Source organism: Ciconia boyciana, chromosome 1 (genome assembly GCF_034638445.1).
Source record: "Ciconia boyciana chromosome 1, ASM3463844v1, whole genome shotgun sequence".
Classification (NCBI taxonomy): Eukaryota; Metazoa; Chordata; class Aves; order Ciconiiformes; family Ciconiidae; genus Ciconia; species Ciconia boyciana.
The window spans coordinates 66,189,860-66,478,217 of NC_132934.1; the positions used below are offsets into that span (position 1 = coordinate 66,189,860).

At 40.0% G+C, this 288,358-nt stretch overlaps 4 protein-coding genes across 8 annotated transcripts; 3 read left to right on the forward strand and 1 right to left on the reverse strand.

Annotated features, from left to right (window-relative positions):
- Positions 1 to 38,557: 38,557 nt before the first annotated feature.
- On the forward strand, positions 38,558 to 82,738 carry MTPN (myotrophin). Its single transcript, XM_072872288.1, has 4 exons — positions 38,558 to 38,937; positions 64,001 to 64,114; positions 65,288 to 65,371; positions 79,468 to 82,738. Exons 1-4 carry the CDS (start codon positions 38,866 to 38,868, stop codon positions 79,552 to 79,554), a joined length of 357 nt encoding a protein of 118 aa, XP_072728389.1. The 5' UTR covers positions 38,558 to 38,865; the 3' UTR covers positions 79,555 to 82,738.
- Positions 82,739 to 98,150: 15,412 nt separating this feature from the next.
- FAM180A (family with sequence similarity 180 member A) lies at positions 98,151 to 198,054 on the forward strand. Of its 5 annotated transcripts, XM_072849700.1 has the most exons (9): positions 98,151 to 98,344; positions 99,661 to 99,755; positions 102,903 to 103,006; positions 103,985 to 104,350; positions 106,041 to 106,172; positions 110,583 to 110,741; positions 111,144 to 111,244; positions 195,411 to 195,511; positions 196,532 to 198,054. In XM_072849700.1, exons 7-9 carry the CDS (start codon positions 111,214 to 111,216, stop codon positions 196,871 to 196,873), a joined length of 474 nt encoding a protein of 157 aa, XP_072705801.1. In that variant the 5' UTR covers positions 98,151 to 98,344; positions 99,661 to 99,755; positions 102,903 to 103,006; positions 103,985 to 104,350; positions 106,041 to 106,172; positions 110,583 to 110,741; positions 111,144 to 111,213; the 3' UTR covers positions 196,874 to 198,054. The 5 variants fall into 5 exon arrangements, with proteins under 5 accessions (XP_072705801.1, XP_072705811.1, XP_072705821.1 ...); XM_072849710.1 differs by lacking the exon at positions 110,583 to 110,741; XM_072849720.1 differs by lacking the exons at positions 98,151 to 98,344; positions 99,661 to 99,755 and adding an exon at positions 99,942 to 100,046.
- A 3,614-nt stretch (positions 198,055 to 201,668) lies between these two features.
- On the forward strand, positions 201,669 to 228,025 carry SLC13A4 (solute carrier family 13 member 4). Its single transcript, XM_072849741.1, has 16 exons — positions 201,669 to 201,767; positions 207,874 to 208,002; positions 210,642 to 210,778; positions 211,333 to 211,514; positions 212,257 to 212,311; positions 213,977 to 214,016; positions 214,670 to 214,747; positions 216,253 to 216,443; positions 217,728 to 217,847; positions 220,707 to 220,808; positions 221,948 to 222,049; positions 223,178 to 223,275; positions 224,485 to 224,615; positions 225,442 to 225,603; positions 227,111 to 227,248; positions 227,888 to 228,025. The coding sequence occupies exons 1-16, from the start codon at positions 201,669 to 201,671 to the stop codon at positions 228,023 to 228,025; spliced, it is 1,902 nt and encodes a 633-aa protein (XP_072705842.1).
- Positions 228,026 to 237,531: 9,506 nt separating this feature from the next.
- STMP1 (short transmembrane mitochondrial protein 1) lies at positions 237,532 to 244,245 on the reverse strand. Its single transcript, XM_072872303.1, has 3 exons — positions 244,039 to 244,245; positions 240,409 to 240,462; positions 237,532 to 237,995 (listed from the first exon to the last, which is right to left on the reverse strand). The coding sequence occupies exons 1-3, from the start codon at positions 244,051 to 244,053 to the stop codon at positions 237,915 to 237,917; spliced, it is 150 nt and encodes a 49-aa protein (XP_072728404.1). The 5' UTR covers positions 244,054 to 244,245; the 3' UTR covers positions 237,532 to 237,914.
- Between the last annotated feature and the right edge of the window lie 44,113 nt (positions 244,246 to 288,358).

The window sequence follows — 288,358 nt, forward strand, 5'->3', positions numbered from 1 at the left end:
ACTCTGCATAAATATTTATGCCAGGAAAGATGAGTGCAAGATGTTTTCCAAATTGGTTATATCTGTTCCTGTTCAGTGAAAAGATGATACAGGTTACATAGTCATGGTAAATTGAAATCACTGCCTTTAAAATTAACTTTTGAATTCTTCATTTATTCAAGCTGGCAAGAAATCAATCCCTAATAATTTTTCAGTTATTTTTCCCAAAGCTCATATTTCTCCTTTTATCTAAATCTCCAATTTGGCTTCCTGATAACTAGCAAGTTGTGACAAATAAGTTAAAGCATGGTGCTCTTCATGTACAATATGTCTGAAAAAGGTACTCATAATCTCTTGGGTTATATATTTTAGAATCTCAATTTAAATGCAGATTTTTAAGTCCCCAGTTAAGCATCCATGAGGGATGTCTCTCGCTTGATTAAAATACCAATAGTGAAAATATTTTGGATTTAATATTTTCTTCCACAGAGTGAACATAGTTAATAGGGACTCCCAAAGAGGATAAAGTTTAATGGATGATTTTTTTTCAGGGAATTTTCAGGTAATGCAGTAATTCTCCAAGTAGGCTTATTTCAATATAACAGAATTCCAATGTACTTACTCGCAAAGGAGTTAATACATTTCAGCTAATGCCTGAGTCATTTTTCCTTTTGTAATCTGAATTAATATTTACCTGTACAATACCTCTTAACCAACAAGAGTTCCTGCTCGAGATGAAAAGCCCAAAATTGCAATTTGCCATATTTCACCTTGACTATGTTTCATGCAGCCCTGGAGCTAAAGAAGGTGTTTGTATTGACTACGTTGAGACATATTATTTGGCTGGCTAAGATTAAATGCTAGTCTTTATAGGCCTACTCTACAACTGATTGGGAATGGTAGCCTCTTTCAGAGCAGGAATCAATTTTAGGAAGCTTAGGCAGACCAGCCAGGTAACTTAACTGGATAAGATGGGTTCCTCTGACACTTAAGACAGCATCTTCCAGGCATGCCTTTGCTGCATCGAATGCATGTATATATTCCAAATTATATCGAATGACTCCCATAAGGAAAGTAAGCGCTTAACTATTTGCAGATTTGGAGTTTTGAATTTTAAAAAATCCTCAAAAAATGTTTAATAGAAACTGGAGTTAAATACAGCTTCATTTTGGAAAGCTGTATAACAGTTATGAGATCCCAAGGAAAGACTCTACAGCAAGACTGAAAATTTATCACTGTTAAGTCTTGTTTTAGTAATTGTATTACTCTCTAAAACAACCTTGAAATCAAATGCCTTTCATACAGTGAATTGACTGAGCTGATCTACAGAGCATGGAAAGAAGCCAAGATAATGTGGATTTTATTTATTTTATCTTTAAAGTCTAATGAAGGGACACACTAAAAATAACAAAAATCAGTCTTTTAGTACATGTTTCTCTGCAGCCATCATAAGTGGGCTGATAGGAAGCAGAGGGCTTTTGCATGATGACCTGAGCATGTCAGAAGCTATACAGATGTGTCTTGGAATAGTAAGGCTTCCTTCCCTTTCCATTTGGCTGTGCTCAGTCTCAGACTAGCCCACCGAAGGACTGCTGCCCTTGTACAGTTACAGGAACAAGGAGCAGCAGTGATGGACACAGATCACCGTGCAAAGCCAATTATTCAGACAACATGAATTTGCTCCTGGCCCCAGAGAAACAAATTTAAGGCAAGATAGGAGAAATGACTGCTGGCAGACATGGACGCATAACGATGTATGAGGAAATATCACTCAGCATAATGATCAAAAAGGCATGTCAGCAGCCAAATGTTCCTCTAGTCTTCCTGAGGCCGGAGCATTTGAGTGAGGAGGCTGAAGGAGACAATGAGACACTGAGATGCTTACAAAGAGCTCCTCTTGAATTTGATGTTTGGCTCCACTAGTCCCCTTAACATATTGCATTTGCTTAGTGCAGTTCCCTAGTTCTTTTTTTGTCTTCAGTGGATGTTGTTTAAATGCTATTGGTTTAGAAAGAATACAAACCTTCCAACATCATTAACTTTGTCAAACACAGTTCCAGGGAACTCCAGACCATAGCAATGAATATGACATGCAGTCTTATCTTAGTCCTTTTGAGAATGAGTCGTGTATCCATCCTGGACTCTACCTCAAATGACTCATCAGCAATGGAAGTCCTCATTGACATTAATCGTAGGATGCCCAGACCATCTTTCCTCTGTCTCTCACTGTCACTAACTCTATTTCAGCCCATCTGGGGCAGCTATCTAATACATTTAACCTCTTGCATCTGTGGTAGTGAATATTTTTTGTTTTATTTTTTTAACCCCACTGATGATGATGATCAGTAATGTCATAAATGTCGCAACAGTCAGGGCCATATCCAGCCATCCTATCTCAGTTTATATTTTCCTACTTAAATATTTCTTGATATAGCAAGCACTTTTTTCAAAAGTATTCTGGAATTTGTTTTTTTCCTCTTATATGGTGATTTATTTCTCTGTACAACTGTCAGGCTTATCCTTTCATGTGCCCACATTATTTAATTGCTAGGCTTGTTAGAAGTATTTTTCCTTGTAAGGTCTAGTCCATTTTTCAAAATTGCTTTCAACTTCCAGATTCAACCTGATATTGTTGTAATAGTTTGCCTAAAAAATAACCTCTAGCATTCTCCTACACATCAGCTCCTGGCACAAAACTAAGAACTCAACTAAAAGAATGTTGTCTGTCTTCACTTCTAACCTTATCTAAACCCCACTCTCAAATGTCTCACAGTTCAGCCTCAGTATCATACTACTTGAGAGTAATATGCTGTTACAAGGATGGCTTGTGTGGGAAGCAACATCAGCCTTGTTTAATCTTGTTTGCTGTAGTGTGAGCGAGTCCCCAGGAGGTGCCAAGCATGTCTGGATTCCACTGCAGTCACCGACAAATGCAGGTGCCCTGCAGTTACTCTGATTTTTAGGATCTGATTCTGCTGTAGCATTAATGTTTCCTTTCCTTGAGACTGGGGAAAGGATGTTTCCAGATCCTGCCCTAAGATTTCGTGCCTGCTCAGGTGTTTGCCTGTGATTTTTCATTCCTATTACCGTTAATCTTTTCTTTCTCTATTTTCCAACTTCATCTGAAACATGTAATGATTTTAATTGAAATCACCAGGTACAGAGGATTTGGATGATTAGAAAGTCTTCATGATGCAGTACCTTAATCTTCTTTGAAAACAGCAGTTGGGGCTCCATGCAACTATGAAATTGCAAAAAACAAAGGAGGAACGAGGAGTTTAATCACACTGCAGAGAATTAATTCAGTGCAGTATGTTGTGTTTAAACTGTAATAATACAAACATATAAAAGTGAAGATCTTTTTTTTTTTCCCTCAGTTGTGTCAATTCTATTAGGTTTTCTTTATCAATAATTGTGGGTTGGGGTAGGGGGATATTATTCTGAGACTAACAAGAGTCTCCACCTTGTTCTTAGCCCAGAAACTCCATGGGAACCAGCTGACATACACTGCTGTGTGGCTTATGTTTGTGTAGACATAGACAATCAAAAAGAGTAAATCTGACCAGATCATGCTCTGAACTCTTTGAAAGCCCTTTTTGTATTGTCTTCAGGGTGGAAGACTGTATAGCAGAATGAATTCTCCAGATGCTGGGGAAAAAAAATCAGCAATACTGTATTGATACTGCTTACAGGTCTTTCCACTGAATGCTACTCATCTTGCTAAACCTTTGGAGTGGTCAGCAAGGCCAGGTAAACAACCATCACTAGTTACAGAAAAGGCAGAAAAATAACTCAACACCTCAACTCCTTTTTACATCCAGACCCTGAATCACTCAATACTTTTGAGCAATTTTTAAACAGTTTCATCTCTGCTCTTATGAGACTAAGGGATGATTTTATTGAGGCTACTTTTATGTGCAACATCCTCTTTTCAACTACAAGCTTCAAGCTCTTCTACCTGCCTAAGGTCCACTGAAGTCCTGCTGACTGAAATGGCTTAAAGAATTGGCTGAGAAGGTAGCCCTTTCTCATTTTCTTTATTGTGACTTTCCTAATATTTTCTATTTCTGTAGCACTCAAGTTCTGACACAAACTACGAGATGTGTATGTATCTTCTGTGTGGTTTCTGGTATTCCAATGTTACTTTACTCTGTCCTGTCACTTGAGCTACTGGAGCTTGCTGCCAAGGGCAAAGATAAAACGTATGGCAAACACTGTTCCCAGAAGCCTTCTAGATTTTCCAGACAGCCTGCCAAGCACAGCGGCTTGTGTAAACTGACTTTGTACTGGATTCTAACTGCAATAAAAACTTCAAGTTTCAAAACTCCCTGGAAAGTGGGACTGTAATGATTCTCTGAATGCTCCTTTCCAAGACTTTTTAAAACAAAAGCCAAGACCTTCATATAATCACAAAAGCCATCTTCATTTTCAGTAAGTCACAAGCCCATCATTTGTCCTTGCCTCAGAAAACGCTGAAAGTGTGGGTCCTAATGGTGCAAAAAAGAGGACCACAAATGTACTCAAGAAATATTTACTTATTAGAAAAACTCCAGGAGCATGGATACCTTTAGCTACTTTAATCTTCTACAAATTTTAATCATTCAGGCTGTAAACACAAGATTTCACCTTCTGGTGCCTTTTACATCAGTTGCTCCATCATTGTGCAATGAGAAGGTGACCCAGCTGGAATTCAGGAGAGCTAGTGTTATTTTTTTCCCTGATATATCCATGGTGTCTGAGCAAGCCATTTAGTTTTACTTGCAGAAGGATGTAAGCATCTGAATTTGGCATAACTGCTTCTGTTAGTACTCCTTTCCAACATAAGGATTTTAAAAAGCCTCTTCAGCTGTCACCTAAATCAGGAATTATCTAAATTGTTATGCTTTTTACCAGCAAACATCCGAGGTATCTGAACAGCTTTTTATATCCTACATGCTTATTGCTCTTCCCTTGGTTTTTGAAGTGGTCAAGTGCCCAAAATCATAGCCGTGCCCATGTACTGGATTGGCCCTCAACACACACAAACAACAGGTGGCAGCAGGGAGATGTGCTCTCCTCCTCAACAGCCTCCCTTCCACCTTCCTTGGGATGTAAGGGATTGCTCTGCTGCTCCTAGAGAAGGGTCTGGTCTGATCTGTGAATAGTCCACATGTTCCAGGCCATCAGCTATCAGATGACCTGAGGCTGGTCCTTATCCCTCTTGAAAATGTTCCAGACAGAAGAATATTTGAGCATTTGCTGGCATTTGAAAGCAAGCCAATGACCCTGTAGCCGGTTAAGAGATCCTCAAGTGTAGCTACAAGAGAGCTGTGCGAAGGGACCCTGTGAAAGCATTGAGGCATTACTCAGTAGCATGTTAATGTTCTAATGGTCAAAAAGGCAAGCATCATGAATTTGAATTGACTTGGATTTAGTTTGGGATGGAAAAAGAAAAATTGCTGAAACTACTTGGATGTCTGGGGAATTTGCCAGGAACTCAGAGGCCTCGGTTTCAGTCTATTTTCCAATATGTCCCTAATTAAATCCCTTGTTACATCAAGGACTGAGACCTATGTTTCAGAAACGCTAGACCCTTTTGACTCTCTTCCACACAGTTGTCCTATCTTGTTTTCCAAAACCCTGAAGAAGATTTAGGACTTCCATGGAAAGCAGAAGTTTTTCTGCATTGCAACACATGCTATAACTTTGATAATAAGAGTATCTACTCAAAGAGTGGCTACTATGCACAGAACAGTTGAAGCAGGAAGGGATCTACTGAGATCATCCAGTCTAACCCCACTATTCCAGCCAGGTCACCTACAGCATGCTGCCTGGGGTCATGTCCAGTCAGATTTTTAATGTCTCCACAGATGAGATTCCCCATCCTCTCTGGGAAGCCTGTTCCAGTATTTGACCACCCTCACGGTAAAAACACATTTGCTTGTGTTCAGATTGAATTTCCCAGTTTTTAATTTGTGTCTATTGCCTCTTGTTCTGTCACCGGCTACTACAGAGAAGAGTCTGGCTGCCTCATCTTCATTTCCTCCCATTAGATATTTATACACGCTGATAAGATCCTCCCCTGAACCTTCTTTTCTCCAGGTTATTGCTAGGTTAATGCTTGGTCTGCTGAGCTACCAGGGAAAAATCTGTTTCTGGTTGTACTTCATTTTCTGAGGAGTTTGGGTACTCCTCTGAATCCCAGAAAAACTCCTTAAATGTTTCATAAGCAGGCTTAAAGAAAACTACTAGCCTCAGCAGTTTTTGTTAGCCTATGAAACTCTCCAAGCGCTTTGCTGGCACTTTGAATCTTGTTCTTGGTCAGCTCTTCTTTGAGACAAACTTGCAACTGAAATGGCATATGGAGTCTAATAAACCTCTGTGTGTGTGTATCCTTATTTATATACCCATGATCATCCTGATAGCAAAAGGCTCATAATTTCATTGAAAAAAAATGTAATTACATTTTCTAAGTATTCCATGAACTAAACAAAAACCAAAAGATGTTTGCTATAAATATTTTATCTGTCTCTACATGGTTGAGAAACCAGAAATAGTAAGAAGTGCTGAAAGAAGGATATTCTGTTTTAGTTTAAGCATCAATATATGCTGGAATGCTACCCAACAGATGGCAGATAGCTAGAAACACAGCAAATAAAATGTACTGTAGAGTTTTCTAAATTGGTGGCAAAATCAATCACAGTAAGCACAGAATTTGATCCTGCATTTAAAATGGGAATTGGTGTCGCCCACACATACAGTGTCACGGTCCGCTGGATCGCCTATCGCTTGATCCAGAACCACCAACATGCTCTCACTGACTTCAGTTAGCTCTGGGAATAAACAATTCTGTTGAGCGGTCCAGAAGTTAAATAATCACAAAATATCATCTGTAACTGGTGAAACAGAGAACATGAAAACCTGTTCAAAAAGTAAAAAGGGATTGCAATAGCTTTGTCCATAGTGGGCACATTTGCTACTGGAAAGTTGGGAAAAAAGTTCTTCAACTATAGTAAACTGACTTCCACTCTCAGTTATTGAATATAATTTTGAAGTAATTGGACTGGAGCCATGCTTTTGTTATCCGTGTGTCTGATACCAGAATCTCACCAATTTTGTTTACAGGTGGGCTGCAATTGTGGTGTCTATTAGAGGTGTGGCATGGTCTCTACTATTGCTCATTGAGTCAATAAAATACACGGTTTAAGGTTTTACTCTCCAGGTACCTTACATGGTCTGAGACACTGCAAATGAATACTTAGTTAAAGCCAGGATTATATTTATTCCTCAGGAAAACTGTGATTGAATTCCATTACAATTATAACCTCAGTGTCAGCATGGGTGTAACTCATGAGAGACCTTCATTGTGTTTGAGGGTGTAGTCTCTAGGAACTGACACTGAAAAGGTTAAGTGACTAAGCATAGAGTGAATAGAAGGGCAGGTAGCAGAGATAAAAGGGATAATTGAGTGTCCTTATATTTTATTTTATTTAACCAGCAGGAAAAACTGCAAATGAAGCAGCTGTGCTGTGAAGTAAACAGAAGCTGGGGAGCAGCAGAGAAGGAAATAAAATGGACATGGATCAAAATATTTTGTTTTCATAAAAGAGAAGCTGTCGTTGTTTTATCCTGGTGTCGAGCCTTTCACACAGAACATCTACGTATTTCATTTCCAAACTTTTTTTTGGACATAAAAGCCCCAAATATTCCAACAGCATCAAACCAAAAAATTACAACATTACTAGAGTGTACAATTTCGGAGAAGAGGAGGTTCCAATTGAAATGTCAGCAAAACTGACAGCTTTTAAACACATTTCAACAACAAACAAAGAAGAAAATCAGTTCCAGTATACCCACTAGCTGTAGAAGATAAACGCAAAAAAATCCTGCCAATCTAAAGTTTAGTCTAAGTCTTCATCTGTAAAGGATATTTATTAACACCAAGTGTTTAGAACAAGAGCAAAGAAACTCAAAACATCTGAAGCTTTTCTAGTTTTTGGCAAGGTGAAAAAAGAGTATATACAACTGCTCTTGAGTTTTATATTTAAATCCTTAAAACTGAGCGGAAAGTGTTGCTACGTGTGTTCTCCAGGAGGCAGTAACATGATTTGATGCTCAGTTATCTCTTCCCATTATGTGTCTTGCCTGGTAGCTGTAGTTCACAAGAGCCTCTAGACTTGTGGAACTATGATCCAGATTTTTAAAGACGTTTCCACATCTAACACTCAAGGAATTGGAATGAGGCATCTAAAAGCCTTTGAAATTCATCCTGTATCCTTTCACGCATACATAGCCCAGGCTCACATTATAAGCCAGTGCTCCATTATGGCTAGATTATGTTCAAGTTTTGCCTATGAAAAAGCCTCACGTACGTCAACATAATCCTATAGCATTCCTCAAAAATGCAAGCATTGAATTTGTACTTATTATATGTTAGAAACATCTCATCTTATACTGATCTAGCAAAGGTGGGAGGAGGAGCTGCTTATGTGTGTCAGAGCAACAAGACACCCGCCTCTGCATAGATTCCTCCAAGGATTTGTAGACTACAATCCAAGGAGTTGGATTTCCAACTGTATTGCTTTCCCTTCTCACAAATCCTGCCTGCATAGAAAGTGGGAGAAGTGTGGCTTACCTCCTGAAAGCAAGAGCAAAGCTCCCCATCCTTCAAATAGGCTGGCAGGTTTTAGTTTTTCTCTCCAGGACACAGACACTGGCAGCTGAGGGCTGTGTGAGCATGGGGCCAGCAGGAAGAGCCCCGAAGGTTGAATCTCCTTCATGTGGCTGAGCAACCTTGACCTTCGTAAATGCTAACTAACAGGGAAAACTTTAACAGGAATAATTTAACGGCTGTTCTGGAATAGGATGATAATTATAAAATTAAATAGGTAAAATGGAAAAGTACTGATTTTCCCCTTCTCAGTGCCCCCTTCTCAGCCTTCGTTCCCTGGCAGCACTCAACACAATGCCTGAAAACCCCTTCAAAACAAAGGATTTCCCAGTGAGATCATGGCCCAGTGGTAGCAGTGAACATCACCATCAAATTAGTTGTTTATATAATAGATAAAAAGAGAGTTAGGTTACAGGAGAAATGGTGTTTGGTGTGGCCCCTGGGGCAAAGGGAAGCAGTGTACGGCCCCAGCTGCCCGTGCTGCAGCTGAGGATGGAGCAGCGGCTTCACTCATCACTTGCCGGGATGCTTAATCACACTTGCCAAGTCACCGCTGTCTACTGGAGCTTAAAACCGCAGTGAGTCTTTAATATAACAAGTAGGTTAACACATGTGCGAAGCTGTTAGAGAAGGAGAAAGTGCTGTTGGTCTTTTTCAATACCCAAGTCCAACTGGTTTGAATTTCAGCCCAGACCTAACAAAGTTCTGGTTATCCTTTTACTTGAGCAGAAGAGAAGGAGGAACCCAGTCTGAGGCCATGGTTAATAGCAAAGTTGTGGTCTTTGTTTCCTTCCATAGGCTGGCCTATACATGCCATATTCTGGGTATTGCTTCCCTGCGCCCACATCCTTTTGGATGATCCTTTACACTCTCACTCCCTTGCTCCTCTTTTTCTCCCTTCTTTTTCCATCCCATTTTTCTGCCTTCTATCCCCGTCCCTACGTACCACATGCTAACTGCTCTATTGCTACCCTCTGATATACACTTGCCTTTTCTCCAGCATGGCCAAGAAACTATCTCCACTGACTGACTAATACAGGAGTGCTCCACTCACTGCTCCTCATCACAAGAGCTGTCAGAGTGTGAAAAATATATACAAGTTGAATAGGGAGAGCAATGATTCTTCTCCTAGCCCACCAAGAAAATAATTCAGCTGAGTTTGTGTTCTGCATTTCTTTAATTATGGCAAAACATGAATTATTCCAGTCCCTGTTCTCAGCAAGGCCCAGGTGTGTGGAAAGGGATGGTATTGTAAGAAAATCCAGCATTAGGAAAGGATGAGATGCATCCAGTCATGACTGTAATTGAAGCATAGCTCAAGTTGAATATGTGTTTAAGGGCTTTCGTAGAATTTGGGACTGAGACATGGTGGTGGATGCATTAAATATGTGCTTTGGTATAAACTCTTCATAGAGATAAGATCCTCTTTTAATTAAGTGTAGCTAATTAAAGTAAACAGCAGATTTCAGGCTGCAGAGTTTATCTCATTTGCTGCACTGAGGCAAAAACAACCAAAGCCTTGTCGCACTAAGACTGTATGGCAATGTAAAGATCCCAGGTTAGCTGCTCCAACATTTTCAAACATATTCATAATTTGATCTCTGTGTGTACCTAACAGGGGTCAGGTTTGGAGAGAAATGGGAGTATGTCAGAGTGGAGGACAGGAAAGAGGCGTAGTCTATTTCTCTGTAAGGGGCAGACAGTGAGCATTAAACAAAGGGGAAATCAATTCTATTACAAAATGGCTTGTGACATTTCCTTTTCCTGTGGGAAATGAAAAAGTGATAAACGCTGTAGTACTGGTAAAAATTGTTTCACCTACTAAACCATGTATTATTTCGTCAGAGAATCAGACATTTCTCTTAATCTGATGTTACAACAAAATTTGTTTTGGCTAGAAAGAAAAAGAAAAAGAGAGAATGAGAAAAGCATTGGCAGAAAATAAGCACAAGGCTCCAAAACCACATATAACCATTCTCCTACTTTTTCAAATCTTCCCAATATTAGGGGACATTTTAAACATGCTGCTATCAGGACATTAGGATATGGAAATAGAAGGTAAGCAGTAGTAAGACTTCTAATGAACGGTAGTCTAGCACTTCTGGGAAGAGTCTTGCTTGCTTCATTGCCCTCCGCTGCTGCTCCATGGGCTATAGCTTGAGAACTGCTCTGCAGCAGCAGCTATGACCTGAGAAAGCTGTGAAGGGACAGGAGAGCATATGGGACTTAAATGATGTTGTTGCCTCCTCCCCATTCCTTCCCACACTCCTTACTGTGCCCCATGGCCGCCTATATTTGTCCTCACGCAGTTTGTCCTTTGCCTCAGCCTTCAAATATTTCCCCCATGACAGAAAGGACTGAGGTGGGAGCTGTGGGCAGCCTGGGGAGGTTGTAAAGAGCAGGTGGAGAAAAGCTCCAAGGAGAGAAGCATGGTCTGAAAGTGCTAAAGATGCTCACCTCAGCCCTGCCTTAATTGAAGTAATGACTGAGGTGTTTAATGCCTCCACCCCAGTTCCGGACGTGTAAAATGTGCATAATAAATGCTCCTCAACTTGCTGAGATGTTACACAGCTAAATCCATGAAGGAATGTAAAGACCTAAGTTAATGGAGTGAGGCCATCATAAAAATGCCCCAAGGAAATGACTAATTCTGTTTACATTGGAGGAAGGGAGGGGAGAGCTCAAAGTATCCCACCAGGCCACAAATTACAAAAAGTAAAAACTGAATTAGTATTAGGTCCAGTCACTGAATAAGCAATTTTTTTCTTCTTTAGGGTTTCCCATGGAAACAAATCTTACTGCAAGTACCAAAATTGATAAAGCCTTGTTTCTTCTGAATTTATGTCTCCTGTTTGATTGACTTTTTAACTGAATTATAGCAGCATTTTCTTTTATCTCCATATATAACTGGATTATGAAGCTGAGGTAAACTGTTTTCCCTTCTCTCCCCCCTCCAACTGTCCTCCAGCAAAGTAGGAACAAAAGAAACCATCTCTTTTGTCTACTCAAGCATCACAAGTATTAGGCTAAAGTAATCTATTTCCCCTACATTATCTCCCACTACCTGCATGCATATAAGCAGTGATAGCCAAGGGAATGGAAACTTATGCAGGACAAAGTTACAAGTGTTTCTAAGTAAATGTTTCTTATCCTCTACTGCCCATTCTTCAGCAAATCTAGCAGAACAGAATTGCTTTTGAAACCTCTATATCTGGAAACTGATTGAAATTCCCCACTGGATATGGAAGTTTTTAGGAGGTGATATCACACCCTGGTAGAGTGATTTCCTAAGCTTCTTTTCCATCTAAATTAGCATAAAAATAGCGAGTGATTACATAAGAAGGCATGAAGTAATAATGCATGTACACAAAGAAAAGAAAAAACCCTACATTGGGTTTTCTTTGGCTTTTGAGTCTTTGAAGTCTCTGCAACCTTAGTATTTAGTTAACACAATTTTGAATATCTCTATCTCTTTCTCTCTAAACATATTTAGAATATATTTAATAATGTTTTGTTTAAGTATATATACTTATTATATACACACATATATATATGCAAGGCAAGGCAGTCATTTATATATTTACACACATGCAGTTACACACCACTGGACTATAATATTTGATTTTATTATTATTTATGCAACTAGACTAATTGCTCTTCAAAAACTATTAATTCCCAGCTATGATCTATAAAATTTATTCAGGAAAAACTGCAGTGCAAAAAAAGAAGCTTAAGCTTTACTACTGTTGCCTGCTCTAACAGAAGGCCTGTTAATTGCAAAATGGGGATTCCACTATTAAGATTTCAATAATCGTCATATCACAGGGAAAGTAAGTAATAAATCTTCTTTGTAAAAGCAGCTTAAGTGACAATTGTTCATCTTTACATATAGAAAAGATATCTGCCTGACATGACGTACTGTGTTATTGCAGTTAAAAAGCCTTCCGCACAAAGCTTTTTTTTTAAGCCTGTGAAGAAAACACGAGCAGATGACTATAATGATCAACATTCATTATTTAAGTAAGTGGTTTAGGTGCAAGCTGCACTGCTCAGACATTTACAAAGATAAAACTGTCCTTGTCCCAGAGAATATACAATTATCAGTCTTAACTGAAATTGATGAAAAGGCTCCGACGGATATTGCACCGGGATGCATGAGCAGGAGAGGGCAGAACTGGGCTTGAAGCTGCATGCAGGTATCACAATATGCAGCAGCAATTTAAGATTGTAAAAGTAGAACGGGACAAAAGCAGGACTTTTTACGGCTTACTAACCTGGACTGTCTTCTTTCCCGTTTAGCTGGCTGGTGATTTTTTTCTTCCCCCACTGAAGTGATCAAACAAAAGACTCTTTCCAAATGTTTGAAGCAAAAGCCAAGGAAACAAAAGGATAAAATCACAAAACTGCCAGGGGAGCTTACATGTAGATGCCTAAATTTAAACACTTTTTGCTACTTATGGAGCAATGTAGGTAGAATCCTATGCACCACGGAAGTCCCATTCAAGTTCTTTTCTGAGGGCTTCAGTGTAATTAACACACACAGGCGTTTTGCTTAACTTTTCCTACAGGTAAATTTTCTCAATAGTGATATAAGGGTGAACTTATTCATTAAATACTCAGCAATCCTCTTCTATCTGTGAAATGTTTATATTCCTTTCAGGGTTCAGGCATAGGAAAGGGGGGAAAGGTTAAAAAAACAAACACAATGAGCTAAATTTCTACAGGCTACCTACTGAATGCAATGCAGAATTTGTCCTGATGGCTTGTAACTATTTCTAATATTTCCAATAAGAAGGTTAATTTAAAATTTTAGGTTATCTTTTAATCTTAATACATCATGGAAAAATATCATGTAAGTCAGAACAGTGCTTACAATCGTAAATGACAGCTTTTAAAATCTTATAGTGGATCAGTGAGTACTAATATATATATATATTTTTAATTTGTGGCAGATTTGTACTATTTTTGATGACACGCATCCAAATTAATACTAAAATAAGATTATGTAGTTGAAATAACAAAACCAGTAAATTTTAAGAGCCATTTCTTTCAGTACAATGTAATTCTGGCTGCACTGTGGGTTCTGGGAACAAACACAAACCTGTAAACCAGACCAGCTCCAAACTGGGAGGATAGGCAGGTGTCTCAAAGTCTCTGCCATCCCTCTTTCCACTTGTGCTTCTAAGTGAGAAGTGCTGACAGACTTCTTCAGTACAATTTCTTACAGCCCTACTCCAGTATAGGCATTGGTTATCCTAAATCACATATTTATTTTTAGGCTTCAGTTAAACTCATCTTTCCTATTTTAACCAAACATGTAATGGGATTTAAGCTTGCATTTAAAGTAAACCATATGTTTGTTTTGTCCAAATGTATTGTTTAAGAAAGACTATTAATTCCTAGGAAAATGGAAGAGCTTTTATTCATTCAACAGAAATTAGATTAAGACCCTGGAGACCAGATCCAGAGAGGTGTTTAGGCACCAAAAGAATAGATTAGAAGAGAAGAGAAGAGAAGAGAAGAGAAGAGAAGAGAAGAGAAGAGAAGAGAAGAGAAGAGAAGAGAAGAGAAGAGAAGAGGAGTCGAGCACCCATAACTTTTCATGGGTCTAGGCCTTTAGAGTCTGACTTAATGTCTGCTTCAAAATGAAATTCACCAAACTGAATATCTTATCATTGCTAAATCAACATTTTGGGGATATTTGCTATGCTTTTTAAGATTACTTGCAGGTAAACCAAAGGTGATAAGACTGAATGTTAAACTCATTCTTTAATTTACCTCATTTTTATATTTTTTTACTGTTTGCTTCTAAACACAATGGAAAAGTATCTTTAACAAAGCAGACACATCCGTCTTCCATTATTGTATTTAAAGCTTTTCCTTGCAGCTACTAGGATAAAGAGTTAAAATGAGTTTCTGGCTGCTGTTTTTCATTACCGTTTTATTGGAAATTACCACTGTGTGCACCGTTACTTATACATGTCTGTCTTTTCTGCCATAGAAATAGTACTCAAGAACGTATTGTCCCCAAGAAAGAAGAAAAAGAGAAGAAAAATTCTGCAGATTAATACATGGCAGCATTTCTGACGCTGAAGCTAAAGGGATGCTGTTCCATTGATTAGGCCACAAAACTGATTTACCTTTAAAGATGTTTCATATTATAGCTTTTTACTTCCAGACTCCCAAACGTGGTTCTTTTGAATATCAGTCTTCATTGACAAATGTTTATGACAAAGCAATAACAAATGAGGCAGGGAACAGCTCCAAGGGGTACACTTATTGCTGTCTTCTCAGAACACCCAAAGGCACTCTTAAGACCTGCTTCATTGTCTTTGCCGACAGTAAACAGAGCCTAACTCCTACTGCAAGCCTAACTCCTAACTGCAAGCCTAACTCCTAACTCCTACTGCAAGCCTAACTCCCTACTGCAGTTGAAAAACATCTTCCAGAGCACTCAGGACCCATATTTAAAGCCATGATTGTTGGTTTAGTGCAGCTTGTGGAAACATAAAATCCTGCCAAACATTTCTGGTCAGGTCACCCATGAGGTAACCGTTTGCATGGGAAGTTACTGGAGGCTCCTGGGACCATTTTAAAAATAGGGTAGATTTAGCCAAATAATTTGTGAGGACCAATAAGAGCAGAAAAGATATTCAAAGGCATGAATGACAACTGTATATCTCACTCCCATTTACTTTCTGTTGAAATTAGGCATATAAATGACATCTGAGGCTTTGAAAAGCTCCACTTGCTAATTTTAAAGCACAGGATGGTAGCATGTTGTAATAAACTAGAAAGCGTGTCATTCTGAACAAAAGACATCTTGGACTACTAATCTGCTGCAGGCTCATCAAAGAAAAATGTCATTAGAAATGCATTCATTAACTTAGTGCATACATTTAATTCCGTTGTGGTGTAAAAGCTGTGGTTTCTGCTGATTTTTAAAAAGAATCAGAAATACATTCCCTAAAACCATAGAAAAAATATTACACAGGACACTTCATGTGCATAAAAGCATAAAGGGGCATAATTTACAGCTGCTATATAAGACATCTGGGCATTTTAAAGAGTTGCTACAACAGGCTATTGCATTTTAGGACACAGAAAAGATTTTCCCCATGATCACAGGCTTGCTTACCTTACGTCTTTATCCCTATAAAGCAGGGGCAACTTGTGCTAACCATTGTAAAGCCATCTGTGAGGGTTAGCGTATTACATCAAAATGTGTTCTCTCTGCATAATCTGATGTGTGCTGGGAGAATTACGAGACAGCATGATGAATTAGGCCCACCTATTTTAAGAACTGGAATACATGTACTCATGGAAACCTTCAAATGAAGCTAAAATGGCAGTTGGGATCCTGCTTATCTTGACACTTACAAACCTGTACTTCACTTGTTTTAAAAAGGAAGACAGCTGTAAAAGTTGAAGTTCTATAGATAGTACTACTGAAGGCAAAAATTAAGCTCCAAAGAACAACAGAGCTGAGAGTACAATCTGGAACATGGCTCTTAACTTGAACGTGTTGTGCTTAGTTTTCAGGATATTATATGTCAGGAGAATTACTGTGACATTACATAGACATGACTTGATTTTCTTTGGCTCCATGGAAAAAAGTGAGGATAAGTATAGTTGCTTTTGTGCTGAATTTTCTAGCAGTTGTGTTAAATCAAACTGCTGAAGCCATGTCTCTGAAGCCCTGCACAAAAGCATGGTCTTGAAAAGACACGGCATACGGGCCTTCCCACCTGCTCTTGCATTTCTGCAGCCAGTAGGAAAATGCAGGTTTTGTATGCACCCTGGGAACACACTTCTTTCTGATGGAGTCCTGTATGTTGGTTTGAGAGATTCGCAAGTGGTCGGATGACACATCAATAGTGCAGAACTCCGAAAGAACTTGACAAAATAGAGTGACAGCGTAGAAAAATGTTTCGCAGGAGTGTAGATACATATTTTGCAACAAATGTAAGGCAATGAACCTAGGAAAGGAATAAACTGAACCATGGTTACAGGGTACCAAACTCAGAACTGCCAGACATAGTTCACCAAAAAGATCCCCGAAACAGCTTTCTGAGAGCATCAATTCAATATGCAGCAGCTGTCAACAAATCAAAAAAATGTTTGACATAATTTGGAAAGTCACTTAGAACAAAACAAAGGACATTATTTTATTGCTGTTTAAAACCTTTGTTTGCCCACATCTTCAGTCCTGTGTGAGGTTCTGGTCCCTACAACTCAAGAAGGATGTAGTAGAGTTAGAGAAGGTACAGAGGAGGGAAGCTAACATGATTATGGTGATGGAGCCGCTACTTTATAAGAAGACACTAAAAAGTCTGGAAGTCTTCAATTTGGAGAAGTAAAGGATGATGGAAGGTAAGATAAAGATTTACAAAATAATCAAAGCAGTGGATAAAGTGAATGAAGAACTGTTATTCACCATACCACAACACAAGAGCTAGAGGATACCCATTGAAACTATTAGGAAATCAATTTAAAATAGATAAAAGAATGTAATTCTTAACATAAAGAGTAATGAACCTCTGGAATTTATCATCAAAGGAAGTTGTGGATGTAGTGTATCAGCAGGTTCAAAAATGGTTAGACAAAGTCATGGATAACAGGTTCATAAACAGATACCTCTAACAACCCTAGTACCATAATCCTGGATGTGTGGAGTATAAGGGGAATGTACTGAAGACAGCGCCAAGACTGACACACACTCTCTAAACAACATCTCCTAGTGCTGCTGTCTGAGACACAACGCTGGGCTTGACAGACCATCGGTCTGACTCAGTAGGACATTTCTCACATCCTTATAGTCTCATATATGGAACTTCTGGATAATAATATAGGACTACTTATATGCGGTCATAGCACAAATATTGCAGGTTACAGTAGGAATATCACCCAGGTGGTTAGTCACTGTATACTTACAGTGAGGTATCACTGTGCCTTACAGGAACTTACTGATTAAAAACTGATTTGGGATTTTGGGAATGCATGCAGAAAAGCTACACAACATATCTAGAGGAGACAGGAGACACAGCACACTCTCCAGTGAGAACGTGGCAGGCAGGCTGTTAGCTTCAAGCATCGTAGCTCCAACAGATTGCAATCACTCTCCTAACAAAGTCGGCAAGCTGCAGATCAAAAGAACTGTAACGTGGTTTAAAGCACTTCTGAAGAAGGGAAGAAAGGTCAATTACCAGAATTGCCACCAGGCTGACAGGCAGAGTCTGTGGAGGGAGCCTAAGGATATTCAGCCTTCTTGGATGCAGGAAATGTTAAGACTCGGGAAAAAGAGCAAGTATACACATATTTGGGGCTTACTGGTTTTGTGATACACTTTTCTTGAAAACATTTTATTCTAAGTAAATATTATATGGCTTTTAGGAGAGAGCTTGATCACTGTACAAGTTATTGTTATTGCCCCAGATGAGTGCCAGGATCTCTGCTTCCCAAGAAACTCACAGCATGTACTGGGGAGTGAAGGCTAGGTCTGGTCTGAGGGTAGGAGATAAACATGATCTCATGCAGAACCAGGCGACTGTGAAAAGCCAGAGACTGTAGGGTAGGGAAGGCTGTGCCATTTCTGAATTGAAGGTGGCTAAGAGTGCTTTTCAGCTGGCACTGCTGACAGCTACACTTTGAATATAAGGCCTGATGCGTGCTACTAAGTTATTAACTTTACCCACAACTCTGACTGTTAAAAGGACCAGCTTGTGCTAGCATTAGTTTCTACCCATGAGGACAGCAGACAATATAGGTATGACAGCGGGTAAGACAGAGGAATAGACACCCTTTTTACACATGGAGAAGACAAACGTGGGATGGTAAGAGACTTGTCTAAAATAGCACAGGTCTCTCAGGCAGAACTAGGGACTGAGCCCTAGATTTCTGAATCCTTATTTGAACCCTCAAGCCCAGGACCTCTTTCCTGTTAACAGTAATACTGTCATATTAGGCAGGCACATACCCAGCTGGACAAGTTAATACATTGCGTTAGAATGACTCTATAATCAATCATCTGCAAGTGAGCATCTGGCATAATAATGCTCTTGCTTTCCTTTCCTTCTGCTCTTTTTCTTGTTTCCCTAGCTGGTGATTTCTTCCTTTTGTAGAAAAGCTTCATCATTCTATCTCCAAGGATTAGCTGACACAGAAAACTGTAACAGGAGCTTGCTAGCACGATGATGGAATATCTTTTTACACAAAAAGCTTTTAATAAGCTAGCATCTTTCCATGCCTTCCTCAGCTGTCACACGTATGCAGCCTCTTTATGTTACCACAAGAACTGAATAAATGACTGAAAGAGAAGTATCCACTGATGTTCATTTATAGTTTTAATGAAATGCACTTCAGTAATGTTTGTGCCTCTTCTTGGTTTTGTGTTGCAGAAGGACTTCAGTCAGCCAGTTTACTGGCATCAATGACTGGGGGGAAAAAAAAAGAGAGAGGCTGACAGACAGAAAAGATATCTTCAAAGCAGGACAATTAAATACAACCTACCAGGCAGGTGGATATGATACCCAGAAACTCAAATCAGCCTTCTCTCAACAATTGTCTCACTCATCCCTCCAGTAATTTTCCTACCCATATAATTTCTCTTCACATTTCTTTCATGTTTTCTTTATATATATACATCAATATTCACTTTCAGTCTATTTATTTTAAAAAGGTAGGTGATGGAGGAGGAATTGTGGGGGAGAAATCCCAAAGCTCTAGGCCCCCGCTGACTGTCCCCATCACATTTAGAATGAGACAATGGAGGCAAAAGAGCATCCCAAAGAGTCAGAAAACACAAAAATGTCTGACTTATGTGGCCAATTACAACACAGTCTGTATTTAAAGCGTTTCTATCAATCACAAGCTTGAAAGAGAAAAATTCAAAAATGCACTCATCAAACCGAAAAAATGGGTACATGTAAGGAAGCTACAATTTGCTCATGGATGTTTCCTGATCGAAGAAAGATGCCAAACTCATCAGATAAATTGTTTGCTGTGAATTATTCACTTGGGTCTAAATTGCTACTCTTTCAGGCAAATACAATGGAAACCTATGACTCCTTGTCATCAGATTTGTTCTTCGGGAGCTGCATCACATTCACTGTTCTTAGCAAAAAGGGCTTTGTATGACAGTTAGTAATATAACAGTAACAAAAAGATTTTGTTACCTTTTCCTCCTGTTTTTAAATTACCTTCCTCCATATTCATATTACAACTTTACCTTTCACATACAGACCCTGATTCAGCAGAAGATTTCAACTTGCTTGCCTGTAGTTAAGCAAAGCTGAAGAAAGATCTTAAAATAACAGAAGAAAGAATGTATGGTTAAGGATGCGTTTATTTCCCCTGCTAAAATGGCACTTTGAGATGTTTTCTAGCTGGCCTGAACTTTACATTCCAAAGGCAAATATTTTTGTCAGTTAATCTAAGCACAGCCAACGTCTGACAAAGACCCCGTTATTGCCGTCCTTTAAGCTGCAGTAACTTATCAGCCCACTAGAGCGCAGTCCTTTCTCCTTGTATAAAAATATTTGGCATTGCGTAAAGAAATGGTCAAGTAAGTAGCCTTCAAAGAAACATTGTAAGCAAGCAAAACAAAAGACTAGAGAAAATAACCTTACTATTGGAAGAAAATGTAGAGAAGCAGTAAAAAAATTATATAAAACGTCTACAATACATTCACTCGAAAAACTTAGGTCCAAAATTTGAACCTTCTTTTCCTCTTGGCCCACCCAGAAACAAATGGCTTATTGTTTTCAGTTTAAGAAGTCTGGCATCCTCTCCTGCCTGTTATGTATGAATACACCCACACAAGGCAGTTTTTTTCCCCTCCCAGCTCACTCTATTACGATGAATAATGAACTTATATTTCATTGCCATATCCTTGCCAATCTCCTTCAGCACTTTTGGAAAGGGATTATTTAAGTTGCAGAGTGCTTAGAATGGTACTTATATTTTTATTTTGTCCTGCTTCAGTCCTTTGTCTTGAGATGGATGATTCAAACATAAAGCAGGTACCATAAAGCAGTGTACAGCTGATGCACTATAAATCTGCACATCTAACTGTGATTAATAGAGATAGATGTTTTAGCCAGTGACTGTAAAAGGGCTGTTGGTGAAAAGGGAGGAAGAAAAAGAGATCCAAGAAATCATAGTGAAGAATGAATTGTGCTGACAAAAGCTGCAATATATATATATAGGTAAAAATGTTAATTATCTGCATAAGATAAATGGTGGCGCCTTAGAGAATGCCGTTTGCCATAGTGAAAAACAGGACAGTCCTTTCTTAACAGGTAGCAAGAGCACAGTGTGCCTTTGGCTGAAACAGAAGTACAGAAAGTGCCTGAAAGCATTGCTTTTTTGGACTGTTTCCCCAGATAAGTATCTTACTTTTCCCAGCACTCTGTCTCCTGACAGGGAGTAGGCTGAAGGAGTAACAGCATTTAGGGAGCAGGAGTGCTCTCTTACAAATAAATTGACAGGTGCAAGTCTCTGGATACATCAAGATGTAACTAGGGTCATATCCTACACATGGAATCTTCTCAGGCTGTTTCATCCCAAGATGCATGAAAGTTGCATTGATATATGGGCCTTCGGTTCTGGTCATACGGCATGAGTCTGCAGCTGCTGGACTCAACGGGAAAGTCCTCACTAGGTAGGGTGAGGAAGAATCCCATGGAGAGACTGTCCTTTAGCTGGCTTGCCCTTTCTCAGCTCAGCGCTGGCCCTGCAAGACCTTGTCATCTCTAGTATGAACCCTCTGCGGTAGCTGGTTCTCTAACAAATATAAATATAAAGACTGAAAAACCTTCACTGAATCACTCTATAATATCAGGTGCAACAAACTCTGCTGCTGAGCTAATGATCCAATACAAAGGAACATTTCTTATCTAAGTAAAAAGGATTACTATTTTTAAAAACTCTGAAGTATATCATGTAATAAGCAAGTCTGCAAGCATGTAAGTTTATCTTTTGTTTGAGAAATTCAGCTCAAGATAAAACTAAATGTCATGGATCACTTCAAATTTAAGAAAAAATGAATTAGGGTGGTTTTTAAAGGTCTGAAGAAGGGGCTTAAAGGAGTGACCTCCACATGCCAGTGAAGAAAGTACTGGACTATTTTAATGATTATCTGCACAGAGGAAAATGAAACAGTTCCTGCCTCTCACATGTCCTCTCACGTATATCCATGCAGTGAAAAAGAGAGAACTATCAGTACCCCAGAGCACTAAAGTATTCCTTCAGAAAGTTACCAAATACCATTTCAGCAAAGCATGTAATGGTAACTTAGAGAAGCTACCATGAAACTAGATAACCTTTCAAATCCATTTATCAAAGTAGTTACATTTCTCATTTCAAGGCAAACAGCAGATAATAAATATAGATCAAAGGAAGCTAGTCAGTATATAAAACATTGTATTAAATGAAAAATTTATTCACAAAATAGCATTATATATTTTATAGCCTCTTCACAGCTCTTCTTATTTATAAACTGAGCTTTGTTTTCTACGTTGAACTTTAACAGCTATCATGTCACATAGCTATAACCCTTGGGGAAAAAATCCTCACAGATTAAAGATCTACAGAGGCTAGAGATGGTTCCAATGACAGTCCAGAAGCGAGACATGAATCCTTTCAGATTCTGAGGACATCTAAAATGAGATCCCAGTTTGGCAGCACAAACAAATGCTTTTGTTAAGCAAATTCATGCTAGAAACCAGGTTCGGTAAACCCCTTCAGCCATTCTGCTGCTAAGCACACGCAGACCTCTCAGATTTCTTTTTCTGAGGCACAAGAGAGAGCGCTGCCTCTTCCCATTAGGCGAGAGGCATTTCTGATGCTTCAGGTCATGCATCTGGGAAAAGCCCCAGCTCTGGGCTGTGGCTGCAGATTGTGCCACTCACCAGGACAATGTCACATGCCAGGTCCGACCGGTAACCAGATCCTTGGCAGCAACACGGTGTCTCTGTTTCTTCTCCATTTTATGACCTCAGCCCATGACCTCATAGGCCTCTTTTTCACAGTTGCCCTTGGGAGGGGTATCGGGTTGATATATCAAAGACAAGCCTTATCAATACGAGAGTCATAAGCCCTTGCTGCGGGGAGGAGTGAAGGAGGAGCCAGATGAACGCAGCTCATGCTGAGTGGCCGGGACTTGACAGATGTGTAGATGTACTCATCACTCCTGCTCTTGGGACAAAATAAACGGTGGTGTCGATAGCCCTTCATACCCACCCTGCATGTCAATCCTTTGCAATCCACAAGAAGTGACAGTGACAACACAAGGTGTCATTTTCATCTTCTCCAGCTAGTTTTAGTGAATCTGGTCCCTTCATGCACAACAGTCCTCTTTTTGAACCTGACAGCAAATATGTATTTTTCTAGAGAGTAGAAGTCTGCCTTTTAATAAAAATTTGCCCATTATTGTGGATTTCATAATGTACCTTGTCACTGCTGGCTATTTGATCTCCTTCCATTCCTATAGTAAGAACTGAAATGTTACCTTGAAATTGTGGAAACTGAAGGAGGGATATTGCATCCCCTAACAGCTTGGGGATGTTCGACTGTCAAATTTGCACACAGTTTATTTGATAACCTAGCATTATTTTAATAGACTTTTTAAATGTCAGATGTCACTTTTTCACTTAATTTTTCAGGATAATTAACTCCTTGGACATGAGTATATTACAGAGAAAATTTTAAATGTTCTATCCATTCCAAAGCTTATGCCTGAAATCTTTTTAAAGCTTATTTGTAATGCATGGAGTGAAATCCTAGCTTCTGATCTGGAAATAACATATAGGAAAACTGTATACAAAACTGCATGAAAATTCTATACCTTATCAGATCTAAAGGGCTTAATGCAAATGCATCATTTCTACAGATCCCGGCACTGTCTCCTGCATCTGAAAGGCTCAGTCAGGAAAGTATGTTTCAGATGCAGTTTACATAGAAAATACTAATAAAGCCAAGCCAGGCAACAGGACAAAATGTGTATTTATATGTGAAGTAAATGAAAATTTGCTTACTGGAATGCCAGGAGAAAAACAGGGCAAGAAATGAAAATCCTTTGGGGTTAGTTACTCAGTCCTTGTGCTACCAAAAGTCTGCATAAAGCAATGTTAACCTGTCTGTGGTCCCTGCAGAGGGATGCAAGTTAGAAACGAAGGTACGGCACCGAGAGATTCAACCTACTTTTTCCCCCTCTTCTGTATCGCTCCTGACCAAGAAACTGCTGCGTGTTTAGGAGTCAGGGATCCATATGGCAGCTAACCTGAGTAGGCGCAAGCCTGTGCCGTGCTGTGCTTCATGTCCAGCATGGCCCTCAGGCCTGTGTTGTGCTGCACAAGGTCCTTGGCCCCAAGGTAACCTCGGCCAGATCATTGCAACCATGGAGCCTGCAGGCAGATCCCGCTTGGTACTGGTGCTGGCACCACCTGCCTGGCCTTGCCTTTATCTAAAAGTGCAGCAAGAAGTTTTCATGAGAACATCCTGTAGGAACAGAGTTGTTTTCTTGTAAGGAAATTATACATTAGCTCAAATGACCAAAAGGGAGGGCTTCTCTCCACGGACAGGAGAGAAGCTCTGTGCAGCATGCCATGGGAAAATCAATCCAGGCTCCATCCGATGCTGCATGAACATAGTGTGCCCATCATCTGAAGGGACATAACATTTACTTGCATCTATAGTCTTCTTATTATTCTGTCTTACTAAAGCAGTTCTCTTATTAAGCCATTTGTTGTTGGGTCTTTCTTACTAAGGTCCAGACAGTACCCTGCACCACCCCTCTCTCTCTTCACCTCCTCATCCCACCCCAGTGCAGAACAGCTTCCAGCTGAACTCAGTCTAATATAATCTCATTTAAAAAGGTACAAAATCACTATGCCACTGCCCCAAAATATCTCCAAGCTTTCCTCCCAATGATGGCTCCTCCAAAATTAAAACTCTAAGACTGCATCAAGGGTGGGTATATGAGCTAACCACTGCCTCCATCCACTCTGACAAGAAGGCAATACTGACTCTATCTATTTGAAGAAGGTACAGGCAGTTTACTGGCAGGTTACCAGCACAAACCTTCCATCTGCATTCCATTACAGGTGCTGCGCTGACATCTATAAATTAACTCTTTCTGTTTCCTTCAGTTGGAATCAATCCATTAAGGACAGCAGTGAAAAATATATGACTCCCAAATAAAGTGTCCTGGACCTTTTTAGATACATAATGAATCCCAGGCAGGGAATAACATGTTTTATTTGAAGTTCACTAGTAAAATAAGCAATCATTTCAAAACATCTGTGCAGATTAAATCCAGCACAATCTACAGCACCATCAAACCCAATTGTTTGGATACCCATCTCTGCTAGCAAGGCTAAAACTAAGTTTATCCTTTTCCTGTATCTAATTCTTTTTCTCAGAGGAGCTGTGAATGGTGATTGTAATTAAGGCTGCGTGCCCATCATCCCAATTCCTCTTAATTTTGCTAAATTTTAGCCACGGGTTAATAATGGTAAAGTGGACAATAATCAGTTTGGTACCTCCTAATTTAGAAGTGCTTGACCTTGCAGTCTTAATCTACTTCCATTAATAACGATCTTGAGCGGGCAAAGCCTGCTTATCATGGTCAAAACTCTGCACAGATACTATATACTTAAATTACATAATTACCTGATTCAGAAAATCTTGACAAAATGTGTTTAAAATTACTAGTCCAAGGCTATAAAAGTAGGTAATATCAAAACCACCAATGGATTACGGAAGTTTCTTACCTCCAATCTCATGATTAATCCACTAATACTGTTTATTAAATAGAGTTTTAATTCGGTTTCTGTTCTCTTGATATTCTATAATACTGACTTGAAATATGAGTTAGTGTTCTTATTTTTATGTCAGATGGTCACAGATTAAAATTCCCCTAACCATAAGCAAATGGAACAGTTACTTGCTGATGGTATTGTGGAATATTACACAGGACTTCCAGTTCTGCTCCAAAACTACAGTTTTCTAAGTTAATGCTTCATATACCTTCATAGCTGGTTCATCAGCCACACAAGGTGCAATAACAGCAAATTTAATTTAAAATTTAATCTTAAAGCAGTAGTTAGGTACAACAGTGACAGGCTCTAGAGAAAAGAAAAAAAAAAATCTGTTTACTGTTACTCAGAGTACATTCCCACACTTTCTCCTATTTGCTCTTGCCACTTGCAGAGAAAACCTCATTCCCCTCTCAAGTGTTCAGACATTGGTGCACTGAAATTTTTTTAGCCAGTCTGGTGGGTCTTTTAACCAGAAACCCCTTCTCAAATACAGGAAGGCTTCTCCTACCAATTTTAGTATCTGTAATACAGACAGGAAACATTAATATCAGGCTAAAAAAAATCTGTAATGTCAACATTTTGAAGCAGAACTGCTTATGTTAAAATCATTAAGAAGAGAAATTGGCATATGCACTGACATTAAACATTCTAAAGCCACATTCATTCTTCTAGGAGAAAAGCTATATATAGAGGATCATTTTTTAGAAGTAGATGCACATTTAACAGCAAGATTGTTTTTCTATTACCATAGTAAATGTAGCCAAAAAGATTCTGGATGGAAAACTGCAGCAGCATCTGGGAATTTGTGGGACTGATATGCTGAGACACAAGTCACTGGAACAGCAGTGTGAATACATGCCTATGCATTTATCAGGTACCTGTTGGTTATTTCCATGTCTGTGCTGGTGATTATGAATTATTTATGCTTCATCCATAGTTGGTTATAGCAATTCTTAAGTAAGCAGACAGTTATGAAATACTTAAATGTACAGAATAGGAACATGGCTAATGCACAAAGAAAAAACAGGTTTTGGGACATCAGACTGATTTTGCACCCACTGAAACAGGATTACAGCATACAGAAATCTGCATGCAGATTCAGCATACAGAAACATGTAAACACACATACATATTTGCATAATCTACATGTACCTGCATGCATATTGGCATGCTGCATAATTACCTACAAAGAGGCAAGGTATATAACTACAATGATGTCTTCATTTGATTTTACAAGCAATACAGACAACCTTTGAGTATATAGGCACCGGTATATGATGAATACGTACAGAACAATGCACTGAGAGTACACACACCCTTAGATCTAGAAGACATCATTGCTGCTTTATAACATCAGGTCAGGATAGCACCTCTTTTGTGCCCTACCTCTTTACCACTGGTAGATGAAGTCTACCTAAATTAATGAAAAACTTATCCATAGATCTCAAAGCACTTTATAAAGATGGCTAGGTATTACTTTGGCTCACAGGTGTGTAGAAGAGATGCCTAAACTCATGCAGTGAGCTTAAAGTCTTTAACCACACGCAACTAATCATGCTATCCTTCATGCAACAACCCTAACTGAGATCTGGTCCTGGAATCCCATTTAGTTTCTCTTTGTGTTGCACCCTCTTAAAACTGAGGTAGTCTTAAATCTCTGCTCACCCCCTTCCTGACTGCCAAACGTAAGAAGTGAATTTAGTCACTCCGTATGCAGGAGACTCAATTCACGACCATAACCACTAGAGGTCAGGCAGGATATAATTCATGGACACAAAGAGACGGGAGATTTTCCTAAGAGTGCCTTTAGCAGGAGAAATGAGGGACCAGAGTGACACTTACATAAGAAGATTTAGATATTCGCTACTTTTCATGACAGAAAGCAAAACTGTGCTCTTGAAAACTGATATATTCAAGACAGATCACATGCACTGGTATGAAGGTAATGGTAAAGAAATCATTTTATTAGACAGAAAACAGGTGTGCAGTTAAATATGGACTCTCTACATAAATAGAAGTTGGTCACAGTAAACATCTCACTCAGCAAGTGTTCAAATCTACCCAAAGTTTTCTTGTTTACTGGATCTTCAGTTGCCACCTGAAGCAGTTTTTCCACATTGCTTTCATTGTACAAAGGTGTGTTTGGGGAGAAGAATATGAAGTAGAAAAACACTACAATACTGTATTTTTCTTGGCTGAATGAGAAATGCAGTCCCAGCCTTGGAATCCATGCAGAATATCATACTGAAATATTCAAAATACTTCAGTAGCTACTTCCCTGAATCACCCACTCAGTTGTCACCGTTTTGGTGAGCTCCTCAGGGACATCTATTCCTTCGGTTCCTTCATTCCATAGATGAGTTAAGCTCAGTGGGTGCACAGATGACCACTTCTTGTCACAAACCCAGTAGCACCGCTCAGTGGGAGAGCCAACCTGCAGCTGCCAGGGCCTCCTCTGCCTCACGGGCTTTTCCTGTCCACAAAAGTGCTACTTCTGATCAAAATGCCTCTCTCGTCCAATATACATGCTCATATTCACTTGCAGCCTATATAGGGCTATAAGCTCAAAGGTTAGGTAGCAATTTGTACTTCACAGAGTATATTTTAGAGAACTTCCTCAAACAATCATGGTTTTTTTTCCCCATATACCACTTCCCTACCTCATGCACTCACCATCCTGTGATTTGTAGCTGAGTGCTCTGATGGCACTTCTATATTTCTTGGAAGCTCATTTTCTTGGAAACATTTAAAGTAATTCCACCAACCCTGACATTAAAGTAGGCTCTGTTATCCAAAACCAGGCTACAGTGGCTTTGGTTAGCTTACTCACTTGCAAATAGCTATGTTTTATCAGATACCATACCCAGAGTGAACAGAAGAAATGATGGAAAATTTGGTAACATTTACTAAGCTTCACATCTAACTGTATCTCCTACATTCCTAATTTGCTATAGATCTGTAAATCTATACTTAGAGATGTCTGTCTCTGATAGCTCTGTCAAAAACAGCACATCCATCAGGAACATAATTTTATTCAGGTTAGCCAAAATCTGTATAGGTACTTGCCATCTACTGGACTGTGAGACAGTTAAGTACGTAAGTCCTTAGTGGTATTAGGCAAAAAGATATACAGTAAATTCAGAACCACTTGCCACAATATGAAAGGAAATAAAAAAGGGAAGACATGCATAATGTGTTACTAATTAAAAGAGAATCTGCGAATCTTTTAATACTTGTTGATTTCTGATAAACCTATTCCTCCTGCAACAGCTAATGTCACCTTTAACAGATACTAAAAAGTAAGTCCTGCATCTTCTATGCAGCTGCTTCAATGTCAGAATTGGCCTCACACAAAGTGGGGAAAACTGGGAACTGGGAACCCTTCTGTTCTGGATTTTTATCTGAACAGATAAACAAAAATTGTCTAATTGCTACCTGTAACGGTGCAAACTTCATTCTGCAACTGTGGCTCATACTGACTTGCTTATTTATAGTAGGAGTGATCTACCTCTGATCACTATGAATAGGGACTACAGAAGTAAACTGAAAGGTGGTACAAAAGTCTGTTCTGGTTCCTGTGTCCCTATACTTTTTACATATGTGACATTGCTGTTTTAATAAGTCTATATTATATGCATAGACAAATACCCATGTATCCTTCAGTTTCCTTAGATTCCTCCAAAAAAACAGAGAGGGCCAAGCGCTTATCAGTTTCCATGGAGAGGAACAAGGAAATATAAAGACACAGGAAAAGTCACTGTTTCTCCTTTGTTTTTATTTCCACCTCCACTGCAAAGCCCTGAATTTCATGTCACACAGCAGTTAGAAATTGGAGAGTAACACCTGGTGGATGGAGAGAGAAATAAATGTCACAGCTCTGTGCACAGGACAGTACAGGTTTTATTATTAGCATGTACACAATGTAATCTACAGTTGCATTTCAAATGGGATTTGTGAGAAAACACTCCCAGTACTCATTAAGATGCTATTAGTGATTCTGCAAGTTAATAAAGACCATATCAGAAACAGAGGACAGATATGGAGTGACGCATACACAGTACGTGGTCACTATGTCTCGATTTATCCAGATAGGCTGTATTGACACGCTGCTTCTATATTCCACCCCCTTTGGCAGAAACAGAGTATGTGTCTTCACAAGAATAGTGACAGAGCTCCTGAGCATATTGACTGAATGGAGCGAAGCATGGATAACAAGTGGCTATGCAAACTCATGGTGGATGAGCACAAAGCTTTATAAATAGCTGTAGCTGCAGAAATACTCTGGGCATAGGACTCTCTCTCTCCTTTTCTGTGTTGAGACTTTATAATCTCATTAATCTGCTAAGAAATTAAACAACAGTGTTCATTAGCACATGCAGGGTTAATTAAAAGTATAAATAAACTGTATGTGGCAGAATCAGGAGGGGCTACAGTACAGTCTTTTCCATTATTGAGGGTAATGCAGACACTTTGGGAGGCACTGGATAGCATGGTGCAGAGGCACCTGAGCTGGTTCCACTGTTCCAGCAAAGCATCCCCTAGGATGAGAAAGAGCAATGCAGATGTTTATGTGTATAGTGTAGATGGGTAATGGAAGAGTTACAGTCTGTTAACAGTACTGATGGCTGTGTACTATGTCACTGTACCTATCATCACAAACATTAGCAGCTATGTTCGTGAAGTGCAACATATACAGGACATAAGCAATCTGACAGAATACACTGAGCATACTTAGCTGTCCTGTTGAGACCACTGTAAGGGTCCTGCAGTATTCCCACACACTATGTTGGAATAATGCATGTTACAGGTTTGCAAGGGCCTTCAGTAACTGCACTATTAAAGTGAAAGATACCATTTTAAGCTGTTTTTTAGGATGTCATTTATTCCTCCCACCCCCTGCTAAGACCGTGGGAGAATACAGCAAAAACATACCTTTGGGAGGATGGAAGGGGCAGCATTGCAACACAACACTGCTCCAGACTGTACTGTACTGGAGATCCTCACCAAATTGGGAGCAAAATGTCTCATAATCCGTACAATCCATGTAACAAGAACAGATATAGACCCACTCAAGGAAGCTATTCCCTTTTGCAAAAGAAGGAGAAGCTAGCCCAAACTGTTACATAAATAGATTATGGTAAGAGCATTACCGCAGTTCTGCCTCTATTAATATGAAGGGATAGTCCGTGTATTAAATCGCAAATGGACAAGAGAAAAATATGAAAAGAGAGAAATAAAGAGTGAAAAGGACAAAGCTAAAAATAAAAGTTGTTGCTTTAAACTAAGGAAAAGGTTGATGATTAAAACTGAACACCAAGTCACACTGGTATCTGAAAAACACCAAAAAGATATCTCAAGCACAGCATTTTTAGTTGATATATCCTGTCCGCATTTTTACAAGAAAGACACAACTGGAGATATGATTGCAATATAAATGATGTAAGAATATGGAAAATTATTGTGAAAGAAGAATATTTTTATTAGTGTAGAAAACCAAACTTTTTCAGTGCTGTACCAGGAACAAGTATCTGCAGTGCGGCTCAGGCCTTTCTTACATCCGTTTCCAAACATATTTATTTTTTCACACAGTCTGCAAAAGCAACATATGTTCCATTTTTGTGAAGAAATCTGCCTTTCAACAAAGTATCCTAATTCTTTTTTTTTTAATTCTGCTCCAAAGACTAGTAGTAACCATCATAACTGATTCCTCACACTTACCTATCCTGCATCTTGGCATATGGTTGTCAGGAACAAGCCCATCAACCATATATTTATAATATTTTTTCAGTGATATAGCATCCTTCATCTGAGATTCTCAAGGCTCTTCACAATTGTAGAAAATTATTGGATTATGGACGGGAAAATGAACACATAGGAAATGATGGTTTGGACAACAGTGTCTCCCTGTGGCACCGTGACTGTTACTCTTACTGCTTGCTGCTTGTTAAACATCACTAGTGAAAACTTCAAAACCCAAGAAAAAAAAAGGAAGTTATTGTCCTTGCCCTTTGATTTATAAGCAGAGACTCCTTTTATTAAACACATTACAATATAGAAAATATTCCTCAAAATATTAGAGTGTTTAAATCAGCACAAGTATACATAACGGGATGAATTTTGCTATATTATATCGAAGGTCTTTGGTTTATCCTCTGATGCTCACAGGACAACCAGTGTACCAGCAAACAATCTGTGTAAAGCCAGGACCATGCTGGTCTGAAATGATACATCTCAGGGTGCAACCAAAGGTCCAGATTTTATTATGGTACTGAATGGAACATTAACATACATGCTTTATCAGTGTTTTCAAATGTTCAATCAATAAATTCCCTGTGTACAATCTGTATGATTAATCTGGACATTCTAAACTTGAAAACTGTGGGTTTGAATAAAGAAGATTTATTCCATACTTCATAACTGCAAGCTATGTACTTCCTAGAACAATTATAGCTTAGAGTAAACACACAGACTATATAACTGTAAAATCTGTGTACAGTACTCAGGCAGTTGCATTTGCTTCTGCTGCTCACAGCTAGATCCATAAATACGGTTGCATAAAACATTCAAAGGGCAGAAATACAGCGTCTTTCAGCTTTTTTATGTGGGTAATATAAATGCTCATGTTTAAGTTTCATTTTGTAACTTGAGATGCTGAACTAAGGTTGTTCATTTTGTGATTTGGGTTGAAAGTGGAAGGTTTCAGACAGTGCTTAAAGCACTAAAAAAATGATGAGACTGTTCCAAAATGAACAAGATTTGGAAGCCAGCAGTCAGTGTCTCTCCTGGTTGCAAAATCTTGCCACCATGAAAAAAGGGGGGCCCAGGAAATTCTCAGCTTAATAAAGGTAAGGAAACCCTAATACATGCTGAAGTACACAGTCCGTGAGTGGAGAATTGCAGATCTAACAAGCTAAAGCTCCAGAGGCAGCTTTCTCTGCTGTGTAGAAACTCAATGGGTTCAGTAGCAGCTTTGTAGGTTTTTCAGACAGAGCTGTTTCCTACTAAAAGCAGACCTATGACTACTGTCCAAATAAAAAACTGGAAGATTGCACACAACTGTCTGCTATCTCAAGGCACTGATCTGGATGGAAATGCAAATGGCATCAAAGAAAGGTTTAAGTTTAAAATGCTTTATTCTGGCTTATCTTGAAAGTTTTAAACATTGTTTTGTTTGTTTGTTCTACTTCTGGTATTACCCAACCTCTCCAGTTGTTCATTCACCCAACGTATAAGTTAAACCAACTTACACTCACTTTCCAAACTGTAACTTTCACACAGACACCTTCTCTGAATTAGGACAAAAATGCATGAGAAGATGTCATTTTTTTTCTCAAAGGCTGTCCTTTCTAAAAAAGGCAGAATTTTGCTACCTGCAATTCTTCTCTACAGAGCCAAGCAATTTCACTTTTCTAACTTTTTCTAAAATACTAGAATTTCACCTACAGTTTTAGAATTTAGAATTAACTCCATGCAGCTGAGCAAGTTCATAATAATTTATTTTCATTTAACTAGAAAATCACATTGGTATCACTTTTAGTAGTCAGTTGTTTATTGCTTTAACAACAAGTACTGTGAGAAAAATGATGTTGCTTATGTTTCCTCTTTGTTAGTATCAGTCCCTAATGCACCCAACTCTCATTTGCTTACTAGCCAAAGATTTCACCTCTGTCAGCACTGCAAAGCCCATACTGTTGTGAAAAAGCAAACTGCAACCTATTCAGACTCTTGCACCATCAGCAAAGCTTTGGGCTAAGTTCTCCTGATTGTGATACTCAGCTATACTGAACAGTCCCTTGCTTTGGAGCAGAGGCTATGTGGTCACTCATGCCAGCATGAGCTCTCCGGTGTTTAACCCTTCATTGCAATAGCTCACTTGAAAGCAATTTCAGCCTTCAAAGGAATAATCAGTAATGAGTGATTGATCCTTTCTAGTCATCACTTGTGAGGCCGCAGATGGAGTACTGCTTCCAGTTTTGGGCTCCCCAGAGTAAAAAAGATATTGACATACTGGAGTGAGTCCATCAGAGGATGACGAAGATGATAAGCTGACTTAAGCACATGACATATGACAAAAAGCTAAAAGAAATTGGCTTGTTCAGCCCTGAGATGACAAGGTTAAGGTGGGGGGAGAGGGGGGAGTTACTGCCATCTTCAACTACCTCATGAGAATATAGAGAGAAGACAGAGCCAAACTCTTCTTGAAGAGGTAGGTATAGGATAAGAGGTAACAAATATAAAGTTATAACAGGGAAACTTTGATTAGATATAAGGCTTTTTTGTTTGTTTGTTTTGTGAAAGCAGTCAAACATCAGAACAAGTTGCCAGGGAAAGTTGTGGTTTTGTCACACTTTGACAAACTTCAGAACTTGACTGGAAAAGGCCCTGAGCAACCTCATCTAAGTTAGCCCTGCTTTGACAGGGATTAGATCAGATGACCTCCAGAGGTTCCTTCCAAGCTAAATTCTTCTGTGTTTGTTTCTATAATTTTATTATTTTAATTTAGAGAAATAACTGAGATTATCAAGAGATAATATCTTGAACTTCCATTTCCTATGAACTGCTCCTGAAAAGAGAAATAAGGTTGTAGAAAAAAGGTATCTTCTCTCTGGTGAAGGCACAAAGATTTTAGTTTGTTTTAGTCATGGAGACAGTAATAATGACTTATACCCATACTCTTGTAAATAAAAAAAGAGAAGGTACAGCACTTAAATGTGAAATGAATGAAGAAAACTATAAAAACACAGTGGCATCTACAGAGGATACTGGAAGAGAGAAGGCCTACAGCCAAAAGGAGATTTGTACTCTGTGTCAATAAATAAGCCCAGCCTGGTTATTTGTGGGTCAAACCTCCAAACCATTATTTACCACCTGATCTTGCTGAGAGTATTTGCCAACACTGATACACTCCTTGCTTCAGTTTTCAGAGCCAGCCCCTTGCTTAGCAATTGCTAAACCGACTGCTCAATCGTGTTTACTAAATAGCGTCCAAGGAAAAGGCAGTTCCACTCCATGGGAAGATGCATTTCCACAGCATGTCGCCCTTCCTCACTACCAAAGGCTGGCACTCAAGTTACTGCATTACTTTCCAAGGTCCAGCCTCATTGGGATTCATGAACAAGTACCAAAAAATTGGAGCTATATGCCTGACTGCTTCCCCTGCTATTTCAAGTACCACAACAAATACAGTTCACATTGTTGGGTTTCCCTTGTCTGCAAGCCTTGCTTGACCTCGGGAGAGAAAAAATAACTCTTTATTTCCTTTTCCTTTCCACTCCCTCTTCCTTCAGACACTTCATATCACAGACTGGCAAAGCAAAACCTGGCCATATATATATATATATATACACATTATTTACTTTTCAAATAATTACATATATTTTCTAAAGGTTAGGAAGAAATTTATTTGCAGTAATGTCAGCAAATACGAAACTATTTCACCAAAGATTCACACAGCTAAAGAAAGAACTCAGGGAGACAGGAGATACTTGTCTTTCATACCTTGTACAATAAGGTTTGAGATGCATGGACCAAAATCCAAAACTTTTTTGGCTAAGATGAAGTAAAACTGTTGCTGGATTCAAAAAGTAAGGGGAAGATATTAGCGTTTCTTCTCTGGTAATCTCCACAGCAGACAAACTGCAACAAATAGTATAAATATGACCAACTAATAAACAGAAAGTCGATCAATTGTCCAATTTTCACCTGTCATTCCTAGAACTCTTGTGTCAGTTCCATAACTTTATCTAGTCTGCTGTTAACTTTATTATTTTCTCCTCATTAGAATGCGTTCTATATGATGATATTTTATATTACTGCTTGGCTATTGTTGCTGAACTAACAGCTGTTATGTATGAATTGTTTGGTGTTACACAAAGGGAATATAGTAAATATGAGATCAAGCACACATTTTTAAATAAAACCTGCAAGGGTACCAGTATGTATTCAACTCTCTTGGGTTTTTATGTTGTTCTTTTTTTTTAATTTGGATAGCTAAATTCATTGGATTGTCTTGTATTCTAGACTATTTGTGTACTGCATTTATAAAGCATATGCATTATATAATAGTAACGTATAACTGAATACAACAAGGAATTACGATTTCTTCGTTGAAACAGATAAATGCAAAACTACATTTATATGCAAAAGTATATGGGAAAATATATGAAGATATATGAAAAAATAATGATGTTTATTATATTCCATAAGTGAGATTCACTTACAGAAGTGAAGCTCTGGTCAGCAGAGCAGGATGAGTCTATGGGACACTTTAGCAGTTATGTAGGCCTTCAAAACAGGGCTTAATCAGTAAGCAGATAGATGAATTTCACCTCAACAGGAACAACGAGGCTAGAGAAGGCACAGTTCCTTGATCTGGCAGTCTTCCTACACCTTAACTCATTATCACTTCCTGTCTCCTCCAGCCATTCAATGCATCTCGTGCTTCTCAAATTTTCTGGAGGATGCAGAATAGAAATAACCAGCTTTTAATCAGAAAATGAAGTACAGATTCATAGAGAACATACAAAGATATGCTATGCTGATGAGGATAATGTTTGTTCTTGCTTGTAATACATTTGGCTTATATCTCTATCAAAATACAAATGGCACTTTGTTTAGGGGTGTCCTTTACACTATAACTCTTCTGGAGCATGACTTGCATGTTGTGTTGAAACTTCTGCTGATGAGACTAAAATACTATTTTGACGTAGGGAATGTCATCAAGTAAATGCTTATATCTGAGAAGCTAACGTAAATTCTACGGCTAACAGTTATGACTCTCTCTCAACAATGAACTAATTCTCCGACCAGTGGACTTGCAGCTGGCCTAGAGCTTTGGCTAGTACGGTTCAAGACAGTACAAAGAAGACATCCTTTGCACAAACAGAATGTGATTCCACTACCGCTTACAAGACAGACAAGATAAGTAGAGAGATGCGTAAAAGCGGTTCCTAGTTTAAGGATTATAATCAAACCCAGGTCTCACAGACTTTCTATGTTTAGTACTGCATTTCTTTGCAAATAACTGTAACTTTATAGTGCTTTCAAGAGAAAAAATTCTAAGAAATTCCTTTGCTAAATGCATATTCACTGCATTTCTTTCACTTTTTTTCCTGATTAATATGTCTAAGAACCAAAGTTCTTACATGCACATAGGCTTCCAGGAGTTGGAATTAAACTCGAAAAAAGTAAAAGAAAGAGGGCTAAGGCAGCTCATGCAGCTTTTAAGGCATATCTGACAGCATCCCAGAGTTAGAAAATGGTATCAGGTATGGGGTTTTATTTCTGGATGAGTGCCTGAGAGATCCAGTATTAGTCACTAAGTAGACAAAAGCCGTTTAGAATTTAGGCCTGAAGCTAACCAATGAGTGTACCTCTAGAAAAGGCATGTATCAGGTAGAAGGGGAGAAATGTCCAACTAAACCATGTGCTTTAGGTAACAGAACTTGTAGAGAAAGAGGAAAGTGTGAAAATTTTTCTGCTTCAGTGATGAGATAGCAGTAAGGATAACATAGGCAAATTGTTGGTAAAATTGAAAGATCAGATTCACAGGCTAGTGAGTACAAATATGACAACAGAAGTGTTCAGCAACGTTTTAAAAAATGTGGTGACAACTTGGCTCCTTGATGCATATTCAAATATCTAAGTAAGCATCCAGAATTTTAAATATGTTTTCACCAGACTTATTAACTCAGGATTCCTAAAAAAGGAAGAAATTGGGTTTAGCATATTAAAAAAATGCAAACTTGCTTACCATTTCTGCAGACTGCAAAATTAAGCACTGAAAAATTCGTATTTATGCATGTACTGGGAGCATTTACAAAACAATGCAAGGGCGCTTGACAATTTGTCTTTCACAGTTTTTTGTTTTCTTTTTCTTTAATGACATTAGGAAAAGGAACAAGGACAAAGCCATGTGTTCCAAACTTGTCAGTTTATAAGTTAAATTAATCCAACTTGAAAGTTTATAGATTTTTATTTCCTTGCAAGTAACATTCTAGCTATTTCAATTGAACACATTTAATCCCTGACAAGAATCTGCAAAGCCCTACATATGTAACATTTCTGTGGTTCAGAAATACAAAGAAAACACGGAAAAATCACGAGCCGTACAGCACCACCTCCTTGCTACTCCCCCCCCCTTACAAATTTTCTTCGGCCGTATGGTGGAGTGCCCCCTCCTTCTCATTAATAAGAGCATTGCTGCCCTTAAACAGTATCTGTACCTTTTCATACTGTTGCTAGACTGGGTACAGTGACAGCAGAGCAGCTCTAGCTCCAAGGGTGTTCAGGATGGTGCTTGCCAGAGGGGGTTAGGAAGAGCGGCTGCCTGTTAGCAGTCAAGCATGATTCACCCAACAGGCTGCATGTTCCGTACGCAAAATGTGGTTTCAAAAAACAGATGTAACCACCAAGTGCCAACATATTAATTAATTACCACATACTTCCTTTTATGTCTCCCCGCTCATGTTTTGGAAGCATTATGATAATTATTCACAGCATGTTTAGTGCCTCGGGTTTTGCAGAACAGCTATGTAGACACTTAGTTCCTCAGTGGGAACAGATACTTAAACACTCAATTCCTCAGCCGGTTTGGAGGCAGGAGCCACCGGCCCGCCGCCCCCCCGGAGCCCAGCGCGGCCTGCTGCGCTCCCGGCATGCCGCAGCGTCCCGGGCAGAGACGCAACGCCCTCCGCAGGGTCCCGGCCACAGGGTGAGGTAAGTGTAGGGTTGCCCAGGGCTGAGTTTCACAGGGCTCACCTCCCAGCCCGCGGCAGGCTCAGCAGCCCCGCCGGCGAGCTGGCCAGACGGCTGGCAGGTCCCGGCGCAGGCCGCTGCACCATGGCAACCGCCGGGCAACCGGGGGGCGGGGCCGCCGGCGGGGCGAGGCCGCGGGAACTTAGAGCGCATGCGCCGCTCCGCTTTCCCCCTCCTCCCGCGGTATCTCCGGGAACAGAGGGACGCTTACGATAGGCGCATGCGCAAAGTGGGTTCGGCGGTAGTCTGCGCACTGCGCATGCGCCCCTCGCCCCCCCTTGCCCGCGTGGGTGTTTCGGTGGGGTGGGCAGGGGACCGCGGGGGGCGGGGGAGGGGAGCTGAATGGAAACCGGAAGCGGAAGCGCCGCGCGCAAGTAAACCGCTTTTCCCTTCAGTCAGGCGGCTTCTCCCGTGCTTCCCTCTGCCCGCGTGCCCGGCCTCGCTCCGCGGCGCAGAGCCCCAACCGCCCTAACTGCCGCCGGCCTGCGGCCCCGCCCCGCCCAACCGTCCGCCCGCCCGCCCGGCAGCGAACGAACGAGCGAGCGAGCGGCCGCCAGCCGGAGGAGGGGCTCCTGCCCTCCGCGCCGCCGCCCTCGCTCCGTGGAGGTGCTGCCGGCCCCTCGCCGCCTCGCCCGCCCGCGTCTCTGCTAGGCGGCCGCGATGTCTGACAAGGAATTCATGTGGGCCCTCAAAAATGGAGACTTGGATGAGGTGAAGGACTATGTGGCCAAGGTAGGAGTTGGCGGCAGCGGCCTGGGGTGGGCGAGGCGGCGCTGTGGGCTGAGGAGGGAGGGATGTGGTCGGAGCCCTCAGGGCCCTCTGTTCGGGGGTCGGCCGGGTGGGGCTGGGGAGGTGGCAGTAACCGCGACCTGCCTGGGGACAGACTCTTTGGGAACTTCCCGCGGTGGTGAGGGTCCAGGCGGTAGGGCGCGCTTCCCTTCCCCTCCCCCTCCTCGCGGCCCTCTCGGTTCCTGTGCGTCCTCCTTTTCTCACCCGCCGCCCTGCTCCCCTCCTGTCCCCCAGTCGACCCTCGTGCATGCAGCTGAGGTTATTATATGTCAATACGTGAAACTTTCTGGATTGACAGCCAATATCCTAGTCCTGCCTCGCTGATCTTATGTGTATATGCATATGCGTGGCCTCAGTTTGGTTATCCTTCCTCCCTGTGCCTCAGGGCTCATCCTTAATAGGGTGATGCTAAGCTACCGGGTATGTTGAGGCTTAATTCATTAGCCTTCTGTGAAGTGTTTTGATATCTAGTTAGGGCGAGTGCTACAGGAACAGTAGATGCCTGCGTAATGGGTGCAAAGTCTTCAGGTACATTGTAGTATTTGGAGGCTGGATTCTGTCCTCATTTGCCTTCAGCTGTCAGTGAGGTTTGTGGGAAAAGTGCATGTACATAAGGACAAGATTCTGCTTCGGTGAATCCTTAGGGTTCAGGAGTATTGTCTAGAAACTGTTACATCAGAGCAGAGGTTTACATGTAATTTAGCTATAATTACTTAGATGTCTGAACAAGTTAGTGATTGTCTTTGGAAGCTTGACACATGCTGACATACCTTGCTGTGATGCCTTAAGTTCTTCCTACTCTAGTTGTCAACTTTGGTTGAAAGTTACCCAAACTTGTCGTGCTCTTGGCAAAAAGAAATGTGTGCAAGTACTTCCAGCTGCTTTAGTACAAAGTCCAACAGCTTAGCTTGAATAGTCTTCTCTGACAGTTTCAGCTAAGCTACTGGACTTTGTGTCAAAGTGGCTGTGCGCTCACATGCTCTGCTCTGTCTGTAAAGTACTAGAGGAAATAACTGGGAATAATATAATTATCCCACTTCAGGTGTTTGTTAATGGTCGTGTATCTATGTCTATGTAATAAAGTTGGATACTATGTTGATGTGTCTTATTTCTTCTCAGCTTTGGGAGCCTCCAGAGTGTTTCAGCAGCAGATCTGGATTCTTGCTACAGCTTTTACAGGAATTCCATATATATCTAGAGAACTCACTGCACACTAGTGATTAATGGATCCTTGTGTATCTATTGCTGAGGCAAAAACTTTGGCAGTAATCATCTTGAGTCAGTTTATATCTACAAGACCACTGCAGTACTAATTACAAAGCTTTTTTTAATATTCCCATTCTTCCTGCCTGGCACTGCAACTCATGTAGCAAATGGATTTATGTGATCACTCTTCATCCGCTTCAGCGCAAAGTCAAATACTTAGTTCCATCTGCTGCTGAAAGAGGCTTGAGCCAGCCTGGATGATGCTATAGTAAAGAGGCTGAAGGGCATCATTTAACTGCACTGAGGTAGAAATCCTTAAAAGAGAGATACTGTCTGTGGTTAGATGATTACAGTAAAAGAAGCCTACAATCTTTGAACAATCTTACATTTTAGAACTGCTTCTAATGTAGAAGGTGAATAAACTATGGGAATTTTCTACTTATTTGTGACCTAATCTTGTTTATTCTTTTCCCCCACTTACAAATATGCTTTCTATCATCAGCTGTTAAGCATCCTACTTGCCAGTTACACAAGAAGTCTAATGTTTTCTTTTCAGTCCATTATGTTTTCTTGGCAGGTTGTGGGCTAGTAAACTCTTAGCCTGGTTTCCCGTGGAAACAAAACTTATATGAGCAAGTTTTGACCGACCCTCTTCCTTCCTAATGGTTTGTTAATTTTTAGGCTATTTTTTGGTAAGTTTTACAGGGGTACAGATACTGGTAGTTAGATACAGGGGTAGATACTGGTAGGTTTTGTGAAACTAAGTGAAGTAGAGCGAGGTACCTTCAGGGAATAAAAGACTACAAGAATGAGCTTATGTTTTACTGCACAACAGGAAATGTGCATTGAGGAAGGGCAAGAGAACTCTATAAATTCTCTGACTGTAGGAGAAGCCTCAGCTGGAACTTCACATTCTTGGTTCCTAGATTAGTGAAATATGTGAGGGCAAATAATGCTTTGATAGTTACAGTTCTCAGAAAAGTATCTTTTTCCATGCTGCATTTTCTCTTTTGGCTGTCTTCCTTATCAGTTATATGATTTCTGCTCCCGGATGCTTTCTTGTTCTAAGTATGATTTAATGTTCAGGAATTTTACTTATATAAACTTTGCAGTAGTAGAAATTTCCTCTCCCTGTAATGTGGGAGGCAGTCTTATATATCTTACAGTCTGCATCTTCATAAAATTCTTTCTTGTCTGTCTTCCTCAAACTTTTGATATCCAACTTCTCATTTGTTTTGTTTCTTGTTCTAGTCTTGTTTCTTCATTAGTTGGTGGAAACAATACAGCTTTTAACTATAGTCTTGCAGTTTTGCTGCCAATTACAACATAAAGGGTTTGACCTCTGATTTTTGTTTCATATCTGAATGGCAGGGCTTGAAATGCTAACTAGATGACCCTGGGCACTTTAAATATTATAGTATAAATGGATGTCATCAGTGAGGCTATAAGAGTTGAACTTTGATAATCAGTCATGGCTTTTTTCCACTTGTGTGTAATAAGCTGTGGAGGGTGCTGTCTTTGGAGCCATTAGTATCTCTTTTTTTTTATCTCAGATTTGGTTAGTAGGTACCAAGAGGAAGGTAGCTTGATGGTGCTCAGACTTTGATTCAAACAGCAGGTGAAACTTAAAATATAATGTGAAAACCTTTCTTTTCAATGACATGGTTTATCTTCTTCAAGTAGAGAAAGTTTCTGCCACTTCAACAGTTCTTGGACAAAGAAGGGATACAGAGGCAGGAGGAAGAGATTCCATTTGCATTTTATGTATTTCTGTGTAAAGAGATCTTGCATTCTCCTAAAGATACTTTCTTCAGAAAGAATCTTTCACAGAAACAGTTGTTCTGAGAGGTGGCAGTGAAACAGACAAATGCCAAAAGATACTGCTTTGTTGCTTAGCAAAAGAGATCTTAGTGCTGCCTTTGGAAGACATTGTTGGCTTCTACTTGATAAAAATGTGAAATATTATTTGTATAGTTTGAATAGTCCTGTAAGACTTTTCTTTTTTGTCAGAAACATCTTATTAGTCTTTACATTTCTCGACCTGTAATCGTGTTAACTTTTTCTTTATGGTAAATGTTAATTTCTACTGAAATACTGTAGTTAGTGTGTTATGCTAGCAGTTAAGTGTGGTGTCATCTATTTTTATGATGACTAGATTAAAAAGTAGTTTTTACTGTTTGCTTCTTTGATGTCTTCCTTTTGAATATAGCCAGCATATGTTGGCTTCAGAGGCGTCTTCGCAGGGATTGAAGGAATTCTGCACTCTTCCTACGTACATCCACTCAAATTTTTAAAATTCCCCAAGAAAGCAGAAGCTTTCATGGGAACAGATGAATCAAATGTGCAGCTAAATGGGTGAGGAGGACCCACGCAGATTAGAGAAATTTGCTTCCCTCAAGGGAGGGAACAGGGGGTTAAAAAGTGCTAGTTAGAAGAAGAGCAGGGTATATTAAGCCTGCAGAACTTCTTAATGTGAATGGTGTTTGCTCTTTTTCTTTTTCTTTATCCTCCTTCTCCAGTGGAATGAGATAAGCTGTACAATTGCCTAAAGACTTCTCTATCAACATGTACATGTAGTGTTTCCAATCAGCAGTAGATTTCTCAGGCTAAGTATAATTCCTCTTCAGTCACTAGGCAAAAGGTTTTTGGCAAGATAAACTTGGATTTGTAAGAAAGAGGTTACAATAAATGTTTGTTCTAAAGTAATTTAATCTCCCATAGCTTAACTGAGAATTCCTCACTTCATGGGCTGCTGTAATCCCCTACATCGTTGCTTCCTAAACTTACCGCTGCTTACAGTTATGTTTGGTAAATCAACTAACCTAATACTATGAAAAGATAGGACAGTCAACCAAACTGGAAGTACCAGATTTTTACTGCTGAGAGGACTGGGAGGTTAAAGTGATGGTAGGCTGTGAAATGAATGTTTTTAGAAAGTTTGTACATGCTATGCTTGCCTAGCAGGCATTTCTGGTGTGGAGTCTTGTTTTTTAAATAACAAACCAAACAACCAAAACAAACAAAACCAAATCCATAGAGGACCTTCAATAACTCAGCTAGAAAACAGTAACTACCTATGCATCCTTCACAAAATTGTGATACTACAAGCAGTCTTGCAGTTCTTTGGGGTACAGTGATGTTTGAATATATGTCTTGAGAAATGTGGAAAACTTGACTACTGCAAAACTAACTGGAGAGACTAAAAAACATTTTTTAGAAATAGCTTTTTGAAAAAGAGGTAGCAGTCAGGGCTATAGTTAAGGTCTAAGTGTTGTGAAAAAGAGAAGAGACTTATATAAGTCTGCGAGAAGAATGATTAGAATGGAGAAATAAATAGCTCTTAACTTCTGAGGGGTAACCTTTATCCTTTTGAGTGTCCATTGAAATTACTTCTACTCCTTCAGGAGCAAACTAAATGAAAACAAACACTTAAATGGTCATTATATATGGGTGGATTACTTGAGTTACAGATTAACTATACCATGGATACATTGAAATTCACCTTGTCTCACTAAGTTGAATGCTGAAGTGCACTTCATTATTGTGGCTACGTTGATATCTGGATTGCTTCTGGTTTGGAAACAGTTTTCTTGCTCTTAAGTGACAGGGACCCTGAAAGCCTTGCTGGATTACAGTGCAGTGTAAGTATACCTCAGTAGTTTGTCCAGGAACATACCAGGGCTAGCACTGACCTGGGAGCTGCTGGACTGAGTTTATCCCCTGTGGAGCCTCTTGGATATCTCTGTATTGTAACTCTTCAGTGTTATGCCAATACTTGTACTATGTGGGTTTTTCTTTATCTGGAGTATTCTGGGCCTTCTGTTATTTTCCTCTTGATTACTGTAGAGTGTGCTGAAGTGTGAGTGCTAAAGATACAGTTTTGTTTTACTGCTTAGTTCTACTTAAACTTGTCGTTCAATTTACACTTTGTATATTTGAACATGATGACCTAAACCTTTCTTTTCTGAAACAACACAGTTGCTTGCTACTGTAACCTGCTGTTAGCAGGTTCCATATTCATGGTAGAGTTACTTTTAACTAAAATGCCATGAATGTACTAGAAAAACTTTCAGAAGAACACAGCATGGCTGCTACTTTTTAGTAGTGGGTATGATGAGATGTATGAGTTTGATGAAAAACACCTTTTCAGATGGCTAATTCATTTCCCCAGTCTGATCTGAAAGAGTCTGAGGACACGTGGTGAAGAATTGCTCACAAATATTAATAGTTTGTGCATCAGTTCTTTAAGTAGTTTATAGGAACAGCATGGAGTAACAAACTTGCCTGTAAACCTGGTATTGTGGTGGAATGTATGATGCGCTGACTGAATGAACATCCCAGAATTTTCAAATCTGTCCTTTTTGTGAAGGTACAGATATAACTGATTCTGAAGCCATTTTCATCTGAAATGTAAGTGGAGTTGTCGTGGTTTAGCCCCAGCCAGCAACTAAGCACCATGCAGCCGCTCGCTCCCCCCCGGTGGGACGGGGGGAGAGAATTGGAAGAGCAAAAGTAAGAAAATTCGAGGGTTGAGATAAAGACAGTTTAATAGGTAAAGCAAAAGCTGTGCACGCAAGCAAAGCAAGGAATTCATTCACCACTTCCCATGGGCAGGCAGGTATTCAGCCATCTCCAGGAAAGCAGGGCTCCGTCACATGTAACAGTTACTTTGGAAGACAAACACCATCACTCCGAATGTCCCCCCTTCCTTCTTCCCCAGCTTTATATACTGAGCATGACGTCATGTGGTATGGAATAGCCCTTTGGTCAGTTTGGATCAACTCTCTTGGCTGTGTCCCCTCCCAGCTTCTTGCGCACCTGGCAGAGCACGGGAAGCTGAAAAGTCCTTGACTGGTGCAGCAACAACTAAAACATCTCTGTATTATCAACACTGTTTTCAGCACAAGTCCAAAACATAGCCCCATACCAGCCACTATAAAGAAAATTAACTCTATCTCAGCTGAAACCAGGACAGGAGTTCATGATAAGACTGATCACTAATCTGGAACTGCTAAATGTAGTATCTTTCTGAGATGTTGATGTCAGGCTTATGATCATTTTGTTCATTCAGTTGGCTTCTGTGCTCTGAAACTCTTGGTGGCTTTAAGAGATTGTGTCACATACACATGTTTAACTTTTTTATGCTTAAATAAAAAAATTAAGTACTTCCTTATTTGTTTCTGTTTGGGCTGTTCTATTTATGCTGACTTGTCCTGTGTCTAATTGGTGTTTGCTGCAAAAAGTAGAGAGAGAGTCATCAAAATCAGATTTTAATAAGCCATTGAATTTAAATTTTTGTTACTGAAAGCTTTACTAATGTACTCCATTCCCTGACCCGAAAGAGAATTTTATCTCTGCTGTGACTATATCCTGTTTTGTCCAAGTTTGTGGTCTTTAGCATATGCGTTACTAAGTATGACAGTACAAAGCTAGGAAAAGGTTATGAATAACAAGCAGAGAGTTCAGTGGTGTGAGGAAAATATTTACTTCTAGTACTGCTCCTTTTCTTCCCACCTGCCTTATTCTAACCTCAGTCTTCCCTCTTGTATTGGTTTTATCTTTACTAAATCCTTGTTTTTCAAGCCTAGCTCATGTCTTCCAATTCAATTAGTTAATTTTGATTTCAGCAGGAGGGCATATGGAAGATGAGCTAAGCTTTCTAAAAGTCCAAGAGAACAGTTCTGCAGTCGTTTGTGTTGTGTCTCCATTTGGAATAATATGTGGAACGTTGTGTTAGTTGTGAAGGTTATGCATTGGATGTTGAATTGGGTTCCATGGAATTGGTGAGTCATGAAGGCCACATAAGTAAAAATAATGAATGGATCTTGCAGCAGTGTCAAAATGCATAAATAAGGAATCCCCTGGACAGGTCACAATAGACCAAACAACTTCTGTATGCTTATTCTGAAGGAGCATATGCTTATCAGGACTTGAAGGTCAAATATTCTACCCAAGTTTAAGCAGAACATAGTGGACTCAGAAACACAGGATTCTCAAGTCCAAGAATTTTTATGAGACTGAAAGGCACTTTAAAGGTGTGAATGAAAGGTCAGAAGAGAAAATTTAGGAAAGATACAGAAAGCCAGGGGATGTATAGAATTGTATTGCTTAAGTCACATTCATTTTTTTATATGCATCCCCAGTTGAGTGTTCTTAGCAGGCTTTTTTATGGCTTTGTGTTTATGCTTGTTTGAACTTCTGAATATGCATCCAGACAAAAGTGTGAACAGAATTACTTCTTTGTACCTAATTTGCACACTTCTGAAGTTGAAGGTTTGTATTAAGTTATTCATAATTTTTCTTCCCCCCCCTACAGCACAATCTCCACCTTGAATGGTGTATTTACCAGCCAATACAATTCTGTGGAAAGGGGCAGTTGTCATTTGTGTAGACAGATCTCCTATTACTAGGACAAAAGCATTAGCTGGAATTAATAAGTGCCAATAACTGACCAGTCAGTTATACAACAGTTGTTTTTCTTACAAGTTGCAGTTTCAGCAGTTTTGAACAATTAGATGTTTTTCTGCTTTAGCTCGTTATGAGGAGGGGTAGGTACAAATTAGCACAGCTCATATTAAAAAGACTTTGAAATCTTTATTGGACACTGGATATGCTATTGGCTCTTTTTACTGCAAGTTGATGCTAAAGCCTATGTTGATCGCAACTACCAATGGCAAATTCTGCAATCATATGCCAGAGATGGGGAGGGAAACAATAGTTTCCGTTAAATGTTTAAGGGACTAGTATCTGTCTTGCTCTCTCACGCAGTGAAGATCTGCAGTGCTCTGACTTGGAAAGCAATCAGTATTAATAAGTCCTATTGAACACGCTACAGTTCCTGTCTTAATTCTCAGTTTGACTGGAATGTACTTGTGGGTTTTGGTTTTTTTGGTGTGTTGTGGTTTGTTTTTTTAATAAAGAAAAGGACAGCAAATAACTTGACGTTGTCCTGAAAGCAGTTGAAAACCTCATGAGGGAGAGTAGGAACGGCAAGAGAAATATGGTCTTGTAAACTCACAGTGCATATGCATATGGCTTTGAAGTAGCTTGGGGGACTTGAGGTTTGGTGCTTTTTAGCACTTTGCCCGTTTTTACAGTCCTTATTAGTCTTTTGTATGCAGTGTAATTCTGTAGTTCAGTACAGATACATAATATGCCAAAGGTTATTGCATTTCTCCAAAGAAAGAATTTTTGTAACTTTCTTACTGCAACAAAAATTAGAGTATGGTCTAGATTTTGTCTTTGCTTATATACATTGCTGCCTTCCTCACCGGTTACAGGCCAAAAGGGAAATGGTGAAATCATTTTACTTAGCCTTCAGCTACACTTTGAAAATCAAATAGAGTAATTGCGTGCAGTGGCTAATAAGCTGAACAGACCAAAACATCACTAGAAAGGTATTCGGGAGATTTGCCTGTCATACTTCCAGTTCAAAGAATATTCTAAATTGTATGTAATTATGGAGTCAGTTTATAAAATTGAATTGTGTGCTCAAAGTTTTTATGAGCTATGATCAATTCTTGATAATTGAAAGACTGATACTTTCTTGCCCCAAACTGCAGTAATTTATGAACTTGCTTTTTAACACAATTGTGGCCTATAAATTAGTGATTAGCTTCAAGGAGGAAAGATGAGCTGGAAGGCCATTGGAGACAAAAGATAGAGAGCTGTCCATAGAACAGTTACCATCAGCATATCTCTTCTAAACTGATTTGTTAATGATGCTATGAATGCAAATACCGAGGGAATAAATGTTTAAAAAGGATTTTTATATTTGTTCAAAACCACTTCCAGTACTTGATTCAGGTAATGCAATTGGGAGGAAGAGGTTTCAAGTCCTTATATAAAAAAGACGGGTCAGGAGAGTCTCTGTGAGGTCTGCATTTCTGTGTATGCCCTGTATAATAAATTCCACAGAATCTTTTGTATTCAAGTGAGGCATTTGAGAGAAACTTTATTTCTTGGATTGCTAACTTCTCAATAACTTCAATAATAGTATTAACTCTTCCTTGGCTAAAGGGATGGATATTTAGCATGGTTTAAAAAACTTGAATTTGGCCTGTAATAGAGCATTAATTATCTGTTACTTAAATTTATCTTGGAGATAGTAACTCAACAGTAAATACACTTGATTTTAAAGTACTTTCCTTTAATTAGAGTATAACACGAAATAGTCTTCAGTTCTTGTGACAAATTAGTAGACTGCACTTACCAAAGCATTTTTAACAGTAATTCCTGGTGAAATCTGGAAAAAATAGCTTAACTTTTGTAGATGGATTATTTCAATTATAAAAGTGCAATATCAATTTTGGTAAGTTTCAATGGAAGTATTACAGTGAAGCTGAATACTCCAAGTGTATATAATTGGTTTACAGAGCCATTCTGTGGATGTTAATGCATATGTTTTTTTAAGTATATACTGCTTAGAAGGCAGCATTTGTTTTATTGATTTAAAAATAGCTTTTCTGATCAAGTTTTTTACTTCTGTGTTTTGTTTTTGCATGATTCCAATCAACAGCTGCTTCAGCATGTCAACAAAAATCTGTGTTAAGGCACAACCTTCTAGAACTCATACTGCTTTTGATATTTAATATTTCTTTATGCATTGCTGTATGAAGAAAATGTAAACTCAATGTGCACAGAAAAATAATGCCTGTTAATCTTATATGAAAACTTATTTAGAAGCTAAGCTTCATTGCTTTGGGTTTGACAGAACACTTGATCTTGCCTTGGATATATCTTTTGTTCAGATTCTAGAGAAGTAAGTCATGCTTATGATGGTAAGCCCCAATTATAACATTTAAATTCAGTATTTTTTTTAAACTGTAGCAGTAATTTTTGGAAGATATACTCATCTTCCTGTTTATCCTCTTATATCTTCTTGATGGAGTACAACCTTAACTCTGAGAACTCATTTATTATTGTGTGGGGTTTTTTATTATTGTTAGTTTTTAGATCATGCACAGAAGTCAAAATATCAAGCTGGCATCTGTTGAAACTGAAACCCGATAGCTGGTGCCTAATGTGCTCCTAGAATGAAAACAGTCACTTCCTGTGCATTCTTTGGACAATGTGTACTGAGGATTTTAGTACAGATGTTGATGTTGGGTCTCTTACAGTAACTGAAAATGCTTTAATTCAGAGCTAGCAACTAAGTGCAGATTGGGTAGTAATGGCTTTTATTCTTTGCTCAGCTGGTTAACTTTTGCAGCAATGATCTAATGATGGAAATAGCCTGAATCCTATTATTAAACCTTTGGATTGCTTTATCCTTGAACTTAATATTTTACTCTAATACGAACTTAGTGGCACCAAGGAAGTGAAGCATGGTACAGTGTATTTTTGTCTGTCTAAACTTGCTTTCAGAATTCCATGACTAGATGATCTGACCTATTAAGCTTGAGTTTGTGTGAAACCACACGAACAGATGTTTTGTAGATTTTTCTGTTTTGATAGTGTCATCTGTTGTCAGTCTGCTGATGGTATAGTACTGAATTACTGAGACCTCATCTGATTTCTGGTTGAAGTATGGTTGATGTTTGCTGTTTAGCAATCATCTGGCACCCATGTGGGCTGGAATATTTTCTGCTTAGTATACCCTTAAAGTGGGTATTGTCCAAACCAGATCAAAATGCAGCAGTGTTAAAATATGGAGTCTGGCCAATCATTTCCGGAGGAAAAAACCTTTTACACCATCTCAGTGTTCCCTATGAAAATGGACACTGCGCTGTGTTCAATGGATACAGTACTTAACACATCTCTTTAGAGTGAACATTACTTTTATGTCAAGTTAAGGTATACAGTCATTAGATCTGGCTGTGATTCCTTAAGAATTAGTGGTTAAATGGTTTTATTTTTAGTTGTGCCCCCTGTGCAGTGTCTGATAGACAAGCCCTGGTGCTATAACTAAAACATTTTAACTTTAACTCCAAATTCTAACTATTCTTCTAAGCAGAGGTACCTTAGAAAGTGTGTCTGATCATCAGCTGTTTCAGTTCATGATCTAGAATATTTAGCACACTAACATTCATCAATTAAAGTAGTACTCTGGACAGAGTCTCCTGTTAGAAGTAATAATACCTTTGTCTGCCACAGCTTATTCTGTCAGAACTAGTTGCTGCCATTACTCTGAGCTGTTGCCTAAGGCGAGTGCTTTTGGGCAAAACTTTTAAATAGGAATTCATAAGAGCTAAGAGAAGCTGCAAAACTGGTCCCTTCATTCCTGTTTCATCACTTGCTAATGCAAATAGTGAGTGGATTCCACTATTTCTCACTCAAGTCTTAGGGGCAGACTAAGGTTTTGGGGGGGAGAACAACTGTTTTCAATAATGTGCATATTTGACACATCTCTGAAGCTGGGATTGTAGCACAAGTTTCTAGAAGCTGTAGGTAGGGAACATAGGTTTGTCACTGTTCTACGGAACAACTCGTGTATCAGGTTTGTCTCTTAAAAATGCTGATACAACAACTGAAGCACAGATGGCTCAGTAGTTCAGTTTATTTAGCAGTTGTTTCTGGAATCGTATTCTTTTGACTGAGACAAAGGACTTTAGATTGCATTTGATTATGGTGGATAAGCTAGATACTTGTTTACCACTAACAAAACCCAAAAAGTATGCTTGTTAAATACCTTTTTGTTGGCTTAAGCCAAAATGAAAAGCTTTTATAAGCACTCCTATATTTAAAGTACTTTAAATACCATATCAAGACAGGCAAAATCCAGCATCAGGTTCATAATTAATTTTCTTAATTTGTGTAGACCAAGTATTGGTGTTATCATTAGTAGTTGAGGCTTCTATCGAAGTAGAGAATTGCAAAGTAGATACCCATTTTAAACACACATGGACATCTACATCTGTCTGCTCTGCTTGTAGAACTTGCTGCAAAATGTCAACTGGAAAGACTCACGCTGTCATCACAACAGATACCTCTTCGTGATGAATCGGTGAGGGTCTTTTAGTGGGGAATGTTATGCTGAAATTGAGTAGCCTTTTTTCAGCTTTTTAAATACTGAAGCTCAGATGGATGTGGCAAGCAAAACTAATAGCAAAGACTAGATATGGATCCAGAACAGCAATGAAAACTTGCTACTGATGTCTGCAGCCTCTTCCACAGAGATTTAACTTTCTGTATTCAAGAAGTTCCCTTCTCAACATCTGTTAACTTGATTTGCTTTTTGTTCATCATCTATAGGATTTCTTGTGGATATTTTTGCTATTTCTGTTTGTTTCAGTAAGATGCGATAAGAGGAAGGTGTAAAGACAGCTTGTCCCAAATATTCCCCAAAGCATACAGGGTAGAAGGAAGGCAGGTGGGATAAAATTCCTTGTTGCTCCAGGTTATGAAATTTAGAAGGTGGGGAATAAAAAACCCAGCAGTGTCAAAAAGGTGTCAGTAAATATCTCTTACCATGAACACAAAAATAATCAGTAGAAAGGTTTAGCTAATGCAGTTGCTCTCAGCTGTTAAACAAAAACCAAAACTTCTAGATCTTCTGAAATTCTCTTAAGTGGAAAGTAGTTATCCCATACAATAAATCTAGGTAATGTGCTTCTGTTCAGTTGTCCACAAACAACTGTGGTCCACTTGGGCTGCAGTTGGAAAACTGCTGGAATGGTCAGAATTTGCTGAACCACTGAGCAACAGCAGCAGTAGTCTCTCTGTGGCAAGCTGAATGAGATAGGGTTACGTTAATTTATTTAGTGGACTGAAAGTAAGTAATTTTTTAAAATATAGAGTATTTAAATGAAAATGTGGATCCTACACAAATTTTTTGCAGTTGCCATGGGAAACTGCCTACTTGCAGTTACAATGACTTGATTTCTCAGCTTTGGCAGGAACTTACTGCTGGTTTTTAACTGAAGAAATCTGCTTCAAAATCATAAACAATTCACAAGTTACAACACCTAATCTTTGTCCTTCCCTTTCTGCTCTTTGGACTTAACCCAACCTTTGAGTTATTAGTTACTTCACCGTGTTCTACTCTTGATTTTTAGGTTGAATGTTGACCAGGGGCAACAGGGTCATTTTTCTTGTGAATCAGAAGATAGAGACAAGAAAACTTGAGACTCAATAATCTTGCTGAGCAGAATATATAGAAAACTGTTGCTTCTCCTTAGGCCTCCTGCATTTTTTGAGTAGTTTTTCAATGTATCAGGTTGAGTGGAAATGTGGAATTTATCTTTCATCTGCTCTGCCCAATTCTTAGTTCTGCAATCCCTGAAGTGTCATATGTCAAGAGTTTTTTTTCCTCTTACAGAAAAAAAAATGTACAAAAGTTTAAATAATACCCTGCACTGACTTGTGTTACGAGCTGGACATTTGAATTGTTCTTGTTTCTAATTAATAAAAATGGACAGGAATGTGAAAATGGCATGTTAGTCTAGGGTTATGATGAAATACCCAGAAGCTTACAAAAATGGTTTACTTGTCTGAAGTACTAGACTAGTGGTTCAGTTACTTTCAGGTTTGTATTAAGACAGCTGATGTGAGGGTATGTCTACTGTAGCAATTTAAAACTGAGTCAGTTTCAGTAATGGATGCAGATATTTAACCTTTCTGCTCTACCCAGCAGAAACTGCTTCAGGCTAGTGCTCCATTTCAGTTACCATGACAAAATTTCTAGAGAAAATTGTATAAGCAGCTTGGAAGAAGTGATTAATTTATTGTCCCTGCTACTTGAATTTGTTTTGAGTAGCGTTAATTTTAACACTTGAAAACTAGAAAAGTTTTTTACGAAAAGCCATTAGGCCTCACTTACTGAATTAATTTTAAGTGTGTTTCTATCAGTAATCTCCAAGGACCTGTGAAAGTGCTAGTATGGGTTTTGGTTGGCTAAATCAGTTTATATCTTGGCAGGAGTGAAAACTACTTCTTCAAAGTCAATGCTGCTTTTTAGACCCTGAGACTGTTCTATAGTGGGGACAAACTCAGTTGAACTACACCACCACTTCAAAAAAACTGGAATGTTGTGGGGTCATTGAACTGGAGGCCTAAAGTGCAAACCAGGTGAATATTTTTACATAGTGAGCTCTGTTAAGAACTGGTGTTCTATAATGCTGTCAGATTTCTTCAACATATTTTACAGAAATACATATATTGGAACAAAAGACACCTACAAATCCAACTTCGAGTTAAGGTTAGCAGCATGTGAATCAGCTCTTTGGCAGTCATAAGGTGAGAACTAGGGTTACAGAATGGAATACATATGGAACCGCTGCAGAGGCAGTCTGAGGAGGATGAAAGAACTCTCCATCAGGTCATATGAGGAATCTGGGCTCTCTGCACGTAAGCCCAAGGAATGTTTCAGTAGTGAGAAAATTTTGACAGTAAGAAAACTGAGGTAGTAGCACTTGACTTTTTGGTGGTAAACCTCAGCTTAGTTTTTTGTGCTGGCAAAAGTAAAAAATGAGAGCTTTTTTGTGTTTGAACTCATAGCATTAAATTTTAGTTCTTCTTGAGTCACTTTAAAGAAAGTTAATTGAAAACCAGGGTATTTGAGGCTCCAGTTCTGTGTTTAAGCAACTGATTGGTGGAAGAAGAATTCAGGGGAGGCAAGCTATAAAATTTTGTTTCTATGATGGAAGATCAGATTGCCTTTTATTGGTGTTATTTGAATATAGATGAAATGATACTGCGGCCTGTCTAAAGTAAAGAAAGTTAAGATTCTTCAGGGGCCTTTCTTTGCATTCTGGGACTCACTCATGACAGCAGGAGAAATGTTCAGTTGAGAGAGTGTTCTTCAAGGCTGTTATTTGGACATAAAACTTACATCCCTGATCACATACTTTGAGGAATCTGTAACCTATACACAGAGTTACACAGAAGGTGAAAGCAAAACAGTCCACTGGAAGGAATGTAGAAACATTGCACAAGTGTGCAGGGGTGGAGGTATGACAGCCGAAGTTCAGTTGAAGTTGTAACTAGCAAGGAATCTCAAGGGCAGTAGAAGGGGCTAGTGTACTGATAATGAAAGGCAGGCAAAGGAAGAAAGGGAAGAATGTTCCTGATGAATCTGAGAAAGCGAATATCACACTCATATTCGAGAATGGTGAGAATGAAGATCTGGGGAAGTCTAGGTAGGTCAGCTTATCCTCAGTCTCTGGGAAGGCTATGGAGCAAATCCTCCTCCTCCTAGAACCCATTTGACAATGTCAGGATACAGTGAGAGACCAAGTCGAAGTTTGTGGTACATGGACTGGGTAAGTGGACTGTAAAGTTGGTGGAAAATTGGCTGGGCTGTTGGACTTGAAAGGTTGTGATTGGCAACATCGCTTCTAAGTGGTTACCAGTGGCATCTATGAGGGGTTGGTATTGGTAGTATTGTTTAATATTTTTATTGGTGACCTAGACAATGGGATGTCTTTACCAGTCAGGACAATGGGATAGAAAGAAGTAAACCCATGCACCTGTACAAGCGGGAGACTAATTGGCTAGGTAGGAGGTTTTTAGAAAAGGACTTCAGGGTCCTGGTGAACATCAAGCTGCAGATGAGTCTGTAGTGTGGCCTTGCATTATTGAAGGCCAGCAGCATACTGGGCTCTATTAGCAAGAAAACAGCAAGCAGGAAATAAAATTTTTCTGTTCTTACCAGTTCTGAGGCTGCATATGCATACTGTGTCCAGTTCTGGGCTTCCTAGTACAAGAAAGGCATTGACATACTGGAACGTGTTCAGAGTCAAGAGTTTGGGGGCCATCAGGATTGCTGAGGACATGCAAGGAGATGCTGTTAGAATTGTGGTGGTTTGTTTTTTTGTTTGGTTGGTTGGTTTTTTTTCCCTGAAGGAGAGAAGATAAAGGGAAGACTTTATTTTTGTCTTTCTGTACCAAGAGCAGGATATAGAGAAGTCTGCTTAGAGGTGCACAGTGAAACTGCAAGAGGCGACAATTCCCGTTGGAATGTGAGAAATTCCAGTTAGGTATAAGAGAGAAGTATTTCACTGAGAGGATGATCATGCCCCAAGAAGAGAGTTCGTGGAATCCTCCATCCTTGGAGGTGTGTGGAACTGGGCTGGGAAATGTCCTCAGCAGCCTGATCCGATTGGACCTACTTCAAGCAGATGTTGGACTAGATAACCTCCAGAGTTCCCTTTCAGCCTTAAATAGTCTGTGATTCCATGAGTCAGTAGACTTACAAGTTTGTAGAATTAAACTGTCCTTATATTTTTAGATTATTAGTCAGGTCTCAGGAAGCGTGGTACCTGAGTTTTCCCTCATTACCACCAGTGTCTATGACCCATGGATTAGTTATGTAAAAACATCATCTTATGTTTTTACTGTTACAGCAAGTAGAAAATAAGGGTAGGAGTTTTTGTTTGACTTACAATATTCTTAAGCTCACAATTATTTTAGAAATTGTAGAATGATTGACCTTGAAGAATAATAAAAGTATGTAGAAAATAGGATTTTTTCAGTTGTTTCTGCTGTATTGTTTTTAAGGATTCTCAATCAAGGTGTTTAGATCTGCAGTGCTAGAGAGGTAACTTTTGGATTAGATGAGCCCCAGAGCTGACATGTGACAGCAGTAAACAGTTGAAAAGTTTATGAACATACAACTGAAACAAATAGAGGTTAAGCAGTGGCTTAACTTTGGCTCAAATACTTAAAATACAACCATTTTAAGAATAAAGTAGAATTACAAAGATAGCAAAATGTGTTTTTATCTTCATAGTACTTATGTTGTTTGGGGTTTTGTTTTTTGTGGTTTTCTTAAAAGTCTTTCCAGAGATGGATGAATCTGGAAAATGTTGTACTGGAGAATGATTGAAGGGGTGTGAGCTGACTCAAACTTTGAGAAAAGGAAGGAGAGTATTAGGGGAAGATTTAATACACATTAATTCCTCCATACTCCCCACATCCCATTGTGGAAGTGCAGGATTGTCTGCCAAACCCTGTTTGAGTATATGGCTAATAATTTTTTTCAAGGTGTGGTTTGTCCAAGCTTGCTCTCCCTTCAGAAGACTAAGGAATACATTGCTCTTAAGTGATTTCAAAGCTCAGGTTATCTATGTTCCACTTAAAAACATAAAACTTACACCTAACTAATTGCCTGAAAGAGTAAAAACTAAAAATGAGTTAGATTGGAAGGAAAGATTTCATTCAGTGGATACCGATATAGTTTCAATTACAGCAAAATATGTCTTCAGATTGTATCCAACAGCATAAATTACAGTTTACTTCTGCCAGTTTCATTTTACAAAGTTAAAATTAAATCGGGATGTCTGACCATGGTATTTGCAATCAGAGGGGGATCTCTGGATTCAGAATATCACAATGTAAGAAAGATTTTACATTTCAGTTACACCTCCATCATTGCTATTGGGTGTATCAAAGCTTACCTAGCTATCTACTAGGAATTTTTTTTTAAAAGACATCTTCTGAGGATGAACATAGAAAGCAGATGCTACACTGAATTTCACCTGTTTGTTTTCAAATGTTTCTTCTGGCATAGAATCCCAGGGAGGATTTTTTTTTTTGTTACATCATGCACTTTAAAGTGAAGAATGTTGCTAACATTGCATAAAGGAATATTACACATGCGATCCTTCTGGTATAAAGACCATGCACTGTGATGTGACAAAGAAACAAAAAGGTACAATACCTAAATTTTACTTTTCTCTTTCATCTGCACATATTTGACTATTGTTCCTATACCTGAGGAATATAAATGCTCAAAACCTGAGATGCTCCTGTTTTCTTCAAGTTGAATTCTTAACATCTTTTGCTATAGATCTGTGCAAGGAGATTGGTTGGAAATACTTATGATGAACTATCTCACTTAATCTCTTTCTTGAATTTTTAAAAACAAATACAACCAGTGTGAACAAAGGCCTGTGGGGAAGATAGTAAAATATGAAGTGTTTGGAAATAGTATTCTCAATATGCAGTAAGATATTCCAAATATCTCATCCATAGGACTTAAACTATTCTTTATAGAAAGAGGATTTTTCACTCTTCCTCTTTCCCACTCAGACAACAACAATCAAGTTATTGGTATACTTAAAATGTCAGAGTTATCTAATACTCTATAAGAATGGCCATCCTTTGTATGTGAAGAGATGGAAGTAATGCAACAGACTGTACAGTGAGTTCATCTTTTTCCAGAATAATGGAGACAGGAATTACCCAGTAGCGTAGCTCCTGTAGGGTGCTTCCCTGCGTTCTAAGGACATCTGGCTGCATGGAATCTGCTTTCCTCATTAAAACTGGAATGAAAGGAGTTCATGAAATGGGGAGATGAAGTTATTTCTGCATGACAGGATAGGTACAGATGGGGATATGTAGCTTTTTCTAAATCTGAAAGAGCATTTTAATGCCACCAGTATTACAGATACTGCTCTACTAATACAGTTAACCTATGCAACAGGATTTAATGAGGTCACAATTTTCAGTTTCTATTCCTGTGGTAGAACTGCAGTGTAAATCCTAGTTACTTATTTCTGGTGTGTTCAGGTGCCAAGTGGTGAATCAGATGAAGAAACAGATTCAGCTGGAAAGAAGAAAATGATCAAGTTTAATTCTCAGACTGTTTAGTTCCCTCATTGGATTCATTGTTCAGCCACTAATTCTGATGCAGGGGTGGGTATCAAACTCTGGCTAGGAGTAGTGATACTGTAACTGCTACACAGGAGAAAATCGGTGCTAACTGATGGGTGAGCTGTGACTTTAATAGCAAGGCAGTAATGTCCTAGAGCAACACTACTGGCAAATCACAGTGCCCAAGTGAATAGCTGACTCAGATTTGGTTTCAGTTGGTTTGCCACTGCAAAGTAAGCCTGTGATTGAAGCACATGGATTATGCTGTAGGGATGCTAGAGTGGTACTAGATGAATTTAGTTTAGCTCATTTGTCTTTAAGTGTTGATGCTTTTGAAACTGGCAGGAACTGGAAAAGGAGGGAGTTAGCAGGTAAAGCTAGACCAAGGGAGGCACGGAATACAGGCTGTGTAATAGACAGAAAAGGCAGGGGGCTGTTCAAGGACAGTGTCAGTTTGGTGTAGTTAAATAATCTGCCTGGAAAATAATGAGTTTTAGAACTTGTAATTTATGACTAAACTTGTTCATTCAACATTTTCAATGAGCTGATGTCATAATGTGCATTAGGGACAAAGTCAGTGAAATCTGATTCATTCTTTTAACTAGGGCTGCAAAAGAATAAGGAATTAAATTTGGTAGGACTTATTCAAGGCAGCTGTTAAGGTGCAGATCCTTCCAGATTACTCTGGGACATCTAGCAGACTTCACAGGAGGGCAGCTTGGCTGTCAGGGAACCCCTCTCTGAGCTCAGATACAAAGAGGGGGAACATGAAAAGTGGAATTGGGGGTGGGTACCCAGGAATAATGTAGGCCCTTTTCCAGGGTGTGCAGGGATGGAACTAACAAAGCCAAAGCTTGACTGCAGTTAAACTGGAAAAGGACATGAGACACAACCAGGGTTTTTGTGTAGGTATATTGGCAAGAAAAGGTAGAGCAAGGAAAATGTGTGTGATAGAGGGTTGTGGAAGAATTAAGTTCAGGAGTAACTAATTTTGATAGTACTCAAGACATTAGTTTGAACAGATCTTTTTATGGATTGAATTGCTCGATTACAGAAAGTGGGTGATAGGTGCATTTGGAGGAAGCTGTAATGAACCCTACTATTAGTTATTTAAAAAGCAGAGAAAACTCTTGAAAGTATTTAGAACTGAGCTTCAAGTTTTTATTTTCCTGTCCTTCAGTGAAAAGTTGATAGCCAGCTTTCAACTGAAGCTGATACTTTAAGTCCTTTTAAATTAATATTCTGCTGTTATCCATGTATGTGAGTTTTCTAAGTAGGACATAAGATCAACGTGTTATAAAAATCTTCTTCCATGCTGTCTTGTTTAGTAATTGGAGATTCACAGAGAGGCTTTTCTTTACCTGTAATCAGATTTTAATAGAGGGGATTAAAGCAGATGCCTGCTAACTGCTGGTTCTGATGTTTCATGTGTTGAACCGGTTTTTAATGTTATTGCACAGCTCGTGCTCTAGGTCTTTGATCTGCAAAGGAAAACATTACTGATGTGGTTTATGCCAGACTTAGCCTTAAGTGTCTGACTAAGTAAACTCAATGTATTCTGGAAGGTCATTAAAGAGGTGATCATGTCTTTCCTTTTGCAAGGGCAAATTGTTTGCTGAGGCTTTGCACAAACATTTGCACAATTGTTAGTGAATTTGTAGGTCCACTCTAGAAAGTGAAAATAAACAGTCCTCTTTCTGGAGAGGTGTGGCCTTTGACTGAAGGTGTATTTTATTTTGAAGTTGATATGATTCTTTGATTCTGACTTATGTCTCCTTCAAAGTACCCTCATAACTATTAACCTTGTTGCTGCTCTGTTAAGACTCTAGAAGATGGCAAAAGTCCCATAAAACTTCCTGGGAGAATTGTTCTGTCACTTTTTTTCTAAGATACATAAGATTTTTTTGTTCCTGTGGGCGTAGAGGAAAAGTCATGCTGCTCTTTGGCAGTTCATGTGGGTTCTGACCATATAATTGTGTGGAGTATGGTCTTTTTTTAAAGAAAACCTTTAGGAGCTATTTAGTACAGTCTTAGTTTCAGCCTGCCAAAATAATGGTTACTTTGCTGTCTCAGAGGTCAGTATTGAGAATAGTCACCTCGTAAGATTGCTGATACCCAAGTTTATAACGTTCAGTATGTCGTCTTTGGCCAGTATTACTCAAACACAGTAATTTCAGAAAACTTTACATAGAGAACTCTTACAGGGCTTGAGAGACCACTTTGTCTCATTCTGTTGACATAATTGGCCACACCTTCACCAGAGCTGCCTTTATTTATTTATTTATGAGAGGGGGGCCTCAAATCTTGACCTCATGCTTAGATTTTCTTTTATTGTTTGAAGATGTGAATCAGCATTTGGAGCTTGTTGCTATAGCTACAACATACAATTTATTTGCTAATGTGAATCCTTGAATTCTCTAGTGTATTCTCTAGTCATTCACTTTTTAGATGCCATCATATAGAGAAGATGCATTTCCTATACAAAATGTGATCTGCCATGGCTGGCCAGTCTGTCAAAACTGAGAACCCAGCTGCCCATGTAAGGCAGCATCTCTCCCTGGCTTCACTGAATAGCATACTTCAAGTGGAAGAGCAAGAGAATCCAACTTGGAGTGCTCATCCAGTGAATACAAAAGTAAACACCCACAGGATTGTGTATCCTAAGCTTAAAGGAGAACAGCAGCTTGTTTAGATAATCTTTGACAACCTTATCTAGGATGTTAGATGTGTTTCACATCAATGTCTAGCCGAGTAAAAGGTTTTTTGTTGCAGCTGTGGTAACTAGTGTCTTTGGCACCAGTGTACTACCAATTTGGATCATGAAAGTTCAAGCAGTCTTCTGACTTTCCCATTTTATAGGTGATTTTATGTGCAACTTGTATCTTGGAGACTTAATTAAGCACATAAATGGCAGCTGATGTAGATAAAGATTGAAACTTTATATCTTTAATTGAAGTTCTATTACAAGTCGATATTTCCATGCCTAAAGGCACCTTCTCTTTGCAAAAGCATAACTGTAAGGATATTCTTGGAGTTTTATAACAGCTCATCTTTAATCTGAATAATTTGTGGTAGGGGTAAGGTTTAGGGGGTTTTTAGTCGACCTATAACATTTCCACTGAAACTGTTTAGTCTTCCAGCATGAAACTCTTTCTGAAAAAGAATTAATTTCTTGTTTCCATGGATACAGATAGAGCTCTAGACAAGTGGTCTCCAAACCTTTTTGATCGTGCACCCCCTCAGTAAAAAACGGTTGAACATGCACCACCCATATCTGTACATTTATTTATAAATTATATACATGTACTACTGTACTAATCTATTACATTCTAAAACATACCCAAAAATGGAAATTAAAGATGAGATAAAGATTAAATAAACACTATTTTTACAGTGCAAAAAATATTTTCTCACACCTCGATGGATTGTCTTGCACAGGTCTCCAGGTTTTCACACCCTGCTTTGGAGACCACTGCTCTTCCTATGGGGAGATGCCCCAGGCAATATAAATAGGAGATCTAAAGACCAGAGAGAAATTATCTATGAAGAGTCCTGCAAGTTTTCTGACATACATGTGTTAGAGACTGCATTTAAAGCAGGTGCTTGTGCCAGAGTTTGATCCCTGTATATGAAATGCCTTGATTTGTCTTCCCTTCCTACTTCTATATGTCTTGGACTGAGAGTAGGAAAGGCCAAATGAAGTTTTATAACATTCAGTGGTCTGTTTTACACTGGCTTTTCACACCCATGAAACAACTGGATATTTGACTTTGTTTATTGCAGAGCCTAGGAGTACCTGCTTTTTTAATTTTTGTAACTTACTGGATATCTTTGTTCTGTTAATTTGGACTAAAATGTTCTGAAGTTTGACTTTGAATGCTGTTGATATATTTTTCTCTGTGCTAGTATTCAAATCCACATAGTCTGTGTTTGGGACATCTTTGTTTGCAGACTTTTTGCTAGGTAGTCCCCTATAAACAAGCGTTCATCGTCTTTAAGGGAAATTTAGAAAACTTGGTGTTTGGGTGTTGTGGTTTTTTTTCCTTCCAAAAGTTCATTGTCCAGCGGGAATTTATTCCACAATCAGCTTAGGAGGGAGCAGGGGGATCTGTGGTATATTCTTTAAAAAGGAAAAAAAATCCTATAGTGTAAGCCAATGAGCCAAATAATATTTATAAGCTTAAGGAGGGGGAGCTTTGTTGGACTGTCCTGATCTTAAGACATGATGATTCTAAATTTCTTTTTGAATGTGAACTTTGTAGCTTTACTGTGTAGCTTTACTGTGTGCCAGGAGTTATCTTGCTTGTCCTTCTCCCTTACCCCCTTATTTACCATGTCTTAGCATGTGTCAGACATTACAGGAGTTTTTAGAGCCTGTTTTGGGGTCATGATTTTGTGGCTTTTACATGGTAGGCTTCCTAAACTTATGCATCCCAATCCTTATGTATCTGCAAACATCATGTGTTATTTAAATGCCAGTTGTTTTAAAATTGACGGGAAGTGGCAAGGTGCGAATAAGAATATGGGTAGAGCTTAACTTCCTAGATAGGCTAAGTATATGCTGCTTCCTTATCCACTTTTCAGACTAGTGTGGCTACTTGTATGCTGGTAGTGTACTGTGATCTGGATGATTTTTTTTTACTGGAACACAGTTGTTAACATATCCCTACCAATGTTTTGTACTGAAATTCAGCAAAAAGAGAAGTTACATCACAATACTGTTTACCAGTAAAGTTGCTGCAGATAGAGTTAGACCTTCAGTTAGTCATATTGGAATTTTACATTATAAACTATTGTACAGTGTTGATAGTCCACATAGCTAAAGCTGTGGTGGACTTTGTTTAGAAGTACAATTTGATGCTGTTCTGAAAATAGTAGATAAAAGTAAAGCTATGTTTTTCCTGATGTCCAACATGCTTCAGAAGCCATAGCCATATTTCAGGGTCAGTAACAGCAGTTGCAGAGGTTTTTTCATTGTGCTACTTGCTGCTACTTCATGCTACTTTGGAGCCAGAACCTTCAATGATGTAAGAACCAGGTCCTGACCTCTGAGACCACAGAATGTACAGTGTTTTAGTTAAACAGCTGAAGTTAAACACTGTTGTGTTGCTTTGACCTTCAGCAGGGTATATTATGAGAAGAATTGTATATTGTATTGATAGGAGAATTCTGAGGTTGTCTTGTTATTTGGCTGGTAGCATAAAACTCTGATAATATAAAACATCGAATGCAGAATAAGATTTCCTTCTGACAATCTCCTGTTCTTAGAAGGGAGGTAATGTCTGGAAGATACATGTCAAGCCCTCTATTCTGTGAACTTTCTAGAGATTTGGGGCAGGAGTGAGGGAACTGCAGGGGGTCAGTAGAGAAGTATGATGAATTGGTGCTGCAGCTGAAATTCTTTTGATTGTTTTTCTGTGGAGATGCAGGACGTGAGGTATGATGCTAAATTTAGCCACTCCCTAAAATACTAACATTACTTGCACATACAAACCCGAAGTCACTTACCACATAGCTTGTCAGTATGGGGTTTCCAGTAACTTCTTGTCATTACTGAAGTGCAGCAAATCAGTTTATCCTTAGTTGCGCAACCCAAGGTGAAGAAACAAAGCTGATTAGGCACTCACTAAATTAAATTTTGTTTATGCCTTAAGAGATGTCTCAATCCACTAGTATGAGTGACATTAGAATACAACTTCCTGTGTCCTGATTTGGTTGACTGTCTTCAGACTTTTATGTGTCATGTAGAATTGTCAGGTGCTATTTATAAAACAGAATGGACAGTTTCATAATTGGGTTTTATGTATGGTCTGTGCTCACTTGTTAGTAGTTATGATGCTGACTTATTTCTGTGCATCTGGTCTCTCAGTGTGGAAACTTCAATATGTGTAGAAGCAGGTAAAGTAACTTAGCCAGATAACTAGGATCCCAGTTGAGAGGGGGGGAGGAGAAGCAAAATGAGCCAGTGTGAGCATTTTTTACAAGCTCTTATGATTTTTTTTTTAATCACATGAGTTACCTAGTGTACTTGGGTACTCACTACACTTGAGATGCAGTGTGGAAGGAGGGACCAAGGTTGTCTTAGTCTTAAATGCATAGATGAGGGAAAGGAAATGAGCAACTTAAGTAATTGCCCAAGGAGAATGAAAGTTAAATATTTGGATGGAACATTCTTGAGCATATTTGAAGGTGTTGGATTTTTTTCAAGCTCTTCTTGGTGTATTAGCTCTAAAAATTTGCTTATTAGGTTATGTTTACATTGAAGGGTGAAGATGTCAACCGGACACTTGAAGGTGGAAGGAAGCCTCTTCATTATGCAGCAGACTGTGGACAGCTTGAGATTCTGGAATTTCTGCTATTGAAAGGAGCTGATATTAACGTATGTACATCAATTTGCAAACAGATGTTAGTGTGTTAGGGTCTTTCCCTCCCCTCCATACATAAAGGATTGGTATAAGTGCCTAAATGGTTACTGAAAGACTTAGATCAAACTAAACAATTTGATGCATTTAAAAATATTTGAGAGGTGGTCTAGAGGTTAGAAGCTTAAAATTAGGTTTATTAAATGCTTTTATTCTTTTTGAACACACTAGGAAAAGTTGTTTGTAGCTATAAAAAGTTAAATTTAATTTGACCATGATTAGAAAAATAAATCCAGTAATCTCATCTAAAGAAAGTTTGCATGAAATACATATTACTTTTGTTGGAAGGGACTTCAGAAGACAGTGCAAAGCATCCTTGGCTAGGGCAGGATCAACTCTGTTTACATTGGCGTGCTTCTCTTTTTTTTTTTTGGAGACATTCTTACTTGTACAAACTTAGTCATTTTTCTGTAGCTTGAAATGCATGGCTTTTTGTCGTGAAAAGACTTGGCTGGGCTGTACTGGCACTTCAAAATAGTGTAATTCTCCATAAAGTGAAGTTTCTAAATACTTCAACCATACACCCCAAATGCTGTGCTTTAGAATACTTGTCTGAAAGTTAATGTACAACACACCTTAGCTTTAGTTCTTAACAAAGTGGCTTGGATTTTTTCCTTGATGTCTGGAAAGATTATCTCTTCCTCAGGAGCTCTACCTGGAGAGGAGAAAAAATGGAGGAAAAAGTAAGAACACTTCAGTTGCTCCATTTCTTATTCTTTCCAGGACTATAGTTTAGAGAAGAGAAGACAGCCCAAACAGTGTTTCAGCCAAAACGGGTTTCTGAAGTCAGGCTGGCTGAGAAATGGGAGAATTAGGAGTACTGTTTTTAAATTGGGCAAAATTTATCAGCTGAAACCCTGCAATTTCTATCATTGGCCTAAAAAAATAGACAAACTTTGGGATACCTAGAAGTCTTATGGAAGAAATATCTTGCTGTTACCTGACCGTTTTTAAACAATGACTTTTCCTTTTAAAAAGGAGAGTAAAAAATTGTGAGGGAATGCATTTCTGGATGATAATCTTAACTTTTAAATTTTGTTTTGTCAACAGTAGAGTGAAGGTAAGGATTTAAGTGAAACCTCTTAATGCTGTGTGAAATTGTGCTTCAATAACTGTGTCTCAATTTACAGGCTCCAGACAAACATAATATCACACCACTCCTATCAGCAGTGTATGAGGGCCATGTTTCCTGTGTGAAATTGCTTCTGTCAAAGGTGAGATACAAATGTTTAGAACAAGTTATCCATTAGCAAAGTGCATTATTACAATTTTTTTTTCCAATAAGATTATGATGCTCCAGATAAGCTCAGAACATCAAACAAATGCTGTTTATGTTGCTAAACCAGAGAGGGTACTCTGATTATGGATAGTCGAAGGAGAAAGTTCCAGGACTTTTGCAATGTAGTAAAAGTAATAGTGACCACTAAGAGTATTGTGAGCTCCAGCTAGAGAGCAATTAACAGCAAATCAGGCAAGAAAAATATTGCATTTCTTCAGCAGACAGGGAGGAGTGGGATTTAGCTTTGGCAGCTGCTTAAGTGTTTCATGTGATGGAATCTCCACTGTGAAGTTGCTCAGAGGTGTGGTTTCCCTCTGCTTTTGCCAGATGACTGAAAACCCATCTGGGTTGGCAGAGTGAAGGGAAGTAAAAGTAGGAAGACAAGCTTTCTCTGTTATAGAGTTTGTAAATTTTGTCCTGGGGAGAATAAGCTTAATCTGTTCTGCCTTTAATTAATATTACAAAGGTGATTCATTTTACAAAGCAGTAGTTAGTTCAAGCAATGTTTTGTATCTGTTTATATGTGTTCCTTCTTGTTACACCTCACTCTGAAAAGAGGGGGTTAACAGTGCATTTTCAGTGTATATATGAACCCACTTAAATAATTTGGCCAAAGGATTTCATGGTGTGTAATGTTTTCATATGCCACTTCCAAGGTAAAATGGTTTTCCTTAACTGCCTTAATGCTGCATGAATTCCACTTTTCTTCACTTCTCTGGTCCTGTCTAATGTTAGTTATGCCTTTCTGTGAAGAAATGCTGTGGCTGTTAATTTAGGATTCAAATGGTGCATCAGACTTGCTTAAATTTGTTGTGAGGACTGATCCTTCATTTAGGATCATTATATATATCTTACAAAAAAAAGGTATCCTTTATCTCATGTTGTATTTCTTTCCGCTTCTGTTTTGAAGTGTTTTGCATTCTAAATACGTTGCTCATATAATAAATAAGATGTCTCAAAACTTGAGTTCACAGATTGTCTGGCAACTAGTAAGGGTTGTGCATTCATTGTAGTCTCTGTCAGTGAGGGCATTAAGGTCTTTCCTGAACCAGTTATTTTTCATGCAGCTTGTGAGAATGTGTTGAACTCTATATTTGGTACAATTTGAATGGAATTGGTTAATTTCAACAGCCATAAAGATGAGGCAATCTTACAAAGATGTGCAGAATGTTATAAGAAAGGACTAGGAGATGAGGTTAAAGTGTTACTGCAACTGGATAGTTTGGGAAAGCTCGTATTATTTTCAGATTTCTTCATGCAGAGCTAAATGTTGTACTGCATCTGCTTGCTTCCATTCACATGGGCTAGCTGATGAAATATTTATGAACTGGAACTTTGCTCATCAGCTCATTTTGTTTGAGGCAGATCTTATATTAAGAAGTTGTTCTTTCTTTTAATATAGTTATCTTATGACCCTTGTTTGAACATCTGTTGTCACGCCTTGTTTGTAACATAGCCTGATTTCATATATTCTTTGATAGCAGATGCCTAGGAGATCAGGTAGTTCAACCCTTATTGAAAGCTCTAAAAATTACTGACTGTTTGACTGTTTAATGTTCTTCCTAGTTACTTTTGGAGTGGGGTGTATCTTATTGTTACTCCAAATGCAGGACAAATATTGAATGTCTGATGTTAGTGTATGTAAATAGTGGAACTGCAAATGATGGACCAATATATTTAAGATTTTTCTTCAAAGCTGTTCTTTGTTGCTTTTGTAAATACTACACTTCTACTTACTGCTAAGAAGCTTCATTACTTTACATGTACCTACTTTCAACTGCCTTCATTTACCCTGTTAGCTGATCTCTTACATATGTGGCCTCTATCATAGAATAGCCTATCAGCTGTTGGACTAGAAGTCAGTAACCTCCTTAACATTTTTAAACAGGAAAACAAAAATAATGATTTTTTTTTGTACTTTCACAAATTTTGAGAACTGACGAACAGTGATGCATATCTACTTAATCTGTTTGCATACCACAAATATAAAAAAGTTAGCAGTTTGATCAAGTTAAAATTATGTAAGGAATAAGAGATTGTTCCTCTTTACCTGCTAAGATTAGATTTAATATAAATAATTCTGTGTTGGATGCAGTTGCTGATTTGGAAATTTAATTGTTTTAAGCTAATGTTCTGTACTGCCTTCTACAGTATATGAATTGTGGGGATGTTTGTGAACCTTTCATGTGAGACTTTTGAGCTATTAAGAGGAGGAGGGGTGTTCCAAGAAATCTTTCAGACATCAATCAGACATAAAATGCAAAAAATGTACCTTAATAAAAGTACCAAATATGAAAAAGGTTAGCTTAGTCAAGGTGACTTCCAGGGTTTTTGTAAATCTTTGTGTTACTGTAGAAGATTCATTCATCTGATGGAAGTAAGGTGATGACTCGTTCATGTAGTGTGACCGCAGAGCATTCTTTAAACAATCTTCCACTGAAAGCAGTAGAAGCATTAAAAGTATTCGGGCATAATTCATTTTTGGAGCATAATAAATACATATAAATAGTAGAGATACTGAATCAAGATTCTAAGCTCTTAAACTGACTAGAATGATTAGAGTGGCCCGTTGATCTTAAGCTGCAGTAGCCTGGGCTGCTGCAGACCTGTGCTTTCTGTTGTTGATACTGGTGATCATGCAGTTGCAAAGTGAAACACAGTCAGCTTCTTCTAAGCTCATATTAGAAACAGTTTACACTCATAAGGGCTTAACTTGAAAAGTACTGGGGGACCTATGCTGGCTCTTATCAGTTCAGTCTCTACAAAAGTTTTTAATGTACATGTCACATGACTAACACAGTTTTCTGGACATGATACTAATAGTTGAAGCCATTATACCAACTGTTGTCCCTTAAAAAGCAGCCATTTGTTTTATGGAATTTCAAGTAACTGTCAACAAGGCTTTCCTATGACAAAGCACAGTTTGTTACTCTTGTTATTCCTCAGAAAGGACTGTTTTGGGGTTTGTAGCTAGTGCTTATCACATGAAAGTTGAATGCTGTGATGACACTGTGTCTAAAATACAAATGACTTTTTGGAATAGTGAAGGCTGGTGATTTATCTGGGAATCACTGGCAGCCTGTATACAGCTGAACTGACAGAATCATTTAGGTTGGAAAAGACCCTTAAGATCATCAAGTCCAACCATAAACCTAACACTATCAAGTCCACCACTAAACCATGTCCCGAAGCACCACGCCTACATGTCTTCTAAATACTTCCAGGGATGGTGACTCAGCCGCTTCCCTGGGCAGACGGTTCCAATGCTTGACAACCCTTTCAGTGAAGAAATTTTTCCTAATATCCAATCTAAACCTTCCCTGGCGCAATTTGAGGCCATTTCCTCTCGTCCTATCGCTTGTTACTTGGGAGAAGAGACCGACCCCCACCTCACTACAACCTCCTTTCAGGTAGTTGTAGAGAGTGATAAGGTCTCCCCTGAGCCTCTTTGTCTCCAGGCTAAACAACCCCAGTTCCCTCAGCTGCTCCTCATAGACTTGTGCTCTAGACCCTTCACCAGCTTTGTTGCTCTTCTTTGGATGTGGTCCAGCACCTGTGGTGGCTTTACACAGATCTGCATTTGAAATGTGGTGGAATATTTAAGGTCATAAAAAGAAAGAGTTGAGGATTAAGATTTTTTTAATCACATAGTTATGACATCTTGGCTACAAAGCTTTTAATAATCCATTGAAATCTAGCTGATCCACTGGATGTGATGTGTCAAACTTTGTCTTCATATACATGATCTTTTACTGGTAAGTTGTGGGAAAATTTCCAAGGTTAGCATAGGGTGCTAGGATGACTTGAAATAGTTCTAATTCTGTTCCTTATCACCCTTTTCAGCATAAGAGTTCAGAATGGATCCTGTAAAGACAAGTTAAAAAATAGTTCTTTCGCTGGTCTGGAGATAAGATGTTCCTTTTCTCCTCAGAAGCTCAGGTATTAATTATAAAGGTGATGGACCAATTTGTTTTTTTCTTATATTAAGGCAAGAATTGTTATGCTAACTATATGCATTTATTGGACACATAGGTAACACTGTTATTTTCCTTTCTTATGGAAAACGTAACTGTTACATTACATTTGGAGTGACTACAGGAGGAACAAAACTATAGATGTTGCTCTTAGTCCTAAACTACTAGCTCTTTGTCCTTTTGACGATAAGCTGAGAAGTGGTAGAAAGCCAATTCTAATGTTCAAGTAGTGCTCTCAGCCATTCTTGCTATAGCCCCAACCAGCTAACCAGTTCTTGTTTGCTGGGGTTAGCAATGCGTCAGAATCAAATGGTTTCACAGCTTCTGAGAAAGCAGGCTTCCTCTGGGAACTGTCCACATGTGAAGTTTTATGTGAAGGCAGTGGAGGGAGAGAGATGTTTCAAATTCTCAAGAGCTCCCTGAAGCACCGATTTGGTTTGACAGTACCAGAGCAGGGTGATACCTTGGACAAGCCCTCTGTCTCAGAAGCAGAACTTTCTACTTTATTCTGCCGTATTTGTAGGAATATGTTGAGGAAAAGCATAGATAATTTGGGTTGGACTACATCTAACATGCAGATTAAATAATTTTTTAAAAGTCTGGAAGGGGCTCCAAGAGGTTATCTTCAAGTCATTTTTAAGAATGCCACTGTTGTAGTAGATGACTGACACTGTTGTAGTAGATGACTGACACTGTTGTAGTAGATGACTGACACATTTTTGAAGACCTTCTATCAGCCAGCTTCAATGTCTGCCATTCCTTAATATATTAAACTTTCAAGTCGTAGTATCACCATTGTTATGGAAGCTGTGGCTGGGTTTGGTCAGCTTCTGAATAAAATTACTGTTGGTGGGAGAGTTGTGTTGCATTGCATACACTATATCTAAATCTTGTGGCTCTCAGGGGCTGGAATGTATATAAAATAATATAAATATGCTCCTTTCTGAGAATCTGAAAGATCTTATTAGCAACTTTAGCTCTTAACTTGAATAACTTTGTTTTGGGCATTCATAACTGTAGGGAGATATAATTTAACATGCTGCTTTCTGAAGAAACAAAGTGGAAAAGTGTGGTATGTGATCTATAAATGGCCCTTTCCTTGGGCAATTTGAAATATTCTAGTGTTAAAGCAGTTTTTGAGGCTGTAGGACAAAACATTCAATGGTATAAGGAGTGTCTACACTATCACCAGTCCCCTAAAATGGATTTTGTATGGCAGCATTTGGAAATGGGTGAGGAATCTATCAAGACCTTAAAAAAACCACCTCATCAGTAGCCTTGTCAGGATTGATATGGGTCTGTGGAGACTGGAGACTGCTAATTAAGCAGGCATTGCCACTGGATGCTTTGTAACATACACCCAACATGGAGTCACATTTAAATCTGCCCAGCCAGATACTTGAGTTGTCTTCAGAAGTTTCATTTGTGGTGTTTTGCAGCAGTTTTAATCACATAAGAGTGAAGGATTACTTGTACGCAGTCTTTCTTGCCATACTGTCCCATCAGTGAGTGAGATGAGCACGCTGTCTACCAACATTAGGCTGCAGTCCCATGTTATAGCTAAGCCAATGTGAAGGCTAGTTGCCTGCAGAACAGGTGGTGCTGTTCAGTCTTTTAATACTCTTACCTGCATATTCCTACTGCTTCCTTGCAATAGGCCTGGCATTTACCCTGTTCATTTGTCCCTATGGCCAGTTAATTTTCTGTAGTTAGTTTCGTGCCAACTGAGGCCTCCAAATTAAAGTTCTGTTGCAGATTTAGTTCCTTGTATTAGTTTATGGAATTGGAGGAACACTGGTGCCAAATCAAGAGACAGAACTGAGGTATCTTCAGTTTCACTTCAGCTGCTGCCTTGGGAATTTTTTCAGTGCTTTTGCAGTGTGACCTACCTGTTCCAGAATGTGGTCTCCTGGGTTCGATTACAGTCTTTGTAGCAGTACAATAGAACTTAGTTTCTCCATTTTGCTGCTCACCTAGTCTCTGTGTTGTTCCTTTGTAAACGGCAGATGGTATTTGCTTGTTGCCATGTACTAAATGCTTGCTCAGCTGTCTCTGTGGCACTGTTTTTGTAGGGGATGGATGAATTTGAGATGAAATTTGAGAATGAGACATGGAACAGATAGGAAGGATGAAGCTGAAGTCCCTTTAGCCCTGTAGTGTCCCTTATACCCACACTTGCCTTATACTATTAATTGCAAAGGCACAAGTGGTCTGTTTCTCTCCATTACCATACTTCATGTTTATTCTTGAAGAACTATGGGGAAAATATTTTTGCAAGCCTATTTGTCATCATCCTTTTGAAAGCCTGGTTCAATTTTATTAGTTTTGATAAGCTAAAGAAACACCAGCTATTGTAATTTGACAGCAGGTACCTGGGATATTGTGATATCTGAAGGATTAATGCATCCTTACAACTTTTTTTCTAAGAAAACAAAAATAGTCAAAACTAAAGATTATCTAGTCCTTTCATAACTTTTGCCACAGATGTATTCTTTTTTTGTTGTTGTTTCTGTGCAAGTCTATATTCCTTAGCTGTGCAGTATAAGAACTGTGGAAATTTACATTTGGCTAGAAGCTTATGTTGGGAGGCCTCTGTCTGGAAGTACTTGATCACAGGAAAGCATGTTGTTTGCATACACAGTTTCATTGCCTGGGAAATGTTTTTGTAATTAAATGTATGCATTTTTTAAGAAAAGAAAGCTTCTCATTGCTTCATTTTAGCAATGAAAATTTAAAAATACTAAAAATCTTTATGAAGAAATAGGCTAGGCAAAATCCGAATACCAATTTGGGTTAATAACAATGGTTTTGACCTCTGTATGGAAAGTAACATTCAGCTATAACTATAGGTGGGATGAGACTTTAAGGAGGTGTGAAGTGAAATAGATGCTTGAAAAAGGAGCTCTAGCTGCATGCTGAATGTGAAGGGGTTTCACTGGTAGAATTAAGAAAGTCTAGAATATTATGCCTGCCAAAACAGAGTATACCATGCTGCTACCTCTCTTGTGCATTTTCAGGGAACTGGAACTGATTACTTCTGGATAAGTTTAGATTTCATAGATCTTATTTACTGCCTCTTCCCTCCCACCACCCCCCTAAGAATGTATTAAATTCTGTCTTGAGTCAACCATGGCTCCAAATTATGACATAGTTAACATTTTCTAAACTACCTGGTGATCCTGTAGCATTTGGGTACATATTGAAACTGGAGCAATATTAAAACTGGAGCAAAATGAAAACTGCAGAAGAGATCCTTCCTTAATCTTGTGTGTGTTATAACACTTATTCTAGCTTTTCAAATTGCTGTCTCTAGAGGCGTATTAAGAGCTCCCTAAACCAAGTGATTTAGCTCTAAGTTTCTTCTTAGAATCCCTGCAAGTGTTTAAAGTGTGATCTTCTGCAAAAGGCAGGTAAGACCATAACATTTGGTTTGACCTTGGAAAGTACATTCATCAAAAATGGTGAATTAAGTACTGTGAAGAATCATTTGATGGAATTTCCTGGTGTGTTTTACAGGAAGTATTTGAAATGTGATTTTTCATATTCATTAGTGGTTGCAAATGAGTACTCCAGCAGGTTTAAGTAGTAATTTTGCAGCTTCAGAAAGCAAACAGCTCTATAATGCTGTTTTTACTCTTTGGTAAATCCTTTGTTCAGTATTTAAGTTGTTGTTTTAGGTTTAGTTTTTCGGGGTTTTTAGTGTTTTAGGTTTAGTTTTTTGGGTTTTTTCCCAAGTTTTGACCTATTGTAATGGTTGCATGAATTTAACCCCCAGTATTTTGGTTTTATGTGTTCTTTTTCTATTCATGAAGCATAGCAAAACACACTTTGAATTATGGTTTTATGATTGAACTACTTTGAACTGTAGCTTCACGTTACCATGATTTGTGTTGGTATTCAAGTTGAGACATTTCTTCCAATATGAAAAACCAAACGTAACCAACATACAGTTATTTTGCATAAATAAAACATGCATTGTTTAAAACAAAATGAAATAGTTACGACTTTGCTCTCATAATTACAATGCATATATAGGATTATTGATAAACACCTAACATAACTTAAGGGTAGATATATTATACTTTTCCAAAGGTAGTTTCTCAAAAGGGCCATTATTACACGCTTGCTTCTGAAGTTAGAATTTCAGTGAGGACTTCCCGATGCCTTGCTCAGATGTTTTAATTTTGGAATCAGCAATGCTCAGTTTGGTTTATTACACTTAAAAAGAAAGAAACTTATTGAAGAAAAATAGAACTATGCAGTAGTTCCATTGTACTATGTACCATAAATGGAACTACTACTACTAAATGGAACTATGCACTAGTTCCCCCATCTTATAAGAAACTTAGATGCCGTTTGAAAACTTCAAAAGTTGAGATTACAAATGACTGAGTGTTTTCAAGCACTGCTGTTGTACTAATCATAGTCATCAGCCATAATCAATTACTACCATGATTTTGACAGATTGGATTCATTGAATGGTTTTCACCATAGCACAGTTGTGGTGATCTCTGATGGTTCAGGCCTGCCCAATATCAACTAAAACAAAACATTGATAATGTGGTAAATTAAACTTAAAGAGCAAAACCAAAGTTTTCATTGGCGTGTTTAAAATACTCATAGTGTCACTCCTTCCAAACCTATAGGCATTAAAGCTCCAATGTTGTCCTGTGGGGAGCAGGGAGTTGTATTCAGTGATCCTTATGGGTCCCTTCCAACTTGAGTTATTCTGTGATCCTGTGAAATTGCCCATACGTTATAAAACTGTAAAACTTACTTAACTAGGAAAAAAAAAAGTGAGGTTTTATACTTGAAACTTTTCTGTACATTAGGAAAGACTTTACCTTCCATTTGGGCACAAGACTTTAACGTTTAGATTAACAAACAGCTGCTACATGTATGCTAGATCAGCCTCCAAAAAACTCAGTTAGCCTACTGTTACCAGTAGGTAATAATACAGCATCATATTAATCCTCAAAAATTGAAAGATCCAAAGTACTGAAATACACAGTGGGTGAAGATGGTTTTTACTGCCCTCAACAAGGGATGGGTGAATTTACTAAAGTAGAATGAATTCAATCTTAAGGTGTTATGGCTACCAGAAGTAGCATAAACCTCTAGGTCAGAGTTGAGACATGCTTTTCTAATAAACACCTTTTTTGTCAGGCTAGAGATCAGAATACTGTATCCTTAAAACATATCTCTTGAAGAATTCATTTTGCATATTCCTACAGAACTTCCCTTTTTTATAATGCTTCCTTTTTAAACTACCAAGCCTTACTTATACAGTATATAGCCTAGAAATACTTTTGGGAAATCTTAGTATATCTCTCAAGTTTATGAAAATGTGTGGAATATCATACTGTAGACATCCTGAAGAATAGACCTATGGAGGTTTGCAGAGTGACACCTAAAACTGCTCTATCAGCATCTGAGTTTCAGTTGAAAATGTTGTTTTGATCTGACTTACTGTAATACATGAAAGCAATTAGCTTTAGTCTACAGAGTCCTTCCTGCTTAAAGTTCAAAGGTAGGGCTGCTTGTCTTACTACTACATTAACAGTAGTTAATTCTTTTTATTAATCTTAAAATATTTTTCCAGGAATTTGAGGCATATTAAAATAGCCTTTTTAATTTTAAACAGTAGTTTGCTGCATGTTGTGACTTCAAAGTGAAGCAGAAATGTCATATCTTATGTTCATTTTTTCACTTCTGCCTTTTCAGTATTATTACAAATGTTAAATGACATAATAATATTGAAAGATATTCTACTATTAGGGAGGAAGTGAATTTTTAGTAGCTTTTGACGAAGTCAGAACTGACTTGTCTTCCAAAATACCATGTTTTTATTTTGCTCCTGTTATGTACCAGCCTTCTACAAAACAAAATAACAGATAAAGTAATGAGTACTAAGAACTGGACTGAAACAACATCAGTCGCTGTATTTCAGTTTGCTTTTAGTTTTTTCAGGGACAGTGGATTTGAGGGATACCTATTTGAAAAGCAGATAGATAAAATTCAAATTGTTCCATGTTTTTCTTTAAGAATCTTATATTTTATTTTGTAGTGTAAAAAAAATTTTTTTAGTGTAGGAGAAACCAATATTATGTTACAGTAGACAATTAAACAGTTTTGAATGCTTCTAATGGAGGATGAGGTTTGTGAAAGATGTGACAAATATCCATTTGTTCATCTTTCAAAGTAGTTCTGCTTTTTGTAAAATATCTAATGCAATTTGATCTCTGCTTTCTACTAAAAATGTGTTATAAGAAATATCTTATTGAGTTAGGCAATTTAGCACCTTTTTTCTCCTCTCAGAAGGGATACCTTTTGGGAAGAGTTGTGAGTTTGACCACTTATGCTCACTTACTCCCCTCATTCATAGTTGTTGTATTGGTGATTTTAGAGATACACGCATCTATTCCCTTTAAGAAGTGTTTATAGATTTGTTGTCCATGAATTCATCCATATCCTTTTTGAACAAGCTGACATCTGCCTCCATAACTTCATCTGGCAACTTGTTCTGGAAGTTTGCGGCTTACTGTGTAAACCAATCTTCTACCAGCTTCATTAAGTACCCCAGTTCCAGTTTCACAGGGTTTGGTGACAGCTCTGCATTGCCTTTATCTGTTGCCTTCATGTTTTTTGTTTTGTTGTTTTTCCCTGAACTGCAACTGTGCTATTGTGTTGCCCTCAGAGCATCTTTAACATTTGTGCTTTGCCTAGTGGCTAAAGAGGGCAAATGTACTTGTTTGTTATTACCCTGCCAAAGAAAGAGAGTTTATGTATATTTGTGTGTGTGTATTTGTTGTGGCTAAACACCACACAGCTGTTTGCTCGCTGCCCCCCAGTGGGATGGGGGAGAGAATCAGAAAAAAGGTAAAACTCGTGGGTTGAAAGACAATTTAATAGGACAGAAAAGGAAGGGAAAATAATAAGAATGATAAGAGGATAACAAAACAAGTGATGCACAATACAATTGCTCACCACCCACTGACCAATGCCCAGCCAGTTCCTGAGCAGTGGCCCTGTCCCCCCGGCTAACCTCCCCAGTTTTTTGTTCAGCATGACGTCATATGGTATGGAATATCCCTTTGGCCAGTTGGGGTCAGCTGTCCTGGCTGTGTCCCCTCCCAGCTTCTTGTGCACCTCCAGCCTCCTTGCTGGCAGAGCAGTGTGACAAGCTGAAAAGTCCTTGACTCTGTGTAAGCACTGTTTAGCAACAACTAAAACATCAGTGTGTTATCAACACTATTCTCATCCTAAATCCAAAACAGTATTATACCAGCTACTAGGAAGAAAATTAACTCTATCCCATCCAAAACCAGGACAGTATTTTAAGAAAAGAACATAACACAAACATAAAATGTTAATAGCTTTTACTCTGGGGAAGTAGAGAATACTGTGGAATCACTTCACTTTTATGTACTTTTCATTAAACTTGCTTCCAGGCAGCGTTGTACTTCTGAAAATTAAAGTCCTCTTGACCTGAACTTTATTTCCTTCTCGTTCTATCGAATGCAGGCAGGAATCTTTCTGCCTAGCTAAGGGGCCATTTTCCTAATTTATTAACACTGAGTTTAATAAATGGTGTCCTCCTTAGGCAGTCGTGACCCTCTTATCCTACATTCAGTGAAGCTGGTTTAGAAACTCAGGTCTTGCGAGTCTAACTTTTCTCAAGTACAAATGTGCATGGAGGTGGAAAGCAGTCCTATGTCTAAAGTGAAAGTTCTCTTCATACTTTGAAAGTTGCTTCAGTTAACAGTTATCTTTTATACTCTAAATGCTGATACATTGCTAGAGAGTTTTATAAGTTAAGGTTCTTTAAACTATGATTCAAGATGAATACTGGTAGGTCAGTTACTGCATAGTTCCATTTTTCTTCGAGCCCAAGATCCTTCAGGTTTTCTGAGCTTAACATCAAAGAACAGCTTTGAAGCCATTTTGATTTCCACATGGATGCTAATCTGAGAGTGCATCTGAGCAGTAGAAATAATCAACACCTGCAAAAGAAGTCTTTCTCCTCCCAGAACTACTAAGATAATAACTGTCAAATACCTATTAAATCTCTCAGGGTTTTTAGGGGAAAAATAAATGTTTCACAAGCAATGGGTTTCAGTGGTTTCAGCCTAAGTGTAGGTTTGCAATGACCAACTAATCATTTCTTGGGAACAGACCAATTCGGCTCACCTTCATGCCCAACAGAACAGTAATACTACAGCATAGTGCATATTGTTTGGGCCAAGGATGTTACATAGTGGCAGGAGAGAGGTAAATGTTATGATTGCTCCTGTCACTGGAGTGAATGTATTGCATATGCACAAAATGTATGCCTGTATTCTGCTACCTGAAAGGTACTAGAGAAGGTGAGCTGCCTGGAAGGAATTATTGCAATTTTAAGTATCCCTCTCTGAATTCTTTACTGGAGTTCTCAAGACAATTTTATTTTCCCAGGCTCTTTCCTTGATAGCAGAAGCCTGTCTCCCTGCCCCAGAGCTGACTGCCACCAAACAAAACAGTCTGTTCAGCTCATGTCTTGCACTGAGGGTCTCTAGGGGCTGCAAGGAAGATGAACGGCTGCAACAGGATCAGTTTGGCCAGTGGACTACAGGATGAGCACTAGTGCCTTAAAAACCACCGTAAAGCCATCTTTTTTAGAATGGCACATTGAATATTTACAAGTAAAGAGAGTAGAGGTTTCAAAGATGGAAATATTCTATGTTATGAAAAGTAGTATTGGCAGCAAATCATAGTAATGTCAGATCTGGTTTATTAGATTGATAGTTAGAATGGGAAGTTTAGTGGGCTGAGAGTTGTCTTGGGAACAGATGTGGTATTATGTATGGAAGATTAGTGAGGTTTTATGTGTATAATCTTTTATCAGTAAAGCAACTCTTGAAATTCTAGGTCTATTATGTTCTTAGAAATCTATTGGGTGTCCTTTACTATTAATCTGTGCACTTCCTTCCTTGTAATGTAATTGAGAAGAGATTCATACTTATTCAATGGAGAGTTTGTACGTAAAACTAAAGACAAACCTCTGCAGTACATGCTCTTGCCACCCACAGTGTTTTTCCTGTCACTTGATTCAGCAAATACACGTATTTTAAAGGGAGATGTGCATATCTTCTCAAGAGGAGGTGTTCTGGAATCTAACTTATTTTCTGGAAACATCTCTCTTGATCTCTGTAGTCAGTCTTGTGTTCTCTAAGAAATTTTATCCCTTTATTTGACTACCCTATTTACAATTTAGTCTGGTTTTTCACTTTTATGTGTATGACTACACAGTGCTCACCACAAACGTGACTAGTTAATCACTCTTTGCTTCTCTTTTGCTCTCCTTCCATAATTCTGGTGCTAAGGCTGTGTTTGTGCTTACCATTCTGCAGTTTATCTAGCTGGTGCCTTTCTGTTATCCTCTATCCTCCTGTTGTTTCCCTATTCTGTTTTGTTGCCTTTCAGGTGTAGGCATAGCTTATTCAAAACAAACTTGATCAGTTTTGGACTTGGAATGATTTGGGCTTTTTTTCTATGTAGCAAGAGGGATTTTTTCAAAATGGGAGAGAGAAGCACAGTCCTAGATGCATATAGGCTTTTATGATATAGAAAGAAAATAGTATGATTTCTTAGTAAGTAAGCTCTTCCAGAGTTTACCTGTTTAATTTGGCATGTGAAAAAGCTTGCTGCACCATAGATTTTATAGAATTGTGTAATACTGAATGCTTGTATTTATATGAGTAGTTGCTGGAAATAAGCAAATCCTTCTATTTCTATCCAAGATTAATTGATAATTTGTTGGTCTTGCAGTTTGCTATGTGACAAAGGTTATGTGACTTTTTTCTACTTCTAAAGTAAATTTTGAAATTTAGATTAGCTCTATGATGAATAGTTTTGTGCATAAATCTTGCCTGTTTGGCTTCTAAATGAAAACAATGCACTGCACTAAAAAGATGTATGTAATCAATATAATTATCCAAGGTAAGTAACTTTTGTGACACACTTAATATTAATACAGCCTGGCTTTATGAATTGACAATCCTTCTCAATGTCGTTACAGGGTGCTGATAAGACTGTGAAAGGCCCAGATGGACTAACTGCCTTTGAAGCCACTGACAACCAGGCAATCAAAACTCTTCTTCAGTGACGGATGGACTGATATCTTAAATGTCTCTCCTGTGGCCTCACACTGCTGCCTGTCTGTCACTCTTTGCATCTTCCAGCTTCTTCAGCTAAATACTTTGGGGGGAGGGAAATTCTTTATGAATCAGACTAGTTAGGGGCTTATATTGAAGATAATCTGTTTGGAGAGGGTTGAAAACTATTATGAACAGTGTCCCTCTAGGACTTCTTTTCAGTGCACAATCTCTTCCCATTTCTAGTGAAAATGGAAGAAGGAAGACAGACCATGATCTTGAATTTTTTGGCTTGTAAACCTCCTAGGTTAGTACTAAGATTTTTGTTGAAAGATTCCTTTAGATGGAAGTACTGTGCTATGTACCTGAAACTAATTGTGAAGGAGACAATAGTCCCATGCTATTAGTGTCTGCCATAATCTGAAGTGTAGTAACGTAGATGGCTGGGTTGCTTTTTCTCTCTCTCTCTCAGTGGGTAGCTTTATTCTTCTGCCTAAAGCTTACGTTGCAGTTTTGAGGACTTTTGATACTAGTTATTGGAGCTGTTCTTTATATTGACTAATTGGATGTCACACTAATGTTTTTCTGTCTCTTGAGTAAACCAGGAAAGATCAGTTGAGGCATGGTGGTGTTACACTCCAGAATATCTGCCAAGGTACTTTTGGATGCTTGAATCTGAGCTTTTTCTTGCCCATGTTTGTTCTAGTCCAGGACAGATGTTTTAAGCAATTGTTTTTGAGAGAGTTCAGAATGTCACTGTAGTTATTTCCAAAAGGATTGTAAGATGAAATTTCTTTACTCACCATGTCAGCATAAAATTTATAGACATGTGGGAAAGCTACAGGCTGTTTGGTGTGCAAGGATAATCAAGTTAAATGTGGAAAACGAACAGTAATTATTTAGACATTCCTATCAGGTGAATATTGTTGCTAAACTTTTCTGGTAAACTTTTAAAATACATGTAAGCTTTCTAAGTTCAGGTGTTAGGAACAGGAAGACATACAAGTAGAAGTCTTAACTTGCTCTAACTACTGGAGGAAAAAAAAACACTTTTAAATGTGCATATCTTTGAATTGGTGTTTCATTGTTGGCTGAATGAACCTCTTAAATTTCATTAAGGCATGGGGCTTGTTCTGAAAGTTCCCGGTGCAACCATAACACATTAACCATTGACTTTTAGATAAGATTTACTATACCAGTAAGTATGACAGTACTATGATAGCCTTGATAATTCATGGGAAGGTATTTAATTATGTTGTAGGGATTCCCATCACATCTTATGGTCCTCAGGAATGTCTGAGCTTCTGGCTTTCATCTTGAAAATTTTCATTAGACTGCTGATTCACCCAAAACTGAATAACAGGTTTTATAACAGAAAAGTGTGTACCACAAACTATACATCTTCCTCTTTTTTTGAATACAGATTTCAAACTTTCTGATAACATACACAATACAGAAAACAAATGTATATAATGTCTCATGCTGAATTCTTAAAACAAAAGTAGCCAATATTATTTTGATAACACTGTTGAAATTGAGAGGATATGTAGAAGTAGTCTGGTGACTACCACTCATATTTAATGGAGACTTAGTTTTACTTGAATCATGTTGCATATTATGATTGAATGTCTCAGCTATAAAAAGCCTTGCATTTAGACTGTAAAAGAAGGGCAGAAACTGATTTATACGTACACATCCCATAAGAAAAGCAATGGAGAAAACAATCAACTCTGGCCGTAAACTGTACAGTGCAATTAGTCTTTGCTTCTTGGAGATGGGTGGCAAGGAAGAGCAGAAGGGTTGGAAATCAGTGATAAATCAATTCGTGAGCTGCTGATAAAAGAACAAGCATGTTTGGTGAACAGTGCTTTTAATGACTATTTAAAGAGAACTCTTTAATCTTATCTCTGATTAGTGCTGGATCGTCATGTCATTGTAATAGTGTGAACACGAACTATAGGTTTAACTCTTTATTTAGCTATGAAAGTAACCATCTTTGGCATAAATTTGCCTCCATATTATGCTATTAAATACTTAGCTATTAAAATACTAGTCTAGAAAACTGCAATCTGTTTTTATGTGGAAAACTTGATTGTTCAAGTTTTTTGTATTGATTAGTGTCAAGTTGTCTGGCCATAGTGCTTTTGATTTTGTTGGGGTTTTTTCTCTATTCTTTCCTGCCCTTTCCTTCAACTCTCATTTAAGTGAGCATTATCATAGTAAAGAAACATCATCTTTGTACTAACTCTTCTGGTGATTCACTGAGGCAGTTTTGCCTCCCTTTTTCTACAATTATGTGAACACCTTATTTTTTCTTACTTGAGGGGAAAAAAAACGCAAACAAAATTCACCGAGACAAGTGTTAATTTGGCTGTAATATGTACCCAAGCTGCCTTTCAAGATAGTTAAAAGATGGCATTTAATGTTTGGCTCATAAAGAAGAAATACTTTTTTGCTTTTTGCACTACATAAGAGGTGATTGATCATTTTGCCCAGGATTTTAAAAAAAAGTAATAATAAAAGCTTATGCTTTGGTAATTGTCTAGAAACTGGGCTTGTTCATTTGTTCCCTATTTGTTAGCTATATTGTGGAAAAAATAATGGGTGGCTGCCTGTATCTTTGAGTAGGTCCTAACTAGAGGAAAATACCAAACTGTAAATTATTTTACATTCTATAAACAGCATTGAAATACTTTGTCAGACTGGAATCGTATATACTTGGAAATCCACTCTGTTCTTAGACCTTTTCCTTTGAAATTTGTGCTGAATAAATTATAACCTTAAGTATATTTTGGATTTTGTACCCTCTGCTCCTTTTTCTTAAGGGGGAGCAAATAGGAAAAGGAGTACGATAATTAAATGGAACTTTATCCTTGAACATAACATTGAATTATTTGTAGAACAGGCTGGTAAGAACGGAGTGTCCTAGGTCAAGCAATTGCAGTGTTGCATGCAAAATTTCAAAATGAACTTGTCTTAATTATATTTTGTAAATGGATAAACAATCATCTTTCTACGCAGTGATGGAAGAAAATTATGCTCTGCATTTTGATATTTGACTTTCTCTTTTCACCATTGTTAACTTTTGACACAGTTGGGTTCGTTATCATGGTTCATAGACATCAGAATGCTAAATGATACTGTATTTTTAAGTTTGTGTTGCAAGAATGAATGGAATAAACTTGAATCGTGCGATATGAGAATGTGGAGTTTTATTTCCCTTTCTGCTCCTGTGTTTTCTTAATTTCTGGCTACAATTTTTTATTTGCCTGGACGGCATCTATGCTCCAGCTCACATGTACAGTGATTAAAATCTTCAGATACTTAGACTTAAATGTGGAATGGAAGCTGCTTTGAGAACTAAATATATAAAGTTGCTTTTGTTTTGGTTTTTTTAATTGCATCAATTTAAGAGGTTTTGATTAATTCTCTGGTCTTGTAGTCTGCATTTCCTGCTTAAATGGTAATGCATAATGTTGAAGATCTCTTATTCATGTTAAATTCTAAGAGACAGTTTGTAGATAGAGGGATGTTCCTCCTATTACCTGTGAAGACTAAAGCCATTTATTCTCTTCTTTACTTCCTCAAAGAAACTGAAACAGTTACTTACAGAAAGCACAGCTGAAGTATAAATAAAATATGTATTCATTATTTCTGTTGCATATTTATGGTGACTTTGCCAGAACTTCCTATTATAACTTTGTCAGTAGAGATGTAGATCCAATTGCTTGAATTGTTTGATTGATTTTAAAATATACACTTTTAAAGAAAGAGTACAGGAAGGTGTTGTGTTAAAGTGGGAAAAACTATAAATCTAGAAAAAATATTTCAAAAGAAACTTAATTTGTCTGTTTTTCTATGCTAAACTTTGAAAACAGGGACTTTTAATGCTGTATGCACAACCTTTCAGTCAAATATTGGAAAAAAGAGGGACATGTTCATCATTAATACTAAAGCAGTTCAAACAGTGTGATGGGTAGTGGCAATTGATGTGTGTGCTTCAGTTCCTGTGTTCATCTTACTGGTTTTTTGTTTGCTTTTTAATGGACAGCTTTTCTGTAGGAGTAAATACTAGCTAAGGTTCAGAACGCAGATTTCTTTCACATTCCTCAGTGTCTGGCTAACCAAATTCACTTATACATGTAAATACTTTTCCTAATATTTGTTTATGGCTGATCTTTTGGAACAAATGGATTTCTCAGCTCCCTTCCAAAAGGAAGCTGACCCAGGAAAGCATTTTTTTCAATTGGATCACTTGATTGTTTCTCTGTTTTGAGAAAAGTATATTCTCAAAGCTCTCCTCAAAATATTTTTGTTCTACTTATCTGACATCTTGGAACAGCTTTCAACTAAGTTATGCCATAAACTTACTAGATGTGTTGTTTGGAAAGCACTTTGTTTCATGTAGTGCCTTGAAAGGCTTCAAAAGTCCATAGTGTTTGCCTTCTCAGGAAGAGAATGAGCGTTTTTCTTAGGAGCAGCGCTCCTTTCTCCCTGCCTTAGAAATCACAACAATGTTTCTAATAATTTTAAACTAAGAAAAGTTGCATTTAGATACTATTGCTTGCTATTGTGATCTAATGTTAACTCGGAGAGCCTTCCTTCAAATAGAAGTAGTCCTGGAATCTCTTGATTCTTCACTCTTCAAATTGCATTTGGAAAGCACCTGTGTGCACATCTCCATTCTCCTGTGTCCTAAATGTCACTCTTCTCAGGAATACCGCAGGCTGCTACAGAATAGAGGATTCTTCTGTACTTTTCAGTGAGTTCCTGTTTTCCGCAAATATACCTTCATTTTGCAACATTTCAAAGTTATGAATAGAGGCTGGCCTTTTCATGCACTGAGGTTCATCTCATGGCCATTAAAGTCGAGAGGCAGGTCAGTGTGCCAAACCCACAATAGACTGCCTGTCTCAATTTGTCTATCAAACTTACAATTCATTAAAGGAAAATTTTTTAGTTGTCTCAAGCTGAGCATAAATTTGAAGGATCCAAAACTCAGTCTCAAATAATTTCTTGACCTACAATAAACTCAGGTTTGGTGCAAATATAAAATTATTTACCTTTGAAATGTTCCTTTGTATGTGTTTCTTACCATTTTCCTCTAACCAAAAGTAATTCCTCAGTGCATTCAGAAGAAACTTCAGTTTGTTCACCAAAGTTTTTCTTTCAAAATAAAAGAAACCATTTTCTGGTTTGGATCAATGTTTAACTATTTTGGCTCAAAAGTGTTTGGAGGTGGGAAGTCTTGAAAAGTATGTAGCTTTTCATGGAAATGAAGTTATACTTCCTCTTTCTTTTTGGAATACACTTTTAATTAAATGTAGCCTTTTATTTAAAGAGTGGCAGCATATTGTGACAAAAATCCAACCACCCATTTCTTTTTTTATTTATTTTCAGTGGAAAACCAACAGATATGTTCCAGGTTGACAGAAAATGCCTTCCCCTCCCCCACTTCCAATGTATCAGTGCAGTCACCAAACCAGATCAGTATTTGCATGTCCCTATGCAATGATTCAACTTGGTTTCTGGTTAGAGTGGTGATATCCCTGGGAGAACTGCATGATGCCCTATACTTTTGTAGTGTCTCCTAATTCACTATAGCGCAGGGCAGATGTAGAAGTTTAATTAGGACTAAGATAAAGACAAGTGTCTGAATGGGGTGGTTATTAGCTAATTCAGTTTCTGCAATGCAGAAGACTTCCCGGTATCAATCTCTTGGCATGCAGAAAGTGAGGATAGCTGCCATTGTTAAGGACTGTTAAATGGTAATTTGTCATTATACTTTGAGCTCTATGGCCATCGTAACATGGTAGCCTTCTAGAAGGAGCAAATAAATTCTAATGTTAGGTTCCAAAAGTCTTTCACAAAGTTTATTCTTGTTACTTGTATGTATTTTATTTTGGTTTTTTTTGTCTTGCCATCTACTTTAGTAAGCTTCCTAAAACATTTTAGTTTTCTTTCATTGCCCCTTTGCATAAAGCAAAGCTGTAACTTGACCTTTTAAGCATAAATGTTTCTTTCATTATTTTTAAATGAAAAATGTAGCCAATGTTTGTGTGTTCTTATCTATTATATAAGAACAGTTGTGCTGAAGGATACTTCCTAACGATATTTTTGACAAATTGCTATGAAAACCTAGTCCTACACCTGATACCAATATCTATATGTAGGCAAATACTGAACAGTAGGCATAAATAGAATATGGGAGGAAATGTTTGTGGCATTGGATGAGATGTCGTTAGAACTGGGATCAATACAACAGCAATAGATTTGTTTTGTGACCGTGCACAAATCTCTCTGTATTTTGCTTCTCAATAGGAAAACTTAATTTCTTTCCTTCTTTTTTTGTGCACTTAGCCTGTAAGCTGATTGAAGGATTATCTCTCAGGACCTGACACACCTTAAAGGTTTCTTTTGTGTATTTTGCAGTCAGTGTCAATAACCTTCTGAAAAGTACAGAAGAGCTTATTTAGAGAGAGAGATGAAACAGATGGGAAGCACACCAATTTCTAGTGTCAGAGGTTTAAAATGTAAGAACAAAACCCAAGCTTATAAATTAATGAAATTTCTAAAGATAGCTATAAATTAAATATTTACAAAGCCATATTAAACAATAACTTGAAAGAAAAAAGACCTAGCCTACAGCAATAAAGCTGCATAACCTGTATACTTAATAAGGAGGCGCTTCTGAGGCTGTGTTCTCACTATAAACATCTGGATATATATTGCCCATTCTCTCTTGTCTGTTTAAAATAAATAAATAAATTGGCACTTACTTAGCAGATGGTTGCTTTGGGGAAAAGAGGATTCCCTCATTCCCAATTTGCAAAGCTCAGAGGCTGGGTTTGAAGGTTTTTCTTTTTACTGTCAGAGGTGAGATTTAGAGAGATGTACAGAGAGTGAAATGTACTGTAAATTAATGTCAAAATTTCCCTGAGTGGTTTCTAAAGATCACGTTCTGTCAACTGCATTTGTTCTCCACATGCCAGAGCTGACCTGTGACACGTGTTCCCCTTCGCTCATCTTTATCTGCCCTTCCTGAATGTACAGCTTTCAAAAGCTGTACTTTACCCTATCACAGCTTTCTCTTTTTAATAGGTGCCTAGAAAGCAGGCAGAGAACTTGTTTATAGATGTTACTAGAAAATAGTCCATCTAAAGCTGTCTGTCATCTATAACAGGAAAGGAGGAATTAAAATCACAGGAGGAAAGACTGAAGAGAAATTAACTAAATTAAAGACTTTTTCCATCCTATCTCCTTGCTACTACAGGCTTGTTCTCCACTTTAAATATTATGGTAGTATATCCTATTTCTTTTTTTTATCAAATGCTTTATCTCCTTACTGCTTTTCTTCACATCAGGTGTACACTGAGTAGTTGTAGGATTGGAATAATATGACTTACTTTCTCCTTGTTTTTTTCCTGAAAGCTACTGGAAGATAAAGTGGTTGTCTACAGTAATATCAGTGATACAGTAATATCAGTGGTGCCACAGAGATCCAATGGTGCCTTGCTTGATCCTTGAAATAATGTGGATGTAACACAAATGGTTTAACCTGCACATTGTTTGAGTTCTTGATGCCCTTTTGACTGCTTCTCTCATAATGCTACAGGTCGGTAGGAAGAATGTAAATGATTTTTTTTGTTTCAATCTTTGGAGCAAGATAATTTTCTTAAACCTGCAAGGTACTTAATTTACATACTGCAGTGTTGATGGTTAATACATCATACTGCTGGTAGAAATAGAAGACATGATGTGTGTTGTGGTCCTACTGCTTTTTACAGTGTAGTTGGCCTTGCGACTCCAATTTTCTTGTTAGTTGTGATACAGCATATTTCAAAATATACCTGGGCAAATGCACCCCTCCAAGATTAGACATTGTAATAGTAGGATGAGTTGGCAACAGCCATCTTATTTTTAATTAACTAGACAAAACAGTATGGTAAAGATCAGGTTTTAAAAGACCAGCTGTAATGCAGAAGGGTAAAAAGATAGACTTAGAAGCTAGAGAGGAGCTGGAGTAGACTTTGCAGTATTTTAGAATTTTGCACCAACAAACAAGGAAGGCAAGTGAAGGATATAAAAATAAGATCCCATAGTGACTGAGTAGTTTTTCATGGACCATTTTCTGTTTTGAGCTCATTTCTTCACAGTTACCATTGGAGACAAAACACTTCAATAACAATTGAAGGCAAGTTCATAAACGTCTGAGCTTCAGACTGGGGGGTGGAGGGCAATTGTTGTTGAGGTGATAAGGCAAAGAAAGGTATTACATTCAGTTTTTGTGTGCAACAAACCAGCCTGTTTTCCCAAGCATTTGGTATTTTAATGAATAAGATTTGTGTGTGTGTGTTTGAGATATAATCCATAATCCTAATGACTGAACCTTGTTGGCTTTTCTTATCATTAATATTTGACTTATAATGTTCTGTAACACTTTTGTGTGTTCATGCTGAAGATGTTGTTTATTGCCTTCTTGCTCTGAAATAATAGATGCAGCATGGTCTGTGAATTTTCAAATTTTTTTTTTTCAGTAAAGCTTAGGTGTCCGTTGCTCCTCAGCCATTTGGACTGAGAAATGCTGCTCTATTGAACTGAGTTTTGCTGTGAAGCAAAGGCCCATGTCAGTGCAGAGCTGCCTGCTGCATGCACAAGCATTTTCACGGCAGAGAGCAGCTGCGACACATTGTGGACTTCCAAATGCATTTTTCCCACTGGTGGCTGTGAAAACCCATCAATAATTTCATGACCATCTAGGCAGAAAACTTATCACCTTTTAAAAAAGGTTTCAACCAGATTGTTGTTCTTTTCATGTAGTGACAACTCACCAGAGTGAGGAAATGATGACTTGAAAGTAGTAACCTGAGCTTGACGTGTCTAGTGTAAACCTTCTACAGAAGAAAGTGTATTCTGCTGAATCCTTTCCCAAGGAAATGTTCAAACCATTGCCAGGTAGTAGCTATATGCACCTACTTATTGGTCATGTTGTCTCATCCATTTACTGAGGATTTAGAATATTTGTTCAAATGTTCTGTGTTCTGCTGTTAAAAAGCTGATGACTGAAACCAGCAGGTAAAGCTGCCTTTATCATTCTTGCCAGCAGTCATATTAAGAAAAGCAATTATACTTGCTGTGGATGCATGACTGAGAGGGTAGCAAGTTTCTTTTTAAGTTTTATTTAGTGTAAGAACAGCAGTCATAAAGGCTAATAGCTAGTAAGGGAATTGACCTATTAAGGTGTTTGACTAAATAAAAATATAAAGCTTGTCTTACAGAGGTTTTGAAATTGCACTGGATTTATTTTTTGACAGGTTAATAGTAAGAAACATTGTCGCTTTTTAACGTGTTATTGGCAGTTAAGGTTTTTTCAGGCTTTCTTTTGTCATAATGAGAAATTCAGTCAGCTTTTTCCTTGTGTTCACAAATTCATCTACCTATAATGGTAGATTAATTAATTAGTCTGTCTCTCAGTTCTCTGTTTTAAAGCTGGGATGTATGCTTTGTATGCTCCTTGGTTAAAATAGAATTTTCCCCCCTTGTAGCCTGGGGGAAAATTCTGTATATGTAAATAGGCAGAGTAACATCTAGCATAGAAGAGGATTTTTTTTTTTCAAGTTTTGCTTTCTTTTCAGAAAGAGAGAGGGTAGTTTATCTTACTCATGGACCATTGATGACCAGGTAATAAGAGATAGGAATTTCCCTGATCCCTGGACTTTGATACAATTTTGTGATTAAAAATTGATAACTTCATCAGTATATCTTTGGCAGGGTTAAAACAAAAAGAACTGATTAAATTTTTCTGCCAGTTGAGTTCTACATAAATGGATCACATCAGACATCTTTATCACAACTGATACCTAATGTGTAAGAATTTCTTCTTGAGAATTGAAGAATTCAGGGCAATTTGTCCCAAACACTTCCTCTGTCATGAGGATTTAAATGAATGTACTTGGCTTTGAGTGGCAGCTGATAAGCAGGTATGGAAATAACCATGGGAATCTTCCACTTCCTTTGCAAAGGCCTGACTAGAAGTACTCCAGGAAAATGTGGAAAAAAACCAAAAACAAACAACCCAAACAAAAGGCAAAAACCCCATAAACTACAAACAAACAAAAAATGAACAGCAAAAATGAGCTCTATGTTCCTGTTCCTGAGAGAGTTGGGAGATTAATGTCTTGTCCACCAAGCTGAGAATTGCATCTTACTCAACTTCTTATCTGTGTTTTGATACAATAGCATATAGAAGGTCTCGTTGTCTCCATACCTACTAGTACTGGTAGCATCTTAAAACTGGTTTCCCCAAAGTTACGTGACTACACCAGAGAAACATGAGATATTAGGCCTCAAAGGTTTGTGTATTAGTAATCTGCTCTCTCTTTTCCACAGTGTCTTCAGGCAAATGTTTCCACATGGCATCGTTTCAATACATAGCCAGGACAAGTGTCTAAAGGAGGCCAGGTCTTCTCAAAAACTTTGATCTTTTCTATTCTGCTTCTGTGAGATGTAGTGCTTCCCTTTCTTCAGAAAATATTAGGGGAAAATATTAGGGAGAGTGTTAAATAGTTCCACTGTTTTCATCTGCGGTGTTTAGCTTTTGTAAATCTAAAGTTGAGCTTTGAGTGTTGTTCCTGCAACACGTTATTTTTGCAGTAAAGGAATTGGGCTGATACAACATAGCTAAGAAGTATATAGGGGAAAAAAAATAATTTTGTTGATTTTTGGTGCTCCAACATATAAATAAGCTAAGTCCCCAGAAAATCTGTGCATCCTTCAGTTTCATGGTTATTTAGCAAGTCACTCCTTGTAAACATTGGGTTTGACCTTGCCAATTATAACTTCCCTGTGGAAAGAGATGTAGGAAATATGTAGGAAAAAGTAGGAAATATGAGTTTAAGCACTGTTAACTTGTATAGTACAGCTGCCCAGGATATTGCTACCAAGTGGAAGAATTCTGAATTTGTCCTGCTTGCATGCCAAGAAATGGTATTTGGCTGCAAAATAAAATGTGGTTAAATAGTGGACCCAGTGGCAGGGAGGAATTTTCAACAAACACAAGACAAGAAGCTGAAGAAGCATGCAGGATCTTATACAATGCCTGTGGCTATACTGCCAAAGTAGCCACGCTTTGTAGCTGGTGGTTAGACTAAATATCACTTTTTAATGACTTGTGACTCTTGTCACTGAGAGTAAATATCCTTCTAGAACTAAGGGTTGTACTGGGACTGCAGTCATTCAGCTGTATTCATTGTACCTGCTAATCAAGGAAGAAAAATGTAGGGTTGAATGAAAGTGAGTCCCACTCAGACGAGTGAGAACTAGGAACACAGAAATGAACATGGTCATCCTGGCTTGGGGAAAGGGTCCAAACAATTTTTTTCTCTTTGATTATGAATTGTTGAATTTCGGAGGAAATGACATTAGAAAGTGACAGCTGCAGAGATCTCTAAAGGTAATATGTAAGAGGGGCAAAGCAGGAAATTTTTAGTGTTATTAGGGAACATAGAAAGTTATTAGACAACATAAAGAAAGAGCAAAAATAATGCAAAGTATGCATCGCAACAACACTTGGAAAAAAAAAACAGAATGGCAAAACATAGCTAGCATTCTTATCCATGATTCTTACAGCAAAGCTATCTTTATGGCCAGGACAACAGGAAGAGATTTTATTCTTGCAATGTATTTGCTAATAAACTTCAGGTTTACACAGCGCAATAGTTTGTGCTCCATAGGGCATTAGCTCAGTATAGTAAGACAAGAGTTGAAAAAGGTTTGGGGTTTTTTTAATGCTGTAATTTGGGAGAGAGCAAAAGAAATAAGTCTAAACTTGAGGATATTAATTAGAACCTATTTTCAAATGAATGAATTATGCTTTTTCATTTAGTTTTCATTTTATTTTAGTTGCGATTTTAAATACATGAAAGCTGAATAAGTGAATGTTGCAGCTTTGAAGTTCTTTGGCTCAATATTTGCTTTCTAAATGGTGCTGCTATTTAATCTCGAACTGTAAAACCACTATATTCTGCAGGGTTGAAATAGCATTGTGAAATATAGTGTTGCAAAAAGCACAGGAAAGCAGCTGTAATGTTTATTCCTGAAATAGACAAATACAGCTGCCCTTCTAAAATGCGAAAGTGTGTTTAAAATTGGCAGTATATAAGCTAACAACAATTACCAAGCACTACTTTCCACAGGCTTTCTACACTTTCATGTTCTCTTTCTTCTCATTGGGAATAACCAAGTTCCATTTACTTATTTATAGCTGGTTGGAAGTTGTGAAACTTTCTTCTGTTTTGATGTAGACTCCTTATACAGGAAAGTTTGAGAACCAATCACCCAATCCAGTAATCCTTAATACAGAAATAACAAAGACAAATGTATATTTCAACAGAATAAACAAGCACTAAACTCTTTCCATTTTGTAATAAGCAATCCCAATAGAGGTTGGGAAGTACAAATCTATTTGGCTGAAGGTTAGCTAATCCAGTGTGACAAAGCTTTGGGTTCTCCTGCTAAGGTCCTGTCCTTGAGGCAGCTCCCCATCTTCTAGCTAGCAGATGCAGGAGTGCCTGTGTAGGTTGGCTGCAAATTACTTCCATTTTTCACAGCTGTCACCTTTAGGTTTGCTTTAAGCACTGTTAAACACCTTTTTAGTATATAATCTTGCAGGCCTTGGTTGATGAGCTTCTGTGAACTACAGCAGAGGAGGAAGAAAATCTCTGTTCAAAAGGGAAATGCATTGGGGTCAGGTGTAAAGGATCCTTATGCAACTGGTATGAGATACAGTGGTGTAAGCTGTCATGGCTTTTACAAGTGTGTTGCTGTCATTGCAGCAGTAGTGAGACACAGGTATCCAGAGTACAGAAAGACACAGTGGACAGCCAGTAGATTATTGCTGTTCATTGCTTTCCCCTGCTGAGAAGGAGGATATTCCAAATGATTAAGTGGCTGTCTCCAGATGCAGGAGAGCTGATTTCCTTATGTGACAGATTTTGTTTGATCTTCAGACAAATCATTTATGCTGAAGTTTGATGGAACAGTTAAAGTAGCAAATGCTGCTGAAAAGGCAGATTTTTTTTCCCCCTGTCTTGGGCTGAGCCCTGGCCTCTTTCTTCCGTAATGCTCACCTGCTCCTGAAGAGAGCTGAAACAGCAGAAAACGTAGCCTAACAGCAATAACAAAAATATGATAAGCCTGAGACAATATTTTAGCTGTTCTTAGTGAGAAGAAGCAAATTTTTCTTTCCTAATTTACAGCAGTGACAAAAATTGTTCATAGCTATTTGTGGATTCATTGCATCTGGCATATTCCCCAGGCTTGCTAGGTCTTTCCAAAGTTTCTTGTAATCCTCACTAGCCACAAGAATCTAGAATAATCAAGGGGATACAGTCACCTTGCTGTTCACCTTCCCTTTCAGTTCATTAATATGTGGGTTGAATGTCCTCGGTCCACTCCTAAGGCTGGTCCCTAGGTCACTCTAGTATTAACCTCTGTCAACAGTGAGAAATAGCTACTTATGTCTAATTCTTTCTCGCTCGCGTTTTAAACTGTGCCATGACTTTTCCCCGTGCTGGTTGCCAGATTTCTTTAATAGCTTCTTGTGAAGGAGGTTGTAAAAAGACTTTGGAAAGTTTAAACATTTTCTATCTGGAAGTTTCTCTACTTAAAATAAATTGGATATTATGGGGGGGTGGGAAGGGGGGGGCAATAGAGAAGAAACAATATGGGCAATATTTTTAGAAAGCATAGTACCTTAACAATCAGTAATTATCTTGTAACTTTACAGTCCTTCAGGGCTCTGGACTCTAACTTCAAAGGAAACAGAGGAAGCAAGCATCCCAAACACGTAAACAGACAGGCAATTAAAACCCAGCCAGAAGTTCTATTTTTCCCCAAAGTCCTTGTGAAGCATCCTACTCTATAAACTGCTCTTTGCAAGGGTAAACAGATGCTTAGGAGAGTAATCAATTCCTTTTCTGAATGAATTAATCGATTCCCTGCCCATGCCTCTTGTAAAAAACCAACAAATTACCAGTTACTGTTAAGGCAACTTCAATACATGACTTCATCTCCATCTAAACTAGGTTTGGACAGATTGTTAATAATGCAGGCCCAGGAATGGAGTGAACTTGCATCTCTGCAATATTTTTCAGAAATCCATTGCAACTGAAAATCCAAGGTTTGCCAGCAGCCTGACAGTTCAAACAGCCTGTGACAAGCCATCAGACTGTCTTGTATTTCAATTATTTATCATCATTCTGTGAATATACTAGACAGTCCTTTAGAATTTGAACAAACATGTTGAATGATGTGTAATCTTTGCTAGAGTTCACCACTACAATGATAGTATGGGCAAACAGCTGAAAAATATAATTAGTAATGCCTGGTTCTTATGCACCATTTTGCATGTAGGAGGTTTTACAGAGGAAGCAGACACTTTGAGATAAAAGCATCGTGGTCAAGGACAGAAATAGAAGAAAAATTCACGTCTCCAAATTCTCAGTCTGAAGCTCCACTGGAGCTTGCTGCTACCAAATCTGTTTATGCATTATGGTGGAGTTCAGAAGCCCCAGCCAAAGACTGGCATCTCTTTTCTTCTATGGTACAATGCAGACAGGTAAAAAGGCTATAGCAAGCTAATGTTTTACATCTACTGCTACTTCAGATAGCTCTGAGAGATCAAAAGTCTTGAATTTCAGTAAGATAAACTCTGAACATTCTTCACATAAACAGAGGAGAGCAGTAAGAATGATCAAAGGTCCAGAAAACAGATGCAATAACAGACCTCCCAATATGTAAAACACTCTTGCAAAGAGGAAGGAAGCTATCTTTCTCAGTGACTGTGGTGGGCAAGATAAAATGAATATAAACTATAGTGAGGACTGTGACATCAAGAAATAGTTAGGTTCTGAAACTGATTTCTGAGGAAGTCTATGGAGTCACTATCACTAATTGCTTTTAAAAACAGTTATGAGGGAATTTTTTGTGTCAGAAATTTCTCATGTAAGCCTCCGGGACAAGGTGAGGTCTAGATCTCATTTTCCAAACTCCTCCTAGGCTTGCCATTTTGGAAGTTTCATCTACTCGAGGGGTGTATATATATTTAATATAGAGAAGTATATCTAAAAAAAGTATTAAAATACATGTCTAACAAAAAATGCATACAAGGAATACATATTTATGCAATTTATATGGCTGTAAACATTTTTAGTCATATTGAGAATGATTAGTTAGATTGTCTTTCTGGGCGATTTAAAGGATGAATTCGGACTTGGTGTCCTCTGAAACTGAGTCATTCAGCATACTTCATAGGTGTTTTCATCAGATATTGTGCTTATTGAAGGCAACCTCTCTGTACAGCTTATTGAAAAATAATGGACTTTGGTAAGAAAAATAACAAAGGCTTGAAATTTTGAAAAGAAAATTCTAAAAAAACTTGGGTTTTTGTTTTTTTCCAAGGACACATCACCTGCAACTCTTTGTATTGATCCTAACAATGACTACTCTGCAGAATCCTACTGAGTCCCTGTGACAGCTCAGTCTATGAAAAAGAGATTGCAAACAGCCTGAAAAATATATAAAAAAAAAATGGCTCTGAAAGCCATGTTGGATGTTGAACAGTGTCAAAATCACAAAGCTGTTCAATCTATCAAAGTCCAGTTCTGATGCCTTACATAGACACAGGCTACATGCTGGTGTAATTAATTCAGTTAAAAGTGTAATACTTTTTTTCCTTTTTATTTGTGTTCACACTAGCTGTATTAGTACGCTCGTGTGAAAATAGCTTATAGCAGTACAGTTTATTTCCATTTTCACTTAGAAAGGATGTCTGCCATCACTAGCCCCTTTTCACTAGTTTCATATTTAACTGTATCCACAGTACTAAGGTTGTGCTTCTGTTATTATACAGGTCTAGGCTACTTTTTTTTTAATAGATTTTAATTTCCTTCATGATGTAGCATTGCTGATTAATGGATCTTTATTCCCAGGAAGATGGCATTTATACAAAACAAACTGCTCGCCAACTGGCTTTAGAGATTTCCCCCATTCATTTTGGTTAATGGAAATTATGAAAATTCTGCAGCTTCTTAATGAGAGATTCCTCTGCAGACTACCACTTCTGGTGATGCTTCACAGCTGTATATGACTTCAGCAGATACAAATAAGATATATCAAGAAAAGTGTGTTTACAGGCCCCATTAATTTGAAATAACATGGCCTGGGGTATTGTAGTATCTCTTGATAAACACATTTGGGTTGTAATAGACTTTTTCCTCTCTGCTATGAGGCTATTGTTCCCTGACTTCCAAAGAATATCATTTCAGGATAATTTACGTTCTATTATTCATTTGTGCTTAAGGTACAAATCCAATAATGGTATTGTCTTTTTATTTGTAACAAATAATGAGCAAATAAAAGAAAAACATCATGGTCCGCATGCAAACTTTACATTTTTCAAATGTGAAACCAGATGATAATTTTAGCTGCAGGACATGTCTACATTACCCGGACTACTAGTGTGCTATACTGGAAAAATGCTGCAAAAGTGAATACAGCTACAGTAGGAAAGCTATCCTTTGTATCAGTCCAGCCATCACCCTGAGCAAAAAAAAAACCCACGCAAAACCAGCAAAAGATCTGATACAGTAAGATTTACTTCATCATCTTCGATAGACAAATATGTCCATTAGAGATCACATCCCTCCTGGTTGCAAAGCTGCATCTCCATCAGCTTGCAGTTTGAAGTTTCTCATGGAGGTTGGACTAGATCTCCTGAGGTCCCTTAGGCCTATAGGATAACTCAGATTATATGTTGCATTTTGAGGGAGTGCTAACATTTCATCCATTTATAGTTTGAATTCATACACACAAAATAAATAATTTGTAAGATTCTTCCTGATTATCCTAGTTTTTCTTCATGTGTTGTAGGATGCTATACTTTCCTTTCAGGTCTTCAAGTTAAATGCAGGCTATAATCAGATGATTAGAGAACAATCCTACTGTTACACCTGAGAAAGCAGTTCCTAAATGGGCTACAGTGGTGCAAATCATGCTCAGTCAAACATATGCTTCCAGTTTTAATCCAGGTTGTCCATCTTACAGGTGAAACAATTGCAAAAATTACTTTAAATAGCACTTTGCAACTGTAAGTGGCCAGGACACCAGTGTAGTTTGCTTTTATAGCTCAGCCACTGAACAGGGCTTTGGCAAACCACAGTGGCTTGACTGCTTGCAGTCACTTGCCTAATTCTGCAGAGTGACCAGAGATTTGTCTAAGGGGTTATACAATTTCTTTTCAAACATTATGTTCCAAGACCCACATAAAAATGCAAGAGGAGGTGAAAAGGCAGAGGCAGAAGAGGCTTGCAAAATCATCTATTTTCCATGATGCATGGAAAGATGCATGTGGCCACTCTATTTCAGTGTTAGTCATCCAGGTAGTCCCAGGAGAAGAGCAAACGTACAGTGTACACATTTTGGAGACTGGGGCTGCAAATTATTTGCTGAGGTATTAGTGCTGGGAATTAAACCCAGTAACTCCAGAGGAACTCTAGGCAGCATGGGGAGCGAACAGGAGTAACTAGATGTCTGCAAGTAGTTGCAGAGCTATGATCTCACTGGGATCGCAGGGACGTGCTGCAATGGATGCGTACTAGCTTTTTAGGAAGGACAGACCAGCATGGTGAGATGGGGAGTTGCGTTTTCTGCGAGAGAGCAGTGGGAATGCATGCAGCTATAACATAGGATGGGTGATGAGCCAGTCAAGAGCTTATTGGTCAGGATTAGAGGTTAACATGGGCAATGTTGTGGTTGGTGTCTGCTGCAGCCCATCTGATCAGGAAGAAGTAGGTGAGGCCTTCTTCAGGCAACTGGAAGAAACCTTATGATCGAGACCCTGGTCCTCATCTTCAACCACCCCAATGTCTGCTGGAGGGACAAGACAGTGGGGTACAAGCGATCCAGGAGGTTTCTGAATATTTCGTTTCTTAAATAATAAGACAATATAAAAACCTGAAGAGTAATCCTGGTTACAAATAAATATCATATCCTGAAGGGGCTCCAATATGAATAAGCACATCAACCATAAAAATGGCTTCCTTGAGCTATTCCTACATTATTAGGGAGAAAAAGATGAGTTGTGAACAATCAGAAAGGTAATTTCTTCTGTACTTGCAACAAAATATCATTAAGAATTGACATTATTGCACTGCAAGCAAATCCACACCTTTTCTTTTATACTTACTAGGTTTTTGTGAAGTTACAAAAGAGAAATACAAATAATTACAGCTCTAGGAATGCCTGGAAACATGATAAAGCTTTGACTCTGCAAGACTTTTAACTGTACTTAATTTTAAGCATCTTCTCACCTTGCTTGTCAACTGATAACACATGAAACACTTGTTTCAACACATAACAGCATCATTTCTGTAACATATTCCTTCCTAGAATAATGATCTTCTGTGCTGTACTTGCCTGTGACAACTATAATCTCTTGATGTGATAAAATGCAGCTTTTTAGTGTACATGTTCCATGCCATGCATGATACACAGTGAATGATCCGAATCATCTAGCTGTCAGTGTCATTTTTATTACAGATTTCTTCATTCTGAGGCTGTCAAAGGAGATGAGGATCAATGGAGAGACAGAAAAAAAGGAGAGGAAAAGAGAAAAATGGGGAACCCATTTCCCATAACCTGGGAAAAATGGTTATGAGACCCTAGATACACACATACATTCTTCAGTGACCTGAGAGCATTTTGGCCTTCAACAGCAGACTTGTCAGTCAGCGGCTGATCTGTGTAAGAGAATGTTTTTTCCAGTACTCTTAGTTTGGTATCTTGAGAAGTTATTTCATCATTTATTGAATCGTTCCATATATCCTCATAATACGTAGTTAATGCTGTGATATTAAATGTCTGATGGCTCTGAAGTGAAAGTTCTCTCTTTCAGTTATTATGACATATGCCCTTTTCATTTTTTGAGATCCCTCTTAAAAACACACAGAGAAAATCTCAAAGGTACCATAGGTACCTTGTTTATCCCAACCTAGGTTTTTTGCTTCCTGTTAGCTTGGACGCATTTAGTTTGCTTTTGCAGAAGGCCTCTGTGGGGACATTAAAAGACGTCAAATAAGACTGAAACTGAAGAAGGGACCTCCTGTACCTCAAGGGCAAAAAGTTCACTTGGTTAACAGGCTTTAGGGGAAGGTAAATTGTCCTACCTGCTGAAATGGACATTTTTGATATAACTAAGATTAAAAGAAACAAGTGGGGAGGGGGGAAGGCAAGAGGAAACCGTAGAATACCTCAAAGCTTTAGGATTTCTTGCTTTTAAAAAGATACAGTATTGAAAAAGCCGTTGTTGTTGTTGTTATTATTGTCATTATTTCCCTAGAACATATTATGTTCTGTTAATTATTTTTACTCCTGTAGGTAAAAGAAGTCTGGATTACTTCCCAAAGTGTCTGAGAGATCTTACACCCATGGTCACCAAAATAAGGAAAACAAAAACTGACTTTAAGATTTTACTTTATTTCTACAACTCTCTTAGCTGTGTGAAAAACTACATAAGCTCTATTAATAATTTACATTTAAAACAACTCATATTTTGATCTGGAGAGGAATCTCTATATTTGCAGTGCCAGCTATTTTTCTATGTAAGGTGGATCTTGGGTTGTCTTTTCATGAAGTTTCACCACTGCCATGGTTTTGAGTAGGATATCTGACAATGAGTAAACTTTGTTAGGTTTGGATATTTCATTTGAGTAAGGTTCGCAAAAGCTGAATCTGATTTTAATCTTCATCTGAACTTACTGAGAGCAGCGTTGCTTGGTAAGCTTCGGTTTCCAGGTATTTTTGGCTTGGCTAGAAATAGTGTAGCTTATTTTGTATGTATTTCAGTACTTCTTATTTCAGCTAACTCTAGAAACAAGCAGCGCAGGAGCAAACAGCTATGCCAAAAAACGTTACTTAAAAATTAACCAGCTTAATTTTGCTGTCTCCTTGCTTTGCTTTTTGGAATAGTGGATAAAGCTCCTTTTGAGTGCAGCCATTGTCACCAGTTACAATATTAAATGTTTGTGAATGACTTAAAAGCCAGTTTCAAAACATTTTAGGTAACCTGGCTGTTCCTTTCCATGGGTCAGTCATGCCTAGGAGCTTCAGGACGCATCATGAAACACTGAAATGGAAGGAGGCAGAACTTTCTAAGGTAAAACCTTAAAATAGTCTTGTTCAGGGCTCCAATAATTCTGCTGCTTTCCCTGTCCCAAATTGCCTAGTCCTGCTCCCTTCTCTGGTCAGACATTGGTGCTTGTGTGACAGATCGGGGAGAAGACTATAAAGCTGCTGAGCATCTGAGCCCATGAAAACTCTTGACTTTTTGGGGAGGATGCCAGGCAACACCGTTGGCCAAGACACCAGGGCTGTTGCAAAGGAGTGAGTTGGACTGTGTGACTCTGAGTGACAGCTCCAAAATGGATCATGTGAAGCCTCCATGCAGGTGTGAAATGAATTATTTAAGTACTATTATTAAAATGGTTGCAGGCTATAATTGGATTCAGCAAACAGGTAGGACATTTAGATACTCAATCAGAGACCCTAAACATAGCACTAAAGAACATTGTTAAAGCACTCAAAAATTAGGAAAGATAAGGATTAAAGTGCAACTTGAATTCAGCTTCCTATTGTATTATTTTGTAGTTTTGCCTAAAATAATCAGTTTGGAGCACCTGGAGAACTAACAGCTCTCTAACACCAAGTCCTGTACTAGGTCAGACAACCACAGCTGCATGATCTAGTTCAGGGTTGGGTTTTTTTACTTTTTATGTTTTTAATCTCATTTTATTTTGCAACAAACTCTTACTTGCAAAGAGTGCCTTAGTCTTAGGAAAGGCCTTCCCTTGAACAACATTTTGAATTACATCATTTATTTCTCTAGTGAAGATTTCAGGCAAGTGGAGCACTTTTCTCTTCAAAGACACAGACCCTCTGGCAGCATCCCAGCTCTGCAGCAGCTCTTTCCGGTCACAGGTTCCACACTTTTCATGGCTCTGTGGGTGACAGTATGTGCCATATCCCAAGTGAATCAGTGATGATGAGGGAAAGCAAGAGGGTGCTTTGCTACACACTTTGCATTTGACGTTTGGAAGGTCTGTGGCTGGGGAGCTAATGTACTGGCTGCTGGAGAGCTTTAGTCATTTCATTGTGACTTACAGACCAGGAAAGTGAATCCCATTAAAGACCTGACCTGCAAATGAATACAAATCTTGTCTCTCATTATGAACGACATCTGTGAAATGCAGCTTTGCTTCCTAGCAGGAGAAGAAACACTCTAGCTCAATACTAATTCAGCAGCCCCATCCTGTCCTGTGACGCACAGCGATCAATTGCTTGTTCTTCTGCTGTGGATGTAACACATCTTCCTCGAGCAGGGAAACACTTTAGTCTAATGTGTGGATTTAATTTTCCCATCATTCTTTCTGCTCTATAGAATATGTGCCTGAGCTATGGCAAAGAAATTTAAATTTTTCCAGGGGGCTTTGGCTAGGAGGAATGATTGAGAAGTGGACAGCTGTAAAGAGCTCATAGCATTAATTGCTTCATGTCCTTCTGATGTTCTGTGACATGTAAGAATTATTTCCATGTTATGAAGTCAGGGGCTGGGTGCCACATGAAAACCCCTTTTTCTCCTGATTCAGAATCTACCTCTGGTGGTGCTGGAAGATTTTATGCACTGGCTGGTATTAGTGGGGATTAGATCAGCCTATGACTGCCCCTTTTCCTGCAGGATAGCTGGTTCCTCCCTAATATGGATTTGGTAAATTATGAGTCACATTTGCCTGTTACTCTTTCTGGAGAAGGCTTTGGTGTTTTTTAGAGAATGCCAGACAAGAATTTCTCTTCCATGTAAGTAAAAAACTCAGTGATTTGGCTGGATAGGACCGTTTAAAGGAAAGAGAAAAATAGAGGTCAGTTAAGAAGCATAGAAAAGCACAGTTCTACAGGTTGTCTTTTATGAAGACCAGCAAGAGCTAGCTTCTAAACTTAAGTTTCAGTATTATTCAGTAGAGAGTTTGCACAGGCTTGCAGAGGGCAGCTTGACTTTCTGAAAGCCTGTGAAAATTATCTTACATAGGGGAGTGGTGCCTTTTAAGAGAAAAAAAATGCCCTCAGCCTTAGAAGTGAAGCGTGCAGGTGGGGTTTCCTTTGTGGTCACATATCTCGTTCCCTTGATCTAAAAATAACAAGTGACAGCAGATTTTGTTGTAGTTGCCAACTTATTCTCAAGTTCAGGCAATTTGCTTGTGCTTCAGAAGGGATGGGACACCTTGAACTGGATCACCTGGCATCTGTCTTGCAAACACATTCTCCCTCAGGGCTGGAAAGCTGGGCAGAAACTGAAAGCAAGGGTTAATTAGGAAAGAAAGGATAATTATCTGGGTTTTCCTTTTTTTTTCTGTTGCAACCTTCACTGACCTATAGCTACTGTTAGTTCATTTCCCATTCTGCACTAATACCTCTGTGCATTTCAAATGGCTTTGCCCATTGTGTCCCTGCTTAAATAAAACCCTGGGGATTCTTCAGCCTTTGAAGAAAATTACAAAAGCCTTTGCATATTGTGCAGTTACCTCTCCCTTTGTTTTCCTAAAAAATGGATTCAGCACCTCGCTGGCAGGACACCAGAATTAGCATGTCAATATCACAACATCTCTCTGTGGGAGTAATGTTGTGTATGTAACATCTTGGTCCAAGGTTATACATTTATAGGCGAAACCACATTAAAATGAGTTGTTTGCACTATTACCTTCAGGGGATGTTAACAGTGAGTAGGTTGGTCATTCCTGTCCCGACTGCAGAATCTGTTACAGGCATTAAAACAATTGTGATTTAGGTCGAGAGGTTTTAGAAGAGCCAACCTCATTGCCTCTCCAACGCTCATAGCCACTGCTGCTGGTCCCCAGAGTCCTTTCACGTGAGACACCCTCTTCTGCACCATTAGCATTACCTGGAAACTGATATCCTTCTTCCAGCTTGGCTTTAAGCAGTGGAGCCCTAGCAACGTCATCCTCATTTTTCAGCATTTGCATCTTCACTAATGAGTGCTTTTCCTGGCATATACACAGCGTGTAGATAGCAAACCCCTTCTAAGAAAAAAAGTGTGTGTGTGTGTGTGTGTATATATATAGATATATATATGTAACTTAAAAAACACGCCATTCTGGGAAATATCCTAGGGCAATGATATGACATTGATATAATGGTGTTTTTGAAGGTTAAATGTTCTAATTAAAGCCTGTCTCTAGTTCTGAATCAGCTGACTTGCACTAGAAGTCAGAAATGTGTCTGTATTTTTCAGCTTGCATACCGGAAAAAAAATTAAGAACACTATTTTTGAAAGCTCTGATCCTGTTTATACATCTACGTATACTGCCAGAGTAGATAACGCTCTTCTGATAAGAGGTAGGTGAAACCAAACAACCAGTACAATAGAGACCAGCAACACCCAGAATCTGGTGAAAGAACAGTTTGCACCAAGCAGCCCCCCGTCTCTAAGCTCTCCATCTCTAACCTCTAAGCCACAACTCTGCAGGGAGATCAGTACAAGCCTGGGAATTCCTACGTTTGTAGCATTGCTGCAGAATAAAACCATGGACTAAATGAAAACACCTTACCTTCCATTTCTCTTTGACATTGTTAAATTAAATATCATAACAAGACTATCTCTTAGCAGGATTGTACTCCGCCCCTTCTCAGCTGATGTAGAAGCATTAGCTCTGTCTCTTTTTGACCTAGTTGGAAATTTGTATGTCCCAGATCTTATTTTTTTTCCTTTCTTAATGAACTCAGTTGATTTTAGAAAACATTTTACCTATCCCTTCAAACCATACCTTTCAGAAAATATTAGCAATACTGATGACACTGCCATTTTTGTTGCTGATGAACCAACTAAAGGGAGTTTGGGTTGTGCATGCCTAACTCTGAACAGCATGGTTCTCTCCTTTGTTTGCACAAGAGAATAGAAGCAGCTTGAGTGAGCTTGTAGCTGGATCGGGCTGCATATTTGGCCCGGTCACCTCTCCTCCTTGTGCCTCAGTTTCTTCATCTGTAAACTGGGAATAATGATACTAACCTCCTCTTCACAGTGCCTTAAAGAAAAGAATTACAGAGAGCTACTGAGCTCGCCAGGCCTGTACAAGAAGTCTGGGCACCTAGTTCTAAGGTCTGCTCTGGGAGCATCACAAAGTTACTTTTTGGTACCCCAGACATATTTTTTGGGCCTAGATCTGCATGTCCTCAGAAGATCTTAATACCTCATCCACTTCAGTTGATGTTGATCTGCTTGTTCATCCTTCTTCCTTCCTTCCCTGCTAAGAACTTGTGAAGATGAAAGTTCATTTATCCCTAAACATGTTTTCTCCTCTGCTTTGGTATTAACAGCTTCAGAGGATCCTCAGCCTCAGCAACATCCCACTGCCACAGCTGCTGGACTTGCTGCTGCTGCTGCTAAAGGAAACCAGAACTTTCAAACCAACATACACACTGACTTAGTTACAGTAGCTCCTGGGGGCTGTCGTGGAGGCAGGGGGCCCCCGACTGTTGCTAGACATGGCTCATGAGCAGAATGAGAATGTGGGTGTCCCAGCGCCTGAAAGTTTAGAGCCTGACCAGGCAAATCAAATCACATGATGCATGAAGTATGCCAGCAGCCATCTCCTGATAGCAGAGAGAGACATAGCAAAATAAAGTGATTTGCCAAGGACAGAGCTGGGAGTTATATTGTTGTACCTCCCGGGGCAGAGCTGGGTATGTACAGACACAAGATGATGTATGCTTTTCTGGGTGAACAGACGCTTTGGATTTTGCGGTGTTTTTATTCCTCCCCTCACCTCTCCCTTTCAGTCTCTTTGCCTCCTTCATTCTTTCTTTCTCTTTATTTTTTTCAGGACTGCTCTTCATATCTCTATATTTGATTATGTTCTCCAGGGATTACTGCTTTTTCCTTGCTAAACACCTGCTGCTTTTTTGTGAATAAGTGGAGGACAAAAATGCAGCAAGGCAGAAACGGAGGGAAGCCAGGCCCCAGAGAGCTACAGCTGAGTGCCCGAGGAGGGCTCTGGCGAGTGCATGCCTCAGCTCCTGGCTTTGCTCTGCTGCTTTCACTCTGCTTTTGTCACCCTCTCTCTCTCTCTCCAGTCAAGTCACCAGGTGAAATCTGGCACCGGCCGACCCTCAGTTACCTCACAGAAGTGCTTGCAGGCTGCTGGTGCCAATCCCTCTTTTCTCCAGTAATAATGGATTCCCTCTGATATAGTCTGCCTTTGCTGTAATTTTGGTCTTGCCAGCATAACTTGGCACTGCTAGTAGCTGGAAACAAAAGCTACTTGTTCACGTCTTTATGTCTCCTCTCTGTGTCTGCTGCTGTTTACAATTCCACCTGCTCTCCCCCGTCTTGCGGGAATCTGATCATTTTGTCAGCTCTCCTGCCCCGTGTCCCAGAGGCTGCACCTTTACAGGGAGAGAAGGAGCTCTGAGGAGGGATATGCAGCCTGGGGGTTTGGACAATGGTATTGAGTAATTTATCAACAGCAGTATCCCTGCTGGAAACAAGTCATCAGCAATAAGAAAAGTGCATGATCTTCCCCCCTGAACTCCAGAGCAGAAGTAGGGCCCAGCACTGAATGCTAATGGCTTTGTGTAGGGCTCGTTGTCCTCTGTGTTTGTTCTGAAGTACAAGAAGAAATCTGCTTCCACAGGAAAGCATTTTCAGCAAGGTCCATAGAGGTGTTTGTACAGTCCCACAAAGGGTCTATGTAACTCCTTCAGCATTTTGGAGCTATTGAGGGTTTCTACCAAAAGGACTCCAGCCTAAAAACATCTCCATGCACAAGAAGGCAGCTGGTGCAGTCTTGTTGCACTGTGCAGTATTAGTGCTTGCTCTTGCTGCAGCCAGACATTCTTTGCTGTTGCAGGACTGAGGACCACAGCACTCATGTTTGTGAACCACATCTCTGAGCCTGCATTTGAGTCACAGCTGTCCAGGTTTCCATTTTAGTCACACAAGAAAAAGAAAATTTTGTTAAAACTTTGTTCCTGCAAAGGGTGTGGGGGCAAGAGCCTGCTCCTATCCTTTTGCTAGAAGTGCATTTCTGCAGAATACTGCTGCTGATAAACTGCCACGATTGTTCTCTTACCCCATGCAATTCCTCTCCCATAAATCCCATACAGGTGTGTCAGTCTCCCACTCCAATACAGCATAAGGTACGTATAGCACAGATGTCCAGAGACCTTTCCTATAAGATGAGTCCTATGCTTTAATGGATACATTGGCTTTCTTTTCCATACCACTTGATATTAAAAGTCTTTCTATTGATTCCCCAAGTCTCTAATAGACTGGACTTGAGCTGTCTCATAGACTTGCGCTGCTTTGATGACCAAAGCCAGCCTTGTTGACTAGAAGACAGAACAACAATTATTTTTTTTCTTCATTTTTCAGAGAGAGACGTGCGTGGGACTGCAAGTCTTCAAAGCCTATGGTCTGTGGTCCAAGAGCTAAAAACAGTCACAAACTTCTCCACCATCTGGATGAAAAATTACAGCTCAACTTGCTACGGTTTCTTCTTCAACTGTAAGAAAAATAGTCACTTTTAATAGGGTTTATCTATTTAAATTTTTCTCTGCTTGTAACAGGGAAGAAGCTAAAAAACCACAGTGGGGTCACAGATTTAGACTAGCTACCAGATTTACAGTCCTGAGAAATGTTCACATAACTGAGTGATGTATCACTCAAACATGTAAATAAGTTTTCCATGGGGAGCTCTCAGACTCTGCCTCAGAGGAAGAGTTTTGCTTAAATAAGCATGGAACAGCTTTGTTGTTGCAACTTTATGGAGCTTGTCCCTTCAGGCTGCTAGTCCCAAAAGCTATGCAAGTCCTGGCCAGGCTCGCTGATGAGCTAGCAAATGTGTTCAGCTACAGACACTACCTTGCTAGCCCTGCCAGCACTCCTCTCCCAGTTCTGTTAGAAGCTGGTGCTGCTGCCCTTTACTAATAGTAGAGCAGTTGTATTTTTTCAGGGAAGGGACATAGGACATCTGGGTCATCCACAGTGAGGATGATTCTCAAATGCATTTTTTGTGGAACTAAATTATAATAATTCAGCTTTTGGCTTGCTTTGAAGTTAGTGCAGTCATGCTATGACAGTTGTGGTTCCTTTTCTTACCAAAAATACAATGCAAGTTGTCCCTTAAAATGGCAATTCCTGCTTCTCTGCAGCAGCCCCCTTCCTTACAGAGAACAGTGGCATTGTTTTGCCGTTATTTTTGATAACTCTTCCACCTATCCCAATTTCTTTAAAACAGGGATTTCGAGATCTTCTGTGCCAGCAACAAGAACTAGATTCAAGGGTAGAATTCAAAATTATAGATAAATTATTTTCAGAATAAATTATATTCAGAATATTTTAGAAGCAGATTCAGCTCAAGAGATCCAGAGAAAATAGTCAGGAAATACTAGTCTTGTATGGAACAAAAAGGAGGAGGCATAAGAACAGCAGACAAGATAGAAGCAGAAGAGAGGGAAGATATACTGGATGAAATCAGGATATAAAAGCTTATAAATGTCTCTATTTTAATGTACAAAAAATACCAAGTCCTCAAATATGACACTTTCCCGGCAATGACCACATTGTTAAGAAGTTTGCCTTTTGGGGCAAAAGGGGTGGATATGCTCAGTGGCATTATTCCAGCCTTATGCTTGAGATCTCTTCTAGGCACATTTCAAGCAAGTGCTATTACAAGCCACACATAGGCACACACACAAAACAGCTAAGAAAATAGAAGTAGGCGTTTATTTCAGACAATGAAAACAGAACAAGTTTTGCATGCAGATGGCCTTCTTTGAAATCTGGCTCTTTCAACACATGTCAGCATGGCTATATATCTTTCTGAGTTACTGTGACAAGAGCTGAGAATGGATGGATAGCTGTTTTACTGCAGTTTTTGATAGCAATTTTCAGAGATGAGGACTGTTTTGGAAACACAAGTTTTAGAGTCTACTTTCAGAAGGTGCTTGAGATTAGCAAGTAACTTTAGCTACTCCGATATCTCCTTCAAAGATGATAGAGTTTGAAGGAAAATCAGTCATAAAGGAGAACTGAATTTGGTTTCTTATCACATTGTGCTTGTTTAGGGAGGGCTTTTTCAGAGGTTTGTCAGAGCCAACTTCGTAGCATGCATTTCAACGAGAAAGGGCTGTGATCAAAGGAATAAACATACTCCTGAGTGCGATACATCTGCGCTGGCATAGCATGTGGCCTCTTGCATTGGTTGGAAAGAAAAAGGATCAGCAGGCAATAAAACAGGCAAACTGTTTTTGATTGTCCATATACTAATTATTTGCTTTTTAACTTTTTTTTTTCTTCTAATATTTTGGTCCCCATGTTGGCTTGCTAGTGTCCTAGGTTTACTTTCTGATCTCAGTCATTAGTCTCCCTGCCCCAGTGGGAAGTCAATTCATTCAGCCAATGTGGTAAATGTTGTGTGGCTGCTTTCACAGAAGAATTATAATGACTGCTGTTAGTATTAATCACTGTATTCTTGAATTAGTTTTGTAAGGCACTGTCTGGAGAAAGAAGAACCATATTCACATGACAAACTGCCATAACTCTAGCGACATCCAAAGAGAGGGGCTGCTTAGCTTAGCACTGACTGGGGTCTCTTATTTCATTTAAGAATACATTTATCTTCCTTCTGACATTCACGTCTGCTTTATACTAAGTAAAATTATTATTTCTGTCAAACTTGGGTCACATCCACTGAATCCAGTGGTAAATGAGGGAGTGAAACTATAAAAGATGTGTTCCTTAAACACTGCTAAGACAGGAAAAGTTAGTGTGTCCATCAGCAGTTATTATCTTTCTCTTGTGCTATTCACTAGTGGTACAGGAACTTCCCCAGGCCTCACTCTTTTGATAATTTCATTGTGTTGTAACTCCTTATGGTAGATAACTACGGAACAGTATTTCTGGGAAAGCAAGGTCGGTAGGGAGAGGCAGCATCTTTCACTAGCCTTGCTGATATATTTGGCAAAATCAGATGTGCTCTCAGGTTCTGAGACCCTGCAGGTGACTCTGTGCTTGAAAATGTTTTATATCTGCTCTGGTGAATGATGCTCCAAGATGCTCTGCTCTGCTCCAAGCCTCACTTTCTCTGGCCATCACAGCTACAACACCACTGCTATTAAAAAACACACAGAGGATCATTCTTTCCCTCCAGGCTTCCATAGGCCAGAAAAATGATTTTTGTATGTCCCTTAAGATGTTGGGAGGGAAGAAGCAATGTTTTATATATCAGTGGGCAACACTTTCTCTCCAGCTGTTGTCTGGTGTTGTCCTCTGAGCAGTCCAATCCCTCCTGCTTCACAGCAGTTGTGATATCTCAGTGCTGAAGTTGGGCACTGAATCTTCCCACTCACTTCTGGATACAGCCCCCATGCAACCCACCATCAGACCAACAGCTTCTGCTCTGTTTAGACCAACAATTCAGGCACACATTTCATAACCATCCACTTCTGGTATCAGCTTTTATAGACATATAAAATAGCTTTCCTTCCCCCGACATCCATATGCTGAACTGCCAGATTACACAGATGCCCTTTTTTAAAGTTCTAATTTGCAAAGTCTCATTAAATGAAGAATTAACTGCAAACTGAGAATTGAATCACTTATCTGTCTTAAGCAATGCTATGCTGCTACACAAACTGTTTTCTAGGGCTTTCACAAGTCATTTTAAGGCTGGGTTTACCCTAGGCAGTGCCTGGTTGTGAATCTGCGAATCCTTGACCCAAAATTCACTTTTCAGTTACATGGAACTAAATGCCCAAATGGACTTTCAGAGGAATCTTTGTGCTTAACTTCTGCACCTTTGATTGTATACCTTACATACTGAAGAGAAACAGAAGAAAGGAGAGAAAACAGAGGCTGGAGAAAGGCCCAAGGTCAAACAGAAGGTGGGAGCCAAGGCAGAGCTGCCCTGTCTCAGCTCTGGCCATGTGCACCAGGTGCTGGTAGGGAGCTGCCTCCCTCCCTCATATTTTCTAACAGCGATTTACCGTGGCTTCGCAAGCTGGCTGCCTGTGCTTCTGCAGGGTGAGGATATTTGAAAAGGAGAATAGAGGATTGTGTGTTTTTCTCACTATAAGCTAGAAGAATAGAGTTTGTGCTTGGATTTGTATTTATTCATGACAATTTTTCCAGGATGATGTAATATATTAAATACAAATATTTATACTAATGCACTTCCATAGTTCCCCTTAGACCAGGGAGATGAAGAATGTTTAACAAATCTGTTAGCTGGCTATGGCTGTTATTTTTCTCTAAGGGCTACCACAGTGAATTGTAATGTTCATTTAAATACCAGCAGCTTCCCATCTAAGACAGGCTGGCATTCTGACTTCACTGACCTCCTGTTCGCACAAAAATCAATTGGTGTATATAGGCCTTGCTATATTTGCACTTAACCTAGATACAGCTATGCTGCTGGAAGAGAAGTGTGACACAGCTTAAAATGTTTTTGGCCAGTGCTATGCCAAGCTATATCAGCAAGCATATACATATAGCTTCTTGATGTTTTGATCAGTATGGTTATAGCTATTCTACAGCAAAGAAACGGTACAAAAATCACACACAAGCACAAAGTTACCAAAGCCAATATTTGTAATGTGGGCCAAATTTGATTGACTTTAAAATGTGTTAATTAATAACAGACAAGCTAGCACATCTGCTAAATGTTTCATTTTTCTTTAGCAAGTAAGCAATCAAAAATCTCAGTCTTGGATATGTTCCCATTTCTTGTGCTTCATTAGCTGCCCTGTGTGTGGACCCTGTGAGTTTTACAGTCTATCACAGTAACAGTAATGCAGGATGGCTTATTCTTAGAAACATGAGTTTGTGTGAGCAGAGACTCTTTATTTCTTGGGGTTTCTTCAGTTTTAACATTCAAGTTTGTGCTGTTTTTTGCTGCATTTGTATGTCCTGAAGAAAAAAAAGGTAACATCTGTGAACGACACATTCTTTTGCTGACCTTGTCTTCATCGCAAGTTGAGGAGCTTTTTGACTGATTGGCCACCGTATTTCCATGTTTGGATTTGACACATCAAGTTAGGGCAGAGACATAGCCCAGATCAAGACTGTCTCCAGGTAGAGTCATCTGTTTTCAGGCTGTAAGATTTCAAAAGTGAAAATGGATTCATCTCTGAATACTCTTTGGATGCCATTTTGTGGTAGCTTTATAAAAGTGTGACTCAGAGCATGTAATTAATCCCTAAAGCATTTCATTCTTTGACAAGTTTTGCAATAAGTGGGACTTTGCAATAATGAAATCATTTTATTTCCAAAATGGCAGAACGAGTTCAGCTGTAACATTTCTGCTGGGGCTATAGCAACATGTTTATTTCTGTGCTGAGGAAAGAAATCCAATAAAGATGGATGTGTTCCACTTTAAAGCAAGGAAAGAATTGTGAGATCCAAGAATATCTGTGCATATATATAAAGTTTATTATAGACTCCTGTAGTTAAATTTCTTCATGATTTGTTAAACAGGGAGAAGAGCTGGAAGATCTATTACCTTAATGATTACTTAATGAGAGAAGACTACTGAGGTTCTGGGACAATGTTCACAGAATTATCTACACTGCTTGAAGGTAACTATCCATATTGCTTTTAAAGTCTGATTCATTGAATATAAGAATGTCAGTGCAGCATCAGAATAAAGATTAATTTAGGTAATTTGCTGTCCAGGGCCAGTAGCAGATGCTTAAAAATGAGCACCAGCTTATGGTTTCATAATACAGCTTGAGCCAAGATAACAGCTCGCTACTGCCAAGAGGGAAAGGTCCTGCTCTTTCTTTCGGCTTCTGCCCCCCCAGCTCCTGGATTCATAAACCCCAGCTTGCCTGTGTATTTCTGGTGCTTATCTAGACACACACTAAACCAATTCACTGAAATGGCAGAAAAGTCACTTAAATAATAATAAAAATAAGTGCTTTTGTCTTTGGTGAGTTGAGCTGGCTTGCCTTATGATCAGTCAGGTCACAGAGCCTGACGGAGGGGTCACGCACTTGGGATCAGTGGATGTGGGAGGAAAGAGCAGGGAAGGCTGGACAGGAGGCGGAATGAAGGAAAGAACTAAGAAGCGGGGGTAGGAGGGAGTGAGGCCTCCCAGTTGTGTCAGCAGTGAGACATTTATTTGGCTAAACCATCTATTTCTGCCTGTTTGACACCTACTGGAAAATCCAGCTGATCTTCCCAGAGAAGCATTTACAGTGGGTGGAAGAGCTCTTTCCTGAATGGAAATAACTAATTTACAATTTATCAACAAGTCTGTACAGAGTTGTGGGGTTAGGGATTTTTTTTTCCACATGTGCATTACTTTACACTCATTGTCCTTGAGTTTCATTGGCCATTTTATGCTCGGTCATTAAACATCATGCAATGTAGGCCACACTAGATCTTAGTATCCAGAAATTGTTGTATCCTCTGAAAACTTTGTCACGTCATTTTTTAGCCTTTTTCATGTTATGTATTTATATGTTGAAGAATACAGATCCCAGCACTGAACCGAGGAGGATCATGACAACTGCCTTTCCACTGTGAAAACTGAGTGTACATAGTTCAGTGCTCTCTTTCCTACCTTGTAAGCAGTTATTAGTCCTTGAGGGAATCTTTCCTTCCAAACTGAGAGGGCTGAAGGGCTTTTGATAAGGAGCACTGTTGCTACCTTTTTTGGAAGGTGACAAACTGACCACTTGAGCATTGATTCTGTCCATATGATGGATGACTTCCCTGAACAAAAGTCATGTTGATATATGTATCATATTTACTATTCTTTGTCTTCTTTGTTTCTATCATTGCTTCTTATGGAGGTTAGGAATTTTTTCTGTGATTTTCACCAGAGGCAGGGAGCCCTTGTGAAAGATTGGTGCCATACTGCCACCTTTCATTCCTCTAGCACTTAGTCCGTGCTAAGCTATAGATCACACGTCATGGCACTTCCATAGCCGAGGTGCTTTAAACTCTTGAATAAATATCATCTGTTCTGGGTAGTTTTTCACCGTTTGGTTTCTCAATTTTTTCCAAGTCATCCAGTATTGATTCGTTAAGTTGAGGCAGTTCTTTCTGGTGAAGAATGTCTCCATCGCAGGAAATTCATGGACACTTTTAGGGCCATTAGATACTTCTGAAAATCTCTGAGGTTCTTTTGTCGCTTAGTAATATGTCCAATCACAAACATTAAATAAATAGTCGCTGTAGTAGGCAAAATAACCCCCTGTGAATGCTGATAGGCAGCGGATAATTGTGTGTGTCTGCGTGTTGCGGGTGAATGTCTGAACATCCCAGCTGGAGGAAGATCTTGGAAATGGGGGAGATCAATAGAGGCAAATGCCAGGGGATGCCCAGGAACCTTGGCTGGTAATACTGCAGAGTGACAGCTGCAAGCAGCCGCACAGCAGGAACGAGCCCGACTTGCAGCCTGGCCTTCCCAGGCCAGGAGGGATGTCCCATCTGAGGACAGAAGTGAAGACCTAGGGAAGATAGCAGTGGTGGGCCAGCAAGTGAGCGTATGAAATAATTGGGTAGGGTAAAAGATGTAATCTCGTTTGTTCTTAAATAGAAGCCAGTATCCTGATCCGCTATGGATTGTTGTTTGCTCTGTCTCACCCATGACAGGCATGAGTCAGGACCACTATATATTTTCTTTTTTTTTTCATTTATTCTATAACAGTAAGTTGAGGCTTCTTTTTGTCCTTTATGTTTTGAGTCTTGAAATGCGCTTTGATAATGTTTTCAACTGTTGCTTCTCAATTAGTAATATAATAAATCTACTATTATTTTTGTGAAAGGTTGTATGTTCCCCTATTTACCTAATTCCCATATCTGGAGAATAAGTGAAAAGCTTCATTGTTATTCATCTTGCCATAAAAGTTGAAGAACTGTCAACACTGGACAAAGAATACAGCTATATACGCAATCAGATCTGGCGCTATTATTATTTAAGCTGAAAGTGATTTTCTGGGGTAAGAGTACATTTAATTGATCTTCATTTTAAATTCATTATGTTTTATTCTGTGCAGTTAACTGTCAACTTGTAAGCCAAACTTATGTTTACTCTATTGCAAAACTAATCTTTAGAAAAACTGTACTGCTTTTTCCTGACCTGAAATATCTAACACAATATAGATAGAAGTTTAATACAGTGACCTGTTTTTTTATTAACATTTCACTTTGTGGAATGGGTATAGGAGATAGTTCATGATCTTTTTCAAGTGCTGCCCATTAGATTACCTACTCAATAATTTTTTTTACAGTGCCTCTGAAATTTGGACCCCAAATACTTATTTAGATACACAACGAGGCTACATGACATAGAAAAGTGATGAACATTTACCAGCTTCTCTTGCCTTTCAGCCTTTTTTCTGTAACTCAAAACCCTTTTCTTGTACTTTAACAGACAGGCAATCTTTTGTTTTACCCAGGCCTGAAAGCAGGACAGGAACTATTTCATTACTACCTCTAACCTAAGTCAGGTGCTGTCAGTGCTCAGCTATCCAGCTATTCAGCATGCCAATGAAGGTAGGTTACATTCCCTAGACAGCTGGCTTCAGGCTAAGGAGTCTTGTACCCCAGAAGCCTTCACTTTGAGGTGTTGCTCCTAAGGCTGATAGGCACCTGACTTTCTTCTTAGATTAATGGTGAGTACCCAGAGTCCTTGGCAGCCTCAGAGCATTAGTTATTTTGTTTTGATAAAGCTAACTGGAATGACGCTTTGAATTGTTAATTGCCAGCATTTTGCTTTTTTTTTCTTGGAACATTTTTTGGGTTTGTCTCCTACTGACCTACAGAAACTGCCTACTCACTTGTTTATCTCTTAGTTTTCTTCCAGTCAGGAACATAATGAATAGCAGCCAACATCATTGTAACGCTATAACAAATATCTCCAAACTTCATGCCAAGCCATATATTAAGATTTTGCTGTGGAAATCGGAATTTGATAAGAATAGCATTCTTCAGTTTTATGGATTGAGATGTAATAAGAATCAATATCTGGGAGTTAAATCTATGCAAGTTCAGGCTGGTGATAACATACCGATTTTAATGGTGAGAATGATTGGTCATTGAAACAAATTATCTGCTGATTGGAATGGATACCCTGCAAACTAAAAATATTCAAATCAAGGTTGCAGAGATTTTTGGAAGGATGTACTTGCTTCAGCCTCAACAAAAACTGTTACAGGAGAGAGTAATGGTAGGGATCAGATTATATTACCCCAGTTTTCTCTTTTGGTCTTAAAACTCTATGAATTTTATTTCTTGGATTGGGAATCTTTTCCTTCTGAATTATTTACCAGTTTACATTTTTATCATCTTTCTTCACATCTTCACTAGCATAGTAAAAGAATAAGTAAACAAAAGTTTTTGGCTTTTATTTCTGGAAGGCAGAAAAAATCCACAACTTTCAAGTCACAGTCAGCTTCCTCTCTTCTTTCACCTCCTATTAGGTGAAAGAAGGCACCTCTTATTCACCAATAAGGACAGATATATATTCCTCTCCCTCTCCCTTATCATGTGCTGAGGTCAGATATTCCATGTCTCATACCTATCTCTGGAGATAACTGTTGTATGCCTAAGTGCACAGTGGAAAGGACTGGATTTTTATTGCATTGGGTATTTTTTCTGTCTAGCAGGATTGGCAGAAAGGGTAGCAAAGCAAACAAAATTAGTATAAACCCTAAGGTGGAAATAATGTCATCCAGCAGACTAAAAATCTTTGTTATATAAGAGTTTTCTTCCTCTTCAAGTCTCTTTCATTTGTGGGCAGGGATGCTGAAGGCCAAGTAACAGCTCTAGGACTTTTAACCTACTCAGACCATTTCACTTCGGTGTAAACCTCTTTGAACCTATGGCTAGTTCAGTGATTCACTAAAGGAAATGCTAGTTTCAGTTCAGTTCCTAGTAAAAAGCACATACCAACTTCACACTGCCAGCTATCACAACTGGTTAACACCCTTCACCTTTGATCTCTCCAAACCCACCCAACTCTTGCTGTTCCATGGAAAGCTTTGTTTCATACTGGAAAGTGATCTCTATAAGGGTTTACTTGAATGTACAGGACACTGCTTCTGTACTTGTTCTGTGAGTGGTTTTGACACCATTAAATGCTTCCTTTTCCATTAATTTTATGTTTGCAGTGGTCAGCTCTTTGCCTTCCAGGGGTAAGGCAGCTCCTGGAAGGCAGCACACAGCATGGCAAACGCCACCTTGACAGACTAGCTTGGTCCTAGCTCAAGCAAAGATGGTCTAAGTTCCTACCAGGATTCTCTAAAGAATTGTGGCTTTCACTGGTCGGTGTCATTTGATTGACTCTAATTAAGGTTATATCCCTAATAAGTTATTGTTTGCACCAAGTTTTCTTGGTCAGAATGCAAGATTTAATCAATTGGTTCAGTGTTAAGAATGTGCTGCCTCCCTTACCCTTTGGGCCCAGGAGACTAATCAAAATATGTGTCACACTGTACTTCCAATGGCAATGAATGTTTTTTCACGTACTGAATAAAAAATGAGGAAGTGTGCATGTATGCATGTTTTCATGCAGGTGGTTTCCGACAGCCTGGGTCTCTAACCAGCTGTTTTCTCTGTTCCCTTCTTGTGGCTTTTGCAGCAAACATGTTATTCTGAAGATTAAGATTTTGATGAGGGGAAAATGGGAAGTCCCTAAATAATTGTTTTCCTGCAGCCTGCATGGCTGGCTGGGGAGCATGAGATGTGCCTACTCAACAACTTAGTGTAAAGGGGTAGAACCAACCAATTTATTTTCCACTGACAGCTGAAAACCTCTAGCTTCTCCCCCTTTCCTGCCTTCCTTGTCTATGCTTCTGATTGCAGGGGTCACTGCAAACTCTCTCCAACTGGTTGCTAACAGCTGTGCTGTTAATTACTTCATTGGCCATCACAGATCCCAGTAGATAACATCTTTGCTTGATTTCCCATCTCTTCTTTATGTTTCTCCTTTTCCCTGCAGCGGGAATCAACAACTCTCCGAATGCAAGAGGTGAATGCTTAAAATAAAAATGTATTTAATTGCAAAGGGAGGTTTGAAGGGAAACAAAGCGCACTGCTCTGACATGCTTTGGTACTTCTTTTTGAATTACAGCCTAAAAGAAGGTGTTTCTTCATCTATTGCCTCTACAAAACATCATAGTCAGAAGGTGAAATCATGGTGTCCCCTGGAATTGTCTGTTTTACATTGATTACTGTCTTCCATCACCTAGAAAGCCAAATTTTATAGGGTTAAACTGCTATAAAGTCAAATATTATAGGTTTGTTACAGGGACAAGTTCATGAGTTGTAGCAGGTGTATGGTATAAAAGCAGATATAAAACAAAATTATAACTTTAAGGCATTCATTCACTTGAATGGATCTGATGAAGTATAGTAATGTCAGGGCTTGCACTAAACATGCCCTCGCTGTGTGGTTAGCCCAAACACTACCTTAATTTTCTCCCCAGATCTACTATCTATATAGAAAAGTCTTGTACCAATGAGCCAATACATGCCCCTCAGCAAGCCAGTGGGGCAGGAGGTGGCCACACTCTGGGCTCCAGGTGGAAGCTATCTAGAAAACAGTTAGGAAGCAACAAGGACACAATTCTCCAATGCCCTTCCTACAAGTCCCCCAGAAAGAGAGAGAGGTTTTCACCCAATTAATAAGCACTCTGTCTGTGTCTGGGGTTGTAGGATCTGCTTTCAGAAGCACAAAGGCCAGCTACTCAGGTAGGGTTTTGCAAAGAGTATGTTTCTTGCCTGTATTCTACTACTGAGGGTACTGGGCATCTGTGTTAACACTTGTAGATTTCTGCTTGATATACCAGCCCCTTTCTAAAGCTTCTCTTCTCTTCTCTAGAAGCATATAACTTAATCATTTTACCTGACAATAGTTGAGATATTTTGCACAGGAAACCTTAAAAATAAAAAAAGAACTACATGTATCAGTAAATAACTGAAACCAATAACTCAGAGTAGCAGCCACCCTCTTCTGGTATTCTGTAAGGCAAATTCCTTCCCAAACAAGAAAAAAGGACTGTTGAGGAACCCAGCAGAGCCTCCTGGTATCTCCATGCCCTGCTGAAGTAAAGTTAAAATTTTCTAAAAGTGATAAAAGGGAAATGAAACTATGATTCCTGAGAATGAGTGGGATTTCTTAACAAGACTGTTTAAATTTAACTTTAATTGCACTGAGAAAGATGGTGATAAAGCTTCTGGCAAAATTTATTGCTAAAAAATGTTGCTAAAAGTATAACAAAACATAGGAATAATTTGTCTGATTGTGGTGGTGTGCCCATTACCAGTGGCTTTTAATAATGCATTAGAGTTAGATAAGCATCTGTCAATGTTGCAGTAGTACAGTAAATCCTGCCTTGGGGCAGATGAATAAACCAGTTATTTAGACTGAGGTCCCTTACAGCCCTAATTTTCTATGATTGCAGACCATGCTAAGCAAAAAGGCTGCTGTGCTTGTCACTCATGCTATGAACGGCCAAGGTACTTGGTGCTGTCCTATATGTCTGAAGCCTTGTTAAGTGCCCACATAACAAGTAGGACAGTGGGGAGGTGAATACTGTTTCTGCATTGCTAGTTGTAGTGGCTGACACCACTTTTACACTGACAAAACCAGTGTAATCCTACCCCCAGCAATAGGCTGAGCCTGGGCTGCAGTGTGGAGTGGAAACCCTTGACACCCCTTGACAACAGGCAAGGGAGCTGGGAAAGCAAGCATTTTGTGGGACACCTGTAGCAGCAATTTTGCAATGTTTGTTCCGTGGAAGAGAACCACAAATTTGTGGGAATACATCTGCAGGTGTTGTATCCTGCTGCACTACTTATTTATCTGGCTGGCAACACAGAAGTGTTCAGAGATTTTAAATTAAATTGTTTTAAATTCACTTTGAGGGAGTTGCCAGAAGGTCCAAGAAAATCTGTTAATTTCCTGTTTAAAAACTCCATAGTCTGTGAAGTGTAAAACCAGGTTTTCATAGGATGTTATTTTTTTATTCTATTTTAAATTTGACTGATTTTGTATTCCCTATACATGTTGGATGGGTGTACTAAAAGCTTCTTAAGTACATGAAATCCTTTACCTACATAATTTCTGAGATGAAGAATGGATAGATGCTGTTAGCAGCTGATAAAGAACATCTCACTTAAGGTTCATTTGTATTGTTTGTGTCATCCCAACAAATTGCTTGGCATTTGCTTTAAAACTTGTACTGGAAGACAAACTAAGTACAAGTGTAGCAGTAATGAAGAATTAGGTTTTGCTGTTGCTTTATGCTGTCATGCATAAAACTTTGCATGACAAGGAGTCTACAGCTGGATGGGCTCAAACTAGAAATTTCTGCATGTAATTCTTTCAAATGGAACTTTTTACTGAAAGAAGTGGATTCAAATGAAAATTCATTTTAAAAGTGGTGGGGTTTTTTTGGTCTTTAAAATAAAATTGTACGGTCCAAGATGATTTCCCACACAAATAATCTGGGTTAGCAAAGATTATATTAATTCCATACATTTACATAGGGCTGTTCATCTGGAAGAACTGCATCCTGTGCTGATTTACATCCTATTCACTTTGCATATGTACCAAACTTCTAATCTAAGGAGCAGACCAAATGCTTTTTACCACTGCAGAAAAGGATTAGGAAGCTAGAGAACTGCCAGGAAAGTAATTCTAGGTACACGAAATCTATCAATGGAAATGTTTTCTTTCATAGTCACTTAGGGTCTCCTTGTGCTGGGGGAGAGGTTAATTGCCCTTTACCCTTGCTGTTTAACACTTGGACAGCTAACCCAGTCAGTCTAGGGCTCCAGGTGGTGCATAGAGGACCAGGGATGCATTTGGGAAATGATGCACCTCAGCTGTCTGGGCTGCTGTCACAGAAGGAAGCATGCTCCAGGACAGCCAATTTTCCCTCCCCACTGATGGATGTTTGTGACTAACTGAGCCCAGGCCACCTAGGTTTTGGAGAGCTAAGAGGTAGTCAAAATGACCCCTATCCTGACTGGTTCACAGGTAAATAAGACTTGTCTGTTTCTACACTCTTACCCACAACTCTATGTACACTGGAAAGGCTTTATCAAAGTAGGGTAAATCAGAGTATGCGGAGTTTGGATTGGTCAAAGTATCTCCTAGAAGCTCATTCCAGGAGAAAACATCAAAGGTTTACTAAAAATGCAGGTATAACTTCCGGTCCCAATGGGGTATTTTCAAGAGCAGGAAGGCTTTAGAGACAAAACTTTCCTCTGTGTTTGTCTTGGTTTTACTCTAAATGTCTGCTACCAGACTCAGTCAGAGAAAGCATAGTGAGCTACACTGCCTGATATGCTTGTATTTCCTGCTGATGTGGGTGAACCATGCAACAACCACAACCCTCTGTGCTGGCTCCTTTTCTGCCTTATGGAAACAGTCGCTGAAACCAGTCATTTGCTAGAATAGAAAAATGAGGAAATGATTGAGCTTTGAAGTCTCTGTCTGCTCTGCTTTCCTCTTGCTTTGCCATTCTACTAACTGCACATGGAGCCCTGTGTAAGCGAGTCCATATCACCCACAAAAGAAAGCAGGGAAGTATATTGATCGCATTGCTGAGATAGCATCTCTAGGGGCATGAGGACTGGCGGAGGAGCGCAGTCAGCAACAAAATGATGATGAAGAGGACAGTCATTCTCTCTTTAAATCTTATTTTACTAGGTGCTTTAGCAAATGTTGAACTTTAAATATGAAATATCCCATTGAAACCAATGTAGAATCCTGAAATGGGACCTTTGTCAACAGAGCTATTTATGTAAAAAAGCTTTCCAGAGAGTGCAAGTGAGTTACTGCCTGTGGTAAAACAGATGAGCTGGTAGCCTCTGGCTCCCAGAGGGGAATAACTTACAATCACTGCATGAGTCATGGAGACAGGCAGATACAAATACTCTTGTTAGCTCAAAGGAAAAAAAGTTCTGCTCTCAGAGATCAGCATTCCCATCAGGCTACCACCCTGCCACATCTTGTACACATTCCTAGCTCAAAGCAGATAAATAGGTCATTTGGGAACAATGGACTCCAAAGAATTACAAAACTGCAGTAAAGGGCATGCACTGCCGTATTACTAATTTTTCTCATTACTTTCAAAGATACTGTTCAAAAGGTTTGTGTTTAGATTTAAATATACTATGTCTAATTCAAAGTAGAAATTCTAAGGTAATGTAATTGCAATCTAGTGAAGGGTTGCACATCCTTTCACAGACAGCTGACTGTAGAGAGCCATTCAGGATAAGAATTGCTTGCTCTTTTCCTCTTGTTCTCTGAAAGGAAGTCTTTTTGACTTCTCAGAGTGAAGGCTAAGTTCCTGCCAGGGTGGAGAGCAGAGAGAAGGAACAGGAAGAGACTGATATTCTGTGAATTTGTCTCATTGTTTCCATAATCTGCATATACCTTTGACCTCCTGAACTTCCAAAGGCAGAGATTTCTACAATGCAGTATGAGGTTCTTCCTTTTTTGTGTTGCCAAAGGAAAAAAAAAAAAACAACTCATTTTAAAGCCTATGGAGATGTGTTTACTTATGGTAATATTCATGCAGCTCTCCTGTTACATAGCTGTTGTTTAACAATGGATGGATTCAGCTATTTGGACATGGCAAATGATAAATAGTGAATCATTCTAGCCGGTTACTTGAGTTATGTATCCATGAACATTTGAAATATAATGTACTTTATATCATTTTCTCTTTTCTGTGTCCAACAGTACAGTCACAGGCAGAGAAACAGGAGAAAGAAATTGGAAAAACAAAAGGAGTTATTTTTCCAGAGTTTTAGTTCTCAGAATCTTTTGTCAGGATCTGATTTCAAAACTTCTCAGAGGTTGTTCTGTGATTCCTGTTTGGGTCATGTCACTCGTCCCTAGAGCTGGTCGAACAGGCTTTGACTGTCAGCAGAAGTAGCTCCTACCTCTGCTCTGTTTGCAGGTTACAAGGAGCATAGGGAAATGCTCCAGGCTAAAATCAGAAATAAGACAACGATAATAATAGTCCCAGCACATACCTTCCAGGTGGCTTTTATGGGAACCAATAGTTCATTAATGTGAATACCAGTCAATATCTTTCCTTCCTTCACCACTGCTGCTTCTGCCCTAGAGAACATGACTACTTTTTTGTCTCCTAATGAGAGAGAATCACATCAGCAGCTTTTCTAAGATGAGATACGCTGGGTACATTGAAGTACCTACCCTGGTGTCACCAGAGCTATAGGCTTGTTTGGAGGAAAAGTCTAGCTCGCATCACTGAAATATCTGTTTCTTACTTACATTTTGTACATGGTATTCTCATGCACATATATCAAATAGCTTGTAAGATATTGCAGCACTACTTCTAAGCCAGGTTAAAAGATCCATAAGAAATACTTCAGAGTTTATTCTCTGAGGTTTGGTCTGACTACTTTGCAATTGCTGTAAGTAAAAATGTGCAAATAACTAACATGTTACAACAGTAGCTTGAACTAAGAGGTTGTCTTGCTCTTTTCAAGTTTCTCTTTTTCTTTGATTGTTCACATTTCTGGAACCCACAGGAAGAAAATGAGGTCTCTCTCAAAAAACCCAGAATGCGTCTTTTTTCCAATTCCTCTTCTTCTGGGACAATGAACTGACTCTGCAATCAGTCAATACCTAACAAAAGTAGGTACAGTAACATAACAGAAACAGTCTCTTGTGCTGTGCAATTTACTGTGTAATCCCTTGAGTACCATGCAGAATATTGCAGATAGGCTGGCTTGCATTCCCACTCTTCCCGTATATCATATTTGCCCTAGAAATGTTGTTCTGAGATTTACTGTTATACGACTGATGATGAGAAATGCAGCGTGAGCTTGACTTTTACAGATTTGCTGTATTTTTTTTTCCCTCTTTATAAACCTTATTTCTTTAAGGGATCTGCTTGACTTTTCACATTCCTCAAAAAATGTGTGGCACTTTCCTGAATGAAACAATCAAGTCTTCTGTCCCTGGTGATGGCAAAATAAAATTAAATAAAAGAAAGCCTGGACTTCTGGCCATCCTCAATGAAAGCTTTCTCTATACCATTTTCATGTGCTATTCATGGAAGGTGATAGAGAAGTGGTAGTCAAAAACCACAGCTTCCTTAAGAATCTTTGACTGTCATTAAATTCCAGGGAAAAGTTTCTCCTTGACTTTCTATAGACAAATAAGCTTTCAATCTCATCAATGTTCATTTGTCTTTGCTGAACTGGCTGTAAAGAGAGGTGGATTTTCAACTCTTACCTCAGCCTGAACCAGGCAGAGGTTACTGTCTCTTTGAAATACCTTCTGACAGACATGAATTCTAATCAGACACAGATGATTTTTTATTCACTGAAGAATTGAACCAAAAAGTGAGAGGTGACAAAGCTCAATCTTGCTAATCTCCTTTCCTCACTTTGCTAAACTTAATCAGCAATTGCTGACACTGACCTTTCTTTCCTTGACATCAGGAAAAGGATGGTCTTACTGAATTCATCCCTTCCAGCCTGATGAGGAGGCCTACACTTCCAGTAAAGTGTAGGATGCAGATAAGGACATGCATTCCCTCTCTAATGATCAAACACAGGGGACCCCATTGACACCATTCGTGAGGTGGACAAAACCCAGCAATCGAAATGCTGAAGTAGAAACAGAGTGATCGCTTGTGCAGATCCTTCCCTGCACCTCAGGGAAAGGGGGAAAAAACTTTGCAGATGAATATAGAACAAAATTACATTCTGGACATTATGGGACTTTATTTTTCTCAGGCACTTTTTCAAGCCTAAATGGAATGCATGCATTTTTACAAAAGAACTCATAAAGAATTTAGCCTGGTCCTGTGCGATGTGATGATTCCAGAAGAGCAGTGTACACTAACATGTCATGTGTTAGCGATATAAAGCCCTGCTGACCTGTAACCAGGAATTGTTGATAATGGAAGAAAACTCTTGTGACACAGTTTGCAAAATGTTATAATGTGAGCTTATAATGGGAATTAGCCTGACTTTCTGAAAAAATTAACTAGAACAGAATATAAAACCTGGTATTCTGAGGTCCTCCTTTATTCATAAGAGATTGACTCTCAAATAAACATAAAGATATCTCATTACCCTTCTCTTGGATGCCTGGCAGCCACCTAAAAGACCACCAGACCTCATAATTAGGGAATGAACAAGGGGAGAGAGAGGGCTGAAACATGCTTTGAAATACATTTGCATTCAAGAGGAAGCTGAATGCCCCTCAAAGATAGAAATGAAGACACTGGGATAAGATCTCACTCTTTAAAGTGGTAACCTGGAGAAATAATATTTTTGCATAGGAGTTGGTGTGAGTCCAGCATACCTGCTCTCTTGCTGCTCCCCCTCCCCAAAAGATATAAAAGCAAGCTGGATCAGGAGATTAAGCTATATTCTGAGTATGAGTGTTAGTGGGTTTGTTTTTCTCCTTTAAATGTGTCTTCAGCTTTGTAAACAGGAACATTGAGATTCTGACTTCATAGTGACAACAAATCTAAATAAAGACTTGTTGTAGGCAAAAAAAAAAAAAAAAAAAATTGAGAAGCTTAGCAAGCCAAGATAGTTTTTTTTCATTCCAGTGATTGGAAAGCATTGTCCATTAAACTCCAACTTGTTTTGGTAGCTGTTGTTGCCAGGATCCAGGAAAAGTCCTCCTGACAAGTACTACTTGCAACCCTCCCACCCAGGAGCAACGGAGACAAGGCTACCAATAGCTGCAGGAGTAACCCTTATGGATGCATCATGTTTCTGTCATGTCCAGAGAGCTTTTGTGGGATTTCATTTAAGTTGTTTACAGCACAGATACTTATGTCTTGGCTCTTTATCTAACCTCCCTGTGAGCTTGAGAGAGAGAGAAAAAGACACTGACTAATTCACTTAAACTCAAGGGGACATTTAAGCAGATCGAGACTATTTGCCCACTAAAAATGACAATTTCTGTCCAGCAAATATGAAAATAGTTTAGGTTGACTACCTGGAAAGCATCTAGACCTATGTAAAATTAATTCCACCCTTTATTTCAGCGGGTGTTGCATAAATTAATAGATCACAGGCATAGGAATAACTAGATCATGTCCCCCATATGTCCCCAAATATGCTTGTGTGGCAAAACAGTGAAAATATTATTCCATAGTTCCAGTATCTCTCCATGTTTATGCCAGAAAGCCCCCATCTGCTTACACAGCCATAAAACAGCTTACTGCTGCTGCAGAGGAGGAAGTCAACAGCTGCTGGATCTTTGCTGGCTGCTGTATTCTTTGTTTGTGGCAGCAAACCAAATGGAGCACAGACACCCAACAGGCCTTTTTGGCTTAGGGTCAAACTATGAAATAGTCCTATAAACTGGGCTGTAGCCAACTCTTCTTCTCATGTCAGGTGTCCAGGGAAGAAATCAGTCAGGCCTGCAATTTGTTTTGTCTTACCTATTCTCACCCTCTTGGACTAAGACAGGCATTTTTCTTTCATCGCTTTCCTTAGCCACCTTTCCTGCCCTGCTAATGTGTTGTTTTCCCCATATAAAAAATATATATATATGTCCTTTCTCAAACATAGCAATCTGAGTATTATTAGCATAGAAATGATACCAAGAAGTATATGAAAAAGCCATTTCCTTTACCCTTTCCTTGCAATTATGGTTTAACTGCTTCAATGAACAACAAAAATCATTCCTTGCACACATCATTACCATTGAAAATATTAAATTAGTCTGGCTATCGGAAAGCAAGAAAAAACAACCCACGCACAGAAGAGCAACTTCTGCATTCACCCATCCATCCCAAATTCCAGCACGTGGCCCCTCCTTGCTAAGAAATGCCTCAGGATGCTGCTTCCCTCCTTCTGCCCAAGCAGCCCTGGGGTTGCTGAAGAAAGAGGAAGGAAAGGCAAAACAAAGTAATTAAAAAAAATAAACAAAAAAAACCAGTGGGAAAGCTCTCTGCCTATAACCTGCCTGGAGCCCAGGAAAATCAAGCAAACTCTAATCTGATTTCCAGAACAAGGGAAGAGTCTGGGAAGGGCCACTACTTCAGTGCCTGAGCCATTTTTTAGTTCAGGTGTCCCTGTGTTATTGCACATAAGAATATGTTATGATTTGCACTGGGGAGTGCTAGTTTATTATCCCAAAGAATGTGTCGGACAGCTTCATTACACAGACAATAGATTCATTTAGCTGGTGCCTGCCTTTCATGAGGCAAGTTTTAAGAGCAGTCTATTGCTTTGATGAAAATACGTTTAGACTGTTTTCTCTAAACACGGGTTTATTTGATAGGTTCTATGTCCTAATTATAACATTTCACTGCACATAAAATTGAACTCAAGGAAGAGCTATTATCCCTGGGTTGTTCAGTGCTTGGTACAGTGGGGTGACTTTCCTGATTGAGGCCTCACTGCTCCATTATGATGCAAATTATTTTAGAATAAGAATAGGAAAAGTATTTATCATTGATTATGAAGTTTAAGCTATTTTATAAGCAATATATGATAGTTTGCATTATGTCTTATGCAGCTATACAGAGCATAATTGCGATAGTACCTATCTTATTCATAATGCTGTCCATGAGGCACGCTATTTTTCTTGAGGCTGCTGTGTCTTTGTGTGTACATCTACATTGCGTTATAAACACTCACTTGCTAAAATAACCCTAGGTATGTCATCCAGAGCTATGTCCTTGGCAATCTCACGTTACTGCTGAAAGCTCTGAGTCTGTTCTGGCAATCTTTGATTTCACTCTGTGAGTTCCTCAACTTGCAGGGAGGTTGCTATCTAGCTGGCAAATTAGCTCCAGCAGCGCTAACCAGAAAACCCAGGCTGCACACAAAGGACTCTTCAAGCCTGCACATCTGACCTTCACTGGCCCACGTCAAAGCCACACAGGCCCCAGTTGTTGGGAACTCTCTGCTGTGCCTCACCATCCGTCTGCTTCTTTATCTCTTCTTTTTTTGAAAGACAGCAATATAGTGCAAAGAGATGGAAATTTTCCCCTGACCTTGTTTGGATATCAAGGCTAGCCCTCATATCCTCAGGGAATAGACAAGTATGTGGGTTGAACATGCTGCTCGACACAATTTGTCTTCATGAAAACACTTGACTTGTCAAAAGTAAACACTTGCAAGAAACTCTTTGCGCCCGCTATAATTCCATCACTCAACTAGCCCTATTAAGTACATTATTTAAAAACTTAAGTTGTCTCCCATTACTGCACACTGCTTTGTTTTTATATCTTGTGTCTGTCTTATGCTATTGTCCCAGTGTAGTTGCAAAATGTGCAGTATTAGGAAACCCAACTATTAATGTGTTGGGCTAGGCTAGGCTAGCCTGGAAGATGAGTCACAAGGCTGCTTGAATTATTTTGTAGCTTCTTTTGACTTGGAGGTTTAAGGGCTTCTTTTTTCAGCATGTTGGTAACTTGACACCTTTTTCTAGATTTAGAATGGTTTTGGGAAATGAAGATGTGCCACAAAGCTGAAGCTGGAAGCTTGGTTTCTCTGCTTAACCATCATGACCAGATTTGTTTAGTCTCTTATGATTGCAGTGTCTCTTATTATGGGTGAGGTTGTGTATGTCAGAAAGGACGTGATTTAAATTTTATATCCCAGGGTAAATAGGGATTACTTTAGAGACAATAACTGCACAATGCCATGTTTCCATCACTCTGCAGGTTTAATTATGTCAGGCTGATGTTAGAAACAGACACAAGAACTGGATCATTCAGAATTTAAGGTGACTGTTCATCACCAAAGTGATGATAAACACCACTGATTATGATAAAAGAGGTTCAATATTTGTGCTTCCAGAGGAGGTAAAAATATATTCCAAGAAGCTCTTTCTGGGGGAATGATACACTTTCCCTGAATAATGCTTTGAATAATACTTCTATACAGTTGTTTGAGTTAAAGTTGTTTAAATGTCTTACCTTATATTTCTATATGAAAATTTGTTAATTTTTAAATACAACTTACACTCTGAATTTCCTGGGTCTGAGGAGAACTACAACAATAGTACAATGAATTTTCTCAGCTTTTGGGTACCAGCCCACACATTCAGTTCTAAATGAAATGTTTTCCTTTACTTTTTTAAATATAAAGCGTTCATATTTGAGCACTTCAAAAAGCCTGGCAATATGCATTTTAAGTCTTAAATATGACAGACACCTGTCAGTATTTCTAAGGATTTGCTGATACCTACATTAATTTCTAAATCTTCTTCTAAACTCCCTTCAAAGAGCAGAAGCCCCTGGGTAGGGCAAAGTCAATGGTACACGGCGGCCAGTGAAGGTGAGTTCACAGCAGTATCCCATCACATGGGAGTGCAAGGCAGCCAGTGGTGGAGCTGCTGTGCAATCTGCGGTTGCTTTATTATCTGAATAGGATATGTGGTGGGGTGTGATAACACACTCATTTCAGGAGTAGCTGCAGAGGTGTAAGAAGTGACCCCATCTGTGCTCCTTAGCCTCTGAACATGAAGTCTTCCTGCTTCACAAAGAAGGTCTGCAAATGTCTCTAATCCAATTCATTGCAAAGTCACCTGGGTTATGACTTGCCCTTGCTAGTAATCTACCTACTATTACTCTGAAATGGAGTAGGAGTCCTTGCGTGATCCTTCACAGCATCTCATAATCTCCAGCCTGGTAATGTCTTAAACCATTCTGTCTAGACCCAGAAAAAATCCATTAGGTGGGACTACACTATATAAAGGAGGTCAAAAGAGCCCATATGCCAGAGAACTCTGTGCTTTAAAAACTTCACTGTTCCTACTGTAGTTCTGACAGTTCTATCTTATGCAACCAAATACCAGTTACATGAAAATTTGTGATAATGTTGCAAAAGCTTCCAGAGCACTGAGATGAGCTTTTGTACCAGTAACAATGAACAAAACTGACAATGAACAACACTTTCCTTCTATTGGGGAAAAAAGAACAACTCAGCATGGGCAACTTTGGAAAGAACAAGCCTCCACTGTGCCTAGTTTGGAGCAATTAAAGGTGCTTATGAGCTCTCTCTGTCCTGGTGTAGGAGACACATGCATCAAAGAAGTTAATGCTCCTCTCCCACTTTTTTATTAGTGCTTCCCTAGTTCTGTTCCATCTAGAAGATAGAGGGGAGACATGAGTAAAAGTGTACTCACATGGTCTCAGAGGTCACCATATAACAGAGTAATGCCCTGTACAGGGATGATGAAGTTCTGTTAGGAAGAAATCTCAGTTTATCAACATATCAGCAACTGATTCACTACTGAATACTTTGTTGTAGTCTTACCTTCAGCTTCTCCAAGAGCTGAGGAGAGGACAGGACGCATCTGAAGATGATAAGTCATCAGCGTTCCTAACACCTGTAGTGGGTGCCTATCACCTGGAAATTTTTCTGTTTAATTCTATGGACTTTGAGTAAAAGCTTTTAAGCTGATCCCAAGATCTAATAATTTCTCAGTCCCCAGCAGCAATACTTACCTTTAGTCAAAAACACTGCTGTGCTCTGCACTGAAGACTGAGAGACACCAGTAACCACAATAAAAAAATATTGCTTCCCTTAGAAGGTCAGATTGCTTAGACTTGGCACCCTCAAGTGTTAATGTAATACTGCTACAAAGCAAAGCTTATATATACCCAGTCACTGGCAGAAGAAAATAGTTGGGAAATGTGCCGCCTTTCTCTCTCCGGCCCTTAAATGGACAAAAGCAACAGGGTCAGGTATAAGCAGCTTCCTGAGAGTGAGACAAACAAAAATCCCAGCTATACCCAAGGTCTTCTGAAGAAATGGGTGCTGGTACCCATACATGGCTTTAAAGTCAACTGCTGCTGCTGTGACAATTGGTGACTGACCAGCAGCCCTGGGTCGCATGGTGCTGGCTTACAGTTGGCTCAGGACAGTGGCTGGAACTAGTGTGTCTTAACGAAGATGTCTGTGGTTCTCAGAATCACTTGGTCTCTCTCCTGTTGTCTTCTATGTAACACTCTGGACCACCATACCCCTCTTTCTCAGCTGCTTCCTCCAAACCCCTGTGTCCCCAGCCCCAGCAACCTGCACCTCCATGAGTGCAAACGTTCTCTCATCCTGCTTTCTGTCCCCAGATTCCTCCCCCTGAAGGTCCAGCAACATTGAGTCTGGCTCTCCCCTGTTTCCTCTTCCCATTGGCCTTGCATAAGCATTTTGCTTCTGGGAAGCTGGGAACTTTCAGGGTGGAGACAAGAGTGAGTAAAGGCGAAGGCAATTTGGAAGTCTCCTGGAGCTTCTCACCTTCCTGCTCTCCAATGCCCAGGATGCATCTTGAGCTGCTCTTCCTTTGCATCTCATGTGCCTACTTGCTGACTTTACCATGTTGATCCAGTCATCCAGCCCCCTAATCAAACACTTCCGATCTCTTTAAAGGTAAACTCTGTCAGAAGGCTGAGTCTTCCTCCAGATTTCCTTCCGCCAGTGTCCGTAAGATAGGTTTTCCCTGCCTTTCTGCTGTCCCACTCCTCTGACATGCATTTTGTTGGACACTGGGCCCTGCTACAAACTTGAGGTGATAAGGAAAAATGATGAAAGAAGCATTAAAATAATAGAGTTTTGAACTCCTTCTTAAAACAGTTTCACATGCAAAGGCCTCCCATTGTATAACTATCTCACAAGATAAATTCTGCAGAAATCCACCCAAGCTGCATCCCAGCAAAAGAACCCTGAGCAGTGCAGCACAGTGCTATGAGAGTAAGGAGTATAATTCAATTGCCTACACATAGGTGTGTATTGCCATTTGAGGCTCCATGGGATGCCTCACTTGGCCTCCAGTGACCTCTCCATAAGGGCATAGGTTTGTTTGTGCTCCTATGCTGTATCTGCCACCCTTGGGAGGATGTCTTCAGCACCCTAGAGCATCAAGAGCATACGTCTAGTCCCAGTGTCCAGATTTGCAATAAGCTTTTTTGGGAAGCAGATCAGTAACTGCCAAAAAAATCCATGCTTTCCAAAATCATACAGCAAGTTATATTATCACACTAGAGAGTGATCAAGTCATTGGTTGGTGGTAGATGGCCTCCCTGATTCCTGAAACCACAGTGACTGCTGTTTTATGCAGTGCTCCCAGGCACTGTGCTTGCTTCCCTCTCTCTCCCCCTTGTATTTGCTTCCCTGGCACTCTTTTCTGAAGGCTGCTGAGTCCAAAACAGCAAACGTCTTATGTGCAGGAGCAGCATGCTTACTTCAGGGAAACCGTGTTCATGCTGGAAGAAATGACTCCACTTGATGATTTTGCCAGATTGGGGCCAAAATACTCAACACCTTTGAGATTGTCATTGTCCTTGTGTAATCCGTGTGGTTGCTGATTAAGTAAAGGGTCTATTGCAATTATAATAAAGAATCAAATATCTGATTTTGCATAAGGAAAGGCAGGAGCTGAACAAACATATAATAAGCAATGAGGAGTCAGGAATTTGCCTTGGGACTAATTGCTCAGTTTTAAGTATATCCTTGAAAATTCTGGCTTTCAGTTCCAGGCTATACATCTCCAAGAAGTGTAACTGCTGCCTGTCAACACCACAGAGCCAGGAGAAATCCTGTTTTCCCTCCTATCCCATTACTCAGCAAAGGGCTAGTCATAACTGCCCAAAATAAATGTGACTTTATAACGTAAGGCCTTCACTATGCCTTGCCGTCCATCTCTCTTTCTGGATTACTTCATTATTTCCTTTTCTGCCTTCCTTCTCCTTTTTCCAGCATACTGATTTTAAGTGAGTGTCTAGGGCTACATATTCATGTAAAATGGAAAACACTTCAGGCTCTTCTTTTATTTTCTTTAAGTGAATGAGAAAATGCACAATTATCAAATTTAAAACAATTATCGGAAGCAAAAACCCTCACCAAGACAAACCAAAAAAACCAAACCCAAACACTGCTAATTATCTCTTGCTAATAGCACTATTATTAATCTTTGACCATATTGGCAGAGGAAAGCAAGTGGTACAAACCCTCATCAAGGAAACAGAACAGGAAAAATACAGCCCTGCAGGTCAGACCTTGACTGTTCAAGAAGGATGTCAAAGGCAAACTGCAGTAGCTAATCTCTTTGCTCTAGTGTGTGCTCTGCAAACACAGAGCTTGACTTCAATTCCATTCAAAAAAAAATTATTATTTATCTGGAATTTAAAATAAATTTCCTTTTCCATAGGAAACATCACAGTGTATTTCATTTTGATATGTAACTTTGTATGCTCAAAATTTTAAAATTACCATGGAACAGAAATATGGAGTTTTTTACCATTGCTAGTCATGAAACACAAAGGTGTTCATTGCTGTTTTATTCTTAGACACAGAATTGACCCGAGTTTCAGGAATGAGAAAGTTGCAAGCAGGACATTGATATATTTTGATATCCTACCTTACAGCAGCAGAGAGAGATAAATTGCTGCATTATCCTGGATATTTCTAATATAAAAAGCATAAAGAGCAACAATTTCAAAGCCCAGAGCAACTTTACCTTCTTCAGCACATGAGATATTCTCCCTTTCATAAGATTTCCACCATGGTTTCTGTAATATTGCTAAATTTTCCCCACTGGGACAGTAAAAGACTGGATTAGCATTTGGGCTGTGGTCTAGATTACTACATTAGGGATGTTACAATGCAGAGTATTTGCTGCTACACCAAAACCTTTTCTTTTTTCCTCTTTGGTTGGCTTCGTTCTAGAAAGATAACTTGAAAAAAACAGATGGAATATATTCTCAAATGTGAAACTTAATTTAACTTCACTATAATCCTAGTTAGAGCAGCTCTCAGACTGAGCATCCGATGGGAACAATAAGAAGCTATATGGCAATGCATATTCCTCAGCCTATAGAGGGAAAGAGAAATCAGAAATGTGCACTCTTCAAAGGTAAAATCCATAGAGAGAAGTATTAGCATTTACATTATTCCAGTGCCCTTTAGTTGAGATCCAAATTTATCTTACTAAATTAACAACTTTAGACAATCTATTCTCTCTGCAAGTCTGAAAGTGCTGGGTTTTATGCCCAATACAATGTTGTTTAGCCATTAATGTTCATGACAATGTCAACAAGTGACGACATGGTTATTATTTGACACAATTTTAGTCTTCTTCCTCTCAAAGTTGGAGTCACACTGGAAAAATCAGAATGGCACTTGTGTGTGATCTGTTTCACTCAGCTTCCAAATGCAAAATAATAAACTTCATATAATGTCAACTTTATGCAACTCAACTCAGCACAACTGGCTTTTGCAAAAAATTCTTGAAGGTACATATTAACACATCTTGCTTCCAGATAAATATAGTATTATTAATAATTAACAACCATTAGTGATGTAACACAGTATTCTAAATGTGGAACCACATTTCAGTGATCCAATGACATTTTGATTTGCTTCTGAGGTGCTGCCGTGACAGTGTGGATCTGGAGCTCCTCCCCTGGGACAGGAGTTCCTGTGCTGCCAAGTGGCCACCCATCTGCTACATCCATTCATCTTTTGCTACAGCATTGCCCAAATATACCTACAAATAATTTGTCTGAGTGAATGGTGCCTGCACTTGAAAACTCAGATAAAATGAGGTTATCCAGTGAGGTCTTCCCAGTTGTAAAATGAAGTAATTAATTTAGTAATCACATTAGATGATGTTTTGCATTCTCTGAAATCGGGTTTCACAAGCCTTTCTGCCTCAGAAGTTAGTATTTAATTTAGTACTCTGGATGCTCTACCAAGTTGACAATGCCAATGCATCATTCATGCTCCATGAGCTTCACTTGAGACTGCCTTATTTCCTCAGCTTGGCAGATTCGAGTTGCTTCATTAAGTGCCTTTCAGTGGTCAAAGCTAGATCTCTGCATGGACCTAACTCTCCACTCTGCAAACTGGCCTGAAGTCAAGGAGCCGATCACTCTTCTTTGTGTTTAAGCATTTTGTCTCTAAAATCCTATCACCAAGACATTTCTTTCTTATGTTATTAAAAGCAACAAGGTGGTCTGGAGGTTGGCTTCCCCCAGCTGCAGGGAAATTAGCAGGTCCAATGTCATAGATACAACTGATGGCTGCAAGAATTGAAGCCCCTACTACCCACCGTGTTGGATGAAACTACAACTCTATGTTTGGCATCCCTGAGAGCAGATGTTAACAGTTGCTCCTTTCACCCTGCTCCCCTTCTTGAACTCACTGGCTCATTTAGCCCATTGTTTCCTCCTCATACTCGAGCTGGCATCAGTGATTCATCAGAAGAGCCCCTAGCCCAGCACTGCTTCCCTGGCTCTGATGGGAACCAGCCCAGTGAGCTGATGCAGCCTCTCAGGTGGAGTTGAGGGGCTGCCTCTCACAGTCACCTTTGATGGCCAAGGGTTCACTGGAATGGCAGGCTGGTAACCAGGGAAAAGTTGCTATGGAAAAATGTGTTTCTTCACAGCAGTGAGTGCTGTCTACTGCAAAGGCCAGTCTTGCTGCTGGCCCTCCTGTAGTATCATCTGTGTCCTACACAGTCTTTCTTTCCTTGAGCTTGGGTAAGTACAGAAGGAAATAAGAAAGGAGACTGCAGTGAAGCGGCATGGAGAAATGACAAGGACTAGCAGTGTGTGCAGAGCTGGTGTCCAGGGGTGATGGGAATACAGGGGCTTTCAGTGTGTCTGACAAGGTCCCCCATGCAAGAAAATGAAATCTCTCCCTGTCTTTCTCCACCCTGAAAACAATAACCTTGCTCAGGAGGAAGCTCGCTGCTTGTGCTTGAGAGACAGGAGACATGATACTACAATCACATTAATTCTTTTATCTCTCCATGGCTTGAAAATATTTAAATCCCAAGTGATTAGAATGAAGAAGAGCAGGAAGGAAACATTGTTTAAAGCAACTTAAAAAAAACCCCAACAATGTCTCTTAAATTCAGATACTTTGAAGGAAAGTTAAAAATGGTGGCACAGCCACCATTCTCCTCCAGAGCTTGCTGGGAAAAATCATGTAGTAGCAGGAAGGTAACTACTGATTCACATGACCTTTCCAGAGATGCAAAGCAGGAGGTCATAAACTGTTTCACTGATGCCTGTATTAAAAGTTTTATCCCACTATTTATTTCGATTTCATTGCTCAGAGAAAAAAATGGGTGGCCATAGCTTTACATGCTCTTTTCTCCGGTTTCCCTAACATGTCACTGCTTATTGATATGCTTCTCTCTCCTGGGTCTAGAAAGAGGGTGGGATAGAAACAGTAGGTGAAGGATAAAAGTATTCCTGAAATGATATGTGCAAGAGTCAAAAACATCTTCTGAATGTCCTTTTTTTTAAACTGATAGCCAAAAGAAGTTTTAAATGGACCTTCCCTCATCCCCACTTCTCTCCATCTTGCCAATGAAGACTGGGAAAAGGAAGAAGTAATCTGAAGTCTATGAAGAAGACCGAAACAGAAGACCTATTTTGAATACCTAGCTCTGAATAAGTCTCTTGGGATATGTCCACACTGTTTCATCAGAGGATCCTTGTCCTCTTCTCTTCCGTATTGCATTCAAGCTTGTTCACTCCCTGGTTGATAGACTGAGTCAATTTGTTTCCTTCAGAAGAAAGATAGTGTGCAACTGGCAGGATCTTTTGCTTCAGGTCCTTTCCTGTTAGAAAGATTGGACATGATCCAGAACAAGTTTGGTTTCCTCCTCCAGCACCCTCCCTGTAGATATGTGTAGCCTCACATATGCCCTGCAATACATCAGGATACATGACACACCTTTAGCATGCTGTGAAGAGAACCTGTCATTGGCTGCATCACCACCCTTTCATTACTTTGGACACAGGACTGAAAGCTTACATGCATACAAGGCCAACAGGGGCACCAAACAGAGCGAAAATGTAGACCAAGGCTTAGGCAGCATGCACATAGCCAGTGTGTTCTAGAGGCTGTGAGCTGCTAGTCTTCAACAGCTTAGGCATAAGCCAGTCCAGTGTTGCTTTAGGGGCTGTGGTTGCCCTTGCCAATGGAGGGGGAGGCAGGGCCCTGTTTGGTGAGACTCCCTTGTCTGTGAAGTCAGCTCAGCTCTCCTGAAGGAAAAAGACATGGCTGGTCTGTAAGGGAATGCATAAGCCAAAGCCTTGCAACAGAAGAAAGGCTAGAACAAAGGCAGACATGGAATTATTTGGTCAGTTATAGTCACCCAAAGACTTAAGACAAAAAACACCAACAGGAAAATCTATAAAACCCCAAGAAAATACAAGCAGTGAGTCAGAAGATGACAATTTAGCAAGAACAAGGATTACACTATTCTATGGAGCAATCAACAGAGGCCAACACTTCCCTGTCCCGTTGACTTTTGCCTAGCTGGCAGACCTGTGAGGGTGAGGGAGGAATGTTGCATCCCTCTTAGGCTGCCTAACAATTATCATTCACCTCAAAAAAATATTCAGGGTGTTGTATGGTGGTGGCTCATGCCTATATAAGTGCCAGAGATTGTTGAAACCTGGACTGCTGACATCATCTTATGTGGCATCATGCACAATCTGTTGGTGGCTTTGATACTGTCTTCCATATTTGACCCTCAGTAGTGGAGGGCTTGAACAGCAGGGCTCTTTAATATTCCTTCCCCTGATTTTGCTCACATGGTATTTTTCTATCTCATTCACACACTGATTCCCTTTGCCTATAGATAGACTAGACCGTGAATCACAATTTCCATTCCAGAGGAATTGCTGATATTTTATCATTTTTTTGAAATAATATTTTGGAAAGTTGACGTGTTTTGTTTTAACATTTTTGACTGAAATGAATAGTGTTGATGTTCCCAAATTAGAATGTTTGGTTTGCTGAACTCAGCTGAAACTTTATTTGAAGTCAATTCAAAATGAACATACCTCTGCCAATGGTGCTGCAGGTCCCTGGCTTGCCACTTGCTTTGAGATGAAGCTGCAGTGAACTAGGGGAAATACAGGGTGGGATAAAGGAGCTTGGCCTGTAAGGGAGCAGGAGAAAAAAGTCATGTGAATGCTGACATAATAGGATTTGAAGCATTCAAGTAGAATGTATTTCTGAATAGGTGATTATGCCCTGTAGTCATTCTGTCTGGAAGACAGGATCTACTGGCATGACAGAGGCAAAGGAATGGGACATTCCCACCCAGAGAGGAGCAGCGCTGTGTCTCTAACAATGAAACTTGTTGCAGCAGGTCAGCGTGTGTTTTGTTCCAAAAGGCATACATAGCAAACTTTAAGGAAGAAAAGAGAAGTTCATGGTGTGCAAGAAAAAAGAAAAGAAAAACAATGCTACAAATAGCACTGATGGTGAGCCTGCTTTTCAGTGTCTGTTACCAACCAGTTCTGCGGGAAAAAAAGACTTGCAGACAGTAGAAGAGTAGCTGATTAGCTGGCTGCTTCTCCCAGGTCCTTCTCCTCCAGCTACTGAACATATTGATTCAATGTACTTATGCACTGGGTAGAGTGCTGAAACATTAACTCCCTCTTTCTCTCTCTCCTTCCATCTGATTTGTTTACTATAATCCTATGTAGCAATTGCATAGATTTATTAGTATGTTTATGATGCTGAAAGCATATGGTAGAAAATATTTCAGCTAAGTTAATAAGGTGGGCTAGCAGCTTATTTTATGATTATTTCTATTAAATTGATATCAGTGAGGTCTGTCTTTATTTTCTCTGTACAACAGAATGAAACTGTAGTGCCATTTGCCACATATTAAAAACAGAGATATATGCCCAGCATATGAGGAGTGTGTACAGTAGAAGCATACCTTGCATTATGTTTAATTACATAATATAGAGACAGAGCTATGCAGGAAAAAAAGGTTGAGGCATGCTGGTTGGCCATCTTCATTACATAAAAAAACTAAAGCAAGCAAGCAAGCAAACCAACCCTCCACCTAAACATCTTAAGTCTTCTTTTTAAGACTTAAGATAGACTTTAAGACCTAAGGTAGTTCTTTCTCATTTGATGTAATTGACTCTTTTTTGTCAGGGAAAATTAAGTCTTTCTTGACACTGGAGGAGGGGAAAAAATGGTATAAAACGTTTATGGAAGTAGAGAGGTTGGGGGATGTAACAGCTCTGTGTTGAATACTGACACCATTGCAGGGTTCTGTATTTACTGTAACAGGGCTATTCAATGTGCATGATGGGTTAACAACTTGTCCAGAACAATGTCACAGACTCACTATCCCTCTGAAACATGCAGACTATTTTTCTTCTATTCCAAAGGGAAAAAAGTTTCTGAAAGTTCCTGTAGGCATTTTCATGTCACTAGCACAATGCTTATGTTTGAAATTTTTAAAATTAAGCCAAGCCAGGCATTTCACACTGTGAAGTTCCTTCCTTGGCCACAATCTCTAGGACATCTAAGTTGTCTAGCACCCAGTCCACAGTTTATCTATGACCATATACTGTAAGTTTTGTTCATGGGGTGGATCAAAGTGTGTTAAGCCAGAAAGAAACAACTCTGATGGATGCTTCATAACAGAAACTAAAAGACATTTCAAATCTATTTTTGTTTAAAGTAGCACGCACCTCAAAAAAAATTCCAACCCTGTCAACCAAACTATGCACAGGTCATTGGTAAAAATACTGGATGACAGCCTCTTCCTGTGCAGATTGTAACTAGTTTGTCAGTAAGCCTGTGGTATGTCAAGGATATTGCCACAGATGGGAAATAAGGGATAACTGCTGGCACGTTTTGCACCAAAAAACCCCAAACCCAAACAAAAAAACCCCAGAAACTAACTCCAAATTTTCTAAACATATTTTGATGAGAAACACCCTTGTCTCTGTTCTTCTCCCTATGCTCAGCATGGAGCTCAAAGTATTCACCTCACTGAACACCAGAAATGGTTTCTCCTTTACCTATAAGATGAAGTGGTCACCAAGCTAAAAGGCACAGTTCCCAAAATGTGTTCTTCAAGCATCATACAGTGAAGTTTAAGCCTGTGGGAAGCCTACCTTGTGATGGCATGTATACAGGTCTTCTGAGGGCTGGGAAAGGAAGCAATGGGAGGAGAACAGGAAGTTAAGAGAGAAGGCAAGATTCTCTAAGACAACTAGCCAGGGTAAATCAACCAATTATGAGCAAAATAAAGCAATGGACTTCTACCGAGTAAGTTAATTTGCTGTATTACTGGCACATGCAGAAAGCATTACTCTTACATGTTTTAGCATGCACTGTACAGTTATCATAAGAAAAGTGTGCCATCTTGTGGGAAAATGCGGAAAATATCAAACTATGCCTTCACATACATTTTGCATACATTATGCAAAATGAAGGGCAGGTGCCTCCATGAACAAATGTTTGGGGGAATATTCAGGAGGTCACTAGCCAAAGGGAAGTTCCCAGACTGAAGGACCAAAATCTTCAATAGACAAGTTCAACTTTCTGATCTAAAGACTTAGGTGGGCTTTGTAGTTCTCAGATTGAGAAGATAAACTCAACCAGGACATTTATGATGGAAAAATGCCAGACTGGCAGACTTCTCCCAGCCAGCTGTGGACTTTTGCAGCAGGCTAACTCTTACTCAAAATAAATCAGAATAGCCCAGCTAACTCATACTGTCCTAATCTGTGAGTTTTTTAAGGAAAGAATGTGCAGGTTGATCAAAAGAGACAGAAATGAAAATGAAGGGAAAAGGAGAAAATCAGAAATACTTGCAGAACAGAACTTGTATCACCAGGGCCTCAGTCTCTGTGATTCTTGGCAAAGAGCAAGCCAGAAAGACTTCATATCCAAGAGAATGCAGTTATATTAGCAGTACAAAATGAAAACTAGACAATAGCAACAAATGTCTTGGTCAGAGATCAAATGCTGTACAGCTAATCCTTGGATTATTTATACAGTTTGGAAAAGTGATACTTTTCAAACAGACATTTGGATGTGAGTATTACCAGGCTGCTGTTGCTCAGGAGCCCTGCTGCAAGAGGCATCATGAGGCAGAGAAGATGAGAGAAGAGCAACGTGCATGTGTGGGGTCAGGGCATAGAGGCAGAGAAGAAACGTGGAGGAAGTTGTCCTCTACCAAAGAAAAGAATAGGAAGTAGAAATCTGTGAGAGAAAAGGGCTGTGCTACACCCATTCCCTCCCCAGTGGCTGGAGTAAGTGCTTTCTCCTCTGGTGGAGCCTGCCCATGGCCCTGCTGTTGTGGAGGGAACTCAAAGCCACCTTTTAGCCCCTCTGCTCACAACTGGTTCAGTAATTGTGGCACACAGCTTCTAAAGTATGAGGTTAATGAGTTCTGTACAGCCCAAGCTGCTCAAGCTTCACAGCTGGGCTTACCCTTTAACAGGAAGAAGTGTCAGATGTGTCTCATTAGCTGCTCTGCTTTCCCATAGTCATTTAAATAACGCAAAATATGGAAGAAAATTCCACTGACTCGAATACAAAAGAAAAAAAACAAACAAAAACACAGGTTAGGACAAGATGTATTGCCATAAAATCATATTTGGGATACACATGCTTTAAATTTAAAAATGACTGGGATGCTAGACAGTGGAAGGAAAAGGATATTAAAAAAAAAAAAAAAAAAGACTGTTGGAAGTCTTCTTAATAAGCAACAAAAGAGGAAGTTTGAAAACTTTTATTTTTTGCTGCTTGGAAAGCTTCCTTTGTAATTAACAGTCCCTTCAGATATAACAGTTTCCAATGTAGCAGGGAGATAATTTTTAGTCTGGTTTGTTATTTATACATTAAGAATGTTAGTTACAAAATAAGGAGAAGGTCAAATGTCAAAAAACCCAGCAAGTTCATGTAATATGTCCAAGGTGTTGGCAGAACCTATTTTGAGTGAGAGTAGGTCCACGGAGTGGGGCAAGATTCACACCACTGAACTTTAAGCTCAGATGCCAAAGTATGGAGCTTGGTTGCATTCTGTTCCCTGGAAGTCAATAAAGAGAGAGGGGCTCCAGAGAGAGAGGTTAAGGACTTCTGTTCAATGTCTGAAGTTTGGCAGGTTGAATCAGGACTTTGCTGTGGCCATATTCACATTAGAGATGTTTCGTTCAGGACACCAGACTATATCTAGTCCAAAGTAAAACTGCATGTAGTATAGTTAGAGTGCCCCCAGCAACGTATCCTTCAACTTACTGATCTGCCCTGATTGTGCCAAAGTGTTGCTCGTGTAAACGTGAGCGTCTGTTTGCTGAGGTAGCACTCAGCAGAGAAAGACAGCCTGGACAGAGTGCTGAGTAGGCAGTTATACTGTTCCCAGGCTAGCTCATGCAGGGATAGCTCAGAAGACATTTTTTGCGGAGCATCTCCTTTGCCTGGGATTGCTAGGAAGAGCAGGCAATGTCAAACACCAGTCACGCTGTCCCCTCAACTTAGCCAAAGCAGTTGTCCAACACCCTGCCTTGTGGCATGCAGGCTTACTCACTGGCTGACATGCAGGGAAAGCAGGGCCAGTGTTGGCAACAAGGTGGCCCACAGCTGCAGCCTTAGGGCAACCATGAATGCTGTTGCTTTTGCTGGTGCAGGAGAATGTCAGCCTCTAGCAGCAGCAAGTCCATTGCAGCAGAGTTTATCAGGGCTTTGGTAAAGCAGACGGAAAGGAAAATGAGCCACAAAGGTGGGATCTGGCCTTGATATTGGAATGAGAAAGAGAGAAGTAGCAAGGAGTCAACATCAGCACCATTTTCCTGTAGGCTTTTTTGCATGTAGAGATGGATTATGTAAATATATGCTGATCACATCATCATTGGTGAGCTTCACTTGGGAAGGCTCAGGCTTTTCAGTTTTATTAATTGGGGCTTCCTATGATGACAGCATCAAGTCCAGTGAAGGAAAGGGGACTGTATTTGAATAAAGGTCTAATCAGGCCAGTAGCAACTTCATATTCCCACTGCTGAATGGCCTCTTTGTCAATTCAGCACAGATGTTTGATTGTAGCCTGGTTTCTTGGTTTCTTTTTTATGCACAGCCGAACTGGTGTCATAAAAAAATTGCCATAACATTCTTGCATATTTACTCTAAATTTCTCCCAGTTGCTTTTGACCTTTCTAAAAATATAATTTTCATGTGAGTTTTGACTAAGGAACATTTTTAATTCCTGTAGTCCCTGACTAGAACAGGACATTGTGATCATTCCCTGAACTTAGGGAGCCCATGACAAGTTCCAGCAGTGCTGGGGAGCAGACAGAAAGCTCTTTGGAGGAAAAAGGGTATTTACAGGATGGTAACCTGTCCTTCCTGCCATTAGCATAAGCTGTCATGGGCCAGTAGGTGATGTGCACTGGCTACACCACGTACCTCTCGTTCTTTGTTTCTCCTGGCAATAGACATTCTACTGGCCCCTTTCCTGGTCCAAGCTATTGAACTTGAGACAGCTCCAAACCACAAAATTGGATCAAATTTTAATTTCCCAAAGCTTGGGATAGGGTTAGAAGGTTGCTTCTTATAACAAAATCATTTCTTTCAAATATCTAGAACATACAAAATGTTGCTGACAAGTCCACACATGACATTATTTCAATCATTTTTCTTTGTTTTTTCAGTCTATCCCAGACTCCCAAGAAGAACTGACATATAACTCCACTGATGCTTGCCTCCTCTGACTTTCAGCTGGATTTATTGCTTAATTTCCTCAGGAGCCTTGGAAACTCCCAGCCATATGATTTTTAACAGGCTCACTTCTAAGGCAGATCATTTCTCCTCCCTGCCCCATCTCTCTAGGAAATCTCCCCTCTACTCTTTCTAATGACAAGTTCTGTCTGCATACCAGGTTGCTTGAAAAAAAACCAAAACAACTGCAGCTGTTTTACATGGGATGTACTGTATTTTCCTCCTTGCACGCGCACGCAATGAGGCAGAGGAGGGAGGATATGAGGCCCTCCTCATAGCCTTGCTCACAGTGCAGGGGAGCCAATTAAGGTCTCAGAGAGTGGATAAAGGTGTGCTATCAATCGCCTTGGGCCAGTATGAAGGAAAGAAGTTATTGTATGGTTTAAAACCAGTCCCTGGAGGTGTTAGATCAGAACTCTCAAATCCTGGCTAGCAATTTTTCATCATTTTTATTATTTTCGAGAAAGAAAAAGTAGGTGACCTTATTTCAGCTCCTAAAAGTTTTTGCAAGCCACAGCACATTGTGTAAGAAAGCTTTTCCCTGCTCTGCACTGGTGACGGAATCTGTTTTCTGAACCTGGATCTAGTTGGTGCTAGGCTGTGTTATGGATGAATTGCACAGGCAGTTTTCTGTCTCTGTCCTTAAAACCACATCGTTTTTAAGAAGTAGCCCACAGTATTTTTTTTGGCTGGAGTTTGCCAGACTGTCTTGAGATTTTAGTTTTGCCAGATATTGCTATTATGATCAGTGAAAATTTTCACTGCACTTATTTCCCTCTGTAAAGAAACCAAGCTCAGGGACCGTGCATTTGTAAAGACTGAATGTTATGTAGGATTTGTGCTGAAAAATCTATGCTGGACACTTTTATGATGCCACATATCCACACTTAAAGCTTTGTGCTATTTAGTGCTGTTCTGTGCCATTCCCCAGACCTCCTCAGAGACCATAGCTTATAGTATTTCCTTTATGTTCTTCTATCAAGAGATACACTCCCTGCCAAATTTCTTGCTTGCTGACTAGACCTTTTTCCTGTAGATCGATGTTTCTTCCACATGCTGGTTCTTTGAGCCATATCCATCTATAGATGAGTAGAGGAAAGAAAAAACACTGCACAGCAGCACTGCAACTGTTCCCCTACAAGGCCCTACGATTAAAGCTAATGGGAGAGCACTCTCCCCCTTTATCTCATCACCCCAGTGAATGTGGACGCTCTCAAGTTCCCCCTTTCCATTTCCATAGCCTTTGTTAGAGACTGAGGTTTGGCCAGGAGCTGGCATCTCAGGTATGGGTGAGCCCTGAGCCTCTTTGAGGGAGCCAGCAAAGAAAGATACTGGAGGAGTTACTAAGAAGAAGCTACTAGAGGCATTGCTCTGAAGCACGTGCTGTGAAACTCTAAGAAACAGGGACACAAACAGGGAAACTCTGTGACCAGACACTTAGCAAGGTCACTGATTCACTGATGGACAACTGTCCATTAAAACCAGGCCAATCCCATTATAGCTCCTCATTTGTTACTCTTCCCATGCTTCCTGATTGTTCAGGTCAGCCTGACTTATAAAAATAAATGCATTCAGCTGTGACTTTGGTAACACATATTCAGGAAGGAGAGAAGAAATGTCATAAAAATCCTCTTGGTAACTAATGACAAGAGTCAGAATGACTGAACCTCAACAGCCAGTCCAGATCAGGAGCTGGGGCAAGGGATGAATCTGACAGAAAGCTGTGAATAAGCTACATATTTAAACTGAATTTACTTCAGTGGGAGTCTGGCCCAAGGAAGAACTTCTGGATTTCACCCAAGCAATTTAAATAATGTAAAACAGCTTGGTCAGTTTCTCAACTTTTAGCTAGACAATCTCTTTATATTTAACCCAACTTCATCAAAAAGCCTTTCTCTCTCTACTGAGAAGCCTAGTATTGTGAAATGGGACAAAAAAAAAAATGCTTTGGCGATGTCCTCTCATCAAAATCATCAATGATTGTGATTCTGATTAGTAAATCTCTAACAGACAGTAGAAGCAGTCTACATCCTTGGATATATTGACAACTTGTTTAGACAAGACCCTGAGCCACCTGCTCTTGTAGCTGGCTCTGCTTTGAGCAGGTTGAACTAGTTGATCTCCAAGGATCTCCAACCTTAATTTTTCTGCAATTCTATGAATCTAGTGTTACAAGAAGGCTCTAGCACACTATTAATCATTCTTTAAATGTTAGCAACAAATTTAAAAGATGATGACTACACCATTTCAGAGCCTGTTCCAGGCTTCAGTACTTATATGACTTCAGGAATTTCTGGTGAATTACTGAGTAAGATGATGCAGGGTACATGAAGTACCTGCTCAAACTTCAGTGGGAGGAAAGAATAGGCCAAGTGTATAGGATAGTAAATACCAGTTTGTGCTGGTTTTGGCTGGGATAGAGTTAATTTTCTTTATAGTGGCTGGTATGGGGCTATGTTTTGGATTTGTGCTGAAAACAGTGTTGATAATACAGGGATGTGTTGGTTGTTGCTAAGTAATGTTTACACTAGCCAAGGACTTTTCAGCTTCCCATGCTCTGCCAGGCACACAAGAAGTTGGGAGGGGGCACAGCCAAGATAGTTGATCCAAACTGGCCAAAGGGCTATTCCATACCATATGGCATCATGCTCAATATATAAAGATGGGGAAGAAGAAGGAAAGGGTGGACATTCAGAGTGATGGTGTTTGTCTTCCAAAGTAACCGTTAGGTATGATGGAGCCCTGCTTTCCTGGAGATGGCTGAACACCTACCTGTCCATGGGAAGTAGCGAATGAATTCCTTGGTTTGATTTGCTCGTGTGCGCGGCTTTTGCTTTCCCTATTGAACTGTCCTTATCTCAACCCATGAGTTTTCTCGCTTTTACTCTTCAGTTTCTCTTCCCCATCCCACTGGGGGGGAGTGAGTGAGCGGCTGTGTGGTGCTTAGTTGCCGGCTGGGGTTAAACCACGACAGTCCTTTTAACACATAACAATTTTTAATTGAACTAACATGGCCACATATAAAGCATGTGGTTTAAAGAATGCAGTCACATTTAAAGGTCTTTCTGAGGCTTGCTTGGCTTCAGCTCTTCTGTGTATTTTTTTAGTTGTAAGAAACAGATGATAATGATAATAATTTCCCTGTTACTTATTGACTTGACTCACTCTCCCTTTCACCAAAAATAAGACAAACAGTGATAAGAATTATTTTGGTCACGCAGAGATGACATTATATCTTCTCAGCCTAAGACAACCCTAAGCAAGTGTCTTGATCTTATAAATGTTCCTTAATGTTTACACATATGTAATTCCCCAATTTCAGTTGCAATGCTAATATGCTGGATGTTTGGTCTGTGAGATCAAAGACTTGGGACAGTCATCAGTTGTCTGACAAATGAGAAAGGGTGTCAAAACTGTTTATATGACTTCAGGCTGAACTTGCTAAGATAATTTTTGAAATCCCCTTTGCTGGTTGGGAGCAAGAAGCCAAGTTTCTAAAGGTCCAAGTCTGCAAAAGGATGTTGACATATAAAGTGAATTTAGGTACCTAAGTCCAAAACTTATGTCCTTATCATCTGCTACCTGTTTGAAGAAGCTCCAACAGAGTTTCCTGACAAGTAGGTGTTAAGATACATACTGAACAGTAGATTTAGTCAGTTCTTTCTGTTGAAGGTGTGCTTTTGCTTGGTGTAACTGAACTATCCCCAGACTGAGGAAGACAGCACATGTGATTCCTCCACTGAGTTAAACGGGGCAAAGTGAATCCACTGAGGAAAAACCAGAATTCCTGCCTAAAAGTGTATGCCAAATCCTTTTGGTTACTTTATAAAGGAATAACTATCTATCTCATCAAATTTACCTTAGGACCAGTGTGAAAGTACGAGCACTCAGCTAGAAGAGACAAGGCTCCACTTCCTAATCCCAGGGTTATATCTACTTCTTTTAACAGGTTAAAATCATGATGCCCACCCCTCAGCTTTTGGCTAGGAGAGCCAAGGCAAGGCTCTTCTGCCTGTGTGAGGGAAAGGGCACATGCCATTGATCTTCCTGTATCACTGGACTGCTGTTGTGCCTGGGGCATTGATGGGGCTTTGCACCCAGGCCCAGAATAATTGCCCAGCTCATAGGCAATAGATCTGACTCTTCCCAGAAGCTTTGCTCTTTGACATTCATGCAATAAATCAGTCGTCCTTGCTTTGAAGGTTTATTTATGACAATGTTGACAAGCATATTTTTATTGGGTTTATAATTAATTATTTATTTGTTTTCTATTTAGTTCTTGAGGGGGTGAAGTTGTTTATTTTCCCACAGTTTAGTGTCACTGAGAAAATGTCATTGTTACAAACCTTATTAAAAGTCTTTTCATATCTTTCTGCCTTTGTTTATAACAATACTAATTGTAGTAGTTAATAAGCCAGTACCTACTTAATGTTAAGGGCTGCTTTTTATTGTTGCTTTTTAAGCCAGGTTACAGCCAGGTTAGCAATCCGTGTTCAATATCCAGTCTCTACTGTCCTCCTCTCGGTAGGCAGAGAGAGTGAGAAACACCTGCCTTGGAGAACTCAGGTCCTTCACATTATTTACAGCCTTACACAGACTCGGTAATGAGCAGTTGTAACAGTGAGGGGAAGCTGGGGGGTTATTTTGTAATTGTTGGTGAGGTGCTATAAAGAAAGGAGCGAGAGCTTATTCTCAGTGAGCATTCACAAGGCAGGTTGCTCAGAAATGTGTGTGGGTTGGGGATTTTTTGTTTGTTTATTTTTAAGAGGAAGCAGATGTAAAGTACAAATATTAATCTCCAGCCTAATCTGTGCCTGGCAGGGGGGTTTCAGGCTCCTGGCCTGGTTTATTGCCCTGCTAGATGAAACCTCACTGTTGTTCCTGTTCCCGGGAGAAGCAGGGAGAGCCACCCTATGCGCTCCCTGGCAGGGCGGTGCTGCTGTCCTGCATGGCCAACAGCACAGTGACTAGCACTGAGTGTGGCAGCGCAGGAATGGGAACTTTTGGGACAGGGGTCCTTGGAGGTGGCACATTAAATCCTGTTAACGCTGCTTCTTGGGGAGCAGAGCAAGCTAAGCTCTCCTGTCCTGCTGCAGTTTAGACCAGTAATCATATGCTGCAGGTGGGAGGGATGCTGTTGTAATCATGTGAAAACCCAACAGTAAGAAGGGAAAATGTGACAAAGAATAATCCTCTGCTAAGAAGCTTGCAATTTAAATACAAGCACACTGTTTCAGGATTTGAAGAGATTAGAACAATGCAATATGGACACTGGGCTGGCTAACTCTAGCCTTCCCAGCTCACCCTTCCTAGCCATCACCTCAGTTAAATGACCATGTGTGGACGGGAGGCTTCACAATTTTCTCTTGCTCTCTGACAGGTCTGAGCATTGCAGTCCTTGTATTGTCAGCTGCAGTTATCTCAGCAGGTCCAGCACAGGATGAGCAATGCATTTCTCTTTCCTCCAACAGCACTGAGAGAGATTTTCACTAGCCAAATGGCTTCCCCCTTCCCCAAACCAAAATGTTTAGAATGAATCCCTTAAAACTAGTCAGTCTATGTGCTTAGCTGATACCCGAGGAGTTGCACTTTCCTGCTTTTCGGAGAACTCAGCTCCTTCAGGCTATCTCTGGGTCACAACAGACCACTGCAAATCCTGTGCCCTCCTCACCCTGCTCTCAACTAGACCCCTCAGCTTCATGACCTTTTTGATGACTGATTTCAGTACTGGCAGAGCAGATGTCTCACTGTGGTTTGGTACCTGAAAATAGACTATTATCCTGCAATTACCCACACACGCTCCCTCCACCAAGTTTCTGAGAGAGAACTTCCATAGCATCACATTTTTCCAGCTCATGCCTTTCTCATCCTCCATTAAGGCAGAACAGCATATTCACACCAGAGCCTTTCAGTCTTTTGTAACTTCATAACCAAAACTGACGCACAGTATTAAAAATTATCACACTTGGGTTACTCCATAGTGATTCCATGTCTATCATGGTAAAAGTAGATATATTTGCTTTTATAAATAGATCACATTAGTCTGTTGACTACAAGTATTGTCCTGTTTACGGGGTGGCTCTGCTTAGGTAAAGAGCTTCAGTCACTCACACTATCCAAGAAGCTATTCTTATGTGAAGCATCAAGTACCATTTGTATGTGAAGCGTAGAAGTATTCCTTTCAGGATGTGAAAGTGAGAATATTTATGTGTTCAGTTTCATTTACAACTCTATGGAAAAAATGAAATCTTGCAAGAGTCACTCCGTTCTCCATCTGTCCTCTCAATGTATATGTACATATTATTATTTTGTATCTTTTTATATGAAGTAGCTATGGGTTATGTTTTCTGGATTGATTGGCTCAGCTAAAATAAATAATATTGTTAAGTTCTTGTACACGTGTCTTTCCAGAATTTTTTTTCCAGATACTGGGCTTTCAGAGTTTGTTTGCTCTGTAACAGGTGGAGTCAGTGCTCCGTAGTTAAATCCCCATGAAATTAGTTAGTTTGAGTTGGAGTGACCACCCAGGAAAATACAGCAATTTTTATTAACAGTGCTTCAATTAAAAGAGTGGCTAGGTTCAGTACTTTATGAGCTTTTGTAACTTAATTACCAGAGTGTGTATCAGTGGCACTTGAATGTCAGCTCACATCCTCAAGCAGGTGAGCAAGTCCTAGAAAAAGCCCCTCTGAGCTCAGATCCCTACCTGAGGTTCACTGCAAATTAATACTGTAGCAAAGACAAGCTCTCCATGAGACACCAGTGCAATTAAGCTTGTCCAGCCCATTAATTTCAGTGTATTTGCCTGTGTCAGACAACAAGGCACTGATTATGACCTAATAAATAATTACTAAATTACTAAGTACTTTCATATATACCAATGCATGCATATAGAGCGATATAGCAATTTATGTAAAAATTAATACAGTGAATTACTTCTATATGTATAAAACAAATTACTAAGTACTAAAAGGTAACAACAGAGATTCGGCTTCAGTTCTTCCATGCAGAGAATGGAGATGTTATATCTAGTTTCATGTATAAGACTCATGTTGGACTTCCCAGTGTAAAAGTCAAAAGGTAACTGCAGAGTAGCGCTGTGTGTATGTTTGTATAATTACTTGAAATCAAGGACCTGTAAAGAACAGTTATTTCCAGCTTTGTACTGCCTTCATTTTCAGCGCTGTTTGACAAGGACAGGCACAACATGTAAACATTTTGATAGCCACTTCAAGATCACAAGAAGGGGTGCCCAGTATTATTATTGCAATGGGGCTTACAGATGCTTGACAGCACATAGCAGATATTATATCTTCTTTCATTTAATTGCTTCATTTACTGAAACAAGAGTTTTATGAGAATTTGATACTGTTGTCATTGACCTTTCCTCCTGAAAACATTTACTACCACGTTCACCATCACTATTACTTTCAGTGGCACCTATGTATAAGGAAAAATACATGTTTTATTGATGCTCTTTATATACCGATCTTTTTTTTTCTGTTATATTTTGGCTTAATAAAAAGCTTTTTCAAATGATCAGTAAACCATGCCCGTGAAATGTACCATCTGGGAGCAGAAACAGAGCTGGAATGAAGATGAGTCTTAAAAGAGGGGAAAAAAGGGAAGTATTTTACAAAACAAACCAACCAACCAAAAAAAAAAAAGTTTTCTCATTCTACCACATCAAATATGAAAACAGCAGGCCTGGGGCAGGGGTAGCTGCTTTCCCTTAAATTCAGAAAGGACGGAGAACTAAAGAAGACAGTACACTAGTGAAAGACAAATAGCCACCTCCCTGTCACAGGAATGTCATTTGCAGATTATATTTGCCATACTGCCTCTGTGTTTTGTTCTAAATTTGTTGTGGAGTTTGTGTCAGCAAAATTTTCCCACTAAGATAATTCTTTAAGAATTGTCTAGGGACTTGAATCATTTTAAGAAGCAATAAGGTGTTTTTCAACAAATGGTTTAGAGGCTAAAATAAGAGTGGGTTTGAGGATAAAATTACACTTAAGGCTTAAGCTGATCTAATGACTTCCTACCACTGAGATGGGAAGCTCTCCTTTCCCTTTCCCTGCCTCCTAAGCTGCAACCCCCAGTCTTAGCTGCCTCCTCACAACCCCATGCCAGACAACGGGGGGTTGCACGCCTGCTGGCGACGCAGAGGACCAGAGATCTCATGCTGGCTCAGCAAAGGGTCCAGCAGGTGCCAGAAGTGGCAGAACAAGGAGCAAGGTCACTCACTCGGAAGCAGTGGTAGCAGGAGTCGGTCCTCCCCCCATTTCAGGCTGGAGTGAACTGTTGGACTGACACAGCTATTCATACTGTGTAACTTATGCTCAGGGCTATGATGCAGGAAATACTTAACCCTGCTGTGATTCAAGGTTCATATGAAAACAAGCAAGCCCTCTGATTTAAAAAGAAGGAAATCACTTTAATCCCAGGCTATGAACTGTGGCAGTAATGGGAAGATTCTCTTTGTTCCTGCATTTATGATATTTCTTTTACATTACTATAAAAGAAATGTTAGGCTATCAACATGACAGTATGTGGCAGGCAACAAAAACAATCTTGGAACACAGAAGGACTATAGGGAAAAAATGGCCTCACATGAAACGGGCTATTTCATCCCAGATTTCCGTCCAATTCTGCAGCATCTGAGACACCCCTTAAGAGGGTCCACACTTAATGCTTTATCATAACCTAGTCCTATTACAGTCTGAGAGCTCTGAAAATGCTCTTCACCCCTGTGCATTCAGCAGCTACTGCTATCACTAAAAGGCAGCAATCCCTGACATGAATCACTAAGGCCATTTTGTGCCATAAAAAAAAGCGTCTGTTGAGGGGTTGGAAAGGATAGTAAAGGTTTCCTGTCATGGGATAGTTCTATACAGTGCAGTTAGCCTAGGAATGATTGTAATTAACAGCAACTGATTTACCCTGTGAAAATTATTACAAACTGTTGTGCTTACCATTGGCCTTATGAATGCTGTCATGCACTGTCATGAGGAGAGTGCCTTTAAATAGCTCATGAGATTTCCTGTGTTTGTGGCTATTTCCCATGTTTTAGAAGCCATGTTTCCCATGTTTCAGAAGGATCCTTCTCAGAAACATAATGTGAATCATTAGCTATTCAAGGTGTATCTTGATAAAAGGGGCATTTCCCACGCAGGAAGTATTTATCTAGGAAATGTAGTCATTTGTTCGTCTTTGTGCTCATGCGATTCCTCTGTAATACAAAAGTGTGTACAATCAAAAGATTTACCAACTACATCAACAGCTAAAAAGTCAGAAAAATGGATGTGTAACCTGACAGTTTAGACACTCTAAGCTGGGTGTCTCCAAACCGCTCGCCTAAAAAATGAGGTAATAGAATCATAGAAAAATTCAGGCTGGAAGGGACCTTGGGAGATAATCTAGTCCAATCTCTTGCTCAAAACAGGGATACCTTCAAAGTTAACTCAAAAGCCTTGTCTAGTTAAGTTGTAAATATCACCACAGAGATTTCCCAGCTTTTCTGGGCACCTCTTCCTGTACAATCCTTGGGGGAAAACCTTTTTCCTCATTTCCTACCAGAATTTCCCTTGCTGCAATTTGTGTCCATGTCTGCTTTGTGGCCTCCCACTAAGCATCTCTAAGAGGTTGGCTCCATCCTCCCCAAAGCCTCCCTCTAGGTGGGGGAAGACTCATTTCAGTTTCTCTAGATCCCCATTTACGTTTCTCTTCTGCAGGCTGAACAAGCCCAGTTTCCTCAGCCTTTCCTCATATCTCATGTTCTTCAGCCCCTTGACCCTCCTCTGGATTCTCTCCAGTTTACTGCTTTCTCTTGTACTGGCGTGCCCTGAAACTGGACACAGATTAGATGTGACCTCACTGATACTGAGAAAGAAATAACCACTTCTACTTGCTAGCTACTCTTCTGCTAATGCAGACCAATAAATAGTTCAGTGTGTATCTATCATCTCATGTCTTTCTTTCAAACTATCTAAATTGGAGATTTCCTATTTGTGTTGAAGGCTGGTATTTGAGGCTTCTTCATACTGCCATGAAGACTGCAGAAATTGTGTGAATTGGTTTTGTTTTATTTTCACATTCAGGAAAGCTGGGTTCTCAGGAGAACATTAGACCCTGTCAGCTTGTGGATTAGGGGAAGGCATTAAACATCTCAGATATAACTATTGGAGCTGGCACCGAGAAACATCTGCTGCTGTAGACCTTGTAAAAGGGAAAAACAAAAAGCATCTTGGAAGGAAACTGAAGTTATATATGTGGTTTGAAAGGTGTCATTCAGCCACTGGGGATGCCATTTGATCCAAAACAATATTCTCCCCTTGGATGCTAGCCAGTCAAGCTGTTCCACGCAGGGGTGAGTGTGTCTCTGGATCCTGACCTGAACCCCCTTGCTGGGAAACCAAAGAACATAACGAATCCCTAACTGTTAAAACTTCACCCATTCTGTGGCCCATAAGTGATGTTTCCTTTACTGGTAACTGCATCAAAATACCAGTAGTCACCAGGAAGAATGAACTAACAAATGGAAAGCGTAACATGAGGCTTGGTCTTCAGCCCGGCATAACAAAAGCTCTTCTCATCAATACAATATCCTTTTTTCCTAGCGCCGAAACAAACCATCTCATTTTTTACACAGGCAGGTTTACTGCTTCTTACAAAGTTTTTCGGAGCCTCAAAGGCAGTAATAATGTAGTTTCACAATGACTCTTATAGTGTAGATCAGTACTGGAGCATCTGTTCAACTGAGGCACAAAAGGATTAATCCTTGTCCTCCTTTTACCTATCAGTATGCCACCTTTTCCATGCTCTAGCATACCTACAAGTCTTCATGCCGAGGTGGTTTTCCATAGTGGTCGTAGCTCTATCCTGTGGCTGTATTAATCCTGTCCTGCTGAAGAGTCCCAGCATAATGATGTATTAAAGGCAGGGCAACATGTTTGAAGTCATGTCTATGGTCCTAGTCCAGAGCCTTCATCACCACAAAACAACTATTCCCCCAACTTGATAGGTAACCTCAGTACAGTTAATCTGTGTTAAATGTACACCTTCTTCACTGAGGATAGATTGCTACTAAGTTTACTTAGCAAATTTTTTGGCTTTCAGTTAAACTTTTTACTTTTTACTTATTGCAAAACACAAACTAAATTACCACAAAAGTCCTAGTATACCAGAAATGCATGGTAAATTATGTCTCTTCTTAAATGGTGTTAGTAATTACAATGCAATAAGTAAAAAGAAAATGCAGGCTTTTTGTGTGTATGCTACCCAATTACAAGAGCAGTTAATCAACTTGAGAGATTAAACATAAGGCATTTATAAATTAAACAGTGTATGTGGAAGGGAGAAAAGCACCAAGTGCAATGCTTGCTCCCATTTCTGTATTGAACCATTTCTAAGCTTAACTTGCCTGTAGTTGGGTCAGCAATCAAAGCAAACATTAAAACACTTGACAGCTAAATTATCCAATAAACCAACATGAATTCAGCCTTTTACTCACCTACAGGAGCTTGTGATTAAGACAAACCCCTTAACAGTTGCTTCCTGGAACAGTCCTGGGAGCCTTCATTTAGACATCCATTTTCTAGGACCTTAGCAATCTTGGGCTAAAGATAATGGGCAAAAGTGAGAATGCTCTTTTAAAAAAAGTACGTGATTGCTTATCATTTTATTCTTTCCTGGGTGGCTTCAGATTAAAGCACTGAAGTCTTGATAATGAGACACAGTTTTATGAGGTGAATTAATCTCAGCTGCACCATCTGAAAGAACAGTAGTTGTGGTTAAGGCCTGGTTTGTTTTGCATAGCCATAAAAACAGTACAAAGCTGGTGTGAGATATTATTCACATGCAGTGGCAGAGCCAAAGGCACAGAGTATGAATTCCTGTGAACTCAGCAGGGTTTGTGGTATTGAGTTCATCCTTTCACTGTAGTACTGTGAAGGGTACCTTACTTGTGCCCATTTGCTCATATGACTGTGCTCTGCGTCTTGGTGCTCTCCTTAGCCTTTCATTTCAAGTTAACACCCACAGGGCTATGTAACTTCCATTTAAGCAGTGATTTTCCTCATTTTCAGAAAGGTTGAAAGCTCTTTCATGGTGACACCTGTTTGGCGTGTATGAGGTTAGATATGGCCAGAGATATTCTGGTAGATGATATGTTCCTGTTATCTTTAGCACTGCTTCATTTTGGCAAGAACTTCTGGTTACCTGGAGGATGTATAGGGAGGCTGTAACAATGAGGACAATGAATTTTGGAACAAATTTAGAAGAGACTTGACAAATTCACCATAAATTTGCATAATTTTACCAAGACAGGACAGCTTCCCAAGGGTGTAAGTCAACAACATCTTCGCTCAATGGAGCAAACATGGAAATGATTGGATCCAAATTTGTGACTGCTTTGCTATAACTCAGTTTTTATGACTGTCACCGTTCCTTTTGATGTTTTGATAGAATGATTAAATTCCAAGCACGGAGATGGCTATTGTAGCACTTTTACTTCTGGTCCCCATCCAAAGATGTCTTCTCCTGCCACTCAGTAGTTTGTCAGCATCTGTGGAGAGGTACAGGGAGCAGTGGGGAACACAGCAGTAATGTTGTGTGGCTGTGTCGGCAGCGCTTGCACGCTGGCATTCCATACAGCAGGCTGTATCTAGAACACCCAATACTTGGTTGCACAGCAGTGTGGAGGGCATCCTAGAATATTTGCAGCAACAGGTATGTTTGATCCAACTGCAAAGCACCATGAGTCAGCTGGAAATGCAATACTAGTCAATTAAGAATGGAAACACTTGAGTATTATTTAAAGTTCAGTTTTCTTCGTAATGACTTGCTTTTTAGTTATTTTTTAGATGATGTTTATTATTTCCTTTTATTTCAGAACACACTAAAGCTTCAAAAGTCTTAACAAATCTCATCTGTAGCCAAATCCACAATTTTTTTTCTGTTTTCATCCAACCACAAGGAATGTAGGGTAATTTCTTGTCTCCTTTAAGTGTTTATAAAAGAAATCACACGAATCTGCAAATTTAGCAGAACAGATTTTTTGTGGTCCAAATGCCCAGAATATAGATCATGTTTCATGACAGAGAAAGTATTTCAGATTAAGTCATTTCACATTTTAATTATGGTATTTTTTAGAAATACTTTTTAAAAAGGTTTTTTGTGTTTTCAGAAAGCATGTTTACAGCGGCATCCAAAATAATAATTCAAATAGCTTTTCTTATTTTCTTGTTTTTCCCCCATGGCTTTGAACTGATGTCTTAAAGCTTACTTAAACTTTGAAATAGGAGAAACACAATTTGTCCCTCCTATTTCAAGAAAAAGCTAGAAAAAAGCTTGGTACAAAAACTGAAACAAACTTTAAGGAAGTCCTAAAGTCTGGCACTATCAGAAGATGGGAAATGCAGCATTCAAATAAAATGTGAACGTCAGCTCTATCTGTGCTTGAGTTTGAAGTCCAACCTCTTTCTTTGATTTCATCAGGCTTTGAAAATTTCAGAAAAAAAGGAAAAAATGTTCATGACGTTTTTCTCCATTTTGGGGTAATTGGAAAGCAGATCTCTTTCTGGCAGAGCAGAGACTTCATTGACCAGACCCAGCTGTGCTGTGCTTCATGGCCCTCAGCCCTGTGCTGGGTTGGTGGAGACAGGAGCAGCTACAGCCCCACGGCCACCGGGCAGCCCGCAGGGCCAGCTGGGAGGTCTGCCCACCTGTGGGCAAGGTCCAGTCCCATGCCTCCTATGGTTCCTTGGACGCAGGCAGCACAAGCCCTGTGAGGGAGAGGAAGAGATTGCAAAGGCCGTGGGTTCCTGTGTGAGGTTTCTGCCTCCTCTAGTGTCACAAGATTCAGCTCTCCACTGACCAAGGTCAGACCTGAAATCTTAGAAGCAGCTACTGAAGGTGGTACTCAGGTAGCAACACCAGCATTTCACCCTTTTTCGGTAGCAGCCATCCGTCCCAGTGAGGCATTCGGGAAATATATTCCCAGTGCAGTGCTTGCTCACTTGAGTTACGCTATTTTCTTTCTACCACACAATTTGAGATTTGCTCTTACAAAGTTTTCACAGTGTACATTAATTTCTTATTTCTTAACCTTTTCCAGTGCTTCTCCAAATATTGATCTGTGCTCAGCAAATATTTTCTTTCTTCTAATTATATGTAGCCCTCACATATTTACAGATACTGTTAGAAGGGCCTTTACCCTGTAGGCAGAATTTTAGTCTTGCAGTTAGTTATACATTGAAATTTTTCTTTCAGAAAACAAGAATTCTTTGCCTGCAACAGTGGGACAAAGCATTTTAAATACAAAAATAGCTCCAGGCCCAGGCTAATGGTTATAAGGCTCTAATGAATATGACATTAATTTTCTGAAGACAATTTAAACCAAATGCAATTCATGTCAAACAGCAACATACCTTCCTAGCTAGCACAGATGCCAAACATCAGTGGTGTCATTTTCTCACCACAAACTGCTAATTAAAAAAAAAAAAATCTATGTAATGCTCCCTTGTTAAGAACAAACAGTTCATTTAAATAGGATTCATAGCTTTCATGCCAAGTTTGAGAACCTGAAAATTTAATTTATGTGTAGGAGGAAGGAGTGTGCTTTTTTCCCTTGCCTAAATACAACTTTCCTCATTTTAAAAAGGGGACCTCCAAACCACAGTGGAACTTCTTCCTGTGGTCTCCCAGATGACCTCCCGTGGAGATAGCAGGAACACATGCCTTGTGTTCCCTTTCCAGGTGTTACTGTGGCTGCAGAGCACCTGTGCACAGCTAGCTTCTTCAGAAAGCTCCTGTTTCTCCAGTACGGACTCTTTCTGCCACTGAGGGGTTATATTGCTCCTTCCACCATTGTATACCCGCTCCTTCCACCATTGTATACCCCTGTTGCACCAGCTGAGATGGGCCATGGTGTACCAGGTCACAGCAAACGCTGATGGGTTTGTTTTGACTCCTGGGTTTGCAGTTCTGTTTTAGCCTACTACAGGTGTCAGCACCCCTCAGCAGCATCCATGGTCCTAACTCCATGTCTTTTATAGGGTGGTGGTCTAGAGTGCTTTCCCAGCTGATTGCAGGAAAATTGTTCTGTCCTTTGTGGGGACAGGAGTGGAAAGTGAACTGTTGGGAAAAGGCTTGAGGGGCTGCAGATGTCCTTCTGCCCTCATATAGGTTGGTCTGTTCCCTCAGAGCAAGGAGAAGGGACAACGGCCCAAGCCCAAGCAGATCCCAGGATATGACCACCAGGAGTAGAAATCTGCTAATCCAGGTCAGAGGCTGCTCCATATAGGAGCCTGCTTTAACTGTGCAGAGAAGATTCAGGCTAAGACACAGCCACAAGCTAAATAAAACACATTTTTCCTTTCCCTGTCATAATGGTGAAAACTAATTTTAAAAGTATGTGCTTATTATGAGCCTGACAAAGAGCTTGTTGGACGCCTTCTTATTTATTTCAATAGCCTTGGGTGGGGTCTTGGACATTTTGGTTACCTTTTTCTGCCAATGGGGTCAGCTGCTTCCTCTGTGGTGATGTGTGTGCACGTGGGAGAGAGAGACAGCATCAGGAAGGCATTGGCACGTATGTCTTCTCTGCCTCTCCTGGAATTCAGTAATGCCTCAGCAGACTATTTAGGAAGTCACAGGGAACCACAGAGAGTAGGCACGTGTGGATATTATAATTAGAAGTAAACTAATGAGAGCATTTGGACGAAGAGGGAGGCAGAGTAAACAACCACAGGTAAACTACTCTAAGCCACAAACTTGGCATACAGCGCTTGGCTCCCAACTCTCCTGTGCTCCTGCCATTCCCCCTGCCCCAGGGGCTGATACCAGGAGGAAGCAAGACACTGGGTCACTATAAGAGGAGAGCATGGGACAAGGAGGTATAGAGAGGTAAGAACAACAGGCAGAGCAACCGTAGCTGCTGGAGAGAATGTAAATCCTCCCTGCTTTGTGGCTGCTAGTGGGTCAACACACTGGGGGAAGCAGTCTCTGCTTCAGCATCTGAATGTCCTATCTCCTTTCCAGCAGTCAAACACCAAACATAAAGTTCCTCCCCATTCAGCTATCCATAAAGACCTAACAGTTCTGTTGCAAATATTATTCTGTAATTAAAATGGGACTCCTGAAATTTGTACAGGCCCCTCGCCTGAGAGGGTGTTTCAGGACCAAGCCCTAGTTTACAGGGAGAAAATGAGAATAACGTCAGAGCTATTATCTCCCTGGGACACATGCTTGAACCCATTTATCTGCTGAGTTTCTTTCTGCTTTCCAGCTAAAGACAGCAGGACATGCACATCCCCAGAAGGAGGGGGTGGAGGCAATAAAAGAGGTTATTGTCACAGAGGCAGTAACCTGCAAAATCTGCAAAGCTGCCTTCATCTTTTCCCTTTGCTGTCCAATGTTTCAGAAACTTAGCTCAGCTGTTGGTGTTTTCCATTAGGCTTACTGTCAAAATAAAAATAAAAAAGGAAGATAGTGGCTGAAAGAGAGAGAGGGAGAAGAGAAGGGATCAACCATCTTTATTTTACAATTTCAAAAAGGATTATGTTAAATTCCTTTTTTTTTCTGCTTCCCCAGTTTGCTAACGTTTACATTTAATCTCTTTTTGATGCTTACCAGCATCTGCTTCAGCATAATCTGTCTCCTTCCCTTATTCTCCCATTTTGACTAAAATATGGCATAACCTTTAGATCCAACTCTTAAAGGTACAGGGTCACATTTTGCTTTTCCCTCAGTTATGCTGGCAATGGCCAGCTTTATGTGAGGAGACAGAGGGACCTTTTAGAAGGGAAATGTACAACATTTTGGAACACTCCACTCATCTGGTACTGTTGTTTTAGTTTAATGATCAAGAAGTTATACAGGTCATAAAAGGAGGTTACCTAATAATGACCTTAATAGTGATACAGACTCTATATTCAGAGATTACTGGGCCATAGAAGTGGTCTCAAGAGGACTGTGTCTGGACATTTTTTCCTACTGTTTTTTCAAGTGCTGTTTGGTTCCTAAACAACCTGCTAGCACACATTATGCACAACACTGTTGTTATCACTGGAGTTGAGCCTACCTGTTTTCAGATAAAATTTGCTGCACATGCTTTCCATACTCAGCCAGCCCTGCACCCCTTTGTTAGCACAAAGCATGAGATCTGTCCTGGAGAGAAACCAGCTCCAGGCCAGTGAGGCCAAGCAGTTCCCAGCTGCACCAGCCTGACCAGCGAAATGGCCAGGAAAACAGACCAGTTAGGGGCCCACAGTTGTAATGAGGCTACAGGAGTGAATGAAGCCATGCTGGCTGGAGCAGGGGAGCCTGTCCTCATCCCCCAACATGGAGCACAGGCTTCCCCTGGTGTCTAGGAGGGATGGGGCTGTTCATGGCCCAATAAGCCCCTTTTAGTAAATCAGCTCCTGGTAATAATCAGTGGAAACATCAGGCTGGGAATGCCCAGTATCCTGAGGCATAAAGCTCCTGAGTCATGTTGTGACTAAATCCTCAGAACATTGTCCTAAGATGGATTTTCTGTGTTTTTTTTCTCATATCTAGCCATGCTCTGCAGTTTGTCTCAAACCTTTGCTTCCATGCTACAACTGCACGTGCATTTGTCAGGATGTTACCTCTTCCACATTTCTCCTCCTGTGTGCTCTTCTCCCTTTTACTGTCTGCCCTGCAGCACTGCACCAGTGGGGTTATTCCTTCTCTCCCATTACACCTCTGCATGCTCTCCTGACCACCTTATTTCTGCATGAGAGCACTGTAAGAGCTTTCTAGCCTCTGCTGTATCAGTTAATCCCACCATGCCAGTAGGGTTGCATAGCTGTCCTACTGTGGGCTCCTACAAGTGGGGACCTAGTACAAACAGTGGGATGGGTCTGGTGTGGTTTTGCCCAGCTCCCATCATACCTTTCTCTGACTCCATTGATGGCACCTAGGCTCTGCAGCCTGTAGGCCAGATGCATTAGTCTTTCCCAAACTCTGGACAATGATACCGATGCACCCTCTTGATGCTGAGCTCTTCCAGGCAGATCCACATTATTAGAGACATAAATTCTGCTTGATGAAACCTCATATCTGAAGCCTGGTTTAAGACAGGATGTCACAGCTGTGTGAACACAGATGTATGAGAGAGAGAGATGGACAGATAGGCATCTTGTTTTGTGTTAGGCATTTGCATGTTTCTCCAAAGAGGATATTCATAAAACCTGTATCTGTAGATAAAAACCTACCACTGCTTTCTGTGGAGCCTGACATAATGATTTGGCTCCAAGAGAAGCCAAACTGGAAGCATTTCTTCAACTGTTTGCATAATCCTTTTGAGCTTTGTGAGCTCAACTAAAAGAAGTACTAAATCCAAGCCATTCTTGGTTTGGATTTTAGTACCCAAACCTCACTTAATGAGGTTTATTAAGCCTAGTTCTGCTTATCATATCTCCTGTTACAGGGGCACAATTAATGCTGAGTGGAAACCAGGCTTCCTGCCCTGCAAAAGTTTTTCCATTGTCAAAAATGTTCTGTCTGTGTTAAGACAAATCCAGAGACCTTTCAGAGAAAGAGAGAGAGATTCAACTTCGCTCTTCTTCTTTTGTTAAAGTGGTTTCACTTTGTGTAAGTAATTATTCGTTAAGAAGAAGAGTGAGGAAAGTGTTAACTAGGGTTATAGGATTCTCATGGATGTGGAGGAGCCAAGCTGGGATCCTTGCCTCGGTTAATATTGCTTTGTTTGAAGGAAATGGAGTGCTTACAACGGAGGACCGGAAGGACTCTCCCTTCATATAGTCGATAGACAGGTAAGGCTCTTGTCTCAGATGTGGGAGTTACAAGGACTTGAATCCAAGTTTTCCACACCTTGTAGCAATGCACTGTAAGATTTCATTAATCCACTGGGTGCTCTCTCAAGTTTGACCAACAGTTCCCTCCGGGGTTTAGAAATGTTTCCTCCTAGAACTGGTACACACATTTTCCCATACATTTAACTGATGTTTTCCAAGAAGAAACAAACATATCATACAGTTCCCTACCACCTCTAGATTACCTGAATCTCATTGATTTTACTGTTTAGAAAAGGGAGACAGTACTTTCTCCCTCTCTTCTGCAGTATGGCTATCATTATGCGTAAACACTTCTCTTGTTTTAGCCATAGGTGACATACAAGAAATGAGGTCAGTGGGGCTTCCATTACAGGTTTTGCTATTGTGTACTACAGAAGCAGTTGGGAACAACAGTAATGGTTCAAGCTCCACTGAACTAAAGCAACTTAGCAATAGGGAATTGTTCAGCTTACACATATGAGGTAGGTCTCTCTCAGTGTGGCCAGGACCGTTAGTTCACTGGAGGTTTGGTGCAAGTCTGGAGCTAATTAGTCTGTTCTCTTGGTCTCTTGGCACTTGATAGCACAGCCCAGGATGCAAGGAGCTGCTGATACAGCTTCTGACAAATGACAAGTGCAAACATCAGAGAGGCAAGGTCGCTGCAGTGCAAGCGATTCCGTACTACCATGTTTCGCAGGTATGACAGACACCCTTCCCTCTCGCTGAGGGAGCTGCTCTCAGCAGTACGCTTTCTCCCTCCATATGCATACACACACACATGCATATACGCTTATATGTATAGTTCTTCAAGGAAAAAAAAGGAGGTGAGAATTTGCTGTTTTTTCCATTACATTTGCTTTCAGGCTTTTGTGCCAAGCTGAGGAAGGAAGAAAGTGAGAGCACTTCAAGAAAGAAACCAGCCCACACCCTTCTCAGCAATGAGAAAGGTAATTTAGTTGTGTTGTCACCCGTGCACTGTGCCGTACACAATCAAGAAATCTTGGCAGATAATAAGAACACTACACTACTAATTTTGGTGGTTTGTGGGTGCTAGGCACAAGAGAGGCAGCCTGTTCTGGAAGGGATCAGAGAAATGTAGCAGGCAGCAGCACCACAAGCTAGATTTTCCCCCGAGGCAACATCTGGCACAATTGGCAGCTCGTTTCTCCTGCCCTTGGATGCGAGCTGCTTCTGAATGCCTCCCTTGTGCTAGGGCTGGTACTGAGCTAAACGTGGGCCTGGTGCCAATGATTACAATTCCCATTATCTGGAATATACATTAACTTGAGAGGTTGTGGACCTCTCCAGCAAGGGAATAGCCTGCTGTATGCATCCATTATTTTTCTGCAGGAGAAGGAACTCTGTTGTGCACCTATTATTCACTCACACAATCTGTTTGTTTGGTTTTCTTTTGTTTTTTTTTAGGAAACTGGCACTACTGAAAACAGTTTTATAAAGGCCCTGGGCCAGTGTCATCACCACACTGTATGTTTTAGGTTGTTAAGCAATGTGGTACTGGGCAGCTGCAGCCTGCTGGGGAAGAGGACATACCCCAGCAACAGGCAGCTCCTCGAGTCCAGCAGGATGGGTGGGAAGTTTGCTTCTACCTCTGCTCTGCCACATATGTTCACACAAGGCAAGAGGACACCCTGCAAGCCCGAGCAGAGAGAGAGGGATCACAGCTGGGAAGAAAGTCTCTTGAAAGCTGCAATGGTTTAAAGCAGCTGTGAGAGCTCTTTTGAACCCAGGGCATTACCTGTGGTTTACACTCATCTTGGCTCTTTTATCCTTGAATGAATCTGCCATCCTGGACAGATTTTAGCTATGAGGATGAGTTGTTAAATCAGTGAGCTGTCTCTCCTTCTGAAGCCTAAGATACAGTCTAGGGCTCTAAGATGCTATTCACTTTACAGCTGTTTAGCAAGAAAAATCCTGGTTCACAAGTGGGAAAAGTGTGTCTTGAACAATCATCCAACACTTCACATGTTCAGGGTATTGATTTCTACTTTCGTCTGGGCAGCCTAGGAGATTTAATTGGTTCTGACCTCCTTTTCCTCTCCAACCTCTGTGTTATTTTCTGTGCTGTCAGTAAAACTGTGTGTCTCAGCTCTTATCATTATGATCAAGTTGCTGTTTCACAAAAGGGAGCTGAGGAAAGGCCTGGAGAAGTGAGGAGCTGGTATCTGCTGCCTCTCTTGTGTACACATGCTCCCACCACTGAAACAGGTGTCTTGATTTTTAACTTGGAGGAGCTGGTCATATTTTCATCTCCTAAGGCTGCTAAACAAATCTGTGTGCTAAATATCTCTGTTGGTTAGGTCATTCACGAATGAATCAGGATGTGACCTGTTTGAACAAAATAAAGTGAAAATTCCTTTCTCTCTTCCTTCGTCTTTGTGGTTCACTACAGAAGCACAGTATGGTGGATTGATTGGACACCTAAAGCACCCCAGCACCTCAGCAGAGGTGAAGGCTCGTGTGTGATTGGTATGGCACAGACAGTCTCTGACCAAAAGATTTTACAGTCTAAAGAGATAAACAGATGAGGAACAAGGGCAGCATTGTCTTCCCTTTTCTGCACACAGGGAACCAAGGCAGAGAAAAGTTTGCCTTTTGCCTGAAGCCTGCATCACACAGAGAAAGAAATGAAAGGGTCCCTGAATTCCTCTTGAAGACCTTCACCACAAAGTTGTTCTCATGTTTGAAAACTTTGCTGCTTCAGAAAATGATTAATTGCTTCTCTGGAGGTCTGACAGCCGAGCATGCTGGTAGCATGGAAAAGTAACTCTTGCATCTGTGAAGATCTGTACATTCTCAGTGGATCTGAGGTGTCAGGCACATGTCATGCCTCCCATTTTTTGAAGACGTTTTGACTCCCTGCATCCTCCCTACCTGCAAACGGGTTTAAGGGGCTTCTTTAGGCAACTAGAAACTAGCACAATTTCATTTTGCAGCAGAAATGCAATTGCTTTGTGATTTCTGAATGTAAAAAACTCGATGGGGTGGGCAATGCTTATTTTGCAGAGGGGAATGTTCAGTCTACAGACTAGGGTATGTTAAGGTTCAGACTTTTCTCTGCAGGTCACCTGTTACATCTCTCATTGCTTCGCCCCCATGGCTGCTCAAGGAGAAAGGAAGAGCTGGACCACTCTTCTGCTTCTGTCTGGAGGGAATGGGTTGAGTTGTCCTCTCATCTCACTCCTGTTTTAAATCACCCACGCTCCCCTGAAGAGCCCCACCAGTGCTACACTGGAGTAAACAAGTGGGAATGTCAGTTGTGATAACTGGCAGAAGCAGTAGGCGGAAGAAGTTTTCAGGGCAGGAACAACTGATATCTAACTTTCATGTTGCACTTCCCATTGACTCAAGTTTTATCTCAGGCCTTTTAAAAAAGAGCCCAGCTCTGTTCAGTTCCTGTGCCTGTACGCTGATGCCATAACCTCATCTGCATCTGGCGCTCATTCTTAATCCCACCCCTCTTCTGTCATCCTCTTTGTATGATCCAGCCTCATCCCACTCCCGTTTGACCCTTTACATAATGCCACTGCATTACACCCCACCTCTAATACTATCACCACATAATCCATCTTTACTGTGTCTCTAATCTCTTAGTTTTATAATTATTAGCCAAAGCCTGTGCCTCTCTCTTTACCCTAGGACAATTTCCATCCACAATTTCAACAAACTAATGAATCTAGGGTTATACTCTAAAACATAAAATCTGTAGAAAGGTCTGGTCTGGCTGTTCTTGGTAATGACTTGTGGTAGTGAGCTTATGTTTATCATTCGGTGTTTCTCTCTGCTCTGGAGATGGCATCAGTTATTCTTGGTTTTGCATTGTCAAGCTCTGTTTTCGTTTTGTTTTGGATTTAACATTTCATGGCTATATTTACCAAAGAGACTGGTTTTTCTGCTATTCTGAGGATTTAATCATAAAATTGCCCCTGTGAATGTTCACTGCTGTCATTATTGACTTTCTAGGCTGAAAGGCAGGAAATTCTCTGCATAGCTGACCTTCCTTTATGATATTAGCAGTGATTTGTGACAGAAAATTCTTGTCTGCTTCATTTCAGACCTCGTCCTACAGTAGCACTGCTAACAGCATTTTCTGTTGCTTAACTGCAAGTCATGGCCTTGGTGTTTGCATTGGCTTCGTGCCACTGGAGCTTACATTGGCAGCCAACAGGTTGCAAAAAAGCAGAACTGATGGAATCTTTGAAAAGTTTAATTTTCCAAAAGGGTTATGCTGCATTACCCAGCAAGGACTACATGCTTATAAGCTCTTATAAATCAGCACAGATTCTCTAAGGTAGTTTTACCTCTAGCGATTTACATCAGCAACTGCCCCAGCAGTCACAAAGAAAATTAACAGTCTGTATTTTATAAGGTGCAACAAGAGAAAGAAGTCAGACTCCCATCAGTGACTTTCCATGCTAGCTTCTGCTGACTACTGTATCTCCATGCTCCTTTCTCTGTGGGTTGGTGTGAGTAGCACCACCGTGACTGATGCTTGAGGAACTGAACCAAAAAACCCTTCCATATTGTCTTGAAAATTTTGGGAAAAAAGTGGCATCCTTAATTTTTATGTAGTGCAACACACATTTGACCAAGGCAGCCTTACTAGCACATCAATTTCAGGAGATCTTGATTTAGGAGAGACCCTGGCTCAGCATTGCTGGACTTAACTGTGAGCATGCTTAACTTCACTCTGAGCTGTATTCACAGCCCCGGTTTCAGTATCTAGGCTATCTGTACAGTGCCTGGGGAGAAAGCCTGATGTCTGAGAATGATTCACATAATCCAGACTGAAACACAGAGACCATCTATGCTATTCAAGAGGAAATACCAGGGAGAAAGGGGCATATTAAATTTTGTGTCTCTTTGGAGCTTAAAGCTAGTGGGAGTTATTTGCCTCTGCTCAGGTTTTCATTGTAAACATGAATCCTCTCCTGACTTTTTATATCTAAAACAGGAGAGGGATCTCTTCTTAGTTAATTAGTTAGTGTACTCAACTAGGAACCAAGAACCTGGATTCAAATACCTCTTCTTCCTGACCCAACTTGAACTTTCATCTTTTATATGAGCCTGGTGAATAATGAATTATCGATGGAATGTATCCTGCTTCCAAATAAAAAAGATGAGTAGGTGGTAAGATCTGTATCTCATGTGTGAGTGCTGTGATCATGGTGAAAGTCATCCTCACATTCCTTCTCTCTGCCACAACAAATATTTAATTACCTCCCGCAGATAGTAACAGATTCAGCAACAGAGTTGAAAAGCTGCATCCCAGAAGATCCTGTAATTCAGGTCTTAGAGTCATCTCTTGTGGTATGTATTCACATCTCCTCAGGCAGAGAAAGGATCTGAGCCAGGACACCTTATAAAGCAGGCGACTTCTCAAACAATCAAGTCACAGAGTAAAATGTGTGCCCCATCTGCTTCCTGATTATGTGGAAAAAAACTGAAATGTGCAACATGGGACTTGAGAAGGGGCATTTGCAGTCATATATTTTTGTAAATGTTAAGACAAGTCTCAATATTTTGTTTGAAATATGAAATGGGATATGAGCGTCTCAATGTTTTCAAGGTAGATACAGGGATACAAGCATTTAAGGAGCCTCACAAGGGAAGCTTAGGCACACAAGGAATTCAGATATCTGCAAAGCTGCATGGGCAGGATTTAAGTTTTGGTTATTTAAATGTAGATCTGTAAAGTATCAGCTCAACAGCTAAGTGCTCTTGTGAATGTGAGGTAAGGCAGCTAGATCAAGGTAGCAAGGGAGCTCTGGGGCAGGACAACTAAAAGATGCCTCTAAGTCCCTTCCAACTTACAACTCCATTGCACTGTATGGCTATGTAAGGTTCATCCTGGCTGCTGTTGCTTTGAGGCTTGGTGAGATTCTGCCATCCAAACTGTTGCTGCAGGAAGCTGCAACCTCAGCTGAGGGACCAGCAAGAGTCATTATGGACAATGAGGTTCAAAAGCCAGCAGTTCAGTTTCAAAAGAACTTTTCTTCTCCTGGGAGCTTGTGTACAGCTCTTTTTTTTCTCTCTTTGTGCTCCTAGTTATGAAGGTATTTCTTGGCCTCTTGTGGAAGCTACTTTCTCTTTCTGGTAGATGGCACTGGTGCTGTGTGAATTGCTGCAGTGCCAGATCGGGGCCTTATATTTTGGTCAGAGGAAGGGATCAGCTCTTGGTTTCTATCCCCAGCTCTACTGTCAATTCATTCAGTGAGTGAGTCACTTTGTGTGTATGTCTCCATTTATCCATCTCTATGGTGGGAAGGAGACCAATGTCTGTGTCATGCATCAATATTGTTCCACTGTGCTGGCATACTAGCAGGCAGATGCTGTGCTGCTTCTGGTGCAGGGCAGGGCTCTGGCTGCAGAGCAGAGTTTCTGGTTCAGAGGAACTTCCTCCCTGCACACACTCTGTTTCTGATTGAAACAGGGCAAATCTGAAAAATATCTGTCTGTTTGATAGTTTTGCAAGGGACTCTCACAGCAACTGAGGTGTCAGGGCAAACTGCAACCCTGCCTTGGGTTTGGCAGAAGCTCATCAAAGCCAACACTGAACTGACATCATAAGCTGGTATTCTCCAGTGAAAAAGAGATTATTTTTCCTGAAAGACCGACAGGCTGCTGATCTTGGATCACCCGTTGCCTTGTTTCCCCTTCTATTCTCTTTTTAGCTCGTAAGTTATTTCACACAATGAGCTACTAAAGAGGACACATAAGGGCACCTCACCCGAAGCACTGGTTGCTCCAGAGCATCCACTGCGAAATGCAGGGTTTCTACACTATCAGCCTGCTGAAGTTGTCCTTTCACCATGACAGCATCTGTGATGGGAAGGAAGGACAGCTTTGGAGTACCACGACCAGCTCTCTGTTCTCACTGTGCATGGCCTGCAAAAAGGCAGCTGTAGCTTCCCTGTTTGGTCTTCACCCACTTCTTTCCTCCCTGCCCTATTTCCAGGTTTCTTAAAAAGACTGTGTGGGAGTAGCAGTGTGTACAGACACTCACTGACAGCATCAGGATGGAGGAATCAAATGGAAAAGCTGCTCCCTTGGTATCTAGTCATATCATTGAGAGTTGCATAAATGTCCATTTTCGCCTCAAACAGCCTGCCAGAGGCAGCAGTTAGTCACACCTCTCCTGTGCCTGAAAGGTCTCGCAGATAGTCAGAGCACTGGAGGACTCACAGCTCCAACACTGGAGGACTCACAGCTCTGACACTTAAATTTATGAGAACTGGTAAAACATAAATATTCACCTTAACATGACTGTGACAGTGTCTAGCACTACACTGATTTAAGACCTGAATATTGACCAGCCAGCAGACCAGCTCTCAGCCTCCTGGCTTCAGCAGCATGGCACCCTCTCCTACCAGGCACATCTTCAGGATGAATTCTTCACCGTAAAGCTCCTCTGCTCGATACTTCCAAAGCAATCTAGGAGTGTTTAATATTTATAAATAGTAAGGATTTCTACTCTGCTTCAGCATTCATTATAGTTGCAGTGATTCAAACCTCCAGCATAGGCAGAAACTGCCTTGAGCTGAAACTGAGCAACTATCTAATAAAATATAGTCATGAGATGAATAGAAGCTTTATAGTTGAAGTGCCCTGAGCATGCTTGAAAGATTTATTTCCTGGCTTCATCTAGAGGGCTTTTTAATAGGGAAGATATGACTCTCTGTGTGTATACATCCATATGGGAGAGAAAAAGATCTACAGTTTTAAGGGGGGAAAGGGGCATTTACACTTCTTGAGGAGTTGCCACAGGGAAAGCAGTCTTTATTTTATATGGACCTGTTATATTTACAGCTGCATTTCCTGTAAGAAAAGAGGTGTGAGTGCATCAGTCACAGTCTTAAAGTCAAATTTGCCCGACAGTTGTGGTACACTCAGAGAAGCAGTCAGAGCTGGAACGCCTGAAGACTGCACCGAGGAGTGGGGCCTTGAACCACAGATGGGGAGAGTTTGTATTTGAGCTCAGATAAGAAAAAGGCTGCTAAAGAGGATTCTGTAGCCAGACTCAGATTAAGAAAATAATAATAATAATAATAATAATAATAATAATAATAATAATATCACTTATTATGTAGCTTCAGAGCAACATCTCCAGGGTCTGAAAAAGGAGAGATCAGTAATCATTTAATACTCTCATATCCCTTTGACCTGTATGCCAGTCTTATCACACATCTCTTCTGTCTCTCTGAGCTGCTGCTCCTCTATTGCTCCTAGGGTGCTTGCTCCAGAGGCTGGAGGTGGAGGAGAAGATTAGGGAAAGAAATTCCTGTGATTCTTATCCTCTCCTTTTCTAGACAGAATCTATTAATCAGTGACAATGAACAAGCAGAGGAAGTGTCCTGTTGCTGGCAGCCAGGAGGCAGAGCCATCCTGCAGGACTCTTTCTGCAAAATAGTTCCAATTCTGACCTCCTTCATCCTCTTTATTGGCTGCTATTTCCTTAGATGTAAACAATGAAATGCTACAGCACCTCAGAAGAGTTTCCACTCCCCCTCCCCAAATACCACTGAAAATGTGTTCCTTTGTTACTCCACAGGATTTGAAGTTTTCTTGTAATTTTCTTTCATTTCTCAAGCCTGCAATGCACATCCTAAGTACTGCTTCTCCCTTATCTACCTGACTTTGAAACATCTTGTTCACAGACCCTGCTGATCATTGTGCCAGAGTAGCTAGGCTGATGTAGTTAAATTAATGAAGCCACCTATACCCACTGCGTTTGCTTGCTAGAGGGCTTTCACTAAGGTGGTTTACTAAATTAAAATGTACTTCCTCAAGCCCTCCCTACTGGTTGAACTCTCTCCAGTAGGACTTGTACCACAATGTTTTTTCCTCAGCGGTTGACAGATCATTATCCCCTTACTATGGTGCAACTTGCACCTTCTTGATGCAAGTCATCTTGATGCACATCATCTCAGAATCAGCCATGCTGATGACTGGATCCACCTCCTCCAGAGAGCAACTCGTCCTGTCCTAAGTGAGTTATCTGAGCTAGGTAGGAATAATCATCCTCTTGTGGCATCTCTCTTTCTCTCTCCCCTGCTCTAGGGAATATAAAACTAGTTTACTCCAGCTCCATAATTTCTGGACAGATACATATGAGTGAGCCCACTCCAAGCTTTAACCTTGCATTCAGACCCATCCCTAATATATATGGTAACAAGAAGTGTATATAGCGAGAGAGTTAGTTAGCCACCCTCTGCTTGAGTTACACCTTTTGTCATCTCCTTGGCATGTAAATACTGTCTTACATTCATGTGCTGTTCATGTGGGAGTAACCTGAGGCAGTCTGAGCATAGGAAAATCTGTACATGTAGGAAAAGAAGTGGAGTCGCCTTAAGCAAGACAACCTTATTTGACCCTCCTCCTTCCTTTACAGCTGGTGTTACTTGAAGCTGGGACAGAGAAGAATGAGGGGACTGAGGCTAAGGCCAGACTTTGGCATGAGGCAGACAGGAGCTGAACAGGTTTTCTCCATGCCTTCCTGCCAGTGCCCATTAATTCTGAGCTACAGTGCCCTCTGTCGTTCCAGCTCTTGGTCCTTCCCCTTAATTCTATTTATACCTTCTGAGCTGGAGTCGCCTTTCTTATGTGCCAGTTTTACACCAGTGTAAACTCATGGATGCCTGTGGATTCGTTCCTGGCTTACACTCACCTATAAAAGAAAAGAATTAAACTCATCACTTCTAGGCACCAAATGGAGTATCCCCTATCCCTTGATTCTGCTATAATACTCCTTGCGTTCCTGTTTTTCGTCGGTCTGTTCCAACACACAGCAACCTGCTGTTATTCCAGTGCTGTATTCCCACAAAGCACCTGCTGGTGCTGCTGATGAAGCTGTGCCAGGGACAGTACATACCTGCAGCTTCCTCTATGCTGGGTCGCTCCGGGATAAATGCTTCCACTGTTGTCTTCCCTGGGGCCAGTGTCAGCAAGGAGACATTTATTAGTAGCCTTTTTGTTCAGCATCACCTCTCCACATTCAGCCTGGCTATTGTAGATTGTCCTTAGGATTGCTTACTGTTCCCCACAGTACCGTTGAAGAGAGCCAGTTAAGGATTTGGACCTTCCTGTTCTCTGCACTGGCCAAATGGAGGAAAAGGCCGGGACTTGTCTTGCAGAACTAAAGTCTAAATGCGGCATTATATGTTCTTATTAAATGAGTGATTATATGAAGCACAGTAGCAAAATGTTCTTGCAGAGCACATGCCCCGCTCCCTGACTTAAGCATCCAATGGTAGCTGTACATCATTCCAGAGGAGGCTTTCACCTCAGACATGGGTTAGTATATAGCCCCCTGCATTACAGAGGAGTAGCTACAGAGCAAGAGTGTCCTTTAATGAAGTTACTTGTGGCTGTTTATTGGACAAAAATAAATTTCAACTGGCCCATATAACAAATGAAACTCAACTACAAAAATGTAATGATATTTATTCGCACCGCTGCCAGCAAACTCACATGCACCATGAGTCATTCCAGATGTGGATAAAAACAAAGTCTGTCTGTGAAAGTAAGTTTCCTGATCCCGAGGAGACTCGGTTTGGGAGAGGAGCTGCACACTGACTTCAGCTGTACTCAGAAGAACAGACGGGTTCTCCTTCAAAGGGGGAGGGGGAGAGGAAAAGCCATTTATTTATTCCTGAAAAGAAAGGAGGTAGGAAATTAAAAAGCTACTATACAGCTAGACATACGTATTTCAAAGAGAAGGATGCTTTGGAAGACTTTGCTGCTGCTGCTGTTCTATTACAGTGCTCATGCCACTGTGACCCACAGATGGAGCAGAGGTAAGATTTAAACATGAAAAACTATTTAAGAGAAAACTTTGAGTTTGTAGATTTGGTCTGAAATTATGTTCCATTATACATATATATACAGATATATACAATTTGTCCCTCCCAATCCTGGAATTCTTTTTCTCCATTAAACAGGTCAGCTAAATAATTATATAGACAAATAGAAAAATACACATGCATAAGTGCATAAAGGTAAAATGATGTATGTATTCTATTATAATACAAATATATATATATAAAATATCCCAAGAACCAAAACTACATTCTTTTCTCACTTTTTTCTTTCTCTGTCCTTCTCCTTTTTGTCCTGCATTAACAAAAATTATAGGTCATGAAACCTTAGAGAAAAAGCCTTTGCAGTCACAGGTGGCATAATCTTCTGCTCCACCAGGCAGATAGCCAGTAATAGTAAACACAACAATGCCTGGATTATGCAAGGTGCCTAGAAATGCCTACGACCCTACTCTGACAGACTAGTACATACAACATCGAGAAAGCTACCTGCGGTGTTATCAGGCTTCAGCTGCCAATATGACAATATATAGTTGTGACATCTTTGTATTCAAGTGTGTGACAGTAACATATGAAACAGTTTGGGACTATTGGATTGCCTAGGAGATGCTTGCTTAAAAGCTAGTGATGATGTACTTTCCCTTTTTTGTTTTATTCTCTCCTCCGGTATTTGGCACAGGTTCGGTAGCTGCTGGAAGTGGAGAAAGGAAACACCTCCCAAAAGATTTATTTGGTTCTGATATTGAAATTCACAGATATTTAAAGGAATCTGTTAAAAAATCAAGCATTCAGATGCCCCCCTTCCCACCCCAATCTCCCATGTCTTCCTCATTATAGCTGGTTCCTTTCCAGTCTGCTGTTTGGGTTTGGTTTTAATTTTGCAGGGGAGGCAATGGCTGAATGAAGCAATGAAGAGCTATGCAATTCTGCTAAGATTGCATGAATGCTTAGTTGTTCCTTACAGTTAGTGGGGGCTCACTGACAGGGCATTGACCTGGGACTCAGAATGGCAGGTTCTTTCCCCAGCTTTTCCACCAGCCTCTTGGATGATACTGGATGAGTCATTATACCTGCATGTACCTTACTTTTCTCTTACTGTATAATAGAGGTAATGACACCAATTGTCATCATAAAATCCCTTAATTCTGTAGATAAGAGTTTGTTTTTCCAGGGATGACACATAAAAAGGTAAAGAAATCAGAACTAGATCTGCATATATGAAAAAAACCAACCCTACCTTTTGGAAGAATGAGGCCACCTTTTTCCAGAAATGGAAAAAAAAGCAAAAAGAAAGGGGTTCATTTCCATGGAATAATCACTATGCAATTTAAGGATGTTCTTCACTTTTGCTAACACACTTATTTTAATTAAACAACAACACCACAACCCTAAAAGGTATCCATGCAACTATTAAAGTCTAATTTTAATCACCATGAATATTTAAAGCAAAACATCAGAACTCTATTGTGCCTTTTGGGAAAGCAGATTGTTTTCAAGCTGGAAGCTCTAGAGCTTTTTTTTGGACACTTCAGAGGGAAGAGAAGATTCATTCTCTGTTGTGATAAGGAGTTCAGTTCTCTCAAATATTGTATACAGACATCTGCCGAGGAGGAAACCAGATTTCTTCTCCACAGGTGCTGGGACTATTCAGCTCCAAATATGTTTTAGAGGCATGACTCCTTCTACAACAGCTACTTCAGAGAACCTCCACTCCCCTAAACTATCTATGTGTCAGCCCAACCAATCCCATCCTAATCTACAGTATCTAGAGGGCCGAAGCACTGTCCTAATTTTTTAATTGCCTAGAAACCTAAGAGGAAATTTGAGTACAGAGGCACAACACACCCTTCTGCACACTCAGAGCTCTTCCCTCCCTCCACAAATGACAACTGACTCTTGTCTGGGTTAAACCTCAGTCATTTAGGTCTTATCCAACTCCTGATCTGAGTTTTGCAATGGAAAAGCAAAGACAGATCAGCATCTGGTCTGATGGAAATGAAAGACAGATCTGCATACCATCTCCATGTTGACTAGTAGTCCAGATTGTTTACAAAACAGTAGGACAAAGGGTCCTGCTTTAATTACCAACAGTTGTTGTTTGCAATAGAAATGAACAGTCAATATTGGATAAAATGAAGTCTAGCTTTTACTGTTTTTCACTAAGGAGCACTGGGGCAGCCTTGGATGGCCAGCCCTTGTAACCAAGTATTTAAGCTCTGGCTCAAGAAAAAAGTCAGACGTGAGGAAAGATGAACATACTTGTGCTGACTGGTGAGTGGGAACTCCAGACTGCCACCTCCCTTTTCCTTTTGCTTTTACGAGCATCAATGAATGGAAAAAAAGCATTTCTGGCAGGAAAACTGAGTGCTTTTTTCTTTCTTTTCTTTTTTTTCCTTTCTTTTTACTCCCTCAGCCATTTTCTTTAAAAATCTCACACACTCCTCAGCCCGCCTAGATCCATCTGTGGACATTGGTCAAGAAGTCACAGGCAAAGCTTGGTCCCTAGGATGGACATGTTCAGAATAATAAAGAAAAGATCCTGAGTGGTGATGAAATAATTTGCTTGTCATCGTCTCAGGTTTCCTTGAGCCTCTTGTAGGCTTAGCTGTATGGTATTACCCTCAGATTTTGCGAAGCACCTGTCTAGGGAGAAAAGGTAATGTGAGGTCTCTACTGAGTGATATTTCCTATGCGATGGCAGTGGTGAGGTCATATTAATTTCTGAAGGTCCCAAATAAGAATTCCAGATCTTAAAAGATGTTTTTTCTGGAGAAACCAAGGAACAAATCCTGTTCTCTGACAATAAAAATAAACAAAAAGATCCATGCAGCTGTGGTAACCGGAGACAGTGTCACTGCTTGCCACCCAGTTGCTTTCACCAAACTGCTCTGACGAGTACCAATAGATTGGAGAGCAGAAGTTAGCTTCTGCGTTATAAGAATTGCCTGCTCCCTGAGGAGAAACCCTAAGTCAATCCTTATTAGCATGTTTCATCTCAGCTGGCTGTAGTTTATTTGCTGTAAGGGCTTCCTGATGCAAATAAATGTCACACAAACAGTAGCATGCTTGCTACATGGCTGCTCAGGGAGTGAAGATGCAGTACGATTTCTTGTGGTTGTGGCTTCTTGGACACTGGGGAAGCAGCTGCAATGGTGAGTTTGCCCCTCAGTGGAGGCTGGAAAAGGAGGAAAGCTTTTGTGTTGAAAGACACAAAATAAGAAGGTAAAACTCTTTTCACCCATCAGTGAGAAAAGGATGTATTAGCTATATTAGCACCACTGAGGTTTCATGCTTTTGGAGAATGGCTGTGCTGCGCCTTCCAGACCTCAAAAGCAGTATTACTGTTGCATCCAGATCTATCTGGCCCACATGCGTTATTTTGTACCCAGTCTCTAGTGCTTGGTGAAAGTCAAATGATTGTTCTGTAACACCAAGGGAACAGTTTGTTCTCCTTAGAGGCTTTCTACAGAAGGAATTACTTGGAAGAACAGAAGGCCCATCTTCCTTGATTTCCCCACAACTGTGCAAACTTTTAGTATTTGCTCTAGCTTTGTGGCAACTGAGTTTGTGAGTTTGGTGGAGCAGCTGCTACATGAGCAACTTTTACAGGCTGCTTCTGCTTGTGGGCTTAGCTACAGCAGGCTGGCAGCTCTCCAGTGCCAGGAGAGGGAGGACTATGTAGAAGAGAAAGAGAGACTGCCTGTTGCTAGAAGGCCAGCCAGTCCTTTTATAAGGAAGCAGTGTTTAACATATTCTATACTCTGTGATCCCTTGCTACAGACCAGGTTGCTGGTGATCTTGCCGTGTAGGCAAAGGATGAGTGCCTTGGAGATTAGGGCATGCACTGCATCCCCACACCTTTTGACCTTATTTGCCTCTCTTCCCCCCCCCGTCTCATATTGCATCCTTACAGCCAGGCACTCCCTTCTTGAGCAACTTCTGGGATTCCACTGCTGACAGTAATACTTGTTTGACATTTTTGGCTTGGACAGCATGAGCAAAGGGAATGTGGCCTGAACACAGCATGTAATTACAACACAAATGGTCAAACACATATACACCTATATGCCCAGCGGGCCTTGAGTATACCAGGTTATGGTCTTTGCTTATTTAGGACATGCTGAGTTTTCCAAAGGTCTGGTCCAAGGGTAAAAAGAAATTACACCAGCTGGGCCGGCTACAAGAACTTTTTAAAATGCAATATCTATTTAACTTCCTTTAATTTCCTTAAAGCCATTGTTAACCAATTCTTAAAATATGTAGTGCACATAAAACAATGAAAGATATGAAATGTTATGAAACAGAGCCAACTCTGTCAAAGCCTGGCTGTGTAAAGAATGTTTCTTCTTATGGAGAAAATGCAATATTTCCCTTTTCTTTGGCTCCCAGGTGATCACTTGGAAAATTGCCTCAACTGCCCCAACTTCCCTGCTTGTTGGACCCATTCCAGTGACCTCACTGGAGCTGCAAAAGGCTTGACCGATCTGCAGCAGTGGTTTTTCCCCAAGTCTGTTCTATAAGTCCGTACCAGTTCCTGGGAAAGCATGTTTGTAGGCTGGAGTTCCTGGTCTGGGGGTTTATTTGCCTCATGCAAATTATTGCAAGTATTGCAACTGTATCTGTAAAGAGAGGGAGGCACTGCCTGAAGGGCAGTCTGGGATTGAAATTCAGAGGAATTAGCTTTGCAGCTGGGTAACCTGAAGAAGACAATTTATATACCTATGCTTTTACTTCCTGAATTCCTTTGCAAAGAGCTATATAAAAGGTGAGTATAAATGTATGTCATAGACCTTAAAATAGATCCTTAAAAAATAAATTGTCCTACACTGTAAGTAGTAGGAAGGAGGCGTTAGAAGAATATTTTCTGCCCTTTAAGAAATTAGAAGAAAGCAAAGACAAAAATATACCTTCAAGCAGGTCTGGGAAATATTTGAGAATTAATGAACTAAGGAGGCAACTAGGATATCTGCATGGCACAATGGTGTGTGGAGCAGAGATCACAGACCCAGGGCCGAGGCAAGCTGCCTGCTTCGCACACCACAGGACAGTGCAGGGACTCCAGCTGCTGTCCCAGCAGGGTGATGGTCACATGCATGGCATGTGCCCAAGGGAATGAGCTCTGCCTTTCAACAGGGATCACCTGGTTGGACCCAGCGCCACACTGATGTGGTCATACTGCTTCTGGCTCTGACACCTCTGCCCTATGCTTTGCTGTGCCGTACAGACGTGGCCCTCCCATTCCTTGTGGCAGATCCCCTGGGCGTTAGCTGTGGTGGCAGTCTGAAACTATTAAACAAAGTGCTATTGCAGGAGGAGCAGGGAGAGGACTGAAGAAGGGGTTGAAAAGGGATTAGTTACTAGTACCTGGGAAAGCTGCTTGGTGTTGTGAAAGGCAGCTAGAATGTAACAGTCTCTGAATGGATTTAACCTGTGTAGGATAAATATCCAATAGGGTAGGGCTGCAACTGTAATCAAAATCCTTTCTAGCATGTCCTGATTCCCCAAATGCTCCTTTGGGACAGACTTAATTAATTTAACCTGCATGGAGGATGATCCGCAAATCAGAATTCACAGTGGATACCTGAAACTGAAAGACATACAAAGGATGCTTAAAAAAAATCAAAGTTTATAATCTTTCCTAGGGCAATGATGCTAAACTGTGATGAGATCAGAGGGAAGATAGATTATAGAAGCTTCCACATTTTAGTTTAGATCACAAATGGATATTGTACTCTATAAAAGCAGTCATGCTGTTAGAAAGGAAGGATCTAAGTGATTCTGAGGCTCTTTTCACCACAGGAAGCAGCCAAAAAATGGCTAAAGCTTACAGCTCATAGAGTCATAAACTGGTTGACAGAATCAAAAGTTAAAAAGAGAAAGGAGCTAGACAATTTTGAGCAAATCTAGGTAAGCAACAAGAGGAAGACACATGAGGTAAAGCTGTTTTCTCTTTGATATGTGCAATAGTCTTAGTCAGTGAGAGCTATGAGCTGAAAGTGACACCACTAGAATCGTCTCAGTGATCCCAGTTCCATCCCAGTACTGAGGACTGGCAAGTCAGTAAGACATTTGCTGCCACTTTGGTCATTTTTTTAGGATTCCTGCATGCTGTAGTGTCCCATCTATTTGCCTCAGTCCCAGGTATAGAACTGTCATGGGATCTGGATCAGTTTGCACAAGGGTCCTCATGTCCCAACCAAAGTCCAGCTCAGAAGCACCTCCTGCCATTCAAATCCTTCCTTACACTTTCACATGGAAATAGCTCCCTTCACCTCACCTTTAACAACTGCCTCACTGCTCTTAATGCATGCTGTTAAGCCAATGTTCCCTTCCATAGGCAACGCAGCTCTGTTACGAATGAAATGACCCATGTACACATGCAAAGACTGTAGAGCACTCTGTGAATCCCCTCCTGATTATCTTATACTCAACTGCTGGGCCCAGAGACCCCACTAGTACCTGGCATTATGCAAACAGACAGAGTAAAAAAAATCCTTCCTTTTCCAAACAACTTTCAGTGTAATTAAGGAGGAAACGCTAGCATCCCTTTTCATTGTGAAGCATGGAGTAATTAAACCACTTGCCCCGGATCTCTCCAGGATGACTGTGTGCGTATAGTCCTGTATGTTGTTAATAGTGATTTTTTTTTTTTATTATGTTTCTGAAGCATAAAGTGCTTTTCTTGTTTTCTTGGGGTAGATCATGCCAGATTCAGCAGGAGCGTAATGACTTCTCAGGCAGAAAGAAATCCTGTCAGAAGCACTGAATAGTACAATGTCATTGAAAGGAAAGTCAGCAGGTCTTAATGAACACCATCAGGCTGCAGAGGCTCTGATTACTCAAATAGTGACAGGCAAGATGTAAATTGCTGAGGAAAAGCACTGAGTGGTGGAACAATTAACTCTGCACGCAATGCCTGTGCTTGGGTTCACGGCAGGGCAGGACCCATAGGGCTGGCCTAGGGTGCTGGAGATGAACACTGGTGCTTGCCCGCATGCACAGCCTGCACCCACTTTGAACGAGGGCTCTGCAAAACCATGCACTCGTCCTCTGCACCCCAGTGGCTCTGCTGAAGGGAGCTGAGTCCCTCCAAGATGCAGAGAAGCTAGCTGGGTACATGGGCCTGGCTGCAGCAAAACGGAGCTGTGCAAGTGTCTTGGTTTGAAGTGGGCAAACCAGTCTGCTCCTTGCTTTAACTTTAAAAGCACTGAAATGTGCAAACCAGCACCACTGAAGTCAAAGGGAGTTTTGCCACTCTCAGGAGTGAGGCCACAATCTTGGTCATTATCTGGAATTTGGTTTCCTGTAGTAACCCTGATTGTTAAAATCTTGCAGCCCAAACATGTTATTTGTTGGTTAAAGTGTTTTTCAGGAAAACGGCACTAGCATGGGTGAAGCTCATGCAGGACAGCTACATGGATAGCTGATGGTGGGAAGCAGAGGAGGAAACTTATCAAAGCATCACAAAAGGAAAAAAAAAAAGCAACTTGAGGATAAGCCTGCAAATAACACTTGTGGGGAGACACATAGACAAAAGTCCCCAAGGGGACAGTCATCTATGGGGTTTTCTTTCCCACTGGAAGGAAAGAAAGCAGAGGAAGGGAACCTTCCTGCCTCTATTGTTCCTGTGTCTCATTACCCAAAAATCCTGTTTAATTTTGCTATTGCTATGACAGCTTTATGATATATCCCCCACAGCATACTTGCTAATATGGAGACATTAAACTAGTCTGAGTCTGCACCTACTCAGTGGCTAACCCTTAGCCGGTAACTCTTTTTATCTCCCCTGAGGTGCTCCAGGCTGCAGCAATAACCCAGCTCCTCTTGTCTCTCTATTGCGGTGCTTGTGGCAGGGCGAGCTCAGTTCTGGGCTTGAGACTAAGAAGAATGTGAGGAGGAGAGGAGCAGAGTTAAATAAGCTCCACTATTCCCAGTTTCCACAAACATTCCTTTCCTCTGGTGAAAGCATGTGTGGGGCCTTTCCTGGCCCAGTTTGCCGGTTAGGTTTGGCAGCTCCCCAATTCCCCTGAGATCGGCATGCATACCACTCGCCCTCTGGAAATTCCTCCCCAGCCACAGGGAAACAGGTCACCAGCCAGGAGCCAGCCTCCAAACTCATTGAGTCTCTCTCTGTTCAGGAGGAGCCAGGTGGGTAGCTGAAAAAAGTTGCTGAGAAAGGGAAAAATAAGTCGTTCAAACCTCAGAGGTTATTTGGGAGGAAATGGGACAGTGGAAGGGCAATGCTGCACTGCAGTCTTGTGTTGGAGACCCAAATGCACAAGGTCTACTGCACTGCCTGCATGACCTCCCACCCCCTGACATGGCACTGGGAGAGCAGAACATTTTGGTTAGGTTTTGCCTAATTGTGAAGAGAGTAAACTGCATGGGACTGGATGTGGTCATCTACTGCAAGCCAGAACATCAGGATTTCATCGTCTCCATCTATTTGGCAGGTGGTGGCATGCCCCAAACAGAGCCGATGCTTCTCATCTCTTCTCTATCTTGGAAAGAGTACAGACTTTCCAATCTGGCAGGGCTTATTTGAGCCACAGAGAGGGAGACGAGAGGCAAAGGCAAAAGGCAGAGATGCTGAGAAAGAATAGAGAAAAAGCTGGAGGTAAAAATGGCAAATGGAAGGAAGTAGTATGAATGAGAGGAAAAGAGGAAGAGAAAGGAAAAGTGTGGAGAGAGAGAAAATGTGATAAATGTGGATGGGAAAGATTAAAGCACACATACATTTAAGATCAGGGTAGCATTCAGCCCCTTGTCAGCATGGTATGCATCCCCATTCGAATGCACCCTTCAGAAGATGTCCACCTGTCACAGCTGGTCTTCATCTTATCCATCTGCTTCTCAGGCTCATGGGATGGTCGCATTTCTCTGGAGCTGGCACTGTGTTTTTCTCATGTAAGCAGGACTTGTGTTTGCTTCTGGTCCCCACCAGCCTCTCAGCACACCAGGATATTGAGATACACTAGTCTGGGCAATTCACCACTGGTCACAACATAAAAGTTAAAGTTACTGCTACTGAATCAGCAATATGTCGAGGTCTCTGCACATCTCTTTCTTTTTTTGCCTCCCTTTGAGGTCTCTAAACTATGTAGGTATGCAAAAAGACTCTTCCACTGCCCAAGAAACAGCCTTTTTTATTCCATGGAAGTTGCAAGAAACTTGCTCTTTTACAGGGCTATGGGGCTACAGCATTTCCCATTAACACCAGTGAAGCTTTCCCATTAACACAAGTCAAAGTAACAGTGCCACAGCTGCACAAGTCCCTCTTTCCCCCTATCAGTCCCTGGAGGAATGGATCAAGTTCTGCAAGCCTTCAGTTTCCTCCCTGGTTTTCATAATGCTCACAGCCATGACATTATGTTTTTGTTTATGCCTGGCTCTAAATAAACACAAAGTAATTGTTTATTGAATTTATTTATTAAATTAAGATTTTATGTCTGAGGGAACTGTTTGTGTCTTAAGCCCTCTCCTAAAATAAAAGACATTTAAGGCATGCCTCATTTTTATTTACTGCAATTGTTCATGGCTTGGCACTGAACAAACTCCATTTCCAGTTAAATACGACTTATAGACATCTTAATATAGTACAGCATGTGTTAAGTGAAACCCTTCGTTTGTCATAGTCGCAGCAACTTCTGGTTTTCTGGATTGCCATGACAATTTGGCAGAAAGTTTTGGAAGGTAATAAGTCTAATGATAAAAAAAAGTATATACTACTTGTTTTGTTGCTTTCTACCACCAGGGTAACAGAGCTCAAATGGGCTGACCTACCTCAACTTGTACTCAGCAAATCTAAAGCTCAGTTGGGTCCTCATGAAGATACAAGGTAGAAAAGTACCCAAAGATTTTTCCACACTGAGGTGTCCCATAACAGGAATCAGATACAATCAACAAAAATCAGATACAATCAGGCCCAGTTAGGCTCAAGTGGCAAAGGACAGTGTGTGACTACGATGTTGGGCTCTCCAGCAGAAGGAGGATGATGACATGGCCCTGCTCCCACACAGGATTCCTGGGAGAAGCCAGGCTGAAATGAACAGGCAGCACGGTGTCTGAGCTCAGCTCAGAGGATCGCAGTTTTGATGATGGATTGCAGATACCAGGTGTCCTCTGTCAACCATCAAGAACAGCCAAAACCTGCATTCTGTCCCAGGACTGGGGATTTTAGCTGCATTGTCTAACCTTCCTGCCTTCCCACACCATGTCCCTGTCTCTCACTGTGCCCGTCTCTCCCTAAAACCAGCCCTGCTGCACAGAGGGAAGACAGCAGCCATTTGGCTGAGGTCTGGGCAATGCTGCATGCTGTGGGTGGAAGGAACCCTCCAGGAATGCAGATTGCTGAGAGGGGGATTTAAATGTTTAGCAATGGGACTGAGAAAGATGAGGCAGTCACAAGCTGGCAATTGCACAGACTGGGGGCTTGTCTTGCCATGGTGCTGTATTTCTCATGGTCACAGTAGGGAAATGCTGTGGGCTCCAGCTGATGAAGAAGTCTGTCTTTAAACAGTCTGCCTGGTAAATAGCTAAGTGTTAGGGATACCATAAGAAATTGTATTTCCCTAGACAGACATTCCTCTTCTAGGCAGAAATTGTATTTAGGGAGCAGGCTGTTGAACATCTGCTGGGAATTTCTGGATGCCCTTCAAACCCTGAATACTAACTGCCTGTGCCACAGACCATCAATCCAGCATGCATCCGGTTATGTCAGCCCTAATCTCTGTGCATGCTGCTCACAGCCAGTGTGGTCCAGCTGAGGTGAACTCCACAGCTGAACAACACTTGCACATATATCCTCCAAAGGAATATATAGGGACTCTTACATAAAATATCACCATCAAGGCAAAGAGCTCAGTTTCTACTTGCACAAATTTGTCAGTGAGGTAAATGTAACCAACTCATCACATGTCTTAATTACTCTATACCCTTCCCTTCTTTCTGTTTACATGATCAAAGATGGGAATGTGTATCATGTCCAGCTGGGTTTTCAGACCCATCTGTGATGTCCCCCAGGAGCTTTTTACTCCTGGTTGAATTCATGTTGCCAAACAAAACATAAACTGTCAAAGAAGCCAATGCATTTCCCCTGATGCCTCTGTATATGAATGCTGCCGAACCCGAGGCTGGACCTCAGCACCCTCTGAATGTCTGTCTGCTGAGGTGGAATAGAGTGCTAGTCCTTCTCACTGCAATTCAGCTGGGAGCAGCTACTTGAACAAGTTGTAGTTTACTTACCTGTTTTCAAAACCCAGTGCATTTCCTTATGGGTGCTTTTGTTGACAAAGTAGCGCATGCATTATTTAAACAAAGTTATAAATCACCTTCTGAGTGTCCCACAACAAACCAGAGCACTCATGTCAGTCTCTCTCTGTAACCCACGCAGTGGGTAACAGCTACTAATCCAGTGTGTCCAAGGAGCTCAGCCATGACAAGCTAGTTTGCGTTCTGCTTCATCCTTAATATCTGCGCACTGCTCAGAGGTCAAAACAGAACTTAAAGACTACTGGGGTTAGCATTTATAAGTATAAATAGGGGACAAGTAGTCCCTGCCTTATTTTGTGGCCATGCTAAATGTCAATCTACCCCTATGAATTATTAGTTTGTTGTATCAATGTGCTCCAGTATCTCAGACAATGATTACCTCTTACCTATAGGCCAAAGACCAGTAATAAAATTCCCCTAATATGACAAAAGGAAGTCATATAAAGATGATGTAAGATGAATATCAATCACATGTTCATAACCAGATGATCTCTATAAGCTCACCTGGGAGACCATCATCACTACCAAGCTGAGGAAGAACTGTCATGAAGAATTATCACAAAATGAAGTCTAGTTTTTGCAAGGAGTGCTTCTCTAGGCACAAGACAACAAATGTCAGATTGACCAAAAGATTTTTCTTTAGCAGCCTATAATGACAACCCATGGAGTGTACACATGCTGGCAAAAACTTTTCTAAGCAAGCACATTTAATTGTGCAAGCTTCAGAGTGTTTGAATTAGTAAGAAGAAAGCCCAAATCCAGGAAAAGACAGTTTGAAATTTACAATGTGAGTATCACAGCAGCCTATCTAAAGTGCTTCTCCACAGTAATAATGTCTTCTTTACCAGTCCTTATGCACAGAGGAGTTAAATCAAAGAATAAACACCCAGCTGGTTTCAGTCAGCAACATGCTAGAGGTTTTCACTGGAAATCAAGTTTTCCTCCCTTTCTCCAAATTTATTATTCCTAAGTTTAGAGCATGAGGTCATTAACATTTTTTTCCTTAAACATTTACTTAGAATATTTCCTGTAAGCCAAAATCTATTTTACAAGTTCAGCTCAAAATACTCCAGGAGAAGAGAATGTATGGTAAGGAAGAATAGCACTGAATCAAATACACAGGACAAATTGGCAGGGTCCTCTTGGGCTGGGAGCCATTGAGAGATGGCATCCACAGGGGCAGGAACTGCAGCAGTGAAAGATCTTGAGTTTTGAATGTCCATCAATTTCAGGAGCAACTGTCAGCATTTTGTGCCTTTCAGGTCACACTCCTCAGAAAACAAGTTATTTGGATTATTTTGTTGGCTGTAAGATTTCTGTAAGCCTGAATCTAACTTCCTTCTCTTCCCTCTGATCCCAAGTGTACCTTTCACAGCACAGGACTCACTGTGACCTGGCTGCCTGCAGAGCAGCATCATGGGGCTCATGGTACCAGCTCAGGTCATCTGAGGACCTCGTCCACAGTGCCCAGCTGCCTTTAGCAATTTGCAATATTCAAGGTCCTGGCTAGGTTTTCTGTATTTAATGGTGAATCCAGTTGTATGTCAATCTCAGCTTTATTTCAGCAGATTGTGAAACCTGAAAGATCTAGGAATAGTCAGATTTTAGGAGAGCACAAAATAACAAGGAACAGTGGAAAAATGACAGCTTTGTAAAATGGAAATCCCATATGTGTGTTTGTGGAGTGGGGAAGGCAGCTATAAAAATAATGCATTTTGCATTCATCCTTCAGATTTCTTTGCTACGTTTCCAGCAATATCACAAAGATTGTATTGGCCCACCATTGCATCTGCACACATTGAAACCCATCAATTAGATTTTGTGGATGATTATATGTGAGTTCCATTAATTTTTTAATATTATTTTCATGCAGATGCAGAAATTAACATAATGGGGCCCAGACATTCATGCAGTTATGAACTTGACAGAATAGATGCCTTCTCATGGTGATCCTCACTGCGCCAGGAGAGACATGTGGTTCCCCTGCCTCTTACCCAGGGATGCAGCACAGCTTTTCACCCTTCATGTTCTGCTCTGGTGGCAAAACAGCTGTACCAGTCCAGTTCAGAAACATACCCGAATCCATCTTCAGCTCTGAGTTACTTTCTCAGACTTCTTGTCTTTATCGTCACTACTAGAAAACATACATTTTGAAAAGGCATTGTCTCCAGAAAGAACTAATTTCCTCACAAAAAGGACCCAGTATCCCCCTGCTTTTTGTTTTTTGGGCAAGGCTGATTTATACACTTTCTCCATCCAGCACATATTCATGTCATTAAGAAAACCAGCAGCAGGTGCACTGACATTTGGAGCTCAATGAACAGCTGGAAAGGCAGCTGGGGTTTCCCTGTTTTTGAAGAACAAGTGAAATCCCAGAGCAGAGGAAGCAGAAAACTGGGATTTATGTATTCTCCTCCTAACAATTTATTTCAACTCAGGTGGGGATTTGAAGGAAAGGGGAAGACAATTCTGGTTCTTTCTAATATGAGGGAGAAGAAATGGTCAATATAATGTTTATTCCTCCTCAGTTCTGAGCTGCAATATGATACTTAGTTTGAGGAATAGCTTGTTGTTTTGCATATGTGCTACTATATGTGGGTCAGCAGTTCATACACAAATAAAATAATAAATAGTTTGTTATCAGTTCAATAACAGTTCTAGATCCATCATCAAACACTTTAATTGACTTGCTAGTTGAAACTATTCATAGATGGCTTAAGTGAATAATTCCAGGGTCCTCATCATTTCTTCTGTTTTTCTTCACCTCACCTAACAGATCTGTTGATCTCAGTGGGACAGTTCCCATAGGATAATTCAGCACAGGACAATTCAGTCAGCAATAACAAGAAACCTTCATTATTTTTCTTAATCTGCAGATCATACGGCCATAGATTTTGAAGTCAGAATGCCCATGTACTTTTTCAATTTGGCCACCTGCATAGAATTTCAGGTAGTGTCCCTTTCAACAGATCCAATGCACTGTGTTTCATTAATGTATATTTTCTGAAAAGGCAAACAGTTTGAACTGGAAGACATCATGAGATGGAAATTTGCTAATTCTCTTGTTAGCATGTAATAGGGCATTACCATTATCCCAGATAAAAAGGCAAGGTAATTTTAAAGAGAGCTCCTAAATCTACATAGTATTGATTGTTTAGATAAAGCACATGATATTGTTCCTACTCTCTGAATAGACATTCTATGGAACTAGTCAATGACAACAGTTAATACTTGGACTGAAGAATCTGAGCTGTCATTTGTGATAACGAAATAAAATACATACTGTTCCCTGCTAGGTCTGCAGTTCAAACTGGCCCTTTGATTCTTTTCTCACCATCCAGTCTTCGAATAAATTTTAGATATTCTTTGTACCAGTTGAATTTACTCTGTTAAAAGTTCAGGGGGATGTAAGCATAGAAAGGACAGAAGTGTTTGGCAGCTAGTGGTCCTGCAGCCGATCCTCACCTCTAGCAGGAGCAATGAGTACACTAGCTGAGGTGGCCATTCACAGGAAAAAGCCCCTGAGCTTGGTGGTTAGATCAAGGGTGTGTAGGCATGAGGAAGGGCTTCTGCTTTTCCTAACCAGGGCTGACGTCCATCCTTATATCATCTGAGAACTGGAATCATCACCAAATGTCCTAAGAGTAGTTGGACCACACTTGTACTGGGAGTTCCTCACATGTAGGAGCACTGCTGGCGTAGCAGCTGTGATGGGGAGTGAGACAGCTAAAATCTACCACTCTTTTTTTCTGTTTACTTTTTCCCTTCATTCATGATGAGACAGATCCCTGGCTTGGCTCACTGTGTGGCCACACAAAGCAGTGTCGGCACAAAGGGAAGGAGGGAGAGCATCACTGGGGGCAGGCGTGCCGGACTGCCCCTTGCAGCTGCAGCTGTGATTAGGTCAGCCTCAGCAAAACTCTAACTACTCAGTTGCCTTTTCCTGCCAGGAAACCAAGGAAGCCCGACTGAAAAGGAAAGTACACCAAAATGTAAAAAGGCCATTCTCAACTACTGAACGCCTCTCCTCTGTGCTCAGTGTCTCAGCTGTGTGTAAATATGTACCTGGGAGGTGGTGCAGGGCTCAAGCCCACCCCTTTGGGCTCTGTGATGATAGTATAAAAAGAGCAGAGAACTGGAGAGAGATATTTGGTTTTGAAGGGCTTTCCTTTCAGAGGCGCAATAAGATGATGCGGAGAGCTCTTGGAGCTGCTGCAGCTCTGTCTTTTCCCGCAAAGCAGAGCTCTGACTTCCACTGCTCTCGCTCCACTGTTCAACAGGAGAGTCATCCACTTTGCTCTGCTCCTAGGGTCCTTCCCCACAACTCAGTACTGAAACACCAACATGCAGCTGTATTTCTTCCCTCCTTCACTCCCTCCCTTCTCTGCTCTTTCCTAGGAGAGATAGAAGTAGATTGGACCATCATTATATCCCTTCACTTGTTCATTTGTAAGAAACATTTTCACATGTGTTTAATTAAGATTGCTTTCTGTCTTCCCCTTGCATAAAGGGCTGTTGTGAGCAACACAGGTAGGGAAGGAGAGGTGACCCTGCAATAAAGACAGGGATTTAAAGCACTGGTTGATTTCCTAACTCTGACTGAAATTTCCTGTGTTACCAAAATTGCTTATTGCCTCTGTGTTAAACCTGTGGAACATGGTTGGTATTTGTTTTCTTTATTGCTGCCCTTCACTCATATAGTGTTCACCATAGCCTATCTCCAGTTCCTGGTAACATGGCAGCAAACTGAAGGATAACAATATATTTCACTTACTTCTTCTTTCCTTCAGTTTCTCTGAGTGCGTTTTTTCTCTCCACGCCTTCTGCAGCAGCTTTACTCCAGCATGTCAAAGCCCTCTCTTGGCTGACTGCACATTTTTTTGTGAGCATAAATAATTCCAGGTGGGGATGCCCACCTTATGACCAAGGGAAGAATAAATAATACAGCATACATTGCTCCAGGCTGGGAACAGGTGAAAATGCTGCATAATGGAAATTCCATCTGAGGGAATAAATTCTCAGACCATTTTAGTTGGTTGATGCTAGTCATATCTTTGAAACCATTTTACTTAAATCATAAAAGAAAAAAATATCTTCTGCCTCTCACAAACACAGGCTCAGATGCAACATTTCCTTCTCTAGCAATATCCATTTCTGTAAACATAAGGGTTTTTTGGTCTTTCTAATAAACCTTTACATTTCTTACTCATGCCAAGTAGCTAGAAAGGCTATTACCACTCTAGCTTTTATATAGAAACTCTGTTCACATTAATCTAATCATCTAACACATCTCAGAACATTTATGAAGTGCAGGAGTATAGATCGGAGTGCATTCTGTTTTATGGAACTGAGACACCCTTTCAGAATATGTGTGTTTCTTAAAAAGGAGATAAATTAGTAAAAGGTAACTTTGAAAAAACTGATTATGTGACGAACTAAGGAATTGAATACAACTTATTAATTCTAAGTGTTTTAAACTGGGGTTTTTTTCCTAAGAACAGTGTTGCCTGTTGCCAACTTTTGTATGGACATCTACTTCCTACATCCTTGTTGACAAAACTTAGACTTTCAAGATGGAGCTTTTTTCTTTAAACCATTCTTCTCATATCTAAAGAAGAAAAAAAGTCTATTCTCACTTTTAGCCAACAGGCAGGAATAGAGACCATTGTCGCTGTTAGTTTTAGTCTTAGGAGCTAAGATAGCAATGATATGGAGCTGAAAATAAAAAGAGGGAAATTCTCTTGGTAGCTGCTTTTAAAAATGTGCTAGTTCATGTTGGTTTGTAATTAAAATGTCTTCTCCATCTCATTGCTGTGTTCTCCTAAGGGGCATTGGGATTTAATCTCCCAATAATGGAGATGTAAATATATTAAAGTTGGAATGCACAAGCCTTTGCATTGCACTTGTCATGGGAGCTAGTTATGTGAGTAACTGCAATTCCAGGTACAAGTTTCAGAAGCACTGCAGTGTTTTTTCCTTGTCTTTCTAGGTTTTTGTATGTGTTTCGCTTATTTTATTCCTCTTATTCCAGCTTCCCGCTCTTTCCATTTCTCCTGTGCTAGGGCAAAGTGTTCAATCATTCCTAATATAGCAGTTTTGATATAGAAAAGCAAAAAGTCAGGAAGCACAGGAGCTATGCCTGAGCACGCTCCGTTGCAGGGCTGGCTAGCTGAAGCTCCGGTTCTGCCCTGGCAGCGATTGCAGGCCCAGGGCAGTATAAATGTCTTGCAGATGGTGAACACGCATCCTTCTGGGGATGAGGCAAGTGCAGGACAAGAAGTAAAGAAGGATGGGATTACTATGCATAAAACCTGTTCATCACTTATTAACACTGCACTTTTTGTGATTTACGTTGCTACTTTCACTGCCCACCACACACCTCTCATAGGTGAACACCACTTCACCCTGGAGGAAACAATGCTTCCGGTACCAAGATCTGCTGCAGGCACAAAGCAGCTGGTTGCTCAGGGCAGCTAAATATTTAGTGACTTTGATTGACAGCAGGATGGTAAGGACAGGTATTTCGGGCATTTGTCCTAAGGTCCAAAGCAGCATTGACTTCTAGGAACTGCCCAGCAATCTTTGCAACGAAATAGGTTCGGCCAGCCCAGGTCACTCATAATTTTTGCATGGCATTATAATGGCTGTTGTGTCTGCCTATACAATCACCTTGTGGACAGTGCTGAGTTCATTTGCTTTGGCAAGTGCTTGAATTCATCTTGAAGAATAATCTTCATCTTTCAAAGAAGTCAGTGCTAGCAAGAAAATCTGTTATCAGGTTATCAACAAATGTCTTCTCTTGACAGGAGCCTCTGGGTATGCTGAGATCCATTTAGTGCCAATACCAGGCAGGTTAGAGAAAAATGTCATGACACAAGGAAAATTTCCAGCTCACTAGTAGAACCAGCGTATGCTCCAGGCTGACAAACAGCAAGCTTAAAAGGGTTATGCATCTGGCCCAGGAGATGGCTTTTTTGACTCTTGCAGAAGCAGGCATAAAAAAAAGGCTGAGCATGGCCATGGATTTTTTTTATTTGCTTTTCTAGCCATGTGATGTTTAGGCTAGGGAAAAACTCACACCACTGGAGTATAATTCAAATGCTCTGTTTCTCTGGGCTTGTTATAGGACAGAACAAACCAACAATAGCCAATGAATTTATAAAAAAATGTTTTACACACTTTACCATGCCTTCATGAACAATAACCTACAAAGTTTTACATTTTCTTTTCCTTTCATTTAGGGGGCAGTACACATATTTGTTTCCATGCACAAATGCACACACAGCACCAAACAACTATTGTGTAGTAAACACTTTTATTACCTGCTTTATCAAGAAGATAAAGCCAAATAGGGAGAAATTGTTGTCGCTATAATCTGGGATGCATTAACTTCTTTCTATTGAGGTCTAGGAGTCCTGACTTCAAAAGCTTTGAGCAGAAAAGGGAAACTTTTGCTGTGAGAGATCAAGCTGAATGTACTGCTGAGCTTGTAGCAGTTTCTCACTACTAAAGGGTGGTTGTGAGCTTGCAGTAAAAAGATGGTTGTGGTGGCCTGAGAGGATATGGTTTTGTAAAGCCCTGTTAATCCCCACTACAACTTCTGGTGTACACATAAAGGAGTTTCAGAGATCGCTTTTCCATTTTAGGTCCATCACTGAACAGGAACTGCTGCTGCCTGTGCAACCACTCCCTGCCTTGCACTCCCAGAAATAGGGGGCTGATCCCAGGAAGCCAGTAATGCCCAAAAAAATGATTTTCATGAGTTTCTTTAGAGTCGGGCCCTAGTAATCTAAAACAGGAGGACACAACTGGCAGCCTGCTGACTGAATTTGGCTTATAGGACAACTCCAGCCAGGCCACTGCCTTTCCCTACGCCAAGAGGTGACTCTCCTTTGCTTTGCTTGCAGGGAATCAGGATTTTGGCCCACAAGTCCTTCTTGTTCCTCTGCTCCTCTTGTCCTTCCTGAAAGGGGTCCCACTGAAGCAATGAGATAGCCCTTTTCCATGCCCCTGAAGTCAATCAAAATAATTCCTACTGAGTCATGGCCCCGGTTAAACTGTGTGCATGTCCTGGAGCCCCAGGGAGCTGTACGTGCTTTGGAGCGATGGCCTGCACAGGGCCTGATTCATGCTTTTGGCTTCATACCTTTTTGTAGGAGAAGAAAAGGTCATTGATGATGCACAACTAATTGAGCACTCCTGCAGCTATGCTCTGTACTTATTCAGCAAACACATCACAGGCAGCAACTGGGAAATCATGAGCAGGAGTGTGGACTGGAAAGCAAAACCAAACATCTGTACCCTCACCAGTGAAACTGCATGGAAAACCTGGGAGAGGATCACAAATGTTTATCACATGGCTAGTGAGGTCTAGAAAATTATGGCACAGTTCTTAAAAAAGATGAATGCATTTTTATAATAAAACTATTGTCAGCCTCAGATGTGACGTTACATTCATACCGTAAAGAAATTTCTAAGCTGTCATGAGCTAAATAGTTAGAAGCAGACCAACGAGTTGGCAAACACGGCTGCAGCGTTTGTTTAAAAACCTGGGTAGTCCTTAAGGAGAAGTGGACTTGAGTCAACAGAGCCATAGGAGACTGCACAGACTCCTGCAGTGAGCGGTGCAGAAAACAGGGATTCCTGCACCACATTTTGATGGGCACTTTTAGCCTCCCTTAGGACTAGACTTGTTGGCTGTTCACCATCTCCAGGCACAAGCAGTGATGCACTCCAGGGCACAGGATGAGGCTGTTCAGGGTTGGGCAGGTGGGCTGGCAGCGGGTGGCTGCACTCAGGGACACTTCTCCCATCCACCTCCAGCCCTGAGGCCTCAGTGGGCAGCAAGGGAGGTCAGATCAGGGAGCACTCCTAAGGCTCCTCTGAAGAAGGGATTTGGAAGAGGACGCGCCTGGTAGTACACAGATATATAACAGAAAATGTTTTCAGTAAGGATAATCAAACCTTATTTTTCCTACCTCATCTCTGTGGATCATAAGCTTTTTGTTATGTGCCTTTAGGACAGAAGCACCCACATCTCCATTGGAGATGTCTTGACACATTTGTAAGAGAAGTAAAAACAGTAAGTCAATAGGAGTCTCTCCACTGATTTCAGAGATCACTGGATTGGGCTTTCCCTGTCAATACTGATTAGGGATCTCTGCTCCTCAGACATTCACGGCTACTGTCATTGAAACGAATTAGCCGCAACATCACCATAAAATGATGCACATCGCTCTGCACCTTCTTATGAAATAATTGCTTGATAGTTTTACAGGGAATTCCCTTGGGGAAGAAAATAGTAAAGAGGTGGTAAGTCACAGTAATACTCTGCTGTTCTTTGATACGGTCCAGCTAACTCATGTCAGAGATGGAAATAAATGCAGGGAGAAGTAAAGTCAGCAGAAAAGTTTCAAGTGGAATTTGCAATCACTAAATGCAGAAGCTGGCTGCAAATCTTTCTCTTTCTCAGCTTTTGTGCTTAACTTACATGTGTGTTAAGTCAGTGTAATGAAAATCAGAGAGTGCTTGCTCTAAATGCTCACACAATCTCAGAGAAACTCATGAATTCATGGAGAGGACTGTGGAGGGAGTGATGGCAGAAGGATTTGACTACTGTGCAAGAAGAGACAGAAAGGGAAGGAATGAAATAAAATGTGGATCAGGAAAAGCAGATCACCATGGCAAATACAAATGATCTCTGAAAGAGTTTCTGAGTAGAGTCTCTAAGAACTGTAACAAAGTTTGATATGTTTTGAGAACAAGATAGTGAGATCAGAGAGTCAGTGCTAGCCTGGTCCCTACAGAGGATGGCATGCTTCTGATACGCATACAAAGTCCTTTCTCAGGCTCTTGTCCCTTTGAATCTCCTAACCTAATCCCTGTCATCCTGGGAACAGCTGGGTAGGAAAACTCAGGTGCTTTCTGAGGAGTAATCTGTGATTCAGCAAGTGGGTCAGTACTAAATCGATAATATGGCATTCAGTGTGAGTCCTTCACTGAGGCTTTTCTGGGTGAGTGGTGATGGGCTGAACCTGATAACTCCTAGCTCAGCTCCATGGTAGGAATCTGCACTTGGCCTGAAAGCTAAAAGCAATCAGCATGATGACAATAAGAGTGACAGCACTGAAGCAAGATGCCATAGACACCTTTTCCATGGCTGAGGGAATATTTGAGATGAAAACCATCTGCATATGTAGAGGTACTCTGCACTCTGAGGCTGTTTCCACTGAAAGGGCATCTAAAAGAGATAAAAATGAATCGTCATCATTATGGACTGTATTTCTGCCAGCTGCTTAGTAATTAGAGTTTTAATTGCCCAGTAATAAAAGTTTTAATTACTCAGCAATTAGTGCTTGAAGTTTCAAGTGCTTCACATGTACCCAATTGCATTCTCGAATTGCCAAGAGCGAAAGATGGAATAGCTCCAGTGTGTCTTAGCAAAGCTCTGAGCAAGAGGGGTGAACATCAGTGATGGAACAGCAGCAGAAAAAGGGTATAGCCCCAGTTGCCAGTGGTCAGCCAGGCAAACACTCTCGCAGAGCAGAACCTGCAGGCAGCTTGTGACTTTTCCCAAACTCACCATCTCCTCGGCTGGGCCAGACAAGATGCCTTGGTGGTAAAGGCGTCATGCTGAGGAAAGGCTACTGCAGAGACCAAGTCCTTTTCAACACCTCTGTTCTTTTACTTGGTGCATTCATTCTGTCAGGCTTTTAGTCACATAACCTGCAAGTACTACTTGGTTATTGAAACAAGTTTTAATCTAAACTCACATGGATCCAATAGGAAGCACATAGCTCTGTAGGTGTCTTACCAGAATGCCTGAAACCCATCCCTGCAGGATGCATTTACAGTTAGTAGTATCCAGCTGCATGATGTTTACTGCAATTCAACAAAATGTATTACCTATACTATATTCCCTAGCTAATTCAAGGCCAAAATACCCTTTGCTGGGTCAAGCATGAATTACTTCATACCTAGTATTATCCCAATTAATTTTCCTTATGCTAGATAGTAAAGGTCCTAATTAACACAATCTCTGAGGGCCTGGTTTCTTTCTCCTTGCATTACTTGAACTTAAATATCATTAACAAGTCAAACTTTACCAAAGTCAATAGTTGGCAGTGGCCCAGGAAACAGGACTGCATTTATGCTACAGAGTCTATGCCTTTCAAAAGGTGTTTTCTTCTCCTTTTTTAAACTGGTTTCCAAATTTATCCATTTGTAAACAACAGTTAAAGTTGAGAAGTGAGGAAATGTATTGATAGTCACACAAGCACAGCTTTAAAAAAAACCTTGCTGTTCCTGAGTATTAGAAAAAATCCAACAAATCCAAACTACGGTTACCTAAACATCAACATCTAAATCATATACACATAACATAAAACAGGGTTTTTCCCCTCTGCTCTGAAAGGAACTGACACCTTTTAATAGTACCTAGTTACCTGGTTAGTAACCTAGTTAGTTACTCAAAGTATTTAGGTGGTCTGTAAAGTAGCATCAGATGTTCTCTATACTCTGGAATGTACAGGTCATTGATTCCACAAGCGCTCTACCTCACTGGGGTGCTGAGTTCAGGGGCTATACATATGTTTTCTGTCTCATTTCCCTGAGTCAATATCTGTAGTACACTTCACAGTGGTGAATAAATACCTGATCATAGCAGACTTTGTTGTTTCTAGCTATAACACCGTGAAGTATTAAAGTTGTAATACATTGGGATTCACCTCATTGAATGTAGCTGTCTTGCCTAAGCTGGTAACAGGCTCAATGAATAGACATAGGCATCTCCAAAGGGTGATTCACTCCTTCCAGACATACATGCCCAGGACAGATGAGGTGATCTACTCTCTGGAGGAGCTGTCTCTATCAACTAAGGAGAGATCAACTTTTAGACAGCTGAAACCAGGAGAAATGTAGGGTCTTAGAAGTGTGTCAGCAGGAGAATGGCCTGAAGAAAGTAGGCTGTTTTGAGGGTCAGTATTGATTTCCCCTTGCAGAGTCAGGAGAAGAACATGTATTTCAGGCAATGTTGATGTTGCAGTTATCATTATTATTCCTGGCATCCTGGCTGCACCTCAGAGTCCCAGGCCTGGATTATAAACCACTCTGTGTTAGACACTGTACAGATACAGGACAAACAGCTAACCTCCATCCCTAGTAGATTATAGTCAAAGCAGTCCATGCCGCCCATTTTATTTACAGTGAGAAGTCATACTGTGCCGTAAGTCTTTGCAACAGGCAATTATTTGGTTGAATCTACTATTGAAAAGTGCTTCCTCTTTCCAGTGTTTGCAACCCTATTGAACCTCTCTTTTCCCATTATTATTTTCCAGCTATGCTTTTCCCAGCTGCTCAGCGTTTCAAGAGGTCCTCAGCTGCCTTCTTTAACCCAGTGCTACAAAACTCGCTGGAAGATGTGGTCCTGCTTTATGAGGTTCAGTATATGGGAGCAGATGGTACCTTAAGCCCTAACCAAGACTGGGGTTACTGTCCACACTGGGGTTATCCATTATCTGTCTTCAAGTTACTTTTACTCATCCCAGCAGTAAACCCATTGCTGACTATGTAATAGCTCACCAGAAGGGAGGGAACAGACATATATATGACAAACTCAGCTCTTTCAGCACTTAAGCAGGCAGCAGTTGCCTGTAGTACCTCAAATGTGGGTTCTAGCTCATTGACAGGCAAAGTGAAAACCAGAGCAAATGGCTTTCCACTGAAAGCAACTTTCTTCCAGAACAGTTATGTATTAACAACACAATGCATTTAAATTCTTTGGTCTAAGTCTCAGTCCCAAATTATTTGTTCAAATCATTAAAGCCACGAGTATCAGTCATTGCAAAGTAATCCCAAGGGCATGACTGTTTCACTTCAAAATTATTCAGGTGCCCTCTTTCACAGCAGTGGAGACTGCAGATGTAATGCACAGTCTGGAACAGTGTCATACAGTTAGCTAAGGGAAAGTGGACTACCTGAAGAAGGTACATGGGTCAAATCTATCTATCCCACACCTTAAGAAACTGGGATTGGATGTCCAAACAGGATAGATGGGCTGGGAAGCCACTGCTGAGCACACTCACACAGAGCTAGGCCACCACTGCTATCCCTGGAAGGGTAAACAGCCTTTCCCAGCAGTGCTGCTGTTTCCACCTCTCTAATCTCCATGTGGTACCAGCAGCAACCCATGCCTGTTTTGGACAACAGAAGACTACTTGCTTTTTCCTTTTCCTCTCTCCTTTCCCCATAGCCTGTGTCTAATTTTCCCAGGTAGGTAACACAGGAGTCCAACGTTCACATAGAAACTTTCTTGTCTGCCCCACCTCCAGCCAGTGCAATGAGAATTTTTTTCTCCATTTGACCTAAAGACCTAAGGACATGTTGTTAATTCATATTTACTCTGCCTAGAGTCTCTTGGAGAAGATAAATAGCTTTCTGTGTTCTGATTTTGTACCAGTTTCTTTTAGCTGAGCTTGACATTGACAAAGGTCAGAGGATCTCCATCAAAGATGAGGAGCTCGCTTCACTGAGGAAGGCTGCTGAGTTTGACATCATCTGCAATGAGATTATCCCCAAGAGTATCACAGACATCCGCAGGCTGAGTAGCAGGCTGTCTTCCTACCCAACGGTCCTCAAGAAAGAAGACTTTGAAAAGACAGTGCTGACCATGGTCTACACGGCCTACAGGGCTGCTCAGTCCCAGGGGCACCAGAAAGACGCTTGGGCTGAATCCTTTGTCAGTCTTTACAAAGCCCTGAAGCACGACTTGATGTTCCCATACAACAAAGAGCCATCATAGTGGGAGACTTATGCAACAGCAACTCAGCCACCTCTTCTGGTTGATAAGGGACATGTAGCACGTCCTCCACTTTGTTCTGTAAAGAGTTTAATAGCCTGCTTCATGAAAGATTATTTGTTTTCTAGCTCCCTCTTGTGGAATCCACTTTATAGTTCCATGTTAAATGGGGAAAAATGTCATCTTCAGTCCTGGGAATTTGATTTTTGTGCTGGCTTGGAGGCATTTTCTGTGACAGGCAAAGAAGGGAGTCTGGTATACGCCCCAGACAGACATGCCCTTGTTTCATCCTGTGGGTTTCCTATAAGCAATACATCATAAGTATACTATGCTTATGCTCACATACCTATGTGTATGTGCTGGAGAATGCTGCTTTCCTAGCTGGGGAAACAAGTTCATATTTTGGATGGCCAGTAAAAGAATATTATAAAGACATGCAAAAACCCTCTGTAAAAAGAAGAGGTTTCATAATTGTCAGCCTTCAGAAATTATGCCAAATACTATTCATTCCAAATATTCTTGTAAATAAGCACTGTCTGATTCACTTCATCTGGCTGAGCCAGTTTTTAATTGCAATAACATTTGCAGAAGACAAAGGGCATTGTGAACACCAGCAGCAAACAATGCCTGTGAACATATTCCCTGCTTCCTAGAGCCTCCCGCCCAAACAGTCTGCAATGATTGTTTCATTATTTGCACATGACTTTGCTTCTGCTCCTTGTTTTTTGAAGGGAACATGAATTTGTCCTCAGCGGAGTCAAAGGCAAGACAAAGGCCCTGTTTAATTTAACGATGACACATTTTTCCTGGTTCTATCACTTGAATGTAGGTCATCTAAACCTGTGCTTCAGAATCCCCCTGAGGCAAGGGAGGAAGGTGCATTAAAACATACCTGGTGCTGAATTTAGCAGTGTGACTCATTTTTGATAGTAAATTATATAGTAACTTGTGTATATGTGTGTGTATGTTCATGCATGTGTGTGCACGTAAGTGCTGAGTACATGGAAGAATCCTAAATTGTTCAGTCAGGGAACAATTGCATCTGACCACTTAGCAGAAAAGGCTATTCACCAATCCAGTGGTGGGAATTATGAATTTGGGAGCAGTGGAAAAGCAGTACTTGTTTACAGCAAAAATTGTTTGTAGAAATAGTGCAACTGATTATTATAAACTGCAAAAAAATCATGAACAGAAAATAGACAGAAAAAGGAGATATATTTTGTCAGACAGATGACTAGCAATTAAAAATCCAAACTCTTCTAAAGCAAATCCCTTAATTTTTGTGAACAAGTTATATATTTATTATATACAAGTTATATAAGAAACTCTGTTTCTCTATTGATATTAGAGGTGCTTCTACTTCCAGAGCATGGGAAAACAGCTGAACATTTATTTCATCCTTACATACCAGCACTCTCTATCTCTCTATTTGCATAGTAACTTAAGGAGACAAGCCCAAATCACAAATCCCTGAGGCTGTAAAAGAGAATTGAGGATTCCAGCCCCACTTCTGAATCATGTTTAACTGCTTTTGCATCACTTGAACAAAAGCAGGGAACTCTTCTGCATCCCTTAACAGGGATACTCCAAGGACCGGAGATGAAAAAAATCCATCCAGCACCACCTTGTTGCAGCAAACAGCAAATAGTGCAAGCAGTTAGAGCACACTGGGTTTGGCAATCACCCGTGGGAATGTGGAACCACAGCAGCCTTAGGGGCAGGCTGGCAACAGCATAAGCAGCTGGACAAAGGGCTTATAAAAGACAGAGTGAGTCCTGTTTCTCCCAGCAATTTCTGTACATGTATGCATGAGTGTGCATGTTTGCATTTAGACACATATATGTGTAGGTGTACTTTTATACCTGAAGATCTTTGTTGGCCTTCTTCAAAGCCTGGCTGGCAAAGGAAACTGAAAACCTCAACCACAAATCTATGAGCCACGAGTGTCTCTGTCTCCTCTACTTCCACACACAGCACAGCGCCCACAAAGCAGCCTTGCGCTAGAGCCCATGTGCCCTTTAAACTTTCAGAATAAACACTGATGATCTGTTTGTGTGTTTTCTTCTCATGCCATGCTTTATAAACACATGGAGGGGAAATGCCATGGAGCACAATCCTGCCTTTCCAGCTCTGCTTCTTGGCTCCCTGAAGCACCACTTGCCGGAAGAGCCTGGAACCAGGCCAATTCATAAATCACTTACAGCCAGTGACTCCAAGTCTGCAAAGATTACAAGAAAGAGCACCACAGCAAGTATTAATTACTAGCAGTCACCATCCAGAGAAATACCTCCCAACCACTCTCCTCACCCCACGACAGGACTGTCCAGCAGTGAGAGTCTACTCATCAGTAAGTATCCCATAGAAAAGAATTACAGATAATTTTGAATATCCAATCATTCCCTATGGCATACATACCTTACTGTACCTTACAAATTGGTAATTGAAACCTTTATCTCCTCAACAGAAAATAAAGTTTTTCTGAGTTTGTTTCCCTCCTCCAGTTACTGTGTGTAGTGTAGGAAAAAGATTTATTCCTTGGCAATGTGCTTGGATTGCCCAGGTTAATTTAACAGAGACTGTCAATGTAATAATAAAAATATTCTACATAAAACTAATTGGTGTTGCATTGTATTGATTTCAGCAGCAGATTTACTATTTAGCAACTTGCAGCTTGAGTAATTGGTTATCTTGGACTGCAAAACTCTTCATGGGAGCAACAGTACAGGAGAGAAGAGGGAAGAGCCCTTCCCTCTGACCGGCAGCAGGAGGTAATAAATAGGAACAAGAGTGCCTCCTTTTTCCAGAGTTCACGTGGGAAGGAGCACTCTGCCTCGGGGCAGCATTTTGGGCTTAGGGCAGCTTCCCTCCCTCAGTATTGCTTAAGATGCAGGCGTAGGTTGCCTGCTCCTTAGCTCAAGTTTGCATCTCATCACTTCAGACTGAGTCATGTTTATAGACAGTCCTTCTCTCACAGGGTGAAGAGCTACTGCCTCTAAATGGCAACTTTTATCCACCCTTTGACCTTACAGATCATAAAAAAGTGAAATAAAACAGACTTTTTTCATTTAAAATAAAACTTTTTTTTTTTTTTTTAGTATTTTAGACATTCTTTTAGTTTCTCTGAAACAACTGACAAAACAGATATAAATTCCCTGGCTGTATTGGCCAACCCAAAATCTTCACATTAACTATATTTTTGCTTCCAGAACTAATTGCTAAATTTGCCTCAAGGGTCTCAAGGTTCTGTTGCTTGATGGAAATTTCAAAGTTCAGAAATGTTACACAGTCTTAGATACAATTACTAATTTCAGGAAGAATTCACCCTGCACATCAAACTCCTCTGCAGGTCTGCCTTTGCCAGTTCTCCAGGACTCAGTGTCACAGAGGCATCCCAGTTCAGTCTGGGGAGCTCAGTTTGTGTCTGACTAGCAGCGTGTGGGGAGACAATAGGCAACCAAGGTTTGAGAGCATAGAAAATCCTAGGTGTGTGGCTTCCTATGAGATACAGGGCAAATGGATATCCATCTACAGATTGTGCATGCAACCTGTAGATAGATATCCATTTGCCCAGTATTTCACAGGGCAATGGATTCAGTCCTAAATCTCTAGTACTTTCTGCCCCACAAAAAGCATTAATAACGGCAGAGTTATAGAAATGTTTCTCCACTAGAAGACTAGAGTAGAAAGCCTAAAAATTCTCAATTTGAGTCTGAATCCTTACTGTTACTGAGGGCACATGAATCAGTACAGAGATCAGCCCATGCCTTATGAATAAATGATGTTTATGGATCAGGATGGAAGAAACATGAAAGACAAAAGATACTGTCTAGAAAACAATGATTATTTATTTATCATCAGTACTAGGACCTTCAAACAATAACAGACTGTTCAGCAACTAAAAAAGGCCTTTTGGCTGTTTGTGTGCATGTCAGAAAGAGGAGGCTGCTGATTTTCTCAAATGTTCTGACTGGGTTTTGGATAATGGGTGGAGCAACTACTACCTTCCACAGACCTCATTGGTGAATTAGAGCTCCATGAAGCTTTTTAACAAGTTTTTATCTTGAGACCAAGTATAATCTGTGTTGGAATTGCTGCCCTGTGAATTCCAAGCTCAGGGCAAAAGTAGGGTAAAGGTAGATACAAAGTAAAAGCCGAAACTATAGCAAAGAGACAAAATCTGGAGGAGCTGCAGATGGTTTGATTTTTTTTTTTTTAAAAGGAATACCTGCAAGTTTTTTTCTGTGCACTGAACAATAGATTTTTTGTTTTAACAATTTTCCAGCAGAAAAGAAACCTGTATTTGAGACATTCACACTATCAAACAGGAGGAAAAGAAGCAGCCTGAAACGTATCTCACTCGGTTAATGAAAACAGGAATTACATTGCTGGATGATGGAAGAAAGAAAACTTCCAAAACATGGGGATAAGAATGCCAAACAACTACACCTGTGATTCTGAATTAAAAAGAAAAATTGTCAAAAGATCACTATGCTCCAACTTGCAAACTTCTGCATGATACGGTGTGATAATAATTTGGATGTGCTGGTGAGCCCTACTTAAACTGAATGTCTTTTTAACTGAAAAATCATTAAGGTTTCTTTTCAAAGCAACAGATTGAAGAATAAACAAATTAAGAAAGATATCTTAGGTGACTGGGTGGGGATAGGAAATGAGGCAGTGAGAGACCTTTCAGGGAAATCCAGGCAGAAGTGAATGAAAACGTGGAGTGGACGTTGGAGTATCTGAGGAACCAGAGAAGAAACCCAAGGAGAAGAAAGCCACCATAAAGTAAAAGAGTATGGCAATGATGAGGGAGATTCTCCGATCCAGAAATCTTTTGCTTGTTGTTCTCATTCCACTTCTGCTGCTTCCTCTGCCACTTTTATACCCCAGCAGTGTAAGTACATTTTCATTTTCTTTTTAACAAAGCCTCTGAGTGCAGTAGGTAGTCACGCTGGATAAGTCTGCAGCGTGCAGAAAGAAAGGCAAAGACCTAAATAAGTGTTGCTTTTAGAAAAATCAAGGACTCAAATTTGAAGGACTGGGAAGGTCACTAAGAAGTCATCACAGTAAGAACCAAGAGCTACCTTGAGTCATGTCACAAGCAGAGCTAAAGAACCAGGTGAAGCTAGTAAAGCACTACTTTAAAGTAGAAATATTGTATCTCTTCTTTTTCTACAATAATGTGTGTGTGGAAGGGAGAACAGAACAAACACATCCAATAAAATTTTCTTTAAGGAGAGGTCTTTAAAAGAATAATTTTAGTGTCTTTAGTTTTTAATAATAAGTATGCATGGAGGAACTTTCAATTTAGTGTGGGTTTATAGGACAGCAATTCAAGTGAGACAGGAGTTAAGACTCAGTGACAGACATGTAGGACCATATATGCCACCATTATTCTACAGCAGGTGTAGACACCTCTACTGAAACATTGCAGCTCTGGCAGTGGCTAATAAACGATGGCTCAGAGACAATACAAAGGAGGGAATAGTCTGTGCTTAACACGCACAGGGAATGGGAGCGAATGCAGCTGCACTCCTGACACTCTTTTGGAGCTACTGAGTACCCTTGGCCATGTGGTTAACTCTTCTCTGTACAGGTCTCTGCAGTTGTAAACCATAAAATAACAATGTTTTCCTACTTTATAGAGATGGTGATATTTAACTTCTCAAAATTTGCAATGTATTAAAAATTCTGCAGCTGCTGCTTCCATAGTGCTAGACATAAATCTGACCAAATGGTGCAGCAATTTCCATTCCTTTGTCTACCCTGATAAAGATTAATTCTTCCTTCTAGTACCAGAGGCTTTATGAACACTACTTTGTCAAATAGAAATGCAAAAGATTAGAAATTGCATAGCAGTTTTCAAAAATAAAACTGTAGTATTTTGTTTGGAAAGAAAAACAGGATTCATAGGAAGGAAATGTTCCTACACCACTGAGCAGTATGTTGCACTTTGAATGAGTTTTCCTGCTCTGAACTTCAATGTATATCTTGGCTGTCCTCTTATAGTAGTTTTCCATCTCTTCTCTCTCTCTTGGGAATGAATGACAGACAATCGTGCTCCTTCAGAGAACAGTAGGGCTCACCGTTTCACAGAGGCTTGTTTTAAAAAAGGGTTTAATCTCCCCCAATGTCACTGGAAGGGCAACACAAGAACAGATACTCCCTGACATGCCCATATGACACTGTAACTGCAGCATGCTCTATGTCCCTTGAGAACCTCTCCTAGGAAACATGAGATTCATTGCACTAAAATTTGTCACTCATATTTGCTCCCTACTGGATTCAGAGGCACAGGATGCAATATGGAAACTCTTATAATCAAGGAAACTGTAATAGCATCATATGGGTGCTGAAACAGAAGTTCACTGACAGTATTGCTGCAAAAATTGCTATTATACACTACAAGCTCCTCTGCGCTATTACTCTGCACCTCATGGTGTTGCTTTACTGCAAAGTGATATGAAAAACCATCAGATGATGTTTTACATCAACTTTATATATACATGAGTGACCACAGATGGTAAAGTATAGCTGTGAATCTGACCCAGAGTTGGAAAAATGTTTATAATGCTATTCAGAAAACATCTATACCAAATAAACTCAGTCGACAATACACTATTCAAGTAGATTACTGTAGTATTTACTTTGTTACAACTCATTGACTATGATTACTTCTTAAACCTGAAGATTAAATTTCTCACCTGCTGACTTACTTATATTTCCAGTTATCAGACAATTATATTATTTTTTTGTCTTTCTTATAGAGATCAGAATTACCAGGTGGTTTATATTTGCATTTCTGCAGGGAATCAGCTTGCAGGTTCTTTGACATTTCCAGAGTTGTGCTGATAATCATCAAAGGAGCATTACATGTATAGTGGCAAGAGCGATCAAAGGGAGCACAAGGACTCAGAACTGTTTGTAGATATGGCTTATGGGAATAATGACCACAGCTTCTTTTCTTTTATTTTGTGACAAGAAATGGTTGGGTAAAAAATAAACCTGTGAAAATTTGATTGAATTCTTCTTCCCTTTCCAAAATTTATACCTGAACTATGACTTGTACAGAAGGTTTGGCACATGCATAAGTCCCTTTCAGGTCATGACACATACAGAAAAAAAACATTGTGTGCTTTACAAACTGTGGGTCTTTTTCATTCTGTCCTTATTTCCTTCATTGTTAACAGTGACATGGGAGCATTTTTGCCTCTCTTTTTTCAACTTTATCCACCTTTTTTCATAAAGTCACCAGTGATACCATAAAGCATGCCACATGAATTCAGTCATTTGTGGGCAGGGTCTCCTATGACCACTGATCCTGTGGCCACACTGAACCCAATCCAGGACACATGGATGACTCCTCGAAAGTCAGCAAGAGTTGCTGTAAGCTGTGAGACCTGCAGCATCAGGTGATGGTGACACCTTGACATGCCCAATCAGCAGAATGGACCCTAAAGCTCTGAACATGCTCCGAACATGCTCTGAACAGCCATGGATGGCATACTTTCATTCACCTTTGTTTTTATTTACACAAGCTGAAGGGAAGGAATTATAGTGTAATCCCATCAGCTCAAAGATGGTAGTCCAGAGGCTAGACTACCTCTTCTTTGCACAGCTTAACCACATGCCTGCATGCAAGATATGCAATGCACATCCTTAAGTGGGCAAATCTCCAACACAGAGTTTATTCTTCTTTTAAATCACTGTGAGATCATCAGATGTTTTAATTACAAAAGTTTTATGCATGACCCTTACTGTGGAACTTTTAGCCATGGTTTCCTTTCAGCTCCTTTTTTTCTCTTTCCCTAAGGGACCGACTGAAGACAGGTGATAGTCCCTCCAACCATCACATGTTTTCCTATTCCCTGCTTCAAGCCCTGAGGTGGGCTTAATGGTAATTTTCAGCTGCAGAACAAGAAGTGAGAAGGGTGAAACAGTTAAAATTATACAGCCACTACTTCAGTCCCATACTTAGTAGCTCTGGTAACCATTAATTAAATATATAAATTCAGTTCAATTAAACAGAAGAGATTAATATGGTTTCTCTTGGAAACAAGCTAGTTTAAAGCACTGAGAGAATAAATAGAGAAAGTTGCCAGACAAGCTGATTAAGTTTTTAGTGGAGATTATCAAACTTGGCTTTCCTAGTACTTGCTACCCAGTATTATACTGTTTAAAAATGTGCTTAGTTTTAGTTTTGTTTGTAAACTGATTACAGCCTAGTGTATAGGAAACACAGAAACTCAGTGCCCATCCCACCTAGGTTTTGATAGAGATGCAAATTCCCTTTGTCCTATTCCATTTCCAATATTAGTCTACTTTATTGCTATACACAGAAGAGCAATAGAAAATAACAATCTATGCTCGAAGAAATTAAAGAGAACTATATTTCTGGAGTGAGAAAATAGTTTGGAATCAGGTTAGGATGAAAATAATTTTATGAATTTTGGCAAAACATATCTCTTGGATCTTACATCTGCATTGCTTTAAAATAAAAATCAATGTTTTTTCATTAAAAGGCATTTTTCTCCTCAGACAACTGCTAAATGTCATACAGAGCCCATGCAAACATAGTAGTTTGTTAGAAGAAACTAATGAGTTAAAAAATAAAAAATGCGTCAAATAGTCACTAGGTCACAAAAATGACCCTATGCTCTGCTCTTTATGGAATATTAACCATGCAGTATAATGTAGTTAAAGGTGACTGAGCAGCAAGTTGGCTAATGTTTATGAGCCAATCCATCAGCTCCATGACTCTCATCTAGAATAGTTTTGTCTTCCTAGTAGAGATTACTAAAAATCTCTAATGCTTGTCATCTCATTTTTTAAATTATTTCCATTTTCAAGTCAAAATTATTGTTTTGGTTTTTTACTGAGTGATCACTTGAAGTTGTTACAAACTGAACACCAGTCTTCGGAGTTTTAAACAGCATAGCAATTCCATTTTATAAAATGCATGCTCCATAATCTATGAAAACCCCCTCTGATCTCATCCAGCCTACGACAACCTTCTCTATCCTCTCTTATAATTTTTCCTTGGTAGCAATGAAGCTACGACTGCAATACAATCTTTTATTGTAATATTTTGCTGAAGGACCTGATCATAGAGGACCAGGGAAACCTGTATTGGAGAGCTTAAAACCTAAAACACTCTTCTATAATAGTTAAGGAAAAGAAACAAATATGCATGTTTCTGTATAGTTCATAAATTCAGATGTACTTGTCCATCCATAAAGGAAAAATCCAGAGTGAAATTTCTCCAATAGCCTTTCAGATACTCTTTATAGTCTCTAAAGTAATTGAAGTTTATCTAATTCAAGGAAATTATTTTTCCTGATAACCTTGTTTCAGTTATTTTGGTGGCCCTGCTTACTTGAATCAGAAATGTTTAATGATACACTTTTCTGAAATAGGAGTCAGAGCAAGGTCTGGCAGCTAATTTAAACCCAAGCTTCTGAGTAAGCTTGGCTGGAGTTTTTAAGCAAGTAAAGGAAATGACACATATAGCAATCTATTTTAACTTTTTCTCTGGGCTGTGTTCTGTCTGTTATTGCCATAAGCTGTAATAAAAAAGAGAAACAGCTGAATGTGGCTCTTTGTTGTGGTAATGTAAAAAGGACATGTGTAAACATGAATTTAAATACAAGCTATTGATTCATTCCAGTGAATCCATATCGCTGCATAGTCTTACTTTAGACCTTACCATCACAAAACTGATTGTAAAAAATGAAGTGTCATACAAGCTCATTGATTTGCACAAGGATCTGTGGGAATTGCTTGCTTGTGTGACTTCTTGAAAGCTGCTTAATTTGGGAATCATCTGATCAGGAAACAAAAGTAATTAAATTATGTTTTAACATACTCAAATAGCATTTGTGAACAGTGAATTTTCTAAACCATAGCCATTGTGACTTGTAAATCCATATGGCTTAATAAGTTCATACAGAACATCCAGTGAATAATGAAGAACAGGTAGATTTATAGCTGGTGTAAATCAGTGCAGACCTACTAGCTTCCATAGAACTGGTAGTTAGACCCAGTACAGAATCTGGCTTCAAATTTGAGAAAGGAAAGGAAAAACATTTTGCTGAGGGTAATGTATGTAATTATTAGCAGGAAATATCCCCAGGTTTCTAAGCATAAACAAACTAAGACTAAGGAGAACTCCACTGGATACCATAAATAAAGACATATCTATCTAAAAAATGGACCAGAATACTTTCTGGACTAGCTGTGTTTTTCTGTAAAAATATTCAGCAGATAGCACCTTTTTCCATCATATACCAGCTCTCCATGAATGCTCAGCACAATGTTGTTGTGGCTTTCTCTACCAGAACCTTGGACAGCAGCAAATTTGTTTGATTAACTTTGTTAACCCGTTGCCTCTAAGCCCTTCGGGTCTGTGGTCTTCTCCTAAGGGTCTGTGGAAATCACCCGAGAAAATAAAATCAACTGACAAAAAATGTAGGTTTGCACACTGTTTAAAAAAAGCAGTCTTTCAGAGAATTTCTCCAAAGAGTCACTACGTTGCTTTATCCACGCCATGGCAAATGTGAACATTCTCATCTGATCCTGAAAACTACAGGTTCCTGTTCTTGTCCAATACTGGAGAGATAGCCAGGTAGAAATACCAGCTCCACAGGCCCAGTCTGAGGAGTCATGGTTGAACATTTGGTAAATATTGGATTATTAAATTCAAACAAATCTGTAAATGCACTTGGAACCATTATTTTGCTGATAAATATGTTTATCCCAATGTTTTGCCCTAGCTTATGTGCAAAACCTCTCATTAACTTCATCTTCTGGAACTGACCTTTTCGATGGTAGCCTAGATTCAGACACAAAAAGTTGCACCTTAGGAGGTCCTTATGCAGTCCTTGTTGAGTTTTTTAAGTCCAGGCACCCTCAGTCTGATGAGTCCTATGAATCCATTCACAAAGGCTTCCACAGCAGGTGGTGTGGCAGTAACATGTAACCTCCATGCTTTCTCCCTACAGGAAGCCTCATGTGCCTACGTGCTGATCGTGACGGCTGTATACTGGGTCTCTGAAGCGGTACCTCTTGGTGCAGCAGCCTTAGTTCCTGCTTTCCTATACCCACTTTTTGGAGTCATGAAGTCCAGTGAGGTCAGAGCAGTGTGCACATTTTTAACATTTAGTCTTCTTACTCTCAGTTAATTATTGTAATAAAACTAATCTTAGTGGACTAGCAAGACAAAGACGTGTGGGAGGAAGAAGTGTACATCCTGTAATGTGTAACTTGGGCCGACCAGCTCTTTCTTCTACTGCAGATAGATATAGGAATGGCTATATTAGCCAAGAGGGGTGTCCAGCCTGTCAGCTACTGCATCACCAACAATTCCCAAAACCTATTTCATTAAAAGAGCCCACTTTTCCCCTCCTCCAAAACCATGTAAACAGCAGTTATGGGATAAACTGTAAAGTTTCCTTCCAATTATATTTATAATAGATGATGTATAAGGCATGAGGCTACATATTCTAAAAACAGTTACCATTTACTGTATAAGGCTAGATAATTTTGTTATCCAGGTGAATGTCTAGTCCTTTTTCCAAGCTGTAACCTTAGTGCTGCCTTGTAGCCATGAGTTCTAAGGCAAAGAAGTAGCTGTACAAAAAAGTCTCTTTGATCAGTTCTGAATTTGCTTACTTGAGTTTTTGATGAATGTTACTTTCTTTCATGATATGCCAAGAATTTATTTTATTTCATCTACAGCTTCTTTTTTCCTGCTTTTTTCTCTCTCTTTTTTGGGGGTGAGAGGGCATCACACTTGATTTATAAGGACTAGAAATACAGATAAGAACACAGAAGAATATATAGCAACCATAAAATTGTTGAATTTCTAACACGATCTGCCACTGGCCATGCCCATAAATGGATGGAGACAAGCATGAACCAAGAGTTTTATGACCTGTCTTATTCCTCCCAATGGTGTAACAACTGTGTAATATAATCAGGTACCTTTCCATACCAATACAGTTAAATATTTTCAGGATTTTTTTTCCTAACATAAAGGTAAAGTAGTTACGCATTTTCATTACAAAATTCTGCGGCATATTGGAGAAGAAAAATTTAAGGGAAGCCTGACAGAAGTCCAATGTAATATCAAATTAAATGACAGTCGGACTACTGCAGAGAATGTATTATTTGCTTTAGGAATAGAAATAAAACCCTGTATTTTAAAATAAACAACTCTGATGATGCTGCAGTATTTCTAGTCTGCTCTTCTGGAGTGCCATAGAAACCCAGGGCTCTTGTGTAGCAGTTTAAGCTACAACTAACTCACAGGGGCTTAAGAACACGAGCCAGTGTGTTGTATATGTGTATGTATCTGCGTATTAATAAGAATATTAGTATTCACTTGTTTCTCCAAAATGACTGTGAAAGGAATAAAGGAAAACAACAGATTCTTTGTGCTGCTGGCTTGATGAATTCCATTCATTCAGTTCAAGATCTTTTTTTAACAAGGTACCAGGAAAATAAAGAAAGTTAATGAGAAAGAAACCAGTGGAAGAAAGCCAAAAAAGTGGTATTTAAAATTCTGGCACACAACTATGGTGGCCAAGTCTATTTAGGTCACCATGGGGATTTGTTAAATCAATATAATTAAATACTTAACTTGCTGCAGCTTTCACAAAATAACATTAGTGTCATTCTTGCACTTTTATGGAGTGTCAGTATAACTGAGGATAATGGAAAAAGTACTGCTTCTACTGACTTTAATTGTTTTAAAATGCTGGTGCCTACATTTGGTTAGAGGAATAGTTTTAAACTGAAGAAATTATGTTTTTGGAAAAATATTCCAGCAACAGCTTGGGAAAGATTGCATCAGAATGAAATGAAAAATTTAGCTAGACTCCAAGCATCTGTTTATAACTTTTGTTTTCTCCCATTTTGTTTGCTTTCACACAAGAGACAGAGTGTGTGTGCGTGTGCGTGTGTGTGTGTGCGTGTGTGAATGTTTTGGTTTGCTTCATTTGCTATTTTTGCAGTCACTTCACAGAACATCTTCTCATATCTTAGCAAGCCACATATTCAAGAATGCTGCTTTGGAGGACCATGCATGGTCTCTGAATTTTTTTCCTGAGCCAGTTGATGATTTTTGCTCATCCTCTTTAAATTAAGTTCTCTTTCTTGAAACTTTGCCCTATGTTCCTGATACAATGGAGATGGATTTCCATTGTGAAAAGTTCTGGTGCAGGGTTTGTGGATCATCTCAGCAATATCCCAGCTTTTCTTTATCGCATGCAGAGAGCATGTCCCAAAGGACTTTTCCTGAAGCTGTAGGTTCTAGGGATGCCACATTTTGCCCAACAGTTGAACAAGACATAAGAAATACAAACAAGATAGACAACGTCATCTCCAGAATGAAAAAGCAGATTGAAGCACATGAATTAGCTGCCTTCGGTGCAGAGGTTTGTCTGTGGCTTTTTCAGTCTGGACCTAGCCGAGTATGATTAATTGCAGGCAGTGAACATCCTGGTCAAAGACATAAAATTTCTCTTGATCTCTTCAAAGCTAAGAAACCTACTATCAAGTGGGTATAGAGACTTGTTATTTGTAAACACAACATGAAAGAGATTAAAGAGAACATTTTGACTCATGAATTCTTCATTTTCTCCAGCTCCCTGTCATTCTTTCTCCAGGGGGAAAAAATCCACAATACCATACTTCTTCTCATTCAGCATGCTCTCTGTGTAGGGTAGTTACTGCTTTTTTAACTATTTCCCCCTTGCCCTTAATGCAGGTGGCTGCCGAATATTTCAAGAACACAACTTTGCTCCTCATGGGTGTGATTTGTGTGGCAGCTTCTGTAGAAAAGTGGAATCTCCACAAGCGAATCGCCTTGCGTATGGTCATGATGGCTGGAGCAAAGCCAGGCATGTGAGTGAACTGTTGACTTTGGGGTAGTCTGAGGCTGACAGCAGCAGCTTGAATGAGCAAATAACAACTCTGACTTTCCCATCCATGGGCAAAAGCTAGCTTGGTTTGGAGCTTTTTTCCTATCCACCTTTCCTTTCAGAGTTTGAAAGCTTACAAATTTTCTCATCCTCTTTCTGCCACCTCCTACTCCTTGGCTTGTTGTCCCTTTGTATTCTACTTTTTACTGATACTGATTTTAGTCTCTCTGTTCCTTCTTTGCCTGTTGTTTAGCAAACACAAAAGGATGCTTAAATCCTGGATATGCTGAAAATTGCTGTTTCTCATGTCATATGCTGATTTCCGCGTGGGGTAGCAAACGGCTTCCAATGATACATTGTCTTATGACAGTTCTCAGCACAAGGCAGCATTTTATCTGCACACAGCATGGTATTTTGGCACCCACAAAAAGAAAAAGACCCTGTGTAGTTATAGGTTGACTAATGAAAATGTTAGGCAAGGAGGCCTTTAACATTTCTGAAAGTGTCTCAAGAAGGTTTCCCTGTGTTGTACTCCAGGTTGCTTCTTTGCTTTATGTGTTGTACCACGGTGCTCTCCATGTGGCTTTCCAACACATCCACCACAGCCATGGTGATGCCAATCGTGGAGGCAGTGCTCCAGGAGCTAGTGAATGCTGAGGAGGAGCACGAGGTCATCAGTACTGCAGGCAGCACCATTATTGAAGAAAACAAGCCAATAGGTATTTGTCAATATTGGCCATTCTTTTCTCATTTGTTTATCAGTGACCAGACTTGTTGATACACATTATTCAAATTCTATCAAGGTCAGAGCTGTCTGACTTGTAGTGCTAAAGGTGCTGGTCTGTACTCTTTCTTTTTGTACTCTGATATTTCTTTCAAAAAATGAAAGTTTCAAGATGTGATGGGAGAACTGGAGTTGGGAAACTATGTTGAATTAGGGCATGTACTGGAGTTTGTGTGTCATAAACTCTTAGGTCATAGGATTTTACAGGGTTGAAAGGAAACCTCTGACAATAAAGTCAAAGAAATGTACAGGAGGCTCAAAAGTGTGCTCTGTGACAATCCAACGCTTGCCCATTCTACCCCCACCCTTCCAGGCTGCCCAGCTCAGAGCAGGTGCCACAAAAAAAAATTTATAAGAGCCTTAAGGTTCATTTCATTCATTCCTTCCCATAAAGAAAGGATTTGGGAAGAAAAGAATCCCTCTTTTCTTTCAATTCACAGATTTGAAAATGATGTCACCTAACCTTGCCTATTATACGTAGGTATGATAGTCTTTTAATTGCCAGAGGCACATGATCAGGACAATATGACATAAAAAAATGCTGCATAAGGGTCACAGAGTACCTGAGAGGGTTCTGACAAGTTTTGTTTGCAGTAGCTTCTCCACGTTCAGTGGCATGGCGTAGGGGCTCAGCTCAGTTCTTACCACAAGGGCTGCTTTCTCTGCCTTTGTTGCAGGTCTCAGCGAAAAGCATGGTCAACCTTCACTGGAGCTTATCTTCATCAATGAGGAGTAAGAATGAAACCTGTACATCACGACTGGAGATTTGAGCCCTACACAGGTTGCAATGAGATGAACCCAGGAGTAGAGCCAGGAAGGGCAAGCAGAAGCTTACAAGTGAATGTTTTAGATGTGACTGACAAGGAAGGCTTATATGAGAAATGAGATTAATATAATGGTCTGGATCTCACTAAAGCTTCCCAGGATTCATTTATTTTTTAACACTGGGGCCATTTTAGAGATAAAATGTTTCTCAGGGTTTGAAAGATCTTTTCAAGTCTGTGTTTGTGCTATACAAGAGAGTGCTGCTGAGTGATTTTTATTTCTGTTCCCCTGAAGGAACAGTGATGGAGAGGATCCAAGCACTGTATGGAGTGCTCACAGGACATGTCTGGAGGGAAAACATTTACAGAGTATTCCTAAGGAAAGCCTGAACTGTCAAGAGCATTCAAGAGAGAGATGAGAGGGGACACACACACACACCCCCAACAAAAAACACCCCTCCTCCCCCCAAAAAACCCTGTAAAATATTTCTTTTAATATAGACAAAGTTCTTCAGAAGTTTGAAACACTAACAGTTTCAACCAGGTCTCTATTTGGGCTAAAATCTAGTAAGGTGAAAAGGGCAAATCAAGGAAAGGACTAATTTCTTCATCAAATTATCAAATTAAGCAGCATTTCAAGATACTCAGGAGAATATACAAAGTCATTGTCCTAAAACTATGTTATAGGCTAAATCCTGCAGTGCATCTTCTTACAAGGTGTGAGAATAAATTGCACAACCCCTTCTTGAGCGCCTTCTATTTTGTTCACAATTGTTCAAAATAAAAAAGAAACAAGTTCTTGTTACACCTTTTAAAATTTACTTTAAAACAAACATTATCATTCAAAAAGCACATGCTGATGACTTTAAGTTAACTTGCAAGATCTAAATAGTTTTGTCATTAGTCTGGAGACTAATGGGTTCTCCAACATTCCCTCTGTTGTTATCTCTTTTTATCCCAGCCATATTTTCTGTGCAGTATAGAATCAAATTTTGAATCTGGCATTGTGCCATTATCCCTTTAAGCCCTATTGAAAAGTATGTGTGGGATATTTCATAACAGAACTATTACTAAAATAGTATTACTTGAAAAAGAGCTTAAAATTTGATGAGAAAATAAAAGTTGGACATCTTCTGGAATTAAATCTGTTTTCAATGTCAAAGAAAAAGTTCAGTGGATTGTTTGCATGGTCCACATGCCACTCAGGAGAGATTTTAGTGAAGGCTTTAATGTGGTACAGGTAGGTGCTCAGGAACACCATTGGAGAGGTTGGTGAGGAAGAACTTGAGTAGAACAAGACAGCGGTAGCGCTGGATTGCCCAGTGATTCACTCCATGGTGAATGGAGTCCATTCCTAGATGGGGTATATACTACCTAGAATACATATTTTTTTCTTTCATGGAGGTGGAACCCCATTGCTACACAGCTAGAGATAGAGCTGTGAAACATAATGATGACTCTTATGTATCTGGCCAAGATACCACATAAGAGGTACTAACAAATGCCATTCTTCACCATTTCAGTAGGCACTAGTTCTCCCACAGACGTTCCCCTCCTACCCATGATGTGTGCCTTTTGAGGGAGCTGGGTGAACAGGCATTTTTAAAGTATATTTTCCTTTCTTTGTTTTTAGTGCTACTACTACTGACTTCAGCTCCTTGATGCACTCAAAGGTATTGTCATAGGTAGTATCTTCTGAGCTACACTGTCTTCTAATGCAGGAACCATCAGAGCAGAGTCCACACAGCTCTGCAACAAACTGCTGTTTCCTTTATTCCAAACAAGCACTGGTTGTTGGCAGAGAGTATGTATTGCAGAATTTCCTGCTTTGTATTTAACCTGTCAGTCCAAATCAAGTTGGGGAACATTAGCTCTGTAGTGGTTGTTGTACTTATTGCTGGAGATCCTGAGATCCAGTCAGAAAAATTACAATTCCATACCGTTTCTAGCAAGTTCAGATATGAACTTTTATTGTCTAGGTATTGCCAGCTTCTGCAGCTGAGATACCTCAGTTACTTGGACAACCTACACATATCACAAAGTCATAGCCTCTAGCAAGGGATCTGTTAGATTCTCCTACATGGCAGAGGGAGAAGACCTAAACTTCTTATAATCTGACTTTTAAGACCACTTTAAAATAAAATCAGGTTGTTGAGTTTTTTTAAATCTTTTTTTTTTCCAGTGTAAAGTTTAGAGCTGAAATTTTAGTGGTTTTTTTTTTTCAAAAGCCCACTACCCATGACCTTTACAAAGCATCATCAGTTCTAATCTAAGTGCCCCTAGGAAGAGAAGAAAGGCTAATCCAAAGGCATTTGTCTCCCTGCAGAGTATGAATGGTGTGCACATGATAGCCAACCCTATTGGAACAATGAATTCTAAGAGCAATGGGCAGCATCTACCTCAGGTAAGGAGATGTTAGACCCGGGGCGGGGGGTGAGGAAAAAGACAGATGTGAACATCACCTGCTCCCCACTGTTTTGTATTTGTTCCTTGTAAGCTGTGTTACATGGAATCGGTCTCCATGATCTTGCAGCAGTCGTGGCTTGGCCCTTTGCTAGTTCTTACTCCCATTTAGATGCCCCCAGCACAGTTATTTTCAGAAGACCCTCCTCCAATGGCTAGTACAATTTATTTAGCTTTACATTCAGTAATGTGATCACAAGTTTCCCTTCTTATTTGGCTGTTCTACCCCCTTTATTTTTGCAAAGCCTCCTTGGAAAATAGCCCAACCCAAAAATAATCCCTGACACACAATATCCTACTCAGAACTAAACCAGCAGCAGGCATGGACCATTTAACTGTTTAGCCAGTCCGTTAGGTAGTCTTAGTATCCATCTCCTTTTTGGCTTGCCAAATATCAACCCTTAAAATCCTCCATTACCTCAGTCCATTCCAGCATTTCTACTTAAGTGAATCCAAGAAGTGCTTGCTGTTTGGACTACGATTATGTAGTATCTTAATGGCATAAGTTGATGTCCAGGAAAGATTAGGCTAAAATCAACACACAAATTTGCATTCACAGTTCAAAAGACTCTGAGCATATGTTTCCAAAAAAGGCTAATGCGCTGCACTTGATACTTAATTTCCTCTTATATGTATTTCCCATACACATTCAGTGGTTATTTTGTAACAACTACTCACTTAATTTTCAACCTACAGGGACTTTAGCTAGGGTACCCTCATGATGATGATGAACCTATAGCATGACAGATTTTACTACATAAACCCAAATCCAAATTAATAAATTTAACAAATCTATCTGAACCACTTTCTGCCTTTTTCCTGATCCTAAATTACAGCCTTGGGTTGCATGTGAAGTGCCTTGAAGTACTGTACCTTTTTTTCCAGTACAAGAACTTCATTTACCAACATGAAGACTTTCCTGACACTGCTAAGAAAGCTTATTTTGAAGCAAAATTTTCCTGCAGCTTTTTCTTCCATATTGCTATTGCCCAGCTTTTTTCACGCTGTTTCTGAGATCCCTAGCACTCCATTCCTAATTAGAGGCCCTGAGCCACTATAAGTGCAAAAAGTCCAGCAAGCATTTATCTGGTGGCTGCTCATAAACCTCAAGGATTATGGATTCCTACTGCTGCAGTGCTGGCATCCTGCCCCTGCAGCCCACAAAGGCTTCGGTATCCCACTGAGATTCCAGTCAGAACTAGAGCTGGCCCAAACCACAGCCAGAAGTCTGATTACTGTTTGTCCTACATTTCTGCCACAGACAAGGCAACTTCAGGCCCCTGGACAGGTTTCTAGTTCTGATCCCAGTTAATCCCTGTGAAGAAAAAACTGCCCCCTCTTACGCAAACCTGTTGTTTCTCTGGGACCAGTATCACCATGGCATTAGAGCAAGTTGGGCTGCTGTTCTGATCACCTGCTTTCTTTGGTGAATGTATCCCCTCACAGGCTCAGATACTGGTCCTGCCTCCTAAGCCCTCAGAACTGGGCCTGCGCACTAAGTACCGGTATCAGACCAGACATGACCACATGGTCTGTAAATGCCTCTCACTGAGTATCTCCTATGCGGCAACCATTGGAGGACTGACAACCATCATAGGGACCTCCACTAGCCTCATATTCTTAGAACACTTCAACAAGTAAGTGATATTGTGGTTGTGTGAGAATGGTGGTTGGGTCATTATCTCTGTGGCTTTCCCCATGGGTTATTTACTACCTCAAGGAACCCTTGTAAGACAGTCTGTCTGAAGGCAATTTTTCCTCCTCTACTCTAATGTTATTACTAATGGTTAATGGTTGAAAGGGGGAGCTTAAGTTAATACATATCCATGTCTTTCTCCCACGCAAAATAAAAATTCCTCAGTATGTGGTAACATTTAAGTTTCTTCAGCAACTGTTTGATTTTACAAACCAATTATCATGAAGGCAGCAGGCACCCTGGAAAAGTAAACGCTACAGCCATGAAGAAATAGCAAAGAAGACAAAGAGAAATACTCACAAAAGAAGAAATGTCATAAAATCAGCTTCAAGTTGTTCTATGCGTTCTTAGAAAGTGAGTTCTCATGGTGAACCTAGAGGCATCACTAGTGGTACTTGGGCTGCTCAACACGTAGTGCAAAAATAAATAAACTTAGAAATGTGGCCTTACACCTTCGCTTCAGAGAAGATGGGAAGCAGCTCTCTGATCAGCTAAGTATTTCATTTATCATATATGCCCAGGGCTCTCAAAGACATGAATGTTACCTCTGTCAGAAGACTGGTGGTACTTCTCCTCACGCACAGACATGCGTCCGAGCTCAAACCAGATTCTGATCATCTACTACTACCACTGCTGCCATGGTATCCTTCATTTCTCTCTCTGAAATGGTGGTAGCAAAGAAAACTAATTTTGGAAGCCACCCTTAACCCAAGGATTTGGATTTTACAGAATTTCCAAAGATCTTGCTGTTATGACAGTTCCATCAAATGCACATATCAGACATCTTTGTCAGAGCCCAGCAGACTACAGTCATTATTTGGGTGGTCCACGATAAGACATACAAAGAGATTCTGGGTGAAATAATTCTAATGTCTGCCAACACTAAAAAGAGCTTTAACAAAACCCACAGGTAGGGCCAGAATTTCACCCCTGGTAACTCGAAGGGTTTTTGAAGCTGGCTAGACAGTCCAGACCATCTGGTCTTAAAGGTGTGAAGCGCTATATGGCTCATCTGTTTGTCAGGCATGATCAATGATTGACATTCTTTGGCAATTGGTTTCACTATGCACATGTAATGCAGCTGTTGCAAATACATACTGATGCAGTTTGTCTATCATGCCATGACAAATATATACACAAATATATGTGTGCGCATCTATGCATATTGGAGGTGCCTGTCCTTTTACTGTTCTAACGTCTTGTGCATCCTTTTTTTCCTTTACAGCCACTACCCAAATGCTGAAGTGGTGAATTTTGGAACCTGGTTTTTGTTCAGTTTCCCCATCTCCCTCATCATGTTGGTCCTGACTTGGTTCTGGATGCATTGGCTGTTCTTGGGTTGCAAGTGAGTGCAGGTTGTTCAAAATGTTCAAGATTTTGAAGGGCATCTGTGGCTCCTCTAGAACATGTCTTATAAAGATGTTACCAGTTGCAAATGACAAAAACTAAGGCACAACTTCCTTCTTCTTGCCAGAACAATTACCGGAGGAAATCTTACTGCTTGGCTGTGCTGCATAGACAGCAGTGTACAGTATTGCTGCTTGACAGTGAAGTGCCTAGGCATTGCCGATGGAAATCCTTACGATTGCATTCAACTGATTTTTCAACTCTCATGACCATGAGGATCCCGTTGTGGACCAAATGTCTTGTTAAAAGTCCTTTTGGAAAAGTACAGCTTAAAAGATGAATAGAAAAAAACCAGCAAGTTAACAAGTCACTTTTCAGATCTGCCCCCAGCTCAATGAAATTAATGTAAGACCCGTTAAAATTAAAGGTAAACAGAGTCCATATATATTTGTCTTTAAAGTCGAATGGACTCACAGCCTAAGAGACAAATACCTTTTGATATCAGTAAGTCCCTTAGCCCCAATAAGAACAAGGCTCAGTCTCCTAGTTCATTTGTACCATGTATTCTCTTTGCAGAGGCACTCAGCAAAGTTAATGAAAATTGACTAAATGTGTGCATTTAGAGTGGATTAGCTAATCTGCATTAAATTGTGGTGCAGACACATTTACTCAAAATTAAAGTGGCCTTAATTTGATTTAGTTTACTCTTAAAAGTAAGCTGAACTGACATCACTAATTTATTTCACCTAAGACAATTAATAAAATGATAATGACTTCTGCTTGCTGCTGACCTTGACTAGATTTGAAGAGGTAATTTAGAGGTGAATAGCTCCATGTCCTTTTCTCAGCCAGTCTCCTGAGCCTTGTGGTTCCATACTAAAAGGCTAAAACAAGACTTTTTTTTTTTCTTTTTTAAATCTTGAGAGGAAACAGGCCCTAACATGACCCTCAATTACTTTATTTTTTAAATTTAAATAAATATAATTGAAATTCCACATTGCATCCAAGACCTCATGCTGATTAATGTTGTTCTAAATAATACCAGAGACTGAAGCATTATCGACTTTTTGAGAAGTACTGGTTGATTCCAAGCCTCTTTAATCTCTGACTCCTGTTCACTGCAGTTCATTAAAGAACATATTATGTTAGGAGCTTGGCTACAATACTCTGCTTTCACATCCTCCTAAGCCTAGAAACACTTATAACATGTTGAAACAGCTGCCTAATGCCTGTGCATAAATGCTTACTGAATTCCTGTAACGTCCACGTTCTTTTCCTAGGAAGCCCAGTGTCATCAATCTGTTCTTACTTGGGCCAGTTGGAACAATGTCAGGCTTGCTTTTTAGGCTCTAGACTAGGTCAAAGGGGAAGGATAATGGACCCACCAAATGATTTTTGCCAGCAAAGCAGAGCTAAGGGTAGAATCATTACTACAGAACTGGCCATTATAAACCATATAGCTCTTCTCTTCCAGCAGCTGCGTTACTGCTGGTGGATTTTATTGGAGTCTAACAGCAAGGTTTGCAAGGAAATTTAAATACTTACAGGTGCAAGGCAGTACTACATGCACTAAAAACAAGTGTCACATAGGTGCCCATTTACAAGTGAAATGAAAAGCCTGGTTAAGACATTTTGTTAACCAGACAGGGCCCCTTGAGCTACATAAATTCCTTTGAGAATCTGGCCATAATCAGATACATGGAGGGAGATCGTAGTCCATGGTTTGGCATGGATCTCTAGTAGGGTACCAAATGAGACCCTAAAATAGCAGGAACTATAAAAGCAGGCCATTGTGTTCCCATGGTACTTCAGTCACTGAAGTCCCTGCTGCTGCAGACTATTTTAGACTGGCTTAGCTGCAGAGGTTTCTCAACCCACCCCACACACCTCTATGTGACACAGGGTACAGCTGGAGCGGAAAAGCCAAGATTTGTGGCTCAAAGCACAGCAAAGTAATGCTACTGGAAAGAAGAAAAGGAAAAGGTTAAAGTGAGCTTGTAAGTATCTTAATTTCAATTAGGAATGTCCAGGCTTTGTTATAGTATGAAGGCAATCTGAATAAACTAAGGACTTCACCTAATTTTCATACAAATGTATAGCAGGTTTAAATATATTCAGCTATGAAATGTGCTTGTGTGTCCCTGGCAGAAGTACAGGCATTTTTCACTGGGAAAAAAACACTAGACTGATTGCCTGGGCCTGTGTGGCAGAGGCAATTTGGTGCTACACTGATTGTGCCTGGTTTAGAAACAGCTAGCATTAGTAGAAGCAGAGAGGTCGTGAAACGTATTGGGACCCACAGCACAGCTTTCCCCCTTTACTTACAGTGAATCATGAATATTCAAGTCAAACCTGGGCTCAAAAGCCAGACTGGGCCCCATATGTGTTGGATACCCCTGATCCGCCTGGAAAGCATACAGTTCCCCCATTAAAAAAATCTATTGATAGTTGGCCTCTGTCACAGTCTTTCCATGTGATGATAGAAATTGGCCATAGTCTTTGGAGGTTTCTGGCACCAGAAAATCTGGCCACCACCAGCTGTTTGAGGAAGCCTAGACAAAGGGAGCCCAGCCACAGCTTGGGATGGCTCAATGATACTGGTCAGTATTAGTCTGAGCACCCTGGGGACCTTCCTACTATGTCTAGGATTGATTCTCAGAAGATCGGGAAACTAGACTACGCAAAGATCACATGCAATAATTTCCCTTCCCATTGCCATCAGGCCTTGCCCCAGTCACATCTTCTCCCAACAGTGTCTGGCAACTGGGATTTTCAGTTTGCCTCATTGCTGTTATTTTTTATGACGTTTTTTTTCACTCAATGCCCTTGTCTAATTTTACTGTGTTATCCACCTCAGTTTTAAAGAGACCTGTTCTGTGAGCAAGAAGAAGAAGACCAAACGGGAAGAAATGTCAGAGAGAAGAATTCAAGAAGAATATAAGAAACTGGGAACTGTTAGGTAAAATGGACCCACCTTCCTCAGGAATTTGCCTCTCTAGGCAGGACCATCCTTTCATATTGCCCACCATGTTGCCTTTGGCTCATGTAGATTATTCTTAAACTGTCAGCTCTTTCTCCTCCTTTCCAGGATAGGAGTAGAACTAAATGCAAAAATGAACTCAAATCAAAGACTTTGTTACATGCATGCATTTATTTACTCATTTATTTATTTCTAAAGAAAAAGGAAATAAAAGGGAAGATTCAGGTTTATACCAAGGTCCAAAGGTCATCTGAGTCAAGGTTTGTCTCTACCTTTGAACTAAATCATTAAAGGACCTCCCTTCCCAATTCAGGCACATACTTATTTTGGTGGATAGAAGTTCACTGTTAGCAAAGGCTTTGCAGCAATCTCCCATGCCATGAGATGTCCAGCCCTCCCAGTTGCCCATAATCTTTATTCATGGTGGCAAGAAATGTCTCTTGAAAAGATTATTTTGCAAGATTTTTATTTTTCAAAAGGGATGATATCTCCTAAAATCCATTCTTCCCAAAACATTTTTGTGTCGTTCAACTGAAATATTAACAGAGCAGCTTGCTGAATATGATCAACTCTGAATCTAGACTGTTGTTCAGACTGTGCCTAAATATGAAATCATACTTAATTTAAATTATCCTAAATTAACACTCAGTATCCTCAAGTCACTTATAGTTATTCCATGTGTTTAAAATATCTGTGCTAATTTACATCGTCATTTCCTCTTAATCTTTCTACACTTTTAAAAAAATGCAATAGGAAGTGTTTACAGTGGAATAGTAACATGAGCTTTACCTTGCTAACACATTTAATCAGATAATAATGCAAATACAAAATAAGCATTTATAAATATTTTCCTTCAGGTCTTGCCCATGAATGATTGAAGTACAAATACAGATGCATATTTTTAGCCTATTTGTTACTGAGTTTAGATTGTTCTCAGCTGGGAGCCAAATGTAGAATTCTTTAATTCAAACTAATCTTCTTTTCTATTTTCCATACGGTTTTTATCCTTTTTTTGGAAGCAATTTCTACTTTCTTACTTCTTCTGCAATTTGCTCTCAGGTTTTCAGACAGACCTTGGATTTAATTCCTAGCTTTTTTTTTTTTGCTTTTATTTCTAGCTATCCTGAGATGGTGACTGGATTTTTCTTCATCCTGATGACCTTGCTTTGGATTACTCGTGAGCCTGGCTTTGTACCAGGATGGTCATCTTTTTTTGAGAAGTAAGTGAAATTCCCTAAACAACTGCAAAGGAATATGGCCTTGCACCTTCTCACTTTCTGCAATAAGTTTTGGCCTTAAAACATCATCAGCCACTTTTAACACGCTGGTGAAAAATTAAGTCTTTATTCATATATTAGGATTTTTGCTTTTTAAACTACATCTGTTCACACAGCAGCAAATTGTATTCTTTGTCAGTAAGCAGAGTGAATTAAGTAGAGAAAGTAAAATAAACATATTTCAAATGTAAAAAAATAGGAGGGTCAGATTCTGAAGTTAAAACATTTTAGTGCATTCATAGAGAAGCTGTCACTGGAATAGATTGCAACTATAATTAAATTATTTTTTTTTTCAATTTTATTTTGAAATAATAATTTTTGACAAAAAGTATTTTTCTGAAGAGAAATTTTATCAAGATAATTTCCATTTCAATTAAATATTACACAGAATGGTGACTGAAGCAAATAATTTTTATTTTAAATAATGTTGAAACAAATTATATTAGAATTAACTATAACACACAATGCATATCAAAGAATAAGTGATTTGAACTTAAATTTTCTTTAATCTATACTGCATAAAATTATTTTAATTTTTCATCCTAATTTTGACAGAAAAAAGATTTCTAATATTGGGATTTCCTGAGGATCTCTGGAGTTTGGCAAAATATTTTGGCAATATTTTGGCAAAATATTCCTCAAAATATTTTTTCAGAATGAGTTTTAAATATTTAATTGAAAATCAATCTACAGTTCATTTCTAAAGGATCACTTAGGTTTGGCTTTTCCCCAGAATGTGTTTACTGTTTCTTACTTCTAGTAAACACACTATTATTCTGTACCTCTGAGTTAATAGATTTGTAAACCAAAAGGGATTTCTTTTTTTCACTGGAATGTTAAAAATTGTTAAGCAGTGATTGAAGTTGTCTACAGGAGTCAGTTTAATAAATGGGGAAAAAAAAAACAGTTTGTATCCTTGATATGCAGACATATTTTTCTAGTGGGCTGTTAGTAAGACTTCAGATGTGGAAATACAACTTCACCTGCAACAATTTGCTTGGAGCCATGTAACTTTTTTGAAAATGTTTCTGTTCGTGCGTTTTTATGATAACCCCACTGTTTCTTTCCTAGGAAAGGTTACTGGACTGATGCCACTGTCTCTGTATTTCTTGGTTTTCTCCTTTTCCTGATTCCAGCAAAAAAGCCATGTTTTGGAAAAAGGGAAAAAGGTGAGGAGGATGCAGCAAGAAAGAGATCTGGCACATTTTCCAGTGCCTTTAATGACGTTTTTCTGTCCTCTGTAAAATGTTCGAAGAAGAGATTTTTATTGTGTCGGGGTTCACCACTGTCAGGGTTCAGTTTCTTCTCTGATACCAGCACTTCCTACAACAACCCCACTTTTTTTTTGTTGCTTTAGTTCATATTGTCTCATGCAGTAGATTACAAACAGATCTTGAGGCCACCATCTCTTCTGTGTTAACAGAGCTACCAAAATTTAGGACTGAGTTTTAGGAAACGTTCAGATGGAGTTCCATATAGAGAACTATAATGCAGATGTTTGCAAAATTGGCTGAAGATAAGCCCTAGTAAATAATTTGGTCATCACTTATACAGAAGAAATCATTGATAATGTCATAAAATAATCATAAAAGAGGTCAGTAAATGCCAGACAAAGTTTCAATTTTGTGCAATGCTTCTTTCACAGTCTTCTTGGTAATAATAATGATTGTTATTTCACATTCATGTGTAGGTAGCACTCAGCGGTATTGATCAGTTTGCTGTGCCAGGCTTTCAGTGGTCCTGTATGAAAATAGAATTGCCTGCATAGAGTCTTATGTAGAGATTACAAATGTATATAGATATGTTTATTTTTTATACTCACATATATTATGCAGCATTTAGGAAAAATGGCACTCTTTAACTCCTACTTCAAGAAAATACTCAGGCATCTAAAAAAATAATGTCCTCAGATAAAACCTAGGGGCATAAATGCACTCTACCAAGCTTCATGGCCTACTGGAGAGAGAAAATGCCCTTCTTTGAGAAAATAATCCCACTGTAACTCCATCTGTGTAGTCTACAGATAACTTGCACACGCGTATACACAACAGAGCACACAGTCCCTCAAAAAGCTATAGACTGAAATACAGGGTGCGAAACACAACTGAAACACCATTTATAACTATTCACATCAACAGAGCAGCCAAGGGGAAGTCAGGACATTTGGAATGAATATGCTGCTTTTTCTGAGGCTGAGCTAACCAGCTAATAGCTAATAGCTAATAGCTAATAGGCTACATGCTGCTTCTTCACCTCTCTCACAGATAGTTCTCAACTCCCATGGATATTACATTATTCCTACTAGTGTGAAAAATGTGAAGATCTTTGCAAAAAGGCCAGTGTAATACTGGTCACACGCTTGCTTTATTTTGATATAGGAGATGGTGAAAAGTCAACAGATATTAACACACTGGATCCCATCATTACCTGGAAGGACTTCCAGAAGACCATGCCCTGGGAGATTGTAGTGTTGGTTGGAGGAGGTTACGCCTTAGCAGCTGGATGCAAGGTACGGATTTAGATTTTTATCCTCCTTCCTAAAAAAATTATAAACCTGGACTTTTATCCCTTGGTACGCTCCCCAGTTTGGATTTACAAATGTGGATACTTTCAAGTTTGTGCATAACCTAGTCCCTACTCCCTGCACTCAATGGAAAGCTATCTAGCTAACAAAAAGATGGTCAGGGCTCAAGTCAATTGTGTAAGCATCTGCCATTTCAGATGCTTTAGAATATCTAGATATTCCTGCAAGGCTGGCAGACATGACACAGGATCTGAGGGAGACCTCTCACTTTCTCAGCTAGCAGCTAACCAGACAGAGGGGGAACATCTCAGCTGCCACTGGGTGCTCCTCTTTAGGCAACTGAGTCAAGCTCCTAGCACTGACTGGACGAATCATACTCTAGGCTCTACTGACTATATCTACACTCTGTTTAATTCATGAATACACATCTAGCTCTCCTATAGACTCCTACATGTAGACAACTAATTTTGTGTATTTTAATCTCAAAATGAATTCTATCCAGACTGTGCAATCCTTCATCACCAATTTGCAATACTCCAGTTCACATGCTGAAGAAAGAGGGAAGATCAGTCTTGGTGCCGTTTTAATGTTATTAACTGCCAAATGTATCTCTTTGTTACTATGGACAACTATTTATTAGGCACTGTAGTGAAATCCAGTTTACTGAACAAAAGGAAATGCAAAAAGCATTGACCTAAACTTTGTTTATTTGCTGGTGGGATTCCCTGATGCAAACTGCCCCAAAGAGAAGAATCTGTTTTACAAAGATACTTAGTATTTAGTAATTTTTGCAATTCTGTCCTTTCCCCAGACTTCTGGCCTCTCTACATGGATTGGACGCCAAATGCTCTCCCTGAGCAGCCTTCCCTACTGGGCTGTAACTCTGCTGGCCTGCATTTTGGTGTCCCTGGTAACAGAGTTTGTTAGTAATCCAGCAACCATAACCATCTTTCTGCCTATTTTATGCAGCATGGTGAGTAAAAACAATGGCATTTTTAGTCTGTTTCCTGACAGGCTTGTGGGAATGTTTCAGGACATCAGGGTATTGGCACTCTGCTCACATGAAACCCAGCCTCGGTTCCCAAGCTACTGTTCTGTAGTCTTGGGCTTAGGAAAAATAATAAACTTGGGGAGCCAAAAGCATATTTTAGCACCAAGAAATTTATTCAATACCTCTCAGACAAAGTGAAAACATAGCTCCTGCACTGAGGGATGCATAGTCTAAGTACAAGAAAAGGTGACGGTGCAATCAACAAGATAGGTGAAGTCCATGTAAAGCTTGAGATACTTTTATCAATGTTATTTTAAATGTGTTTTTCATTAGTTAGCAGCCACCCACTCACTACTTGTAAGAAAAGACTGTAGTAGTTAATTTTATATCAGATTTAAATGTGTTCAAGAGGGTGATCCGGTAAGCAGAGATGTTTGTAAGGGACAGAAAAAAATCAGGAGACTGGTGACAAAGGCAGAGGAAAGAGATACAAATTTCACTCTATATTGGAATAGCAGTTGGAGAAAACCATCTTATTTCTTTTCTTTTATGTAATGTGAAGCAAAATGCAGGTTGTGTTTCCCTATTATAACAATTTTATGGTATTGTCCCAAAGTACATTATGTGAACAGCTCTGAGGTAATACGAAGATACAGTCAGATGAAAATAAGTAATTAAGTTTGTATGGCTTATGAGTTCAAATTTACCTCTGTTCCATGCAGAAAGAGACTCTCCTAAAGAGAAATTTAGAGCAGCAACCTACTTTTTGTAGTCTGAACTGCCATCTTAAGGCAGTTTCTCTTTTTTGACTGTAAAAGTAACCTGGAGACACTTCCCTCTCCAAAACGAAGTTAGCCTTGTGAATACCCTTCCCTTTCCCTCTGACATAAAACTAGGCCACAGCAATGTAAATGAAAATGCAAAATTTCATGACCACCAAAGGCTGCAGTGGAAGAACAATTCTTTAGACCACTGTAAAGAATATTCCATCATTACTGCCTTCCTGCCATGCAAGTCTGGACCATGAACATCTAGTTTTCTTAACCACCATTCAGGAGGACTTTACATAATGGTCTCAGTATCTTCAGCAACTGAAGGAAGTAAGTTCTTCATACCAACCTGTTGTGACTTCTCTTGGATGAAGACTGAAGTGGCTGTCAGTGTTAAGGCCCAGAAGACACAACACAGAATGACACAGAGAACAAGTGGGAGGAAAGACCAATAAGGCCTAATAGTAGCAATCTCCACCCTCACTTGGTGTGAAATGGATCAGGAGAAAACCCTGGAGCATGACCAGCTCCAAATTATAGCACTACTCTACTCTAAAAAACAAACAAAAGAGACTTCCATGCTTAGGTTTAGAAACTAGGGAGGTGACATTCACAGAATCTTGTTTTCTTCATGTAAAGCAGAGAGGTCCTTTCATCCTAATTATGAGCAGTGGATTTTACTGGTTAAGTGAAATTTCTCTCCTCCTCTCTTCTTCCAGTCAGAAACCCTGCTTATCAACCCTTTATACACCCTGATTCCTGTCACCATGTGTATCTCATTTGCGGTGATGTTGCCAGTGGGTAATCCTCCAAATGCCATTGTCTTCAGTTATGGGCACTGCCAGATTAAAGATATGGTGAGTCTTGAGATTGGGTATATCCTCCCATGCTTAGTGCAACCTCAACACCTTGTCCCGATCATATCCAGCAGCCAATAATAATAACGATGATATTGGCACTAATATAGAGTCATATTGATCTGCACTGCTGTTATGTGACCGAGCCGCCAGGCTAAGAACATCTACACATCTGCTGTAGGATACGCACAATTCTCATCTTCATTTTTTCATGAATGTAACAATCTAAAAAGATATCAAAGAACAGGAGTACACAATCCTTTGCATTGACCTGTTAAGACAAGCACAGGAGACCATGAGAAACTAGATTTATCACATAGCTCCACAGTAAGTCATGTAGTTATCAGCCTGCTATGTGTGGTATAACACCCTATTATGATTATCTGATTGAGAAGTTCAAGTGACAAAGTCAGAAGTTTTCCAACAAGCTGCATCAACCTCTGACTATCGCTCCTGAATACTCCCACAATGTACACTCTGATACATAATACTCACTGTGCTATTTTTGGCTCTGGAAATCGCTATACATAATTTATCACACTATATGTAAGTCAGTATACATACACCTTCTTTTTTCCATGTTAACTATTTTTGATCAAGTTGTCATTGGTTGTGCTCTGATGCATTTTGCTTTTGTAGGTGAAAGCTGGCCTGGGTGTAAATCTGATTGGCCTGGCTGTTGTCATGGTGGCAATCAACACTTGGGGAATTAGACTTTTCCAGCTGAATACTTTTCCAGAATGGGCAGCGGTCAGCAACGTCACTAGCCAAACATAATCTCCAATGAAAAACAAACAAACAAACAAACAAAAAAACAAAAAAAAGAAAAAAGTGCAAGACCAAAGTGAGTTGGGACAAAATACTAAACCTACATTGCACGTATGAAAGAAAGGAGAAAACTTGTGTATACATAGAACCAGGATCCATAGCAAACCATGAAGAAAATCCACAGGGAGATCTTCTGCAAAAGTTTTTCAGTTCTGAAAATCAACATGAGTTAAAAGGAGAGATTAGCTTTGCTCTATTGTTGCTTTCCCTGTAATACCATAACTCTGAAAAAAACCTCTCCTCCAAACTCTCTGCCTAGGGCTTTTTCATGCCCTAGAACAATTATGTAGGACTTATAAAACAGGGAATACAGGACTCCAGTGACAGAAGACAAGTATACATACACTGGTGTATTCAGTAGTAGGATATTCAATCCTACCATTGACTCCTACAGTGAATGAAGAGTGAGTCTTATTCCCAAACCTGGAGTTTTATAAGCCTACTTCTTTTAAAGGCAAATTACTATTCTTCTTTTGAGGTGAGTCATCACTGTGTTGGAAAAAAACACCTTCCCAGCTAATGCATATGGCCTGGAAAGAAATACAGCTACCAACTACCAGCTACAGCACTTCAAAGGGATAACAGAAACCACCAACCAGATAGGAAGGAGAAGTCTCCTGGGAAGGAGGGGTTTTTTTTTTCCACAGCACTAGTATAAAGTTTCCAATATTGCAGTACTTGCAATCTCTGCTTTGGAAGGAAGAGCTTCAGAAACAGATAGAAAGTTGTGGTCAATACCTTCTTTCCTTATCATTGCACTGCAGTGGGAGCTTTTTCAGCAGGGGAAGCGGTGACCAGCAAAACCTTACCAGGCCAACAGACCCATTGCTCTCCTCTCTCTTTGGCTGCTGTTTAGATAGTTACGCAGTTACGATTTGCCTGACAGAGAAAGTACAATCTCGTCCAAGATGGCACTCAGTGCTGCTCCATGAGTAAGAAGGGAGAGGGCTGAAGTGGAGTGGTGCTGGTGTATCTCTTCATCATGTGCATTCACTTGAACATCACACCCACCTGCTCTCTAGCAGCCCAGAGAACAGGAACTTCAAATGTAGGAAACTGTGACACAGAGTGGCTAACTACCAAACCAAAAGGCCAATCTCTTTATCATCTGCAAAGTGAACGCCCTGCTTTTCTGACTGGATCCCTGTAATACTCAGTAAACCCTGTCTTGTATTATGTCCTGTTTTTAATCATTTCTTTAATGTCAATGCATTTAAGCTGTATATTAAGATGATTTGATCTCACGTAATCACACTCTTTATATATATATTTTAATGAATTTTTAAGCTTTCCACTTATAATCTATGCTCTCTAGATGTTAGCATGAATGCCTATTCTGCATAAATAAAACGTCAAAAAAATAAATTATTCACTACTGCATGTTCTGGTGCTCTATGAGAATATAAACAGGATATATTTCACCTCATAACCCACCAAGCCCCTAGGGAAGTAGTGTTGAGACAGCAGGAGGTGTTGGTTTACTGCTTCTGTCAAAACAGAAGGATGCCACAGGCTTGTCTTGGAAATAAACAGATACAGTAATAGGTCATAGGTTGGCAGAGGTGAAGTAAAATGGGCAAATCACAAAAGCACATCTTAGCCCTTGTACCAAAAGCAGGAGGCAGCATCCTTTAGCAAAACAATTTCTATTCATAGTACTTCCTGTAAATTTGGGGTTGAAAAACAAAGTGTTTCCGTCAGTCAATGGCTCAGTGCATCCCCATGCCCTCCTAATCCATGAAAGAAGATCTCAGCCTCACTTTTTCAACCCTTCCCACCTCCCCAGTTCCTGTGTTCCCTCTATCCTGAGCTTGCTGCTCTGCTGCAGCCCAGCATACAAAACTCACACCTGCCTCTGGGATCCAGATCCTCCACACCACTCCGGCTTCCCTCCCTGGGTGTCTTCCTGCTCCACAGCAAGCGGCTGCTGCTGGGCACAGACCCCGACATGGTGCTCAAAGCAGAGGCGCCCTGGTCTCCCTCCCGGCACGAGCTGCAGTCCCCCAGCAAGCTGCACCCAGCACCAAAGCCGCTGAAGCAGGAGAGAGAGGCTGCAATGCCCGTCCACCAACATGGCAACTTTCTCCAGGAACAAGCACTTCAGTGGGTGGGGGTGTCTGCAGTACCAAGGGTCCTGTTCCCATGCACAACAAGCAGGACATCTCTTTGTTCACAGTCCCCAAAGTTACTTTCAATCATTCTCCCCCTGCCAAAAAACTCTTTCCGGCTTGCTCTCTTCCCAAGGCTTTAGTCACTCTGCGCCTTTTACTGTGCACTCATTTTCTAATCCTTTTCACTTCACGCTTCATCCACCACCATCTTCAAATTCCCTAGATGCTCAGCAACAAATCACTCTCCACCCTCCTAATACTTATTTCTTGGCTCGGCTCAGCTCCCATCAGGCCTTGCTATCCCACACCTTTCCCAGGGGATATGAACACGGGATATTCTCATTTGCAAGAGAGACTAGCAGCTGACATGCCAGTCAGCTTTAGGGAGATCTGGGATTACTCACAAATCAGAGTGGCCACCAACACTCTTTGGTAATAACACCAATAGCACCAGGTAAATGGAAATTACTTGGTGCTGTGTTGCACATCTCAGGCAATATTTCTTCAGAAACATTTCCATGAGTCTCTGGCATAGTTTGTGTCTCACAAGACTGGTGAAGAGAAATTTGGAGTCGACTCAGGCAAGGAGTTTCCCCTGCAGCCTTCACTTCGGTATCTGTGCTCTCAGGACACTTCCATGTCCACAGCTGCTGGCACTTGTCACTGCCATGTCCCACCAGGCATTTGCAGGAAGGCACTGTGCTGTACTGGCCCTTTTTCCATATCAGATCAGTCGGTGCATGCACCACAGCCAGATTCTACCCTTAGATGTACATGTATGATTCCTTTCATTTCATTGAAGAGATAAAAAAGTACATGAGAAAGCATTTAGTGCCAGAATCTGAATACCACAAAGGAAAACAGAAGCACTCATTGCTGTCTTAGGGTTGGGCAAGCTGCATAGCTCAAAGTGTGACAGCAATGGGTGCTGATTGCTGCTTTTTTTTTTAATTAAAATAAATGGCAAGTGGACAAAGAAGTGGGAAATTTTCACTGGTAATTTATAGCATAATGCCACTCAACTTCAGATTTGTGTCTACCAATAACTGAAGCTGAAGCCTTTTCTTCAGAAGGGAGATAAGCCTTATTTCAATTAAGTGATTTCCAGATGCTTTCAACAGTCAGCAGATACATCAAGTCCTAAAAACAAAAGTTCTGCTTTCAGCCCATAATTTAAGATTCCTATCCAAAAAGTATAATCACATTAACTACTAGCAGTATACTATTTTATCTTACAGTTTTATATTACCTTTTACTAGAATCCTATTAAGGCTACATATATATTTTTTTTCACAGTGGTATAAAACCTGAACAATTTCACTGAAGTAAACTGAGGTGATTTATACTAAGCAATTCTTCATTCTGTAGCTGATGATAGAGTAATGTTTATTTCTCAGGGAAAAAAGCAGAGCATGATAGCTGTACTTAATACTTGTACACAGGTTGTTCAATTCTCTCTGGTTTGCAGAAAATGTGAATAATAGAATTTAAAACAGGCCCTTATATTATTTTTTCATACATTGATTAGTATCATAGTACTTGGGTTGCATCTTTGAACCCAAAGGTGCAGTTGTCAGAGAAGGGCTCTAATCTCTGATGAAAGGTTGCAGAATCCCTGTTTTCACACAGAAAACCAACAGTATGTTCCACTCCAGTATTTGGGTTCACAAGGTAGGAAAGTTACTAGTGAAGTTATGGTTTGAGTCGGTGATTTACTGGAATGGGGTATTTTCCAGTGTTTTCCAGATGTATTAAAGACTAGAGCCAGAACTGACTTTGGCAGGAAGAAAGTAAATTTGACCGTCTGTGATTAACGTATGTTTCAGCTGAAAAAGCAAATAACCTCCACAGCTATTTTATCTCAGTACAAATTCAATAAAAATGACCTTGGCTTGGGACTTCGTAAAGTAAAGGTTAGCATATGCCACCGAGAAGTCTAACAAATAGAACTAAGTATCTCTTTCTTGTTCCTCTGAGGCAAAAACAGAGCGAGCTGTACAGGAAATTTCTCTATGGAGTTTACCAGTAACATATGCACTCCGATATCCACAATCGCTTCCTAATATTCAAAATAATTCCGCATCACATACAACGGATATTGATTTTTACATACAAATACCAATTCACAATTATCTTTCTGCAAACACAGATATAATCTAGGTTTATGAAACCAACTCCTTATTAATTTTGAAAATTCCAATTTCTTCCTTTGCAACATTTCAATTTCACCTGTAATCTAAGGGCCATCTGTAATCTAGGCCAACAGTAGTCTGGGCCCTTCAAAGCACATTTCCAGATGCTCAGCATGTATAACAAATGTCTCCAAGAAAGCATGCACAGAGGAGTCATAACAGCTGGTGGTGCGCACAGCTGCCAGCACCACAGGACAAAGGCGAACCACGAAGGAGAACCACAGTGGAAAAATTCTGCTTTCAGAAAGGCAATAAATGTTTTGAGTGATACCACAAGTCCTCGCAGCATCACCACTGAGAAATGTCCTGTGCTGCCAGATCACCACTATGTTACTTTACTCATCAGAAATCACTGTGAAGAGTGATACTCTACATTAACAGGAGTCACGTGTCTTTACCTGAATTCATAATAAAAGTTTCTGATGTAGATGATGCTACCTAATGTAAAAACATAAAGAAAAAGAGTTGGCTTCATTAAACTTTTCCCTATCCTTGAGTAATTCCTCTGCAGTATAACCCATTTTTACAGAAGGCGGATGGAGGTACTAGTGATTTAACTGACTCGGATGGGGTTAGGAAAGCCAATGCCAAGGCCCTGAGTGCCTCAATGGCCCTGGCCAGCCTCACCTAGGAGGCCTATAGAGGCCCTTCTTGTTACAAAATCAGGACTCAAGCGCCTCTATAGGCACACCAGCTGCAAAAGGAAATCTAAAGAAGTGCTGAGGGAACTGGCCAATGTCATTGTGAGGCCATTCTCTATTGTCTTTGAAAGGCTCTGGTGATCCAGGGAGGCTCCTGAGGACTGGAAGAAAGCAAATGTCACTCCTATCTTCAAGAAGGAAGATTTGGAGAACTACAGGCTGGTCAGCCACACATCAATCCTTGGGAAGGTGATGGAGCAAATCCTCCTGGAAGCTGTTTCCAAACATACAAAGGACAAGGAAGTGATTGGGAGTAATCAGCATGAATTAATGAAGGGGAAATCATGCCTGACCAGCCTGGCACTTGTACAACAAAATGACTAGCTTGCTGGATGAGGGGAGAGCAATGTATATTGTTTGGCAAGGCTTTTGACATGGCCTTCCACAACAACCTCACAGACAAATTGAGGAAGCATGGCCTAGATAAGTGAACGGTAAGGCAGATCGAAAACTGGCTGAAGTGCTGGGCTTAAAGGCTGTCGTCAGCACCACAAAGTCCAGCTGGAGGCCAGTGTCTAGTGGTGTACCCCAGAGGAAAATACCGGGGCCATTAATGAATTATTGAACACTGGCATATTTATTAATCACCTGGACAATAGCACAGAGTGCACCCTTGGCAAGTTTGTAGACAATACGAAACTGGGAGGAGTGGTTGATGCACAAAATGGCTGTGCTGTCACTCAGAAGGACCTCCACAGGCCAGAGAAATGGATCGACACGAATCTCACGAAGTTCAAAAAAGGGACATGCAAAGTCCTGTATCTGGGGAGGAAAAGTCCCACACACCAGTACAAGCTGGAGCCAACTAGCTGGAAAGCAGCTTTGTAGAAAAGGACCTGAGGGTCCTGGTAGACAAGTTGAATACGAGTCAGCAATGTGCCCTTGAGGCAAAGACAGCCAACAGCACCCTGAGCTGCATTAGGCAGAGCAACCTCCACAGGTTGAGGGAGGAGGTGATCCTTCTCCTCTTCTTAGCACTGGTGAAACACATCTGAATTGCTATGTGTAGTTCTGGGCTCCCCAGTACAAGAGTCACATGGGCATACTGGAGCGAGTCCTACCCAACCGCCACAAAGATCAAGGGATGGTACACACATCATGAGACAAGGGGCTGTGGTTGCGTGACATGAAACTGAGCATTCATGTTAGTGAAGTTCCATGACTAAATTCACTGTCTTTATTTGAGCTCTGTTGCCCATTAAGCTAATAATTAGCTTTTCTACTGGCATTTCATATATTTTCAGTATTAACTCTTTACTGTATTCAGTGGAAGATGATCTACAAGAGTATTAGGGCAGCATTTTCCATCACAAGATAACAGTCTCAATCCACAGTAAATATTTTAGAAGTCTGTTCGTGACTCACGTATTTCTTTCCTCCCCTTTTGCCTCAAACCTTCAGCTCCTAGGACATGTCTCAAAAGAATCAATACATGAAAATGGATACAACTGCATTTATCCTAAGAGCTTTTACCAAAGGAAGGAAGACTGTATATTTTAGCTGGCAATTCCAGCTATCCACATAGGCATTTTGAACATGCAGAAACTCACAGTACCCACGTTAAGTGGGAAACTTGCTCCTAGGTATCTTGAAGGTGCATTCATCCTGTGTGACCTGCTATGACACCATTGCATTCAAAGTCCCTGAGCTGTCAGATGCAAGATGTGCATCAAGCAGTCATTATCCCCGTGGACTTTCTGCCCTCTGAAAGATAAGGTTAACCTTTGGTATCATCTAGGATAGCCTCAGGCTGAATCAGCTAGGCAAAGCGTGTTATACAGTAGTTGCAAAGTCGACAAGAACTGTGTTATAATGTTATCTAGCTCTCCAGTTTACTACGTGGGACAAAAAAGACAGCTTGAGCTAAAATGGAACGTGTTGCAAACTGTGAAACACTTAAGAAGTCCTGTCTTTAATATTAATGAGCATATATTGTTTCTACAGCACTACAGCTGTGGCTGGTTCACTTCATAATCTGATAGGAAAAAAAATATCCTAACATCTACTTAGAATGCTCAGCTAAAGTTTCAGCTCCAAATTACATTTTTAGAGTAACACAGGCCTGTTTGGCAACAAATACAGAGATTTTGAATATTATTTCCCTTCTCATCTCCGTGTAAAGAAAGGGAAGAACATAAAGCATGTTTGAGGAAATAAATAATCCAATTTTAAACACTAACATAACTTTATATGACAAGCAAAGAAATATGAATGGGTTAGAGCCAGCATTTTTCAATACTCTGCTCAAGAATAGGAAAGAAAGAACAGCAGGGAAAAAAAAAAACCAAACAAAGGGAAGCTGGGAGAAACTAAGTTCAACACATTCACGAAAGCCTTAAAACAGCTGTGCAGTGTGCTGTTTCACTCTATGGAAAAGTTTTTGTGTGTGGAAGACAGTTCCTTCAGTCTGGTCTGAAGTCTGTGAAAGCCAATGGAAACCCATTTCAAAGACCAGAGCATACACTCCTACTTCAGTAATACCTAAACATGGCTGTACTTTATTTGTGAACTCCCTTCACAAATACATTCTTGGCACCTTCAACACATATCACTACCATAAGGTTTCTGGTAACTAATGTTAGGTGGTCAAAATAATTTCTCCCCATTTGTTTTTTTGGAGTATTTACTACAGGAAGAGTTGGTAGTATAGCTACTAAGATTGTCTGACTTGAGGTGGCTTTTAAACTTGCCAAATATTTATTAGCAAAGACAGAAAGCTTTTATGTCAGCCACACATTTCAGGGCAGATGGTGAAAGGAAGGATGGAAAATTGCAGGTGAAGTATTTCTCGTGTGTGTATATACATATATATATATACACACTTTAAGAAGGAGAATCTTTAGATGAGAAATACTTTCCTCAGTTGCAGGACTGCATTGTGGAAGAACTCTGACATCACCAAACTTTGGAAAAGGAAGCTAAAGTTTGGCATAAGGTAATCTGTAAATGTGTCTTTGCTGATTCAGTGAGAACTCCTGAGCTTGGAATCCACCCAAATACATCCGAGTTAAAGGCTTTGGGGTACAGGGTGAAAATTACAGCGGGTACATGGGGAGTCCTGCACTTAAAAACTTTCATGCTGTGTTTACCTCAAACAGCGCGGTCCGATGGGTCTACAGAACAAAGTAATTAGTGCCCAAAGCTTGGGATATTTTTCCTCTGAATGTCTCTAGGCCTGTCTCATGGACTAAATACCCATTAGAGATCAAAGCACATCTGGTTTAGTCTCTTCTGAAAGGAATCCAGTCCACATGCTCTACAGTTTTCCCATGATGAAAAAGAAAACATGGTAAAAGGACAATTCACTTTGAAGGCACAATCCTTATCCTAACTAAAACACTAATGGAGAAGCACTCTAGGTATGCTTTAATCAAGAGCCTGAAGGAGTGGAGGAGGTCATTCTCTGCGTTTGTTCCTCCTACTTGTCTGTAGCGGTCCATCACCAGGCATTTTTAATAAAAGCAAGGATAATATATTTCTGGTACTTTTCTTTGTCCTTCATGTCCTGCAGAAGACTGTCAAGGGGACTCAGTGATTTAAGCCACCTTACAGAGTTGATAGGACTCTTCTATTCTACAGGAAAAAAAATTAAATAAATTTTATTTGCTAGACTGTTGAAATAATAAAACTTACATCTATTCAAACTACTGCAACATTTTCTTCAGAATTTACAACAGAATTTGTGCAAAACGATGGTTTCCAAATGTAGACTTTGCTTTCCATTCAAAGAGAAGAGGACAGTGCTACAATACGATATGTATTTTCTCGCACACCATGGTTTTTAGTGGCAGCAATGGGTGAAGAGAGGCATATGAGACAAATAAGGGGGACAGCAGATAAACGGTTCTAATCCTAAGAAAATACAGGGTAGAAAACTGAACCAAATGCAAAGGCAATGGGATGAGATCATGCACAGGAACGAGGAAGTAATGGCAATACCAAGCATATTTGACAGAAATACTGAGCTCTAGTCCTTGTTCCACACCAAAAAGCAGTTAAAAAAAGCTTACTTAGAACAACTAGATGAACTGGACCATTAAGTACAGAGAGTGAATGGTTTGGATTCACAATGTAACTGCTGACCTCTATGTGCCCTGATTACCACTTACTGAAGACAACTCCTCTCTCCCATCCTCCCCATCACTCCAGAAACATCCTCAAGCAACCAAGCAGAAAGGAAAGAGGAGGAAGAGGCAATAACAGAAGAAACAATGAATTTGAAACATAGGTTGAAGTTGATGGCCTTTTACACTTTTTGAAATCAGCCATGTTTTTGCAAAGTCTACACCGCTGGAAGCGATCATTTTACATAACGGAAAAAGCAGGAGCTCCCTCCTTCTCCCCAGGTTCACAGTTTGACAAATGAACTTTCCCATCTCCAATAATGCAATGCGGATCTTCAGGTCAGTGAAGTACTGCTGCTCATAACAAATGACAAGAAACCCTGAAAGTTACTTCTTGATGCATTTAATTTATTTTGCGATGTTCTAAGAACTAGGGTATTACAAAGTGTGAGGTACGCATAGTAACAGGACTAACAGGACTCCAGTTGCATCAGATAAAAATGGGTTACAAAATATTAGGAAAAGCAATAACAAAAAATACAAACGATCTTATGCAGTCATGTATCAGCTGCAAATCCAAATTCTGAAACCCTTGAAAATCAGTCCCAGGAAAAGTTCACGCCTGCTCTTTCAAAAGAAGGACATTCCAGTTCTAGGAGACTAAAAGTGGAGGAACCTCCCATGCCAACCCTCTACTTGATTTTTGTTGCCTGAAAGGTAAACTGCATCCTTGATGCATGCACAGAGGTGACCTGGGTAACATTGCTCTCTTAGGACTTGTCGCTGGGAGGCTTCTTCTTAGCTTCCACATCCTTCTTAAAATCTTCAAGCTTCTTTGCAATGTTAGGAATCTTTAAAGACAAAACCAAAAAAACAAACAAAAACCACACAAATTAACAAAAAATCCTGAGCTACATGAGCCTCAGCATGAAAGACAATACCATAAACACACCAAGAAATTCTATGAAGTTTAAAGTGGTTTCTAAAAGGTACTTGCTTCCAGGATCTGTTACCTTGCACAGAGGTTAAAAACAAAGCAACATCAAGCAAACAGCAGATGAAAGCACCTCACACAAGGCTTCAGGAAATATTTTAGATTATTAAGACTAAAGGTCAGACAGTGATGATGGGAACAGGAGGAAGGAAAAAAGATCACTTTACAGGAAATTTAGTAAGACCAGTCTGGCTTCCTCACTGAAAGAGGACAAACTACCAAGAATAAGCCAATTTAAACACTGACGCACAGACTTTAATAATGACTTTCGGAGGGGAAATTAGATTGCACTATGCTGGTCACAAACCAAGAGAAAAGAGATGTTCAAGAGCAGCAAATATGTTCTTGAGAAATTTATGCAGAAATACTTCTCCTGGTCCATCTTGTGGGAACCAAAATTCCCCACTGGGGAATTCTACTGCATTGCAAATTGGCAACCTTTTGCAGCTTCACACTTGAATGAAAATTCAATTTACCGCTTGTGAACTTCAAAACTTCAGCTTTCTCTTGCAAATAAAAGCATTTTTATAAAGTAATCCAACAGTAAATTTTGACAACTTTAAAAAAAAGGCAACAACTTTTAAGGGCAAGGAATAGACTACCTCATGACTCTAGCTAAAACTGGGAATTAACAACGTAGGATTTTACAAGCTAACTGATTAAAATGAAAGTAAAGCAAAGTTCCCACTGATAGCTGTGAAAAAAGTCATGAGCTTTTACTTCATATGTAAGCTGATCACAGAGCAGAAGTTAATCCAAACAGACTGCAGTTCTCTCATTGGATGGTTTGAGGCTGACAGTACATGTAATATCGTAAGTTGCTCTCTTCCCTTCCCTTTCAGAGTTAAGCTCCGTTTGAGAAAGCGAAATTAAGAGCCCAGCCTGTAACATACCTGACTTATAAGCTAAACCAAGAGAAGTCCACTGCTGTCAGCAGAACCTTCCCTGTGCTTACAACTAAGCACATGTGTACAGCTGCAGAATTAGGACCTCATTATGACAAGTTTATCTTAGATGTCATCTAAAACAAATCACCTTCAATACCAGCAATAAAATTAGCATGTTCATCCTGCAAGTCAGTGTTACATGCCAGAGAACCGTTTCCTGCAAATCAAAAGCCTAAGTCCCCCTCTTGTGGCAATACTTTTACTAGTGCTGCCAGAAAAGCACTATACCATACTTACAATACATATTGATACACCCAAATATGTTCTTATGACTACATTTTCATAACTTTGTAAGACCTATATTGGAAAGAAACACCAGCCTTTTATTAGTACTCTTACTGGAGGTGACCGGACAGGAAGGATCACAAAAGTCTGCCTGTGAGCAAGGAGCAAAAAATAAGAATTCTGGTAGCAAGATAACTTCAATACTGAAGATGAGAGGAAAGCAAAAACATAAATGTAATCAGAGATGACATTTTGAAAATGTCAAAACAACTTCAAAAAAGAAAACAAACCACAACTTTTTTTTTTAAACTATGCTAATATAGATTGCATAAGAAAGGAAAAAAAAAAAAAGTATGTTAAATTTCATCAACTCCTCTAGCCTGTAAACAGCTAAGTGGTATTGCTCTTACAAGGAATTCTGATGACTCTGTAGAAATTAAAAGCTTGTGTTGAAGACTCAACTCTAAATCTTCTTCTGCTCTAACTCTCACAGTGAAAATTCTCAGTTCACTGTGAGAGCTGAGGAAAGAAAGTTCACTTTCTCTCTTTTCTCACTGTGAGATAAGCAGGAAAGAAAGATTGTAGGTGGATATACTGTTTGAAGCAGGAACAGGTGCTGAATTCTCCCAAACAGCTGGCAAAACTTATTTTCATTACTGGTACAGAGGACAGAAATTCCAGATGCTCTGAAGGATTCTTAAGTAACTAACAGGTGTACTGAGTGGAGAACACTGTGACAGGCTATCAGAGTCAGGAAACCAGTATTTTAATGCTGGTACAATCCATGAGCAGCTGCTAGACCTTTTCTGTTTCTTCTCTCCATCTATGTAGATGCCTGGTTACAATATCTATGCTCTAGGGCCCCAACATCAGTTAAGGCTCTCAGCATTACTCTGTGACAGACAAAATATCAAAGAGGTAGATGTTTTGGTTCTGTTTACATTTGAGTTCATCTGTAACTAAAGTCAATACGATCTGCATTCTGTTCAAATACAATAAACCATCAAAATAAAGACCAATTCAATTCCAATTGAGGGCAAACAGCCTTATATTTCCAGTTCAGAATAGGTTCAACTCTGAGAATACAAGGATACTCACATCATAGTTCTGAGCCAGATACATCCCAACCACATTGCCAAGAGTAAAACCAAGCTAAAAAGGAAGAAAGGGAGAAAAGAATAGTTAACATCCTTCCATCAAAAGCATGCTGGTTAACACAGAAAAAAAAAAAAGTAATATTGCAAGTCATATGAAGACTAAAGAGTTTCAATTCCACTCCTACTTAATTTCTCACCTTTCCTCCAGAGAGAGGTGCAATTTTTCCCAAATTCCTCACCAGAAAAACCGTACCATCATTTCCAAAATACAGCACAGTTGTGTTTTCAATACACATCTCCAAGACCATTTGGATCAGACTATGATCACCTCTGCCTGCAAAATTCTTTGCACACCCACAAAGGCAGTAACTCCTTTAAAAACAGGGGAGAAAGCGGCAGGGACCTACATACCACTGAGCTCTACGTCCATGCCTCAAAAGCCTAAAGCAACACCTCACTAAAACAATTCTCAATGCTGGGGAGGGACACATGCATGCAAAGACATAACAGAGTAATACACAGTAACAAAAAGGTTCACAAGCTTGAAAGTCAGAACAGAAGCTCTGACTGCAAAAAGATCCCAGTCTCACCTTAAAAGGTTTAAGAATAGACCTCCCCCATCAACTTAAACTGATGTAAAACTGCTACATCTCTGCTGCAACGACTAACAATCGTGCACCTTCCAGACCCCTTCACTGCCAAGAGATTAGTTTTCAGCCAAATCCACTCAGATCTAGGGTCTCCTCTAAGGCAGGAAAGCACTGTGGGTTGGCAGTCAGGCATAACCTCTTTTGACAGCTGTGCAAATTCGTAGTTGCTGAAGGGTCTGTGAAACTGCGCCCTGGAAGGAGAACATGAGCAAAACGGAAGCATAGATCCTGGCCTGGTCCCTATCTGTCAGCTGAGGAAGATCCTCAAGTGTAACAATGCTTTGAGAGGGAAAGAAATTCCTCTCTTCAAAGAAAGGTGATGAGATTTTCATTCAGCAGCTTCCCAAGGTCCTCGATTTTATTTTTATTGTTATGTTTCATAGTAAGTACATCCTATACTATCAAAGGTCATTTGACTATTTTGGAAGAGGAGACATCTAATACTGTGCCTTCATTCATTGTCAGTAGATAAATCACTCTATATGGCAGCTGAGGCCAGTTCTATTTAAGAAAATTGTTATTGCTCATGGTCACTGCTCTCCAAATAAGAATATTTTAAGAAAAATAAAACCACTGTCCACAGTAACAACTTTGCCATCACATACTGACTAGACATCTTTTCCATGCCCAAAGCAGGACACAGTGCAGCTCATCTTTTCAGTGACTCAAGACTCCATACGCATCACTGGTGAAAAGTGTTCATAGTTGAAATGGTTGAAAACTGCCACATGAACCATGACTGCAAGTTACTCCAGTATTTTCTTAAACAGATTTTTGGTCTTATTCTTTGTTTATTATTACTTTTCAAGGAGCATGAAAAAGCAGAGTTCTTTTTGTGTGTACTGCACTGGTTATCATTTGCTATGGTGGTTTTAATTATCAGGTTAAAGAAGTACTCCAGGAGATATTAACAAATATTGCAGTGATGTAAATCAGACTTGCAATTCCTCTTAATGCAGAGCATCATTCTAGCAGAGAAGAATTTCCTGTACCTTTAGCACTGTCTGAGAACTCACTTGAAAACACAAACCAGGTCCTTGTTTATTAGCAGTTTTCTAGGCTTTCACCGTAGAACATTTCCAAAAACAGAACAACTATCATACTCTGCTGTGTAATAAACCTTATTTGGTACAGATAGTATTGAGATCAGTACTCCCTTTAAGTGTACGCCTTTACTGAAAAGTCTAGCACTGCATTCAAGAGCAATCCACCCAGTTACATTTATTTTTATAGTTGACAATTCAAGTAGAGGGGAAAAATTCACTATTTAGAGTTCAATTATGTAGAAAGCAAAACTTATAGGCAATTAAAATGTGCATTTTAACTAAGGACAACAGGGCTGATGAGAGTTCAGGTCTTCCAACTTCTACCCAGCATTTCCAGTTGCATTGTAAACAAATGTTTATTTAATGCTTAACTCTGCATAGCAAAAATACAAGGTTTGCAAGATTATCCCTTTATCTCCCTGCTACAGCGCTAACAAGGGAGAGCAAGAGTCAAACAGTCAGTCTACACCCAAAGAGGGAAGAAACCCAGAATTAGTGTATCTTTTTTCTAACTTTCAGGCGCTAATCAAGAAGTCATAATTAATAAGAGGTTTTTATCTAGCAACAAAAAACACGAGCAGCAAGCAGTAGAGTTGATAAACACAGAAACTTTGAGAGTGGTTATGCATACTGACCCTTACTGAGCGTTTTCAGCAGAGCGCAGCGAGACTATAAACAGCTACAGAAATTACTGAGGCTTTCATACTTGTTATTACAAAGCTGAGATAAGAACTAGGCCTTATTTATTCATTTCATAAAAACACACAAGACTCTTCCAACTTACAATAGGCCATCTCCTCTTGCTCTGTATCAACATATTGTATGAAACTTACTAGCCAGCTAAATTACTCTTCCCCCAACAAAAGATGAAAAAATATCACTTATTGTTTGCACTTACTGGGACACACCTGAACACAACTAAAACCCTAAAGTATGCCTCACATCACTAGAATGAAAAACAGGAGGCCGTTTCCATGCTTTGCTACAGCAGAAACCAGCATCTTTTTGGTCAGGTAATTTATTTCCACATCTGGCACTAAAAATACCGGCATTGATTAAGTGTTTAATGAAGACTAGCCAGGCATCTAACTTCAGACACCCAGAAGAGTTTAGGGGAACATACAGAAAGGAAAATTAAAATGAGAACAGTATAAAAACATTTAGTCTATTAATTCTGCTGTTCTTAAGGGGATTTAATGAAAGGCTGTAATGAAACGTGATCCCTTGCCTTAACTTCTATATATAAAATCCCCACCTCCAGCGATAAATTTTTTAAAGGCAAGCAAAACGGCAAGGACTGAAAACCCCTGCTCTCATAAAAGGAGGGAGGAACATATGCTATTACAAAGAAATTTGAGCAGAAGGAGGGCATCACCGTGAGCAAGCAAAATCTGCTGAATCTCTAAGGCAAATTAAGGGCACGACTTGGAGAAAAAACAAGGCAGGAGCTTCTAGTTCTCAGAGCAGTATTAAGGCACCGCTTTGCGGGGAGCAGGGACAAACCCGGCGGCACACGGCGGGTACCGAAAAGCGGGGCGAGGCGACTCAAAGGGTCAGGGCGGGTCTGAAGGAGCCAGAGAAGGGAAACCGCCCGAAGCCGCACGCACAAGGATGCTGCGCTGCTGAGGAGCCACAACTGGGCGCAGTCGCCCCGTGTAAGCAGTCCCACGGCCACGGGGGCGAGTCATGCCACGGAGCAGGAGCACCCAAGGCGCGCAGCGGCGAGCGCAGGGCTGAGGGGAGGCCACCGCCAGCCTCTCGGGCAGGGGCAGGCCGCCCGCCGGGCCTCCCCGGAGCCGCCCGCGGGGCGCGGGTGCGGGCGGTGACCACACACAGCGACTTTCCTACCCTCGCCGAGGAGCGGCCCCGCCGCCCCCGCCCGCCTCGCTCCGCCCCGCCGCGAAATGGCGGCGCCGCCGCCCCGCGGAGCCTTACCAAGAACTGCAGCATGGCGCCCGCCTCCCTGCCTGCTTCCCTGCCCGCCTGCCGGGGAAGTCAGGCGGGCGGCGAAGGCTCCTCTTCCGGGTGCCGGCCCGCCCTCGCCGCCGCCGCGGGGAGGGGTGCGCCCAGCGCCGCCCGCCCGCGCCCCTTGGGCGGCCCCGCGGCCTCTGCCCCACCAAGCCCCGGGCCTGGGAGCCCCCGGGGGGCGGCGCCTGGGGCGGCCGGTCCCTGCCGCTTTCTGGGATAAGGAACGGCGCAAGGAGGGCAGCGAGCCGTCCGTTAAGGAGTCCTTCCCGCTGCACAGGGAGGTGTCTGGTGCCGGCCATCGAGCCTGCGTTCCCGAGGGGCTGCACGGGGGCTGCCGAGCAGTTAAATGGGAGTCCGAGTTTTTACACGACGGGTGATTTCAAGGTGGGGTCTTGAAGGAAAGATCAGGGGAACCAGGCATCTAGACGCAGGCGAAATGCTGTAGGATTTGTGTGTCCTCTGCCTCAGTGCTTGGGAAATCTCAGCCTCCCATGCCAGAGAAGGCTGAAAGAAAGGTTTGGGTGTTTTTTTTTTTTTTTTTTCTCTTCTCCTTCCCTCCTCAGCACTCGCTAGACCACATCCAGGATACCCATGGCCAGGTTTGGGGCCCCAGTGTAGGAAAGACTTGGACAAACTGGAGCAAGCTCCGTAGAGGGCCCTGAAGCTGATCAGGGCTGGAGACCTCCCTGTGAGGAGAGGCTGAAGGAGCGGGACTTGTTCAGCCTTGCGAGGGGACCTAACAGCAACACCCCAGGGCCTACGAGGGGGTACTGGTCAGGTGGAGCCATGCTCTTCATAGTTGTGCACAATGGGAAGAGGAGAGACAGGAGGGACAAGATGAAATGAGAGGACTGGGCTGGATTTAAGGACAGACTGTTTCGTCACTTACGAAAGGGAGGCAGGCAGTTGGCCCAGATTGCCCAGAGAGGTCATGCCATCTCCATCTTTGGAGGTTTTCAAGACCCAGCTGGGTTAAACCCTGAGCAGCCTGCTCTAAGCTTGGACCTGACCATGCCCTGAGTAGGAGGTTGGACTACGGGCTTCCTGAGGCCCCCTCCCACCTGAGTCATCCTATGATCCCACAACAGCTTTCAAAAAACCTTTGTTCCCTTTGTTCCCTTTTTTCTTTTTTTTTTTTTATTTTTTTTACTAGCACAGTTAGAAAATGAAGAGTAGTTGTCCTTTGTGAAACACTCTGGTTTTAGTTTCTTTTAATGGCTACACTTAATTAATTGAGATTTAGGCAGTAAATATCAGTGAGGGAGATTTCTCCTGCTGAAGGTCAGTAAGAGATTGGAGACTTTATTGCAATGTATTACAAATCTCTTTTTCACTACCATTTCAGATTAAAAAAACAACAACACAAAACCAAAACAAAGCATGTGGCTGTTGTAGAACTACTAGGCAACTTTACCCTGAAACCAAGTTATCTCAAACTAAGCCTCTGTTCCCAGAAAGCTCAAATGCTCCATCTAATAGAAAACATGCAGCTTCCTGCCTTTCTGGGGCAGGTACCTTGGTGAGGTAAAGAAGTATGGTCCACCCATTTTAGGAAAGGAAGCACAGAAAGATACTAAGTAACTTCTTTTTTGGTCCTGGTGATACTGTAGTGAGGAGCTGGACTTGAGACAACATTCTCCTGAATTTCAGGCTATCCCAAAGCTGCTGTATTGTGCTTCCCTCCCTGGGCCAGAGTTGACATCTGTAAATGGCATGCAGAGGTTTGGATGGATGTGGCACAAGATCCAGGACTGGGATTCCTTGCCTTCTGGAATGGCGCTCCCAGGAATCTTGGAAATTAGCTTGGTTCTGGAAACAGGAACAAATCACCTGGTAATAACTATTTTCCTACTGCTGAGGCCTTCTACACATGTGCAGGATCAGAGCGATGAGATAATATTACAGACTCCAGCCTAAGCACATGTCAGAAATCAGGAGGAAAGAAGGCTTTTAGTAATAATAATGCCTCCACTGTATCACCACAGGGAGACAAGGCTTTTCCTGTTTTCTGCTCATTAAAAATGTTGTTATCATGCTTAGACTATAATGGGTACAACATCTGTTAGACAGTCTTGGCGCAACAGTACTGTACACAGTTGTTTTCCTACATGCCATGAATTTCCTCTGTGACATTTAACGGGCAGCCAAAAATAATTTTTTCCTTTAAAGTAAATCCATTCCATTTACATCATCCAACGCTGAATCATTTTGAGTTTGAGACTGCAGAGGGTGGGTATGGTGGATGGCATATGTTATTGGAAGGAAGAGCTTGGTCTGACAGCTATAAATGCAACTATCATGCTTTTATAGCTGAAGGAATAAATAAAGAAACAACCCTTCTTCTTGTGAGCTCCCCCAGATATGCCTTCACCTCAGACCAGAGAGTCTCATAAGCAGGCAGCACTTATTCCAGCCTGGGCATTGGCTGTAACTTGGCTGGAGTGCATTTATTTGATCTTGAAGAAGAGAAAGAGTCAGGAAGAGGCACACAAGACTCCCTGTCTCCAACACCACTGATTCTATTCTGGGCAATGTTCAGGGGATGGAAGGAGTCCATTGTGCTACATGGCACCAGTTTTGTTTTGCCTGCTTGGGGATGGGTCAGTTATATGGCCTGCTTTTCATTTGCTTTGCTTTTTTCATTCCCTGCTTGTCCTGCCAGAGGATGATACAAGTCATAATCCTTCTCAGACCAGGGGCTCAAGGCTGTCTGGGTCTTCTTTAAGGTAGCTCTTGCAGCTTCTTTTGTAGCTACCAGCTGTTACCATAGAGATTGGTAACAGCGTGTGGAGAATAAGGATGGGATGAGGAGCAGCAGCCCAAACGGGAGTGCATTGAGCTTGTGTGATACTGAGCTGGCTGCACTCAGCTGACTACCCCAGGAAAACGTGGGCTCAGTGAGACTGACAACTGATTTACAGCATCTTTGCTTTAGCTCCCTCCCCCTTGCCATCATACACACATGTTTTAGGAAATGGAGTCTTTTGTGGGGGAAAACAACAGGTCTGAATCCAGAAGTGTGAATATCTGCAGTGTAAAGAAGAATGTAAAAGTCATGGAGCACCAGTGAGATCCCAGGAGCTACTGCATGTATTCAGTCAAAACCAAAGCTGAAATGCTGAATGTCAAGTACAGGGAGTTCTTCAGTCACCTGCAGATCACAGGCAGTTGTAAAGGCCACAGTAATACCCATACATATAATGAACAAAGGCTTTGAAAACAGCTTCTCCCTTGTAACTAAGAATCTTGAAGAGTAAGCTACTTAAAATGAGTAAGGTTGGAAAACTCATCTTTCTAACTGAGGTAGGCACAAAAAAGGTATAATTTTTAATATATTTGCTGCTGGTGAAGACTGTCTCAATGTTATCTACTTTACTCAGGTGCTCTACAGGTATAGTCAAGCCCGTGAGGTATGCAGAAAGCTTGTTTGTCAGGAAGTACTGGCTATTCTACATTATTCTCAATTGCTAAATCATATTTGAAAATGCATTCATGTTGTTTTAATATTGGTTTTAACATGCATGTGCAGGTACATATATATTCCACTCTAGGGAAAGTGAGAATCCCTTTCTTAAAGAATAATATTTAATTTACCCTGGTTTTTACAATGAGTTTGCTGGTGTATGAACATACCAGGACAATACAGTTTTGTATGTTAGGCCCAGTAGAAAAAGAAGGGTGTGCATAACATTATATTATGAGAAATGCTAACAAAGAAGAGCTTATACTCTTATACCCACATAAATCTATGGGCCCGGACGGAATCCACCCCAGGGTGTTAAGTGGCTGACATTGTTGCAGGGCCACTGTCTATAATATTTGAAAAGTCATGGAGATCAGGGGATATCCCTGATGACTGGGAGAGGGCAAATGTCATACCCATCTACAAGAAGGGCCCAAAAGAGGGCCCAGGAAACTACAGACCCATTAGTCTTACTTCAGTCCCTGGGAAAGTAATGGAACAAGTCCTTCTAGAAAATACTACAAACCAAATGAAGCAGGTGATTGGGAAAAGCCAGCATGGATTTACCAAAGACAAATTATGCCTGACAAACCTGATCACCTTCTACAACAAAATAACATTTTCTGTCAACACGGGGAGAGCGGTGGATGTTGTTTACTTGGACTTCAGCAAAGCATTTGACACTGTTTCCCACAGCCTTCTCCTGGACAAACTGATAAGATACAGACTGGATGGGTAGTCTGTGAGATGAGCAGGAAACTGGCTCACAGGCCTCACTTAGAGGGTGGTGATCATCAATGGTGTTTGCAGGAAAGACTGGAGGAATTAGGTCTTTTCTCCCTGTAGAAGAGAAGGCTCAGGGGGTGCCTCATCACGGTATTCCAGCACTTAACGGGCAGCTACAAAGAGGATGGAGGTTCTCTCTTCACATGGAGCCACATGGAAAAGACAAGGGACAATGGGTACAAGTTGCACTGGGAGAGGTTTCATCTCAATATAAGAAAGACATTTTTTACAGTGAGAACAATCAATCACTAGAACAACCTTCCCAGGGACGTGGTAGAGTCTCCATCACCAGAGATTTTCAAGATGCAATTGGACAGGGTGCTAGATAATCTCATCTAGGCTCCCTTTCCCACAAAATATTGGACCAGATGATCTTTTGAGGTCCCTTCCAACCTGGGCTGTTCTATGATTCTGTGATACTAAAAGTGATTTATGCCCCAGACTGGATAGGTACTTTCTCCACAAACATTTGACCCAGTGAGCGGTCAAGCGGCGATCTTCTCACTCTTCCTTCCAGCTTGCTTTTTCTGAACAGTCAGTAAATATGTTATTATCTGACCTGAAAGCAGCAACAGTAAAAGATTTGATGTGAATACTTGTGATAATCGTGTTGCAAGTGTTTGAGAGTTGATTTGAATAAAGCAGTAGTATTGATGATTTAGCCATGATGAGGATGTAAGCAAGGCAAGGTTAGTACGGAGGAATAGTATTTTATCAGTCTAACCGATATCATGAGGAAAAATGATAAGTTGTTGGCCATAGAAGCCCTTTCTCAGATCTGGATATGATTTAAGTCACAGGATATAAACACTGATTAAAAAAAAGTATTCTTCTTATACCTTCACAGTTGCTAATATACAACTTTGAATGTAAGCCGTCAGGATGCATAAATTTAAGTGTCCTTTTAATACCACTCCATTTCCAATCTATAGCTGAAAAGAGGAGTGGAAATCAGATTTCCTTGAGCTAGAAATTCTGTGAAATAAACACCAGATGGAGCCAGAAAACCATATATTAAAATTTATGTTTATGTTTTATTATGTTTATTCCTTAGATTTTGTTTTCATTTCTGCCCATTTTCTTTTCTTTGCCTTAGTAAAATATCTTTTATATAATCTGTGTTGTGGTTGAACAGTTTCTGAAGAGCTGTAATTATCCAGGACTTTTTTTGTCTTGCCGTGGAGACATGCACCATTTTAGTATGCAATAGATACAGAAAGTATTATACACATAATATGTATAGAACAATGTGAAATAAGAAATCAGAATTGCAGAGCAATCATCTTATAAAAAACTTACCAGAACTTACCACCTTTAAATATACCAACTATAATTTCCTACCTGAAAAAAACTAAATAGGCTTTCAGTTTGCATCTCCTCAAATCTTTTTGTGCTGGAGGCGCAGTTTATTGTTAATTTAAACCTGTTGAAAACATCTTTTTCAAAGTAACTTCCACTCCCTCCTCTCTCCTCTTAGATGCTGTATCCCAAAGATCATCTGGAGTTCTCAGATCAATAGCCTAGTATATTTTTCACAGAAAAACAGAAGGGATCACTGACTCACCATGTGAGTCTGCAGTTGTTTAAGGCCAAGTTTTCAAATGTAGTTACTGACTAGAAGAGATAGTTGTTTTATGGTGGTTCATATTGACCCTTTTTAAAGTCTAAGTTTTACACAGAGCACTATGAGATTCAAAGATAATTCCTGACACCACAAAACACAGACAGTTGGCCTCGTTCAATACAGAAAAAAAAAAGAAGTAAAAAAAAGTGTCAAATGATTTACTTTATAAAAATGGGGGGTTTTTTAGAAAAAAGAAATTAGATTTTTCCTCATAATGTATGTGAAAGTATTAAAGTCTTCCTTATGTTAGCTGTACACTTGAGCCTGCCTGGCTCTGTGTGAACAATTTTTCAGGGGCAGAGAGAGCAGCTTAGCTCTTCCTATCAGTCCTCAGACAACCTGCAAGTGTTTGGCTCCTCTCTGCTGCCTTCGTGGCAATGGGCCATCAACGGAGCCACAGCTGGAACAGGGAGACTCTGTCAGACATCACCTGGCCCAGGGGTCTCCAGAGTGAACTCCAGAGCTCTCCCTTGTCCTAAAAGTTGTCTTTTCCAGAAAAAGGGAAACTTTGGAGCATGAGGAGCATGCGCCCCAGGAGAAACAGAAGAGATAACCTACAGAAGGTCTCTGATCAGCAGGGCTGAAGGGCAGCATGACTCACAAGTTGGAGTTGAGAGGTCTGTCACAGTCCTGGGGTGACATAATAATGCAGGAGCCTGGCCTAGCTTCATTGAAGATTGTTTCTGCATTTTCCAATAAAATGAGAAATTGGTTCTTATCCTCGTGGAATGGTCTGGTTTTGGATGTCCTAATACAATCTATGAACCTAAAAAACCAAGACTTGCTCCTCTTTAGAGTAACCCCACAAGTTGCTTGGCACAAAGGGAGGGACTCAGAGGGACTTGAGCAGTAGCTAGAAAACACAAAATACTGGCTGAATTTCCTTTATGTGCAAAGTAATAATAATGAGATGCTCCTAAAACAAACCAACCATGTGAATTTCAAAGAAATACTTTGAATGAGAAAAAAGATAATTCAACCGCACTTTTTAATCTTGTAGATGCATGAAAATGCATTTCCTGACCAGTTCAGCCATTCATTCTGCCCTAGCATTGCAACTTAATTCTGCATTTCCACAAAAGGACATCTGCAAGCTCTGTCTGTGAATTTATCATTTACCTTGGAATTGCATTACCCGGTGTTACACATAGCCTACAGATGGTTCTAATTTACCTGCTTAATATCTGACTACACACCTCAGTGGCTCTGGTTTCCCCCATGTAAATGCTTCTACTTTATCCTTTTCTCTCCATTGCTTCAATACATATATAGGTATAGGCAAGTTATATTTTAACTTGGACTCACTTAGCTTTCAAGTGTTTTCACCATGAGGTCAGCCAGGCAGTGGAGCAGGTTGCCCACAGAGACTATGCCATCTCCATCCTTAGACATTTTCAAGATGCAGCTGCATAAAGCCCTGAACAACCTTGTCTAAGCTCAAAGCTGCTGCTTGGAAGTGGCAGTTGGACTAGAGACCTTCTGAGATCACTTCCCACTTGAATTATCCTAACCTATGATTTTACTATGCTTTCTGTTTATATCCAGTCACTCATTTCTTCTTCCTTTTAATGGAGGAAACAGATTTTTCAGTCTTACCAAGCCTTGCATCCAAAAATCATGAAATAACCGTCTACCCTGCCAGGCAAAGTAGAAACCTGTCCAGTAAAAGTTCCAATGTATAAAGAAAGGAAAACCTCAAACCCAAAAGACTGATGATTTTATATTTAGGCATGGTAATGGAGTGTCTTGAATGCAAATGAGTCATGGTTTTCAGTTTTTCCCCTGAAGCTACAAGATCTAGAAATGTTCTCTAAACAACTCCTCCCCCAGCCAACTGAGATATTCACATGATCGCATGCCCATGGGACAAGGGATTCAAGAAGACTGAGGGCTGAGTCAAGCAAGAAATTATTGAGCAATGATACCTTTCATCTCTAGCTGCTAGGCTATGGCCTGAGAAGGGCAGTAGTATGAGAAGGACCTTAATTCTGCTGTGATCACAGAGGGGCATAATTGCATGAGCAGATAAAAGACGTGTCGTGAATTCTTCTCTGTGCCAGACCTGCAGAGGGCATGAGTGCCAGTCATGGAGATTTAGCTGGAAGTTTCAAGCTGTAGCTGTGCATGCAGCTGTGGGAGCTCCTGGTTCAGCTCCTCACGTTCTGGTTTAGAGACAATTGTCACAATCACATCAGACGCAAGACACTGGGAAAATAGCCCCGTCACTCATAGGATGACAGCAATCATCAGCACACCAATTTTCTGAAATTGCTTTTCAGAACAGCAGTAGAGCTTTTTAAGAATTCAAGTCCTATCAAATGTGCAGGAAAAGGAGCAAAGAAAAAACTTATTTATAGCTAAGCTTGCTTGCTACTGTTAGGGCCCTGAGTGCACCAGCAGGCTCTGCAGTCTTTACTGCCACCCCTGAGTTGTGAGACAGAGCTGGGAGGGAGAAGCCTCACTGGGGACCTCTGTGCCCTGGCTCAGGGGCTGCATGGGCACTCTGGTCCTTGGTCCTGTCCAGAGCAAAGCTGCAGCTGTCCTGGTCACTGTCACAGGCCAGCTGCCCCATCAGCCAGATCTCCGCCCCACTAGGCCTTGCTGGACTACCACCCTCAGTGGCCGGTGTCCTCCCCACACCTGCTGGGCGGCCCACCCCGCTGCTCCTGGAGCACTACATTGTTCTAACTAGCTAAAGTGCAATCACTTATTCCTAAGAGAGAAAGAAAATAAAGAAAAGAACTTGCCTGAGCAACCTTTGTGGAAGAAAAGTCAGTGCCTTCAGAGCAGCTATAAAAAGAAGACATATGTGATATAATTAAAAGAATATAATTAGAATGTGTCTGGCAGAACACCTGAGTAATGACCTGAGAATTAAGTATAGCTACATCTTCTGGATGTGAGTGGAAAGAGTGTTTATGGCATTGGATGAGTGTTGCTGTCTCAGGTGAATACTCCTTGGTGTGATGTTCTTTGTCACAGCTGGTTCTCTGGCAGAAAAGCAAGCTCAAAAAAAGCTTTGGAGGTGAATTCAAGAACTCACTATTTTCTTTACTGTAGAAGAGCTGCATGTTTTTAAGGCAATGTTAAATGATACTGTAATTTGGCATAAATCTGTACTGGGACTGGAAAGAGCAGTCCTTGTCCTCTGCCCCTTGGGGCAGCTCAAAAACAGCTCCTACTTAAAAAAACCCAGCCTGTCCCCTGCTTAGGTTAGCTCTTCACATGACTAAAAAGTTACTTGTGTCAGCAAGAAGCAGGCATCTGTAACAAGCAACTGTACTAGGAAAGCATTTACCATCCTTTTAGTGATAATGTGGGTTTATTGACATCATCATAGGTTCTGAAGTTCTTAAGCACTCTTTCTACTGCTAAGGTGTTGCTGGCTACTAATAACAATAAAACATCACAGTGATATTAGCTGGTAGCTGAAGATGTGTAAGCCTTCTTTCACACTTGTTCAAGAGTCATCCAGAGCTTCTGGAATTAAGATTATGATACTGTATATAAGTAAAATCCATGTAAATGAAACATCATACTGGGATTTCAGAGTCATGATCAGTAGATGGTGCTCTTTTCCTGGGTAAGAGTTTAAGAAATATTTTCAAATCATCAAAAATATTATCAACCTCTTTCCATCTTTTTATCCCACAGTTAGATAAAATTTATTAAAAATTAAGTTTCAAACACTTTTTTCCTTCCAAAAGTAATTTCAGATTTTCATTATATGTCATAACAGACAGAGAGACACTGGTTTAACTGACCCACTTCGTTAAACTTGGTGGAATAATGTACTTATGGTGTTGCACTTTACCAAGTAGCTCTTCAAAAAGAATGAGATTATCTGTCCAGATTTTAATTAGCTCTCCTCTTTCTATCATAAGGCTGTTTGTTCTGCTTTTTATGAAACAACCAAAGAAAAAACCAAACCAACCTCCAAACAAAAATCCTTGTACTGTCTGGTGTTATTTCCTTAGACATAATTTCTTCAGTTTATTAAAGTAATCTGAATGATTGTAGAGATCAACTGCAGGGTCAGAATATTTTACTGCCTGTTCTTCTTACAGTAGGAATGTCAAAAATAAGAGATGTTTTAAAAGTGCTCTCGAAGTCAATCAAAAACTCTTGTCTTGGAAAGACTTCCAGGTTTGCACTGGAAGAAGTTCAGGGACTTCATGGGATGAGTCACAGAAGTCATGCCTTTGCAGGACTGTGGCTCTAAATATTCAATTAGTCTCTGATGCAAGAAAATCAACAATGATGCTTTCTGCTGAGCCCTGTTTATATGTCTTTTTAGTCTTCAATGGAAATGAAAAACCTGCACACATCACACAGAATTGAGAAACCCCACTTACTTGATTATAGTTATTTGATATTCACTTACTTTCTGTCTGTCTTTGTTGACTGTCATACCCACTGGCAAGCAATCAGAGTTCAACTGCTTCCATTTACCATGTTAGCAAGAAATTTTGTGCTGGCACTTCTTAAGTTTCCATCACTGAACAAGACAACCCATTCAACTAAATCTGGGAAGCACAACTTCTATGAATGCTCCTTGGTAGCCCTGCCCCTGTCTGCTGCACCTGGGAGCCTCAAGAGTCCTGCTGCTGGGGATTACAGCCCCACAGTGTCTCAAGCCTTCTCCTGCCTTTGAGGTTTGGGCTAAGGATTTTAAAGGAGCTCAAGGAGGATTTACAGTTCCAATTGCTAGTGAAATGCAAAAGACTTCAGATGCCTTTCTGAGGTGCTGGTCTTAATTATAGAAAGGCATGGGTATTTAGTATAATGGCTAATCTCATTCTCATCACTATATTGTCTGACAAAGCCAGCATCTGAGGCTAGCAAAAGGAAGGGAAGTGAAAACCACTTCAAGTGAAAAACTCAGACACTTCTTAAATCTCTGTAAGAAACACTTTTTTCCCCATAGATTTTAATGTTTGATTGATAATCATTATTTTTATCCCATGGGATCTTCAAAAGCATCCTAACTATGAGGACATCTTGACCTCTTTTCCATAGCTGTCCAGTGTGTGCCAGGTCTCATGTGACAGCTGCCCTTAGAGAACGGAAAATTTACAAGAATTTAATAAAAATGAAACAAAAAGCCTGAAACTCATACTGTGTACAAAATTTTTCCCACAATGATTTTTTTAATCCTTTGAACGATTCTTCTGTTTAGGCCAATGTGATGTTACAGGGAGTATACAAATCACTGTGGTTTCAGTCAGCTAAAGTCAAGGATATTGTAGGATATGAGACTCTAGCTTAAGCAAAAATATTTTTTTGCCAGATGATTGATAAATGTAAGATCAACTCTGTGCTCTATACTCGTCTGCAACATGTTATTTAGAACAGGCAATTTAGTTCTGTTTCAGTAACTGAGTGCTCCCACTTTCATAGACTCATTTAGATGTGAAGAATGAGATCCTTTGCTTCAATAGCATAATTTTTTAAGATGGACTGATAGATATGTCTCTGTTACGCTTGGGAGCATTGCGGCTGCATAGGTTGTAAACTCTGTGGATGAGGAAATGTGATAGACTTAAAGGCCTGTCGTGGTTTAACCCAGCAGGCAGCTAAACACCACACAGCCATTCGCTCACTCCCCCGCAGTGGGATGGGGGAAAGAATCAGAAAAAAGGTAAAACTTGTGGGTTGGGATAAAGGCACTTTAATAGGACAGAAAAGGAAGGGAAAATAATAATAATGATAAAAAAATAACAAAACAAGTGAGGCACAATGCAATTGCTCACCACTGGAAGGGTGAGCCTGGAAACCCAAGCAGCAGCCCTGCCCCCCACCGCCAACCTCCCCAGTTTTTTGTTCAGCATGACATCATATGGTATGGAATATCCCTTTGGCCAGATGGGGTCAGCTGCCCTGGCTTCTTGTGCACCTCCAGCCTCCTCGCTGGCAGGGCAGTATGAGAAGCTGAAAAGACCTTGACTCTGTGTAAGCACTGCTCAGCAACAACTAAACCATCAGTGTGTTATCAACATTATTCTCATCCTAGATGTAAAACACAGCACTATACCAGCTGCTAGGAAGAAAATTAACTCTATCCCAGCCAAAACCAGGACAAGGCCTAACTCCAAATTATGAAAAGCATTGGCATTTACGGCTAAATTTACCAAGGGACTAATGTTATGCCTTGCCTTCTGAAAGGTTACTAAAGTAACGATCGGAGATGATCCAGCTGACCCTAACTTCTCTCTGGTAGTGTTTCAAGAAGCAGCAAGGCAAGCTCATGCTTTCCACAAATGGACATTGTTAGTCACACTGCTATATTTGTACACTATTAAAATAACACACCATGTTCATGTATAAGTGTCATGTAAGCTTTATATAAATTGCGTATATTTTATCATAGTTTAAAAATCTAAACGAAATTAAATAACATGTTCTGATGATTCTGAATGGGAAGAATTTTCACTCCCAAGGAAGCATTTTAAATACATATTTTTTTTGTTTCAGATTGAAGCATCTGTTGCTGTTGATATTTAATTTCTGAATGGGAGAGGGATGAGTAAGCTCAGGGATGATTTGCTATGTGTATTTGATTCTGTGTTCTTGTGGGAGGCTACACAAAGGTGTCTTAAGAGCTTTATGAAGTGCTATTGTGTTGTACAATGTGTACTAGTTCTTGCAAGTCCTTATCATAATGTTCCTGACCTCTGCAAACTATCATAGGCCAAAACTAGCATATATTTTCTGAACATATTATTCTCATTTATCACAGGAGAAAGAAATAGGGAGACACAAGTGCTCCGGCTTCACCTAAAACACTTCATATTGGTCATGGTCTTCAACAACACATACAGTCAGATACTCTTAGTCTGATCCTGCATGGCAATTCTTACATATCCATGCTTAGTATTTAAGTGGGTATTTTGGCCTGGCTTTTTTTGCTAATTTCGTACTGCTTGTTTCAGGAGATGATGATAGGTCCTGCTGTTTTCCGGGCAGAGCTCCCTTCAGAATTCTGTTTACAAATGCTTTTTTGATGTTGTATTACATGGAAGCAAAAGTTGTTCTTCAGATACAAAGATCTGTGCTTCTCGAGAGGCTCCTTAATATATTGATAGTAGTTGCGAGTTCTTTTCACATTAATTCATGTCTTGCTGCTTAGGTCAAAGCAAAGAGGTTCTGGCAACATCCATTTTAGTGTGAATATTAATAAACAATGTGATAGTTAATGAGCATGAGGATATAGACTTGAATAACAGGTATCGAATGCATGCTCCCGTTGCCTTAGTAACCATTCATTCCCCACTGAGGATTTAACTTAACTCAATATTCAATGTAAATTTAACCCTCAACTGTTCAGCTATTACAGTAAGTGGAAACACTTCCTAGAGCCTGAATAAAATTGCTGGAAGAAATGGTAGCTAATTTGTAACATTATAGCAGATCTTTGGCTCAGTTCACTGTTCACCTGTTAAATACCCTAAGGACAGGACATTTTCCCCTACCCTTTTTGTTTAAGAACCCTGCACATAAGGGTCAAAAGCTTCATTAAAAATCACTTTATATCTGAGGATGAGCTTCTGTGGAAACACACAGGTAAACGAATATTGTTCTAAGGTTACTGATGCCTGTTTAGCAAAGTTGTTAGCAAAAAAGAAAAGTAATATTCTTTTCCCCTTCCTGTCCCTTATTTACACCAGATAGCTACTTGCAGATATAATCCACTTAATCATCATGAAGAATCTTTCTTCAGTGTAACCTTCAGCAAACACCAGCTATCTGCAGAAGAACAGAAAACTGCAGGTAACAACTGGCAAAAAGCAAAGACAGCCTTAGTGTTGGAGTGAGAAACTCATGGATCTCTTTCTCCTTTCTGACATTTCCATATGGTGATTGTGGAACCAGGAACACTTTTCACTTTATGCAACAGCCTCTCCTCTCATTCTGCCCTCAACTGGATTTCCAGGGAAAGAAAGTCCCAGCAGGCAGGCCAAAAGGGGTCATGCCAGATCTGGGAGGCTGGGAGACCAGGAGCCTAAGGCTGCAGTAGACACCATGCAGCCCCTCAGTGCAGGGACAGCCTAAGATAACTTAATGGTCCCTCTGTCCTCTCTCCATACACAGGATGCCCAGACAATTATCCTTGCAGCTCATTCCAAAAGCTAGCTCTAATTATTACGGTTCACATCTGCTGAAGCGTGAAGAGAATTAAGTCAAAGCTTAAAGTAAGAAACAAAGAAAGAACCAAAGTGTTAAGCTGCAGTTGGAGCTGCTTCTGTACTTAGGGAATTTTTCACACTATGCAGTAAGTCATATCTTAAAGATATAAAGGGATAGAGGGAATTAAACTGCTCTCCCTTCACGTCTTCTTGAACTAGCCCCTAAAAGACCTGGTATCAGATGAGCTCCACAGAAGTCAAATCTACACTACAAATTTGTGCTGGCGTTGGTCAGGAGTATAAGGAGGTGTGATCCCTGAGTGACTAGGGATCCCTGAGTGACTAGTGCTAGCGAAGAAACCTTGGTAAGAAGAAGGTGCAGATAAGAAAGACACGTTTCAATGTGTCACAGGTTGCACTGTATGAAGTGCATCTGCTGGAGCTGTATTACCAATCAGAGCAGTTTGCATTAGTATATCCAAGAGTCAGTGAAGCCCCACTAGACACTGTCCTCTTATTTAGATTTTACCAGATCCATATCTTTTTGTCTTTTCAGAATCTTGTTTTGGTGTTTCAAGTTTCATTTTCCTTCTGTCTGAAACACTCAGAAGAGCACAGCTGTGTTGTGCCACATGGCCCTGTTAAGGCTGTTGATGTGCAGCAACATATAAAACAAGTTCATTTTGAATGGTCTATTGAGTTGATAGCCTGGACCCCAGGCAGCAATGCTTAAACACAGTCTCCAGAGAGCCTTGAGACTTCTTTATAGGGGGAAGGGTGCCTGCTGAGAAAAACAGTATGTAAGCATGAAATGAAAGCTTACATGACTATGCAGGAGCAGAACTGCACAAAGGGAAGAAGCTGAGTTGAAAAGGCCTCTTTAATCCTAGTAATCCCTAATTTTTCAGTGTAATATATAATTATTTTGCATGCAGTATATTATTTATGATGTGAATGCCTCAGGACAAGCTAAATGATTTTCAAAGTCCCATTCCACCTCAAATAAAAAGGCCCATAGAAACAGCAGAAAAATAAGTGAATTATGCGAATAAGTCTTATTTGGAGAAACTATTTTGTTGCTGTTGTTCATAAATTAGCTTTGACTTTCATTCCAATTAGGCCTTTTTTCTCCCATCATTATCTCCATTCCCTCTGCCCAAGGATCCCTCTGCCCTGACTTTTCTACCTCAGTGTTTTCATCTCCTTTACTCCTTAGCACATACTCATAAAGGTCAGAAACCCTGAGAAGAGCCTTTGCTGCAAAACCCAGGCTGCAGACCGGGCAAAACAAGCACATTCTTCCCTAGTATTTGAATATGTTTCTTCAAAGGCAGACAGTAAACTAGACACAACAGGCAAGGTGCCATTGCAATGCTTTCTTCGCACAGATGACAGTAAAGGCTATGATGCTCTTTGTTCTTTTTGTGGTCCTTCATTTCTTTCTTCAAGCAGACCCGTGTGTCATTGCACTTAAAGTGGAAGCAGAAAAACCCATTCTGAGGAACCCACACAGTTGCAGTCATGAGCTCTGCGGTCTAGCAAAGCTCTTTAACACACATTTAAGCCTAAGACATGAGCTCAAGAGCTTGTTGTGGTTAGGGGCCACTTCCCAGTAGCCTATGAGTTTACAAAGAGAGAGGAGCCACAAGATTTGAATGTTTGGCTTTAGAAGTGGGGCTCTCATGCTGTAGAAGTGTCATGATGGATCAGGGTGCTGAATGATGCTCAACACCTTGTATAGTCAGGAATGGTTTAGGTAGCAAGGGGTGCTACACCTTATCTCAGGCTTGTGTTTGCACTCACTCCTTTGCAGTAGAGTCACCATCCATTTGGTCCTGCAGTGAACTGGTTCAAAAACTAATCCAGGCAAAACCAAATCAGCCCCACAATTACAAGGTGTAACTGATTACTGGATATAAAAGGCTCTTCATTTCTTGGAAAATTTTAGTATTGAAAAGGAGGTCCATTTCATGCCTGTGTTCTGATCTCACTCTGCTTTTCATATCTTGCAACAAAGAGAAGTTGTGCTGTTAGGTTGTTAGTAGCAGAATTTCAAAATGGTTTTGTGTCTACAGAGTGCACATCTGTTGGCTGTCAGGTATTATTCAGATTCCTTTTTGCTTTGAGAGAGATGTACGGCAACAATTAAAACCATACCAAATAACCATTCTGCAATAAAGCTTTTGATGAGCATGAAAATCATCAGGCCAGACACGCAGGTAGCTGTTCAGGGCCTGCTAGAGTGGGAGTGTGAAAAGGAATTGGTGAATAGGCTCTTAGATACAGAGGGAGAGTTTCTCCTCTCTCTTTTTCTTTCCCCTTGTATTTCTGAGCCTCAGAGGAAAAAACACTAACAGCATGAAAGTTAGCAATATTGGAAATGTTGTGGAGAAGGCAACGCTGAAGGGTACAAATGCAGCTGACACGAATGCATTGAAAACTCCTGTAATAGATCCCTGAGTTCTTTGGGGCAATGAAACCTTTCTGTGCTCTCTGTGCGAGTGCTGTGACCTGATAAGACTTCTAAATTGTAACACAATGCCACTGGAAAGAAAAGATAAGTACAGTGAAAAGCAGCGTGCTGACTGGGAGGTAAAAACACTGCCACCGACACAGGCTTTTCTTTTGAAATCAAGTTCATGGCTATTATTTTAACTAATTCATACTAGTAAGAAATAGCTGTGAACGATTTTCAGTCCATTAACATGAAATATTTTTCATCAGCAGATGTCAATACACTTCATGACAAAGTCAGGATAATTGGCATCATTTTGCAAATGGGGAAACTGAGGCATGGAGAAGTAACAGAATTTGATTCAAGGTCACTCATCTGTCTGACAGTACCACAGTGAATACAATCCAGGAATCTGGAGACTGAATCCAACATTTTCTGCAACATTATCTTATTTAAAATATGTGTGTGTATTTGTACATATAGATGCACACACATATATACACAAACACATATACTAGCAGATATTCTAGAAATATTTGGAAGTATAATTCCATGCTATTCCATACTAGTAATCACCTTGTCAGGAAGGCATTGAGCACAGATTATCAAAGAGGGTTCAGAATAATCTTATCTCTAATCACTTTCACCTTTGTAATCCATTAAAAGACAGATCTCTGTTGTGCCTTGTGTCTATTTTTTTTCAAGAGACCCTACTGATCTGACATTCATTGATCTGAGCTTGTCTTCCAAATTGCTAATTTGTTTATATGCTCCTAAATGGTTCTAACCGTGTTTCTGCCAGGATTCTGGTAGAATCTGAAACAGGCTTTTTTTTGATAAATGAACATGCAACTTGTATAGGTTTTTTAATAATATTTGATTACTGCTCATCATGTTTTTACAAAATACTTTAATATAGTAAAGGACACCACCAGCCCATGGGTACAATGGCTACTTTTGTAAATGCTGTAACTTATCCTTTCAGTGAACCCATTTAAGGAAGCTGAAGTTAGCCTGCCTAAAATTGTCCCAAGGGAACAATGTGATCTATTTTTTTATTCTTTAAAAGGTACATTTCCATTATCACAGACCCTAAAAATTAAAGTCATATTGGCTATTATAAAGAAATAATAACTGTAGTTAAGTAAGTATCGAATGCATGCCACGGAGTTACTTTCTTCCTTCAAGATGATCACACCTGTTCCAGTCATACAGGAATACATTCAAGTATGAAATGGTGGGTGGGAAGGTAGCGAGGATGATACAATGGGACCAAGTGTTTTGTGCCAGCACTGTAAACTTGCTTATTAATTTGGAGAGTAACAAATCAGATTTGTTTTATTTTTCCTGTTATACTTGTCAGGTACTTAATTTGTTGTGATGCTGTTCCAATCCTCTGTTATTTTAAGAGGCAGAACTGATGAGAAATTTGCTAGCAGTACTTCCACTTGAAATCACTTTTTCATCCACTTTCTTTGGATAGTTGTTTATGATTTCATTAGAAATGGCAGTCTAATGGTTCCATACTACTGTGGGAGTCAGTTGCAGCGTAACTTCTCAGGAACTTCTTTCTTCCTGAGGAGATCACTATTAATCTTCAAGGGACTTTTCTAGGTGACATGTTACAAAAAGATGCACTGAAATGAAATGCTCAGAGGATAAATTTGATTCTAACATCTACTGGGGATATTGCAACGTCAGATCATTAGAAACTCATTTCTAAAACTACCATTGGGCTATCAGAGGCAGATTGAGGACTTTCAGCCAAGTAAAGTCTGTAGGCTCCTGGTGGTGGAGGTGTTGGAGGTGGCACTCCTCCTTTTGCAGCAGATGACTAAGTGATTCTGGGGTAGGATATGGATGCAGGCCTGGCAGTAAGAGGGTGAGCCCACTTGAAGCCACTCAGTTTGCCCTCCTTGGCAGCCCATTTTCCTTAGGGATCTGCTAAATCCCAACTCAGTTTGCCTGTCTGTACTCAAGACAAAAACAACCTCTTCATTTCCACTCTGAAGCAGTAACTTTTGCACACTCAATGTCTGTGTGGCTGCAATCCATTTCAGTGGCCTTATTACCATCTAGCGGCCAACACGAAAGAGTTTGCATCTAAGTGTCATGTTTATAACTCAGAAAACCCAGGAGAAAAGATCTAGCTCCAGAGAGAGAGATGAGTGTATTACCAGCAACTTAAATGGACCAGAATTTCCTCTCTCATCCATGCCATCTCTGGATCTGATTGATCGCCTCTCCCTTTTATCTCTTTGTAACACACCGTAATGTTACTCCCTGGCATATGTTTAGGATGCTTCAAAAGCAGAGGGGAGAGATGGAAAACTTTTTAACCATATAAGTGAAATTCTCCTCTTACTAGGAGAGCAGCAAGCTAGTCAAGAAAGCACCTGAGGAGCTAAAATACCAAGGAACAGAAATATTCTCCTCTTTCATGCATAGAGTAAGAGCTGCACTTCTGAGAAGTGGAGAAGAACGAAGTCTCTGTGCAGAACCTGGGCACAGTAGGAAGGGTTCACAGGTGCCCATATCCTACAGCACTGGCTTTGTGAAATTAAATCGCACAGTATAGGTTGATATCTAAGCAATATTTATGGCATTTATGAAATTATATTTATAAAATTATTTAAATGCTTTCTCTCCCACTGTAGTGTTGCAGTTACTGATTATGAACTAGAAAATTAAGTCTGTAACTCTCTCAGCATGAAGAGAAATGTGGAAATCAGGGTACATCCATGATGCTTCTTCTTATTTGCTGGTAACTCAGAATGCCCTCAGGAATTGTAATAATGCAAAGGACATCTCAGGCTCAGAAAAACAGAGAACATAAAGGTATTACCTCCAGTAATATATGTTTATCAAGCCTTTGGATGTGACAGACTGATGTTTTCTCAGATTTTGCTATGGTCAAAATTTATCTAGACAATGCTTCATTTGTTCTTATGGATAATCTCAGTATTTACTGAGGCTTCTGGGTGTCCAACTGAGTGCACATGTACTTGCTTACCTCCTGCCAATAATGGTTCATCTATAAAACATGCACTGCCAGTAAGTGGATAAAAACAACTAGAGCCAAGAGCCTGGACCACAGAAGACTTCTCCTCATTACAACAAACTGGCTGAAGCCCCCAACAATTTCATTCATTACAAGTCTCACCGATGCAGGCAGACCTTAACTTTATTCTATCAGCCTTTGTTGATCCACTCAGAACAGGAACTGTGGAGTAGTAGGTATCTCGCACTTTTCATTTAAAGCTGTTTTTCTTTCATGTTTTTCCTCTAGGTTTTCTCTTAAGACAAAGTTAAAAGGCACATTTCAATCAACCGGGCTGATGTTGTCAAGCTCATGCAATGAATTCCCATGGGGGAGGAAAAAAACAACAAAAGTTTCTACTGAAAAGTGAAAAACAAAACTCTGCTCCAATTATGTTAATCAGGAATCTGTCTGGAGGATGGGAGTAAAGGGCTGAGTAGAATTAATGGAGGAGAAAAAAACAATTTAATTATTTATATTTGAGTCAATGCATCTGACATCTTGCACTCCAGGGGGCTTGCTGTCAATAAAAATATACCACCAAATACTATTAAAGAAACTGTACAGCAGCATTTTCTCTTTCACGAGGCAGAAAATATATTAAAATATACCTCAGAACTATAGAGTCATAGAAAATAGGGCTGGAAGGGACCTCAGTCAATCATCAGGATCATGTTGGCACCTCATGCCTAAAATATACCTGGCAGACATCTGGAAAACTTTGAACAGTGGACATCCCACAGCTTCTTTGGACTATCTATTCGCTGTCCTTAGTATTAGTTCCTTGTGAGAAAGCACATTCTTTTACCTGAAGCCCTGTTCCTGGCCTACCAAGAAACAGCCTTTTACAGTGCAGCTGGAAGCTACTGTAGACCACTGGAGTTAGTTCTATCAGTCTCTCTCTTTCCTTTATATGTAATATTAGCCTAGTTATATATGCCTGCTGACAGCTGTTGCTAAGCAGGGCCTAAAGAATAAGGTATTTTCTCAGATTTTTGTCTCAGCTAGGTCTAGATTCTGCCCATTCACAAGTGTGGGTGCAAAAAGGAGGAACAGAAAATGAAGCTGAGAGAGGAGCAAATACAACACCTGTAAGATATTAGAGTGGCCTTGTATTGACTGCATAAGTTCTGCCAATTTTCCTCTGAGTTGCATGGCAGGACTAATGAGGAGTGATGGCAAGTGGCATGAGGGTAAATATAGTTGATCAAGTGTGATAGGCCACGAAGCTTTCATGCACTGTTAATCAGAAATTTGGTTAAATGCCTCTTTTCCCCTTCTTCTCAGTACAGCAGTTGCCACCATGTGCCCTTACCACCAGGAGGACAGGGAACAGGAGTAGGACTCTCCTAGGTGTACACGGCTTCAGTTGTGCTCTGAGCAATTTGTTTTCAAACACAATCAGAAATACCTGGAATTGTGGGGTTTAGGTGGTTTTGGTTTTGTCTTTTTTTATAATTCTGTTTTCCATTACCTACGGAGTACCCTGTCAAGTAGCAGCACATACTTCATACCACATTGTTTCCTCCATTTCATCTGGTACCTGGAGCTTTGTAGCTGTGTGCTGCACAAATCCAGACACTCTCCTTTTGATGCTTAGCTTCACATCCTCTTGAAAAAAATCTTTATTGAAACTGAATGTCTAGCAGCCTCTGCTATTCAAGTGTAATGTTCACAAACAATGGAATTACTTCCATAATTGTGTTCTTGGCTCTTGAAAATGTATCTGCTGTATATTTTTAGCACAAATTTACTTTCACCCAAAATCAGTTTAAAATATTTTACTGCTGAATTAAGATAATGATATGGTAGATTTTTAGCAGAAAATGAACCTATTTTTAATTTAAATGTTGTAGGCTTTTCAGAGAACTGATCTCTTTTCATAATGTTGGGAAAACCTACCATTTTATGTAACTGAAAATTCAGCCACAACTGGTAAAATAATTAAGAATTCCATTTCTGCATAGCGTGCAGCAGGAAACAAGCAACTCCAACCAGTTTGTTTGCTTGACTGAGTAGACAGTTTTAAAAATGACATTGGCATCTGTGAGCACAGAATCACATCCAGATCCAGTGCCCTTCCAAACGCAATCTCTTCTCAGCAAACATGCCCCGTGATGAAGACCCATCTCATATCAAAATTGCCAGGCAAGTCACAGTACATCCCTAGCATCGTGATAAGGACTCTGTTTTGTTCTCTTTGTTTACGCAAAATTTCCATGAGAGCAGAAGTGGTTTGGTTGTGAGTGCTTTCTGCTTTGCACAGTAGGTAGGTTTGCTGAGGGAGGGGAAGGGATTAAGCCTGCTGTGAGCACATCTGTATGGGATGAAAGCAATGGTTTTGGCTGTGCCCATGTGCACCACCCTCCTCACTTCTGCCCCCACCCCTTACAGGCCAGCTGCAGCCAGTTTTATTATCCAGCGAGGCTCATTGCCCAGGATGGTGACACTAACACCATATAAATAAGGCAATAAGGTAGAATCAGCAGGCTAAGGGATGGAGAATGTCCCCCCTCCCTTTAAAGACCATCCACGGCTCTCACCTCATCCTCAGTCAGCAGGAAAACATCTCCCCTCCTGTTTCAATCTACTTTTAAACACACTGCATCGGTCAGGGGGAGTTTGGCCTCTTTAAGGGACAGAGAACAGGCAGAGAAGTGCCCATTCCCGAATCAATCTTTCTCTGTTGGAGGGTGCAGGATGCGATCTGAGGCAAACTGGAGAGGAGGATGATTTTAGGCAGCAGACTTGCTGGGGTAATATATTTATCTATTTATAATTTTAGGCTTTGTTTATAAAGAAACATGCTGGCTATATCTGTAAATATTTTAAATACTTCAGTTGGTGGTAGGCGTGGGAAGGGGATCCAACCAGGGATTCTCAGCATTTTCCTTGCTGTTCCTTCTGACATGTCAGTTCAGAGCAGTTGGTAACATAGCGACAGGCTGCAGCACTTCATTATCATCACAATCTGCTACCTTTTTAATATAGTATCTGACATTTCAGTCAGACAGAGAGCTTCGTCCTTAAGCTGGCAGGAACTTTATGCCTTGCACTTGAGAACATCGCCTTGCTGGGTATATGGACCAGGCAGGGCACACGCTGTCTGTGTTTATCTACATATGTCAAAGCATGGCATTCAGATGAAAGGCAAAAATATATAAATACAAATGGAAAATTGCAAACAAGAACCTTTGCGGTCTGGCAAAATCATTTCCTTGTTACGCAGTTTCCAGCAAGGGATCACGCAAGCATCTTATTAGAGAGGAGAAAATCCAGAGCTCACCTGAAGTTTGGTAGCAAAGCTGAGGTACCCACTTGGGCAGGCGCTTGCATTGCCTGTGCCGTGAGGTTGTAGGGGAGGTGCTGACACCGAAAGCCATGGAGAGGTGCAGCTACAGGCTGCGACTGGGCTAACGAGGCAGGAGGCATGGGCAGGAGTGTCCTTTTGGGATTGCAGTGCAGGGAAAAAGGGCTTGGGAAATTCTGATTTAAAGGAAGTATCTCCACACCTAAGTCTTTTCCTTAGGTATATTAGAGATTTATGATTTCAAGCCTGCCTTCTTTACGTGACTTTGTGTGGCTCATCTTTTCCATTCTGTTTTGCTCTGCCTACTTGCCCTCATTGGGAACCAGCAATCAGAAAACTTAAATAAATGGCAGAAATGGGAAAGTGTAATAATATCTAGTATTTATTTGAATCTCTGCATCTCAGGATCTCTAAGTATTATCAAAAACTTTAATAAAATCAGACATGGAAAGTAGATGTTACTAATATTAGTTTTCCAGATGGGTAAACTGAGGCACAAGCAGTTATTGGTCATGTACAGGCTTTCCTAGCTCTACTGGGTAGCAGTGTGTCTCCCAGGAAGTCCATGAAATTTCTGTATTATGTGAATGCTGGTCCACATGCACAAAAGTGATAGGACTTGGCTCCAAATAAGTAACCTAATTTCTAGATCAAAAAGGTCTGATTTTGTTGGATTTTGCCTTCACACGTTAACACCACTGACAAGCCTGATGTTTCCTGTTACAGTCAGTTGAGATTTCGGTCTGGGGTACCAGCATGATTGAGAAGAGAAGTCTAGCCTTTCCTGTGTTAGATGCTGATCCACAGAAGGGCTCCCGTGTTTACCCCAGAAGTAGCTACACAGGAGTAATGAGTGAAATCCTCATTGTTTCCAATGCCCTCTGTGTTATCCAGCCTGAAAGGCTAGATAGGTGTTTGTTAATATTTCAGCAAAAATTATATCTTAAAAGAAACAAATCTTTGATCAAAGCCTAAAATCACCTTATTTTGATCTAAGATGGCTTAACAGATAGAAGTAGAATAAGAGTATGATTTTCAGTACTCTCTGATTTATCTTGGCTGGAATATTTTTCCTCAATAATTAATTCATGTACTACAACATTCATAATCTTTCTTTTATTAAGGCTAGACTATTTGCTTTAATGCTAGGTTTAAAATGCCACATAGGGTAACTCTAGGGGTTCTGTGAACTGAATTGTTGACAACATTTTTCTTCTTTAAAATTCACTTAAACCACAGGCTGATTGTGAGAATATAAGCCAGTAGCCTTTAAGTTACACTGACACATGATGTTTATACCAGTGAAAAGAGAAAGGTAAAATCTTTTTCTTATCAAGGAGAACCAAGCATGTAAAACATAATCCTGATCTGATTTGTGTGCAATATTCCACAACAGTAATTTAGGGGAAACTTTTCAAAAGTGCCCCAGTAATTTAGGAACATTTGCCTCCAGTAATTTAGGAACATTTGTCTTAATTTTTAAAAACCTCCAGGACCTGTGACAGCATAATTTTCATTGCAAGTCCGTGAGACTTCGACTCCTAAGTCATTAAGGCCTTTTGAAAAACAATTATTACATTCTCAGGAGCTTGTTTTTCCCTCTGAAACTCTCAGTTGAAATTCAGGGTTTTTTTAATGTATTAAACTGCCTTAATACCAATACAAGTTTCCCTCAGTCAGTCTCTCGAACTACTGAGTGGGTATATGTGGGAAATATGTAGGATTCTGTTATACCAAAATACTTTTAATTTATTAGAGCTTTAATTACCTTTAAAAACAAGGCAATGGAATTGTTATTTGCTGTTAAAAAAGGTCTGTCACATGCAGACAAACTAACCTCTCTGCATATATCTCCACTACTGCACAAGACTGTCTGTCTTCGAATGAGCTAATACATGTAAGCAGCTTGTGCACTGTATGTCATGCTGCAATGCTGTGCAGCTAAGTCTTACAGAATCAGAGGGGGGTTTAGTCAAATCTTTGTACAAAACCAAGTTATTCTATAGGTTTGCCAGCACCATTGAGAACTCCCATAAATGCTTCAAAACAGCCCAGGAGAGTGAGACAGGGAGTTAATCCCCTCTCCTTCCTCCATCCAGTCTCATTTCTGGAGCAGAAGACAATGAAAAGTTGGGTTATGGAGGCAGGACACCTGCCTAAGGAATCAATCATCTTTTCAAAGCCTAAACTAAGGGCTTCATGAGGAGATGATACATCCCCAAACAAAACTGTGTTGTAGTCCAACAAGATGTCTGATTACCACTTTAAAGAGACACTATTTTTGAAACACAATTTAAGCAATAGCTGTGGTAATGGCAATTGACCTTATTCACTGTCATTAGGAAGTACCCACCATTGCAGGTATGTAGATGTTTGTGTTGCCAGCATCCTGACTGATCACTGGAGTACATTAAAGCATGTGATATAGGCCAAGGCCAAGCAGTACTCTGAAGGTTAAGGCTTGCTTTTAACATAGCACAATAGTTTTACTGAATTAGGAAACAGTAAGTTTTATCACATCTGTGGCATCATGCTGATCTGGTTGCAAACAGGGTCATCATGCATCACATGGGAAAGACCGAACTTGCTCACTGAGGTTCACTATTTGTCTGTGAATGATGGAGTAACAAGATACTAAGCGAGGCTGCTGACCATGCGTTAATTGATCCAACATACCTCTTGCCCAGCGGAGGGCTAGTGAGCACTGATAGACAACACTTGTAGTCTAAGAAGGGCATTGCACAGTGAGAATGTACCTGGGAATCATCCTAATACTGTTTCCAGATGTGTTGAACGTGCTTCTCATAGTGATTGGAGGTCACCAGTGTGTTGGTGGTCTGATAAAGCTAGCAGTCAGCTAGGAAACATGCAGGAGATATCAGATGGCAGGCAAATGAAGAGCCATTGAATTTATAGCTCACAGTCACTGGAGCTGCAAGACAGCTTGAATCTGCTGTGCAAAACCATGCTCCTACCATTTGTTACACTGCATAGCAGAATTTGGTTGGCAAATATCATCAAAGGATATGAAACAAACACTCAGCGCTTAAGAAGCTGAGTACCTTCAGTGCTAAGGCTGTTTTCCACAATTTTGCTTCTTCAGTATGAGGTGAAAGGGATTCTTCACCATTATAGCCCTAGACTGTGCAATACTTTGCTGAGACCACTCTAGACTTTGCATCTCATTTTGTTAACAGCTATTTCCCTGACAATAAGTGCTTTCTGAGACAGTCTAGATCTAAAAATAGTGCTGATCCTAATGGAGGAAAAGAATGGGATCTGAATGAAGAATTTGTTTTAATACATTATATTGATGTCTCAACTAAAGAGAGATTTCTGACAGTACTTCTCCCACAGTTCTGTAAAACAGTACTACCATTTTACTAACAATGACTGAAAGAAAGAAACAATTACCTACATTTTTTTCTGAGGCAGCAGTTTCTCCTTCTGAAGTCCTTACAATGAATCACCATTCTCTCTTCCTCTCCCAAACCAATTTGTTCATAATCGCTACCTTTGAAAAAGAACATGTTTGAAGATTTCAATTGTCAATTTCCCATTTCCAGGCCAGGTCTTTAAAGCAGGGAGGTAAAACAAATGAGCACAAGCTCAAAAGTTCTCCTGTATTTTTTTTACAAAAATAAGAGCTAAAATAAAGTATAGGCCAATGCTCCATGGAGCTCTAAAACTTTGCAAAAAGGAATCAGAAGTTTCCCATCAGGAAACTGCCTAATTGTGAAACATTATACAGCTTCATAAAAAAAGAACGTCTGCCTAACTCCAAGTACTGATAATTTGTATTCTATAGGGGAAAAGAAAAGACCTGTGCATCTCATAATTTGTTATCTGAGAAAATACAGCCTGTCAGTTAAAGGAAAGGAAACTGCTGTAGGTCATTTTGAGTACATTGCTGAGTCTATCATTGATTCACAGCACAGCACTGAGCAAGGAACTTCATCTCTTTGCAGTCCAGTTTATACAACTATTTAAAAGATGTAATGAAATCTATCTCACAAGGGTTTTTTAAGCCTTGTTGTTTATAAAATACCAGGACAGGACCAATCACTAGAGGGATTTCAAAGTATAATTAGTATCCTAGGAGTACTAGAGGGTTTAATGCTTAGGTGATACTTAACCAATTAACTCTATAGGCTATTTCAAAGTGCCTAAATCCCCAAATTTCAGTCTATCAAACACTGCTGAGCAGTCCCAATCTATGGTAGCACATAAAATAGATAAAGAGATAAAGATAGATAAAGACAAAACCTGCAAAATCCCTTGTTTGGTTCTTCAAGCTATGTAGTGAGCAGTAAGCAAATGCTGTATCATCCAAATTAGAAGTGATGAATCTGTTTTTCCTCTTGACTGTATTGCTGAGAAATTCCTTAATTTGTTCCAGGATGTTGATATCAGGAATCTTGGATGTAAAGCAGGCATTTTGATAGTGTATCTATCTGAGTTAACTTGCTGTGAAAAAAAGATGATGTTTTAAGTTTTCTATTATATGTAACTGAAATTGTATATACTGGAATATATTTGTCAGTGCTGCTAACTACTGACCTAAGTAAAGCCAATGGATAAACTAAATACTCTCCTTTTGGGGTAAATTGAAGGAGCAATTAAACATTTGGGTAGCCAGGGATAGACGCAGCCTCACTCTAACGGGAGGCCCTGAGCAGTTCTACCATATGACTCAAGAGAACACATGCCAGAGCAGCTGTCACTAATGGGTCCAGGGAGCCCAAACTCATCCAGCCCCGTGTAAATTTGCATTTGGTGGTTCAGCTGGTGTGGTGGAGGCCACTGCCAGAAGCGCTGGGAAGCATAAGGCTGAGCAGAAGGTGAACAATATAGATGAGTGGGTTCTTGGGAGGCTGGCTGCCAGGACCGGCACCGGGGTACAAACAGATTATGGAAGGTTGTGTGCATGTTTGTGCGTGGCAAAAAAGAGAGCAGCAAGTGTTAGCAACACTTTGAGAAAAAGCCAAGAGCCCTTATTTCATTTTGCAAAACCAGAGTTTTCTTTCTAGACAAATACTTTTTTTCCTGCTTGTTTTCTGGAAAATTTGACTTAAAGCATGTTAGAGGAAGCAAGTAATAAGCTCAGTTTTAACCAGTTTCTTTTTCTGTCAGTACTTGCGTCTTGAAGTTTTAAAGCTCTGCAGCTGTATCTTGATACAAGAGTTTCTTGCCCTTCCTGGGAAGATTTATTTTAAAAAATTAACATTGGATAGAGATTATGCTGATGTTTATATGAGTAACAGAGAAGTTGAACATTTATACTTTTTTTTTCCTTTGCAGTTTAGGAACTTAGTGATGAATTAAGTCTTGTAGATAAAATGAGGCATGTCCCAATATATTTAAAGCACTCTGAAGAATAAATGCAGGATTGTCATGAAAATCTTTGCTTTTCAAAAGTACAAAATTTGTACTCACTTCAAATTCAGATTGTCTGTAAACTTCAGGCTATCTCTTAAAATGTTCCCACTGCAAACAGTCTAAGACTGGTTTTCAAATGAAATTAATATATGGAGCAAGCATGATACTTGAATCACCATTGAGACTCATACTGTTTCCTCTTACAGCTCTCACTGAGAGGGCTAAGGGCAGAGGATTGGTGCAGGTCTTCAGTGAGAGAAAAACAAACAGTTATACACTGGAAACCTGTAATATATAAAAAAAGAAAAATATGCCTTGACCTTTTCAAGGAAGTTACCCCATGCATGAGCTCTTGTGTAATGCTCCAAAATACAGGAAGATGAATGAAATCAAAAGCCAGTCCCTGTTACTGTGTGTCTTAGGCTTCCTTTGTATTTCCGTAGCTTCTTTTTTGCCCTTCTTATGTGTATATATTTTTTTCTTGCAATGTCATTGTTCATAAATTTTAGCATAATATACTTTCTGCAAAATAAACTTGTTTCAATGTATGTTTGATTCTGTTCTATTAGAACAATAATTGATGTTCCCATGTTATTTAACAATCACCTAGTCTTGCAGCATCACTTGTGTTTATTCCCCTCAGATATCTAACTGTTCTCCTCCAGAGAGACGCAAATCTAATTTCCCTTGCATTTTATTAAAAATTCTACAGTCCTTGTATCACATGGATCACCTTTGGTACTTCTTCTTATGCATAAGACTACTGGAAGTACCTTTCTTTGTTAAAGTTGTCTTTTTTTCCTTTTTTCTCTTTTCCCTCTTTCAGGGTCAACAATGAATAATCTGTATATGATGTCATTGAACCCCACTATTTCTTTTGGATTTAGGGCAGTCAACAACTGTATGTTTGGATGAAGATTCAAAAACTAAGTTTATATGAATACATTAACATGACATCACAATCAGCAATAAAGATGGGAGAAAGAAAGAGGATACATTCAGGTTATGGCATTTGTCTTCCCAAGTAACTGTTATGCGTGATGAAGTCCTGGAAATGGCTAAACACCTGCCTGCTGATGGGAAGTAGTGAATAAATTCCTTATTTTGTTTTGTTTGAGTGTGCCACTTTGCTTCACTTATTAAACTGTCTTTATTTCGACCCATGAGTTTTCTCACTTTGGCTCTTCCTATTCTCTCCCTCATCCTACTGGGTGGGGGGTGAGTGAGTGGCTGTGTGGTGCTGAGCTGCCTACCGGGGTTACACCACCACAGGCTTCCTTTATTATCATGATTGGTTTCTAAGCCAAAGGAGCAGTTTTATAAATGACACCCTCCCCTGGCCATTTCCCATGATGTATCCTAGATAACAGGTAGTTCATCAGCTAGTAGAATATTTGGCCACGTTAACAGCACGACCTCTGTTTTGCAGTGATTACAGAACAGCCATCAGTCTCTGCAGCTGGCATTTCCAGTCTTCATCATAGATGGCTTGTATCATCTAAGTAGGCAGCTTTGTATTGAGTGTTAGTTTCAGGAGGTGATACATCAGCCTTGGAAAGGTGGCCGCGACCTCATATGCTGTGATTTGCATCAACCTGAGAGAATGAGTATATGGGGAAGGAAATGAAGATCTTTGTTGCACAGGCTGTTTGTATGCATCTCCTCTGCAAATCCTGTTGAAAAAGAGAATATGACCCGTGAATTTCTGAGAACACACATTTGAAGAGTTTTGTATAATTTGGAGGAAAAAACGCATGTAGTTATTTTCTGGTTTTGAAATGGGGAAAAATGCAGTGCCATGAAATAATTGTCACCAAGTGATCTAAAATATCAAGTGTTTTGATTTCTATCAATTTAGGCTGCTTACAAATGCAAGAGGAGTTAATTCCAAATATGTGTCTTTGAAATGCGATCAGTATAACAGATTCAAGAGCCTTCCAGTGGCAACTTAGTTCTGTCCATTTCATAGCTGTGGTAGCAGAAGGCAAAGCAGAAATGGCACTGTGCATAACGGCACAGTTCAAAACTTGTTATTACTGATGGTTTTTCAGTCCCTATTGCTGTTACTATGAATGCTGTATCAGCAGTGGGTGGAAGACACAAAAGCCTACCTTGCTGAAGCAGAGTAGAGTCATTAGCATGATACAACTTCCTGAGATAAACCTAGAGCCCATATTCCTGAGCAGAGATCTCTTATTCCCTTGGTCGGGACAACTACCAGCAGTTGCCAAGAAAGCCGCAGGGTTGTTGGAGGTGCTTTTCAGAAACTTTTCCTGTTGGGGATGATCAAGATGGAATGATGGAGTGATTGAAATGAAGGAGAGAGATCTGTAGGACAGAATTCCTATAATGCCAGGGGACTCACTGGAAATGTGGCAGATCTAGTTTTAAATCCCGAGGAGCTTGTCTATCTCTTGCAAATGCTCTAACTTGCTTGCTTTTTTTCTCATGGAATCCTTGTAAAGGTCTTGGTTTTACCCTGATGCATTGTAGGCCATACTGCTGTGATCACCCAAAGTTACTTTGGTTAGGATAACCATTTTCCACACACAGCTAAGTATAAATATATTTTATAAATTGAGTAAAGTGCTTATAAATTTTTTAGGAATATGAAGTGCTATGCTGGCATTTTATTAGATATGGATTACATGATGTTGAAAGCTGAGAAAAGAGTGAAATTTCGTCAAGCCCTGGAGGAGGAGGAAGACAGGATGTGTTTCTCACTTGACTTTGGACTCTGGTCTTGCTATTTGTGGATGAGTACAAAAGGTAAAAGAAATTAAACTGAAAAAGGGAAGATTCAGCAGTGAAAAGTAAACTGAAAAGACCATGAACACATTGGACAGGAGCCATGTCCGCTGTGATAAGTCTGAGGAACAAGGAGGAACCTTTTTCCCCCCCTATTTAGGTCTGTTCCTTCTAATGCTGCTGTGCCCAACTGAAGTTGTTTCAGTGCCTACCACTGCTTGACTAATTCATACTTTCCCCAAAAATATCATCCACAAAAACCACTTTTATTGAAAAGCTAGGAAAATTAGTAACAAATGTGACTGTCAGTTTAATGGAGAGTTTTCCATGCTCTGTTTAAGGATTCAGTTCTAATCCAGGAGTTTTAGAAGGTGACATTTTAGGCAAATGTCACTCAGCAGCTCATATTTCATGCAGTATTTAATATCTCTATTCAAAGGTTAAACCTACTGTTTAAAACAAACTATATTTCCCAATGTGTTGCAGTGCTGGGAATGGTGTGGAGTTGTACTATTTCAGGGGTGGCAGTGGCCCCCAGGGAAGCTACTTTTCCTTCAAGTAAACTCTGTCTCCCAGACCTCTTTACTTTTTCTGTGAAGAGATTTCTTCCAAGAGGCCAGTGTACTCCTTTCACCATACTGCCAGACAATGGTTGATGGTTCAGAGGAAAAATAAGTATTTGTGTTCCCTCTAATGTCCAAATGAGGAATGCAAAAAAGAACAGAAAGCAGCACATGACACGAAGAATGGCAATGAGGCAGATCAGCAACGTCCTTCATAAGAAACTTGTAAAGGCAGAAAAAATTGTAACAAGAACTTTTCAAAATGCATCAAAGCAGGGAGCCAATCAGAGAGTCAATCAGGATAGAAAATTATCCAGGTGTAAAAAGAAAAAAAAAGTGAAAAAATTAAATTTTGTTGTTATGCCCCAGTTTTCACTGTGGAGAGGTTTAAAAAAGGGTTTTGCATTCAGGTACAAGTCTAAGAACCTTTTACAAATGAGAGCAGCAGAAGAGATATTTAGAACAAACTTATACAATTAATAAGAATTGATAAAATTATTTACAAAAGCATATATCTAAATTTTAAAGTAAGGCTTTGTATCAGAAGACAGAGAATGTTAAGCCAATTTTTAAGAGAGATTTCAGAAAAATACAGCTCAATAAATCTGATTTCTGCAGTAGGAAAACTGGTAGACATAATAAAACAGGAACAGTTTCCTATGTATAAGTACAAAACATTGGACAAAAATCGACATGTTTGTCATGCATCACAGATCTGTTCGATCCTTTGGAGCAGTCAAAAAGCAAGGGATAAAAAAGCCCTGGTAAATACAGCATTACTGAATTTCATTTCAATTATTGAATTTCTGAAAAGCTACTGCAAAGTTAAATAAATGGTTTACCATTGATATTTTCTCTCAAGAATCTTTTCGAGAGCTTGTGCTATTCCATATATTCATAAATGATCTGAAAGAAGGGGAAATTAAGGAGGTGATAAAATTTGCTGCTGACACAAAATTAGTCATCATAGTAAAAATTAAATCTGCCTAAAGTTTTGCTGGACAATCTATGACACTGAGTTACAGACATGAAATGAGAAATGAAATTCAGTGTTAACAAATGCAAGGTAATATACATGCACAGAGAAAAACAAATACATAAATACCTACATAAGGATAAGTTTAGGGAAAAAAAAATTGCAATCAAACAGAATGCTTGGAAAATATCATAGTGCCATGGTGTGAAATGTTAGCATTCCATATATTGAATACTTATTGTAGTTACTCAAGAAGGATATAGCAGGCCTGGAAAAGAGGCAGAGAAGGACAACACCTATGATGAGACATGAAGAGAGGCTAAATAGATCAGGACTTTTCAGCTTGGAAAGAAACAGCTGAAGGGAGATATGACCCTCAAAGCAGAACAGCTAGGGGTGCTCTGATCTCTCTCCAAACTTAAACACAAGGAAGTTCTTTTTCAAATGGTGCACTGGCAGTTTTGGAACTTGCTTCTCTAGAACATCATGGGAAAAAAAAGTATTAGCACATTCAAAAGTTAGACAAATTCATCTAAATCCTGTAACTACTCATTTCCCCAAACAAGGTAAATATCCAGGAAGAACTACTCTCTCCTTGCTTTGATGCCATGTTCTTTCCTATGCATCTTCCAGCCATGGTCAGAGACAGAAAGCTGGGAGAGAAGAGCTGGGTCTGGCTCTCATTCCTATTCCCACCCATTCCTGAATCCTTCTAGTGGGAACTGGTTTCTGAGGAGACTATAGAAATTCTGCAGTGTTTCTGGTTAGGGACTGTAATTCAGGGCAGCCTCCCTGAGTCCCATGCAAGAAGTATAGGGTGAATCTCAGTCCTGTCCTGTTGGTGCATGACAGTGCAAAGGATGTCTTAATGGAAATCTGGTAAGATCTTGCTGGAAGTTGCAGAATTCTTGTTCACCACAGCAGGACACTGTAGAAAACATGCCCTGAAAAAACCACCCAAACCCAACCCCCACTGAAGTTCTTTCCCATATTATAACAAAAAGAAGAGTTTTATTTTCAATGTTGCATTAGAGACACAGTGATACTTGGTACTGATGAGAAGTTTATCAATGCCAAGAACAGGGAATTGGGGGGGAATAAAAGTTTATTTCTCAGTTAAACTACTCCTTATTATTTATGAAAACAGTTCCCTGGTTAAGAAACCAGAACACCTCTTCCAAAATATTTCTACCAAGAAAACCTTTGTGTCACAGCTTAACACCTTTGGAGGCTTACAAGGATACTGAAGGCCTTTGATAATCCACCCCAAATCTGATTTCTCTTTGTCACCTTTGTGCCCTTGATCCTATCATGCTCCAGCTACTCATAATTAAATGTCAGTCAGGCAAATATCCTGAAATATTCTGAGTGAGAGAAAAGGTAGCAGGCATCGTGCTGAGGTGTTGCTAATGTGGGAACCATGGATGACGAGTTCAAGCAGTGAATTTGTGACAAGAAGAGGTAAAAAAGATGCCAAACTGTTAAAGGGACTGGCTAGTTAACAGGACTGGCTAGAGCTACATTAGCTTGAATTGGTGTCAATATAGCATTACCATTGTTGGTGCTAACTAAACTTGTTGCTAAGCATCTCAAAGACTGCATCAGGAATAAAATTAAGTTTAGTTAGCATATGGGAGTAGGGGTGATGAGGATGGGGCAGGCAGGAAAGGCTTAAAAAACTTGCCTTGCTACTTCCTGCGTCATTTTTTCTGCACAGAAAGAGATGACAGCCTTCACTTGTTTCATTCTGGCATCTTTTCATAGGTGCTAAACTTGCTTTCTAAAATCAGGCAGTAGGACCAGGAACATTGTCTTTGATTAGAGCAATTTTAAAGCTGAGCTCATTCTCAAGTACCTTGCTGAATCAGTGCCCAAGTTTTCAGCTCCTATTCTTGGCCTTCAAAGATATGTAGAATTGCACTGTTAGGTTGATAAACCAAACAGATCTCTCAGGGAAGTATGTATTTCTAGACTTGAGCTTTCTCTCTTTCCCTTGAAAAAAACCAAAACAAACAACTGCGTGTTACAAATCTATCTAGATTACTTTTTTTTCCCTTCTAAACAGTTGAATAGATTTTAAGCCATAAGCATTATCTGTTCTGACTTACTACTTCATCTGACTCACTAAATTTCATCCAGTCATTTCTGTTTTGAAACTAATAGCCTGTAAATGAACTAAAACTTTTCTCCTGGATAGACATGCAATCAAGGAAAACATGGATTTTAAATTTGAGTGTATTGTTTTCAAAAAGTGTTTTCTCTGTACATCTCTATTTACAAATCTGACAACAAAGCATCTTAAAACAGTCTCAGGATATCACACTGCCTGGAGAAAGAAATTTCTACAAATACTCATCTGACAATAAGGAGTGATGCAGAATATTATATTAGTGAATAAAAACTCCAACTGAATATACAGTTCTTGCTGCAAAATCCCTAGAATCATTTCTAAGGGAAGCAAACTTATATCTTATTCCAGATCTACTTTAAATTTCAAAATTACATAATTGTGCCTTATTTACAAGTGATATGAGAATGCTGTTGTGTTGATACCTTTAGCTTCATGAAACAAACAGTTTGAACTGTATTTCTTGGCATGCAAGGGACAGCTTTCTCATGTAATTCACTAGAGTTATTTTTGTGGAGGAATAGAAAGATCCAAACCCAGGAATGGAACTAAAATGGAGTTCTCCATTCATTTCTGAAAGTCTCCTACTTCAGAAATGTTTGTGATAAAGTACATAAGACCTACAGTGCTAGAGTCATGCAAAAAAGGCAGTCTTTGTAGGACCAAATTGGTTTTTGTCATTGAAAAGCACAGTGCACCAGTCAGGGGGAATTCACAAAGATCATGTAAAGCTCTTCTGTTACTGGGATGCTGTCTGTGAGGTTAGGTTACCCTAACTGCTAACAGACCCAATGTACCGAAATTACTTCTGGGCATCAGCCAAATATAAAGAGATTCCTTTAGATCTTGTCACACCCTACACACAGACAGGTGAGAGAGTGAAAAACAGGGGCTGCTATGCTCTTTCCATACTGGCGTGGGCTTCTTCTGAGTGAAGTGATTCTCCCATGCAATCTCTGACTGTTTCTGGATCTATATTTTATCCATTGCATGTTCAAAGTGATCATATCGGACCCCAAAATCCACCCTATAGCATGCCTTTTGCTGTGAGTTGAATGAAATCACAGTAGAGTTAAACTGCTAGGTATCTTTTTATCGTGGAGTTCACAAAGATGCATTTGCTGTTCTGGCCAGCTCTAACACATGCAGAGGTTTCATGATAGTTTGAAGGCAGAATTTGCAAGGCTCCTGGGCATGGAGGGGACATGAAAGAGAAAACAAGAGGTGCTGAGGTGAGATGTGAAACCCGTTATCAGAGGTGGGGATGTTTCAGCCATGCCTGGAGTATCAGAGGTGTTAAAATCAAGGATGTAAGTGTATTGTTTACTGTGTGAAAGCCCAAACGTCGGAGAGCACAGCGTATTTCAAAACTGTTTAAAGGAAGCCTGCGCAGTGTCAGCTTCTTCTCTGTCTAGGCTCTAGAGGAATCTTAGCAAAGGTCTCCGTTTCATGCCAGAAATGTTAAGAAGCTTGTCCTGATGGCTCAGCTCTACAGGAGAGCAATCTTTGTTAGTGTAGCTCCCAGTGTTGTGCAGCTGCTTCCTGCTAGTCTGGCTAGAAATGTCAGACCACATAAAGATCTGAGAACAAAATAGCAGCAGACAGGTTTTTTCTCATCTGACTTTTCAATAGAGGCATTATTACATTTTAATATTTCCATTTGTATTGCCTGCACTCAAAGGAGATAGTATACAATTTTATTCCAGGGCACATCCTCTCCGTCATATTTTCTACTACAGTAAACTGAAGGACACACAATATACTTTACATTTTATACCTGAAGTAGCATTTTCTATTGTCTTCCACAACTCAGCCTAAGAACTTTCAAAGTTTCATTCAAACAAGATGACTTTTTTTTGTCCCCCACCTCTATGTCCCTCTGCCATCTTTCTCCTTTCTGAGCAAAAATATAAATAAGACAAATGCTTTTATAATGAAAAGAGTCTGAATGTTAAATAAGTTCCTCAGAGTTTAGCTGCCACCTTTCTGAATGGCTTCTGGTGGTTAAATACGATTTGGCTTTATTCCTCTCATGATTCCTTTAATTACATAAAGATAGGAATTATGCTGAAAATAATTTTATTTTCTTTTAAATTTTGTGGGATTTTCAAAGATAACCAGCAAGACTGATTAATTCACATATTTTCCCCCACTGGGTGGAAGGACACCTTTGTAGGTATCATTTCATTTATATTTCCCCTATTTCTCCATAGAATACACGCTTCCATGTTAGAATCTTTGTTCCTATCTGTGAAGTCTATATCAAGTTTAAGAGTTTTAGACCCAGATAAGGACAATGAAGAATATGTCAGAAATATAGAAGGTTGCAAATATGGTGGAAGAAGAGTTGCCAAATTTCTTTTTTTGTCATACTGTAAGGAATAATATACTATAATCAAATACTATAATGAAGTCTTTTAGTTGACAGGGTTGATTTTTTTTTTGGTCTGTTGGTTTCTATTCCCATCTAACCAATCAGAGGTTAGTATAGAAAACAGAAGCTGATAGTGATTTTCCAAATTGTGCTTACATGAATGCCTAAGCCCACTCCCTTGAAATGGAAAAAACAAACTGCAAATTACAAAGTTTTTTTCAATGTCGTTGTTTTAACTCTCCCTGGATCATTTTGTTCAGGCAGCTTTTACCATGTGCTCAAGTGCTTCACACATAGCTTAAAAGACCAAAGAAGTAATTTGTTAGCTAATACACACAACAAACAACTACACTTACCAAGCTATCAGTCTAAGCATTCATATGCTCACAACCCCTAATAAGAAGCCCTATGAGTGTTTGTAGGCCAGGCAGTGGTCAAGGAGGGGGCAAAGGGTCAGCCTCCACTGCTCTGTGGAAGAATCTGACCCTCGATATTACCTTTTGCTGTCTTATGACTCCCTGTTTTTCCTTTTAGGGTTTTATCCACCAAGTCTCCATGTTGGTGTTTTTCCTCTTAGATTCTCAAGCTGCTATGAGTTTGCAGTTTTAGCTTCCTTATCTTGCATGACTCTATGCACTTCCTCACCTCTCTTTCTCACAATAAAACAATTTGCTCTGACATTGATCCCCAGGTTTTGTAGCCGGGCCGCATTGGAGCTAAGCCTTGGGCCACAGAGAGCTGCATCTCTAGCCAGAGGAATACAGGAAGAGGGTTACAGTTAACAATGCCTTTGTATTGTCTGTGTTTATGTACATTCAAACAGAGATGAGCACAGTGGTTGATCCCACTCTGAGCTATTGTTTCAAGGCACCTATAGACGCAAGAAGGTATTACATTGGTTTATACGTGGTTCAAATTACCAACCAACTTGAGTCCTGCTTCCTCATCTGATTCAATTTTGTCTGTACCTTTGGAGCACATGAGTTTTCCATTGAAACAGTGGGAGTAGAAATGATAACTGTATGCACATCTTCATTTTCCTTTTGTTGGCTCAGGGGTTTAGCTTCCTGCCCTACAGGGAATTTTGGATAACTCATTGTCAAGACAACTCCCAGCAGGATCAAGGCCTTGCATGAAAAATTATGTTTGCCACAATGAATGCTTTAAAACAAAGCACAAACCCACCAGACAGTAGGTGGTAGTTCAGGATGGTATCTGATGCCAGAACATTTCCACGGAAAAAGCAGCTGAACCACAATTACTCTGTTCTGTGGAAATCATTAGATTTTTTTGCTTCACAACGGTTGGTTTTCTTCATCTCTTTTTAATTATATTGAAATTATTGATGCGAATTAAAAGACAAACAAAATTAGAGAAACTAGGAGGGAAGAACACTATATAGAAGTAAACAAGCCAGTGTCTTCTGAACAGATAAAGGGGTCTGAAGATGCTGAATAGAGCAAAAAGGAGCCCCATGTCATAAATTATATTGGCTAGTGATTTGGAACAGAGATCATGCTTAATCCTGTGAGAGTGCAATACCTTGCATGATGTACAAGTGCCTCACAGACAGAAATTATTATCACCATTTATAATATAAATGACCATATCTGTACAACAGGGTTTATTACTAGATAATACCTTATCTGGACTGAAAAATTAAATTGTACAACAATAGCAGCACAATAGTTCCCTTGACAATAGAGCCACACAGCCATTAAACTGAAGCTAGTCTCTTCAAGGACATTTAGAGTCCTCCAAAATGCAACATATCCTGTGCTCACAAACCCACTGGTCTGTAGAATTCGCTGTTTATTATTTGTGTATGTGAGAAATTAATTTTTCTCATTCAAATTGTTGCAGCTTTTCTTATATGTGGTTCCACTAGAAATCCACTTCGCTTCAAAAATCCTGGGCTTTTTGAGCAATACAGCTGCCAGGAGATTCACAAACACTTAGAGGGATGATGAACTAATATTGGATTTACCTATTAAAGACAAGAACATCTGAGAAGCCACTGTCTTTGGTCACTTCAGACTCTCCTGAGAGCACCTTGAGGGAGCTTTGTGAAGCTGTGCCGGCTCTTTCTCACGCTAAGCCCATAAGCCATATTCTATTGGCTGAAGCTTTTCCAATTTGTGAATGTCTTTGGCCATATTAAGAGGAATTTGAGAAGAGCTTATGGAGAATTAGAAATCCTTATTCAGAACCCAGTAGCTTAGCTGCTGGTTATTATTCTGTGCTGCTGGTTTTTCTAATGTCAATTTCAATGATTTTCACTTCAGAAAAATCATCTCAATAACACGTTGGGAGCAGGAATAATACATGGAAGTGTTTGGAGGCTACTGGTTCAATAAATATAATTTCTGTCCAGTGCATCTATTCTGCTAGATTTCTTTACAACTATTAATCTTTTTTTTCTTTCTTCTTTCTTTTTTTGTTTTTTTAAGAAAAGGAAGAATAGGTAAAGGTGAATATTATTTTGTGCTGAGGAGAAGCCTTATCTTCCTCTATGGGATTTAAGAACTCTTGCTACTTAGTATTTCCTGAGGTTGGAAATCTACCATGACACCACTACTGGTATTCTAAGTAAGGCTAAATTTCATTTGGGTTATACCATTTAGGAGCTGGAGGATGGTAACAGTCGAGCCTTTAAAATGCCAATAAGTTCAACTGAGATCACTCTTTAATCCATAGCCCTCTTCTTTTCACCATACTAAGTGAGTGCCAGTATTTGCACCTCTCCAAAGACAGATTTATTTGGGGTATTTGTTCAGTGAGCTATTTTAAAATAAATGTTATGCAAGAGAAGTTATTAAAATAAAATTCTATACTAAGGGCATATATTTAAAATAATGCAATTTTCAGATACTATACTTTATCCCAAATTCCTTTTGGTTAAATTTATGCATGGAATTCATCAGCCATGTGACTTTAAATTCCTCCTCTATAGTGAATGCAAAGAAATACCTGCAAAACATTGATTTGGTCCCCTGAGGCCCTAAAGTTCTGCACAGCTTTGAAGGGAACTTTTACTGAGCAGAATCTTTGCTTAAATGTCTAAAATTACATGAGGCTAACCCAAGCCTTTCTTGATCATATAGACTGTCCTGTCTAATACCATGCAAACAGATTTTCTAGTTTCCAGATCACTTAAAGTTGGGCAAGGAGAGGTGAGCTTAGCTTCGACAAAACTTTTGTGGCCAATGCAGCACAAGCATAGCAGAAAGACTTGGCAGAGTAACAGTTTTTTTCTTCAGACTGAAGGTCCACATTACAGTAGAAAAATCAAAGTCTGTTTCAATAAACACCCTGTGTAGAACTAGAAGTCCAGTCAGGGAGTAAAAAATCAGGCAGAGGAAAGAAAGCTGCAAACTTTGCATGGGAGGAGAACTGTTTCCTGTGAAATATCAGGATAAAAAACATGAGGTAAATATGTATATACTTATGCTGGGAAGTACTAATGACTGCCATCACTCATGGACCTAGTGAACAGCTAGAGAAGAACTGTTAAATATTGCAAAATTCATACAGAAATGCGAATCTCTAACTAATTTCTAAGGAAATTATGGTTAAAACATCCTATAGCTTTTCTATTTCCTTGTGTAATTGGTGCTTTTTAATGCTTTTTACTCCTAGGAACCTACCAAGAACTACATTGCAAGTATGAGGTCTCTAAATGTATCAGCTGTAGTAACTTTATGCCTTTACAGCATTTGTGTTTCTAAAAATATTAGGTATAGCTGCCTGATGCACCAATTTTTTCTCCTACAAATGGGCATTGGGAATCCAGAGGTTTTCTCTTGTAGCTTGACAAGTAGAAAGAATTGAAATATGCTGAAAATTATATTTATTTTTTTCCTTCCAGACTTCATGTGAAACAGAGGGGCTGGACCTTCATTTTGTGTCTAAAACCTTTATTTCACAAATAGCTTTAAAATTCTCCATCCATGTGCTGTCCTGTCCCTTGAAGAAGAAACAGAACAATAAAAATAAGGTATTAACCTAGCTCAGGTTCTCAGTTTGGATCACTGTCACAAGCCTTGAGCTGGCCCATTGGTGAGGGGAAGAAAAGGCCATATGGATTCCTTCTTCTTGTACCAGTTGTAGTGTTCATAAAAGCTATGGACTCATGTTCAGCCTTCAGCTGTGCACTGCTAGAAGATACTGAATCCAAAAACTGGATGGGGATGAAAAAATAGTGCCATCTTTGCCATGGGACAGAATTGCAGTTGCTATTGCCTTTTGCGGGTAATCTCCACTAAACATTTGTTATGGATAGGTGTCAGTTATTGTGTATAAAAGTGCTTTGTTTCTACTCTCTCTTTCTTTTGATGCTGAATAGCATTAAGTGTATTAACATACACTATAAAACATCTGTTGGTATTTACTAGATACAGAAAGCATTTACCGAGATCAGTGTAGATGATGATTGCTACACCAAGCTGCTCTCTAGTGTTTCTAGAAGGTCCTCCTACATGAATCTCATCCTGTTTCCTGACTACTTCAATTGTTTCTTTGTGCTCTACCAAGCCATGGCTATGACCTCAGTTTATATAGTGTTCAGAGATAAATTAATGAAGGAGAATATAATCAACATATCATGAAAGGAAGGAGTATAAAAGATAATAGTAAGATCAGAGAGAAAGAATCCAATGTTGTCCTAAGCTATATATCTGGAATTCATTCATCATTGAGCCACTACGTTGGGAAGACAGTATTGGAAAAGTTGGTACCCACTGTAACAGGGATTCTGGCTGTGGTAAGAGTACTGATGAACCTTGCCACTAACTTGACTAAACACTAGGTGCAATCCAGAGACCCAGGAGCTGATCATGTCATAGGTGATGTCTAGGATCAACTGCATTCCTTGGGGAGATGCAAACTTTGGAAGGAACCATTTCCTTATAGCATTGAAAGATATGAAGTATATATAACTGGGGTTTATTTTGACAGCTTTCATGTCTCCTTTCATGCCCATACTGAGAGGCTCTCCTATCAGAGAAGGCTTCTGTTTTCTTGCCCAGACACCAGTCAAAACAGCAGATGCACCCAAGAGTTTGCAAATTTCCTGAATTTCTGTGTGAACACATAAGCCTTATGACCTATGCTCTGAGGTTCTGTGACAAAATCCTCTTTTTTCCTTGTTTGTTAGAATCTCTCCTAACCAGTCTTCTCCCTGTGAAACATAAATACCTACCAAAATAATAGAATCTCATCAATGAAGAAGAAGAGTGTTCAAATTAAAGGTACTTTTTCTATTGAGTAATCATATTGGAAAAACACTTGTTATTCATCTAGGTCACATTTTTATTAATAGTCCCACAACTTTTAACCAGCATAATGTGTTGAATAAAAAGTGTGCTACACAAACAAGGAGAAGGGAATAATCTCTCCCTCCACCTGTTGTCTATGGTCCTGTTAATAAAATCCAGTTTGCAGCTTCCTGCACCACAGGAGCACACTGGTGATTACTGTACAGCTTGTTGTCCACCAGGACTCCCAAACCCTTTTCTCCATAGCTTCTATTTAGCTAGCCAGTCCCCAGTTTATTGTGTTGTATGGGGCTATTACAAGCCTGGTGCAGGACTTTGACTTGTCCTTGCTGAAATTCATGAGGTTCCTGTTGACTCATGTCTCCAGCCTGTGAAAGCCCCTCAGAATGGCAGCCCTACTCTCCAGCACATCAGCCACTCCCCCAGTTTGCTCTTGTTTGCCAGCCCGTTGGGTGGGTGTTCAATGCTGCCAGTAATTAATGAAGAATTTAAACAGTAACAGTGCCAGTATCAACCACCAAGTAGTGCTACTGGTACCCAGCTGCCAGCAGGACTTTGAACCTCTGACCATTAGCCTTTCAGGCCAACAATCCAGCAATTTTCCATTCACCTTATACTCCATCTATCCAAACATATCTCTTCAACTTAGCAACATGGGATACCATGCTGAGAATCTTGCTGGAGTCAAGGTAAACAACATCTGCTGCTCTGTCTCCTTGTCCACAGAGCAAGTCATCTCCTCATGAAAAACAAATCAAGTTGATCAGTTGTGCTTTCTATTGATAAATCCACCCTGGCTGTCCCAGTCACCTTCTTGTCCTTCATGTGCCTGGAAATGGTTTCCACACGGATTTACTCCAATGTCTTCCCAAAAATTGAGGTTAGATTCACCAGACTGTAGTTCCCCAGATTCTCCTTCTTGCTTTTCCTCTTGTATGTTTTCCTCCCTCAGAGTGAGGATAGATGCCTCAGACTCAGTTACACACCTTTCCTTTTCCTTTCCACCCCCTTAGAGTACCTGTAACTTATGGTGAGAAAAATGTTCATTCATGTGGAGCTGTGCTCATAGCAGTGGATCTGTGACATCTTGATGACAGAGAAGGCTAAAGTGATAAATAGCAGAGGGCTGGTTTGGGATTTGGCCTTCACTTGTGTGTAATAATTCTAGTGAACCCTATAGCAGGTACTATTTTAGGATCTCAACTGGCTTCCTTAGCTGCGGGATTTTTTTCTGTTATCACATACATTATTTTGCTGGATATGAGAAATCTTTGGTTCAGATATGGGGTTCACCTTTTCTTACATGCTTATAAGAGGACTGCCTTAAATTTCCATAGGTGTCTATATACAAAATTAATTCCATGGTACCCTCCGAGTTTCAAAGCATTAGGCATTTCAGTGAGCACAGTTGGTCTTATTAAACATGTTTGCACACACAGGTGATAATTTCATTCTCTGAAATATCTTGTTACACAAGAGATCAATTAAGGAGACTGTGTCTGCTGGAAACTCAATTAGGACTAATCAGTTTTATCCTACTAATCTCAGAAAGGAGTTTACTTGTACTATCAATGGTAGGACCTGCAGATATCATTTAAATCTCTTACCTTATTTAGAAGAGGTTTAATCTTCCTATTTTCTTAGGCGTACCTTAAATATTTTGTTTTGTCACATCCCATCTGGCAGTTCGCAGGATAAACAGTCATTCAGTTAGGGATTCAAAGATTATTTCCATTTCATGATCATCTTTCAGAACTTCCAAAACCAGGCTTTTGTTAGCTGCCCTTCCATGTCATATCTGACAGTATTTACCCAGCTAGTTCAGACTGCTCTTTGAGAAGCAGAATCTCTCTTGTAGTTAGTCTGAAGAATATTTGATGCTTAAACAGGAGCGTTAGCAGTTTTTGGTTCTCAGGCTGTTTCTGTGGAAATTGCTGTGGCTAGATAGCCACAGCTGATCATGCTGTCCCAATACTTGCTGAACCTGCCAGAGTAGCAGCTACTGCTTCTTTCCATCCATATATAGAGGATATTCCATC

What these genes read in the sequence shown, in the direction of transcription:
- MTPN (XM_072872288.1), top strand. Translation starts at nt 38,866, where the DNA reads ATGTCTGACAAGGAATTCATGTGGGCCCTCAAAAATGGAGACTTGGAT. An exon ending in TGAAGGACTATGTGGCCAAG is followed by an intron (nt 38,938 to 64,000) that starts GTAGGAGTTGGC and finishes TTTACATTGAAG; the next exon opens with GGTGAAGATGTCAACCGGAC. An exon ending in TGAAAGGAGCTGATATTAAC is followed by an intron (nt 64,115 to 65,287) that starts GTATGTACATCA and finishes CTCAATTTACAG; the next exon opens with GCTCCAGACAAACATAATAT.
- FAM180A (XM_072849691.1), top strand. Translation starts at nt 171,708, where the DNA reads ATGCTTTGGAAGACTTTGCTGCTGCTGCTGTTCTATTACAGTGCTCAT. An exon ending in GACCCACAGATGGAGCAGAG is followed by an intron (nt 171,784 to 195,410) that starts GTAAGATTTAAA and finishes ATTATTTTCCAG; the next exon opens with CTATGCTTTTCCCAGCTGCT. An exon ending in ATGTGGTCCTGCTTTATGAG is followed by an intron (nt 195,512 to 196,531) that starts GTTCAGTATATG and finishes ATTTTGTACCAG; the next exon opens with TTTCTTTTAGCTGAGCTTGA.
- SLC13A4 (XM_072849741.1), top strand. Translation starts at nt 201,669, where the DNA reads ATGGCAATGATGAGGGAGATTCTCCGATCCAGAAATCTTTTGCTTGTT. An exon ending in GCTGGAGCAAAGCCAGGCAT is followed by an intron (nt 210,779 to 211,332) that starts GTGAGTGAACTG and finishes GTTGTACTCCAG; the next exon opens with GTTGCTTCTTTGCTTTATGT. An exon ending in TGGCTGTTCTTGGGTTGCAA is followed by an intron (nt 217,848 to 220,706) that starts GTGAGTGCAGGT and finishes TATCCACCTCAG; the next exon opens with TTTTAAAGAGACCTGTTCTG.
- STMP1 (XM_072872303.1), bottom strand. An exon ending in ATCTGGCTCAGAACTATGAT is followed by an intron (nt 237,996 to 240,408) that starts GTGAGTATCCTT and finishes TTGTCTTTAAAG; the next exon opens with ATTCCTAACATTGCAAAGAA.